The following is a 288358-nucleotide window of genomic DNA, read 5'->3' on the forward strand; positions in this document are numbered from 1 at the left end:
TGGCACCAACTAGTTCCTGAAGAATGAGGGAAGTGATTGGAAGGGAGACTTCTATATTTACACTGTAAAATCCTCTTCTTACTGTCATGGTAACACAAGCCTGGTCAGCTCTTGCTTTCCATTTGTCATTACAAATTTCTCACAATATGTATGTAATGACTGATCATTCAAATTCCTAAGGTCAGTTTGGTGTCTTGTTATGACAATTCCCCCTCCCCCCCAAAAGGATTGTTAAGCAAAATCTATTGCTACTTATCATCTTTGGTGCCCAGAGCAGGGAAAATGAGTAGGAAAGGCTTTTATCTTTGAGATATTGCATCCAAAATCCACAATGCCAGAAAGAGAAGAGGATCCCTGGTGTTAGCTCCCAACTAAAAAATCCAAACCTCTTTTATGGAGTTTCTTCAGACATGACTCAGTTAAATTGGAGTTTAGAAACACTATAAAGAACATTGACACAGGTACACTTCATTTTAAAATAATAATTACTAATATCTTTGTATATTGACTTTTTTTTTTACACTAATGAAGACTAAAGACTTAGTCTGGAGAATTCAGAGCAGGCATTTAGTATTAGTGAAGTGGATTATGCAGCAGATTGAGAAAGGGTTACAGAAACAGGAATTGTATTCATAGTGGTCTTAGGTTTCCATCCCTATATATCCTCATAAGCAAATTGGCAAAAACTCTTTAGGTTTTTTTTCCATAGAATTTTGATCCCAAGAGGTGGGTACCTTTTTAAAAGAGTGTAGGAATACCTGATCAGGGACCTGTATTTACACTTTTGCGTAATGGAAAGTGGAAGCAAGCCAGGGGGAATGACCTAGTCATCTGACATCACAACTGTAATCATTCTATAACAAGATCCGGCACTAGATTATACTATATACTAAATGTATGAGAAGTGCCATTTTATATTTTCCCTTTTTTTTCCATGGTGAGTAGTATCAAATAAAAGGTGAGAGTCCTTGCAGCCTGAATATTAGCTTCTGTGATAGCTAAATAACAAAACTACTCCTTAGCTAAAAACAACTTGTCAGTATAATTAAAATTATTGCTGTGGTAACACTACATAGATCCGGACTGAGCTAGAAATTGTTCTTGCCACACACCAACCTAGGTAACCTCAAGGGGCTAGTTGTGTTGGATTTTCTCCACAGGAGATGTGAATTAACAAATACTACTTTCGACTGTCTCACAATACACCAGATAAGTGCACAATTCTCTTTGACAAACACAAAGATCTGACAACCAAATAACTGTTCACTTATGTCCTAAGAACTAAGTTAAGAGAGATTAATCACCATTGAGTTGGCTACTTGGGAATGAATGAGCCATGTTATTTATTAAAAAAAGAAAATGCAAAATGGTGCTCAATACTGTGCTGCCTCCTTTTGCAATGATGGTGGCAGAATCACAGAAAAAGAGAATGTACTAATAATCATAGTTTTTAGATCAGTTTTAAACATTTTTAACATTAACTTAGATTGGCTAACAGATCCTTGTCTGGTGACCAAGTGTATATATGCTGCTAGGATCTGGTAGGATCTGAATCCTACCAGTTTTAACAGTCTTGCTATGAATGACAGTGGAAATGAAATCAGAAGACAAAAGGAAGTTGCAGCCAGACATATAGTTAAAAGTTCTCCTCAGAAAGAAGCTGCTTTTTTCCTATCTCCAAAGGAAACATGAAACATTGTTCCACAGGACACTTGATCATTTCTCCTTGCATTGCCCATAATAATTACTTGCAAAAAAGTACACATAAAAATAAAAGTAGCCTATTTGCCAGCTGGCATATCTACTAACCTTCTTGTAAAGAATGAAGTGGTAGAGATGTTCTTCAAATTAAATCAAGGTCTTCCAAATTAAATCTTACTTAAATGCATAAGGAAGGGCAGTGAAAAACAGGTTGGAAAATATAGTTCAGGTATAATAAGTCAAAGTGACCAAAGGCTTATAGACTATACAAAAACCTGCTATATGTCTATTGTGAAGATTACAAGTAGTAGCACTTTGTGCAAAACAAGGGAAAGTAGCATAAGGAAAAACAAGTATATACAAAGTTTTCTAAGAGACTCAACAAAATCTGAGGTCATGTAGCTATGATGCAGACAGAAGAACGACAGATGAAAAATGGGAAAGATATTTAAAGGTGTCTATAACAAACACTTTTATCCATCAATGAAAATGGAACTACCACATTTGGACTCTAATATCAGAGTATCTGGTGCATGTTATGAAGAAGTACAAATGGTATTCAAAGAAAATAGAGAAGGGAAGAGCAGTTTGACCAGACCAAGTATCCACAGAGGAGCTCAGCACTAGATATGACATAAATTTGAGGACACTGACTTAAAAATTACAGAAATATTGTTTTTAAAAAGTAACAGAGAATATCAATAGCTACTGATCTATAGAAACTTTCTCATCTCTAAAAAATATTGAGAATAATCAATACTCATAGGGCATCCTTTGTTAGAACATGGGGTTGAGCTATGGTTTGTATCCTTCGGGGAAGTATTGATATTAGTGAGATCTTAGATTTATTGAAGACCTTCTATGAGAAATGCTATAAAAATCAACCTAAAAATGATCAGAGCCTGCTTGGTTAAGATAAATGAATATTTTTAATATTGTCTAGCACCTTTTTAATTTCTTCCAGTGCCATCCTTGAAGAAGCATGGTAGAATAGAGAGAGCACTGAATTCAGAGTCAGAAGAGCCAGATTTGAATGTGGGCTATACTAGTTCCTGCCTATCAATATCCTTAGATAAATTAGTTCTTCCTTCTAGTCTTTAGTTTCCTCATTTGTAAAATGAAGATGTTGAACTAGTCAAGGGTTCTTGATCTGGGATATGGGGATATGTAAGGTTGAAAAAATATTTTGAATTCATTTTAGTATAATCAGGTTATTGTTGGTTTGTTTGGTTTGGTTTTTGCTAATGTTATGTATTTTATTTTAGATATTTAAAAACCTTATTTTGAGAAGAGGTCCCTAGATTCACTAGATTGCCAAAAGTTAAGAATTCTGGAAGGAGATGATTTCTAAGATACATTCTAGTTCCTTCTTTTGGGGGGAGGGTGATCCATTATAACAACTATGTGCTGAAAGGATTCTTGTGGGAAAAACTAGTTCTTAGGGTTATTGGTCTTTTGTCTCTCCTAGGAGAAGCCTGCTCACTCTAGAAAGTGCAATACTTGTTGTTGGAAGGTTCTTATTTTATTTTACATTCCTTATGAATGGGTACCTCCCTAAAGGAGCACACTTTCTAAAGCTAATACAAGGATATTTATTTCCTCTTCCTGATTCAAATTTCCCTCCTTGTTCCCCATTGACAGGATGCAACTTCCTGAACCTCCCATTTCATGTTCTCCTCCTTGATATGTTCCCCCTACCTTGTCATGCATCACATGTGCATTTAAATTAGCTAGCTCCACCCTGGGGGTGTGTTGAATAATATTAAAAAGCTCATTAAGCATGCATACAAGTCTCTGACCTTTTACTTCATCAGAAGCCTGGTTCTGCTAGATCACAACTCTGGTTGGAACCAGTTACTTCTCATTTACATCCTATTATCACTCCTACAAAGCTGGGAGTAGTGGTAATCCTATGGAAGCATAATTCCTTCTTTTATTCCCCACAAAACCAGTTCCAGGCCTGAAAAATATCTGTAGACATGTCCCCAAAAAACAAAATAAATAAAAACTGGAAGCAGGGGGCTTCAGGGGAAGGAAAGTCATGAGGAAGATGGACCTTCGTGGATGGAGGTAATGATGGTTGCAAGTCACTGGCATAACAGCATACCAGAATAGGAAGGAGATTGAGCCAATTAAGAAAGTGAAGGATTATGCTGAAAGATGACAGGGGTAGCAAGGTATAAAGAAACCATCATAAAAGCAGTGGACACTAGGCCAAGGGAAGATAACTTCCAAAGAGAAGGAAGCGGCAGTTGCCACTATGTGGGGTCCAGGATCTGTAACAGCAATATATAAGGCAGTTACTTGACTAATTGCTGCCACAAGTTTTGTGGGGCCCATATTACTGAACCCTTGGGTAAGAGAAAATAAGCACTCACTAGAAAGTGGTCTTTAACTATGATCTTGCTATCCAAGATAGGATATTAGTTCTTTGTCTAACTGTTAGTCAATTAGGATTTATTAAGCATCTATGATGCGCCAGGCACCATGTAAAACACTAGTGATACAAAGAAAAGCAAAAGACAGTCCTTTCTCTCAAAGGAGTTCACAATTTCCATGCCAACAACTGTCTGTTCTATGTATACTTTTTAATTAATCTGCAAACTATTAAGGGCAGTCTTGTCTTTTTGAGTTTCCATATTTTCCAGAAGCACTGGACCCAGAGCATATAGGAGGCCTGAATGTGTTAAGGACAAAGCTCCACCTGAGCTGACATAATTTTTTATTGGGCTCAAATTGGAATTCCTGTGTATCCTTGGGAGGCAAGACAGGAGCCAGCCAGTCTGTGCCAGGCTGGGATGATGTTTGTGTAGCTAGGGCTCTTTGCAGATAACCAGACCCTCCTATCTTCTTAGTTTAGCATTGAGGCTTTCAAAATGAGACTTTTGCCATCACCTTGCCCCTCCCCGTGGGGAGGGGTCTTGTCTTTTTTCCCACTTTTGCCTCACCATTCCCCTTCCCATGTCAAACCCCTTCTTGGCATCCCCTCCTTCTTTTGTCCTACTATTATAAAAATGTAAATCTTCTGGGTTCCACATGCATATTCATTTTTTAAAAAATAAACCTGGTTTACATGTAAGTCTCATGAACAAAACAATAAAAATTAGTGAAACAATGGTTTGATGGGAATAAAAATAAACAAATCAAAAAGCCTGGTTGTGTAGTCAAAGAACTTGGGCTTTAATTAAATCTTACGTCTGCTGTTTTCTACCTCTCTGACCTTGGGCAAGTCATTTAAGCCCAAGTTCCTAGGGTTCAGTATGCTTAGCTATAAAATGAGAGTTTTGGACTAGATGGCTTCTGAAGTCCCTTCTAGATTTATGATCCTATGATATTTTGGATAGAAACTACTGGTACTTTTAATAATGTTGATGTTAACAAGAGTAACTATGGACACTATTAGAAAATACTTATTACCAACATTAGTAAATTTGTTACCAGATATCAAAAATATCAAACCAGGATGATCAAGTGTTTAAAAGTAAATTTTAAGAATCTATTCTATAGGATGTGATACAACATTTCCATCTATGTCATTCTGCATGCAACATTTGCATTAGCAACACTCTGAATGCTGTATCCAAAGAAAATTAAATTTCCAGGGCAACCATAACGTGAATATTTTAATGATGAATTACAATAATTTCCTCACTGTTGTCTCTAGTCCATTTGAAAGCCTACTACTAAAAACATGTTTCTCAAATTCAGCTACAATCAAATCACTACATATATTGGGAATCACCATATGATTATCAGGAAAGTAGTTAAACTCAAAAAGTGTCTACATGCATGCATGCGTGTGCATGTGTGTGTGAGACAGACAGACAGAGACAGAGACAGACAAAGAGAAAGACAGAGACAGACAGACACACACACACAGATACATAGAGGGAGACAGAGACACAGAGACAGTCATCATGCAACAAGGTAAGGTAAAAAAACAACAACCAAAATTGGTCTAGTAGTGCATAAGCAACCTCGCTCCAGTCCTAGCTCTGTCACTCACAAACAGTGGTCCATTCACCTCTTTTGGCCACAGTTTGCCTATCTGTAAGACAAGAGGTTAGGGGTAAATGGCCTTTTAGCTCCTTTCCAGTTTTAAGATTGGATAGGATGAAATCTTTTTAAGAAAACTTCAAGTTTCCTGATAAATTAATAGCAAATAAGTTCAAAGTGTATAAGGACTTTCTACCCAATGATGCTAGAACTTCAAAAAAGTATGTGCTGCCAGTAGGTTTACCGGTGGTGTTAGATAACCAGTGCAAAAATTTTCTATTTACTACTGAAGAGAACTGACATGTTTTGTATGATTTCTCAAAGAGATAACAGCCCTGCAGATGGAATAAATACATTTTAATCAATGTAGTCAATGCAAATGCCCAAGTTTCAGTTCAAAGACATATTCCACTGAGGCATTCCTTTGACTGTATCTCTATTTGATATGTGGCATGTCTACTTGTCAATGTTACATAATTTAGAGATCTGAAAAAAATATTTTAAAACAATTGCAAAAGTAGGACTGAAACTATTGTAGGCAGCCAATTAAGGTACAAGGTTTGATTAGGAAATATGGAGGGAAAAGATTATGCAGAAGCAGACTGTATCACAACATTACCCATACCTTTTTCACTATAATGATGGTTGCAAAAAGTAGATTCATAGGATTGTGGTTTGAGAAGAGATCTTTGAGGTCACAGAATCCAATCCTCTCATTTTATAGATTAGGAAATTTAAGAGATCGAATAATTCGTCCAGGTCATATAACTAGTAAGTGACTAAGGCAGAGGTTGAACCCATGTCTTACTTACCTCTATAGGAGGTGGGTAGCATGATTCATTGGACATTCTAGGGACTAACAATGCTCCCCAAAGGGTCTGGACTAGGGCAAAGTTTGCTTGCCCCCATTGTCTGAGTTCTGCAAGTCCCTGATCTGGGTTTGAATCTATTCAAGAATAGACTACTATCTAGTAGTAGTAAACTATCTAGTAGCTAGATTCCATCCCTATTAACCAGCTGGAAAACTCTATTTGTTATAAGTGGCAGAACTGTAGGCTCCCTTTTGGTCTAGGTTTCCTGCCTTGGTTATTCCTCTACAAGTTGGGCTAGATGCTGGAAATTAGATCTAGTCTGAGTTGGGTGTCTGTCATACCACTGCTGTGGTTGCTGCCTTTTCAGCTTCCTACTTTCTCTGTATGCTTCCCAAGTCTTCCCTTCCTGAGAAATGTAACCCCACTGTCAGGGTCAGATAGCACCTGTCTCAATTGCCATGTCCCTCTATGAGTCTAAGGGGGGTGCTCCAGAATGAGCTTGGGAAACTCTTTTTATACTGGTGCTCAGTGTTTCTTTGGGCACTAACACCATGTTCTGCTCCAAACCTATCCCCAGTGTTTGCAGACCTCTCTGTTTCCCTTGCCTACCTAGGCCAGATAAAAGATTCACTGCAACTTTTACCAGACTTCTCTGTTAGGATTCGGTCTGGTACATTCTATACATCTGTTTGGAGGAGTTGGGGATGGGTGTGAGCAGTATTGCTTCCTTTTATGCCTCCAAATATGAAATTTTTAAAAAAATATCTTTTCCTTGGAATTATTTATACTTCTATCCTCAGTATAGGTTTAGTTTCATTAGATCACAATTGATCATTCCATAGTTCAAGATCACCTTCTCTTCCTTCTTTTCCTTCTCCTCCATCTTAATAGTAAAATAGCATGAGTGATGTCTTTTGATTCATGTGTAAATTGGATTTAAGTGAGATAGAGTTGCATGAAGTCATCAGCCTCACTCTCTTCTGCAGAGTCATCATAGTCCAGTGGCAGGACAGAATCAAGATGGCTGGCGATGGCTCAGGATGCAGTTCCATGTCTAGCCAAGCTCTAAGCGCTCCACATAGTCTGCTTCAGCTTCCTTCATGGCCGTTACAACAAATTGTTCTCATCCACCCATTCCACTAGAGGAAGTCTTCACATGCTTGAGATAGATACCCCTATAACTCACCAGTGGATTTGAGACCCCTTAGTTACCCTCAACCTCATTTGGCTTGTTGGTTTATTAAAGCATGGCCGTTGTGCATGCTGCAGCTTCTTAGAGCCACAGGTGAGAGTTGAGTGGAACAGGTGAGCACCAAAGGTGGAAAGAGCCCCAAAAAGGGCTTGTCAGCCATCACACCAAAGGTACTGGTCCTCCCTGAACACACCCTATGCCTCAAAGTCCTGTGGTGACAGGCAAGCGATGAAACAGCAGGTGCAGATACACTGGGAGCTGTAGTTGCAACCCTGCACGCAGGCAGCCCAGACCATAGGGTGGTTTCTCATTGGAAGCAGCAGTGGGACTTGGCAGAGCAGCCTTTTAAGGATGGCATTGCTCACCTCCTGGTGTGAGGAAGGGGACTAGAAAAGGTGCCCTAAACATTGTCTGCTTACTCAACCCTGGCCTGATTACCACGGCAGGCAGGGAATCCTACTATGTGGTCAAAACACACACAAAAATGTACAAAATGTACAAAAACATCTGCAAAGATGATTTTACTCACCATTGGCAAGTGGAATGTGTGCACACTTATAGACAACACAAAATCCAGTAGACCTGAAAGACAAACTGTTCTTGTTGCAAGAGAACTCAACAAATCGCATCTAAATAGCAGCCCTGAGGGAAACAAGATTGGCAAATGAAGGCCACCTTACTGAAGTTGGAGGTGGATACACATTTTTCTGGAGTAGATGCAGTGAAGGGGAGTGCTATGAAACTGATGTGGGTTTTGCAATCAAAATTAATCTAGTCAGCAAGCTGGTATGCCTGCCAAAAGGAGTGAATGACAGGGTCATGGCAATGTGATTGCCACTTGCAGGAAACTGCCATACCATCATGATCAGTGCCTATGCTCCCACCATGATGAACCCTGATGAAGTCAAAGAAAAATTTTATGAAGACCTAGAGATCCTTATCATCAATTTGCCAAAAGAGGACAAGTTTATAATTCTGAGTGACTTTAATGCTAGAGTAGTTTCAGACTATCACACTTGGCAGGGAGTCCTAGGGAGGAATGGAGTTGGAAAGAGCAATAGCAATTGCCATTTGCTGCTGAAGACTTGTGCATCACAGGACCTTCTCATCACCAACACTGTTTTCTGTTTACCTAAACACAATAAAACTTCATGGGTGCACCCTCGCAGCAAACATTGGCATCTGATAGACTATGTGATAGTAAGAAGAAGAGACAGACAAGATATGAGAGTGACAAAGGCAATGTGTGGTACAGAGTGCTGGATTGATCATAGACTTATCCTTTCCAAGCTAAATATTTGCATTAATCAAAAGTGCCAGCCCCAAGGCAAAATGACTACCAGAAGAATTAATGTCAACAAATTAGAGCTCTTCTCTCAGCATGAACAGTTTGTTGTTGAATTCGAGGGAAAGTTGAGCCAACACACAGTTGGCAACAGCGGAGCAAAAAAGGCGTGGGCAGTTCTCAGAGATTTGGTGTACAGCACTGCATTCGTTCATCTGGGTCAGAACATTCGCAAACACCAAGACTGGTTTGATGAAAACGATGGGAAAATTCAGAAGTTGCTAAATGAAAAACAAGAACTTCACAGGATATACCAGCAGGATACTTCATCCACCTCTAAGAAGGCAGCATTTAATTCCGTCAAAAGCAAAGTACAAGAAAAGCTTAGAGAGATGCAATATTCTTGGCTCAGTAAGAAGAAAGATGAAATTCAGTTTTATGTTGATAGTAACAACCCAAAGTGCTTTTATGATTCCCTGAAAGCTATTTATGGACCAAAAACCTATGGTGCATCACAACTACTCAGTGCTGATGGAGTCACATGTTTTAATGATAAGGACATGATCCTAGAGAGATGGGCTGAACACTTCCATAGTGTTCTCAACAGACCATCATCAGTCAATGCTGAGGCTATTGACGATTACCTCAGGTTGAAGTCAATCCGTTCTTAGCTGAACTTCCAACTAAAGAAGAGGTTTTGAGGGTCATTAGGCTCCTTTCATGTAGCAAAGCACGTGGTGCTGATTTTATTCCAGCTGAGATTTACAAGGTAGGGGTAAGTCTGCTACATTGCTCATAAAAAAGCTGACTCAAATTTTGCTCAATCAAAAGTTGACTGAAATCTTCCAAGTTACATGGCAATTGTCTATCTCTGCAAAGGTAAAGGGAATAGATTGTTCTGCAACAATCACAGAGGGATCTCTCTCTTAGTCATTGCTGGCAAAATTCTTACTAGAGTCCTCCTTAACAGGCTGATCCTTTACCTGGAAGATGGTCGGATACCTGAGAATCAGTGTGGCTTCAGAAAGGGCCGAGGAACAGTCAATATGGTGTTTGCCTTCCCGACAACTCCAGGAGAAATGCCAGGAGCAGAACAGAGATTTGTACACAGTGTTTGTAGATCTGACCAAGGCCTTTAATATTGTTAATTGTGATGGCTTATGGAAAAATTATGTCAAAATTTGGCTGCCCAGAGAAGTTCATTAGTATTGTACATCAATTTCATGATGGCATGTTTGCCCGGGTTTTGGATAGTGGACAATGCTCTCGTGCCTTCCAAGTCACCAATGGAGTGAAACAGGACTGTGTGCTTACTCCTATGCTTTTTAGCATGATGTTTTCAGCCATGTTGTCAAATGCTTTTAATGAGGATGAACATGACATCAAGGTCAGCTACCATACTGATGGTAAATTCTTCTATTTGAAAAGCCCAGACCAAAGTGGAGGGAGATTTTCTGTTTGCAGATGATTGTGCACTCAATGCAGCTTCTGAAGCTGAGATGCAACAAATTATGGATCAATTCTCTGCTGCCTATGCTAATTTTGGCCTAATAAGTAACACCAAGAAAACACAGGTGCTCCATCAGTCACAACCACATCATCCGTAAGTGGAACCATCCATTACAGCAAATGGAGAAGTTTTGAATGCTGTAGATAAGTTCACTTACCTTGGTAGTGTACTTTCCAAGGATGTACACATTGACAATGAGGTTGATGCACGCATTGCTAGAGCTAGCTCAGTGTTTGGGAGACTCCGAAGAAAAGTTTGGGAGAGAAGAGAGATTAGACTGACTCCCAGACTGAAGGTCTACAGAGCCATCATGCTGACCTCATTGTTGTATGCCTGTGAAACATGGACAGTTTACCAGTGCCATGCCAGGAAACTGAATCACTTCCATTTGAACTGTCTTAGGAAGATTCTGAGGATCACCTGGCAGGATAAGGTACCAGACGCTGAAGTCCTTGCCTGATCTGAACTGCCAAGAATTCAAACTATGCTTCAGAGAGCACAACTCTGGTGCGCTGGTCATGTTGTTTGCTCTATGAGCAAAGTAGAATTGAGACAGAACAAAGTAAATGCAGAATACGCAAATCTGGAATATTCACCCCAAATATTCATACTGATTATCTGTGCCCAACTTTGGTAGACCATTCCAAGCCCCTATTGGTCTGATCAGCCACAATAGGACACACTGAAACTTCACTATATCAGAGTGATGTCATTTTGGTCCTCTTCAAAAACAAAGGACAACAACCAACCTCCTCTATCTTCTCTTTTTCCTCCTTCCTCCTTTCTTCTTTTCTTTTCCTCTTCCTTACTTTCCTCCTTCTTCCCAATTTATCATTAAACCAAGGTATTTTTGTTTTAAAAGATACTGTCAAATATTTGGTTCTTAATATATAATTATTGGATTTTTAAACTGAATTAGCATTCATTAAATATATACATGACAATAAGCTAGTAAGTGTGCTTTTTGATATGGTCTCTGAAATTTGTCTCACTACTTTATAATCCTCTTACATATGCAATTGCTTATTCTTACTTTCAGACAATTACCTTCCAGAATGTTAAATTTAAAATTTTCCTATTTCAGATTCATGTGGAATAAAGAATAAATAAGATGAAAACGTGAATTTCTTCCTTTTCAAAAAAGTAGTATTGTTTGATAAGAGGTTTAGAATATGAATCCTTCAAGGATTTGCTACAAAACAAAGTTCCATTTTCATGTGATCTAATTTTCAGACTCCATTTCTTTCAAGAATTTAGTTCTTAAGGAGAAAGAAAAGCTTCCACCACTCCAGGGCTAACTGATGACTTCTTATGTTATTAGTCTCCTTTTGAGTGCTAGATACTGATTTTCAGGAAAACTCTTTGGTATAGAAAAATGCAGAGTGCATGGCATAAACCATTTTATGTCCACACTTAAAGGTAAATTATACTGTATGTGAAAGGAAAGAAAATTTTGAAGGTTGTCTAGGAATACACCTCTAAATTTCATTTGCTTCTGAACTTGGAAATTTTACAGACTTACACAAATATCCAAGACCAAAAGAACTCTGGAAATAACTTTGCTAGTGGACCTGGGAAAGACTTTAGGCCAAGGTCTCCTACTAAATCTGGAACCATCTCCTGTATTTCTGATCTATATCTTGCCCCTGGGCCCAGATGATTCTGTAGAAGAAAGTGAGGCTGATGATGCTGCATAGTCCTCCTTCACTTAAATCCAATCCACTTGCAAGTCATGGCATCACCTTTCTGATGCCATAGTCCTCTTCAAGAATGAAGGACAAACAATAACAACAGCTAATGACACGACCTCATCAAACAGAAAGATAAGACAGCCAAGAGTTCATCTGCAAAATGATTTGGGAAAGAATGGTAAAAGACTGTGATCAGTATAAATCCCACAAAGCAGCAAAGGACATTGGAAGGGAAAACAAATTCACAGAAAGTTTGGTATGAAACTCAACAAAGCCAGATGATTCCAGGTGCATTTACAGATGAAACTTGAAGAAACATAACAAGACAAAAAATGGATCAGGTCTGTCAGCACTTCTAAAACATTTTTCATTATTGATGAGGACAGAGCCACTCTCTCTTGTCTTTAACACCTCATCCTCTGATGTCCTATATTAGGAAGTGAAAATGGCACTGAAGATGACAGAGAGGAAAAAAAGCAACTGGAAGAAATCAATGCTAGCAAGACAGAATTTTGAAAGTATTGAGGGATCTTGTGTTCAAAGTATATGAACTAAATTGGAGGGGAAAAATTGCAGATTATTTTGCTATTAATAAGACAAATAAGAGAGCAATTTATAGGCTTAATTCTTATCACTACAAAACTTTTATGAAAATCAGTTGAGGAAATGGTTAAACAATTTGAGATATAAGAATGTAATGGAATTTTTTTTTGCACTGTAACAAATGACAAATACAAAAAATTCAGAAAAAACATAGGCAGACCTCTATGTACTTATGCTGAATGAAGTAAACAGGATTAGGAAAACAATATACATAAGGAGTATAACAATGTAATTAAAAAGAAAAATAAAAAAGAAACTGAATTATGAGGACTATGGATATGGAAAGTTTTATACACTATCAAATGTTGTTGATATAATAGCAATAATAACTATCATTTATATAGTTCCTTAAAGTTTGCAAAATTCTTTACAAGCATTGTCTCATACTATCCTCACAACAACCCTGGAAGATAAGTGAAATTATTATCCTCATGTAAGAAAACTGAGGCAGAAGTTAAGTGACTTGACCAGAGTCATACAGTCAGTCAGGTTTGATGCTAGATTTGAACTACTTTTTCTGACTGCAGATTCAGTACTACTGCTATTGAATTATCTCCTTTCCTTCCTCTTCCTCTTCCTTATTCTTCCCCTTCCTGTACTCTCCTTTTTCTTCTCTTCTTTCTTTCCCCTCCACTTACTGCTTTTCCTTTTTCCCTCTCTTTTCTCTTTCCCTCTTCCTCTTTATCTTTCTTCTTGTTGTGGAAAGGGAAGGAGACATTCAGAAATAACGATGATCTCAAAACTCAAGGCATCAATAAAACTTAAAACACAGACTGGGCAGCAGAGGATGATGTTAGGACATATCTTCAGGGAAATGAACTTCATAGGATCGTAGACTTAAGAGTTGGAAGAGTTGAAGTTAGAGGTTATCTAGTCTAGCTCCCTTCCTTTTATGAATGAGGAAGCTGAGGTCTACTTCCATTAAGTGATTTTCCTAAAACCATACAGAGAATAAATCAGAGTCATTTAAACTTCAGTCCTCTGACTCTAAATCCAGTGTTCTGTCTATTGTACCCCACTGCCTTCCAAAAGGGTATAATTTCCCCAAAGAAGCAATATAATTGCAGACAGAGTGACATGGAGGTATTGTGGGGCTTCAGCAGGAGGGATAAAATATGTTCTCCCACATAGGAGAACTATATGGAAGCTTAGTCCACTGTATGCTATACATGGTTGGGATGATAACAGCCACTGAAGAACTTTGAATTTATTGACCAGCCAGAATTGTTATCTCTGTGGGTTCTAAGATGGATTCTGTTTATTTTCACTGACCTGCAAATAAAAGTGTTTATTCTTTGAGCCTTGTGAGCCAGACCTTTGTGAAGGGAGTTGGTGACACTTTGTGTGACAGATAAAATGTTACCAGATAATTTGTGGGGAACAAGGGAGGGCAGTATGAAATTCCCAATATGTAGCTGGATCATTTGAAAACTGTTACACCTATGCTCTTCTTCTTACTCAACTTTGTCTGTGGTACATCAGTATTTTGGGTATACTTTAGGGTTCTTCTCAGGTATCAGGCCAGAAAGCCAAAGAAATTCTGTCTTATTTTTCTCAGAAAGCCAATTCTTTAGTTAATCACACTTTCAAATATACGCTTTGGAGAGCTCTATTTTGGCTTAGCCTGCTCCTCTCTCCCACTTCTTTAACCCTCAGGGCTTGGGTGGTCTACTGAACAGCTGGAACAAAACAGGAGGTTAATAGGTTCACTTCAGGATCACCCTATCTATTTAAAAAACAAGAGAGTTGACATAAGTAGCAAGGTTTGTTTCTGATTTCCAATATACTGCTTTTGTGACACCTTAAAATACAGCTTCTTGATGACTCAGCCAGAACATTAATCATCATCTTGTGTGAAGGTTAATAGAATAAATTCTGTTGGTTGATTTCAAAAATCTATTTGTTTCTGAAGATGTGGTATTTTATGCAAAAAGGATTATTAGGAGTTCTGACTTAAACATTTTTAACACAAATTACCTCCATAATAAAAAATTTGTGGTCAGTATTTTTCAAATGATTAAAATAAGTTAGTCAAGCTTTAACTAAGTTTATCACTTATTTAGACCATATGAGAGTAACAAAGGTTTGGGTCCAGTGATCTTTTTTCTTTTAAATTTTCACAAGTACACATAAAATTGATGGTTTTCTCATACAGTTATTCTGTTTATAGGGAAAATGTGAATTAAATACAATAATTCTGAATTATATTTCTAGGATACATAATTCCATTCATTTGGGCACGCTCCCTGCCAGTGTACATTACAACCTTTGCACACTTTATAGATGGTTTAATGAGTCATTATGATGAAAAAGAAAGTATGAACCCCACTTTGTTGCTGTGTCACTGTGAACTTATTAGGCTAGTTCTCAAATGACAGACATATATTACCCATGACCAGGACTGTGCTCAATACCTCTCTAGAATCTCCTCTACAATGTTGCTAACAAATAATTTCCAGCCATTATTTGTTCTTAACTTCCTGCTATTTTTTTTTCTCCTCCCTTTCAGAAGATCATTCTTCTCACAGAAGCAGAGCAGTTGATTCTGTCTTCTCCCCTTCCATTATCTTCATCCACTCCATCTCAATCATAGAAGGACTGGATCCTTTCTTCCATCTTCTTCTTGTCCCAGCAAATAGCTAAAAAAACAGACTACCTCTTTGTAGTTCTTAAAACTCATCAGTAAACTGAAATCATTCAGAGCTTTAACACCCACACTGTATCCTTAGAAGATCATGTCTCTCTTTTGCATTTTTCTTCATTGCTTTTCCTTGCCATCTTCCACATGTGTCTTTTATTTTTTCTTAGTTTTTTATTTATATCTGAAAAATCTTAATTGATGAGTTCCTTGTATATCTACATCTTCTTTTCTTCCTCAAGTTGTCTTAAGAATTTTGTTCTGAAGAGCTTCACAACCTCCTTGGGCCACTTATCTCTGTAGAATATTAGTTCACTGAGTCCTACTCTATCTTTTATCTGAACTCTTTAAAATCCATTCTCCTGAAAAGCCATGGTGAATGTTAGAAAATATTCAGCTTTCTTCTCTATCATGAATTCCAAGATTGAATGGACATCTCTTTTTATGTCTTCTATTATTTTTACCTTACCAACCTCTTTATTGTCCAGTCAAGTCCAGAATAGGAAGTTTTCTTGATTGCTCCCTCTACTTTTTTAAAGAAAGAAATTATCATTATGGTAAAGGAAAAAATACATCAACTCCTCTGCTTGTGGCAGAGTTCTAGCAATATCGGTCATTCAGTCAAGTAGCATTTATTAATTACCTACTCTATTAAGGCACTGTGCTAAGAATACAATTGCCTCTGAAGTCCTTCATTACTATGAAGGGGAGATGTCCTATCCCCTCAAATGTTTCTTTTGTCCAGGAATTCTCTATTAGGGATAGAGGCTGGACCTATGATTTCATTCTTATAGGAAACTACCAGATGAGGCAATTCCCTCTATTAATGCAGGTTGGTGACTTCTCTACAACTTACAGTCTTTGACAATTGTCTAGAACACTGAGAGACTATGTTTTGCCCAGGTTCACAAAGCCAGAATGAATCAGGGGCAGGACTTGAATCCAGGTCTTTCTGGCTTCCAGGATGGCTTTCAGTCTAAGCTAGCAACTAGGTGGCACAGTGGATAGAATACTGGTCCAGGAGTCAGGACAAGTTGAGTTCAAATCTGGCCCCAGATATTTACTAGTAGTGCGATCTCTTAACCCTTGTTTGCTTCACTTTCTTCAACCATAAAATGAGAACAACACATAATAGACACATATCAATGTTTAATCCCTCTCAGCCTGCAGTAACAGTCATAATAATGATGAGCCCAGACTTAGTGGAATACTTAGAATATGGTAGAAACTGTAATACCTCTGTAGAACCTTTAGAATACCTAGCAAGAAAGACAACCTGATGGCTAGAGTTGTATATCAGAAATTCCCTTTCTCATATGTGAATGGACAGCAACTCCCTAGTATAATAAACAAACACTTTGTACTGTCCTTGTGAATTCAATACATTAACTGTCCTGGAATTGAAATATTTTCACAGACACATTGGTGCCCACAATTTCCTAGAAGTAACACTGATCCATAAAAATTTAGGAACAATCTTATTTTAAAAAAATGGATATAGACATGCCAATCTGAGTTCTTAGAAGTTTTTAAAATGCAGAGGCCTTGACAAAGAATTATGTGGGCATAGGATGAGGTACATATCCTTGTTATGCTATCTGCTACTGTAGTTGCCCAGAAGATGTAGTGAACCTACACAAAATATGCAATAGTCTGCTAAACATTAAATATAATATTTTTTGCTTTACTTTGCATCCTCAATACTTGACACAGTGCCCAGCACATAACAGGTGCTCAATAAGTGTCTGAGGACCATTTCTATCAATTTATCTAAAAAGATAAGGAGAATGAGATGAAGAACATTAATAATAGCTGACATTTATAGAATATTATAGAATAATAGCTGACATTTATATGGTGTTTTCTAACATTTTTGCTTCTGTTTCTCTCTGTGTTGCTGCTCAACTGAAAGCTCTCTATCATGTTCCCTCTGCTGAATTTTCTGGATTTGCAGTCAGAAATACTTGAATTCAAATCTTGTCTCAAAACATTTGCTAGTTGCATGACATTTGTCAGTCACTTAATCTCCCTGGACTTCAGTTTCTTTCTCTGTAAAATGAAAGGGCTGTACTTAGAGGGCACCAACTTTCCTTCCAGTTCTAAATCTGTGTTACTTTGATCTTTTGAGTACACATTCTTGATACAGAATGTCATTCCACCATCTCTTTCCAATAAGGTATACCTTTCCAATAGTCACATCCTAGTTATGAGTACTATCATACCACATCTCAATGATATTTGAAGTTTAATTTGGTTGTAAGGATTGTAGTTCACTTTTCTTATTGTCTATATTTTTTATACTTGTGTAGGGAAATCTAGAGGCCTCTGAGACTGCTTTAGCTGCATTCCAGAAATTTTGGTGTGTTTTCTCTTCATTATCATTTTCTTTCATGAAGTTCTTAATTAGCTCTAATGTAGCAGGAGTGGGAGGATAAGCACTATGGCAAAGGGAGTGGGATAGCTGAAAGGATACCTTGAGTAAAAATAGGAATAAGGTATAGAACAGGCCGTTTTATTCCTCCACGTAGAAAAGTGGATGTTAAGACATTTGTAAACAACTTCTTTGTGGGAGTTGCTCCTTCTCTTTTTTACCTTTTATCTCCACTGAGTACAGCTCAATCAAGTCTTGAGATCTTCCTCCCAGGTTCTCTCTTTCTGTGTCAGGCTCTTTACCTCATGGTCCATCTGCCTCTGCTGATTTTCTATCACAGATGCTCTGGTGGGTGATAGTATGCCCTTTGAGTACCTAGAAAGGAGAGCAGATGTCACTGAGATCTCACAATGCCCTGCGCCAAAGGAAAAAAACTCACAAAAAAGGTAGCCCCATCCCAGATACAGGCTTGGGGCATATAGTGCGTGTGTGTATGTGTGTGTGAAGATATTTCTAGCACTAAAACTCTGTAGTTCAGAGAGTAAAATATGCCTTAAGTGAGAAGGGTCCCTCCATCAGGTTGCCCCAAAGGGCACTTCAGATGGACACACCTTTGATCCTTCTCTCACTGATGGATCTTACGCACCATGATCTGTTCTTCTGATTCGGTATTCTTTCCTGTGTAGCCCAAGCTCCCAGGGAGAAATAGTTCCTGGCTAGGGGGCGGTCTATAGAATATAGGAACCACAAAATAACTCCTTGAGGGGGACCCCTAGAAGGGCTCCTGCAGGGGATAACCCAGAATTGCTGTTGCTGAAGAAGACCATGACTTCAGAGAAGCGAGGACATGACCTGCACGGTGACTTAGTCTTGAGCGAGGAAGGGCTGTGCAGGTCACCAGCCTCACTTCTCCTCCAGAGCCATCTGAATCTGGTGACCAGATGTTCCTCAGGATGACTGGAGATGGCCCAGGATGCACTGGGAGACCTTGGGCCCTTTAGGCCAGAACAGTTCTCTGGAGGAGGGGGCATTTGATTGGGGTTTCCCAGGCCTGTGAGGAGGGAAGGATTGGGATCTGATGGCTGTAGGAACATGGAACATGAGGGCGGCCGGGAGGCAGCATGGCCAACACTGTTTAATGGGCCTGCCAGCACCACTGCCCATTGCAGGCCTCTGTGACACAATCTGCCCCCTAAGACCACTATTCCAGTCCAGTCCCAGCCCTGCCTCATTCACAGCAGGGACCTCTAGGCCTCAGCCCCTCTGGGCATGCGCCATCATCCCTCAATCTTTTCCGGTCCCGCCCACTAGTTGGAGCCTGCTTCCCCGTCCCTCCGCCTCAGCCTATCGGGGCCCGCCTACTGAGCAGGCGCAGTAGCCTCCTCAAACTTGCGGGAGGGTGGGGAGTAGCGTTCGCGGAACTTCTTGGCTTCAAAGCGCGGTGGGAGAGGGGGAGGCGCCGCAGAGGCAAGCACTCCCCGAGCCTTCACCCTTCTGGCTTGGTGATGATAATAATTAAATAATATTGATATGCATTTTATATATGATATATAATGTATACGTAATATGTAATTTACGTATTATATTTGATATGTACACGACAAGGTAACATGATATACATGCGTAAAATAGATTTTATGTTATATTATGTATAATATGTATTTATATATTATATTCGCATATAATATATAAAATATTTTACGCATGTATGTTATGTATTTGTGCCTCGTATATATTCCACATATCAGGAAATATATATTATATATGTAAAGGAAACCTTAAAGGTACATGTGGGTATTACTTTTGTTACCTTAAGCTACATTTTACATAGATATATAAAATTTAATATATACGATTTTATTTTATATTATTTATAAATAATGTATTTTATGTATTTACATATTTTGTATATAACGTTAGGATTTTACATATATTCCACATATGGAAATATGTAGCTTTAAAGTTTCCTTTATGCATATTTTCACATATATGGAATATATGTGTATATGTATGTATATACACACATATGTGGGTATATGTGCACATGCACATATACATTTACCTACATATATGTACATATATATGTACATAAATTCAGAGAAAGAGAACATGCTTTAAGATTTCCTTTATATGTGCAATTTCATCTGATCCTCAACCCTGGGAGGTAGGTGCTATTATTGAACCCTTTTTGCAGATAAGGAAATTGAGGTTAAATGACTTGCTGAGTTAATGGGCTGATAAGTACCAGAGGTTAGGTTTAAACCCAGATGTTAAGTCCAACACTCCATCTATTAAGCCACCAAACTGGCTTGATTTTTGAGAACTTAGGGTCATCTTCATATTGATTTTCAAATGTAGGACTTGAGAGGTGGGGTTATGTGTTATAATCATATCTAATTTGGTCTACAATTGAGGTCATAAACAGAAATTTTTTGAAAAAAATTATTTATGACAAGATACAGGAAGATTTCTAGCTGAAATTGGACCCTCCCCCACATGGGAGAATATCTAGTACCTCAGTATGATTATAGGTCTGTTAAAAGTCAGTTCTCTGTGGTTAGGGGATGATTTCAATTTGATTTTGAGCCCTCCCCTCCCCTCCAGTTTAAAAATGAACATGAAGTTAGGACTAATCACTTAGGCCCAGTATTGTACTGAGAATATCTAGGATTTGTGCATCTCTGCTCCCCCCTCCTCCCCAATAAATAAAGGCAAAGGAAATCTTGAAGAACACAGATAGAACAAAACACAAATCTGATCAAAGAAGATGCTTCTGGCTTATGTATCTCGTTCGATAGAAATCCTGTGTCCTTTTAAAATTTAGTTACTCCAAATAAAAGCAGTTGTTAGTGGAAACTGAGAGATCTGAGAACCGAGGAAACATCATGAGTGGCCCAGCAGGCTGGATGATGTTGTGTTATATCACTGGCTTTGGGTTGCTTTCTTCCGGGACTAGATCAGCCTGCTCTGGCTGGAAATTCTGTGTTCATGAAAGATGACCTGGCAACCCATCCTTTCCACTATATAGAGGAAGGAGGTAAAACTGTGAGCAGCAATTCTGACTGTCATTTGAGTTTTATTGGAGGGTAGAGCATACTTTCTGAGATGCCTGCTAGAATGCTTTGTAGAGCTGAGAGGTTCAGGACTTTATGCATTCATACTATATACGCTTGAGAGTGTGGTGTAGTGGAAAGAATACTGGATTTGGAGTCAGAGGACCTGGGGACCAATAGAAATGTAACATAAAGGAAGTCTTGAGGCAGCTTAGGTGCTAGCTAGACTACTTATTTCCTTCCTTTCTACTACTGCTTAAAGTGATGTAGCAGATTTAGGGACTGATTTTTTTTTTTAAATTTTACTGGAGGTGAGGAGAAACTAGAGTAGTTTTAGAGGAGAATAACAGAAGTATTTAAAGGTGGAGAAAATTGGATCTATGTGGAATAGAATGAAGAATGGCTAATTTATCTTTAAGTACACCTGATAAGCAAAACCTTTTATTCTCTGGGCCCTTCCTACTTCCCAGTCTTCTTACCCATTACTTTCCTCCAAGCTCTCCAGAATCCAGGTACACTGACCTATTTATCATTACTGCCAAATGACACACCATCTCCTGTCTTTGTACTGCTTCTTCCTGATCATCTCCAACACCAATTTCCCTGGCTTCCTTCAAGATTCAGCTCAAATATCATGTTCTTCAGGAGACATTTCCTGGTCTACACTCCCCTCCTTCTGTCAAACCCCCTTCCCCCCAGGACCCTCAATTACCGTCTACTTACACAGCATGTAACTTTTATATTGTACATATATATCTGCCTCTTGTATGCCCCATTAGAATATAAGTCCCTAAGGGGAAGGACCCTGGTTTTGCCTTTCTTTGTATACTCAGCACTTGGCACAGTGCCTGGCACATAGGAAGTGCTTAATAAATGTTTGTTTATTAATTTAGTGAGTAGCCATCCACTCTTGCAACTTCCTTGGTCTTTTACAGAAAAATGGGGTTAATAAGTAGTGCTTACTAAGCAAGTGCCCACCATCTAGACTCATAGCTTTGAAGAGGCACAGGAACAAGTAAGGGGCTTAGCTTTCTCCACTACAAAAGGAGTCTCTATTTGGTTTCTTGTATGAGATGAAGTCAATTCCTGATATTTCCCTACTTTTTCTACCTCTGCAGCTTGCTTAAATCCTTTAGATTAGATATTTTTTATGTGTAACAGGGCTTTAGCTTACACCAAGATCACCTCAGATGGATACATCCCCATAGGAAAAACTGGAGTCCTGCTTCTAGAAGATATCCTGCATTGGCCTAACGCATTGAAAGGAGAAGTCTCTTTCTATTGGCTGAATAGCCAGAAGTGACTGTTATCTTTAAAATCACTACACTAGGACTCTCCCTCTTCTCTCTGTCTCGATCTGTTTCTCTCTCTGTCTCGTTCCTCTGTCTCTGTCTCTCTGTCTATCTCTGTCTCTTTCTCATTTGTCCTTTTCAGTTCCAAGTGTAGAGAGCAGAGTCCCCTATTCATATTGGGATCTCTGGCCATGGTGACCTTGGAGCCAAGACTCTAGGCCAGAGGCAAGTCAAGGGAAGCTTTCTCACACTAATGCTATATGTAGGCACTAAACTAAGTTGCACAGAGTTGTTTGGTGATGGTGGGGGGCGGGGTGTTTGTATGTTTATTCTTCCTATATTTTTGAATTATATATTCCTTTGTAAAAGCTAATTTATTAAGTTGTGAAATGGAACTTGGATGCTTGGGACTTCTAAAAGTGAAGAATCACAGACAGTGGGGACTTGAGCAAAGGACAGAGAAGAAACACTCCCCCCCACTTCAACCTCCTAAAGGTACCAAAATCCCTGGGGAGGGGTGAAATATAATACACTTGTCCCTCAGGCAGTGGTGGCTAGAGTAATCACTGTTACACGTGAACTCTTAGCTTCAGCCTCTGACCAGACTTCTGTTTATTCCTTTAGCTTTCAATTTGTGCCATATTTTATCTCTATGGTCCCCTTTTTTTTTCTCCCTAGTGTGACTGTAACATTAAAATGTGATCAGGAAATATTTAGTAAATAAATAAAAATACAGTTAAGTATAGATAATATCACGTTTTTATACTGTCATTATGCAACCCACAGAGATCCTTCTGTACGATTTAGTAGGCCCTGTTTCTCTTTGAGTTTGATGTAAAGGGTAGAGCACTGAGAGGTTATCACTTGCCCAGAGTTAGACAGCTAGTATATGTCAGAGGTAGGCTTTTTTGACTCTAAAGCAAGGTCTCCATCCACTATGCCATGTTGCCTGTGGTATAATATTTATACTTCTTGGGGGAGAATAAGGGCTATTTCCTTTTCTGTTATGCAGTGAAAATGTATATATCAGAGAGGTGAGATAGGATTTCATGGAAGTATTTTGAAGGAAGAGGAAAACTTCGTGAGAGTAAAACAGTGTTTTAAAACACTGTTCGTTGTTCTAATTTCTTAAGGTCCTTCAAGAATAGACTAGAGAAATAATCATCCATGTATTAAGGCTTATGGGAATATTAGTTAGACAAAGGTCTGGCTTATATTATAATCAGCTTCTTTCTTAATTCTAATTCTCTTAGTTATGTAATAACCCAGGCCAGACAATGATCTAAGATGGCAGTATAGGCTGGTAGAAACAAGTATGCCCAAGGTATGTATTTCTTTGGCTAATTCAGCAACCCAGCATTCTCCCTAAGCTCTCTTCCTGGGATTCTCATTCATTATTTTTCCATCTGGAAATAAAATTGCCATGGTGGCCCTAGGTATTCTGTAGAACAGCTGGGGTCAGCCCTAGGGAATTTGAAAAGGTAGTGGAGCACTGGTTGTTAGCAGCCTCCCAGATGCTAGGAGAATCAAGCTCTGCAGTTGTTTTATGTAAAACAGTGTTTATATTCAGTTTTGAACATTTCTGCGCAGTGTTTTGAAATTTCCTGTTGCATCCCTTGATATGTGACAATATCTATCTTAACTGCTGATAAAAATGAAATCAGAATCATGAAATTCTACTCCACATATTATAGAATAATTAATTACATGTAGTTATTTTAGGTAATGCAATAACTGCTAAATATGAGAAAAATACATATTGCTCTTTTGGGAAAAAAGTGGAGAAAAAGTAAAAGGAAATTTCCCCAAATACTTGTTGAATTTTTAATTGGTTTTTGAAAGAAGAAGCAAATTTGAAGCTAAGATTTATAGATGCTAGAAAGTAGGTCATCTTGCGTACGCATAAAATCTATTTCTTGGACTAAAGAATGGTATTTTATAGGAAATGGTTAGGATGGCCTTCCTACACTTTTGTAAATCAGTAACAAAAATGCTTAAGGAATTGTTATGTTCACTTTTTGTGGGTTATCACTTATTTCCATGCTTATTTTATTTCAAATAACAGCACACTTGTCCCAATGAATAATTGCACAGGCTCATTAATTAAAAATATATCCTATCGACTCATAAAGCCCAAAAACATTTGTTAGACTGAAAATATCCTATTGCTTTTCACTTATATTATCTTGCAGAAGGCTGCACATTTGTGTCAAGCCAGAGTGAACTTGGTTCAGTATTATTTCTTTTTTCCAAATATGTGTGGAACATGAGAACAATGGAAAATATTCTTTAATTAAGTCTTTGTTTTTTTTTTTTCTAATTCACGAGACAAGGACTGGATGTGGTCTCTCATGTACTATTCACATAAATTTGTTTGCATTTTTAAACATTTCCTGACTGTGGAGGATTTCAGTAGGCAGCAGACTATAAGAAATTAGTGTCGGTGATCCCTTTAAAAAATTCCTAAAACCTATTATTGGAGAAGAAAGAACTAATCCATTTCCTTTTTTCAGCAACTGAACTTTGTCATGTCATTAAAATTTAAATAAAAATGGTTTGAAGGTTTCGATTCATAACCTTATCTCAACCCTGTTATATCTGAATCATCATTTAAGTGGCCTTATTTTTCAGTTTGTAGAAATTAATTTAAAAATTAGGCAAAGAAAGATTTTTAAAAAAGTGTTTTTTAGAATTTCTTGATTCTGGCCTAGTCAAAAATCACAAGAACAAGCTTTTCTTGAACTTAGTGTCCAACACAGTTAGAATAAAGGAGGAGAGAGGCATTTAGAACCCCTTCTTGTGCTAGGTTAGAATTAGGATGCCTTCTGTGGTTTATGTTTAAAATGATACATATCTTGGCATTTGTTTGAGAGGGCTTGTTTTGTTGCTAGACAACTAGAGAAATAGGTCAAGAGAAGGATAGAGTAACAGGAAAGCTGGTTTTTCACATAGAGATAAAAAAGTGTTTGTTATTATGGTAGAGGAACCAACACAGGGAATTCTGTTCCTGATCTTATTCTCTCTTACTGGGAAGAATTGGTTGTTGCTATGGAAATGCTGGGTACTTTGAAAGGAAGTGACCAGTCCCCCCTGGAATTTGTAATAGAGAAGAAGAAATCTATCCATAATCTTACATGAACCCTAGATTTTGGTAGAGTTCATTTCAAAAGGTTCAGAGAGGACAGGTCATATCACTGTTGACTAGGATTCTGTAGAATTTGGCCCAAGACTCTTAAGAAGACATAAGGAAAACAATTCAAATGAAGGGGGGGTTAAGACTTAAAGAACAAAGCTGAATGCATGGAGAACTCACTAATCAAATAAATTGGTGGGTTTTTTAGATATATGAAAACATTAGGAAAACAATCTAATTGATCATATTGAAAACAAACTATCTCCAAACTGCATAATGCAGAAAACCTCTGACAAAATATAACATTCATTTCTGCTAAAATCTCTAAAAGTCATAGGCATGAGACCATTCTTTTTTTTTTTTTTTCCTTAGGTCACCACGGCTAAATGATTTGCCAAGGGTCACACAACTAGTAAGTCTCTTGGGTTGAATTTTAACTCAGGTCCTCCTGACTCCAGGGCCAGTGCTCTATTCACTGTGCTACCTAGCTACTCTATGACCGTTTCTAACATGATAAAAAGTATTTACTTTAAGTCCAAAGCTAACATCTCATTATTTGCAATGAGGAGACATTAAAAGCTTTCTTAGATGATGCAAGAGTAAGGTAAGGATGCTCTGTCTCCACTAGTTTTAGAAATATTTATTTTAGTTCTAGAAATATTAATGAGCAATAAGACAGGAGAAAGAAATTAAAGATACCAACATAAACAAGAAGCAAAATTTTTGTCTATTTGCTGGTGGTTTACTTAGAAACCTTAGGCAATTAGAAATGAAACAAACCAAAACAGTAGCTTTACTGAAGTATCAGGATGCAAAATAAATCCATAAAAAATCGATAGAATTTTTATATAACAATAATATGTTCTAGGAAGAGATAGTGGAAATGGAAGTTACATTCAAAATAGCTACAAAACACATAAAATATTTAGGAGCCATTCTAACAACGCATATTTTAGACTCAAATGAATATGCTTGCACCACATTTTCAAGAATTAAAGAACATTCTAAATATTTGGATAGATAGTCATTGTTCATGGTTGCACCAACCTAAGAAAAATTACAGTAGTTCCAAAATTAATTTAAAAATTGAGTGTCATGCCAATTAAATTTCCAAAGAATATATTTTAAAGAGCTAGAGATGAAATAATAACAAAAGTCACCAAAAATAGCAAAAGTTTAGCATCTCAAGGAAAATAATGGGAAAAAACACATAGGAATAAAGAGTAAATGGTACTTCCAGATCTAAAATTATATTAGAAAACATAATCATAACAACTGTTTGGTACTTGATTAAGAAAAAACAAAAAGAGCAGTGGAACAATTTAAATGAAGAATAAGAAACAAACTACATAATTCAATAAGCAGAAAATGGAAATTAATTGGGAAAGAACTCCTTATTAAATAATATCTTCTGGGAAAACTGGGAAGTAATTTGGCAGAATTTAGGCTTAGAATAAAATGTTGGACCACATACTCAAATAAGCTCAAATTGGACATATACCTTCAGTATTAAGGGTCACCCTGTAAAATAAATGAGAAAAGAACCAGTGACTGGGGATAGGGGTGGGGAGGTGCTTTTAAGAAAGGGATAGAATTGAGTCAAAAGAAATGAAATAGGTTATGTCAGTTACTTGAAAATGAAAAGCAAAGTTTCATAAACAAATGCAACTAGGATAAGAAAGGAAGCTATTTATTAGGGTGAAAATCTTTGCAACAATAATCTTTGAAAAGCATTTGATAGGCAAGATGTAAAAGGTACTAACACTAATATATAAGAAACTATTTTTTAATAGGTAATTGAGCAAAAGTTATGAACAAGCATTTCTCAAAAGAATAATTGCAAGCCATTCATAATTATACGAAAGATTGTTTAAATCATTATTAATAAGAAAAATGAAGATTGAAACACTTCTAAGATTTTATTTCACTTCTAGCAAATTGGTAAAGATGACAGAAAGTGAAAGTAATTGTTTTTGGATTGACTGTAAAAATACAGGCATACTAATACATTATAGGAGGAGCTATAAATTGCCCAACCATTCTGGAAAGCAGTTTGGAATTATGCTTTTAAAAAATGAATAAAATGTTCTTCCTTTGATCCAGAGATCCCACTGCTAAATATATTCACCAGACAGAACCCATCCTCTTTCTAGCTGTTAGGAAATTTTTAAAATGGGGGCTCAGAATAATTGTGATTGAATTTAGAAGACAACCAAATGGACTTTAGGGGCCATTAGGCAGGAGGAAAGATAAAAAGGAGGAAAAAAGAAAAAAGAAGGAAGAAAGAAAGGAAAAAGAATGAAAGAGATTACAAAGAGCTAGTAGTGCATCAAGAATAGATCATACTAGACTGACCTTATTGTCTTTTGTGACATGGAAGAAACGAAAGGGAAGGGAATAAGCACTTAGCACATACTATGTATCAGTTGTTGTGCTAAGTGCTTTTTAAAAATATTATCTCATTTGATTCTTACAACAAGCCTGTGAAGTAGGTGCTATTATTATTTTCCTGACTTGCCCAGGTCATATGACTAGTGTGTGTCTGATGTTGGATTTTAATTCAGGTCTTCCTCATTTCAGGAAATGTGGATATGGTTACTGAAAGTGGTCAGATCAAGGGAATGCTAAAGTTATGGTTAACCTAGATTTTGATAAAACATCTCTTATAGTCTTTCGAAAAAGACGTTGGAGATATAGACTAGATGACAGTATAATCAGATAAATTAAAAACTGGTTAAATGCTAAACTCAAAGAGTAGTTATTCATGGTTCAGCATCATCATGGCAAGAAGTCTCCCTTGGAGTACCCTAGCAATCTATTGTTTTACCTATGCTAGTTAACATTTTTTAATCAACGTTTAATAATTTAACAATGTTATCTATGACTTGGATAAGGGTAGAGATAATATGCTTATCAAATTTGCAGAAGACATTATAGGATGAGATTGCTAACACATTGGATGACATAAACAGGATAAAAAATTCTTGATAGTCTACATTATTGGGATAAATACTAAATATGTATATATCTTTATATTTGGTTCTAAAATTCAAACTTATAAATGTGCAGTAGAGAAGGCACAGTTAGACAGTAGGTTTTTTGAAGAAGGTAAGGGAGTTTTAATGGACTTGAAAATTTAATTTGAGTTAGCAATGTGTGATAGCTGCCAAAAGAATGTGATCTTGGGCTTCTTTATGAGAGTTATAGTTTTCAGAAATAGGAGGTGATAGCCCTTGTGTATTCTGTCCTGGTCAGACTACATTTGGAGTATTGTTTTCAGTTTTGGGAACCCAGTTTAGGAAGGTCAGTAATATACTTGAGGATGGTGAAGAGCATTGAGCTCATGTCACAGGGGACTCAGTGGAAAGAACTGGAGATGTTTAACCTGGAGAAGACTCAATAGGAACATGATTATTGTCTCCACTTAGAAGGGCTATTACGGGGAAGAAGGGTTAGACTTTTTCTGTTTGGTCCTAGCAGTAATAACCAGGGAAAAAAATGGGTGGAAGTTTCAAAGGAGTAGATTTAAGTTTGAAGGGAAAACTTTCTAAGAGTTAGTTATACAGAGTGGAAGTGACTGCTTTAGATTGTAATGGATTTTCTCTCATTGGAAGGTAAGAAGGAGACAAGCATTTATTAAGCACCTACCTATGTGTCAGGCACTGTACTAAATGCTTTACAAATATTTTGGTACTCATTTGATGCTCACAACAATTTTGTGAGGTGGGTGCTATTGTTCCCATTTTACACTTTAGGAAACTGAGGCAAATAGAGGATAAGTGACTTGCTCATAGTCACATAGCTAAATGTCTGAGGTCATATTTGAACACAGGTCTTTATGATGCCAGTGGCCACACTCTATCCACTGTGCCACCCAGATGCCTGTAGGCAGCCTACCAGGCTTCAAATTGGGGCTTAAGGATCGTTGGTTAGGAACATAATGTGGATTCTTTTTTTGAGTAAGGGTCATATCAGATAGTTGTTGAAATCTCTACCACATCTAAAATTCTTTGCTTCTATGGAATGGTAGTTTGTAGCTTCTAACTCATAGCATACAAAGACAGATATCACTAGTATTTTAATATGATTGCTTCCATATATGTTCTTAATTTTTCTAATGATCCCCAAAGAAAAGGCAGGGACTTACTGAGCTCTCCCAAATTCCCCTCCAAACAACTTTAAATAACACCTCCAAACAAATTCTGGAGTGACAGAACCCACAATAGGATGGGGTGAAAGAATTTTCCAGCCAAGAAAAATCAGGTTTGCAGGGAAAGGTCTATCCCACTGGGGTGAGAATGGAGTGTACTCTAGTGCAGTCTGTGGCAGTTTAGACCTCACTGCCGCAAACCAAGAGTAGATCTTGGGGGTGACTGAATCAATGGGGAAAGCTGCTGCTAGAGCTCTCAGCCAATAAGACAGTAAGGAAATTAAACAACTGATCAGGAGCAGGTTATAGGGGTCTCTTTGTTGGCATTGGATGCAGTTGCATTACCAGTACTCAGATCCAGGTTGAAGTCCTGGGTATCAGTCCTAGACAAAGAAGAATACAAACACACCAGAACTTGTGACCACAGGGGAATGGTGATGCTGGTCACAGTTCCAAGACTGAAAAGAGTACTTTTGGTCACTTACAGACCAAGAGGGTCTTCTTAAATCACACCACCTTGGAAAAACTGAAAGCTTACAACCCAACAGCACTAGCTCTGAAAAGAGCTGCACAAAAAACATGTAGCTTGTAATACTGCCCCCTCCATCCTGGGAGCAGAGCCCAACTTTTAATATAAAGCTAGAAGTCAAGAAATGGGCTTGAAAAAATGAATAAAGAACAGCAACAAAAAAGATCCTGACCATGGAAAGTTGCTTTAGTGACAAGGAAGATCAAAACAAAAACTCAGAAGACAACAAAACCAAAATTGTTACATCCACAGCCTCAAAGAAAAACGTTCATTGGTATCAGGCCCTCCAAAAATTCCTGGAAGAGCTCAAAAAGGATTTTAAAAATCAAATAAGAGAGGTAAAAGAAAAACTGGGAAAAGAAATGAAAGCAATGAAAGAAAGTCATGGAGAAAGTATCAACAGCTTGGTAAAGGAGGCACAAAAAAGTACTGAAGAAAATAATACTAAAAAAAAACCAGACCAGGCCAAATGGTAAAAGAGGTACAAAAATTCACTGAAAAGAAGAACGTAAAAAGAAGAATTGTCCAGATGGAAAAAGAAAAAGATGTACACATGCTCACTGAAGAAAATATTTTTTTAAAAATTAGAATTTGACAAGTAGAAGCTAATGACTCCATAAGACACCAAGAAGCAATAAACCAAAATCAGAAGAATGAAAAAATAGAAGAAAGTGCAAACTATCTCATTGGAAAAACAACTGTCCAGAAAACAAATTAAGGAGAGATAATTTAAAAATTATTGGAACATATATTAAAAAAGAATTATTGGAATACATGAAAGCCATGATAAAAAGAAGTCATTTTTTTTTTCTTTTTGGAGTTAATTGGAGGTTAAGTGACTTTTTCAATGTCACATAGCTAATAAGTAGCTGAGGTGGATTTAGAACTCAGGTCCTTCTGGCTCCAGAGCTGGTCCTTTCTCCACTGACTGTGGACATCATCTTTCTTTTGTTTCTTTTTTTCTTTTTTAATTTAGTATTTTATTATTCCCCAGTTACATGTAAAAACAATTTTCAACATTCATTTTGAGTTCCAAATTCTCTCCCTTCCTCCCTTATCAGCTTCCCTCCCAGTTGAGAAGACAAGCAATTTGATAGAGGTTATACATGTATGCAAAATGCTTCTTAATAGTCATATTGTGAAAGAAAAACACAAAAAATCCCTCAAGAAACACAAAGAAAGTAAAAAGAACTATGCTTCAAACTGCATTCACACAACATCAGTTCTTTGTCTGGAGATGGATAGCATTTTTCATAAGTCCTTCAGAGCAGTCTTGGATTGTTGTATTGCTGAGAACAGTTAAGTTATTCACAGTTGGTCACCCTACAATGTTGCTGTTACTTTCTACATGGTACATTTCACTTTGCATCAGCTCATGTAAGTCTTTCCAGGTATCTCTGAGAGCATCCTGCTCATCATTTCCTATAGTAAGACATAATCTTTCAAGAAATTTTCATGGAAAACTGTTCTGATATTTTAGAACTAGTAGGTAAAACAGCAATTGAAAGAATTCACCGTTCAACTCCTGAAAGAGATCCCAAAATGAAAACTCTCAGGAATATTATAGCCAAATTCCATAGCTCCTAGGTCAAGGAGCAAAGAGCTTTGCTGTTGCAAAGAATGAGAGAGAAGCAATTCAGATATTGTGGAGCCACAGTCAGGATGACATAAGATTTAGTAATTTCCATATTAAAGGACCAGAGGGCTTGGAATTTGATATTATGGAAGACAAAGGATCTAGGATTACAACTAAGAATTAGTTCTACTGAATGAAATAGAAGACTTTCAAGCATTCCTGATGAAAAGGCCAGAGCTGAAGGAAAAAAAATGTGACTTTTAAATATAAGATTCAAGATAAACATAAAAAGGTAAACAGGAAAGAGAAATTATAAGTAATTCAGTAAAATTAAGCTGTTTACATTCCTACATCAGAAGATGATACTTGAATTCATTATTTTCTTGCAGTTAGAAGGAGTATGCATAGTGGGCATGGATGTGAGTTGAGTATGAAGGGATGATCTCCAAAAGAACCAAATTAAGGGGTAAGAAAGAGGAATGCACTGGGAGAAGTAAAATGGAGCAAATTACCTCACATAAAAGAGGCATTAAAGAACTTTTACAATTGAGGGAATGATAGGGGAGGTGGGCAGAAGCCCTTGAACCTTACTCTCATCTACATTGGCTCAAAGAGGGAATAACTTACTCTTTTGAGTGTAGAAATCTGTCTTACCCAATGGGAAAGTAAGAAGAGGGAGATAAGAGAATGGGGTGGAACTGATAGAAAGGAGGTCAGATTGAGAAAGTAGTCAGAAATAAAACACTTTCAAGGAAGACAAGGTAAAAAGGAGAGAGAGAGAGAGAGTAGGATAAATGGGGAAAATAGGATGGAGGGAAATAATATTAGTAATTATAACTGTGAAAAAATTTTTGCATCAGATATCTCTGATAGAAACCTCATTTCTCAAATATATAGAGAACTGAGTCAAAATTTTAAAAGTAGAGCCATTCTTTAATTGATAAATGGTCAAATGATATGAACTGGCAGTTTTCAGACAAAGTAATCAAAGTTATCCATAGTCATATGAAAAATTGCTCTAAATCCCTATTGACTAGAGAAATGCAAATTAAAATAAATCTAAGGTACCTAATCTTCATCTATCCAATTGGCTAATATGACAGAAAAGGAAAATGACAAATATTGGAGGGGATTGGGAAAATTGAGGCACTAAAGCAGTGTGGGTGAAATTATGAATTGATTTAACTGTTCTGTAGAGCAATTGGGAACAATGCCCAGAAGGCTTTAAAACCATGCATACGCTTTTACCCAGCAATACCACTACAAGACCTGTATCCCAAGAAGACAAAAGAAGAAAAAAGAAAATGACCTTTGTGTACAAAAATATTACTAGCAGGTCCATTTGTTGTAGCAAGGAATTTGAAATTGAAGGAATGTCTATTTATTGGTGAATGGCTGACCAAGTTGTGGTATATGATTGTGATGGAATACTATTGTGATATTACAGGAAATGATAAACAGTATGCTGTCATAAAAACCTGGAAAGACTTACATGGAATGATGCAAAGTGAAGTGAGCAGAATCAGAACATGTGCGCAGTAATAGCAATAGTATATGATGGTCAGCGGTGAATGACTTTAGCTAGTCTCAGCAGTACAACTTTGAAGGATTTATGATGAAAAAGGCTATCCATCTCCAGAGAAAGAACTGATGGAGTCTGAGTGCATTGAAGCATTTTTTTTGCTTTATTTTTCTTGGTACTTTTTGTTGTTTTGCTTTATTTTCTTTCACAGTATGACTAATATGGAAATGTGTTTTGCATGACTGCACATGTATAACCTATATTAGTTTGCTTGCCTTCTCAATGAGGGGGAAGGGGAAAGAAGGAGGAAGAGAATTTGAAACTTAAAATTAAAAAAAATTAAAATTACTTTTACATGTAATTTTTAAGAATCAACAAAATCTATTTAAAAAAAGTTGAGGAAAGCATGCAGCACCATCCCCACATCATTCACTCATTTCTTGTTGTGACTAAAGCTCTTTCATTGTATTTTTGTTTTTTCCCTTACAGAATAATGTTTTTTAAATCCTTGAGCAAATTAACTTTTGTTTGCACTAAAGTAACTCTTTAGTAGATATGAGAGAAATCTCCCCTTTTTGTTTTTATTGGTCCTAGTGCTAAGTTTCATAGTGAGTTGTTGCTTCCTTAGTTGATCTGAGGCCCACACTTGTTTGTTTTTAAAATTCCCAATTGTCTACATGTAATTTCCAGAGTGGGTGCATGGGGCTCTCTAGATCTATTTATGCTTCACCTCTTCAGAACACTACGTATGAATTTCCTAATTGTGTTTTGTATCAGTTACATAATGTAGCTAATTTATTCACAAGGGTAGCATGAAACCATAAGGTTGAATTCCTCTTGAGTTTTCATGAACCTACAATTACTTTGTATGGACCAAATTCCTCTTTTATTTTGTCCCTTGATACACTTCTAGCTCCCTCAGATCAATTCGTTTTAGAAAATTTCCCTGTAGTAATTATATTCACCCTTCCAAAGACCTATAATAACTCTGGGTCCAATTACTTGCTTCTTAAACTGGCCCTTTAAAAAGATGGACTCAGAGAAACTGATTAAGATTGATCAGAAGATGCTAGGATCTAAAGCTTATAAGTCATCTAGTCCACCCCTCTCAATTTCGAAATTGAGAGGTTAAATGACTTGCCCACAGTCAGTCACACAGTTTATAATTGCCAGTCAGCATTTGAACTGAAAACTTTGGATTGTATTAAGCTACAGCTGCTTCACCAGCTAGGATTTTGTTTTACTTTATAGACTGAGCAGCAGTTTCTCATAAAGAAATTATTTAATTTTTTAAAAATAAAAACAATAATGGACCTAATCTGAACATTGACCTAGCTCCTTGGGGTTTCCTTAAGATTAAAAGTCAAGACTGGAAATGACATTTGTAGTAGTATATACTCTTAAGATGTCAAGTTGAATGCTACCCTTGGAGATGAACTTATCAATGTGGCCTCATCAGGTACTTTTATTTTAAAATGGAAGGCAGTTTCAGGGAGACAAAACATTGGAAAAAATGTCATTCTCCATGCAAATAAGACCTCGAAGATACTTTATTATTTTAAACTTTTGTTCAAACTAGTCTCATAGGATTCCAAGATTTAGAGTTAGAGGGGGACCTTGGAAGCCATCTAGGCTAACCTCCTCATTTTACAACTGAGGTTCAGTTGCTTTGCCTAAAGTCAGGTAAATAGTAAGATTTACAGGTAGAATATGAACCCAGATCTTTTTATACTGATTGGTACAGTTCAGGCACACACACACACACACACACAGACATACTCACACACACACACACACACACACACACACACACACACACACACACATGCCAAACAGACCCAGAAGAAGAAAATGATCGTTCCTCAGGTAGCTTCCTTATGAGCTCCTTTTGCATGAGTGTGTGTATATATATATATATATATATATATATATATATATATATATATATATATATATATATATATATATATATATATATATATATATATATATATATATATATATATATATATATATATATACACACACACATTTTAAATGTTAATTTCCATCCTTTGATTCACACAGAGCCAGATACTGTACTTCTTTGCCATAGCAACTATATCTTGGTGAAACTCAGCTTTCTTATCCAAATGAGTCATGCATTTGGCAGTGACAGTATGAGTGAACCAAGCACTGCAGCATCCATATTCTTGTGTAAAGAAAAGACCTGCTACATGAATGTGTGGGCTGTAAACAGAACAAAGGGGTTATCTGTAATTCAGACTAAAAATAAGTTGCCAAGTTGGCAACAACATTTTGACCACGGCCACTCTCTAGGAAAGCTTCCAGGGAAAAATAGTGTTTCTGTTTTTCCTTAAAAAGCACTGAAATTAAAAAACTCAGCTCCTGAACCTCATTTCCCCTCTTTCTACACTTTATTTTAAGGATCCTATTTCATTTGGCCATAGTACATCCAATCATGTAATAGTAAGTTTGCCTATGTGTCAGAGATACTCTTGTATGGGATTAATCATTTGGGAACACAGGCAACAGGAGGACAGTTACTAAACTGACATTCCTAAAAACCATCTCTGACCATTTCATCTTCCTTTCTCTCTAGGATAAAACATAAAATCCTTACTCTTACATTCTCATATCTTTCCATATTACTACCCTTCACACTCTGTGATCCAAATTGGCCTTACTATCTATTTCTTCCTCATGACAATCCCCCTCCTATCTCTGTGCCTTTGTCCAGGCTGCTCTCTATGCCGGTCATTTATCTCTTCTTCCTCATTTTTTTTCTCTTGGAACCCTTTGCTTTCCTCAAAATACAAACCATGACATTTTCTACAGGTAGGACGCCTTTTCTGATTATCCTCTTTGCCTTATTCCAACCCTTGTTGTTAGCACTTGCTTACTTTTGAAAAAAATTATTTTGTATATTCCATATTTTACTTCTCTGTGTGTATGTTTTGTCATCCAGTTAAATGTAAACTCCTCAAGAGCAAGGAGTATTTCATTTTTGTCTTTGTATTCCAAGCTCCCAACACCTGGCACACAGCTGGCCGGCACTTAATCAATTAATGTTGGTTGAATTTTATAAAATCCATTATCCAACTCAGAGACTAACAGTGATGTCAGCAGGTAGGTTGTCAGTCTTGGAAAGAGGTTATTATAAAGTTTGAAATAGGTTTTTAATCACATGGCTAACAAGTTCTATTTTCTTTATCTCTTGTCTATAAAATAAGAACTCAATCTTACCCAGTCACATGGCATTTTTATTCCCATAATCAGATAAGAACCTAGTGGGTTAGGTGAAAATATTTTGCGAAAATCTTGAAGGCTTTTCATTTTGCATAACAAGACTCACTATTAAGTATATCATTTTTCAAATCCAAAGGTGCTCCTGCTGACAGTGAACTGGCCTGTTTTCATAGTGTGTGCTTATATTTGTGTGTGTGTATTTATGAGTATGTGTTTGTGTGTGTATTTTCCCTTGGATATGACTTCTACCTGCTTTTAATAGGCTATTGCTATTTGTGCTGATATTTCTTTACCCCACAGGTTGTAGAACCTATTGCTATGATGCATTAAGTGTGGAGATGGATTTCTGTCTGTCGCTTATATAGGTAGTTTCATAATAGTCTCACCCTATGATAGCTTGGTCTATACACAGGAGGCTGGCTGTTGTTTCCCAGGAGTCTAGAACTACATAATATTCCTGGAAGTGGTTGGCACTTGTATTCCTTTTTTTCCACTTTGGGTTCTTGTAATCGCCTAATTTTCATCCAGTGGCAGTATGGATAGAGTGTTGGACTTGAGTGTTGAAGTCAAAAAGACATGCATTTGACTCAGATCTCTAAGATTCACTAGCTGTTTCACCAGGGGCAGGTTACTACATTTCTCTGATCCTCAGTTTGCTCATCTGTAAAATGGTAGCAGTAATGTCTGTTGGTTGTTGTCCTTTGTTCTCGAAGAGGACCAAAATGACATCACCAGGATAAAGTGAAGTTTCATTGTGACCGACTGTGGCTGATCAGACCAGTGTGAGCTCAAAATTCTCTACCACAGGTTGGGCACAGATGGTCGATGTGAGTGTAATGTCTGTATTATCACCTCATAGAGCTCTTCATCAGCTCATAGGATTTAGAAGTAAATCTTAAGGAGCGAACTAAGAAGGTCATCTGCTCCTTCATTTTGCAGGTGTGAAAAACTGAGATTGAGAGATTGTATGGTGAGTAGGCAAAAGAGCTTGTATCTGACTGAACCTAAACCCTCTGTCTCTTTCCGTTGCATCAAGCTGCCTCTAAAATGACGTAAGATATGCGAAGTGCTTTATACACTGTATTAAATCGCTATATAAGTATCAGGTATTAGGATCATCATTCCACACAGCCTTAGCTGTCACATACTTATTTGTCCTCCACAGAAGCTCAGTCCCATGGAGCTGCTAGTGAACTGAACTATATACTTCTGACTTGGGTAATTGGCCATGTTGACACCTCCTCGTTAGCAATTGTATTTCAACATTTGATAGCAAATGGAGCATAATAATGAAGCTGCTGAAGAGACTGGATGTGATATATTGCCAAGGTCTACTGATGTGACTTCGGTTGTTTCTTGGTAGACCTCTAGTTTGATCTGGAGTTTGTGTGTGCTGCTGCCTAGGGCACCAAATCATCCTTGATCTGGCAGGTTCTTTGGAAGCTTTTCTACTTTGTCTATTTGTGTGCTGTCACCAGGTTGATGGGAATGTGGTATAATTCAGTGACAGCTTTCTTCTCTGGCACTTTTTGTAGTGAAGCTCAAAAGTAAATAGGGAGGAAAAAATTGAACAGCTCTTTACCTGATTCATGAGTGGTGAGTCAGAAATGATACAGGCGTCCTCAGGATATTATAAGGTTTAAGAACATGCCCTAATAGAAATTTCACTGGCCTAGATTTGTCTCCAAATTTTGTTTTATAGGTTTGAACTAGATTGAACCTTAGAATTAATTTACACTGACCTTCTCATCTTACAGATGAGGAAACTGAGGGCAGAAGAGGTAAAGTGATTTACTGAAGATCGTATTGGTAATAAGGACCAGAACTAGAAACTGAAACTAGAACTAGAAATTCTGCCTCCAAATCTTGTACTCTTTCCACTACATGATGATACTTCATTTTTAAAAATTTGCCTCATTTCCTGATATGATGCATTGCCCTTGTAATCATTGTCACACAAATATTCAAAAGCAAAATTTCAGTGAAGTTAAAAGCACTTCTGAGCGTGCCTAGAGCAACAGCTTTTTTTGCCTTCCCTTGGGGATTCCATTACTCACTTGCCTTGGACTGAAAGGTGAAAGATAAACCTTGAATGCCACCTGTCTTTCCCTCTAGGTCTGGTTCAGCATTTTGAGGGCTCACAGTAGCCTGGCTGCCTGCCATCTGGTGAGGCAACAGCCAGGCGGTGCAGTGAAATTCCTTTTTAACGGAATACCATTTAGTGAACATGCCACTTAAAGGGAGTGAAAGTGACCCTTGCAACTTCTCCTATTGGATGTGCCTCAGCCTAAAGTGGTGGCTGAAAACCCCCCAAACAAACAAACCCTAAATAGTTTCTCACCAGTTAAGGGATTTTTCAAATAAGTATCCATGTTATTCTTATTTAGTTTTAATTTTGCAATCTCACCAATTTAATATTATGAATTATCTGTTTTGCCTGTCCCACTTTGTTTTTCTCCTCTACTATGTCTTCTCTTATTTCACAATAGAATAGGAATACCTACTTCCATTGCTGCTCTGTTTGGGAGTATCACTCTCCTACCAGTGATTTCAAGCAGACTCCTGGGGATTAGAACCTGCTTCCCCTCCCCCAATCTACCCACAAGTCAAAGGATTTATAGTTCTTATAAGGAAGATAGAGGGGGTAAGAGGAGTCCTAGTGGAAGATGTTCCCCTTGACTGGTAGGGGAAAAGGTTGGGATTAAGGCTATGAAGCAGAATGAATTAATTTCTAAGGAATATATTCCTTAGAATTATTTTATAGACCTCTGAAATTGTTAGCCACTGAGAGTATTGCTTAAAAAATAAAAAATAGTCTTTGACTTGGTTGAAGCAGTGACCTCAGACATACATTGCGTGTATTAATTCAAATAAAATAGATTTGAATCAAATAAATTTATTTTGTTCAACATTTATTAAGCAGTGTACTATGCTAGGCAGTGGGGTTAGGAAGATAAAAGAAAGATCTCTTCCCTCAAGTAATTTGTAATCTATATCAGGAAACTCAAGTTCATTTTTCTTCAGTAAATATATACCTAGACACACACATGTACGTTCAAAATAGTAAAGATCATATCAATTATATATGTAGTTGATAGACTATGTCAGCTATATATATATGTAAAATGATACTGATATAATGCTATACTATAATAATGAGATAATCTCTCAACCATATACATATAGTTGATATAATCTTTACCACTGTTTATAAAGATATCAACTATGTATAGATAAAAGCATATCCATATCTATATCTAGTTTATATAATCCTTACTACTTTAAAAGATGTTTTATTTTAGAAGATACATATATTATACATTTCAAAGAAATGATTTTGCTTTCTATTCAGATTATTTGAAGCACTATCAGAAAACTAAGGAGTAAGTTATGTTGTTTATGAAATTTAATTTGGAAGCAGATTCTTGTAAAGTCATTGAAAAGTTAATCACATCTCCTAACTGTTCCTTCTTTCCCCCCTGCCCCCAATAATCTCCAATTTCATTGGTTCTGGTTCTGTCTTCTGGGACCAAATTGAACAAATAATTTTCCTTTTAACATATGACAGCTTTTCAGATGATAGCTACATATTTCTACTGTGATTTCTATTGTTCAAGTGAAATATCCCCCCCTTTCAATAGGAGCAAATTACAAACCATCAAACATGTATCAAATATTTGCAGTATGAAAAACATTATCCTAAGTATTGGTTTTCTTTTGGCCCAAACCTGTGATTTCATCATCATAGGAAAGTTGGCACCCCAAACTAAAGATAGTATTCTAGGTATGTAGAAGATAGAGTTCAGTGAAACTTATTCCCCAAGACTCTCTTTCTTACTTATGTCTCTTTCCAGAGTATCATTCCTACTTGGCCTGTTTCCTGTTAGACATTTCTACCTGTATATGCCGTAGGTTTCTAAAATTTAACCTATTCAAAATGTCTTTCTTCACAAACTTATCCTTTTGCCAAACTTTCTTGTGTTTGTTGAGGCACCACCATTCTTCTAGTCACCCAGATTTATAAAGTTGGAATGATTCTTGACCCTTTAATCTCTTTTATTTCCTTTAATTAGTCACCAGGTTTTGTCCAAGATGCTCAAATGCATCTTGTGTTTATTTGCTTCTCTTTACTTACTAGTTACAACTCAAGTTCATTCATCTCATTCATATCTTGCCCAGATAGTAACTACTCTTGAAATGTTTGATAAATTTCATCTGTAAATCCTTTTGCAGCAAGGTAGCTATTTTTCTTTGAGAGTTCCGTCATACTTTATTCAGTTTATGGGATATTTATGGCTTCTGTTTCTTGTTTTAATCCTTGAATTTACTTATATTGGTTAAATTCCTATTTATCTAGCCTCTTCCTTTCCCTTCTCTCCCTGCCACACCCCTTTCCCAGCCTCCCTTTTGCCTTTTCCCTTTCCCTGCCCAGCAAGTATGTGGTTTAAAATCCTTCATCCTCTTTCCTTCAGTCTCCAAACTTAATATTCCTTGCTCGTCCTCTTTTCCAGTACATTTCATTTTTCATTTACTTTTTGCTCATTCTTATTTTTATCCTTTTCCAATCAATTCTTATATTTTTCCATTTGTGGCTATTGGTTACATGGTTGGTTACTTTTTATTTTGTTGCCAAATAAAGATCTACCTTCTTTCTTTCCCACCTCCCCATTCTTCCCTGAGAAAGCAAGAAAAATGAAATTCCTATTACAAATATGTATGGTCAAACAAAACATAAAGAGGCATGCAAGAAAGAGCTTTTACAGTGGTCAGGTAAATTGGGGAAAGGTGAGTGATGGGTAACCCTTGAACATCCCTCTCATCTGAATTGGTTCAAAGATGGAAAACTATATATACTCACTCAGTTGGGAATAGAAATCTATCTTACCAAACAGGGAAGTCAGAGGGGAAGGGGACAAAAAAAGAGAGGGTAATAAAAAGGAGGTCAGATTAAGGGAGGCAGTGGTCAGAAGCAAAACAGACTCCTGAAAAGGGGCAGGGTAAAAAAGAAAGAAGGATAAATAGAAGACAATAGGATGAAGGTAAATACACAGGAATTATAACTGTGAATGTGAATGGGATGAACTTAATCTATAAAATGGAAACAGCAGAATGGATTAGAAACTAGAATCCAAAAATAGATTGTTTACAAGAGACACATTTGAAAACAAAAACACTCACAAAGTTAAACTAAGGGACTGAAAAATAATGTATTATGCTTCAACTGAAGTAAAAAATGCAGGGGTAACAATTGGGATCTTAGACAAAACAAATGTAAAAATAAACCTAATTAAAAGACATAGGGAAACTGCATTTTGCTAAAAGGTACCATACAAAATGAAGTAATATCAGATATTTTTACAAATTTCTCTGCTAAAAGTATCTTTTCTCAAATATGTATGGAATTGAATCAGATGTATACAGTTGAGAGCCATTCCCCAACTGATAAATGGTCAAAGAATATGCATAGCTTTCAGCTGTTCAGCATATGAGCTGGTTAGAATAGGAGCAGCTTTCAGAAGAAATCAAAGTTATAGTCATGAAAAAATGCTCCAGGTCACTGTTGATTAGAAAATTGAAAATTAAAACAGCTGAGATACCACCTCACACCTATCAAAAATGACATACTGGAGAGAATATGGGAAAATAGGTATAATAATAAATTGTTGGTGTAGTTGTGAACTGGTATAACCACAATGGAGAATAATTTGAAACTATGCCAAAAGGGCTATAAAACTGTGTATACTCTTTGATCCATCAATACTAAGTCTGTATCCCAAAGAGATCAAAGAAAAAGAAACAGGAACTATATGTACAACAATATTTACAGCAGCTCTTTTTGACAAAGAGGGATATTGAGGGGATGTCCATCATTTGGGAAATGACTGAACAAGTTATAGCATATGAATGTGATGGAATACTTATGCTATAAGAATTGATGAGAGAGATGGTTTCAGAAATATATGGGAAGACCTTTATGAACTGATGCAAAGTGAAGTGAGCAGAACCAGGAGATCATTATATATAGTAACTGTGATATTGCAATAATGATTATTCTGAAAGACTTAACTGCTCTGATCAATATGATGGTCCAAATGATTCTGAAGAACACATGATGAAAAATACTATCAGCCTCTAAAGAAAGAACTGATGAATTGACTGCAAATTGAAGTGTACTTTTTTCACTTTATTTTTCTTGCTTATAGCTAATAGCTAATAGAGAAGTGTGTTTTGCATGATTTTTAATGTATAATGGGTATTACACTGTTTGCCTTCTCAGCGGGTGGTGGAGGGGATCAAGGGAGGCAGAGAATTTTGAACTCAAAATTTTAAAAAATATTAATAAATTAATTACAAAAAAGAATTGTTTTTGCATACAATATGTATTTCTTATTTCCCAGTTGTATGCAAAAACAATTCTCAACATTCATTCCTAATACTTTGAATTCCAGCTGCTCTCCTTTCCACCCTCCCCACCTATCCCCACTGAGAAGGCAGGCAATTCAAAATAGGCTGTATATGTATAGTTTTGCATAAGACTTCCATAATATTGTGTAATATGTTGTGTTGTGTAAGACTAACTATATTTCCCTCCATCCTATCCTGCTCTCCATTTCTTCTATTCTCTCTTTTGACCTTATCCCTCCCCAGAAGTATTTACTTCTGATTACTCCCTTCTCCCATTTGCCCTCCCTTCTGTCATCCCCCTCACCCCACTTGTCCTCTTCTTCCCTACCCTTCTGTTGTTCAAGATATATTTTCATACCAAACTGAGTGAACATGTCATTCCCTCAAGCCAAATGTGAAGAGAGTAAGCTTCCCTTTTTCCCTCTCATATCCTTCCTTTTCTCCTCCACTGAAGAAACTTTTTCTTGCCTCCTTGGTGAGTGATAATTTACCCCATTCCATTTCTCCCTTTCTCCTCCCAGTATATTCCTCTCTCACCCCTCAATTTTACTTTATTTTTAGGTATTATCCCTTCTTATTCAACTCACCCTGTGTTCTCTGTCTACATATGTGTGTGTGTGTGTATAATCCCTCCAACTACCCAAATACTGAGAAAAGTCTCAAGAGTTACTATTATCTTTCCATGTAGGAATGTAAACAGTTCAACTTTAGAAAGTCCTTTCTGCTTGCTCTATCTTGTTTACCTTTTCATGCTTCTCTTGATTCTTGTGTTTGAAAGTCAAATTTTCCATTCAGTTCTGGTCTTTTCATCAAGAATACTTGAAAGTTCTCTATTGTATTGAATGACCATTTTTCCCTCTGAGGTATTATACTCAGTTTTGCTGGGTAGGTGATTCTTGGTTTTAATTCCAGTTCCTTTGGCTTCTGGAATATCATATTTCAAGCCCTCCCATCCCTTAATGTAGAAGCTGCCAGATTCTGTGTTATCCTGATTGTATTTCCACAGTACTCAAACTGTTTCTTTCTGGCTGCTTGCAATATTCTCTCATTGACCTGGGAACTTGGAAATTTGGCTACAATATTCCTAGGAGTTTCTCTTTTTGGATCTCTTTCAGGAGGTGATATGTGGATTCTTTCAATATTTATTTTTGCCTTCTGGTTCTAGAATATTAGGGCAGGTTTCCTTGATAATTTCATGAAAGATGATGTCTAGGCTCTTTTTTTGATCATGGCTTTCAGGTAGTCCCATAATTTTTAAATTGTCTCTCCTGGATTTATTTTCCAGGTCCATTGTTTTTCCAATGAGATATTTCACATTATCTTCCATTTTTTCATTCTTTTGATTTTGTTTTGTAATTTCTTGGTTTCTCAAAAAGTCATTAGCCTCCACCATTCTAATTTTTAAAGAACTATTTTCTTCAGGAGCTTTTGAACCTCCTTTTCCATTTGGCTAATTCTGCTTTTTAAAGCATTCTTCTCCTCATTGGCATTTTGGACCTCTTTTTCCAATTGAGTTAGCCTATTTTTCAAAGTGTTATTTTCTTCAGCATTTTTTTGGGTCTCCTCTAGCAAGCTGTTGACTCTCTTTTCATGATTTTCCTGCTTCACTCTCATTTCTCTTCCCAATTTTTCCTCCACCTTTGTTACCTGATTTTCAAAATCCTTTTTGAGCCCTTCCATGGCTTGAGACCATTGCAAATTTATTTTGGAGGTTTTGGATGCAGAAGCCTTGACTTCCTCTGATATTATGCTTTGTTCTTCCTCATCCATGAGGATGGAAGAAAATACCTATTCACCAAGAAAGTAACTTTCTATAGTCTTATTTTTTTCTCCCCTTTCTGGGCATTTTCTCAGCTAGTTACCTGACTTTTGAGACCTTTGTCAAGAGGAGGGTATACTTTGGGGACCTGTAAGTTCTTAGTTCCTCCATGGTGGCATAATCAAAGGAGAGGTGTTTACTCCTCTTCTGATCTGCACACTGGTCTGAGAGCAATCAAAAACTTTTCTGCCCAGAATCTGCAATTGAATTTCCTCACCACAATAGCCTCCAGTTCCGCAGCCAGTGCTCCTCCTTACCCCTGAGTGGAGCTCAGGGCTGAGATTTAGATCAGTGGCTCAATTCTCCCAGGGGCTTTAGGTGAAGGTCTCCCAGGGCTGCCACTCAGGGCTGAGATTAGATCAGCCCTTCAATACCTCCAGGGGCTCTAGGTGGAGGACTCTGATAGAGGCAGACCTTCTGACCTTTGAAGCTGTCTGTGGCATTTGTGGGTTGAGGATTCTGGGAACTGCTGCAGGTGGTGCCCTGAATCCTGTTCTGGGTCCTGTCCCTGCTGCTTCATGCTGGTCTGTGCTCATGGTGTTGGACTGTGCTCATCACAGGTATTTTCTTCTCCAGCTCATTTTGCAGATGAGGAACTGAGGCAAACAGGGTAAAGTGACTTGCCCAGCATCACATGACTTGTAAGTATCTGAGACCAGATTTGAATTCAGGAAGACTCCTCCTGACTCCAGGTTTAGCACTATGCTCCCAGCTAGCTGGAAGGGTGGGGAAGATCAAGTTATGAAGGACTTTGAATGCAAAATAGAGGCTTTCATATTTGATCCTGGAGGTAATAGTGAGACACTGGAGTTTAATTAATGGGTGGGGAGGAGTGGTGACATGGTCAGACCTGCATGTTAGGAATATCACTTTGATAGCTGAGCTGAGGATAGACTAGAGTGAGGAGAAGCTTGTGAGGAAGGGAGACAAAGAAGCTAGTTATTGCAATAGTCTGTGCATGAGGTGATGAATAGTTGTACCAGGCTGGTGGCAGTTTCAGAAGAGAGAAGTCACATGACCAGGCTTTGTTCTTTGGTTCCGTATATGATTTATTCACTATTCCTAAGGTCAGTATCTCTCAATCTGTGTTCAGATTGTTATTCTTAAAACTCCATTACTGGAAGATGGCAGAGAAAAGGCTGGGACTCACCTGAGCTCTCAAACCCCTCTGAATACCTTTAAATAATTCCCTAAAATAAATTCTGGAGTAGCAGAACCCAGAAAAGGACAGGATGAAAAAATTTTCCAGCCTAAGACAACTTAGAAAGTTGGCAGGAAAGGTCTGTTTCACCAGAGTGAAAGTGGAATACAATTCAGTGCAGACTGCAGACCAGGCCTTTAGGAACAGGTCTTGGGAGAGACTGAATCAACAGTGGCAGTGGCAGTGGCAGTGGCAGTGGCAGTGGCAGTGCCTGCTACCAGAGCTCTCGGCCCACAAGGTAAGAGAATTCAAATAACTAATCTGAAGATTACAGGGGGTCTCTTTTCTGGCATGAGGGGCATGACTCTGTCACTTTGACCTTATTTGGATCTAGATCTCAGTCCTGAGTGGGAGTACTAGGTTGAGGAGGAGCAGTAGCATGCCAGAACTTGTGGCTACAGTGGAACTGGAATGCTAGTCACAATTCTAGGACTGAAAAAAATGCTTGTGGTCATTCACAGAACAGAGCACAGGCCAGGAGAGTAATAAACACAGCTCTCTTTAGAGCATACCCACTTGGAAGAACTGAAAACTTACAAGGTCGTAGAAGTATAACTGAAAGCAGTTACACAAAACCCCTGAAGCTTAGGACAGTTCACCCTCCACCCTGGAAGCTGAGCTCCTCTTTAACAGAGTTAAAAGTCAAGAAATAGACTGGAGAAAATAAGCAAGCAACAGAAAAAAGTTCTGACTATGGAAGGTTACTATGGTGACAAGGAAGATCAAAATACACATTCAGAAGAAGACAACAGAGTCAAAGCTCCTATATCCAGAGCCTCTAAAAAAATCTTTCATATCTCAGGACATGGAAGAGCTCAAAAAGGATTTGAAAAGTGAAGTAAAAGAGGAAAAATTTGGAAATGAGTGATGCAAGAAAATTGTGAAAAAAATGAGTCAACAGGTTGGTAAAGGAAGCACAAAAATACTGAAGAAAATTACACCTTAAAAACAGAATCGGCCACATTGTAAAAGACATACAAAAATCCAATGAGGAGAAGACTACTTTGTAAAGACTAATTGGCCAAATGAGAAAAGATATATAAAAATTCACTTAAGAGAAAAACTTAAAAAGTATATTTGATCAAAGGTGAAAAGAAGCATAAAAATTCACTCAAGGAAAGAATTCCTTAAAAGGTAAAATTGGCCAAATGGAAAAGGAAGTACAAAAGCTTGCTGAAGAGAATAATATCTTAAAAATTATAATTGAGCAAGTGGAAATGACTGACTCTATGAGACATCAAGAAACAATATAACAAAACCAAAAGAATGAAAAATTAAAGACAATGTGAAATATCTCATTGGAAGCACAGCCGACCTAGAAAATAGATCTAGGAGAAATTAAAAATTATTAAACTTCCTGAAAGTCATGATCAAAAAGAGAGCCTAGATATCATCTTTCAAGAAATCATCAAGAAAACTGTCCTGATATGCTAGAACCAGAGAGTAAAATAGAAATTGAAAGAATTGACTTCCTGAAAGAGATTCCAAAATGAAAATTCCCAGTAAGTATTATAACCAAATTCCAGAGCTCCCTGGTCAAGGAGAGAATATTGCAAGAGGCCAGAAAGAAGCAAATTCAGCCAAAGTCAGGATAACACAAGATTTTATGACTTCTACATTAAAGAATCAGACGGTAAGAATCACATAATCAACAAAACTGAGTATTATCCTTCGGGGAGAAATGGACATTCAGTGAAATAGAGGACTTGCAAACATTCCTGATGAAAAGACCAGAGCTGAAGAAAACTATTGACTTTCAAATAAAAGACTCAAGAGAATCATAAAAAATTAAATATGAAAGGGAAATCATAAGGGACTTTAAAAGGTTAAACTCTTTACTATAAGATTTTGAGTTCTGTTTCCCCTCATTCCTCTCCCCTCTTCCCAAGATGGCATGTAATCTGATTAAAGCTACACGCACACACACGCACATATTTATATATATAATCATATTAAAGATATTTACACATTAGTCATGTGAAAGAAGAATTAGAGCAAAAGGAAAAAAAAAAACAGAAAAAAGAGAAAATAGCGTGCTTTGATCTGTATTCAAACTCCATAGTTCTTTCTCTGGATGTGGATAGCATTTTCCATCATGTCTTTTGGAATTGCGTTAGATCATAAAGCAGACACTTTTGAGGAGGGATAAGGTGAAAGGAGAGAGAAATAGAATATAGGGGAAATAAGAGGGAGGGAAACAGTTAGCAGTCATAACTGTGAAAAAATTTTGAAACAAGCTTCTCTGATAAAGGCCTTCTCTCTCAAATATATAGAGAAATAAGTCAAATTTATAAAAGTGATAAACAATAAAAAAATAAGAAGTCAGTTTTCAGATGAAGTATCTGGAAAGCTATCTAGAGCTGTAAATCACTATCAATTGGAGAAATCCAAATTAAAACAATTCTGAGGTGCTGACTAGGTTTGGAGGTGCTGGGACCCCTAGAATGCCAAGGCATAGTTACCTGGAATGAATTTACACACTCAAGCATTGACTTAATCAAGTGGCAAAAAGTTTATTGTAACACTTTGGCAAAAGCAGGAAAGAGTCTTTAGGGAACCTGAGAGAGAGAGTGAGGATGGTTCAGTGGCTTATGTAGGAAAGAGACAAGGGAAAGGAATGCCAGGGATTCCAATTAAGTAAGCTAGGCGTCCAGGTATCTTTGGGAGCTATGGGTGGGAAAATATAGGGAGTTTTGCAGAGATAACTTTGTTGACATCAGACACTGAAGGAGTTGTCAGAAGCATAGACCTTGGGGATCTGAAAGGAAGGAGAGTCTTTGGGTCAGGAATCCTTCTATCTGTTATGATAAGAGAATGTCTTCTACAGGAAGAGAAAATTTTCTTACAGGACAGGGGCCTCCTGAGAAACTGGGAGGCTTTCAGAGGCATGATCTTAGGGCTGGGGCCAGAGTACCCTATCAGTACTGCCTCACACTGGCAAATAAGATATAAAAGGAAAATGGCAAATCTTGGAGGGGCTATGGGAAATTGAGACACTGATGCACTGTTGTGGAGTTGTGAACTGATTCAACTATTAAATAAAGTGTTTGGGAACTATGCCCAAAGCCTATAAAACCATAAATACCCTTTGACCTAGCAATACCACTGCTAGGGTGGAGCAGCTAGGTGGTGCAGGGGATAGAGTACCAGTGCAGGAGTCAAGAGGACCTGAGTTCAAATCTCACCTCAGACACTTGACACTCACTAGCTATATGACCATGGGCAAGTCATTTAACCCTATTGTCTCATCCTGAGTCATCTCCAGTCATCCTTATGAATATCTGGTCACTGAATTCAGATGACTCTAGAGGCAAAGTGAGGCTGGTGACCTGCACAGCCCTCCCTCACTGAAAACAAAGTCAAGTGCAAGTCATGTCATTGTTTCTTTGATGGCATGGTCTTCTTTGACAATGAAGGACTAACACACACACACACACACACACACACACACACACACACACACACACACACACACACACCCCACTACTAGGTCTGTATCCAAAAAGAGATAAAAAACAAAAAGGAAAAGAACCTATATGTACAAAAATCTTTATAGCAGCTCTTTTCTGGTGACCAAGAATTGGAAATTGAGGGGATGCCCATCAGTTGGGGAATTACTAAACAGGTTGTGGTGTATGATTGTGAAGGAATACTGTTGTGTCATAAGAACTGATGAATGATGCTCTCAGAAAAACCTGGAAAGATTTATATGAACTGATGCAAAGTGAAATGAGTAAAACCAGGAGAAAAGTATAAACAGTAACAGTACTATTATAAGATGATCAACTGTGAATGACTTAGCTGTTCTCAGCAATACAATGATCCAAGACATTTCTGAAGGATTTACAATGAAAAACACTTTCCATCCCCAGAGAAAGAATGGATGGAATCTGGATACAGATTGAAGCATACTTCTTTACTTCCTTGATTTTTCTTGATTTTTTAAATTTGGTCTGTGTTTTTTTTTTTTTTTTTTTACAACATGACTAATATGGAAATATGTTTTGCATGACTACACATATATGACCTATATCAAATTGCTTGCCTTCTCATTAAGGGGTATGGGGAGGGAGGGAAAGAATTTGGAACTCAAAATTTTTTTTAATATTTATTAAACTATTTCTTTTTTAATTATTTAATTTATTTAAGTTTTCAACATTCATTTCCACAAAATATTGGGTTCCAAATTTTCTCCCCATTTCTCCCCTCCCCCCACCCCGAATGCTAAGCATTCTGATTAACCCTGTCACCAATCTGCCCTCCCTTCTAGCATCCCTCCCTTCCCTTATCTCCATCTTCTCTTTTGTCCTGTAGCGCAAGATAACTTTCTATACCCCATTACCTGTATTTCTTATTTCCTAGTTGTAAGAACAATACTCAATAGTTGTTCCTAAAACTTGAGTTCGAGCTTCTCTTCATCCCTCCCTCCTCACCCTTTGGGAAGACATGCAATTCAATATAGGCCATATCTGTGTAGTTTTGCAAATGACTTCCATAATAGTTGTGTTGTGTAAGGCTATATTATCCTGCCCCACATTTCTGCTATTCTCTCTTTTGATCCTATCCCTCCCCATGAGTGTTGACTTCTAATTGTTCCCTCCTCTCATTACCCTCCCTTCCATCATCCCCTCCACCCTGCTTATCCCCTTCTCCCTCACTTTCCTCTATTGTAAGATAGGTTTTCATACCAAAATGAGTGTGCATTTTATTCCTTCCTTTAGTCGAATGTGATGAGAGTAAGCTTCATGTTTTTTCTCTCACCTCCCCCATTTTTCCCTCCACTGAAAAGTCTTTTACTTGCCTCTTTTATGAGAGATAATTTGCCCCATTCCATTTCTCCCTTTCTCCTCCCAATATATTTCTTTCTCACTGCTTAATTTCATTTTTCAAAGATATGATCCCATCCTATTCAGTTCACCCTGTGCTCTCTGTCTGTGTGTATGTGTGTGTGTGTGTGTGTGTGTGTGTGTGTGTGTAATCCCACCAACTACCCAGATACTGAAAAAAGTTTCAAGAGTTACAAATATTGTCTTTCCATGGAGGAATGTAAATAGTTCAACTTTAGTAAGTCCCTTATGATTTCTCTTTGCTGTTTACCTTTTCATGCTTCTCTTCATTCTTGTGTTTGAAAGTCAAATTTTCTTTTCAGCTCTGGTCTTTTCATCAAGAATGCTTGAAAGTCCTCTATTTCATTGAAAGACCATGTTTTCCCCCTGAAGTATTATACTCAGTTTTGCTGGGTAGGTGATTCTTGGTTTTAGTCCTAGTTCCTTTGACTTCCAGAATATCATATTCCACACTCTTCGCTCCCTTAATGTAGAAGCTGCTAGGTCTTGTGTTATCCTGATTGTATTTCCACAGTACTTGAATTCTTTCTTTCTAGCTGCTTTCAATATTTTTCTCCTTGACCAGGGAACTCTGGAATTTGGCCACAAGGTTCCTAGAAGTTTCTCTTTTTGGATCTCTTTCAGGAGGTGATCAGTGGATTCCTTGAATACTTATTTTGCCCTCTGATTCTAGAATAACAGGGTAGTTTTCCTTGATAATTTCATGAAAGATGATGTCTAGGCTCTTTTTTTGATCATGGCTTTCAGGTAGTCCCATAATTTTTAAATTGTCTCTCCTGAATCTATTTTCCAGGTCAGTTGTTTCTCCAATGAGATATTTCACATTATCTTCCATTTTTTCATTCTTTTGGTTTTGTTTTGTGATTTCTTGGTTTCTCATTAGCCTCCATCTGTTCCATTCTAATTTTTAAAGAACTATTTTCTTCAGTGAGCTTTTGAACCTCCTTTTCCATTTGGCTAATTCTGCTTTTGAAAGCATTCTTCTCCTCATTGGCTTTTTGAACCTCTTTTGTCAATTGAATTAGCCTATTCTTACAGGTGTTATTTTCTTCAGCATTTTTTTGGGTCTCCTTTAGCAAGGTGTTGACCTGCTTTTCATGCTTTTCTTGCATCTCTCTCATTTCTCTTCCCAGTTTTTCCTCCACCTCGCTTACTTGGTTTTCAAAATCCTTTTTGAGCTCTTCCATGGCCTGAGATCATTGAATATTTCTTTTGGATGTTTGGGATACAGAAGCCTTGAATTCTATGTCTTTCCCTGATGGTAAGCATTGTTCTTCGTCATCTAAAAGGATGGGAGAAGATATCTGTTCAGCAAGAAAGGAACCTTCTATAGTCTTATATTTTTTCCCTTTTTTGGGCATTTTCCCAACCAGTTACTTTACTTTTGGGTCCTTTGTCAAGAGTAGGATATACTCTGGGAATCTGTAAGATCTCAGTTCCTCCAAGGTGGCACAATCAAGCATGTACACTGGTGGGGGAGCAGGAAGAGATTTTGTGCCCAGAATTGTAGCACTTTCCTATCCACAGCCACCTGGCCTCCAGTTCCACCAAGCCAGCACTGGGGGCTGATTTTCAGATAAGATGCATGGGCAGGGCCACCATTCAGTGTCAGATAAAGATCAGCTCCCTCAGGGCCTCTACACAGGGCTGAGGTAAGAATGAGCTGCTCAGTCCCACAGGGTTTTGCGATCCAACAATGGATACAGGCTGCTGTAGGGGCTGCTGTGGGAACTGCTGCTGCCTGCCTGCCTGATGTGGCCTCTGTAGCTGCTGCCTGAGGCTGGAGGTATGGGAAGGCCCTTCTCCCTTCCCTGCCAACTGAAAAAACCCCGTCACTGACCTTTGGCGCCTGTGGGTTGAAGGATCTGTGAACTGCTGCTACTGCGACTGGAGATTCCGCCCCTGAGGTGTCCTTCTCCCAGAGGCGCACTGTGCCTTGCCGCTTGGCCAAGGCTGGGCTGTGCTCCGCTCTGCGTCAGGTGCAACAGACGTTTCCTGTGGGCCTTTCAGGTCACCCTGGGCTGCAAATCTCACCCACTCTGTTGTTCTCCACTTCTGCTGCTCCAAAATTTGTTGAGAGTCCCTCTCTACAGGTATTTTGTGGGCTGTGTGGGGAAATCCTGCATATGTGTGTATTTCTATTCCGCCATCTTGGCTCCACCCCCCGGAACTCAAAATTTTAAAAATGAATGTTGAAAATTGTTTTTACATATAATTGGGGGAAAATAAAATATAATAAAATATTTAATAAAAGGGATGAGTGAAAAAAAACTTCATTACTACAAAGAAGGCATGGATAAGAAAAAATTCCCCATATGCACCAAAATATTTATAGTAGCACTTTTTGTGACAGCAGGGAATTGGAAACAAAGTAGATACATGTGGGGGATGGCTAAACAAGTTATGAGTATGAGTGTAATGGAATATTACTTTGCTATAAAAAAATGACAAATTTTGATGATTACAAAGAGGCATGAGAAAGAACAATATAAATTGAGTGCTGACCTAGAGTTAGGAAGACCTGTGTTTAAATCTGGCTTCAGATATGTGACCTTGGGTAAATAATTTAACCTCTGTTTACCTCAGTTTCCTCATCTGTATAATGAGGATGTTAGAATAGCACCTATATACCAGAGCTGTGGGGATCAAATGACATGATAATTATAAAGCACTTAGTATAGTACCTGAAACATAGTAAGAGTTATATAAATGTTAGCTATTGTTGTTATTAATTGATGTAGAATGAAGTAAGCAATGCCACGAAAACAATATGCCCATTAACTACAGCAATGCAAATGGAAGGACATCCAACCAAACAAAAATCAAAATTGAATATTATAAAATTAAGAAGAACAAGCTGTGGTGTAGAAGAAGAAATATGAAAAGACAGTCCTTTGCAGAGTTGGAAGGTCCACAAATGTGGTACATTGCAGATATTTTCAGATTTCTTTGATGTATTGAACAGTTGCACTGATTTTTTTCCTCTTCATTTTCCTTCTTTTTTTTTGATCTTAAAAATATTATTTGTTATATGGAGTGGCTCTCTGAAAAATGGAGGGGAGATATATTGGTAGGAACGGTAATTGATGTCAGAAAAACAAAGAATCTCAACAAAAAATTATTTAAAAATAGAAGCCCACAAGTTCGAAGCTCTATCTGTTGTTCCTTTAACTGAAAGAAGGAAAAAAAACCAGAGAGGCAAAGCACAGAGACCTTTATTCTAATAATTAATTAAACTGGTTTTGCACATGGTCAGCTTGATCCCAATCTAGAGTTGTCTGTGTCATGCCATTTTTCAGAATTTCTTCAGAGGAATGCCTTGTGGCACAAATAACCTTTCAAAATCTTGCTTAAATAATTATAGAAATCATGATTAAATACTGCTGTTTTAATCTTTGAGTGATTCCTAAGAAAACTTCCATCATTGACCCTTAAGATCTAGGTAGTCTGCTGGCAACTAGATTATCAACAGTCTCCATTTGCTTTAATCTGTTGATATTTTGTGAGGGAGAGCTAAAGAAAATAAGATTAAGGGAAAATAACGTTAATGTCTAGGCAGCTGGAATATAACATGAAAGGCTCAGGGGGGCTGTTTTGCTGAAACACAAATTACTTGCTTCCATTACTTTTCATCTTGTGGTTTTTTATTTTTTCTTCTATGAATATTTTTATTGTTACGAATCAGGCTGTGTAAACATCATCTATCATCAAAAAGATCTGAAACACTTTGAAAATGTTAATATAGGACATTACCTTTGATAAATAAGCCATGGGTGAGTATTTTCTAAAAAGGGGTGTGTGTGTGTGCATGCAAATGAAGATACAGTTTTATCCCATGTTCTCTCCATCGGAGTGTTGGTGGTGTCACAGAAACTCTAGAAATAAATATTTCAGAATATTTTTCTTTATTCTTTTTTTTGTCATAATGAACTTACAATTTTTGTCAAGATTTTTTTGGCATCCCAGTTTTCTTTTGGAATATGTAAAAATCCTTTCATTGTTTACATTCACTCTTCTTGAGTAATAGACACTTTAGGGGCTTTCATCATTTCAAGGCAAGAAAAAAAATGTGACTGCTTTCCAAGGTAATCAGTAGTGTAAAGACTCATGTCTTAACTTGTAAACATATATGCATTGATAAAATAAGATGGGCAGATGTAAATGTATGGATTGTTTTATGGTTTATTTTGCTAATTTACATAGTTCCTTTCCTGTCTGTATCCCCTGTCATAGGATACAGGATGGCAACTTCAATGCAGAATGTCAACACAGATTTTCTATCCAAAGTAGGGGTGTGTTTCTGGTTGCTTGTTTCTAACGAAGCTACAATATTATATATTAAGGTCAAAGGGGAAACTGTTGTTTATATTTATGTTTCCGAGGCACACACCAAAAAATCTATGAAATTATTATCAAAAATACCATTCTGGCTTAAATAATAATTTTTTTTTTTCAGTTTTCTGTGCCAGTTAGATTATTTTCTAAGCTTTTTTTAAAGTTCAGGAATTAAATGTTTTATAAGAACTACTATATTGTCATATCAATTTTTGTTTGTTATTGTAGATGTACATAATAATCAGGTTCATAAATGTTATGATATTCAGTATATGTATATACTTGATCATCTTTCTACCATCACCATTTCTCTTTGAAATCTTTTTGAAATATTTCATTAACTTCATTGGGCCAGATTGGGAAACATCTATATGTCTCTTATAACAAAGGTATTTCTCTATTCATATTGGTAGACTGTTTAGTTTTTTATAGTTATGCAGAACTAAGGAATTCTAGGGGACATCCTCCCATTTATAAATAATTTGACTGCTCCACTTTAATTTACAATTAAATAGCTTATCAAATGTAGTTATTGATTTGTTTGATTCCTTATCCAAATACTTGGTCATTTCTTTGGGAGTCTAAAGCAGGCAGCAAGAGAGAAAACACCTTATGTTGCCAAGTGTACTTCCTAGCAAATCCTGCAGCCTCTGGTATCAGGGAAGGCAGAGGCATGAGGCCATGTCCTGTCACCATGACTACAATATGTCCTCAGGGAGGCAGCTCCTAGCTGAGCTGGAAGCTGGGGGAAGGGCAAGTTTCTGAAGCTGGTCTCACATAATTTCTCTTTTCTGTGTGATCTGATGAATTGTGTCTGTCCTTCGAGGGGTCTTTCCTTCACAGACCTTTAGCCAGAAGTCCCCCAGACAATGCTTTGCTTCAGAAACTGATGCTCCACCCTGGGGCTTTCCCACGGTTTGGTCACCTGCTGATAATTTCATCGCTCCCTTTGTTTTAGCAGCCGTTAGGCTTCCAGAACCTGGCCAGGATTTAAAGAATCTTGATCATTTTAAATTAAGACATTCTTCTGATTCCTGGAAGTTGCATTGTGGGAAAATTACTCAAATGAATCATTGAATGTTTTGAGGAGATCTCTTTTTGTTTCTGAGGATTTCTTTTTTATTTCAGTCATGACATCAGCAGTAAAAGTGATATATTTTAAAAGATTGTATTCTTTGGAAAGAAAGAAAAATACTGCTATATGAAAAAATATATTTGTGCTTAACCTATGAAAATCTGGGTTACAAAATTGACAAATAAATTAGATGGTATTTATTTGAATTTGATCTACAGAAGGAATCTTTGACTCTTGATTTACCATAGAATTATTTTATTATAATTCCCAATTAGTAAATTAACTGACTTACAAAATGTAATTTAAACTTATTTTTAGGAGCTTTTTTTCCCTTAAAATTAGGTGGTATCCTCGTAATTTATCAAAGAATGTGGAAATGGCATTTTTCAGATAAAAAACTACTTAACATGATGTGTATAATAGTAGTCATTTGATTATTTTACCATTATAGCAGGACTTTGCTTACAAATAATTCTGGTAACCAAATGCCAAATATAATACATTTTATAGTTTATTTTTTATGATGAGGCAGTACCAAATAATGGAAAGATCATTGTACTAAGAGTCAGAGGAACCAGATTTAAATTCCATTCTTGAATTTAACACTCATGTGGCTCTGGACAAGTCATTTGATCTCTTAGAGTCTCAGAGGATCATAGATTTAGAGCTGGATGAGACCTAGATAAGTAAAATAACTTGTTTAAAGTTAAAAAAAAAAGTATTGAGTGGCAGAGTCAGGATTAGAAACAGATTTTTCTCTGATTCCAAAGCCAATGCTTTTCCCATTGCCCCATTCTGCAGATTTTTTTCATCTGTAAATAGGGATAAGGCTGTCAGCTCTGCTTCTATGTCAGTTATTATGAGGGTCAAATAAGATGGTCTCTGTAAAACTTTTGAAAATGAATGTGAGGCTTGACGACATTTTTAAATACAGTGAAATGATGTACATATGCAGCAGGAGTTCGTAACCTGAGGTCTGTCCATTTGTTTTCTTTAGTATATTTTGATAACTATTACAATATAATTGATTTCCTTGGTAATAATATGAATTTTATGTTATGCATTTAAAAACATCATTCTGAGAAGGCTTCAGATGACTGAGAAGGCTTCATCAAACTTCTAAAGGAGTTCATGACACAAAGAATGATTAAGAACCTCTGATTACAAATATAGGGACCCTTAAGTTAATGAATGCCAGACATGTGAACATTTTTCCCAGCCAGTGACTCATTTACCCAAATAGGGACTAAAGGAACATTACAAAGTGAATTCAGTACCTACTTTTGAAGTTTTCACAGGTATATCTTAAGGCATCTCTAAATTAGACCACTTGATAGGAGGGGGCTGTGATAACCTGCCCTTGGAAAAAAGCTTTTGGCTTCTTTGGAATGCCTATGGACTGGTTTTAATGATTGCTTCACCTAGAATTTACAACATGCTTTATTATTGTTATTGCTATAAATTTTCAACAAGCACTAATCTAGTTCATTCCTTAATTTCTCATACATTACATTGGTTTATGATTTGCAACGTTTGCCTTTGGTCTCAAGAAAAATGTAAAAGGAAAATTATTCTCCAGTTAGAAAAAGTTGTAAAGAGGACCACAAAGTGTGATGTATAAAATTCAGAAATAACATTCGAATGAAGGAGATGTTCTAAAATTAACGTATTGAGATTAGAATTATTTCTAAACCATCTCTAGGAAGAATTGGGTAATAGCAATAAATGACCTCCATCATTAGTTGCATTTCTTTCCTGAAATAATGGAAATAAAATAAATTTGTTTAATTATTGTTTAAGTATATTGAGTTGTACTTCATAATTAATATTTGTGGTTTATCTTGTGTTCAGAAAGATGAAAAAATGAGAAAGTATTTAAATTGGATATGAGAGGAATGAAGATTGATGGTGATTGGAGGAGTAAAACTTATGCAACAGCATCTCATCATGCTTCTTTTTTTCTCTACAATACAATTTCATATTGACATTTTATCTGCTGTTCTGTGGCCCTTGTGCAGTATTGACTATGGATTTGCACTAATCTAATGAGAAATTAGCTTGTTAATTAGTATAGAACTCACTTCCTAATGTCTTAGAACTGATTAATGATGTATAATTTGCTTGGGGACACAGGACAAAGGTAAAGTCTTATAGTAGATTATATTAAGACATTTTGTAGTAACATTTTTAATTCAGTCCAATATTGAAAATCACCACAATGAAGGAAAAATTAAAATAAAAAATTTATTTCGGGAATAGTATAACAGATTTTTAATTCAAATGCTTACAGGTTTCAGAAAGTTAAAATGGCCAAAAGTAATGAAAACAGGGTCATGTTTTTCTAAACATTGTATGCAAAGCAATAAAAGGAATGTGAATGGATCAAACACACAGAAGTTAAAAGAATAAATGTTTTTGAATAATGACTAGTAGTTATTTGTTTTCATTTTTTCATTGACTATAACTTGACAGCATGTTTCATTTATTTACTCTATGGTGGTAAACAACTCATTTTCCTTCCATGTACATAAAATAATGTTGTTAAAAGCCTAGAATTTTTCTTTGTTTCAGTATTATTATTGTTTTTGATAGGTGTATTTTCATTCTGTAAAAGCTTTAGATTTTGTGTGTAGCTTTTAAGAGACTTATTAAGAGAGAACTAGTTACTAAGAAAGAGATTAGGATATATATACCTATATATTTATATCTATATCTATATACATACACACAGAGTATCATTAATATTTTATTTGCATATGATATTCACACATTTCTTTTCTTTTTGTTTCTTTGGCTTCCAATATACTTTCTGCAAAAGAAAGCTTTCTCTTCAAAGTTTAACCCATTTTTTCATAGTCTTGTTTTTCATTCTTGCACAGTCTTATGGTGTTTCTTAAGCTCTTTCTGGGTGTTAAATTGGGAAGAACTTCATAGAAATACTAAATAGAAAATGAGTTGTTATTTTTTGAAAATCTTTTTACTTAGAGAAATCCAAATGACCAACAATTCCAGATCAAGTTATATGAAGAATACTCTTTTCTAAGAAACATAGGGTGGCCTTTCAGAATGTATAAATAGCAACTGAAGTCTTTATAAAAAAGACAGACTGAATGAGGCAGATCTCTCTCTCTCACACACACATGCACATCACTTGAGGAAAAGTAAGTTACAAAATTATTTTAAAAAATTAGTAGAGTAAAAATGTTTGCTTAAAGAATTCTGTAGAACAGGATTATTTTCCTCAGTGTGATGTTTTAAGTATAGCCAACTCTCAATTACATGCAGTAATGGAGGAAACAAGAGTGGGAAAATGTGCACAGCAAAAAAATCTTAAAATTACTGATATTTCACCATCTTGTGTGCTCTCTCCCACAGCAGATTTACTTTCTTAGTTATATTTTGGGAAAAAATATTAACTGTCTTACACAGAAAGAAATCCATAAACCAGTATCATTAATGAACATTGATTCAAAATTTTTAACAAAATCCTATGAAACAAGGATGTCCACTCTTCCCTCTATTATTTACTGTAGTTCTGGAGATACTAACAATAGCAGTAATACAAGATCTTCTAGGTGAATGATCAGCCCATTTAAGGAGGATTCTGACAAGAATCTTGTCAGCCATGACTAAGAGAGAAGTATCCTTCTGATTGTTACAAAACAACCTGTTTTCTTTTCCTTTATACAGATGTACAGTGGAGGCATCCTTGGTTTCCTGGGGTAGAAACTTCCTCTTGCCATTTAACCCAGAAGATTTCAGTCAGTCTCTATGAGCAATGGACCTCCTGCCTCTTCTGGGATGGTATCAACACCAGGTACTTTGCCACACAAGAGAATTCTAATGGCATTCAATACCTCTTCTTTAGATGGAGGCTTGGCTAGAGAGAGATTGACTGAGGTACATAATTAGTGACTTTAGTATTGGTTGATGATAGTCTGTTGAAAATACTATGGAAGTGTTTAACCATCTTTCTAGGATCAGGTCTTTATCACTGAACATTGTAGTTCTAGCAGCACTGAGTAGTTGAGATACACCAGACATCTTCATCTTATAAATTGTCTTCAGGGCATTGTAGAAGCACTTTGGATTGTTGTGCTGTAAAACTGAGTCCCATCTGCCTTCTTTCTGAGCCAAGAATACAGCATATCTCCAAGTTTCACTTGCACTTTACTTTTAATGGAATTAAACACAACCTTCTTGGAAACCAATGGATTGTCCTGCTGGTAAACACTTTGAAGTTCTTGTTTTTCATTTAGCAGCTTCTGAATTTCCCCGTCATTTTCACCTAACCACATTTGTGAGGTCTCTGGCACAGATGAGCAAATGTGGTGCTATACACTATATAAATTTCTCAAAGTTGCCCACTCCTTTTATGCTCCACAGTTGCTAACTGTGTGCGGACTCATTTTCTTCTCTAGGTGAGCAAATACAAGATAAAAGGATTAAAGGAATAATGATAGGTAAAGAGAAGATAAAACTATCTTTACTTACTGGTAGTATGATGGTTTACTTGGAAAACCCTCAAGAAATCAATAAACATGCCCAATCAGTAAACATGCCCTTTGAAACAGTAGCTTCAGCAAGGTTGCTGGATGCAAAACAGATTCTTCAAAATCAATGGCATTTCAATATCATCACAAAAAACAAGAAGCAATAATAGAAAGGGAAATCCCATTCCAGTTAAATATAAGATACATAAAATATCTGGGAAGCAATCTCCAAAAGCACAGAAAAGACATATAGATTAAATAAAAAAGTATTCCTTAAAGAAGTAAAGAACAACTTAATGGTTAGGCTGTGCCAATAAAATAAAAATGACCATATTTCCAAATTTAATTTATACTTTTAATGCTATACTTATATCAAATTATGGATGGGATACTTTACAGAGCTTTATAAAAAACAAGATTCATTTGGAAAAACAAAAGATCTAGACCATCAAAGGAAATGATGAAAAAATATGAGAACAATGGAGGATAGCACTTCCAGACCTCAAATTATATAATAAAGCAGCAGTCATCAGAACCATCTGGTATTGGGAGAAGACTAGAGATATAGATCGTTAAAACAACCTAGACAAGAGATCTTCAGAAACAAAAGAACTCAGCAACCCAGTGTTTGATAAAGTAGAAAACATAAGTTAACCTAGAGAATAAACTTCCTGCTTGATAAATGCTACTGGGAAAATTAGAATTCAGTCTGTCACAAATTAAGCTTAGAATAGCACCTTGCACCATAATGCATTCTAAATGGATATATGACTTAAATGTTAAAGATCATACTATTAACAAATTAAATGAGAAATAGATCATATGCTTCTCATGGCTATTGGTAAGAAATTCTTAATGAAACAAGAGGCATTTACAAAAGATAAAACAGAAATCAGTACTTGAAACTGAAAAATTTCTATACAGATGACATTAGTGCATCTAGAATAAGGAAGGAAGTGGGTTGAATGGGGAAAAAAATCTTTATATCAATCTCTGATAAGGGTTTGATATCCAAGATATATAAAACATATGTGTATGTATTCCATAAATATATTCTATTCCTCCATAGACAAATGGGCAAAGGACATAAACAGTTCTCAAAAAAACTGCAAAGTATTCATTACCATGTGAAAAAATGCTCCAAATCATTAATGAGAGAAATGCAAATCAAAACAACCCTGAAGTGTCAACTCACACCTTGTAAATTGTCAAAAAATGAAACAAAATGACAAAGTCAGTTTTGGAGGGGTTGTGGGAAGATAGGCATCCTTATCCATTGTGGAGCTGTGAAATGTTAAAAACCATTTTGGAAAACAATTTGAAATTATGTGAATAGAATGACTAAAATGTCCATTACCTTTGAACCAGAGGCTCCATTTTTGGATTTAGACCTCAAGGAAACCATCAATAAGGAAAAGTCCCCCATATACTCCAGAATATTTATAATAGTACTTTTTGTGATAGCCAAGAATTACAAAGTAGATGCCCATCAATTGGAGAATAGCTAAAGAAATTGTGCTGCATGAATGTAATGAAATACTACCTTTACTGTAAGAAATTAGGTATTTGATAAATCCAGAGTAGTATGGAAAGATCTATATGAACTGATGCAAAGTGAAATAGGCAGCACCAAGAAGACAATACACATAATAACTATAACAGTGTATATGGAAAGAAAATAACACACCAAAAAATCAAATGCAAATGTAACAAGATTATAAAGATCAAATGGAATTTGAATGAAAAGATATGAGAATATATTCTCAATTTACTCTTTTGTGGAAGAGGGAGGTCTGTAGGTGTTACACACTGCACATGTATTCAGGCTTTTTCAATGTGTTGCTCAGTTGTGATGACTTTTGTTTCTCTTCTCTAAAAAAAAATGTCATGGGATTGTTCTTGGGGGTGGGGGTGGATGGAGGGAATACATGGAATACTATGGTGATATAAGAAACAGAACACCTCAACAAAAACTTATTTAAAATAAAATAACTGCAGATGGTATAAAATACTTGACTCTACCTGCCAAGACACATGCAGGAACTATATGAATACAATTACAAAACATTCTGCACTATTAAAGACAATTGAAATAAGGGGAGAAATATTAATTATTCATGGGTAGGCTGAGCCAATATTATAAAAATGACAGTACTAAATTAATTTATTCAGTGCCATGTCGATGAAACTGCTAGCTTAGAGCTAGAAAATAACAGAATTTATCTGGAGGAACAAAAGTTCAAAAATGCCGAGGTAATCAATGGAAGAAAAATGCGAAGGAAGGGAGTCTAGCAGTAACAGATCTCAGACTGTACCACATATACTATATTCACCGTCCTGTAGTATGTATACTATATACTATACTATATTATATTATATTGTATTATATTACATACTATACTACCCATCATTTTGGCACTGGACAAGAAAGAGTGCTTGGTCAGTGAAATAAATTAGGTACACAATATACAGAAACAAATGAGCACTATAACCTAGTGTTTGATAAACATGGGGGAAAATTTATAGCAAGTTTCTCTGATAAGGGTCTCATTTCTCATATATATATGTATATATAAATATATATAAATAAATGCTACATCTTTAAAACTGAGCTACATATGAAAATATATATGTATATATATTTATATATGAGCTACATCTTTAAAAATAAGAACTATTTCCCAACTGATGTGGTCAAGGGATATGAACAATTTTTAAAGAAAGAAATCAAAGCTGCCAATATTCTTATGGAAGTATTCTTTAAATCACTAATAATTAGAGAAATGGAGATTAAAACAACTCTCAGGTTCACCTTACACCTATCAGATTGACTAAGATTACAAAAAAGATGATGATAAATGTTGGAGGGGATGTGGGAAAATAGGTACACTAGTCACTGTTGGTAGAGTTGTGTGGCAGCCCTATAATTGTGGCAAACACTTTAGAACTCTGCCCAAAGGGTTATAAAACTGCATAACCTTTGATCCAGCAATACCTGTAATAGCTCCATGCTCAAAAGAGAGAAAAGGAAAAGGACCTATATGTACAAAAATAGTTATAGGAGCTCTTTGTGTGGTGGCAAAGCATTGGAAATTGAGGGCATGCCCATTAATTGAGGAATGGCTGACCAAATTGTGGTATATGATTGTGATGGAGTACTACTGAGCTATCAGAAATGATGAAAGGATTGATTTCAGAAAAAAAAAAAAACCTGGAAAGGCATACGTGAACTGAAGCAAAATGAATAGAGCAGAACCAGGAGAACAGTTTACTTAATAACAACAATATTGTAAAGATAATCAACTGTGAAAGACTTAATAAATCTGAGTAATACAATGATCCATACAACAGTTCCAAAGGATTTATGATGAAAAACGGTATTCCCCTCTAGTCGGAGAACTGATATGCTTCAATGCAGATTGAAGCATATTTTTCCCGGTTTTCTTCAAAACATGACTAATGCAGAAATATATTTTTCATGATTTCACATGTGTAATGGGTATCACTTTTTTTGCCTTCTCAGTCAATGGTAGAGGAGGTGGAGGGAAAGAATTTGCAACTGAAAATGAAAACAAAATGAAAAAAAAATGAGGGCACTTGCTCCGTCTGCAATTTATTGTCTTAGATAGTTGCTTGGGGCCCTCAGAGGTAAAGAAATTCCACCACTTTCACACAGTCACTGTTTGTCAGAGATAATGCTCAAAACTCAGATCCTCCTAACTCCTGACTCTGGTAGCTTTCTATCCATTATACAATGCCACCTAAAAAAAATAGTACTTTACAAATTCTACAAACTGTTGCAAGTCTTTGACAGAGATGGGGATTCATCCTTTCCCCCTAAATAGTCTCCATTATGTATAGTTCTAGCCATGATCTGTGCTAGCCCAAGAACTTGGGGCATATTCATACTCAAACTGGAATTTTCCCAGGTTGGCAAAGCCGTTGTGCTGATGTAGTTGTTGAAAACTAAGTTGGTAAACTATTCAAGTCTTTGAGAACAAATGCAGACATCATTACAATTGATGATCATACTGTTTTCTGGAAAGTGCCAGAATCTATATTGTGTTTATTTATACTGATCAAAGTTTATTTGAGGTACTATCTTCTACTCATCACCCTTCAGGTGAAAATGAAGTTGTAGTGCTTCTGGAAATCTGTCTAGATAAAAATTGCCGCCTAGTTTAGTTGACCTGGCAGTTCCAGAATTAGTGATTAGGGTACCAGCTACTAGGAGTTACAGCAGTGAATAACCAGTAACAATAACAACAACATGTACTTATGGAGCACTTTAAAGTTTTCCAGATACTTTACAAATATTATCTCATTTTATCCTCACAACAATCTTGGAGGTTGGTGATATTATTATTGGTATTATCCCCCTTTTACAGATGAGGAAACCAAGGCAGACAGGTTAAATGACTGAGGTAGTCTTTGAATCTTTCTTTCAGTCCTGTGCTCTATCCACTGTTCCTAGCTGTCTCCAGTTAATCATGAAAGATCCTCATTTCCCTGCTCTGTTATTTTTAAAAGACAGAACTATGGTCTCTGTGGGCAATGAAGACATTCAGTTGTAGTAATTATTGAATTATTTTAGTCTCATGTGCACTCAAAGAATATATCTGCTTGCCCAGAACAAAGGAATAAGAACTCCAGTTTTATGGATATATTTTATCATCAGTGCTGGGCAAAACTACCTTTCTGGCACCAAAAACATTGATTAAGTTGTTGGTATTGGGATGAAAGTCTGTGATAGGGGTTGGTGGCTGATGGCAGCCTGTTTTATTGTTTAAATAAAATTTTGACATTTTTTGCTTTTGTGTCATTAAATCTCCCACTTTATCCCTTATCACCCAGAGTACCATCCCTGATGACAAGACTTCTTAACATGGCTCTACAGATCCCCAGGGATAGATTTCTGGGAGTCCATGAAATTAGATAGAAACTCATCTGTAACTGAAACTGAGCATTTCTGACAATTATGAATTTTGGCAACAAACCACTGTACTGAGAAGGCACCCATAAGCTTCACCAGAATGCCAGAGGGGTTTGTGACATACAAAAAAAGGTTAAGAATCTCAATTCTTAACAAAGAATTCCACCTTACACGTGTCAGATTGGCAAAGATGACAAAAAAAGAAAAATATCAAATATGAAGCCCTGTAGGAGAGCAGAAGCATTTATGCTCTTGCATATGGACCTGTAAATGGGTACAATTCTGGAAAGCAATTTGGAGTTAGACAAGAAAAGTTATTAAATAATTCAGGTCCTTTGCCCCAGCTGTGCTACCATCGTGCCTATATCTGAAAGAGACTAAAGAAAGAAGAAAAGCAGAAATGCACAAAAAGTGATAGCAGCTTTTTTTGGAGGTAGGAAAAAACTGCAGACTCAAGAGACTTCCCTCTGGTGAGGAAGGAGTGAATAAACTGGGGTATCTTAACATGATGGAGAACTGTCGTGATATAAGAAATGAGGAAACATGATTTCAAAGAGAGCTGGGATGACATGAACCGATGCAGACTCAAGTGAGTAGAAGAGGACAGACAGTTTAGTATATAACAGTATTATAAAAAGAAATTTGAAAAATTTTATAAACTGATGAAGAATGAAATGAGTAGATCCAAGAGAAAAAATGTATGTAACAACAGCACTGTAAAGATAAACAGCTTTGGAAGCTGTAAGAACTATATTTGATCAATACAGTAACCATCCCTGTTTACTGAGAACCACTGAAGCACCATGCTTCCTGCCTCCTGACAGTTGATGGCTTTAAAATGAAGAATGAGGCATAGATATGTCTGTACACATCTATTCACAAATTTGTATACAGCCAGTGATGGAATTTGTTTTGCTTGACTATCAATATTTGTTACAAGGAATTTATTTTTCTTTGTTTAAAGGGAATTGGGAGGAGAAAATGGATGTCTGCTAATTAAAAAAAGCACTTTAAATGAGTTGGGGTTTGCTAGAAATTTGGATTGTTGTATGCACTTTCAGATGAGGTCACTATATTATTAGTTTTCTTTATTGCTTTACTCTGTTACAAGAATGCTCTTGTGGGAGTTATCTGGAAATATTTGTAATGTAAAAACAAAATACATCAATAAAATGTTAAAAATACTTTGAAAAATGACAGAGTAAGAGAGAGAAAGAAATTAAGTAAGAGTGATCATCATATTTAAAAAGTCTCATTATATGCAGTGTTTCACACCCATAGTCCCTCATCTATGTAAAGAAGTGGGGGGTGGTAGCCTGGTTTGTTTATTTGTTTTGTCCAGTAGTTCTTTTAGAAACAGAGAGAGTGGGATGATACTTCCCAAACCTTAATAGTCCTAAGCAATGTCTGGGCAATGGTAAGCTAAACACCTAAACCTTTGCACTGTGGAAAACAGAGGTGAACCACTGAAGGGAAGAGTAATGGAATAAGCATTTATGTAGCACCTACTATATGCCAGGCCCTATGCCAAGTGTCTCATTTGATTCCCACAACAACAGTAGGAGGAAATGCTTTTATTATCTCCATTTTAAGTTGAGAAACTGAGGCAAATAGAGGTTAAGTGACTTACCCAGGGTGACACAGTAATTGAGTTTAAATTTGAATTCAGTCTTCCTGACTTCAGGTCTAGCTTTCTACACACTGTGCCACCCAGCAACGATGAGCTTGTAGTGCTTCCTTAAGCAGACCTGGAAAAATCAGAACTTCCTAACCTGAGGAGCCACCCATTTATGCACCTTTCTGTGATTCATAGGATTGAATAGGTACTTGCTTCTACTGACCCAGGCTTAAGACTTGTTGATTCCTGAAAGTTCCTAAATCTAGGTTAACCAGTGGCTTGAAAGTTTTGGTTTAAGAGTCAGGAACAAACAAGGCTTGTTATGGCCTGTTATATACTGAGGATCAGAATTGAGTTTTTTAGTCTGTGTGGGCAGGGTGGTAACTGAAATACTGAGGCTAGTGTTCATGGTGGTACTTGGAATAACTAAGTAAGGCTGAAATAGTCCTGGGGATGAGAAGAGTAGACTAGAATCTGAATACATTGGCAGGTCAGGAAAGGTAGAATCTTGTCTATCTCTACTTATTCTAATTTGTCCTAATAAAAATCAAACAAACTGGGCCATAAGTTTGTGAGTTTCAGAGCAAGTTGTAACTCAGGACTGAAAAAAGATTGCAAAATCCTCCTAAAGATAGAGGAAAATATGGTGACTGCCCATATGTGTTTTTAAGGTGTCATCAAATGTAGCTTGAAGTTCCCATAAAAATATTTTTTAACTAGTCACGTATTATACTGTCTGTGCAGTGGGCAGTCAACTGTGTCAGCCACAAGATATGAAAGCATTATTTGGTGTAGTTATCCTAGAATTCCCATTAGTGGACCTCAAAATATATTCCCTGGGTCCATTAAATTGGGGAGGTCTATTGCATGACTGGCATATTGTTTTGGGGCTCTAATCCAGCTGCTGAAAGATAGGTGCTTGAAGCTGTTATATTTTCCTCCTCAAAAGATTTCAGACTGTAGAGACATAATATTCATTGACGTCTAGCCTGGTTGTGATGAAAACCTGGCCTTTGGTAATTGAGACAGCAGATACTTTAGGGCAGTAGGGCTTGCTCCTGAATTGCCACTAGTCTGCAGTCATGAAGTGGAATGTTCATGAGTTTTCAAAAGCATGAATGTCTTATTCCACTTAGGGAAGCCTGTTGGTAGGGAACCAGAAAACCTTCATGATAGTTCATGGTTCACTGCAATATTTGAAGGAAAGACTGGGTGGAAGCCTGATAACAGCTCAAGCAGGACTGAAGCACAAGAATTGTTCATATAAGGAGATATCAGTTAAAACAAACAGAGGGGCTTGAGAACTTTTGGAACAGTTGTGGGGAGTGTCGTAGAGAATCATTTAGAGGAGGAGTAAAAGGACCGTCTTGCTACAGTGAGAGCACAGTTCAGATTAGACAAAAGAAATTTGTGTTGGACCCATTCAGAATAGTTTTATGATTTCTCTAACACAGTTTGGTAGCAAGTAAGTAGAAGTGGAGAATACTAACAGTTCATATAAGCAAGGATTGGAGTTTAGGAAGCCAAGTGCAGAGATCAAGGAATTCTAGAATAGAGGACAGTGTCCCGTATTGCTTCAGGTCCAAGATTGGGAAGGAAGGAAATGAAACTAGAGGCAATAATTGAGGGTGAGGGGGAACACTGAGGAATGGAAGGACTGAAACTCAAGATGAGGATGATGAATAAATTTAAGAGTAGTGGGACATATGGACAGAGGTAACAATAAAGAAATTTTGAAATTTTGGGTCTTAGAAGTATAATACTTGAGGAACATAGTCTTAAAAAGTTATATAGAGTGCCAAAGTTATGTAGGGTACCAAAGGAAGGCAATAAGTATATATAGAATCTACTCTGTGCCAGGCACTATGCTCATCACTTTACCAATATTATCTCATGTGATACAAAAACTCTGGGAGGTAGGTTCTATTATTATCCCTATTTTATAGATGAGAAAACTAAGGTAGACAGAGGTTAATCAACTTGCCTGGCATCACGTAGCTTGTAGGTATCTGAGCCAGGATTTGAAATCAGGTCTTCCTGACTCCATGCCCAGTGTTTCATACATGGTAACACCTAGCTGTTCAAGAGCTTGACTTATCTGTGGTCACACAATTGGTATGTCTCAGATATAAGACATGATCCAACTTCTTTCTGGTTCTAAGGGTATCTTACTTATTACAAGGACAACATTGTCTCTCAAGATATTATTTCAATATATTTCAATTTATTATTTCAGTTTCAATGTATTAATATTCTTTAAGCGTAGAATAAATTATTAAACCACAGTTTGAACGAACATATCTTCCCTACTTAAGTAATTCACATGCTTTTGTTTTCTTTGATAGATTAGACTACTTTGGATAAACGGCATTTTAAAAAGGGTGAATTAGCATGCTTTCTTTTCCAGCATGCTTTCGCTTCACAATTGATTCATTTTTTTGCTAAGGATTACATCAGTAGGATGTCTCTGATGTCCAACAGTGACCAAATTAAAAGTGCTAAGTCATTTTTTTTCCTCCTTAGAAAGTCTTAAAAATGAGCTAACATTTTAAACAGCACTATTATCTTGTACTATGACAATTTAATGTAAGAGATAAATACATATGCTAATTTAAAAACTTTTAATATAATGCTTCTTTGAAATCTAATGATTATATACAAATGAAGTAAAATATTGAAGGAAATTCTATGTTGCTTGTTTACAATAGTTATATCAGTAGAATGCAAGAGTAAACTTAAACTATGCTTTTGATGTATCCACCCTACTTCCAGCTTTATATAACTAAATTAAATGAGCTCTTGTTGACATAATTGGTACAATAAAGTTTTTCTATAAAGCCACAGACATTAATTACTAATCATAGCCATATGACATTTGATTCTACTTTTGAGTCAGCAACAGCTGATGTAAATCTAGAAGTAATAAATTGGTAATGTATTATCATTAAGGGGGGAGGGATGGGACAGCCTTCTGACCTCTTTTTTTTCCTTTTGGAAAGGGTCTAACTTCTACAGATTTAATTTGCTGCTACAGCGGGTTGGTGATAATAAAGAATGTAGTTTCTAAGTTCAATTATTACTGCTGTTTTCTGAAGGAAGAAAGGAATGTTAAAGACAGTATTATAAGATTCACAAATAATGTCAGTTCTTTGTTCTTTTGCAATTGTTACTACAGTGAATAATAGTAATAATAATAAACTTAACTTCTTTGCTAAATAATGGAATAAATTCATATGAGAAAACATAAAATGTTAGCACTTGACAGAAATTGGGCATTATCTAACTCAATGCATTTATTTTTATAAATGATGAAACAGAGGCCTAGTTAGAAAAACAGAATGACTTGCTTCAGTTCATATCATCCATGTTAGAAACAGCCCTGTTTTTCTGTTCTTCTAATTCCCAGTTCACTGTTTTCAACTACATCTTGCTAGTTAACATAAATTTTCTGCACTTTTGTTACTGATAACATTGAAATTGTGAGGTTCTTGTTAATTCAGTATTCAGGATGATAACTTTCAAGGATGAATACTTGCAAATTGCAAAATTGCAATTTTTCTTTAAAATGTCTCAGGATAGTGTCAACCCTGGTGTGATAAACTAATTAATGGGATATCATAGGTTTGTGGTGTTAAATGGACTTTAGAAATAATATAGTCCAGTTTCTTCGTTTTGTGGGCGAGATGACAAGCTTGAAAGCTTCAGTGGGCTTGTCCGAAGTTACAGAGGTAGTGAGTAGTTGAGCCAGGATTTGAACTCAAGATACTTTGACTCATCCGGTGCTTCTTTCTCTGCCTCTCACAAATAGAGGAGCTGTAATTATGATTTCGAGGGCGGTATTTGATCCAAAGTATAATTGAGTATGTATAATTACAAATATATGAAACTAGTTGACTCACTGCCTTTTATTTACCCAGAAGCCCTTAATGCTGTGGTAAAATTCAGTTTTCTCATAGTAATCAATGTCTTCTGTCTTGAAATATGATTGCTTTGAAATATTAACTCTATCTTTTATTAAGTAGAACTCTGTGTTGAAAGGTATTTAGTATTCTAAATTCTGAACCAAGGATACTGCAGGTTCTCAAAATACTTTCTGAGAGATCAAAGGGAGACTGAACATGTTCAGAATAGTTGTAAGTATACTTTGATATATTCTAACTTCTGAAAAAATTTTTTTTTTGGTGGTAGGAAGGCAGTTAGGGTTAAGTAACTTACTCAAGGTCACATAGCTAATGAGTATCTGAGGCTAGATTTGAACTCAGGTTTTCCTGACTCTAGGGCTAGTTCTCTAGGCATTGTACCACTTTTAGGTGCTAGCTGCCTAGCTGTCCCACTTTTAGGAAATCTTAAAACTCACTTAGCCATAATATTAAACAACTAACATGTCCATTTACTGGTGCTACCAGATAGTAAAAAAAATATTATTTTTCTTACCAAGTTAAGAAGTAGGAATTTAGCTCTACATAATGTGAATTTCTTTGTAAATTGAGTTCTTTTCATTGGATTTCCATATTTTTATTCTTAGGGCCAACTTAACCAAGTATTCTGAAATTCCTTTGAGAAACAGATCTATGTACAAACTTTAATTAGAGAAATTATTTTCTTTGGGAAAATGATTTCAAAAGACTGATAAGATCCTGTGGGCTTCCTTATTACATTCAAGTCCCTATTTTAGGAAAAGTTATATAGAAGAGTGAAAAGGGCACCAGACCATGAAACTTAGTCTAGGTTTAAGTTCAAGTCCGTATTTCAGGAAGTGATGTATAGAGGAGAGAAAAGGGCACCTGACACAAAACCTAGTCTAGGTTTAAGTTCCAACTCTGATATTTATATGTATGAACCTAAGACTATAGTTTGGGGGCAACTAGGTGGCTAAGTAGATAGAGCGCTGGGTCTGGAGTTAGGAAAACCTGAGATTAAAGTCGGCCTCAGCAACTTACTAGCTATGGAAACCTGGGCAAGTCACCTAACCTATTTGCCTTAGTCCGCTGGAGAAGGAAATACTAAACTACTCCAGTATCTTTGCCAAGAATACCCTATGGATAGTGTGGTCCATGGGGTCATGAAAAGTAGGATATAATTGAACAACCACAAGATCACAGGTTAAATAAAATTTAACCTCTCAGAGTTTTGAATCAGTCTGTAGTGTGGGAATAATTATATTTATTCCATCTGACTCATAGGGTTATTGTGATGCTTGAGCTTTGTACAACTTGATGTTGTTATAAATATGTTACTGTCCTTTGACTGAGAAGAACTTTAAATATTTTTTTCATCAGAAAATACTCCAAGTCATTTCGTATTCCTGATGGGAAACAGGGCGGTTATTCCCCACCAACATCCTACTCTAAGTCCTTATTGTGGTAAAGGGTTCTCAGAGGTGATGTCAGTGAAGCAGTCAGGACCTGCCAATCAGAGAAGGCATTTGGTCTAAATCTGGAGATAGGACTAGCTTAGTAAAGTGGAAGAGGTTCATTACTAGGCTGGCTGTAGTGTGCTTTTTGGTCACAGCAACTCTTGAAGGTTGTCTGTGCAGTTCAGTCTGAATCAGTGGTAGAATAATGCTAATGAAATGACAGAAGCTTTAAGTATTTGAAATGTATTATTTGGTTGTAATATAAATGATTAATGAATTAGTTGATTCATGATGACATTATGTAATGAGTGAACTGGCCAGGAAGCTGCCAAGCATTGTGCAGCTTCTTCATGATGTTTGTTCATCTGCTCTGATGAACACAAAGCCTCAAGCAGATGAAGCCAACAGAGTTTCATCAATCATCATGTATCGCTTAACCACAAATGTTGGGGGGGGGGGTAATTTTAGAATACTTTCTTTTTTGAGTTATGCCACATTTAAAAATGTGCACTTGGCAATTGGAGATTTTTCCAGCAAGGCTCCTAAATATGGGTTTAAATTAGATACTGCCTAGTAGAAAGATTACTAGACCATAAGTCATTGTCCAGGTTCCAGTTCTGGCTTGGCTTATGATTAGCTGTGACCCTGAGAGGATCACTGAGTCTATCTCTGGTTTCCAGTTGTAGTTTTTTTTATTTGTAAAATGACAGAATTGAGATCTTATAAGATATAGCTCCAAAATGATCTGAGAATATGATTTTAAATAGTAAATTATGTGATTATCTAAAAACAATTTGATTTCTCCTTGAGTCAGTCATTAGTACATAGTACAGTATTTGTAGGAATTCAGAGAAGGTGTCCACAAAACCATTACATGTTGAGAAGTTAGAGAAAGGTTTCAGTTACTTTGAAAAGAATTGGGAACAGAATTCTGGGTACCAGGATAGTAGTCACTTGGAAATGGTGATCATAATTAGTAAGTACTATAACCAAATACTATAGTTGGATAGCAACTTTGAGATTTGTTATTTGGGGACAAATAAGAACAGGGAGTTTTTTGTGTACAACCATGTTCACACATGTACAAATTCTGAGTTTTTCTCTTCCTCCTGAAATCATGGACTATGCATATTTGTAAAAATTAACATGAATTTTTGCATGTTTAGCTGTGAGAATCAGTCCATCTTTTAAAATTTCAACAATAAAAGAGAAGAGGCCAAGAAATTAAATATAATAAAAAATGAAATATTTATTCTTTTGGCTCAATAATAATGTATCTCACCATTCTTAAAGGGAATAGCAGTTTCTTGCATGCAAGTCACCGGCACACTTACTACAAGTCAATAGCTTTATAAAAGTACTCTACATTAAAATTTTGCTTGTGTAAGAAAAACAAATTGTTTTACATTAGGTGATTATACAACTTTGCTACTTTGCTTTTGTGAATCAAGAGCGTGGATCCCACATAATTTCTACAAGTCTAGAGCAGCATGAATTAAAGAAAATAAGAATTATCTGTGTAAATAAATAATGAAAGATAAGATGATTATGAAAATGGATTGTGTTGTAAAGAGTATAGTTAGAAACAAATGATCTGGCTTTGTTTTTTTTTCCCTAACAATGCATTTTGCAGTGTGAAATTATTAGAAATATTGTATCAAAGCAAAGGAACCCCCAAATGCCCTTTTTCTTTTATTTTGAGTTCTTCATTGAAAAGTATCATGGATTCAAAAGTGTATAGTTGTTAATTGTTTTTTAAAAAAGGTGAAAGCATAAAGTAAAATAAACTTGCCATGACACCAACCTGAAAATAATTTTCTTATGTACAGAATGCTGACAAAACAATATTTTTTACAATATTTATATTTAAACATGTTTTAACAGATTTTTTAAAACAAAAAAGAATGAAGTAAAGGTTAAGGTGTTTTCCTAAAATCTCGATAGACACCATATGATAGTCACTTAAAATTTGAAAAGCAAAACTAAAGAAGCTGTTAAAGAACTGTAAATTATTACTCATGACATAGTAGACAGAGGTCTGGTTGAGTATTTGTTTTTACTTTACCACCAACGTATGGCTTTCTATAATAGACATGAAGAATGGAAGGAGTAAGAAGCTACAGCAGCAGCACAGGCAATATTAACATGCGTTAGTGAGAGCCTCCAAACTATGTATAATGAATGGTATAGGATACATTATATTCGTTGCTGCACGCTTGCAAAAAATACACATACTGTGGTACATATTTGATTCATAAAAGTTATTTATCTGGCCATATATATTTGCTCAAACATGCACCACAGGATAAAATAACTATTTACATAACAGAGGCTGTTTCATTGACAAAAATGTCAGCTTTGTTAGAGCAGAAGATGGCTAAGCAATACTGCAGGAGAATGTGGAACAACTATTCTCATATGATATGTTTTGTCTGTTACTTTGACGAAGCAGATTCCTTCATCAGCTTTCTAGAAAGTAACATTTAACCAAAACAAAATATAGGACTTTGATACTCGGAAGGAAATTTGCACTTGCTGAAACAGAATTATTTTCAAAAACTAATCCGTTAAAAAATTAGAGGAGACTTTACAGGCACATAAAAGTGTTTACAATGAGACACATAACAAGCTGAAACACAACCAGATTTAGGGCCATCTAGGAAATGGAAGGATTGTAAATATGGTCGACATTATGTATTTTTTCCCTCCCTGGGCATTAGCTAGAACTGTAGTAGCTATCATGATAGCAAATAACTTCTGTCTGTATATTTGAGGGAACCATAGAACAGAACTCTTGGTTCTTATACATTTTCCTAAAATTTTAAACTCATTTACAAAGTCACAAAGGGAAGTGAACAACTTGTGATTTAATTAAATGATAAAATAACTAGGTCAAATTTTGTTTAAGAAAACATGGAAAATGTTGCATGTGAAATTCAGTGGATGCAATTACTATACTAAAGCTGTTTGGTGTTTATGTAATCATATCGATCATTTTGAAGACCTTAACTGGTCCTTACAGACTAAGTAGCCACTTTGTCTCTTCTCAGCAGTGTCAGTTGGTAGTGAGAACAGCAAACCCCTGTCAGTGTTGTTACCCTGTTTTACAGAGTTACAGTGACAGAGGGGTCACTGTCTTGTAAGAGGCACTGACCTTAGGTATGTTTGAAAAAAAAAAAGCAGTTTGGCATAGACCTCCTAAAGGAGTCCAGTTGACACAAACACATCACCTTCACAGGCTGTAAACAGTTTATCACAAAGAGAGTTGTTTTTTTTTTTTTTTTTTTTACTTTTTATGTTCCCTGTCATCTTTCCCTTTACTTCCATTTTCTAGTCTGTCCATTTCAAACTTTTCTTTGTCTGGTTTTGTTACACTATCATATGAAGGTGGAGAGGTTGTAGAGGAACTTTCATCTGTCTTTTCTGGAGTGGTGTTACCATTTAGTTTATCAATAATTAAATGTTCTTTAATAGGTAGGTCTACCCTACCTTTACCATTATCGTTATTATAGCCATTTGGTACCTTTTTAAGCCTTTGTCTAAAAAGATAGCATTTGAAACTACGCTGAATGATAGCAGCAGAAACCTCTTCTTGTTTCCGTTTCAAAGTAGTTGTAATTGGCTCGTAGGAGACTTTGGAAGGATTAGATGCCATAAACCGATCTTCCATCTGTATTCGAAGAGCATCCATCTCTCCACTCTCACCCAAAACACGCTTTGTGAAAGCAAATAAGATGTCAAGACAGTGAATTCTGTCCCCACTTACCATGGGCAGATCCATGGCTATGAGTTGGACTTTGTTTGGTTTTGCTATAAGAAGAGGTGGATCCAGGGCAGCTGCAAAATCAGAGAGTTTGCTGTATTCTATGAACTGGGTGGCGTCAGGATCAAACTTCTCCCAAACCTCATAGAACATCTCAAAGTCATCCTCACTCAGTGGCTCAGCACTCTCTTCAGTAGCAACACTGAAATTCTCCAGGATAACAGCAATATACATGTTTACCACCACCAGGAATGAGATAATGATGTAACTGACAAAAAAGAAAATCCCAACAGAGGGGTTGCCACAATCTCCTTTGACAGAACTTCCAGGGTGAATTGTTTCAGGATCACAGTCTGGTGGTCCACTGTTAAGAATGGGTGCAAGCAAACCATCCCAACCAGCAGATGTGGTTATTTGAAAGAGGCAGATCATGCTGTTGCCAAAGGTTTCAAAGTTAAACATGTCATCAATTCCATATTCTTTCTTAACATAAGCAAAATTGGACATTCCAAAGATAGCATAGATAAACATGACCAGGAAGAGCAGGAGCCCAATGTTAAACAGAGCAGGAAGGGACATCATTAAAGCAAAGAGCAGCGTGCGAATCCCCTTCGCCCCTTTTATGAGACGAAGGATTCTTCCAATCCTGGCAAGACGGATCACTCGAAACAGGGTAGGGGACACGAAATATTTTTCTATCATTTCAGCTAGAAACATACCTGTGGGAAAAAGAATAAACTCCTTATTATGGAAAATTCATCTTTTATAACAGTTCTTTAATCTATACTAAGATGACAGTGTATCAAATATTGAGCTAGATTTTGAATATGGACATTTTATTTTAGAACTCTATAAATTATAGACTTCTACAAAGTTTAATGAACTCATGACCTAAAGTAAGCATATTAATAAAATATAATTAAGTTTAATAAATAGTTCCAAAGATTTACAGAACAAAATTGAATGTGTCACTAAATCCCCTTCTAGTTACAAATCTATAAATATTAAGTCTTGCACAAATAATCTAATCTCCCTGACAACAAGCACCTATTATGTACAAGTCATTATTAGATGCTAAGGATATCTAGATGAAATATGACATGATCCCTGACCTCAAGGAACTTATTATCTAGTACAAGGGATAAAGGTGTGAATAAATCAAAATGACAAAAAGAAGTACGTAATGAGAAAACCAGAAAGATCTAGGCAAAGTTCTTAAAAATAAATTGCTGTGTAATTCCTACAGCTAAAGGGTTAAGAGGAAACTTTTCAGAGGAGGTGGTAGCCATACTGGGCCTTGAAGAAGAGGATTTCAGCAGGTAGAGATGTAGATGGAATGTGTTCCCAGAATGGAGAAGGGTGGATATAGATACAAGGAGGTTGGATGGAGCAGAGCAAGATGAGGAAATAGTAAATTGTCTAGTCTGTCTAGAATTCCTATAGAGGAATTATATAAAAGGAATATGAAGAAGTAAGTTGGAATAAGATTGGGAGGATCTTAAAATTCTGGCAAAGGAATAATAGGGAGCATGACATAGTAGTTAGAGGACTTTAGTCCTTACCCATGGCTTTCTATACTGATGAAATAACAAGCTGAGCAAAATCGGAAACTGCTGAAGGCTTTTTGAGGAGAGGCACAGACAGACATTCATTATTTTAGTTGTTGTGAGAAGGATGAAATAGAAATTGGAAAGAGGAAAGGTAAGGAAGGATGCTTAGGAGGCAGTGAGAGGGGCTAAGTACTTGAACCAGAGTGGTAGTAGTGAGGGGAGTAAGACAGAGGTATCAAACTCATGGGCCACAAAATTCTTAAGTATGACCTGAACCAGTTTAAAATGTTATTGAGAAATGATTAACAAAATAATTAAAAATACAATTTGTGGTTTTCTAAGTTAATAAAGGAATCCACTTCTATTTGAGTTTTACACTATTGACGGAAGAGATATAGTGACCATAGAAACAATAAAATCAGATATGATTAGGGGAAAAGGAAGAGACCAAGATGAAAGTTTGTAACCCAAGTAACTACCATTACCAACAACAGGGAAAGGAGGAAGACGATAGGTTTTGACAAATACGAGTTTACATTTGGAATTGTTGAGTGTGAGGTGCTGATAGGTTGTCCATTCAGGGGGAGATGTATAGCGGGTAGCTGGAATAATAGTATACAGAAGAAGCATGGAATAGTGGATAGAGACTTACTGAGACCTGGGTTCAAATCTTTTCTCTGAAACAGACCTGCTTTTTGAACCTGAGTAAATCACAGCCTTTCAGTATCCCAGACTTTATAGTGTCAAACTCAAGTAGACATGGATTCCTGAGACTGCATATTGACTTAGAAAACAACAAATTAACATTATCTATGTTGTATTGTATTTTTATATATTTCATTAAACCTTTCCCAATTATGTTTTGGTAATATGAGTTTTGACGTCTCTGCTCCAGACAAGTCAAATAGCTGTCTAGTTGCTTTGGTGGAGGGAGTTTTCTTAATAGGAGATCCCTATATATATGATATCACAAGTCCAAATCCCAGCCTCTCCAAACATAATTTAACATGGACAGATCTTATCAGAGTGACTACTATTTCTACTATCACAAAACCTCTGTATTATCTCCTGTGTACTTTTACTTAACACATTACTTAGATATCCATGGGTATCTGTCTGGTCTATCTATATCTATATCTATCTATATCTATATAGACATGTATCCTGCTTCCTTTTTTAGGTACACCTATCTTCGATGGTATCTTTTAAGCTACTTTTTTATTGGAAACCTACGTTGGGTGATGTACTACAGCATCTCTACCATATATTTTTTCACTATCCATTAGGGTAGCTGAAATTCCCATCCTTCTGAGCTCATGGTGCTGTATGAATCAAAGACAGATAACCTTAGAGAGAATATTAAGTCTTAAAAAGATGGACTTTTGATGCAGGAAACAGTTTGGAATCCTTGAAACTATGATTTCCTAAGTACAATCCAGTCTAATTTACTCCATCTATTGAATTCTCAATCCAGCTCATTGTTCATTTGCTGGTTGACATTTAGCAAACTTAATAGTTTCAAGGGATCCCAAGCTGCTTGTTGCATCAAAAGCCTTCACTGTGTTGTGGAAGTGGCCCTGAATTCTCAAAGGCTGGGCTGGGTTCCTCTATGCTATAAAGACCTCAGGTATGACTTTGCTAAGTGAAGTCCATTTTCTGAGGACCAATCTAGGTAATTATAGATAGAGCAGGAAAAGGCTTAGCACTGATGTAGGAGTTAATCTCTCCATGTGTAGTTAGAACTAAGATCAGAGTTTGCTTAAAAAAAAAGAATCATGAGAAAAATACATGCAATAAAATTAAAATGATGGAACCCTGAATTATTTAAATAAATAACTGAAAATTTTAAAAATGTGAATGGATAACAGAACCAACACTATATAGACTATAATTAGTCAGTGAACAGAATCAGTTCAGTGAGCAGGGTTGATAATAAGACAAAAAACAGTGTCTTGCGTTCCAAAAGTGTATGTCACTATGGTGAAGGGGATGCAGTGCAGATACAGGTTGAGGAGAGGTGGATACTGAGGTGGATGGTCTTGTGCTGATTGCATCAAATTCTAGGACACTGCAAAATCCCCTTAAAGATATCACTTAAAGTTCTGCCATCTTTATTTGTAATCTACCCAGGAAAAATAAAGTGAATGAAAAATGCATATTACCCAGATTTTAGCATGAATTTGGAAGATCATACTACAAAGTTTGTCCAATAATATGTATAACTGGGGCAGATAGTACATACAGATTGGATTTCTTTCAGGAAATTTTAAACAATCTTTCACTGATCCCAAGCCACCTTCAAAGCAAAGGTCCATATTTTTCACACTAACATCTTACCAATGTTGCTATATGGCAGCAAAAAGCAGAACACTTGAAACTTTGTGTTTCACACAAAGGGCAGTGGAGAAGCTCGTGATGCACTCATGCAGGTTGAAATACATGACCAACCAGGAACTCTGAAGATCAGGAGTAAAGGATATCATGAAGGAAGCATATGATAGGAAAATGGGCTGGTCATGTGGCAAGAGAGAGAGAGATGACAAGCAGATAATTAGAGTTTTCCCCTGGTATCCTCAAGATTTTAGAAGAAGATGAAGAAGACCTCCAGCACATTTGTTGAATTTATGGAAGAATATGGATAAGAGTCTCACACTGTGGGTATGCAAAGATAGATTGTAGTCTGCAATATTAAAGAGAACTGAATCAATGAGATCACAGATCTTTCTGAGTATTCTTCTTATTCATATATGTATACATGCATACTATATCTTAGTAGGCAGGCCATGTCACTGCATGTTATAATCTAGGCCATGAAATATTTAAATTTATTTTTCCTCTAAGTGGATGGCTAGGCCAATCTCTTTTAAATGACTAGATCTCACTGAGAAGATCCTATAGTGCACAGGTATTTGATGTAATCAACACAATGTCATCTATGAATAGTGGCATCTGAAAAACTTTGCCATTAATGGGAAGGGAATACCTGGGTTCTGACTTTGACTCTATTACTTAATATTTGTGTGACCTTGAGCAAGTCATCACCATTTGGGACCTCAGCTTCCTCACTGGTAAACTAGAGGGATAAAGTAAGGCCCCCTTTACCCCTAAGATATCCTATAACTGCTCTTCTGCTTAGATTCTGTGAATGAAGGACATTTATAATGACAGTCCTTCTTAAGTGGCCACATATCTCTTCATTTTATGTCTTGTTTTGATGTTGGTCAGCATGTTTGCAGGGGCTACAGAAACTTACATGATTTCAAAATGTACAACTTATTTAACATTAACTGTTAAGGTGGCATTTTGTACTATAACAGGAGTTTTTATAGGGGCTTTTAACTTATTTCAAAAAATACCTTCATTACTATATTTCAATACAGTTGTTTCCTGTGTATTGTATTTTGTGCTCTGAAAAATATTGAGGAGTCAATAGCTTTGACCAGACTGCTGAAAGGATCCATGACATACATTCAAAATCAACAATGAGATTACATATTCTCTTATAGTAAACCTTATTATGTCATACTTTTAAAAAAAATCAACAGTGAGAGCTTATATTCTCTGTATATCTTATTCAACTGACAATGAAGTTGTCACTATAGAAGAGTCTGCCAAAATGTGCATAGACATTATCATAAAAGTTTTTATAGATTTAGAAATAGGCATAGTTGTTAATATCTCCTTGTTTATGGTAAAGTTTCCAGTAAGCGGAGTGGGGGTTTTTTTTGCCCTTTTTAATCTTCTTTACTTTGAGATATACTGAAAAACAATCCCTGAGACATTTTAAAACTATGTGACATAAGCATACTTCTTATGTATTAATTTTTCTAATTTCTTTCCAACTTCTTAAGTGTCACTGACATGTCACATATTAATCTGGCACTAGGTTAATAGATTCCAAATGCTAAAATCCAAATATCACCAGTGAACAGCAGATATGTTCAATTTCATATTTATTTGCTGTTTATTTCATGTACAAATCTCCACTAATTAATCTGAATTAGCCAGACCACATACTAAACTATCAGCAACTTGCTTCCCTTTAATTTCTTCTTGTAGTTTTGTGAGGCAATATTGCTTACAATTTTTTATCATCCTCTTCTGTAATGTTTTTCAGAAGAATTTGTACTCTATACCCATGTTGCTATTTGTGGCTAAAACTCTGTGCTTGAGAAGGAGATCAAATGTTTGCTGGCCAAGGTGGTTTCTGGTTTCTTTAAAACTTGTGATGCTGCTAAGAAATTAGAATCGAACCAATGTCTTTACTTTAGTCTGTTTACCATTCTCATTCAATTGATTTTTTAAATAGGTTGGGCCAAGGATATGTTTAATTGTATGCAATGTTTTCTTTTATCTTTACCTCTTTTTTCCTTCTATTTTTCGTGTTTCTTCTGACCAGCTGCTGATCTTATTACACAAAGACAGTTACTTTTTGATTGACTGCTAAGTTGCTTTTTTTATCTGTTGTGATGTAGTCCATTTAATTTTTATGATGTTCAGTGCTCTCCATGTCAAGCTTACTCTTACTCTTCTTGAAGATGTATTCATGATGTACAAGAATGAGGTTTCTGAGTAGCTTATAAATATGTGTCCTTTTTCATTTCTTGATCCCGAAAAGAGTTCTCACCATCCAGCCCTGTGACTGTCTTTGCTTTAATGTCACCAGAATAACCAGGCATAGGTTAGTTTGGGAGTTCTTATTGGGTTATTCATAGATACTTTCTATGTCTTTATCCTCTGTAACACATTGGAAAGTAAATTACAATTATCCCATGGTGGTTTGTTTAAACTCTTCCTCGATACCACATGACAATATGACCAAGCATTCCTTAGAATGATATTCCTTGTTGCCTTAGATTTGGGGATACAAAAAAGAGACAAAAGAAGTCCCTACCCTCAATGAGCTCACAAAATTCATTTAAAATGGGAATGTTAGGATGTTTATGGTTCAGTTCATTTGGTAGGATGTCATCTCTTTAGTCATTAGACAAAACTTGTACATGGATTCTAATAATTGAATAAATATTTGTGGCTATTTACAAACAGTATAATTCTTAGCATTCTTAGCTAAAAATTTTGTTTCTGTTACTATCACTTCAGAAGGAGGCTTTTCAAAGCTGAGAGTCATTTGATGTTTTTATCTTTTCATGAGTTTCCTTGGCCAAAGAGAATTTTTGTACACGTCCATTTTCTGGTGATGAGTTTCTCTGAATTTAGCTAGGCTGGTCCTTGGACAGCAGATAAAAACTAAAATCTATGATTACTTAGAGTTAACTCCTTGCCATTGAAATAAGTCAGAGTAACTTGTTACCTTTGGAATGGAACCTCTGTAAGGAGATTAACATTATTAATGGGAGATAAACAAAGTTTCCATTTCCATTGGGGGCGGGAGAGAGAGAGAGAGAGAGAGAGAGAGAGAGAGAGAGAGAGAGAGAGAGAGAGAGAGAGAGAGAGAGAGAGCGCTGCTGCTATCTCTCAGCTGTTTTGTTCTTACTTTTAAATGCATTTGAGTAACAATTAAAGAATATCATGAGAGACAAAGACAACCTTGTTTCACGAGGCAACACAGTTCCTGTGGAGTTGTTTTGGGTTTTGTTTTTTTTTTGGCTTCAGTTTTTGAAATCAGTTTCAGTAATACAGATCTTCAGGGATTTAATTAGAGTTAAAATAAATTTTCTTACTTGAAGTCAGATGGTTGTGTATGATCTGAGATTATGAGTTAGCATCTCTATAAAGGGGAGCTAAAAGAACATTCCATTGTAGCCTGAGGATTTTTCCTAGTTTCCTGGCTTGGTAGTGGTGGTTCATAGTTCTCAGTGGGTATACATTAAAAGTTTTAGCCCTTTTGTGCTGAGGAGGAGGAAAACCAGCTGTTGAGGAGCACAGAGACTAGTTCTTACTAATAAGGAGGTCAGAGGATCAAATGTGACAAAAATCAAAGACATCATACCCAGAAGACATAGAAAAAGTGTAGTGGAGAATTATGAGAATGGCAGAAGTGTGATTTGCCCTGGTCACATGTATATGCCCCCCATCTATTTGCTCTAGTCTTATGTGTTTCCAGTTTATCTGCCCCTTCTTTTGTATGTATAGTTGATGAGTGTTTATTGGTCATATGTATTCTTTCCATGTATTCTTTCAGTCATTTGAGGTGTGGGAAGGTATACTCTAGTGAATTTTTGGAGATAAATTTTCTTTTCACTTAATTTTCTAAGCTATTTGATTAAATTTATTTGGTTGTGAATTAATGTATCTTCTGGTTGACTAGTAAAAGTAAACATAATTGGGGCTCATGATTTATGAGTTTGAATGAGTGCTATTCCACAGAGTGCTGATGACCAGCTATCTCATCTGGGGAACTTCTTACGTGAGGAATTCCTATATGTCACATGAAGTTAAGCATCTGTATACTCAAGATATTTTGGTACATACTGCATAGCCAGTGAAACACACACACACACACACACACACACACACACACAGAGTAAGATAATTCAAAGTAAGCTTAATTTTCACCTCTATTTGGTCTCTAAACAAAGCATATCTTACCTACAATGGAAAGGATCACCACCACAAAATCAAAAATGTTCCATCCTATGGTGAAGTAGTAATGACGGAGGGAGATCATCTTCAGCACACATTCTCCAGTGAAGAGGACAATGAACACGAGGTTAATCCGGGACAAAATGTTAGTCATATCATCACTCTGGTCATCAGTCTCCACCATCATGGTAACCATGTTGAGGCAGATGAGAATCATGATGCTGATATCAAAGACTTGTCTGGTTACAAAATCAAAGACCATTCCCTGGAATTTATTCTACAAAATATAGAATGTTGTCATTCATTTTCTTTTTCTCCAAAAGGAAAATTTAATAATTCCAAATGCAGTATAATGACAAAAAATGTCTCCTCTGCATTTGAGTGGCAGGATTGGTAGATATAAGCAGCTCTTCCTAAATTATCATTGATCCTTTTATACATACATACACTTTCTTAAGGTCTTTCCCCTTTTCTCCATTTCCCTCTCCCTCTCTGTTAGGTGTGTAAATTGTTAATTGTTAATCTAGTAACAAAGCATCCAGTAAAAGTATAATAATAATAAAAAACCAAAACTTCTTTAGCCTTCATAAACTTACTTTGATCTCATGAGAAGCAATGAATTGAGTGGGTCAGAAACTGAGTGATTAACTGAGTCTGATTCCATCTTAGGATCTCTAGCACCTAACATAGTGCCATTCATATAATGGTTCTGCATATAGATATACATATATATACATGTATGTATATATATGTGTATATATATATGTATATATATATATATATATATATATATATATATATATATACTAAATTGAAATGAATTGTTAAATTTTTTAAATTCTAAGATACCCATGTCTGCACTGGAAGTGGAAGATGGGGAAAGCAGAAGTTACTTTTTTATGGACTTTCTTATGACTTCTGTGTAGGTGCCACCTACACTTCTGTGTGACTATCTCCATGGGACTTTGGATCAAACATGTTGGCAACATTTACTGATACTTTTCTGAAATGTTAGATGAACTGCTGAGTTTTTTCAGTAAATAGTTCTAGCTTCTTCCGCTTTAAAGGAAGAATATTTCCTATCCAAATTGGTAAACAGATAAAGACAAAGTAAACCAATAGAAAAAGATTATATAAAGATGCTTAAAAGGGACAAGCTCCCAGACAGAAGGTGGCATGGAAGTCAGTCAGGAGATCAAAAATTGGCTACATAATGGGAGAATCATAAAGTTTTCATGATAAGGCCAAGGCTATGGTTAGGATGGGAGAAAAGAAGTAAAAAATGAGGCAGAGGAGAGTTAAACACTTATTTTTGCAATCATCTGCCTTCTCCCCAAACTCTTTAAACATTTGAATTTATATGAAGACTAGTGCTATTTTATCTAGGGATGTGTAAATTTTTGGCATCACTGGGCCGAGAATTTCAGTTTGCCTCATTTTGGGGGACTGATAATTCTTAGTCACATTCAGAGTAAGAGCAAATTCTTCACTCTTTAATAAACTTGCAATAAGAGCTACAAAGAGATGATGCCACAAAATTTGCTTGATTTACATCAAATTCACCATGTCAGTATGTCCATAGTATAAAGGATTATTCTTACTGCTGGTCTAGGGATAGGTTTCTGGGGTTTCTTCGATCCTAGTTTCTTCATTGCATTATAATATTTTTTCTGTTCCTCTGTCATAAAAATGTCTTGACCTCCAAAGTAAAGAAATATTATGAAAACTGGTTACAACCATTGACATGTTCAATATGTCACTGAAATTATTTTCATAAAATACTTCTGAAATATTAGGTGAGCTTGAGGGGATTTTAAAATTTTCGTGTTTCCATTTTGAGATACTAATCTAAGTTTAATGCTCCCCAAATTTAAAAAGTGTGAAAGTTCAAGCATATGAGACATTTGTGGAATAAATAATAGATTGATTGCTGGGCTTCAAGTCAGGCCAGGCTCTGTTACTAATTATATGACCACGGATCAATGACTTTTTCAGTTTCCTTCTCTTTAAAGTGGGAATAACAATATGGTCCTTTATAGGATTGTTGTGAGGAAATTGCTTTGTAAAACTTAAAGTGATACTTAAATATGAGTTATTATGTTATAGATAGGAAATAATAATAATTCACATTCTTTTGTAGTATCTTTGCATCAGACAGACTTATAGAATATGTGAGAACTAAGTTGTTTTTTTTTTTAAAACACATTGGAGAGCCCTTGCAAATATAAGCTTCTCTAGCTTTTCAAGTCCTTCACAACCTGACCTCATCTTACTTTTCAGTCCTCATTACATATTTTTCTCCTTGCACTCTTTAGTCTAGGCAAATTGGCCTTGCTGTTTCTCACACACGCCCCTCTTTCTTTACCTCCTCCTTGTAGAATCCTTTGCTTCCTTACAGTACTCAGCTCAAACACCACCTTCTGCATAAAATCCCTCCTGATTCCTCTTGCTACTGGTGCCCTCCTTCTGTAAATTTCCTAAATTTAATTTTATATCAATTCTGTATATGCTTTTATCTGTACATGTTGTCTCCTCTCAGAATGACTGCTAAGAGAGCAGTGATTGTTTCACTTTTGTCCTTGTATACTCAGTGCCCAGAAAAGTACCTGGTATATAGTAGTAGGCACTTAATAAAAACTTATTGATTAACTGCAACAAGTTATGATTTAAATTCTGTTAGGCAGTCTTTAAGAGTAATTTCATAATGAAATCATCCTTTTGTCTTGACATAAGCATGCACTACATGCAATAGGATAGTTTGTTCTATTTTATCCTGTAATCTTTCATGAGATTTGTCTTTAAATAATTCCTTAAGCAGTTTGTGGATTTTTGTGTACAATCCTGAAATGAATCCAACAGGTTCTCCTCCTGAAATCGTGTTTTTATCTGTTCTTTCAAGCACCTGTTTGACACCAGTTTTTTCAAACCCAGGATTTTGACTTGATTGTACAGTGGGGGGAAGTAATGGAAAGCTTTCTTTAAAGTGGAAACTGAATCTAGAAAATGCTTTTCTTCATCACTAAGCCAGTTTCTAAATCTCGTATGCAACTGGGCCAGAATATGGAAGAGCCAGTCAGTTCATTTTATTGTGGTGAACAATCTAAGTGGATACACCACAGGTAAGTGCAGCTTTCCTGCATCTAGTTGGAGTCCTAAAATGATCACCATTTGGATCTGGTCTGGTAGGAATCTTACAGAGATACAATACTATATATAGATATAGATAAAAATAAACACATACATACAGATACTATACACTATAGGGAGGTAAAAACGTATGAAATACTTATCTTCTTTTTTTGCTGGTTGAAGTTATCTATGATGACACCAATAAATAGGTTCAGAGTGAAAAATGACCCAAAAATGATAAAGATGACAAAGTATAAATACATGTATAAATTGACTTCATATTCAGGTTGTTGTTTTACCTAAATAATAAGCAAATGTACAATAAGCGTTCAGTTCATATCCAGTCCGTGCATGTTTCGAATTTGAGGCAAGTTATTTAACATAAGAACAACTTTTGTCTTGCAAAATGTTTATCCAGAGTATTTGTTTCAAATTACTACCCTGTACCTTACTGAGAATTCAGACTGGCTCAAAGTATACAATATCCAGCTTGTTTCCCAACTTGACTTTTTAGAGATAAATACATAAATATTATAGGAGAGGACAAATGTTTGGGGTCTGCATGGTATGGATATGTTATCACCAGAAAACTGAACTATACTGTTATAACTTTCATTTTTAAGAGAAAAAATTTAAGACAAAATATGTTCTGAAATGGTACTTTAATTTTCTCATTTTATTTAGGTAGATTGGAAGTTGCTTGCTTTTACATTTCATCCTGAAGTCACTTATAAATCACCTAATTTATCATTACAGAGCCAGGAGAAGACACTGAATATCTGTCCCTCTCCCCCATTACTCTCAAGTCCTTTTCTCATTGTGAACAATCTTTCTAGATTGGACAATTCAGTATTTTATTACCCATTTAGTTAGAAACTCTCTCTTATATCAAGTATATGTCCATTTAGAATATTTTACTCTTCAAAATGTAATGCTTAAAACAACTGTGATCTTATAATTTATAATATTCTGAGCACCCAATTTAGGAACTGTAATTCTAGCATGTTTATTATAGAAAAATCTAGCAGATATAAATAGTATATAAATGATACTTACTTCTCGTGAATCAACAGCTGCATACATAATATCCATCCATCCTTTAAACGTGGCCTATAAATAAGATATATTTAAATTCTACAAGAAAACATTCTTCAAGAAAATAAATGACACTTTCTTGGACATTACTTGATAGTCTTATTTTACACAACTATTTTCATTCATTATTTTAAAGTGCTATTATGAAACAAGATTTGCAGATGTAGTCAAGTTTTTGTCTTCTTTTATTTATTCTTGGGAACATTTTCCATTTTTGTTCTAAAAATTGCAAATCCAGTAATAATATATGCATTATTCTTAGTGCATACAACTATCCAAAGGGTTCAAATCATTAATACCAAATTGAATTAAGTGCTAAAAGAGTTTCTGTTTTTACACTCATGACTAGTTCTAATTCGTAAAGTTATTAGAGCAAGTAAAAAACAGTAAATTCAACACCAAAAGGTAAGTGAGTGCTTTCCTGTGTGCAAGACAGTGTACTCAGTGCTAAATATACATATAACAAAAGTAAACAATACCTATAATATATTCTTCTGGGATACAAAGAGGTTGGTATAGGATGTGAACATAAAGTAGCATTATATGCAAGCTAATACAAGGTAGCTTTAAGAGGGAATGAAGACTAAGAATTGAGGAGATGGGGGAAGTTCATGTGGAGGACATGGTGTCTGAGAGGACACTTGAAGGGGGATCCAGGGATGAAATGTGGTGAATGAGGAACAACAGCCAAGAGGCTAGTTTGGTACACATGGAGTGCATTAGGGGGAAATAAAATGACATGAGTCTGGAAATGCAAATTGGATTAATATTGTGAAGGGCTTTACACATCCAACAGAGAAATGTACTTTTGATCCTAGAGGCATAAGGATTCACTGCATTGTTGAGCAGGACAGTGACATGACTAAACCTGCATTTTAGGAATATCAACCATTGGAGTAGGGAGAAACTGATTATAGGAAGACAAATTATTATAATAAGGAAATTATTATAATAAGACAGAAGAAATGTTGAGGAGGGACCAAACTAGGGGGATTGTAGTATGTTGAGAGAAAGGGGCAGATCTGAGAGATATTGTGGAGGTAGAATCGACAAGACTTGGACAACTGATTGCATATGGAGTGTGAGGGGGAGTTTAGAGTCAAGGATTACTCCAGGGTTGTGAACCTAGGTGACTAGAAGAATGATGTTATTCTAGACAGAAATGGGGATGTTTGAAAGAGCAATTTGTTGAGAAGAAAGAATATGTATTCAATTTGGGACACATTGAGTTTGAGATGACTAACAGGCAGTTGTTGATGTAAGGATGGAAAGATAAAGGATGTACATATATATATATATATATATATACATACACTCATATACATATATATACACATACATAGGATGTGCTTTTGTATGTATATATAAAGAAAAAGGGTGTAACTTCTATATGTGTATATGTATAAAGATATAAATATATATAAAGAAAAAGGATGCACTTCTACATATGTATACTTGTAGTATATATACACAGATATACTCGTATATAGTATATATACTTCTATATGTATATATAATATACACATATAATAAATATAAATATTTATTTAAATATATTTATGTCTATATATACACACATATGTATATATTTGGGAGATAACTGCACAGAATTAATAATTAAACTCAGGGGAACAGATGAGATCACTGAAAGAAAAGAGGTCCCGAAAGAGCTCTGAAGTATGATTATGGTGAGGGGATATGGACAATGATTTAGCAAAGACAATTGAGGAGTAGAAAAACAGGTAGGAAGAGAGCTAGAAGAGTACAGTGTCATGAATAGTCAAGGAGAGGAAAGTATCTAAGAAGAGGGGATGGTCTACAGTGTCAACTACTACAGAATGGCCAAAAAGATGAGGATTGAGAAAAGAATATGCCATAGGAATTACTAAGATACAAGAAAACCTTGGAGAAACCAGTTTCAATCAACTGGTGAGGTTGGTAACCATATTTAAAGGCTTAAAAAGTAAGTATGAGGTTAGGCTGTGGAGGCAATGAGTATAGATGGGAAGAGAAATATAGAGTAATAGTTTGAGAGGATGGCAGAGTCAGTTTAATATGTTTTAAAAACTGGGGAGTCCTGGGCATGTCTATAAACATCAGAGAAAAAGCCTGTGGGAAAAGAGTGACCAAAGATTAAAGAGACAGAGAAACAATTGAAGGGACAAGTTATTGGAGTTGAGAGAAGGGGAAAGAATCAAGAATATAAATGGAAGGATTGGCAAAGAGAAAGGTCAGCTCTTTGTCAGAGACTAAAATGAAGAGGATGGGGAATAATGTTTAGGGGATTTAAGGTACGGAATTAGAGGAGAAAAAGAAGGCTTTTTGGTAAAGTCTAAAGAAAGATCCTCTCCTAAGAGGGAAAGGAAAGTGGTGGTACTTGAGGAGACAAGAGAATGTTTTGAACAGATACTATGAAGAATGTAGTTGAGAGTAATTGAGAAATAGGATGAGCTTCCTGCAATGAGGGTCCAATTGATAACAAACATTTGTAGTGGACTCAGCATGGTCACGTGGTCTCCTCCAGTGATACTCACTAGCACACATGTAGCAGTGGAGAATTATGAAATGGAGGTTTGGCAAGATATGAAGAATGATGCAGAGTATTCAAGGTAGATGATAGCGTAAAATAGACTTGCTTAAGTATGGATGAAAGCTGTGAAAGGAAGTAAATGTGGCCAACACAGAAGTAGTGGATAAAGAAAACAGCAAGGGAGGTATAGAGTGACTGGAAATCGTGATGGAGACAATGATTAGGCTCAAGAAGAATAAAGCAGAGGAAGAGAGGAAAGAAAAAGGGGATATAGCCTAAATGAGGGATTTCATTGAAGAATCACTTTACTCAAAATGTCTAAACTATTTGTCCACATAGGCAAGGTCTGTGAGATCACAACCAAGTTTTTTACCTTACATCATAATCAAACTCTACAAATATGCTTATTCTCCTTAGGAAACTGAGGATAATAACTAGGACCTAGGAAGGCAACAAGCATATAAAATGATGCAATAAAACTGTAAAATAAACACTATATAATTAAATTTTCATCATCAAAAATGAATTGAAACACAGAGAACATTTTAAAGTAATTACATGAGCCATTTTCTTCTCAAAGCTTTGTTTTCAAAAGGTTTTCCAAGTGTGAGCAATATAAACTGAGTTAATTAACCACATATTTCTCCATCAAAAAGTTGTAAGTCATGAAGGCCATCGCAACAGAGGAAGGATTATACTAACTGGAAAATTATAAGCCATCATTCACTTTGGTACTGCTAATCATATTCAGGTAATCAGACTAATAGGAACTTACCACTTGAAGCAGGGCAAGATATCCAGCTCCAACATTATCAAAGTTTACTTTCACATTTTTCCACCGAGCCTGATCTCCAAGAGCCTGACAGTCAGTATAATTATTGACTTCCTTAACTTCAAACATGGTACCAGTGGTGACATTAACACAGTGGTAGAATTTTCCAGCAAACAGATTCACTCCCATGATGCTGAAGATGAGCCAGAATATGAGACAAACCAACAGGACATTCATGATGGAGGGAATGGCTCCAACCAGAGCATTCACAACCACCTAGCTCAGAAAAAGGAAACTGTGCATTAAAAAAAACCGCACATCTTTTTACTTAAGTTCTATTTTATTTCCTACTAAAAAGCATTGTGCATATTTTTTTTAGTAAAAACATTCATAAAAGAATTGTATCTGCCATATTCAGTGTTTTAAATAAATATTTGGTAAAGGTAAAAAAAGTGACAGAACTTAAGATCAGTAGTATATTTGGAAAGCAAAAGTATGAAAAAGAAATAAAGGAAAACCTGGTAGTAAGATGGAGTCATAAAATGTTTGTATGCTAGAGAAAAAAAGGAGAAAGAGACATTAAATACCAACAAAATAAATTAAATTAATAGGCAATACAAATTAATATACAAAAAAGTTAATATATGAAGTTAATGAATATATGAGAGGATGGTTATGCAAAGGACTTTACAAATAAAACAGGTGTTTTATATGCCTTCAATCTATATTTTCATATTTAAAATTTTTCAGAATCTAAAACACAATAAGAATTTGTTTCCTTTTTGTTTGGTTATTCATAGTTTCTAAAAAGTATATTGCAACAAAAGTAAATTTTCTTCTGAAGACATAACACTACTGCTCCACATTTACCTATGTGAAATGTTAGAATTTGTGATGTTGTTCAAACATTTAGATTTACTTCAGCTATCTTAAGACTGATCTAGTAAGGAAGGAGAATAATCTAGCTTTTATCTGATAAAAGCAGGGTTATCCTAAGATATCTGTAAGATATTTGGAATTGTAAAGATTTATGTTGAGCACATAATTTTCCATTTAATCTGACCACTCCCTCATTGATTGTAATAAACTCTTTAATTGAGGAGTCTTAAGTGGCACAGTGGATAGAGCATAGGATTTGGAAAGACTGGATTTCAAATCCGGACTTAGATACTTCCTAGATGAATGACCCTATCAAGTCTGACCCTATCAAGATAGACCCTTCTGCTTCAGTTTCTACACCTATAAAATGGCCATGATAATAATAACTGTCTTATTGCCTAGAAGGGCAGCTGGGTGGTTCAGTGGATAGAACATTGGGTCTGGAGTCAGGGAGACTCATCTTCCTGAGTTCACAGCTGGTCTTAGACATTTATTGGTTTTGTGACCCTGAGCAAGACACATAAGTCTGTCTCAGTTTCCTTATCTGCAAAATGAACTCAAGAAGGAAAAGGCCAACCACTCCAGTATCTCTGCCAAGAAAACCCCAAATAGGGCCATGAAGAGTCAGATGTGATTAAAACGACTGAACAACAACAACCCTCCTATGATTATTGTAAAGGATGAACTGAAAAAAATATTTGCAAATCACTTCACAAACCTTAAAGCAGTATATAAATGTTATCTAAATGGGCAGGTCGGTGGCACAATGAATAGAGCACCAGGCCTGGAGACAGGAAGGCATGAGTTCAAATCTGGGCTCAGGCACTTATTAGCTGTGGGACCCTGGACAAGGTACTTCAGCCTTTTTTGCCTCAGTTTCCTGAAGAAATAAGCTGGAGGAGAAAATGGCAAAGCACTTCAATGTCTTTGCCAAAGAACCCCCACATAGGGTCATGAAGAGTCAAACACTACTGAAAAATCACTCAGCAGTCATCATCATCATCATTAAAATCACGGACCGAATCAAGAACCGAATCTGGCTTGGTGCCTGTTTTTGTACATCCAGTAACTTGTGAGCCATACAGAAACAAACAGCAGTCTAGATCTGGCCCTCAGGCTGTAGTTTGAAAACCTTTGATTTAGAGTATATGTAAAACAAACAGTGCTTTCAAGAACTTCTGAACCCTTTATTCAGGAAAGATATGGGTTTGAATCCTTTCCCTCCCTGCCTCTGCTTCCTCCTCCCCTGCACTTAGTGGCTGTGTGATCATGGGCAAGTCACTTAACCTTAATCTCCTGTGTAAAATCAGAATTAATAATGAGTCACAAGACTGTTGTGAGGACCAAATAAGGTACTGTAGTATAATAGTTCATAAAAAGTTATAGCAAAATGGAAATATCTAATTTTATTATTTCAAATCAATGCAAACTAAAACTAATTTTTCATTCTTTTTCATTTTTTTTACATAGAAATTGAAAACTGTAATACAAGGGGATCACTTATCCTTATTCAAAAAATTTGTGCTGAAATTACTTTCACAGTATATATGTTTAATTTTGTACAATTTCAAATACAGACCAGAGGTGTTTTACCACAGTGGAAATTAAAAGAGTGCACATATACTCTTCAGGTTAGAATACACGTAACAAGAAGAAAATAAACTAGATTAATTGTTTAATCAGAGATCAAGAATATAACTTATAATTATACAGGTAGTTAAATGCAAAAAAAAATTTACCCAAGCCATTTTTGCCTTTAGTGCCTAATTATTCCAACTTTCTTTTTTGCTTTAATTTTAAAACTATTATCAAGGCTGAAATGTTAGGCTTTTTTCTTTTACACTTTAAAAATTCTGTATGTTATTAGTAGGTAAAAATTATTTACCTTTAACTACTAATAACTTTTTAAGAAATCAGAATAATATCTGTGAAGAGGAAAAAAAGCAACTTGCTAAGGCTTCACTATTTATTTACTAGCTGTGTGATCTTGGAAAAATTGTTTCCCCTTTCTGTGCTTCAGTTTCCTATTTTGGAAAGTGAATGGGATTAAATTAGGTGATTTCTACCAACTAAATCCTAGGCTCTTATTATTAATTTGAGAAAAAATATGTACCAAAGTGTAATGTGTATTAACGTAATACGTGTGATTGCATATAGCCTTTTATGTGTGATTTTGGTGCAATAGAAAGGCCAATGAAATGAGAATCAAAAACCTGAAAGACTAAGACTCATGTCTTAGTCCTTTCACTAATTAACTGTATGATATTGTTTGATTCACACAATCTCTTTTTGATTTAGGTGCTCCAAGATGAATTTGAGTTAAATTCTGTTATTTTATGATTCTTTGAAACATAAGAGGGATGAATTAAGCACATCTGTTCACTATTATGCTTATTTGGTAAAGTATCATTTGAGGAATTTTCATGTATTTCTTACCCTCATTCCTTCAAACCTGGACAGTGCTCTCAGAGGTCTTAATGCTCTTAGTGTTCGAAGGGATTTGATGGCACCAAGTTCTGAATAGCCCAGAGCATTGGCTACCAAGCTAACCAACGATACCTATGCATATCAAGACAAAAACAGAAATTTTAATTAAGGAGTTCTACCATAAAATGGCCAATTATATAAATGGCCATATATTAACAAGGGAAACATATCTACTTGAAAAAAATTTTTATCAGACCATAATCACTTAACACTTTTTTTTACTGACTGACTGTAAAACTATGTGCAGTTGATTTGTTTAACCTTTTTGAGCCTATTTCCTTATCTGTAAAATGATAATATTTCTTATACTTACCTCCCTCATAGGGTTTTTTTGTGAATCAGATACACATATTTATATAAATTGCTTTGTAAATGTCAGCTGTTCTTATCAGTATTATATCAAGTTACACTACTTAAACAGTTGGATGAACTATAGACTGTACTTCACATAATGGTCTTATATCTCTATAATCTCTAGTTCCATAAAAAAATTAATTTAATACTTAAGTATTGTAATGAATCTGATTTTGTTGATGAGTACACTATCTACAATGTACAAACCATATATTTTCTCATTTTGCCCAATTCTTTTCTATGTTCTCCCATACAGTTCTCCCCTGAGGATCCACCCAATGTGTAAGGGTCTTTATATAGGTCTTTTAACACAGGTACCATTACAGCATATATTCTATGTTGTTATTTCTTTTTGTTACTACATAACTGTCAAACCTCATTTTTTCTGTTCACACATCTCTTGGATGTTGTCATTTGTATGTGTCATTTCTTTTGTGAAATTCATTTTTGCAAATGCACGGAAACCTGTTTACATCTACCATATATTTCTCTACTGTTGTTATGGTGAACTGTAATTATACTTCCTCAGGACAATGGCATTCCATTATTTGCATCCTCTTTTATTTTAATACAGTAAAAATTGATAAAGAAATGTCCTTCAAAAAAAATTTTCCTTCACAATATTTCAAGATGGTTTCATGAATTACAAGTCATAAACATCTGAAATACCTTATAGTAGTGTATCAAATTTAGCCAAAATTAGCCCACAACCTATAAAATTTATCGTGGAACAAACAGGCAAACACAAAATGCTCTGTGATTGAGTTAAAACAGACCTTATTTCACTCAGTCATATAGTTCTTGTTAAGATAACTTGAAATTAATTGTCTTTGTGTACTTATGGTTAATCTTCCCTGACTATTTTAAATTATCTCAGTACTGTAGTATTCAAATAAATTTATAGAGTGAGAAGTACATTCTAAGACCAGAAACCATTCCAGGAGCTCTCCAAGAAGAGGTAGCTAAGAACATGTCCCCATGGGACTTTAGCCTGAGCAGCTTTAACTGTGTGAGCCTGAGAATTCTCTATAGCTGACATAGGACAGAGCTGAGTAATCCTAAAAGACATGTCCTATTCAATTTAATAAATATTTATTGAGGACTAGTTACAGGAAGGGTGATGGTATAGGCTAAAATGCTGCATCTACTTAAATTTAGGAAGGCCTAGGTTCAAGTGCTGCATCTAGTACTTAGTAGCTGGGTGACTGTGGGCAAATCACTTAATCTCCCGGAGCTTCACACAACTCTAAGACTATAAATGTAATATAGGAGTTGCTGATTTATACTATGCCTAAGTGGAGCTATCATTCACACTAACAAAATCCCAGGTCCTTTGCATATTGAATTAGGTGCAAAGGGTTAAGTACCAGGGGAGATTCCCCCCTCCTTCTGACTGCACCTGGGATTTCTTTGGTATCAGGAATTCCCCACAGGGAAACTCTATAAATGCCGATCAGCACTGACCCTGCTACTGTATTGTTAATGTATTTTTTTTTTTTTTGCTTAATTTGAAGATCTTTCTAACCATTAATAGACCTCTGTGATATGCTTAAGTCACATGGAAGCCTAAGTCACAATAATTTGAGTCCCATGAAGCCTGTGGTGGGAGGAGCTTGCTGGATGGGTAGAACAGGAAGGGGTGGAGCAGGAAGAAGCGGAGCTGGAGCAGAGCTTAGAGGAAGTTGGTCAGACTGGTCAGAACTGGGAAAGAGCAGACAGCAACTGGTGTGAGTGGGAGAGCTTGTTCGTGATTTTGTTTGAGGGTTTGTAGGAAGCCTGACAGAACCTGGGGATGGTGTTGTCCTCTGCATTGTGACTGTGTATAGACTGCTTTGTTACTGTGAAGGGGTTTTCTGGCGCCTGTTTTGGTTCTGTCTTCCATGTGGAGAGTGTTACATTTTGCAATTTAGAACTGTGCCAGCATATTCATAGCCACCATAGGCGCACTTACAGACTACAAGAGAGAGTCAGCTGGGGTACTGAGAAGTAAGGAATGGCAGGGTTGTGCAGCAATGTGTTCATACTTCGTTGCTGAAGAAGACCACGTGATCAGAGAAATAATGACATGACTTGCACTTGACTTTGTTTTGAGTGAAGGAGGTCTGCGCAGGTCACCAGCCTCACTTCTCCTCCAGAGCCATCTAAATCCAGTGACTAGATGTTCCTCAGGATGACTGGAGATGACCCAGGATGAGGCAATTGGGGTTAAGTGACTTGCCCAAGGTCACACAGCTAGTGAGTGTCAAGTGTCTGAGGTGAGATTTGAACTCAGGTCCTCCTGACTCCTGCAATGGTGCTGTATCTACTGCACCACCTAGCTGCCCCAATGTGTTAGAGGTAAGGACTGAAACTCAGGTCTTCCTGATTCAATGCTTAGATCTTGAGCTACTCTACCAAGCCACCTCTAACATAACACATAGTCCCTTTCCTCATGGAATTCCTGATTCTGTTTTTAAAATATGATCATAAACCTCAGAACTTTCTGGGGCACCTTCCTACCATAACTGTTATCACCATGTATGGGGTCAGAGTAGGCAGGGGAAAAGTCCAGAGTAACTGTCTTCCAGTTAGGTATTTGGATGCCACAGAGTTTGGGGAGAGGGAATCATGAAATTTGGGAACCAAACTACTCTTTCTCCATTGCTCAGGTGCTCAGCTGATCAGTAAGTGATAAACGTGTGCAAAAACAATACAAAGGCTTGAATCCCACCTCATAATTTGATTGAAAATGATTATGTATAGAAATCCATAAATCAAATGCCTACCATCACTTATAGATTGGTCAGAACAGTGAAATAGAAGACAGAAAAAAATAATTCTAAAATGATTACTTTTGCTTTCCAAATTAAAAGAAATTTTGTAATTTATTCATTCACAGTACCTTTATTTTGTTATTACTTATAAAAGACATATTTTTACCTAGGGCAGAAACTTAAGCCTAGATGCTACCCTGACTTCCAGAACCACATTACCAGGTTCTTTTTGGACATTTTGAAGTGTACCATAGGCATCTCAAATATGTCCAAAAAAATCCTCATCTTAACCTCTAATCCCACACCTCTTCTGAACTTCCCTATTACTTCCAAGGACACCATCATTCTTCACGACACCTGAGTTCACAACCTTGATAGCATCTTCAGCTACTTATTCTCACTCGCCTGACATATTCAAGCAGTTATCCAATCCTGTTGTTTCTCTCTCCATGACATTTCTAGCATATATTTCTTTCTCTCAACTCAGACAACCACTGTCACAATTGAGGTCCTTATCGTGTCTAACCTGGATTGTTTTAAAAGTTCCTAATTGGTCTCCTTGCCTCAAGCCTTTTCCTGGAGCTTCTGACACTCGGTAGTCAAAATGATTTTCCTAAAGCACAGAAATGACTACATCATCCTTCCCTGCTCAAAAAACTTCAGAGGCTCCATTTTGCCTCTAAGATAAAATATAAACTTTGCTGATTGGTATTTAAAACTCTGAATAACCTGGTCACTTCTTATCTCCCTGGTCTTCTTACATGTAATTCCTGCCCACATACACCGTGGTCCAGTCTTACTGATCTAATAGTGTGCCTCTATAGGACATTTATTTCCCTTCTCCATGACTTTATACTGACTGTTTGTCATGCCTGGAATGTTCTCCCTCCGTATCCCTACCTCACAGAGTCCCATTAGATGAGATTTGGCTCAAATGCCAGCTTCAGCTGAAGGCCTTTCTCAATTCTCTTAGCTCCTGTTGCCTTCCTTTCCAAGATTACGTTGGGTCTAGTGTCTTTGTATGTTTCTTGCACAACATACATATATACATGTGTATAATATAAAACATATAACATATATCGTATATAATGTATGTTGTACATGTATGTATGTTACCTCATATCTTATGTCTTTATTTCCTGTATATTATTGTATTTACGTACAGGTTTCTATTTCATTTTTGTCTTTCTGTCCCTAGTACTTAGCATGCTTCCTTGCACATAGTAGGTGCTTAATACTGTTTGTTGCCTTACTTTGTCTGTCCTTTTATATATATACATATATATTATATATTTATATAGCACTGTTGTCTTATATTTATATATATTATACATTTACATTATATCTATATATTTATAATACTGTTATTTCAAACATAATGTCAAAAAAAGGAAGAAAAAACCATCATGGCGTTATACACTTATGCATACTTGTCTACTGTAGTTTTGCTTCAGACATCTTTGAATTAGAGCTGTCACAGATTACTATATCTATCTATGATTATGTATAAATATGTATACACACAGTATGTATATCTATCTAGAATTCTTTGTAAATAGTTTATGATACTTATCACTTGACTACATATGATTTATAGAAATAAACTCACCATAGATTTCAATATATTAGAAGCAACCACAATTTTTTTTTACAAAATAAAATGAATTTCATTTAAGAATGAAAAAGAGTTTATAAAGTCTGTTGCTAACATGACAAGGGAATTTCTTCCTCTAACTTTCAGTATTCTAGAAGTAAGCAAAATTGTTCCATAGCAGTTATGATACAATTTGTGTATTTTAAAAGAAAAACAACATTTATTAAGCACTTACTAAGTGCCAGGCACTGTACTTAGCATTAGAGATATAAGAAAGACAAAAATAGTCACTATCCTCAAGGAGCTCACAATCTACTGTATACTAATGATGTAAACAGGATAAATTGGAGATAGTCTTAGAGGAAAGGCACAAGCCTATAGGAGGAGTGGGAAAGGCTTCTTCCAGAAGATGGGATATCAGCTGAGACTTAAAGGAAACCAGGTGGCAGAGGCAAGGGAGAGCATTCAAGGCATGGTGCACAGCCAGACAGAAAACATGGAGTGTGGATTTGGAGTGCTGTGTTCTGAGAACAATAAAGAGGCCAATGTCACTGGATGGTAGAGTACATGGAAGGAGAGAATATATAAGAAGCCTGGAAAACTAGGAATGGATCAGGATATGAAGAGCTTTAAAAATCAAACAGAGGATTTTATATTTGATTCCACAGGTAATCATGAGCCCTGGAGTTTTATTGAATGGTGGTCACCTGCATGCTATTTTTCAACACCTTTTACTGTAGTGACAGAGAGTCTCCTGAGATTTTTCAAACCTAATGACCACTCTCTATTTTGGGTGTTTAATAAGTACTGCCAAAAGGTACTTGGAAAGAATCTCTAGGAACAGAAACAAGTGGTATTTTTAAAATCACTACTACTCTTTGAAAAGAGGGGATTTTTAAAAGGGAAGATACGGGAAATAAATTGCTGATTAAAAAAGACATGTTAGAATGTACCTAATGAGCATTAAGAAGAATGAATATATTTCCCTATTATTGCACTGAACCATAAGCATGTCCCTAGTAGAGTGCCTTAAGGATCTGTTCATGCCCTTGTTTTAGTCAACATTTATCAGTGACTTGGATTAAGGCCAAGATGGCATGCTTATCAAATTTGTGTATGACACAAAGTAGGGAGGGATACTAGAAGGGGGAACTATGGTTGTATCTGTTGTATCTGTTCATAAAATAAGATCTGGAATTTCCAATAGATCATAAATTCAAAATGAGTCAACAGTTCCGGCAAAGAAAGAAAAAATCATATTATCTTAGGCTATATTAACAAAAGCATAGTGTTTAGCACCACCACCCCTTTGCCCCCTCCCCCACCTCCACTGCAGATCCTACTTCCAGCCTAACTCTCAGAGCCATAATCTAAGAAAGCAACTACTGTGGAGAAGGGACAAGCCATTCCAACCAACTGCTACACATAGGGCAGGAAGAAAGCCAGGCTGAAACAGCAGGCACTCTGAGGGAGAGAAAGGAGGCAGAATGTCAAACCACTGGCACTACTTCACAGCCCAGGAGCTTGAGTCCCAGCATAAAGGTTTCCACATAATAGGTAATGAATAAATACTTGTTAGTTTGATTGATCTGATTAAATAAAAGAAACATGGTCTATATAATCCACAAATTATATTTGTAAACAAATGTTTCTTAAATTCATAAACAAAAACGACATATTTTGTATCTAGATGCAGCTCTGTTCTGTTCAGTTTGTATAGCAAGTACTTTCATAGTACATGCCCCTGATTTTTTTTTTCTTCAGGAAACTTCTAAAATCATTTTATAGATAGAAATAAAACCCTGTGCTATTTGTTGTTATTGTTGTTGTTTTAATCATGACATCATCATAAAATTGGAAAAATTTTGGACATGCTAAACCCAATGCACATATGTTTAAATGTAAATTTTTACTGTAAAGATTAATTTTTTTTTTTGATTTTCACCAGTTCTCTGTAAGAAAAAAAGCTACCATTTGTCACAAATTAAGGCTACTTATTTACTATACAGCATGTATACAAATATGGAAATTTCAGTTTCTTTAGGAAACAAATGTAAATATTTTTTGGAATTGTGTTGCTTATTTCTGTTGTAGATGTAGTTTGTTACTGTTAATTCTTTTCTGATTGTAATTAAAAAAAAACACTGGACAGGGAGAAAAAAGACCTGGGTTCTATTTCTTCCTACCTGTATAATCTTGGGTAAAACATTTAATTTCTTTGGGCTTTTGTTTCCTCCGCTATAAAATGAGGGAATTAGAAGTAAATTATTTCTAATATTTTTTCACCTCTAAATTTACTTTTTAAAAACTTTTTAAATCAAATATTATTTTTAATCAATTTTCTAATTCTAGGATTCTAAGAAGATTAACAGAAAATGTCAGTGAATTAAGTCAAAGTAATTCAACTTAAATCTATCAACACTATTGGAAAATGTACTGGAAATACAGAGCTGCTACATATCACAGGGGATAGAGTGCTAGAGTCAGGAGGCACTGAGTTCAAATGTGACCCTAGACCCTTAGTTGCATGACCCTGGGGAAGTCACTTATGCCTGTTTGCCTCAGTTTCCTCATCTGCAAAATGAACTAGAGAAGGAAATGACAATGAACTCCAATATTTTTGCCAAAAAACCAAACCAAACCCAAATGGGGTTTTGAAGAGACAGATGCAACTGAAAAATGACTGAACAATGAAACTGGAAGTCCAAGTCCTAATCATAGTGTAGCATCAGCTTTGTATATATAACGCAGCCTTTTGTGAAACTACGTGATCACATATACAGTTTTTCAAAAGGCCCCTCTCCTAGTTTTTGTTTGTTTGTTTGTTTGTTCTTACATAGAACAAAGGAACTTATTGGAGAAAGGCATCTGTCTTTTGAAGATGGTGATTTCAAGGGCATACAGAACACACAATCCCAAATTGGAAAAAAAGAAATTAGTTTTTTTATATCCTGTAGAAGAAACATTAAAGAATTCTTATCTCATCCATGAATATAGAATAGATTTAACAAATGAATATTGAAAAGACTATTTTTCTAATACTTATTCAAACAATTTCAATTTTTTTGTCAGGAAACTGTATTTGATGAGCATGCTTATTCTTATATATGAGAGGGGGATTGATTAAAAGAACCTATGATCAATTGATTATCCACCTATTTGATTTAATTACAGAATATAAGGGGGTAGGTAGGTACAGAGACAATGGTGTTAAGGTCTTAAACAAAATGCAAAGGTATATCTGCACTCTGTTACCACTTGATGAGATATTAGGCATCAACCTTGATGGAATTAGAGAGCTAGCTATTGATTGGTCAGAAGATCAGCTGTGCCCCTAGTAGTCCTTTAGAAAGCAAGACACACTCTTTAAGGATCAGTCAAGGTAAAAAGTAATTTTAAGGGGTGTGAGACCTAACAATTAAGAGGAGAATTAGCTCTGGAAGAAGAACCCAGCCCTTCAGAAGGAATTACTGTTTTTCAGGGGAAGTGCCTTGCAGGAGACCTTTTTAATCTAATCATTGGATCATAGACTTTAAAGGCTGTCTTATCAAACCCTATTATTTTACAGATGAGGAAACTGAGGGCCAAAGAAGTGAACTTATAGAAAGTTCATACTGTAATAAGAGTCAGAGGTAGAATTTGAACCTAGTCTATCTGAATCCAAATCCTTCACACTTTCCTTTGTACCAGCAGACACCACACTTTGTGGGGAGTCAGTCCAGTCAGTTGAGGCTAGGAGCATTTCTTAGGAGCAAGAGTGTGAGCTTTTCAAGATAAGAAAGGTCCAAATCCTGACTGTCAGCAGTTGAATTACAAAGACAACTGGTTTAAGGATTCCAGTTTAGAAAACTTCCCAGCAGGAATGGTGCATTCAGGGTGAGCAGCTTGGAGATACCATTCGAAGAGAAAGGACATTGGGGCCCTACAATACCAAAGGTATGACTTGCCTGGGTCATGTGTGTTCCCCACATGTATGCCTCTCTACTAGTGTACTCTTTGTGTATGGCCATTCTTCCTATTGATGCTGTGTGTAAATACACAAATTTATAAATACTCACAAATGTGGGAAATTGTGATCCAGGTTTATAAAGGGGATGTTTTATAGCTATTATTTATATGATGCCATCTGAGTAAATGCCTTTGTTTAGAGCTCTGACTGTAAAGGAAAACATTATGTTGAGAGTTCATCAGTTATAGTTTTAGGAATGAAGATCCATGCAGCTTAAACTTTGGGTAGTTGTCTCCAAACTACAAGTACAGATTGGAAGTAACCCACAGTAGATGTTACACTTAAAATTTTCAGACACTAAAAAAGCTAAGTAAAAAACTTAAGCTTTTTCTAATATTCTCTGAAGTAGTACTTTCCTGAAGTGATTTCCAGATTGATTTTGATATGAAAATATGAGATAACTTCCTTGTACAAAGACAATTTTTACTTAGAAATTTTGGAGCAATTCATATTATTGGCAATGACTACTAAACAAAATTGAAATAAATTATTACTCAAATTTAATGTTTCCCTATAAAGTTTTACCTCTATTCTAATATTGCAGACCTATAAACTATAATACTAGAGGTAGCTTAGTATTAAATATTTTCCTCTCTTGGGACCTGAGTTCCTTGGAGCTTACTTTACTTTTACTTATTTTTAGTACCAGTGCAAATACCGAACTCTCATTTCACCCAAATTCCAGCCAACTCAAGAATTTAGGCTTGATTGAGAGGAAGAAACGTATAGAGAAAGATGAGTCAATGTAATAAAAATGACAATATTGGCGAATTTGTTTTTTCAGTATAATGCCAAACCATCAAAAGATTCCATAGAACTAGAAAAAATAATAAACTAATAACTGGCAATTATTTTAACCTATGAAGTGCTTTGCAAATATCTCACTTTATCCTCACAGTAGGAGGTAGATGCTATTATTATCCCCTTTTTTACAGATAAAGAAATTGAGGCAGTAAAAATTAGTGAATTGCCCAGGGTAAATATCTAAGGCAAGATTTGAACCCACGTCTTCCTGACTGCTGGTCTGGTGCTCAGTCCGCTCGCTGCCTGATGTAGTTGCTTCCAGATGATAGTCAAGGAAGGAATATTTCAATATGTACCTTTCAGCATTTGGTATGTTCATCTTGTTTTGCATCTTTTTAGGTTATTAGTTATATTATGGAAGATACTAGTTTGTTTCATGTTAAATGGTATCAAACAGACATAAATATTAGCATTATTAAGAAATGCTAAAAATCCCACGTTATTGGCATTGTATCATTTGCTAGAATCTTTTGATTATAAGGATTACTTGTAGATAGGTTGTTACAAATTAATATACAGAGACTCATAATTCAAAAGGTAATAAATTTCAGCCTATCCTCTTATATTTAATATAGAATTTTATACCAACTAGATGCTCAAAAATATTAATTGCTAGTGAGTAGGATGAGCCAATGTAGTAAAAATGACAGTACTGCCTAATTTATTTATTCAATGCAGTGCTTATGAAATCATCAAAAGATTACCTTATAGAACTAGAAAAATAATAAAATTCATATGGAAGGGGAAAAAGGATTAGAGAAATCTAACCTTTTAAATAGATAGAGAAATCTATCAAGAGAAATAATGAAAAGAAACAGAAATGAAGGGAGACCAGCAGTGTCAGATCCTAGGCTGTATTTCAAAGTAGTAATTATTAAAACAGTTTTATACTGGTTAAAAAAACAGAGAGGTCAACCAGTGGAACAGATTAAGTATTCAACATACAGAAGCAAAAATATCAAATAACCTAGTATTTGATAAATACAAAGACTCCTGAATTACAGAGTCTCTATTTGACAAAAATTGCTGCGAATATTGGACGATGATATGGAAGAAATTAGAATCAGAATTACATTTCACACCTTATACAAAGGAAACCTCCAAATGGGTATGTGACCTAAATGTTAAAGGTCACATGAACAAATTAGAGAACTATGGAAAAAATTACTTACTAAATCTATGGAGAGGAGAAAAGTTCATGATCAGATAAGGAATAGAGAAGATTCCATAAAATAGATTACCTGATATTAAAAATGTAAAGCTAAGCTTAAAGGAGAAAACAATTAAATGGGAAAAAATCTTTGCAGCAAGTTTCTTTGATAAAAGTATCATTTCTAAGATATGTAAGAAATTGCTTCAAGCTTGTACTATAAAGAGCCATTCCTCAACTGATAAATAGTTTAAGGATATAAACAGGCAGTTCTCAAAGGAAGAAATCATAGCTATTTATAGCTACATGAAAAAATTCTCAAAATCAATACTAATTAAAGAAATGCAAATTAAAGCAATTCTAAGTTTCTACCTCACACCCATGAAACTGGTAAAGATGAAAAAAAAAACTTTAGTTACAAATGTTGGAGGAACTTTGAGAAAACAAGCACACTGATACCTGTGAATGGGAATAACCATTCTAAAAAACAATTTGGAACTCTAGATTAAAAATTGCTAAGCAGTATATGGCCTTTAACCCGGGTTTGCCACTGATAGCCCCATACCCAAAAGAGACCAAAGAAAGAGGAAAAAGTCCTTTATGTACAAAAGTATTTCTTCTAGCAGCTCTTTTTGGTCTGGCAAAAAAAAAAAAACAACTGGAAAGTAAGAAGCTTCCCATCAGCTGGGGAGTAGTACTGATTAAGTGGTGGTATATGAATGTGATGGAGCTCTTGTACTTTAAGATACGAAGAAATAGGCGATTTCAAAAAGAAATGGATATGTAAACTGATACAGAGCTAAGTTAGTAGAACCAGAAGAATAATTTGTACATCAGTATTATGAAAGTGAACAGTTTTGAGAAATTTTATAAACTGATAAAGAATGAAATGAATAGCATGTGGAGAACAATTCATTCAATAATAACTGTACAATGAAACAACTTTGAAAGCTGAAAAAACAAATGACTATTCATGATTCCAGAGAACAGATGATGGTTTTCATATAGAGAGGTGATGGAGTTAGGGTTCAGAATGAGATACACACACACAAACACATATACACATACATACATATATAAACATATGTATATAACCATTGAGGGAATTTATTTTGCTTGGCTGTGCATATTTGTTAAAAGAAATTTATTAGTTTTGAATCCTTTTTCTACCCATAAAGGTTGGTTGTTTGGCTGGTTGTTGTCTTTCATTCTCAGAGGAACAAAATGACATCACTATACTAGAGTCAAGTTTCAGTGTGTCTGACTGGCTGATCAGACCAACATGATGAGCTCAGAATGCTTTACCACAGGTTGGACACAGTCTGTGTGAACATTTGAACTGAATACTCCAAGTTTGTGCATTCTGCCTTTCCTTTGAGCTGTTTCAATTCTGCCTTCCTCATAGAGCACAGCACCTTCTCTGATATGGGCACGCCATGCTGAGCGGTCCTGTGCCAATGTCAGCCATGTCATACAATCATTTCCAAAGTTCTTGATAGAGACCTTGAGAGTAAGTATCCTTGTATCACTTCTTCTGACCACCATGTGAACACTTGCCCTCTGTGAGTTCTCCATAAAACTGTCTTTTTGGCAAACGTACATTTTGCATAATACATGCTAAAAGTTGTCAGTTTGATGTAGAAAGAGCATTGGAGTTAGGATCAGGAGACCTAGGTTCAAATACTGAGTCCAACACAATAAATGTGTGATCTGAGCAAGTCACTTAAACTCTCATAAAATAGGCATAGTTATACTTTTGACCTACAGGTCTATTGTGAATGGAGCAGTTTGTAAAATTGGGAGTGCTGTATTAACTGGTTACCCCTTGTCACCAGCACCAGTCAGTGTCCATTATACTTTTTGGTTGTTTCTCAGGGGAAGCTGATGAGGTTTTCAGAGAGTGGGTTGAGTAGCAAGAGAAGAAGCTCTTAAAGACTTCAAAGAATGTGAATTAGAAAGGACTTCAGAAGCCATCTAGTTAAATCTACACCTGAGTAAGAATCTTATCTTCAGCACAGCCTTTCCCTTAATGACTTCACAACCTCTTGAGACATCACATTTCATTTATTTAGCTATTCTTTACATCAAGATAGCGACGTCTCTTAAAATGCTATAGTAATTGGTTGCCTCTCTCCCTCTCCATGTAAATTCCTTGAGGGCAAGACTCTTTCATTCTTGGAATTTATATTTTCGGTGCCTAGTATAGTACCAGGCATGCACTAGTCATTTAATGTTGGGGTTTTTTTATGTTTTTATGTAAATTAATCAGTGGAACAAATATGGTTCTTATAGTTCTCCAATTTCACGTTGCTGTACAGTTTCTCTGTGAGCATAATCCAATTGTTTTCACTCCCCCTTGAAGTCCACAATGACATCTTTCATGATAATTGATTGCTAGCAGGCCAGGGCTGGCTGGGTCCCCTGGGACACCCTTTACAGCTCTGCAGGGCTACCTCAAACTGGGTTTGGGCCCTAGCCTTGGGCCACTCAGGCTTTCCAGCAACATCCCCTCCTTCTCACTCTTCTCCTTTTCCAGTTCCTTCCCCCTCCCCACTGCAACCCTCAAACACTCCCTCTAGGCTCTGAGGAAGGTGGACCTAGGACTGTGCTGCCCAAAGGAACAGGAGGGCAGAGGGTCAGCAAGTGACTGAATGACACTGAGACTAGGCAGGGCTGCCCAGAAGTGGAAGAGCATGCTAGACAGAGTATGGCTGAAGACAGATATTTCCTTATTGATTGGTAACATTTTCTTTAAAATAAGCAAACATTTATTGATCTTGTTGTCAAGCAGATTTATGTTCTATAGAATGTTTTCTAAAAAACACAACTCTCCCCCTCCCCCATCCCCTCTGTTCCTGTAGAGGAGAAAGTGAGGCTGGTGACCTTGTACAGCCTTCCCTCACTCAAATCAAAGTCAACTGCAAGTCATGTCTTCATCATCCTCTCCTCTCCTCTCCTCTCCTTTCGTCTCCTCTCCTCTCCTCTTATCTCCTCTCCTCTCCTCTCCTCTCCTCTCTTCTCGTGTCCTCTCCTGTCCTCTCCTCTCCTGTCCTCTCCTGTCCTGTCCTGTCCTCTTCTCTCCTCTCCTCTCCACTCCTCATTGAATGAGTGTATCTCACTCAGAGTGAGAATCTGATAAGACCTTAGCCTAAAATGGTCAGGGTCTCTCATTGCATCCTGGGTCATCTCTAGCCATCCTGATGAATATCAGGCCACTGGATTTATATGGCTCAGGAGAAGAAAGTGAGGTTGGTGCAAGTGACCTTGCACAGCCCTCCCTCACTCAAATCAAAGTCAACTGCAAGTCATGTCATCATCTGGTTGTCATGGTCCTCTTTGAGAGCGAAGGACAAACACAACAACAACTCTCTGTTCTCAATTCTTCCTTCTATGGCCAAGAAGAACAAATTCAATTCTTCTTTCATATTTGTAGTCTCAAATACTTTCACAGCTATTAGGTTCTCTATCAATCTTTTCTTCAGAGTCAACAAACCTAGTTCTCTTAACTAATCTCTACATAGCAACATCCTGTGAAGTCCCTCACCATGATGGACTCTCATCCAGATGTTTTTTAATAGGGAAATGCTGCTGAACCCAGTCCTTATGCCATGATAACAGTTCCCCACAAGAAAGAGGCATCCAAGTCATGATGAGGTTTCATGGAAGTGCTTTGGAGAGATTTGGAGCAGGCACAGATATTCAGCAACTGAGACTGTTCTGTTAACCAGGGGGTTGGCAGGAGCCTCTTTGATTGATTGTAACTAGGGAGCCAGAAATGGAAGGGTATTCAAAAGGCTGTCCTCAGCCTCCTGTCCCTACTTGATTTGACTTCTCTTCGAATGACTTCTTCCTATTGTAAGCATTCAAGTGAGAGAAGAAAGACAATACTATTCATTGGTAGGTGAAGCAGGAGGAAGCACTCCCAAAGGTGGGTATTAATTAAGAGAATCCCCAACTTCTTAAGAGTCCTTCTAGAACCTCGAGGGGGAGTAAGGTCAGGTCATACTCATTCCATTTTCCAGCATTTCAGTATTCTTTCTACAAGGTGCCATTCTGAACAGAACATCATATTCTAGGTATGGTCAGATCCAGGTAGAGTGCACACTATTCCTTCTTTAATGCAAACATCAAGCTTCCATGATAGAAGACCAGAAAATTTGATCATAGAATGAGATCAACAAAAATCCATAATGACCACAAGAAGCAGTGCAGTTCAGTATCATCTTACATCATTTTACTGAATTACCAGCTGCAACATGTCCAACTCCTAAAATTTATAAAGGTACCTCTCATCTGATGATGATGTCTCATCTGTCAAATGAGGGGTTTGGAATAAGTGGCTTTTGAGGTTCTTTCCAACTCAAACTATGATCAAGATTAACTTACTGACCTCAAAATGAGAAGAAAAGACTGCCATAAAAAGTCAAAGCCATAGTCCATCTAGTTCAATTTTCTTTCTAGCAGACAGCATTATAGAATGTTGAGATGGCATAGCTATTTTCTATCATTTAAGTCTTAAAATATTAGTTTTTAATCCCCAGACATCCTGGTTTCCCTTAATAAGCCATTGTTGCTGTCTTTTCCATGCATTTGTTTAAATCTCCTTTGAGCAATTTTTTTGGTAGCTAATACAACCCTATATGTAACGAATTAAATAAAGCATCTTCTACTGCAGAAAATAGTTGTTCCTTTTAATTTTTCTAAATTATTTTTTTTTCAAACTTGAAGAGTTTATTTAGTTTATTTCAGGGGTTGATGAACAAGGTTGATTTTGTAAACTTTAATCTTGTTCCTTGTATAGCTTTTGTTTTCCAAATCTAAATAGTCCTACCATTCATAATCTATTTTCAAATAAGAGGCAGTGAAGTGTAGTAGGTAAAGAGCTGACCTTGGAGTCAAGAAGACCTAGCTTAGCTAGTCCCACCTCTGACACATCTTGACTGTGTGACCTTGCAGTCCTATGGGCAATTCTCTAACACAGTAAGTTGTACAGAAGGTGCTGGCCTGCACTGGTAAAGGGTTTCCTCATCCTGAAGTTCCCTATATGAGTGAAATTAAAGGTCTAATACTTATCCCAAAGGATAACACTCATGCACATGGACACCATGTAATTTTATTTGTACTCCTTATCTGTGGAGTGAACCTTTACCAGCCTTGATATGCTTTCTTTAGACATGGCAACTGGATGAACATAGTATATTAGGAGCAAACTTAGACTTGGTTTAGAAAAGTAATAAAAGTTTTTTTTTCTTAATTTTGTGTAATGTACAACATTCTGTTGGACTTTTAAGACACAGCAGCACGTTAGACTTGCACAGAGTATGTTTTTAATAAATGTTTGTTAAATTTAATTGAATGACCCATTTTCTTCTGGGAGCAGTCCACAATGACTCCTATGTCCTTTTCCTTGGGTATTTACTAATAACTTGAAGGCCATTAGCATAGTGCTGTGCAAGAACAGTGACTAGCTGATGCCTGACACAAGACTATCTAAACAACAGCCTTGGAAAAGCACCTAGAAACGTGCTTTTAAATCAACTTGTAAGACAAACTGAGTTGGGGAAATGATATCTTAGAAAGAAACTCAGACCCCAGGAAACAGGCCCAGTGAAGGAAGAGATCCTGATATCAGGAGAGAGAGATCATGATAATGTTACTATGGAGGCCACCTCCGGAGGAGAGACGAGGATAAGGATAAGGATAAGGTTGATAGCTCTATTGGTGGGCAGCCACTGGTGAAGGAATCCTGCCATCTAATAGCTTATTTTAATCAATGATTCTTGTTAATTGGGTGCTAAACTTAGTTGTTTCTATTGCCAAAGCAAAAGTTCTCATTGTCGTTTAAATTTCAATTCCAAGGAGCAAAATCCAGTTACCTGACTCTAGTTTTAGCCCTGTCTTTGCATACAACAGGCACTTAATAATGTTTGTTGAATTGAATTAACTTATAAGTGTATTTTAGATTATTTTTCCTAAGATATTCTTGCCCATGTTGAAAGTCATTGGTTATGTTACTGTAATTCAGAGACTTTCGGTAGATCTTTCCACAATTTAGTCATTAAGTTGGCATTCTACAAAAAAGTATAATGTTTTCTATGTATTTAGAGATCTAGATCATTTATAAAAATGTGAAATAAAACAGCACTGATAACTTGGGGATCATCACACTGTTTATTTTTTTCCATATAGAAAAATAGCCATATATCCCTATTTTAAATTTCCTATCTTTAATTTAGTTTTCTATCCATAAAAAATTCTCATGGGTGCCATTGCAACTTATTTTAAAAATAGAATTCATGTTCAGTTTACCAAATACTTTAAAAAAAAATCTAAACAATATGATTAGACATTCATTCAGAGACACAGAGGGGAATGCTGGACTTGGGGTCAGAAAATCCTCCTTTCAAATTTGACCTCTGACACTTAACAGCTCTGTTACCATGGGTCATTTAACTTCACTAAACTTCAGTGAATTCATCTGTAAAAGGGTGAAAATAATGCAGACAACACCTACGTCACAAAGTTGTGATGGAGCTTAAATGAGATGATGATATAAAATTTTGAACAGATTTTAGTGCTATATAAATGTCAGTTAATATTATTCTTGGCGAGATCTTAATTCATTATTATATTACCCCAAACAGGTACTCCCTTTTAATATGTCAACTCAATAAATGGAATTGGTTTAACATAGCTAATAAAATTAAACCTGTCTACTGTTTGTTACGTTAGAGTCAAATTTGTGGAATTTTGAATTTTTGAATTTCTTGAGTGCTAGTGTTTTCTCTTAGTATTACCAATAACTGTCTCCTGGACTCTTGGTGGTGTGATAGTATGTATCTTTTGTTGACTTTCACTACTGGGTTCTTCTGTATGATTACTGGGCTACAACATTCTTGCTTTCTGGTGGTTATTGGATCTTTTTTTTTTTTTTTTAAATTTCCCTTAGTACTTTGTTTCTCCCACACATATTTAGAGAACCCCCCAAAAAAAAAATCTTCCCCTTCCCCAAATTCTAGTTATCATGAACAAAATTATGCAATGAGAATAGCCCTTTTGTTTCTCTATAACTTTTGTGCTATTGTATGTTGTTTGATTATATCTTAGCATCTGTTCTCTATGAGAATGCTTCTCTGATTGTATTATAGAAGAAAAGGAGCAAAAAAAGCACATCTGAGAAACATATTTAGGTTATAGTCAGGTCACCGGATAACTATGTAAGCTTGTAAGAATTAATTAACTTTTCTGGGCCTAATTTTCCTATATATGTAAAGTGATGGGTTTGGACTAGATGAACCCTGAAGTTTCTTCTATCTCTGAATAGTCTAAGATTTTGTGATATAAACTTTCCCATTATGGAAAATTTATTAGAAATGTCTCTGTTTTGGATATTGAGGTTGCCATGTTGATATTTAATCAGATTGCATGGTATACTAGACCTGAAAATGGAAAGCAGTTACTTGCTTAGGTGAGAGTTAGTGTGTGGCAGATTTGTTTAAAAATCATATTGAGTAAAATGTTATGGTTGGAGGGGTGAGGGATACATAAATTAAGGAATGTTCAGTCTTGAAACGGAGGACTAGAGATGGAATATGATGACAAAGGGAATGGATATTGATATATTACAACTTTTGATTTATGTTGGTATATGTTAAGGTAGATGATAAAGTCACCATGAATAATTGGTTGTTAACCCTTTAAGACCTTGCTATATATGTCTTGTTTAGTTGGGTTACTTCAAAGTGTCACAGTGAAACATGAAAGACTGTGCAGAATTAGATGCTTGTGTTTAGTCACTTGCAGTATCTCTTGCTCAAGAGGAAAGCAGAAAAGAGTCTTAGTTCTGCAGCTTACTTAATTGGCAGTATGTCTGTGACAACACTGTGAAAGAACCAGAAGCATCTGCAGCAGATAGCTCCGTACTTGCCTTTCCACAAAATGTATGTACAATGATATAAGAATAGAAATAAGCTCCATACCTTCTCTTAAGTATGTATATGTGTATGAATGAATGTTTCAGTAAATGAATGAGGTAAAATTTTGATTCTACTGAGTTTATACTTTAGTTAGACTGTAATAAAAGTTTAAAGTGAAATTTCCATCAGTGCTGATTTGTAATCATTTCTGATTTCACCACCTTAAAATCTTTCTCCTCAAATACAGACACCTCTCTTTGGCATTTAAAGCTCTTCACAACATGACTCCACCCATCTTTCTCTCCTTACTCTATATTATTTCATTTCTTGCAGCCTTTAGTCTAGACAGTCTGGCCTTGCTGTTTCTTAAAAAAAGATCTTCTGTTTGCCAATGCAGTCCCTCATGCCTAGAATGCTTTACCTCTTTTCACCGCCACCATCCATATCCCATCTCTTAGAATCCATTGTTTCCCTCAAAATTCATGTTAAATGCCAATTCTTTCATGAAGAAAGTAATTAGTAAAATGATTATTGACTGGTTGGTTGATAGAACCATTTCTAAAATGAGAGTATGGATGTAATAGTATTTTCACTAAAAACTCATGACACCAGTCCTATATCATTGTCTCTTCATAATAGATGTTATTACTACTACTACTACTAGTATTATAACTACTAGTTATTACTATTACTACTAGTATTACTACTACTACTCCAGTAGTAATTTCATTGTAGAATTATCTGTCTTATCTACTCTGCTATTCTCTCCATGTTCTCAGCACTCCTTTACTAATTGCTGCAACTTCTCTTTTTTTCTAAATAATTGAACAAATGTGTTGACACAAATGGCCTTAGGCACACACATCACATTTTCACCTGAATAGTATAGCATAAATTGATTTAATTTCAACCATGACTTTTTTTTTGTACAGAGAATTTTTTAAAAAAATTCAAATTACTTACATCAACAATTAAGAAATCCAGCCAGCACCAGGCATTAGTGAAGTATGTTTGAAAACCATAAGCCACCCATTTTAGAAGCATTTCCAAAATGAAGATATAAGTGAAGACTTTGTCAGCATATTCCAACATTGTCTTGATGGTTTTTCGTTGTTCAATATAAATGTCTTCAAAAGCCTGTAAATCATAAGATTTTTTTGGACTATTTACATTTTCTAAGTATTATGCAAGACTCGTTTAGTACACTGCTGTCCCCGAAATAGAGCTTACTAGACGCTGGATAATGATGAAAACTAACCTTATAATTCAAAAGGATATAATAGATAAAGGGGGGGAGGGGATGGGCAGAGGGATTTCAGTTTCTGCACCCGTTGCTCTGAGTACATTTCCTAATATAGCTCTTATTGTATTTCAGATTATCCTTACAAAATGTGAATGAAATAAAGAAAATTGAACTTATAGTTTGATCAGGAAATTTACTTATTAGGAATATCCCTAGCATTCTATGATTATATGAATAGCTGGTTTGGGATTCTTTTTCTGCAAAGATCAAATTGAGTAGACATTAAAAAACTGACCAGAATTCATGATACTGTAAACATAATTATTTGGAGAAGATGGAATGATAGTTTATGTTGAATGCAACATTCTATTAGGCTATTTCTTTTTTAAAAAAAACAGAAAAAGTAGTCTGTCTAAACATCTGTTAGATAAACACAAGATGAGAAATTCCATCTGGTCATCCAATTTTTTTGATTTGTTCTGTAGTAAATTCCCCATCATTTCACCCCTTAAATGGCAAACTCTGCAGGGTATAGTTGTTTCCTCTACTTTCATTTTGAAATGCATCATAGACACAGCATTTTAGCAGAAAATACATTTAATCAAAACCTATTTGTTCACAGTGACATGTGTTTTACTTACCAGAGCACCACTGCTAAGTAGGATCATGAAGACAATAAATGTCTCGAACCAGTTGTGTTCAACAATGCTGTAACAGGTTTTCCTAAGATTCCACCAGATTTTTCCTTTGCCTTCTTCTGTACTTACTTGACAAAATGGGAACTTCTTGATGCAGCCTGAAAATGTTATTTGAGTATGACAAATTGGAAAATTGTATCTTATTCTTATTAGTTTTTTTATGGAGTTAACACATCTGTGGAAGACCATGCCAGTTTATACACAGAAATGGACGTCAGAGGAGGGACTTGAACTCATGTCTTCAGTCAGGTCTCTTTACAGCACCATGCTGTGATGTGATTTGTGTACATAATATGTTTGTGTGCTATAATACCATATACAGAAGCAAACAATCTATAGGTAACAGTGTAGTTACAAAGTCCAACTTTGCCGAGGTATAAAAATGTTCCCTCTATGGCCAATTATGCTGTTTGTCTTAGGCCCCAGGCCCTTGATGTATTAGACTGTAAGCCCCTTTAGAACATGGACTGTCTTTTACATGTCTATGTATCTTCTTATCACAGTGCCTAGTAAGTGCTTAATAATGCTTGATTTATACCGACTGATGAATAAAGTTGTTCTCTCTAGCTGATACCTTGGTACAATCTATATGTTCATGTTAAAGATGCTCTTCCAAATTATTTGTTCTGTTTTTCCTGATATCTTTCTCTGTTGGTTCTTCTTACAAAGTGTACAGCCTGTTATCAGCTTCTGTAAGCATCTTCCTTACCAGGTCGTCCTTTTAATTTGATCACACTGATGAGTAAATTATGATTGTCAGCTTCCTGTGTTCATGCAAATATTCTCCATAAATATTTCTCTTATACGTTCCTGTGCCACTATCTGTGATGCTGCTTGTTTAATCAAATTAAGAAATAGGTTTTAAACACCTACTAAGTGCCCTGTGAAAAGTATTATGAGCAGCATGATTATTTTTGTTTCTGTCAGTTAGACTTCTGGCCCATTACAAATTATTTCTTATAAGTCATTTGCAGGGATAGTGGATGAACTTGGCCTTGAAGCCAGGAAGACTTGGGTTTAAATTACACCATTGACTCATACTGTCTATGTGCATCTAGACAGGTCACTTAATCTCTCAGCACTCAGCTCTGTTAAAATATAAGTTGTTGAGGCGCCAGTATACAGTTCTAGAGATAGTTTTCTCACCTGGGAGTTCTCTATACTAAGGAAATCATAAACTAAAATAGGTGTTTATCCATAAAAGAGTGCATAAGAAACCCCTTACTTGAAGTGAAAGAAAATGACTTGCTGTAGTGTTTATAAAGCAAATTGCATTGTTCAAGGTTGAAGAGAAGAAACAGATTTATAATCCATATTATTTTCTGCTTATCACAAAGGGATCAATGAGACGACAGGAAAAAAAGACAAGAAACCTTCCTCTAGTTTTGGATTCCAGTGTGTTCTCATTATACCCTATTCCATTTTGGTTGTTCTAAATTCATTGCTTATATATTGCACAGATCAGTTCATGTATTGATTTCACTCCACTACTATATGTGTATATGTGTATGTATACATATATGTATATGTAAAATATCCATGAAGGAAAGAATCACGTCTCCGTTATTTTTGTGTCCCCCTGAAGGCTGAAGCCAGTGTTATGCACGCACAAAGTACTTAATCAGTTAATCAATTCTGAACAACTTATTACTTTCCTTCATGATCACTGCTAGGATTCTAGGTTACTCTTTCATACTATTGAAGTAGCATCTAGACAGACTTCTTGGAAAAGAACAAGTGAACCTTTCTAATTAAAAGACTTGCTATGAAAATGCCTTCCTCATCTCCTCTAAGTATTTCTTGTAAATGTGTCTCTCTCTAGAACAGTTAGCGTTCTGAAGAAAATTGTAATTGATTGTATTAAACAAAAACACCTCACCTTCAGTAAAACAGGCTTCTGGTTCAAGGTCTTCTTCTGGTTCCATTTCTGCTTGTTCACCTTCTCTGGGAGGGGCAACATCAACAGTGCTGCCTTCAGATGAACTGGATGCATTTAATTTCTGGAAACAAAACCCCATAAACAAAGGTTTTTCTCTTTGCTTAATGTTATCTGGAATATTCTTGTCATATTGTAAGACAAATTACAGTGGTGGTCTAAAAGTCCTTATTAGGATAACCAGTAAATATGTACTGTGAATTGTAAGATAACTAAGGTCCTAATAATGTGACTACTGACCTGATTCATGTATTATGGGATAAATTAAAGATGATTTCTCTTAGATGTGGGCAGTATGAAAAAGAAGTACCAATTATTTTCCAAAACTTTATTTGTATTAGGCTCCATTGTGAAATTACATCAAAATATTCTATTAGGAAGACTAAATCAGGTGCAGTCTGATAAAAATTTAGCATGCTGCTACCATTCCTGATTGCATTTATTAATTATGGGTCATATCAAGCCAATTTCTGCCTTAGAAATTGCAAATAGTTGGAGGAAAAGAATATGACCAGTTGCTACTAAGCACTGTCCATGTGTCTACAATTCTAGAAAGGAAGAGTAACCTATTCATATTAGTCATCATCATTATATTTGAACTTTGAGCTATTTCTTTCACTAGCTTGCTTATTTCTCCTTTTAATTTAAGATGACTCATGAATTTTGTACTGAAAAGCTGAAAAATTACCAAAAAATTTTGAATGAAATTGACATTTTATCACATGAGCAAGTTTAAAAAAATTGCATTGAATCTAATCAGGAGAACATTCTGAATTCAACATGTAACCAGATTAGGAACACCTGCTTTAAATTATTGTGATGTGCTATGTGGCTAGAAAAAAACATATTTAATGTTACAGGAGTTTATTAGGTGTTTTGAGATCACCCTCTTGAACGTATTACAAACTGCAACATACGTATAAATTGATGCAAACACATGAAGCAGAATAGATAGTTGGAAATGCAAAGCTTTTATCAATGAATATATATTGTCTGGAAATATTAATCATGCTAAATTCCCCCATAACTTCAGTAGGATTAAAGAGGTCTAAGATGGTTAATATAGCTTACAAAAGTACCCACATTATTTCCCAGATGTAGCCTAAATAATGGGAACATTGGGTGCCACATGCATAGTTCTTCAGGATTATAAAGCAAATGCACTTTCATACTTCAGTGTATATATAAGTTAAATGTAGCAGGCAGGTTTGAAGTAGGGTAATGTAGGGAATCTTTAACATATCATTGAAGTCAGGAAGACTTGGGGGTCCAGGAATGCCTCTGGCACATACTAACTGGGATCATGGACAAGCAAGTCATGTAACCTCCTAATGTTCTAGCCAATGCTTCTATGACTTTCAGTTAGAGACTCTGATTGTTGGTGGTGGAGTAAGTATCCACACTGAGAAGTTCTTCCTACTAAGAAATATCACAGATTTGGACCAAGTACAGAGGTTATTCTTTTTGTGGTATTTCTGGCTAGGTAACAGCAGCCATATCTAAATAAATATATTCTGATTATTAACTTAAGGCAGAATATAATTATAAGACCTTGGTGTCCTTCGATCATTATTATGAAATGCTTACTAATTGAAGCATCATGAAATGAGATGAGGCATCATTATTCCTGATGGGCATGGAAATGAGCTTTAGTCAATGATTACAGTAAAGGAACTTCTACCATAGTTTTGGTTCTGACCTACTAACCAATGTATTTTTGCCCAGTCTGGAGGGGAAAAGCCTCCCATTTTCCTGGAACTCTCATCTCTTTTTAAGAGATAAAGAAAAATGCTTGATAGAAAGTACAGCAGTAGTTATAGCACAATTGGGAAAATTGTTTCTGAGCATAGCTCATGGTGTTTTCCTGCCCAGGCCTTGTCCATTCCTGTTTTGATGGATGAGAATTAGGGTTGTTAACCTTTGGAATTTATAAAATACTTTTCCTAGGTATCCCTACTTTCCTTCTAGGATCAATATGGCATTTATAGTTTGTTTCGTATTTTTGCATTCGTTGCTATTATAAGTGAATGCTGTTTTATTTAGTTCCATAGATTTTATTTATCTAATATGCTTAATCTTTTGAAGGATAAAAACCATGTTTTCTACCTTTTTTTACATCTCTTAGTGTTTACAACAGATCAGAGAGCAGAGTAGTCTACTAAGTACCTATTCACTGTAACATTATACAGTGACTTTAATTCTCCTTCTTTTCATATAGGACTATCAGATTCTTAATATGAAACTCCATGTAAAGATACATTTTTATTATACAGTATAGTGGAAATTAGTTAACGAATGTTTTGTATATAAACATACTTAAAATATTTTGCTAAGATTAAAATTTTTTTCTTTTACAAAATATTGACAGATTTCAAATTTTAAAATGGAGCAATATTAATAAGGTCATATGCATACATTTAAAGGCCTTCAGAAAAGCACTGTGGTATAGTGGGAAAAGATTTGAATATAGAGCCACAGGGATTGAATTGCAAACCTGAATGTGCTGCTTGCTACCTGTGGGACCTTGGGCAGGTCACTTAATTTCTCTGAGCTCATCCATAAAATGAGAGGGCTTCTAAGGTCCATTTATCCTTTGCTCTCTTATATATCAGTTATTTCAATGAAGTTGTATGGTGATCATCTTTTTTTTACCCTACAGTTACCTGCCATGTAATTCATTGAGACGTTAGCATTAAGTGCAAGCACTTGTTTTTCTGAGAGTCTGAAAAAGGATTAATTCAAAGTTCATAAAGGAATGACATTCCTTTTACTCAGCTCTGTCTTACTGTTTCCAAAGTGAAATACCTTGTTTTTATGAATGAAAGGGGGAGAAAATTCCTCCATTCCTGCCCCACTTCATGATTCTCTGCCCCAAATGAGTACAAATCCATTTATTGTAAGGGCTTGTAATTATCCTGTAGCCTATGAGATTTACAACTTCTTCTGCTTCTTAAGCTCTGCAAAGCGGTTTAAGGAATGGAATGGGCCTAGAGCTGCTGCTGCTGAATTACAGGATGAAAATATTTATGATTCTAGAGCACTAAACTAAGACTACATGTTGGGACTTATGTTCCTACATTATTCTGGGTAAAATAATATCCATTTCACTTTTGTGAATTTGTATTGGAGATCCCTTAAATGTTATAATCAATAGTCTCTAACTTCTGTATTAGAAATTTAGATGCATTTGTATTTTATATCATTTTCTAGAAGTATCATTGTAATAATAATTTTCTAATACCTAAAGTCTATAACAATGCCTTCAGAAATACTGAGTTTGGTGAAATAATTACTCTTAACATAATAGTTTTCAAAACTGTTGATTTATGTGACTTTCTTATTTTAAAGTTTTGTTTTTATTATGAAGCTAGATCAATTTCTACGCAGAGACCTTCTGGTCACTGGAAATGTTTGCCATTCTGCTTCTACTTTGCAGTAAATTAAAGTCTAAAAGATCTTTAAAATAAGTTAAATTTGACAGAATGATATTCATTTAAACATGATCAAACTTTCACTCTCACAGAGGATAGTTCCCTTTATGGCACATGCTGTAATAATCCTATCAACATAATTACTCATCTAATTTAAAAGCAAAATACAGTACAGTGATTGACAAATATGACAACTCATTCCCGAATGAAGAAACTGAAATAAGCCCATGTACTGAGAAACTCAGGTTCCTCTGATGAAATGACTTTACCAAGTAACTGAAATAAATATAATTTCTGAAGTACTTGGAAAAGAGAAACAGGTAATAAGCATGATGTAATAGGAAAACTAAGTATAACATAACAAAGTTCAAGTTTGAACTTGTTTCCTTAGACTTTTTTTTTATCTTATTGTTGAATTTAGATTTTCATCCCTTGTAGACTTTAGTCTGGTCCTACAGAGAGATGATGACTTATTCTCCACAGATAGATATTAGAAAGCGTGTTATTTTTATTTTTTAGGATGCAACATTCTCAAGGCCTGATTCAGCCATGGAAAACATGCCCAGCTCGAGCAGAAGCCTAGTGCAATGCTGTAAGAAGCTGCGTACTGAACAAAGAACCATGTTCTCAACATCAAGATTCTAATTCATGGAATAATTCAGAAAGGTAAATGGAAGTACTTCTTGGAGGAATAGACTAATTCGAGATATACAGTGACATAACTGGCACTAAAATGGGCCACAAATACATCAAAAACAAAGAAACTTCTATAATGTATTTTCATATATAGGAATTCCCCTTTAGGATGAAATAGCTCTTACAATTAAGTGATGAAATTTAATAACACGTAAGAGAGAGCAGTGGCCTACTTCAACTGAAATGCCTCACAGTTCATTTATTTTCAATTAGCTATTAAATGTTTGAGTTTCATGAATTATCTTATGGTTCAGGAGACAAAATTAAAAGAGAAGGATTCAGCCATTACAGATTGTCTTTAGATAAATAATGACATTACTCTTAAACCTTATGTGATTTGTCTTGCAAATAGAAAAAAAAAACAACTTTTACACATACACTTCCAGTAGGGCCTTAGTCTGATCTTTTGGATTTGTTTATGCATATCTTGACTTTAAATATTGTCACATGCGGTATAGCCAGTGGTGGGTGGAGAGCTGCTTCCCTTCTGGCCCCAGGCAGTTAGACCAGAGATAAGCAAATCGCTTTCTGTACCACCTGTGGTCATTCCGACACTATTAAATACAGGAAGAAAACTACTGAAACCAGGCCTCACCATCAGAGATTTCAAATATGCCTTCCCTCAGTGATCTTCTTTGGACTTATTTTCAGGTTAGGAAGCGATGGAGGTGATAGGCAAATAAAGCTTTTAAGGTTTTTTTTTAGCTGGCATCGCTGAGACCTGAGAACAGTGTGCAGAGCACACTCCCTCAGCTTTTGAAGAGCAGGAGATATGAGCACAAAAAAGCCAAGAGACGAAACATATGCTTGCGATATTCGTCTTGTACACAGATACACACACTTTCATCCACACTAGCCTTTTTTGAGGCACAATAAATTGAAGACACTCGACAATTCCCTAGAGTGTTAGGTCATAAACATTTGTCATTTCAACTGTCATCTTTGCCCATGGATATGTTGTTTCCATATGAGTTTCTAGAAATGTAGCTAGAAGAAATTGGGGCCACATCAGGAGAGGGAGGAAATTGAAGCTGTACGTGATTTTCATAAACGACAAAACAAATGGCTAGAAAATTCATGTGGAAAAGAGCTAAGGATTTTTAGTGGACCAAAGAGGAGGAAACAACTCAATATGAATCAATAAGATGATATGGCGGCCAAAAAAGCTAATGATAGTTTAGGTTATATTCACATTGGCATAGGGCAACTAAGGGACTCCATAGTGTATAGAGCGCCAAGTCTGAAGTCAGTTTGAACTGAATTCAGATACAAACAGCTGTGTGACCCTGAGCAAGTCACTTAACACTTCTCTTTACCTCAGCTTCCTCCTCTGTAAAATGAGGATAACAGTACCTACCTCCCAGGGTTGTTGAGGATCAGATGAGATAATTATAAAGTGCTTAGCATAGGTCTGGTACATAGTAAACACTATATAAATATCATTATCATTATCTTAAATAGGGAAGATTATGCTCTCGCTATAAGTGGTCAGGCCTCATCTGGACCATGGTGTTCAGTTTTGAGTACCACAATTTTAGGGAAGATATTTATAAGCCAGAGTTAATCTAGAATCATATGATATGGGTATCTATTGAAAGAAACTATTGTTGATGTAGAAAATAAAGCCTTAAGGGGACTCACTACAGCTGTGGCTAAGAAGTGTAAGATATATTTTGTTTCCCAAGGGGAAAAACTAGGACCAACAAATGGAAGTTACAGAGAGCTACATTACAGCTTGACCTAAAGAAAAGCTTTCTAATTATTAGCTTTGTCCAAAAGCAGACTATATGGCCTTTGAAAGTGGTGGGTGCCCTATCACTGGAGTTCTCTTCAAGTTGATGCCAAATGATTAGATTTCAGGATGGATTAGAAGAGATTCATATTTAGATTTGTGTGAGGGGTTAAGATGACCTCTGAGATCCCTTCCAACTCTGAGGTTTTGTCATCTTATGGTTCCTTGTGCTCTAAAAAGACTATAGGAAGCCCAAAACTCTGTACAGTATAGGCATAAGTCTTCAGATTTAGGTAGGTATTTTAGGGCTTCTAGAATTTTTTTTATTCTGAAATTCAGAAGGAAAGGCCTTCTTGTTATGAGCATGTTATTTATGTTCTGAAATGTTAAATTATTATCTCTTCTGCTATTGATAGGAATTATCAGATTTTCTGTAGTGTGATTTTTCAAAATAAATACTCATCTCAAAAAAGTCAGCACTTATTGAAAAAGCATTGAATAAATCAACAGGCATTCTGGGTCCTCAGTCCCACACTACATCATTATTTCTGGATTTGTGCCACAACATAGCAAACTCAATTATTACTGATTATAAGGAGAGTAGAAGTAGATTAATTCCACAGATAACCTGAATCTCTATTTTAGCAACTAACTTGTGTTTCCTTCCCTGAAAGGATTTTGTGATAGCCAGGATAGCATTCCATTGACATATGATTCAGAATCTCCCTCCCACTGCCTTCACTATAGTGGTGATTCAGAAAAATAAAGAAAGCAATTAAATGAATGAAAGGTGAGCACAGGGCAGAGAACATTAGTCAAGAAAATAATCCAAGCATCTGAAAAGTCCACAAGTATATAATTGACTTGGGAGTTGACTTTATTTACCAAATAATTAAAAATAATAAAGACCATAAAGTCCCCAAGCTCCATTTTGCCTCCTCAATTCTAAAATACAGAATTTAGGAAGAAAATGTGGTGAAATTAATGTGAATCATGGAAGGGCTAAAACAAAAGGTGAGTGTAAAGCTCCAATTACACAAAGGCTGATGATATTCTCCCAATCTCTTTTAATTACTCTGAGATGATCACCATTTCCCATTTATCCACAACATGCTATTTAAATCACTTTTTTTGATATAACCATGTAACATGCCATTTACTACATAAAAATTCATGAAAGCCCAAGATATGTGGTGCCCAAATGAATACAGACTATGGCCCTTCAAATCTCAAAAACTCAGATTACCTCTCATTTCATAAAGTCTTTCCCTGTGTCAATGAAAACAAACTTGTTAATATTTTGAACATGTGGTTTGAGGGGACTGTAAATTACATGACTAAGACATACTGAATATGGCTGCTTAGTAACATCTGCTAGGTTGTTACTGGTTCTGTTTTAGACATATTCCACTTATAAGGGCTGAATCAAGAAAAGGTAGTGGTTTCATTTTTGTCAGATAAAAGCAAATAAACAGGAAGTACATGCTCTACTTATCCCCTTACCTGTATTACACTTAATACTCCTGTCTAGCTTAAATCTGTATTTTAAAGTCTACTGAGCATGCAGTCATTAATCTTAAGGATGACATAGCATGTAGCTTAATAAACTCAGTAGCAAAATCGTTTCTAATGTTGGGGCTGCCCATCTTGCCTGACCATGCTATGATGTGAGTCACATGATTCAGCAGAGAGCAGCTGTGCATGTATCTACTGTTTTGCGATGAAGAAGGAAGGGACATAGCTGAGAAGCATGCAGGCCAATCAATATCCATTTTTAAAGTTATTATATATGTAGAACTTGCTTAGGTAACCTGGGTGAATGTGGTGGGACGTGCCTCTGTCTGGTTTAATAAGCACCAGAGCTGCATTCTTGACTGCTCCAGCTTGACTCTACCCCTGTGAGAAGTAAGAATGGTAAGTAGTGAAGTTCATGATAGGATATTGCTAGATTTTCCTCTGGAAACTCTACTTCAAATATGATTTTAAAGAAAAGAAACATTTTACCTTTTTTATCCCCCTGTTACAGTCAGGGTAGTAAATGAAACCAGTACATTTTAAAGACCTAATGAGAAAATTCAGATCTGAACTTTTATATCTCAATCAAAAAGTATAATCAGCATAATTCCACATAATAGCTTAGACTAATACTGGGCTAAACACACAGAAGACTACAAAGCACCACTTTATAATTTAATTTTTGAGATCTCTTCCATTTCATTCTTACAAAATTTTGCTTATTCTTATACCAACCAATTTAACTAAGTTTAGAAAATTATAGAAAGGATTCATGTTTTTCCTGTAAGGTTTCAGGACACATCTTTTCCCAGCTGCACAACTAATTAGTTAAATTTTATTATTAATAAGAAGAATAAGTGAATGTTAAACTTTTCAAATGCCTTCTAAACTTGCCATTATTTACTGCCTCATCCAAAGCAGAAATACATTCCAAAGTTTTATTAGATATGTCAGCATTGGTGTATGAATTATTTACTTAACACTAAGCCAGAAAGCATGATTTACTTTCTAAATCAGATCCAAGCATTCTTTGTCTCAAAATCTTTTTAAAAAAAAATGGAATTTTTGTTCTTTACATACATATGACAGGTACGAAATATAAAAAGTAAGCATTTAAAGGTCTTTCCCTTCTCTCTGGATGGAATTGAATCCATAAATGAGCAATTTCTGAGTATTTCAGGACAAAGGTACATTTCATAGGGAAATAAATAAATAAATCTCTTCAGCAATCTAAGAACATCATCCTTTTTACATGTGTGAATGCAGACATTGGCTTTCCTTGAGTGTGTTATCCCTACCAAAGGCAAATATTTCCCTTTCCAAAATACATAATTTCTGTCAGTGGCACCATCAGTCTTTCAGTCTCCCAAGCTAGAAGTCTTGAAGTCATATATGAATCTTCATTCTCCACTTCCTAACTAGCACCACATCTTGTCATTTCTTCTTTCAAGATGTTTTTCAGTTTTAAACCTTTCTTCTTAATTCCTACTGGTATTTGATAAGTTAAGAATGCAAAGTACAAGAACGTTTTTCCTCTTAATTTCGTACGATTACCTACATTAAATATCTGATTGTTATTTCAAGGTATACTGATGTTCAACGCTAAAATAATTTTTAAATATTTTTAGCTATGTTACTAATATCATTTATTTTCTCATTAATTCCTCCCCATACATTGATGGACAGTTGCGCTACATTCTACAGGTATACAACTTATTCAATGTCATCTTGAAAAAGTATAGAGTGGTATAAAAAAATCACCAAGTGTATGACATTATATAAATGGGAATGAGAAGTAGGCAAAGGTTTAATGACAAGGGAATTATTGAATCCTATCATTATGATTCTACATAAACTATGGAAAGATTCTCTCTAAAGTGGGGCAGAATTCTTTTGAGTAGACATATAAAAATATTTGTATACTTTAAGCAGGCTTAGTCGTATTCTAAGACTACACACATTTGTACCCCAGAAAACTATGAAGGTATATACTCGACTTTCCAAGGCACTAATATAGAAAAACCTATTACTCAGACTTGTTGGTACCTGTTTGCTTTTATGTTTGTCTCTTTATTTTTAAAGGTTCCTCTTTTGCCTTCTATTCTAAATTTTGATGTTCTCTGAGACTATGTATTTAGTGCTCTTTCCTCCACCAACTATAGCTATTCCTTTGGTGTGCTAATTATTCAAATATTTCATAGTTTCCATGATCAACTTTATGTTAATGATTCATTAATATACATTTGCTACCTTGATCTCTCATCCAAGTAATCCCACAATTATACTTGGCTGTGCCACAGATGTCACTTTAAACTCAACATATCTAAAATTGAAGCTCATCTTTCCCCCAAAATTTGGGGCCTTAGCTTAAAGACACAAGTTCCAGTGGTACTACCAAACTTTCAGTCTCCCAGGCGAGACATGTTGCAGTCATCTTTCTTCTCCTTCATCTCCTTTCTACTACAGAATCAAAGACATCTGTGAAATGTAACACATCTTTTCAATTCCTCTTGATAGCACTATAGCTCAGGTCCTTATCATGTCATTACTGGATTATTACAAAAATTTCTTAACTGGTTTCTGTGCCCCCAGTTTTTCTCTACTTTAACTCAACTTACATATTACTGTCAGGCTAACTTTGTAGTGCACCATTTTCATCATATTTCTATGCTCAAGAACCTATAAAGGTTCTTTGTTTTCTATAATATCAGGTTCAAAATCTTCTGCCTGGATTTCAAGGCCATCCATGATCTGATCTCACCACTCTTTTACACTAAGCGCCTTTTGCATCATTGAGGTCAGTCCTATCACTGTGTTGCATCTGTATTATGCTTTCTTTTTGTCTCTGTGTTTTTGCTCATGTTGCTCCTTCCTGTCTCATGTGATCTATGTCTTATCCATTCTTCAAGTCCCACCTTGCCAGTGAAGCATTTCCATACCAGTACAGCTTACACTGAATTTTTCGTTCTCCAAAATTTTCTTGCCCTTAGAGTCAGTACCTGTATATTTTAACATATTTTTCTCTGATCATTTCACATGCATGTGTTTTCTTCCCTTAACCAGATGGTAAGTTTCTTGAGAGCAGGAGGAACATCATTTTCTTCTGTATTAACAAAGCCTAGGACTGTGCTTGTCTATACTAAATAAATAATTTTGGATTGATGTTTCTTTTTTGTTTCTTTTCTTTATCTTTTTCAAGAAATCTAAGGAGCAAATTAGTATTTTGGTATGACCAACTAAGCTTAATTTCATTAAGTGACTTATAGAATGAGTAAAGAAAGGAATAATCAAATACTTTTGTATAATGCGTTAAGGTTTACAAAACACTTTCACATTAGCTCTAATGTGTTGGCAACTGTGAGATTTCTACAAAATGGTTAGGATAGCAAGAGTTGTAAATTGGTTACTCACTGTGGTAAGGTTTCAGATGTTATGTAATTTGGGATGAAAATTCTATATTCACACACTAAAAGAAGTCTGGTCCCAAAGTAGAAGCATCATGGATCTGATTACTATGCTGGCAGTACTAAGCCTACATAGCAAATCTTTGAGTATTTTGACATTTTCTATTGGCACAATAGTTTGTCTTGAAAAAGGATTTGAATAATTTATAATAACCTCTAATTCTTGTCCACACAACAAACACTGAGGTGCAGCATTGGCAGAGTTAATCGTACCATTGGTTGGTTTTACCATGAAAGATAGTATGTATTCTGAATATCCATGTTTGAAATTTGCAGTAGAAAGGCAAGAACATATATATGAAACAGAGAATTAAGATTGGTTTGAGTTATCAGGTCCCAGACTGGTACTTTTTCAGAGTTCTGATTCTTGTTCTAATTTGCAAAAAGACAAATAACATCACAATTTCTATTTTTTCTTAATGATTAAAGCATTAGTATATTGATACATACCATATATATGTGTATGTATATATATATATATATATATATATACACATACATACATGTCATATATAAAGACAAAATACCAAGATCCTACATATAAAATGCTATGTTCCATGAGCTAGTAATAAGGTAAAATGACAAATTAATTCCAATATTCTTTTCTACTTGATTTAAAACATGAGCTTATTTATCCTGTAAACATGACACTCATATAATACCCTATCCACTTTTCAAATATGTACAGATAGTAAAATTTTAGCTAGTTATCTAATTATCATTAATCATATTCATGGTTTATTTATATAAGTTCAGATGTATATGTATAACAATATTAAAATAATCTAGTCCACCAAATGTATACCATAAATGATGTATTGTACAGTTAAATACATATGTGGAGTAACTGAAATATAATACATAGAATTTCCCAAAGAAGAAATGATGCAGTGCCATGGCTGTATGGGAGAAAACCATTTTTGGAAGGACAAATGGAGTTGATTAGAAAGACTTTTTTTAACATAGAATTTAGAGAAAAAAAATTTTTTTGAGAAAATTGATTTGCAGGTCTTTCAGAAACATCACTTTACTCTGGAAAATTATGATTTCCTAACATTAGGTTCAATGCTATGTGGTTTATACACATCAGAATTATAACATCTAATACCCTATTCATGTGTAATTTAGGAGCATTAAACAACTATATCACTATCAGAAGTTGTACAAATTACAACTTAAAAAAAATTCATACCTCTTTGCTTTCTTCCAGTTCTGACTCACTGCTGAAATCTTCAGTATTTAAGTTTTCAAAATCAGATTCACCAACTGCAATTGGAACTGTTACTGTAAGGCTGGGGTTGTTTATGAATGACATGTAATCATTTTCATCAATTACATATTTTTCCACACTGCTGCCTGTACCTACACCACTGGTAGTTCCATTACCATCTTTCAGATAATTAAGGTCTTTGCTTATTTCAACTGGAGTATTATTGGAAATGCAGCTTTCTATCTTATTGCCTTCAAGGACTTTGATTTCTATAGCATTTGGCTTTCCAACAAAGGCTTTTTGGACACATTCCCGAATTTCTTTTTTCACATAATCTATTCCCTTCTGCATTCTCCCCACAGCAATCTGGAGATTGTTCATTTCATTATCATCATCTGTAGCAGCAAGGTTGTCTGAACTAAATGAGCTCAGCAGCAAGGCCAGAAACAGATTCAGAACCTAAAGGAAAATAGGAGATAAATGTAACGTTATTCATTTTTACATATGTTTGAAATCTTCAAACTCTAGAGTCTCCAAATAATTAAAATTCACGATCAAGGATAGTGGAAGATAATGGAGAAGTACAAGGTGGTTATGAATAGGCTGTAACACATAACAAATTAGGAATTATGAAAAACTCTGCTACGGTATATTATTAAAGAAATATATGTCTAAAAGAAAAGATGGGCCAGGCATGTTGTGAAAACAAGATACGAGCAGTTAAATAAAGCATTAAAAATGGGTGATCTCTTAGATCCTACACCTGACAAAAACAAAAACAAAACAAAAATGAATCTCTTCTTCCTGTCACCAAAAGGACAATGAAACATCACAAACTTCCCACCAATATTCCTCTCCCCCCAGCCAATTAATGCATTGCTAGTTATGTAGCCCAAACACTAGATAACAATCATTGTAGGGCAGAAAGACCAGCAAATAGATTATAATTCTGTCGAGCCTTTATTCTTATATTCAAACTATGGTAAATGTTGACATTAGCTAGTACTGCTATGACACATATAAAAGCCTCTGTCGTGTCCCTCTCAAGTCAGAAGAAGGAGTTTTTTCCACTTTACTAGTTTTAACTTCCCCCTTTCATTGACTTTCACAAGGATGCTCTTAGCTTAATTGTTAAACAATGTATAATAAATAGCCAGAGTTTGGCCACTATTAGTGACTTCAGATGTAGGTTGCCTCAAATAAAAACTGCTTCAGATAAAGAGCTGTTAGAATAGAGCAGATTATTTTAAACAAAAATTTCTAAAGAGCAAATTGTACATTTGCACAAGACTTTAAGTTGTCTTATCATAAATATACTTTGCAATTTGTGTGCGCGTAGAATTTAAAAGAGAAGTGTGTGCAGATACTTTAAACTATAATCATGTACACAAATTACTTTTGTCTCTTATCTTCTCTACCAATAGAATATGATATGAGATGAGAATCTAACTGAAATTCCAGCAACAGCAGCAGGAAATGTGGAAGCAATTAAATGATAAACTAATAAGCTATGATTGATACAGTTATAGTCTACTGTTGCTGATGTAAAGGGAAATTTATTTAGAGATATTTTGGGGGGCTTAAGGTGTCTCCATAAATTCATTATCTGTGTGGTAAGCAGACGCATGTGAGAGGTTAGGGTCCTAGTTTGCCTCCCAGCTGTCCTTTAGATTCTCTTCTTAACCTAAAGCCTCTGAATCTGAAAAGAGTAATTGCATACATATGCCTATATGTGTAGATAAATAGATCTATCAGATTGCTGCTACAGTTCACTCAAGAATGCAAGTACTTCAGTTTCTTCTAAGAGGGCAGTCTAACCCAGTACAACCAAGAACAGCTTTTGATTCATTCAAAGACAACTGAGACATTTTAACATTAAGCAACATAAAACCACAGTTCATACACTTATACTCAGTTAGCTCCTGTCAGAACACAGCTCAAAATGAGCTGAGGCTTAGAAAGTGCCTACAAATTTGAGGAATCTAAACAATTTCTATAACTTAGATTCAAGTCCCTAGTTTCCTTTTCTCCCCTTTCTAGGTAATTCAAACTGATAACATGAAGGAAGGCATTATACCTTATTCCTGTTTATGTCTTACAATATTTTATAATTAATAGGGATTCAATAAATATTTGTTTAAGGAATGAATTATTCAGAAATTCTCTGAAAAGAATTAAAAAACTCAGGAATTTTTCTGCAATTTTTTTGAGTTTTTGTCTGAAGCATATCAATAATTATACCAGATTTGAATATTGTAAAAGAAAATAGAATCAGAGTTCCAAATCTCTCAGTATCTCTCAATAGTTTGATAGTCATGTGACATGCCTCCTAATTTCTGAAGAATATTATTGGGGTATTAAGACAGAATAAACTGTAGAAATACTTGTCTGAACTGGATATTTCCTACATCCATATATTTGTGGACATGTACATTATTTATGACAGATATATCTTTGAATCATTTGGAATGAAAACATACCACTAGGTTCCCAATCACCATGACCAACATGAAAACAATAAGGCACATGGTTTGGCCTGCCACCTCCATACAGTCCCACATGGTCTCTATCCATTCTCCACACAGCACCCGGAACACAATGAGGAAGGAATGGAAAAAATCATGCATGTGCCAGCGTGGCAGTATGCAATCAGTGTTGATCTTGCAGACACATTCTTTGTAGCTCTTGCCAAAGAGCTGCATGCCAACCACAGCAAAAATGAAGACAATGATGGCCAACACCAAGGTCAGGTTTCCCAGAGCCCCTACTGAGTTTCCAATGATCTTTATCAGCATGTTCAGTGTTGGCCAAGATTTTGCCAACTTGAAAACCCGGAGCTGGAAACAAGGGGAAAGATACTTTCAGTATTAATCATAATGAACGTTTGGAAGATTTTTATTTTATCTGAAATGTTGTAGGTACACCTCTAAATGATGGCGAAAGTCAGTGTGTGCTAGGCCAATTCTGTATTGATACTTAAATAGAAAATTTGTAATATTGGTGCCCCAGATTAAGAAATTATATTATTATAAAAGTATTCATGTGGTATAATTTCATATTATATGAAATTCCTGTAAAATAGTAAAGAAAGAATAAATATTTAGGTAGTGATAATGAAATTATTCATTCAACAAAAATTGTTGAAGCACTTAGCTTGCCAGAGAAGTAAATCAAATAGAAAGCTGGCCTAAAAGCCAAGAATGATTCAGGTCCCACCTCTGACATGTATTTTCTGTGTGACTCTTGCCAAACAACTTCACTTTTTCATGCTCTAGGTCAAACTCTGGATTCAGTCAAAAGGCCACACGTAATTATCTAGAAGGCTACATGTGGCCTCAAGGTCACAGGTTCCCCACCCCTGCTCTAGGCAATTTTCTAAGACTATTAAATTACAGAGAAGGTACTAACTTTCATGAGTAGAAAGTGTTTTCTCACATGAGTTCTCTGTACCAGTGAAAATCACAGATCAAGTCCCTATCCTAGCCTTACAGACTGACGAAAGAGAATAGTTAAACTTTATTAAGGGATTACTAATGAATTTAGGTAACTAAAACTCCCTATAGTTTAGGGAAGAAAAATGAAATTTATTTTTCAAAAGTGATTTTCAAATTATTTTTAAATTAAAGGAGGAAAAAATAAACTATTTTTAAAGACAAAATATCTTTTTTCTTAAAATTTTTCAATCATAATACCAATATAGATTTTGCTAAATATTTATTGTAAAGACTCACACTAAAAACCTTTGTAAAATTTTAGTTTGTGGTAGTTAATTGCTTAGATTAACGAATGAGTTGTAAATTTAATTATATTAGATATAAAACAGTAGCAAAAATGAACTGTTTGCTTACTGTTTTTTTCAAGTTTCAAAAGCATATTTACTAGTCCTTTAAAGATATCTATAGAATGTTATCATTTTGTGGTAAATACCAATAATACTCTTGGTTCTTGGAGCATAGGCATTCCTATCTAAGGCTTTACTGGAAATTTCATTACCTCACATATTAATACTTATTGAAAGTTCCTGATCATAGAAACATATAATGATTATAATTTAATATAAACTTCAGAATAATAAAAGCAGAATATAAAGAGAGTGATTCTGCAGCTACCAGTCTAAATGATCGGAGAACTGACAATCCTTCCACGTTGGCCAGACCGAGCTCCATTAAACTAAGGCTGACAATAATGCCATCAAAGATATTCCAACCCTCTTGGAAATAATAATATGGATCCATGGCAATTATCTTGAGAACCATTTCAGCTGTGAAGATTCCAGTAAATACCTAATATAAAATATAAATGGTTACTCTCATCACATAAAAAAATACTGATACAATTATTTACAATCTAAAAATTTAAAAAAGTAGTATTTTGATAGCTCTTAATATTACTCTAAATTAGAAAGTAATTTAATGGTGGAACATGTCTATGAAAGTTTAGGAAATTTTAAAAATATATCTTAAAGCATTGAACTGTTTCTCCAACTATAAAACAATTTATATTTTTGATTACCAGACAGGTGCCAATTTTATTTTTAATTTCATCATACCCAATTTCTAATCTGTGACTGAATGATTTCTGAAGTACTTCAGTGATGAAATTCTTTCCCCCTCCATCATCATCTCTTTCATTGCCAAATTAAATTTAGTTTCACTTTTTTGAAAAGAATAATAATATACCATTTATTTGGAAAAATCAACCACTTTGATTAATGCTGTTAGTTCAAGAAAAAATATCATCAAATGATAGAATAGCAGTATTCCTCATTATTTTTTTATTTGACTTAAGGCACACAACATTCTGATTGTAATATTATAAACATTCCCTAAACAATAAGAACATGTTTTCACAAATGTTGTAAATTAGTGACCTCTGGGTACATGCATGCCTTTAGATTAAGGTTAATGGAATCATAGAGCAAGGAACCCAAGATTTAATTAAAGTCATTGGAAAACATACTTAGCATTCAAATACCCCTAATTAAGATTAATGAGTTATCTGAGTAAATAGCTAAAATACTCATTGGAACAAGAAAATTAAAAAATGGAACAAATTTAAAGTTGTGTTAACTGAAAAAGAGAGGTTAAAATGACCAAGAAGATGAAAAGAGGCGTATCAAATTATATTTCCAGAAAATTGTTAAATAAATCACATTAACTTGGAGTAGTTGAAGACTGTATTTTAAAGAGGTCCAGTCAAGCTTACCATCTGTTTAGTTGTCTACCGTGCTTTAAAGGAACATTGTAAAAGTGAATAAGCTCCAAAACATGCCGTCTCCTAAAGTACAACTTTAATACGAACAAAATGATCAGCCTTTCTAAATGTATCAATGTTGTTAAAACCCTAAATTTCCTGAACTACAGAGATAGCATTTGACATAGGTGAATTCAGCAATTGGAACATGAAATGATGCTACCCATTCACTGAAGCACAAGAATATTTTACTTTGTGAAAACTTATATACATACATACACATATACACACACACACATCCAAATATAAATCTAATTTATTTATTGCATATATTAGTCTTCATTTTCAACAGAATTTTTAAATTAAATATGTGATTACCTCTAATACTTGTGCAATATTAAATTAATTAAATTTCTTATGTGGTAATAATAATAATGAAATAATAATAACTAGTATTTATATAGCACTCACTATGTGTAAGGCTAAGCTAACATGCTCAGCATTTTATAAATGCTTAATAATATTTTATAAATATTATCTCATTTGATCCTCACAACAACCCTGGGAGATAGATACTTTTCTCATCCCTATTTTACAATTGAGAAAACTGAGGGAAACAGATTGTATGACTTGTGCAAGGTCACATAGCTAGTAAAGCCCCTGAGATGAGAAAAGCACTCAGATCTTCCTGACGTCAGGCTCAGCACTCTATCCACCAGATCACCTAATTACCTCGGTACTAACTCACTCCTTTTCAGGAATAAACCTATTATATACAATACCAACGATAGAAAGTAGATAAATGATAGCTAGCTAGCCAGCTAGCTAGATGGATGGAAAGAAGGACGTCAGTTATAAAAAGATACTTCAGATAAAATGACCAAGAAAGCTATGATGAATCCTGGTTGCTAGTCTACTGACCTCTGCTTATGAATAAAATAAGGAAGAAAATAGAAGGTAATAGTTTCTAATTTATTTGATGATTACCCATTCAAGCACTATAACAATTATATAAATGTTTTAAAAAACATACTTTTTTCATCTGAAATATTCTATAAGTATCATAATAGCATTTACAAAAGCAGCTTATTGCTCTTAAAAGTGTTCAGTTTAAAATCACAACTATTCATATTGCCTTGGTATTGGGAATGAGGTTTATTAAAAAGAGCAGAAAATATCATTCTTCCAATATATATAGTTTAAAATTCTCGCTTGAAGAACTGAAAAAGAGTGTTGTTTTTTTTTTACATTTTCCTGTAAGTTTAGCTATCCCTGTCAGACAAGAGTTCCCAGGAAATCGCTTTCATTGCCCATGAATATACTCCAGCATGGTGATTATGGCTACTGAGACTGCTGGTCTTGGACATCTGGGTTTGTTTGCCAGCTCAGACACTTCTCGAGTGTAACCTGGGTGAGTTATTCAGTGTTTCTTCACTTCAGGATCCACGAATGCAAAATGTAAATAATAATACTTGACCTATCTAAAAAATACTGTTCATGAAGAAGGTGATTTGCAAACCTTAAGGCTATATATAAATGTCTTATTATTGTTGTAATGTTGGGAACGGGAGAGTAACTTGATTAGGAGAATGCTGTTCGGTTTGATGATCATCCCCCTTCCTATTAACTTGATGGGATTGCAAGACCTTTGTTAGAAGAGAGTACTTCCCACAGAGTAAGACAGGTGCCTTAGCTCTTTACTGAGAGACATATGCCCCTAGACCTTGCTAAAAGGACACAGGGAACTCCCCTAATTGGTCCCCAGTCATTTATTTAGCTGGTTCAAAGACGAATGGCAGTTGTCAATCCGAGGAGGACTCTTGACTCTTGTTAAAACCTCTCTTCTCTCCCAATATTGAGCTGTGGAAAGTTTTGCTCTTCTAAAACCCCCTTTCCCTTAGACTCTCAGTCCAGAATGCCACAGGGAAAGGATTTCTCCTATCTCTTTTCTCCCTCCCTCTTTCCTCTTCCCCTGCCCCACCCCCATAGCAATGGCACTTTTTTGGTAAACATTCCTTTTTCATGAACAAAAGTGACCTCCACATAGCAATGGGAAACATGTACTTGCCCAGACGAACCAGGGATGGAGTTCTAGGACATTCCAATTCCTGGCTACCCTTTTCTGCCCGTTTCTTTTTCCTTTGTACAAGTCAGTTCCTAGTGATCTGAGAAATGGAAATTTCCAAGCTCAAGGTTTCACTGATGGATAATCTTGATTGAAAGAGTTCCTGAGTTTCATATTTATGTATCAGCCATCCAGAGGTAATAGGTTTTCACAACAGAATGTTTTTTAGAGGAGAAGAGGACCACTGATAAGAGAATCCTGTAGATGAAGGACTAAAGCCTAGCTGAGGAGATCTGAACTGTGCCAGCCCTCCATGATAACAGCTGTGACTAGCTTGGACAGTGCAGAATTGAGATGAATGGGAAATATCTAAGCAGTATTATCACAAAGAATATTTATCTTCCAAGACATTATAATAAATGTAATGGATTAAGTGGGTATTGTTTGTTCTTTTAACATTTTAAATGTACTTGTTCAGGAATACCTGTGACTCCATTATATTCTGTGTGTTTTAAAAAGCTCTCCTATATCAGATGACCATATTCTGTATAGAGCACTTTTGAAGAAGTAGAGCCTATTATCTACTTTTGGGGAAATAACTAAATGGGAGCCATACCTAAACTTTATTTTAGAAATTTCCCTGGAGTATTATGAGCTTAGTCTATATGGGGCCAGAGTCACTTGTGGGAGAACCCCTGGACCACAAGGTACACATACTAGTCCATAAATTCAAATCTATAATTTCAATGTTTGATCTCACAACAAAATGGAAAAAGCTTTCCAGAATACCCTCTACATTAGAGAAACATTTTTCCATGTCATTTAATCTATCAGTCAATTCAGGAATAAACCTGAATTGGTATGTACAATACCAACGACAGAAAATAGATAAATGATAGGTAGATAGATGGATAGATGGAAAGAAAGACATTAGTAATATAAGGATACTTCAGATAAAATGACCAATAAAACTCTTGCTTTTATTATTATAGAAAATGACAATAACATTTATTAAGCATTTCTTATATGCCAGGCACTGTGCTAAGTATTGACAATACAAATAGCTTCTGTCTTCAAAGACCTCACTTTCTTTAATATAAGTAATCTGAAAGCATTTATAATTTTATTTGCATGTTGTTTAAAACTCTGACTTAACCCACATGGTATAAAACATAAATATGAAAACTTGTGTGACAAAATTCTTTCTAGGGGAAAGAAACAAAAAGAAGTAAACAGAAGCACTAACATTTATTAATAGGCAGAAGTCAGCCTAAAGAGGTTTTTGAAGCTATGTGACAATAGCCAGTGTGGACTTCATTTTCATATTGCAGTAGAAAGGGAAATTAGACCTCTAACAGAAACTTCTCATTAAATGTTACTTCACTTTCTGAAAGAAAAGATTACTGCTGTAAAATATGGTCCTGATAATACATTACTGTTTAAAATTCAAACAATTGCTTAGCAAGCAGGATCTAGTTGAAAGGGCTAGATTTATTATTATTGCATTTGTGCAAAGGTGTTTGGAGAAGTTTAAGCATTAACACAAATACCAAAGTTGACTTAAGAAGAAAATAATAAGTTGCATAATACTATGTGAAATATTTATAATGATTCCACTTCATTGTTGCCATTGGGCTGAGAATCAGGGAATCTGGACTCTGCCACTACCAAGGTACATATAACCTTGGCCAAGTCACTTAACTTCCCTGATTCCCCAATTCCTTCATTTGTAAAAAGTAGCTAAACAAGATAATCTTTGAGTTTCTTCTCAGGTCTACAGTTCTGTAGTTTACAACAGATTTCTTTGAAGTTTTAAGGAATACATTGAATAGTAGAATCCAGATAACAACAGTCTAAAAACTGGTCCCAAATGAATGGAATAGGGATAATGATAGGTCCTGTGCATAGATTCAAAAGCTTGACTGCCCATGTACAAGATGGAGGTGAGGTGACTAGACTACAGCTCATATGAAGAAGACCTTAGGGCTTTAGTTAATTATAAACTCCATATCAGTCAGTATAATGTCACTGACAAAAGGCTGTATGCTTTTGTACTACATTAGGAGAAAGCTAGGGTCTGAATAAGGGAAGAAATGATCCCACTGCATTGTTTCCTGGTCAAAACATATTGGGAGAATTGTTTTTAGTTATGAGCACAAATTTGAGGAAGGACATTGACAGTCTTTTATATTGGGAGGAGGTTAACCAGTTCTGTTTAGGGACTCCAAACCACGGAGGATAGTGGGAAATAGGACTGGAAAGGTAGTCTGTGACCAGATTGTGGTATTCTTAAAAACCAGTCAAAAAAAAGTTTGGACTTGTTTACAATAAGGAATCATTTTTGGTTTTTACTAGAGAAGTGACAAGGTAGAAGTGGATTGGGTAGGAATGTTGCTGGAGAAGTAGTATGCATGTAAGATGAAATGGTTGGGGGAAATTTTACATGTGAGAGAAATTCTGAAAAAAGAATGACAAAATTGGTGCCAAAATGGATATGAGAAATGAAATGAAGGGAAGAGTCAAAGATGACTCCAAAGCTATTATCTTTAATATTCAGTGAATGATGGTACCTTTGAATAAAATGGATCCTTAGAAAGTAGAGTTTGTTTGAGGGAGGGAGTAATGAGTTCAGTTTTTGACCTATTAGATTTGTATTATGGTAAGCAATTGGCCTGGAGATGTAGGCTATTAAAAATTTGAGATTAGAAAGCCATGGGTATAGATAAGCTCATAAATGAGTTTGAGTATAGAAAAAGAAAATCATTTAACCAAGGACAGAATTTTAGGGGAACTCTACATTTTAGGCCAAATCCTGCCTTCTTCAGAAGGTCCTGGTCTCCCTCACAGCTATAGTGTCTTCCTTCTGATGTATGTATGTGTATATGTATGTTTGTGTATGTGTGTATAAACATGTATGTGTATACATATATGCATAAACAAGAAAAAAACTGTTTATACAACTGATTTACTCCTCTGATATTATACTGTTAGTCAACAAATATTTGTTAAGTGCTAAGCACTAGAGATACAAAGAAAGGAAAAAACATGGTTCCTTCCCTCAAGGGTTAAAATTCTAATTAGAAAGGCAGCTATTATGTAAAAATAGATATAGATAGAAACATTATGTACATATATTTTATGTATATATGTATGAATATTGCAATGTCTATATAAATATCTCTGCATGTAGTCACATAAATGTACATACATGTGTGTATATGTGTGTGTATATACATACATATATATATATATATACATGCTCATATATAGCTGTCTATCTTATATTTGCATAGCTGTTGTCTTTCCAATTAGAATATGAAGACCTTTAGGGCAAGAGCCATGTAGTTTATTTTCTTTATATCCCTAGTGCTTCATATAAAACTTGCCACATAGTAGGCACTTAAATATTTGTTGTCTGATTGACAGTAAATTACTAGAAGAGTAAGTCACCAGTGTAAATTTTCTTCTTTCTTTCTCATTTTTCTTGGGTAGATTTTTGTTGTTGTGTTGTGTTCATCCTTTGTTTTTGAAGAGGACCATGACATCAGAGAAATGATGACATGGCTTGCAGTTAACTTTGTTTTGAGTGAGGGAGGGCTGTGCAAGGTCACTAGACTCACTCTCTCCTGAGCCATCTGGATCCAGTGACTAGATATTCATCAGGATGGCTGGAGATGGCACAAGATGCACTGGGAGACCTTGGCCTTTTAGGCTAAGACCTTTTCAGGTACTCAGTTAAAATGAGATAATGCCCATTCAATGAATAGACCTCTTTAAAAAGTAGTCAGGGGGATGGCCTCTTTAATAGAAAAGAAAAAAATAGATAAATCATGGGGGTTGGGGTGGGGGAACAGGAGCCTTAGGGTTGTTGTTTTGAAGAGAAACTGTTACTGTCATTCACTCTAAGCCAGAAAGTAAAGTGGAAGGATGCTAAGTTATGAAGGGCTTTGAATATCCTACACAGCATTTTGTGTTTGATCCTGAGATCAGTAGGAAGTCACAGGAGTTTAACTGAGTAAGGGGGTGACATGGTCAGGCCTACACTTTAGGAAAATCACTTTGTTGGCTGAATGGAAAATAGATTGGAGTAAGGAGAGCCTTGAGGTAGGCAAACCCCCTCCCACCATAAACCCCCAGCAGGTTATTGCAATAATCCAGGCATAAGGGGATGAGGATTTGAACCGAATGGTGGCAGTGTCAGAGGAGGGAAAGAGACATATCTGAGAGACGTTGCAAAGGTGAAATCGATAGGTTTTGGAAGCAGATTGAATATGGGATGGGGGAGATGAGAAATAGTGAAGAGTGCAGGATGACTTCTAGATTGTAAACTTGGGGAACTGGAAAGATGGTGTTGCTCTCTACAGTAATAGATAATGGTGGGGAGGATGGTTCACAGAGAAAGATGCTGAGTTCTGTTTTGGATATATTGAGTTTAAGGTATCTACAGGATATCCAATGTGAGATGTCAGAAAGGCAGATGGAGGTGCAAGATTGGAGGTCAGCAGAGAGCTTGGGGCAGTATAAATAGATTTGAGAATTTTCAGCATAGAGATAGTCATTAAATCCATGGGAGCTGATGAGATCACCAAGGGAAATAGTATAGGGGGAGAAGAGAAGAGGACTCAGGACAGAACCCTAAGGGACATCTATGATTAGAGGGTGTGATCTGTAAGAGGATCCAGCAAAGGAGACAGAGAAAGAATGGTCAGAGAGGTAGAAGGAGAAAATGATCAGTAGTGTCAAAGGCTACAGAGAAATTGAGAAGAATAAAGATTGAGAAAAGACCATTGTGTTTGTCACCTAAGATCCCATGTTACTTTGGAGAGAGCAATTTTGGTGGAATGATTAGATCAGAAGCCATATTGAAAGAGGTTAAGATGATTATGAGAGAAGAGAAAGTGGAGGTACCTATTGTAGATGTCCTTTTCAAGGAGTTTAGCTACAAAGAGCAGAAGAGATATAGGAAGTTTCTTAGCCTTGGTGGAAGGATCAAGTAAGTAAGTTTTTTTTCTTTTTTTGGATGGGAGAGATATGGGCATGTTTGTAAGCAGTAGGAAATGAGTTAGAAGACAGAGAGACTGAAAATAAATGAAAAAGTGAAGATGATGGGGTGGGGGTGGCAATGCAGTCTGAGAGAGGAGACAGGGCAGAATGGAATTGCTTGAACAAGTAGATGTATTAGCCTTGGCTACTAAGGCCACTGCATAATGCGAGACAGGTGTGAAGGAGGAGATAGTGGCAGAAGGCATCTGTGGAAGAAGAGGGAGCTCATAGTATATGGTCTCAATTTTTTCTATAATGAAACAAATTTCTTAGCTGAGAGAGTGAGGAAGAGAAGCCATTAGAGGTTTGAGGAGGGATGAAAAGGTGTGATAAGCCACTGTGGAAAATTGGATAGTGAGTTGATTAGGGAGGCACAGTAGAATTGCCTAGTAGCATTGAGGGCCCAGTTAAGGTTATGTAACATAAATTGGTAGTGGATCCAGTCAGAACAGTTGCAAGATTTTCTACATCTTCTTCTAACAGTACTTGTATAAAGATGAAGGTGATGAATGGTGGGAATGGTACAAGGCTGATGCTTGACTGGGTGTCATCAGTGAAATAAGGGGACTACAGATTCAAGAGAGGAAGACAGTGTAGGTTGAATTGGTTCACCAAGGGGTCATGATGGGGAGAAGATGAGAGAATTAATTGGCCTGAGAGAGAATTGAGGGGTCAAGGGACTGGAGATCATGATGCAGAGGAAGAGGTAAAGAACCAGTGGTCAGGTAAGGGTATTTTAGAATTCTTAAAACATAGAGGTAGTACATTTGTCAGTGATGGCAAGATCAATGGGATGACCATCTTGGTATTGGATGAAGTAGGGAAGTGAGTAGGTTGAAGAACTGAGTGGTATGTGAGAGAAAGTCAATGTATATGTTAAAATCCCTTGGTGTGAGCAAAGGAGGTGAGAAAAATTGTGAGCCAAGTATGCAGCTCATGAAGGAAAGAAGGGGAGTGTAGCTATCAGGATTTTGATTAGGTAGAAGATACGAATAACATGACCCTTACTGAATAATGGAGGAAGGGGGAGAACTTGGAAGTCTTCTTACAAGGGGAACAAGGAGTATTTAATTCTCCTTCAACTAGTGAGCTGAGGAGAATGGGTGAAGGTTCAGCCAGTACTAGAAAAGGTGGCCAGGAAGGCTGAGTCATCAGAGGGAGGGACAGTTTTTAGTAAGACCTAAAAGATGGAAGGAATGAGAGAGGAAAAGATTTAAGATGAGAAGACATTTGTTGCCTATGGAACGGGAAGTCCAGAGGGCACAGTGGAAAGGCTGCATAGAATTAGGTTGAAACTTTGAGGTGGAAGGGTTAAGAGGAATGGAAATAAAGAATTGGGTGGTAGAGGGCATGGAGTGAGATCTGGATGATCCACAGGAGCAGTCAGCAATGGGTAAAGTTGACAAAAAGTAGAAAATGAGAAGTGTTAGGCTATAGGAAAAGAGACACATGAATGTGTTATTGGTGGAAAGCTGAATTAGTAAAACCATTCAGGAAAATAAATTAGAATAATGCCTCAAAAGTCACTAAAATATACATATTCGTTCTCTCAGAGATAACTCTGGTAGGCCTATATGTACAAACATATTTATAGGAGCTCTTTTTGCAAAGAATTGGAAACTATAGGAATACTCATCAAGGAATGGTGAGGGGTGTGCTAGTAGATGTTAAACAACTAACCTCCCCCCAAAAGTACCCATGATATACTTTAAAGTTTAATCTGCATTATTAATGTTTTCTCTATCACTTCCTTAAGTCTAGACTAAAGATCAGCAGCCCACGGGCTGCTTTTGTGCCTGCAAGCTGAGAATGGTTTTTATATTCAAGGTATAAAAGCAGGCTGGATTTGGCCTCTGAACTCTGGTTTGCCAGCCCCTAGTCTAAACAATCAAAAAAACAATAAATCAAGCCTTGATTTGTAGTGCTTGCTAATTTCCAAGATGTAAATGCTCACACTGAAAACTGGAGGCAGTAGAAGCTGGCTTTAGCACGTTTTGGGGAATGGCCAAACAAATGACAGTATATAAATAGAATAATATTGTGCTGTAAGAAATGAGGAAAGATAAGGTTTCAGACAAACCAGGAAAGATTTATATGAATTGATGCAGAGTGTAAAGCCAGAAGTACAATCTAAGTGAAAACACCTGCATTTAATTATTTTGGTAAACAGTACAGTATATTTGATTGTAGTCATCACATTCTGTCTGTGGACACGGAGACTTTTTTTTTTAATGTGGTATTTCAAGTTTGGAACCCCTGTGTCACCTCAGAACAGAAATGAATGCCTGGGTCCATTCCGAAGGTACCTGGGCCATTCCTTGTAACTTTCCTACTTTTATTGATCAGCATGCTTCCAGTCACCTAACTTCAAAATGTCAGAGTAAATCTTTGACTTTTCCATCACTCTGACATTCGGTAAGTTGCCATATCCTGTAGCTCATTCTCTGCACCTTATCCTCCCTCCAAAGAGTCTATTCATCTATTCTGTCTTCATTCACACTTCTTTCACCCTACTGCAGGCCCTTATCACAAGATTATTGTACTCGCCTCCTTGACTTTTGGTGTTTCCTCTCCCCAATTCAGATTTCTCAAAGCTGGCAAATTATTCTTTCTATTGCACAAGTCAGACCTGTGCTAAAAACCACCACAACCAAAACAAATAAAAAACTTTGGTGAAGCTGTGTTGCAAATAGAATGAAATATAAAATCCAAATATTTTAAGCTCTCCACAGTCTGGCTCCAAACTATCTTTCTAGTTTTATTTCTATAAACTGTGGTCTAACGCACCATACTTGCAGGGATACTTAGTCCAATCCTTGGAGCTACCTATCAGACCTCACTCTTTTTGATCATTATGCCTCTAGCAAGAATTTACTCTGGGAAAATTTCTGAATGTGCCTCTTATCTAAGCTTTCACTTGTGTGAATCAAAATGTGTCCTGATTCCATGCAAATTATTTGAGTAAAAATGCATCGGTTTAGGACTGTTTTTACTCCACTCCCTAGAAAATATAAAGGATTCACAAGATCCCATAAACAATGCACAAAACACATAATGGATTCATTATGGCTCATATGGTAAATACAATTCTCCTCCTACTCATGACTCCCACTTTCCAGAGTAACATATTCAGTCTCTTAGACTTATAGAATCATCCTGTGATTTGTACTTCCCTTGTCAGGGAAACAGACTTGGGGCTGATAGAGAGGCAATTCCCTTCCCACTGAACTTGCACTGTTCAAATAACCCTTTAGAAAAGGTCTCTTATTACCTAATATGATAACTTTATTCTGTGGTTGTTCATCTTGCTTCAAGATCATATGCATAATTTCCTCCCCAAGAGGTAGATACTCCCCATAAACTTGGAAAGCACCCTTTCTGTGATACCAGGCTGTATTTTGGAGAAGTAAACCTCAAAGCTGACCTGCGCTGTCTTTGCTGAAAAGCTAGATTCCAGGAAATACCCTTCATCTTTTACTCTAAGGCTCTATTCCAGGAATTACATGCTTGGGCATTTGAGGGAGGCAATCCTAAGGCTGATACTACACAGGAGTCCCACTCTTTTTTAAAGGAAGATGGAATACAGAATTCCCACTACTCAGACCAGGTGATTTCCTTCCCCAAAGCTACTCTGTGTTTGGGAGATGATGGTAGTGCCTCAACAAGACTATTGTAATCAGCCTTAGAGGGCCACAAAGTATGAACTGCATAACAGGCATACAATCATTACATTTGGAAGTTTTCACTTTAGATGCATTTGTAAGGAAAGTTCTTCACTCCCGTAGAGGCATTAGGGCATCATTTTGGACTTGGTATACTGTGCCTTTGCACAAATGATCCCCTTTGTCTGGGTTTCCCCTCCTTTCTCCCTCATAGAATCCCTAGTTTCCTTCAAAACCCATCTCAGGGGCTACCAGAGTCTGTCCAGATATTGTCCTTCATATTGCTTTTATATTTTGCACATGTTGCATTTCCCCAGTAGACTATAAATTTGAGAGTAGTGATGATTTCATTGCCTCTGTATTCCAGAGTGCCTAACCTAGTGCAGTAGGCACTTAATAAATGCTGAGTGGAAGAAAATTGAATTATATTCCGACTAGATACATGGAGTTTTCTAATGAAATATATTTGCATATCATTTTGTGTATTCAGATGGACTTACCAGGTTTCCTACAGACAGCACACTGTTGAATTGCTGAGTCATAGGATAGTGTTCCATGGCCATGAATAGAGTGTTTAATACAATGCAGATGGTGATGGCAAGATCAACAAATGGATCCATCACAATCAGATTAACAATGCGTTTCACTTTTAACCATGGGTCCCAGCAGTCCCAGATGAGGAAAGTATTAGCAAATCTATACCAACATGGTGGACATTTCTGCCTGGATTCTTCAAGTTCTAGGAGGAAAGAAGAGGAATTGTAAAGGACTATAAACCTAGTTCCTTCTCATTATTGCTAATAGGTCAAGATTTTTTTTTTTTTAGCTAAAATTGATTCAGAAATTTCAAGAACAAATATTCATGACACTAAATTTAACTTACTTTAGAAAACAAATCCATTAGCTAGTTTTGTGGATGCCTATTAATAGGAATTTCATTTATGTATGCTATTTTTAGCTTTAATCCAATTCAGGAATGTTTTTACACTAATGTAATAATTTAATTCTGATTAAGTGACTGGGCCTATTTAGGCTAAAAAGCTATATGTGCTATTCATCAAAGCAGAACTGTTTGTGTAGCTATTTAATAAATCTATATCTTCTAAAGTTACAGCTACATTCTGATATCACTTGATAATATCTTACTTTTGACATTTTCTAATGCTCCTTTGTTCATGTAAGTGTGCACCTATCTTCCTTGTCTCTAGAGGCAGAATCTTTAGGATAATTCCCTTTACACATCATGAGAATGTGTATATATAGACTTTGGTTTTAGATCTATGAACATGTTTATCATTATCTACTTCACCTAGGCTTTTTCTGATAATTTTTTTTAAATTATAAGAAGTCAGTGTTCAAGAAATCTATTAAAAATGAATTTAAAAATAAAATAGTTTCTTGTTTGTATTTATAAATGAAATGTAAAAAAAAAAAAAAAGATCAAAGGACTATAAATTACTTGCTAGTTGCATACCTGCATATCATGAATACTTTGTTCATGGAGACCAAAAGTGAGGAACATGAGAAACAGCACCAAAAAAAACTTGAAATCAATCATATCTTAACAGACAAGAACCAACAGGTTGCTGATAAAGAAATCATTTAAGAACAGTTTTCTCTGCATAATCAAATCATTAACTAGTTGTCCCAAAGTTAAAATTCACACCAAAATAGAAGGATAAAGATGAGAAGATACTTCATAATTATAAGAGTTCTGACCTCACCTATTTGAGTATGCTGTTTACTCTTTTTTTATAAAAAAAGAGAGAAATAGAAAAAACTAAAGATATTGACTAGTGAAAATCAACTTTTTAGAAAAGTTTAAACACTTAAAATAGTGACTCCTGGGGCAAAAAACCCTCAGAAACCACCTTTGGCAACAAACATGATTTGGTATTCAAGGACAAGATTATTTTCCAATTCAAGATTATACTAAAACATTATGCAGGAGGATGATATAGCATTAGAACTAGTATCATCTCACATCACTGAAAAATCTGGTGGAGGAAGAAACAAGCTATTTTAAAAAGCTTGGTGTGAGATCCAACTAAGACAGATCATTTCAAGAGTGTCTACAGAATCAAGTGATAGGAAGGCAACAAAGAGAAGCTAAATGGAACAGATTTGTCAGCATTTCCACAGAGATCTATTTTTATCACTGACCGTGGAACTACCACAATTAGAATCTAACATTACTTATGTGCTTTGAAAGGAAACAGATACTTATTTCACTTAAGAAAAATAAATAGATAAGAGTGGTTGGACCATGCAAGATGTATTTGGATTGATTTTAATTTTCAAGGCATTTATGGATTGATTTTTAAAATTTTCAAAGTTTTGAAAAATAGAAATAACCCAAGATGGCATTTCTACCAGAAAAAGTAAGGCCTTAGTAGTTTTCAAATCATATGTGTCTAATTTCTTATCTGTATTGAAGGTAAGCTTGATGAAAACGTAAGAAGGGAATAAGGTAGCTTTTCATAGATGATTTTCCACAACATAACATATTTTCACAATTAAGTGAACAATAGAGAATACAAGATCCCATTATGTCTATGCTTTATTGATTATAAAACATTTTTAAATAGAGCAAAATGCAGCTTTCCTCCAATATGTTTTTGATGTGTATTAAATTCATATAAGATTTCCTGAGAGATGCAAAACTTCCTTCAATAATCCTTTCATTATCAATATTAAGTGAGGCTTAAAACAGAGAGACATGCTCACCAAAGGAGTTCATCAATGCCACAGATGTTCCATTTTGAAGTCCATATTGAAGAGGAATTCTCTGTGGTTGACAATGTACACATTGCAAGAAGTCCTGGAATACTAAAAGTCTTACTAAATTTGGCCAGTGGTTATTCTAAATCGATTTGCCTAGCAATCCACACATCCAAATCAAGTAGATGAAGAATGCCTATTGCCTAGATTATGACATACAATTGGATAGGCCTTCTGTTGAGTTGAACATCAGTATTTATAGCTTTCACAGATTCTCTCTCCCCCTCTGTCCCTCTCTCTTTCTCTCTCTCTCTCTCTCTCTCTCTCTCTCTCTCTCTCTCTCTCTCTCTCTCTCTCTCTCTCTCTCTCTGTCTCTGTCTCTGTCTCTGTCTCTCTCCCCAGATGAGCAGTGAGTTAGGCCCAGAATTGGCATAGGAGGACAACATATGGGTTAGATTGTATTTGGAAATTTGTACAGTACTTTCAAAGATACCATGCTGCTACCTGTGCACAAATACCCATCTATTCTACAGCAACATTTTCCCAGAGACACTAAATGATGACAATTCATAGAACACTGTGATGTCCAAAGAATTAAAATGTCAATTGTCACAAAAGAAAATAAGGAGATGCATCATGAGTATAAATAGATTAGAGCATATTACCTATAATAAGTTCAGTGCAAAGAATTCTGTAAAAGATGTCATCTAAGAGAGATATAGCTAGAAAAGGAAGTAAACTGATGGAGAAACTAGGGCAATAAATAATAAATAGGTAACCAAGTTTTGGATTGGTATCCACAAAATATTTTTTAAAACCTAGAAAATGGTGTCCACAATGTTGGATATGTCTTCAATGGACGACATATGGAAGAGTATTGACAAGAATTACATGTAATGAGAAGATACTGATAGGTTGCAGTATGTACCAGGGGAAGCAGTACCCCATGCCATTTAAATCATAGGCCCTTGGAAGTATCATAGAATCTGGAGAACTTTCAAATGTAACCATAAAAATAATGTATCTCAATGGCTATGCAAAAGTATGAGTTTTGGATTTTTACATTTATTTTTAAACCATTGGTTTAAGAAACTGGAGTCCTTAGAAACCTATACTAGGAAAGGATGCTATTAAACAGTATCGTACAAACACACACATGAATATGCTTTGAAAGGGTCAAGAGGATTAATATAATTAGTATTTTCTAGAGACTGTGGTATTTCAGAATTATTTAGCATGTAGCATGACACCAATCACATGACATCTTACTTTCCTTGAGAGACAGAGAGAAAATAAGCTATGATAAATGCTAATATATAGATATATTTTCTATCCAACCAGTTCAGATGGGAGATGGGAAATGGTTCCACAGCTCATGCTTCCTTGACCTACTTGAAAGACATGAATAGATATTTCTCTGGTCACATGACAGTGACCAATATGAACACTAATTTTTTTAATGTGTCTGCTGCATGAGGGGAAGGAACCTTTAATCAATCACCATGACTAAGTGTGATGGAATTCCTGAAATGTCCAATTAATTTACCACTTTCCTCTCTATTACAGTAGAAGATTGGCTCATTGGGATGGAGAAGAAAATCATATTGACTTTTTTTCTTGAAGCCTATTTTGTGGTATGTGTCTAATCCATAACAGGATTACAAAGAATTGTTTTAGCAAGTGATTATGTTTTGTTGTATTTTTGAATTCATAAGAAAACATTATAACAAGAAACTTATAATAATGCAGTACCTTGGTGTTATGAGAAGCAGCCACTGTATCAGAGACAAAGCAAGACAGAGAGAGGAAAAGTTTAGAAACTGTCTTTCTTATCAATAAGACAGCCCTATGTTTAGTATGAACCACGTGAGGTCCCATCACTCAGATTATTCTGACCTCATGTGCTACAAAATGAATCTCAGTATTCTAACTTTTCTGCAAGTCAGATGAATTTCTAAGATCAAATTCAGACATGTATGGATAAAGCATATCACAGATACTCATTTTAAGAAAGCAACTAGTGAAGACCAGCTTATACCATGACAAAGGCTGAGTTTTGTGCCATCCACTACATACCTTCCATGGTGTTGGTTAATATACTGGCTATACTCATAGCTCTTTGCCTCCCAGAGGAATCTTCTAGCATCTCCATAGAAATCTGGTAAGAACTTAACCGCCTTTTTCTCACTTCAGTTTCTGTAGTGGTGCCCTGCAAATAAAATACTGATGGCTCAAACCAGTATCTTAAATTGGATGCTAAAGCATAACAAAGCAACTCAGAGGACTTTTAGAAAGTCATGCTTCATGCAGCTTTGTGTATAATGTAGTATAGGTTATGCAATTTGTCATTAATTTGTAAAGGAGATTTCTTTATCTAAATTTGATAACTTTTACAAAGGATTCAACTGTTTAGTGTGTAATAAATTACTAAAAGCCATATATTCCCAGTCCTATATGAAATGTTCTTATTTTCATTAAAATGTAAACGTTTTGCTTATTCAAGATAATGTTCAGTTTCATATGAACATTATTTTCTCCCAAAAGAAAAATAAGTATTTGAATTAAATATTCTTTAGATTGATTCAGTTTCTTTAATGCTACATTACAACACTGACATTCATGGGCCAAATTTTTTCTCTCCATGCATGAACACAAATGTGCACTGAAATGTGTGTGCTTTCCTATGCCATTGTTAATTACTTTGAATTTGGGTTTCTACCCTGAAGAGTCATAAGAGGTCTCTGAGTCGAGACAGAAAAAGAAGTAATTTTCAACTTTTAGCCCTTTGAACATAGCACTATTAACAATGATAGATTCTCTGATTAAAGTTAGTGCTACCAAAAAAAGTTCTCAGTGTCTTAATATCCATGAACCAAAATTTAGAGCTGATATTTAATAAGATATTTACATGTTGGCTTTATAATTACTTGAAATATTATAGAACACAGCAGAAGTATGTGTCTGTACACTTTTAGAATGCATGAATATACTGTAAAGATTCAGTATCAAAATTATTAATTGATGGTAAGTCTATGTGCAAAATGGGTTTCCTATTTAGTTTAATGTTTTAGAGAACAAAAAGAACACTTAAGGAATTCCTTAGATTCTGTGGTTTACCCCTTGATTAGCCAGGCAGTGTTTTCATGTTTTTTGCTGTGTAGAAACACAAGCTGGCATAGAAGGAAAAAAAGAGAGAGGAAAAAATACTACCCAGGCTTGACCTATGTGAGATTTGCGTATCATGTCAATAGTAATGGGTTTATCTATTATCACCTCTGCTGGAAGATGTCCAGTAGGTGACGTAAGTGTTGAAGGTCCACCCACCAAGGAAACCACACCATTGCAATCCACAGTGCTGTGCATCTTCCCATTGGCTGGAAGCACTGGCACCACCATCCTGGATGACATACTGGCCTGACTAACGTTACTGTGGCGTCGTTCTCCATGTCTGTGCGGCACAAAGAGGGAATCTCTTCTGCTCTCATTGTCTTCAAATGTGCTGTGCTCGTCATCAGCAAAATCATTTTCAGAGCCGACATCCTTTGCTAGACCTCTGAAGCTGAAAGTGCTCGTTTTGCTATTACGCCTTGGGGAAAACAGGGAGCCCCGGATGCTCAGCAGAGACTGAACAGAGCAGGAAAAAAAGAAAGCAAAAGTAAATTGAATGCATAGACTCTGGATGGGGAGGGTGCCTTAGAAATAATTTCTTTCATGCCCCTCATTTTACACACTGAAGCTTAATGAGGTTAAGTGACATGTCCACAGTCACACAGATAATTAAGTTACAGAGTCAGACTGTATCACGTTATCTATTTTAAATTCTTAAAATTATTCAGTTATGTTTCTTTTGGGTCAAGGTGGCCATGTTATAGAGCAGAGTAATCAATTTTATTTAAAACAAACTACCTTTTGGGGAAAATTCTATTAAGGAATATACCTAAAGTTGAATGCAAAAAGTTCCTTCCGAATAAGAAGGTATTATGGCTAGGAATGAATGTGACCTGGAAAATATTACTTTCTGCCCCTGACCCCCAAACAACAGGAATAAGTTGTTTTGAATTAGAAATTATCAAAGGTTTCCCTCTTCCCTTCAGAGATCCTGGTAAGGAAACATTCTCTCTTTTCTTTTCTGCTTTTATGGATATAGAAGGAAATTAATTTTACTCTTATGTGCCTGGGAAAACACAGAAAGCAGATGCAAAAGGTCAGTTATATCTGAGTAGCCATCTATGAATTTAGAAAAACACTCGCTTTTTTCCAGAGTGATCTACTGCTTTTCTGATAGCTGCTAATGGTCAACTCCATTCAGTATTTCTGACTCCATGACAAAAGTAAGTAGTTGGATTCAGGAAGACTTGAGTTCAAATTCTGTCTCAGATACTTATTAACTGTGTGACCCTGAGCAAATCACATAATGTCACTCCATCTAATTGAGAATAATAATAACACCTACCTTACAGATGTTGTGAGGACCAAATGTAATAACATAGGAAAAATTATTTCCAAACCACAAAGTGCTATGTAAATTCTGTCATCATCATCACCACCATTTGTTATTTATTCATCATTTGATTGACCAGGTAGTATTTCTGTGTTGCTTGTTCTGTAGAAACATTGGCACAGCAGAGAAAAGACTACCTCGGCTTTGTCTTGGTCAAAGACATTAAAAATTCTAAGACTGATAAGAAAAAGTAAAGCAGAGAGATATGTAACAAAGACTACAAATATAGATTCTAGCAAAGAGAAAAAAAAGTAACCAATCTCTTCTGTTGTCTCTTTAATTATAGTACAAGAAACTGTGATTCAGGGAATGTCATCAATCACCAATGTTCACAAATAAATAATAAACACTAGCTTTGAAGGTAGTGGTTGCATTCTAGCAGCAAGCCTGTCCTTTTGTCAACATTTTTTTTTTAAATCAGTCATTTTGGAGCTCATGAAATGCACTTGTTAGCAACACTAAATAATATGGTATTTAGTGCAACATTTCAAAAATAATTCAATGGAAAATATTTATTTACTCCACTTGCCACAAACGATACCCCTCCCTCACCTAATCACTCAATAATTTGTTACGAACAACATATAACATATTACTGTATGGTCAGTAATTAACATTTGCCCCACTTATGCATTAGATAGGAATCCCTGTCCCTACTAGAACTCCCCGCTACTGTAAAGAATGCCCTTTCCTTTCCATCTTCCCTTCTTCCTCCCATCCTCACCCTCCAAGGGCTCTCTGCCATTTCACCTCCTTTCCTATCTTTGCCTCAGGCTCCTCACTCTGGTTCTAGCCCTTTTCTCTGCTCTTCCTTATTCCCATGGCATTGGCTTTAGCATGGGGGGTGGGGAATGGAGGGAGAAGATAAATTCCATCTCACTGCTGTTTTTCATAACCCTTTTCCCATTCACTCCTCTCCTTTCATTGAACCAAGAATCAGATGACTACTAGAACACACGCTGAAAATTAGTAGTGTAGGTAATCAAGAAAGAAAGCAAGAGAAAGAGAGAAAAAGGAAGGAAAGGAAGGAGGGAAGGAAGGAAGGAAGAGGAAGGAAGGAAGAAAGAAAGGAAGGAAGGAAGAAAGAGGAAGGAAGGAAGGAAGACAGAAAGGTGATAGGTAGTATTGTTGTACTCTCCCCTTGTCAGAGCATTGTCTAGCATATTGTGTTCAGTTCTAAGACTCAAAGAGGTGATCATGAAGTGGTAAAACTTTTCCTTGTTTAATTGTACCATTCTTTCTTTTTACTGCTAAGAACTAGCATGTTTTAAATTCTTAATCATCGAGACAAAAAAGAAAATAAATATCATTGATATAAAACTCTAGTTTGTGATTGATGCCAACCACAAAAAAAATTTGATAGAGAATATTTTAAAATTAGACTGAGAAATGTATAATTCTGTGCCTTAGTTCAGTTTCTGCTATTTTTCTTCAGACTGTTTAGATAGCTAATAATAACTGCCATTATATAGTGTTTTAAGGTTTCCAAAAGTACTTTACATATATTTTTTTCACAACAACTCTGCTAAGCAAGTACTACAAGCATTATTATCTATTTTACAGATGAGTAAATTGGAGCTCATAGAGGTTAAGTAATTTGTCAATGACTAATAATTTGTCATATAACTAGTCAGAGTGAGAGCCAGGGTTTTAACCCATTTGTCTTCAAACTCCAAACTCCATCCAATGTTCTATACCACTTCATGATGCGTAAATACCAGGGATCATAAAAGAATAGTATTATCTGGCAAGAGAACTTGTCCTATAATCAGATGACCTGAGTTATTGTCTTCACTCATACTTATTAACATTGTGACTTTAGACAAGTCACTTCACCTTGAGAGCATCAGTTTCCTCGTTAAATAAAACTGTTGGACTAGATTATTTCTAAGAGCATTTTTGCAATTCTTTGGTTAGTCATAAATTATAAAATCTCTAGTCTAGTAGTTTTTCTTTTTCCTGGTAGGTAAAAACAGGCTAGGAAATTAAATCTGAGGAAGCAAAACACCTATTTGATGTTTAGGTTTATTATCCTAGACACTACAGACCATCAAGTCTCACTCTCCTCATTGTATAGCTCTGGAAATGAAGGCTAAAGAAATTTTAAATGCTTTACCTAACACCATACAAGTAGCTCATAGCAGAACCAATATCTGATTGTCCAATAGTAATGGAAATAATTTACTCTATAAAACACTAGGCTCTTTGACATAGTAAAACATATTAGAAATAAGTCAGGATGTGATTTCAGGATAATGTTGTGGAAATTTAAGAATTTTAAGAAGGGGAGAAAAGTAGACATAGGATAATGAATAATTTTTCAGGGATAGTTATACATGGGAATACAATCTTTAAATTAAGATCTCATTATAGAAATAGAAAAATGAATGATAACAAGTGGTGGGAAAACTTAAAGAAAGTTTTTAATCAGCTATTATTTCCTGACTAAATTATTATTTTCAAATAATCTGAACAGCCAACCTCATTGCTCTCTATTTCACTCTCACTTTTCTACTACTCTTTTTGACATAGGCATGCTTTTTTTTTCACTACTGAGGGTTTTTAATCCACTGATTTAAAACTTGCTATAGGCATATTCCTGCTAATGAACTGTTATGTCAGATACACCCACAGACTTATTTGAGCCCCATTTCCTTTGAACCATGTAAATAACTATGATGTCTTTCAACAATAAAATTCATTATCGAATAAGTGATATAACTGGAAGAAAAGTTTCTACTCCTAGAGTTCCCTATGCTTACTAAATCATAGTTCCATATTAGGGAGAAGAATCATACTCAATTAACTACTCGCCTGATAATGGAGCAATTAAATATGAGTTATTTGTGCAAATATAAGTATGTGTAAACATCCAGTCATATGGGCATAGATGTATACGTATATGGAAATATTTAAAAGGTTTTAAGCTCCATTCAAGTGTGATTTAGTCATCTCTTTGAATTATTAAACTCAATATGAGGCTTTTCCAAATAGTCTCATCCCTAATATTATCAAACCAATAAAACCAATGAAACTCAGACCAAGAAAACCTAGTCCATAAATATGACTTACAGGAGAGTAAAAGGAAAATTGTAGTTCAATTGCTACAAAATGTTTGCTTCTTTGGCTCTATCTGTATGTATTCTTAATCTCCCCTGCATTTAGGGAGAAGAATTTTTGGTACTATGTTTGTATAGACAGAGCAGGATCATGTGTTGTGTCTTTTTTTTTAAATTTAGCCCTATAATTAGTACTTTTATGGTACAAGTGAATGTTATTCAAAAATGTTATTTCATAAGAATGTGATATGTAATCCCCCTTCAGCATCACAGATAGTTGAAAGCTCAAATAGTACTTATTCCAGTTTCACAAACATACATTTACTCTGTTTTACTTTGCCTCTAACACTGTTCTTATATCCTACAGCGGTGGTTGTATTGGTAGATAGCAATTAAATCAGAGGGAAAATGGAAACATCTTTCATTTTCATTTTCTCCTCTAGGGTTTCCTAAGCATAGGTACATTGCAGTGTGTTATATCTTGATGTGATAATGGTGTAATGGAAATTCACAGTAGTACAGCTTTCATTTATCTTCTGTCTGAAGGTACAGGGTAGATCCATTTTTCTTCCAGATTCACACCCATCTCACAATTATGACTTTTGACAAATGTGGAATTTTTATGGCAACTTGGATATCTTTATTACAATTTCAGTGATAGAAAAATTAAGAGATACCGAATTGTCTTACAAAGCAGACATTTCTGACAAAGTGCTTCAAACCTATGAATTGAATTTTCTCAAAATATGGGAATGGTCATAGCTGAACAAATGGAAGAAAATAAATGGCTGTTTTATGAATTAGAAACACTGATAAGTAAATAAATACATTAAAATGGGGGTTCATTCTTTCACTTTTCCACACAGTGCAATCATAATTATGTATTACCATAGCTTTCCATGCAGCGAAATTAATGAGTTAAATACCTGATGAGGAGAAGAGAATCTCTTTTCATAATTCAGTCGGCTTCCATCCACAGATATATGGAAACTTCTTCTGACACTATCTTCAGATTCAGACTTGGGAAACTTGTCACTTTCTCCTTGACCTCCTCCAGGCTGCTCTTTCTGTTTTCTTTTCTTCCTTCTATTTCTTCTTTCTTTAGCACTTTTTGAGCTCAATTTTGATGCTTCTGAAGAACTTTCCAAGAGCTCCCCTAGCCCACCTATTCCACTGAAATCTCTTGATGCAGCTGATGCTGCTGCTACTGCCTATTGTACCACAAAATCATACACTTTAGCATGCAGAACTTTAGAACATCACAAAATTAACTTACAAACTCTTACAACATATCAAAACAGATATTTGTAATAGTTCATGAGTTATATTTGAAAAATATTTCTTATATTTAATTTTTAAAAATGTAAATCGACCTTATCCAATAGTGAACCTTATGCTTCCTTTTCGTGTTTGGTAAAATATTAAGTAATGTGATTTTGGGGGTCTCATGGAGGATGATCTATATTTCCTGGATCAGTCATTTATTTTTATTAACCAACTCATGGGAAAAATACTCCCTTATTGTATCCATTGCCACTGTTAGTATGTATTTTCTCTGACATTTCACATATTTCACAAACTCTGGGAATTTAGGTGGAGTTGTGATGGCAATCTAGCACAAATGAGAGATTTCCATGGTCATAGACACTGATAGATGGAAATGATAGCTCTGTCCTTTCCTGTAACTGTCGTTTTTGAGTGCTGTGAATAGTAGAACAGCATTATTGCCCTTAAGTGTAGGAAAGGATACATTTTTCTCATTTTGCTGAGATATCCTCAGTTCTTTATGTGCATTAAATTATATCTTGAAATTAATAATTTTGAGTAAAATTTGGATTTAGATCATATTTACTTATTGTATTTCAAATGTTTCTAATTAATATTCAGGTTCTGAAACCATATACTAATTAATAAAAGGATAAAATAGAACAGTATCTTAAGATAAATTCCTTCTGTTATAAGAAACCATAATATATCCCTCTCTTAAGCTCTCAGTTTCAAGCTCCCCAAAGCAATTTGGCAGATTCTTTTAACCAAGACTAGCTCACCCATCTCTGAAAAGTCATCCAGGTATTAGGGGAAAAATGACTACCATTCTATGATTTCATTTCAGGGACAAGTATTTTTAGCATAGAAATTTAAACATGATTTATTGAACTGTGACTCCAGGCAAGTGTAAAATAAACAGAAGGTGAATTGTAGAGCATCGGTCTCACAAGAAAAAAAAAGTACTATTAGCTTATATTGTATTATTCATGGAAAGGTCCGGGGACATGGTTTATTTGTATCCTGGCATTATAGCTACATTTTAAATAAATAAAAATATTTTGTCACAAAAAGAAGGAAAATACTTATTTCAGACCACATGAAAGGCAAAGAATGTGTAAGAGACTAGAGTTAGATGGTAACAAGAAAGCAATTTAGGAAGTAATCAGCTCTTGCTCGCAGATATGAAAACTAATTGAAACCTGCAAAACACATTGGCCAAACTTTTTTCAGTTTTCTTTCTATCTTAGTAAGTGGCTGCATTGCCTCCCTGGCAGTACTAACACTGAGGGACCTTCCAACATAAGACTTTTTTTCCCTCTATTTCTCTTTCTTGTTCATAAATGTTATTGTTCTAGTGATTTGTGATTAGCACTGAATTTAATTTTTTTATTAACTCATATCTGTTCATAGTGAACATTGTAACACTGTCAATGTACTATCTTGCTTAGAATATTATTACTTCTATAGCTGACTTGATAATTCCGGATCTTACAAAATATAACAGCTATATATATTTAATAATCAAGAAAGAAACTTTTATTCTCACAGTTTCTCCATGTTTTAAAATTTCTGACATCGTTATAGTGTAACTCCATTAATTCTCCTCAATCAGAGTAAAATCCAGCTATTAAAATTCCCCCCTGTATTTAAAAAATACAACATCTGACCCTTTTCTACATTGAGGATTATATTTTAATTTTATAAGTTGCCTTTTACCATATTTAAAAATTGTCTTCTTTTGAGATATTTTTCCTCTGAGACCAATATAAACTGCTGAACATATGAGATAATAGGTTGTATGATGCCAAATGTTCAAAGAACATGTATTGAGTGGCTAAATATAATTGTTCAGGACATAATTACCTGTTCTCCTTTTGTGGTTTTGTATTTCCTTATCTATTTAAGTTGTACTTAGCATGTGAACCCAATGGGTTGATACCAGGTCTTCTTCCATGTCTAAACAATGATGAATATATGGCTATCCCTTAGTAGATGGTAAAGGGAAACTGAGATACATTAAATCATTGGTTGGATGGTACCTTGTGAAGTTTTGCAGGTGGTGAGATATGATAATTCAGCAAGACAAATTAGAATCTCAAATGATCTCATATGTTATACACCTGTGATTTTTTCATCTGCTACTTCTGTTTGGTTGGATTGCATTATAATGGCAGAACTATGCTCTCCTTACTTGAAAAGTAAGAAACTTTTAAAAAATTCAAAATAAAGTGTGTGTAGAGGTATGGTCATAACATCAACTGCTAACAATTTTCTGATTGTTTAAACTTTTGCACTTAGAATGTGAAAGTCCATCCACTTTTTATTAATTACAAACTGGAATCCAATGGCATTCTTTTGTTAATTGTGAAGAAGCAAACTTTAATTTTGCTAGCCAAATTATAATTTGACTATTAACATTCAACTTGTCTAAATTCCATTTCACCTTCAAATAGATGTAGCAGGTTCCTATTTCTAAAGATTGTAAATATTTGAATGTTGTCACAATTTACCCTCAAAATACCTGCATTTCAGAAGGAAAATGTAAACTTATGAAGTTCGTCAGCATTGTAAATCTTACCATATTTTATTACATATTTTGTATAGTGTCACTCAATAAATTAAGACTATAGATCACATGCAAAGTGTTGATATTATTTCTTAGATAATATTAGATGCATATATAAATGTCAGAGAGTAACCACAAGAGTTTGAATAAAGTGACCTCTATCCTGTGTCAGTGTCAGTTTTTTTGCATACTATTTTATTCTCATTTAGTGAGCTAAAGTAAAATTAACAAATAATTAAAATATTTTGAATACTAATCCCACCACCACTGGTAGAGGTTAAATGATTTGCCAAAGACACACATGACAAGAAGTAGATCCAGTTTTTGAATCCAGCTCTTCTAAGTCCAAATCTAAGGAAATTGACACTTTCCATTCCACTATGCTATTTCCAAGTAATATTTCCTATTACGCAAAATGCTTATTTTTGTCTAAGAGTCTCAAAGAAGCCATAGAAAGGGGGAGCAGAACTGTCCTTATTTATTGATGAAGATATTAGGAAAAGGAAGATGAAGTTATTCATTCAAAGGCCTAACTCAAATTGTCTCTATACAGTAACAGCACTGTTAAAGGAACAGACAAGTATAAATAGTCCTGGACAATACTTTGGAGGCATAATAACTGAATTTCTCTTGAAACACCTTATTTGAAAATTATTTGAGTTGAAGTATTCGTTCACTGGATCTAAGCATTATGCATGATCTGTTTGAATACTGTTAAGAAGAGAATGAAAGAATAATTAGATTGTGAGATCCTTGAGGAATCTTTTGCCTTTCATTATATTCCCAACACAGCACAGTGTTTGGCACATAATAGGGGCTTAATACATGCTTATTGACTGACCATAGGTCATTGAGCTGAAATATATTTAAGTATATATCTTAACTTTTTTTACTAGAGTCATGCTGTCCTCACTATTTCTCCTTTCTGCTTTATTTTCTTTTTAATGAACTGAGCTAAGGCTAGAAATTGGTTATAGAAGTTTATAAGATATACAAAATTTCACAAACTATGTTTTATCATCTACTTTGGCTTAATCTAGGGTCTAGGCAAGTGCTTTCAGCTTTTTAATGTCATAGGTCTCTTTGGCAGTGTGGAGAAGAAGTGTTTTTAAATTGTTAAAGGAAATGCTAAATTTCAGTTAAAAGTTAATGAAAACAAAAATATAATTTTTCCCCATTGAAGTTTGCAAACCCCCTCCCCTCTCCTGCTATGGACCTAGGTGTATGCTAGAGTCAGTCAGCTTTTATGGGCTTGTTAAGAACCAGATTAAATTTATTTACCGGCATACTCCTTGATTAGGAAGGGGTTGTCTATGGATCCATGGTTAAAAAAATCCCTGCCCTAGAGTTAGTGCAGTGTGGAAAATAATAACAATGATTATCTTTTTATATTTGCTATATTTCTTTTTCAATTAAAAATCAGATCGTGATATTGATTTCATGAAAAGAACATTTGACATCATATAGTAAACCTTAACTGAATTTATCTATTATAACTTTCAGCCAGTTTCCTTAGATATGTAAATATTTTCATTGAAATGAGCTTAATCTAATTTAATTCAGAAGCTATTTATGTTTTAAAGAGGATTTTATTGCTTTCTAATGAAAATTCTTGGACATTACAGGATGTCATGTTGTAATTTTACCTGTCTAGTATGGCAAAAATCACATTTAGCTCTATAAGAACTAGAATAAAGCATTTTAAAATTCTAACTATACCTGAGCTTCTTCCTGTTGCTTCTTAAGCTGTTCCAGCATCTGCTGAAACTCAGCCTCCTTCTGCTCTGCCTCTTCCAAAGTGGCCTGGTTCTGCTCCTCATAGGCCATGGCAACCACAGCCAGGATCAAGTTCACCAAATAGAAGGAGCCCAAGAAAATCACCAGAACAAAAAATATCATGTATGTTTTTCCCGCAGCACGTAGTGTCTAGTGGAAGAAAAGTGTCAATGTCATGTCTTAATGTCATGATACAAGGTAGGAGACTGCTTTTCACAAGTTAGGAAGTGAGCCACCAATTTATTCATAAGACTTTATTCTGAACCAAATGAGACTATTGTGCTTAGTCTATTACGGAGAAATATGATGGTGATAATTGTAATCTTCCTTTAACTTGAATTCTACTTCCTGATGGACTTAAAAAGGCAGAATGAGACATAACATTTTTGGACATAGACAACATGAAAGTTAGTTTTGCTTGCCTGAATATTTGTTATGTAGATTTATTTTTTTTTTTAATCAGGGAGAAGAAAGGAGAGAAAATAATTGCATGTTAATTGAAAAATAAGAAAAAATGGGGAGGGGAGAAGGTGAATTCAAAAGAGATAGGGGAGGTGTGGTTATATAGCAATTAACATTTTGAAAAAGATCTGGAGATTTTAGTGGCCTAAAAGTTCAGTATGAGTCAATATCATGATTTAGCTCTCAAAAAAGTTAATATGATCTTAGACTAAATAATGAGAGGCATAATATCCAAATGAAAGTCATAGCCCCATGAACTCTGACCTGGCCAAACTATATCTTCAATATGTTCCATTTTTGCCATGACATTTTGGTACTGATAAGCTACTCTTTGGGGATATTCCAAAGGAGGGCAGCGAGGAAGGTAAAGGGCTTTGAAAAGATGAAGGTCAGCTGACTGGAGTACAAATATTTAGTTGACTAGCAACATGATAGCTGTATTCAAGTAGAAGAAGGACTGTTCTTCTGTTCAGTCCTAGAGGACAGGGAGTAGGAGCAGCAAGTATAAGTTTCAAAGAGATAAATTTAAGCTCGATATTGGGAAAAACTTGGTAATAGCTAGAGTTGCCCACAAGTTGAGGTCGGGGTATTAGGAGGTTTCTTGTCCTTGGAGGTCTTCAGACGGAGGTTAGGTGACCACCTGTCACTGCACAGTAGAGGAGTTTCATGTTTCTGTGAGTAGAAGTATTTGATCCTAGAAGTCCTTTTCAACTAACTCTGAGATTCTGTCATTCTATATATAATACTCTAGCATTTTGACTACAACTTATTTGTAGCATGAAAGATAATTTATTCCAAAAGTTCACTATGAAAAGCTCACTCCTATAAAACTTTATTTTCAAACATGCATGAATTTTTATGTCTAAAGATATTTACTGCTTTTGGGATAGTAATATCTCAACCTTTTTATAATGAGCTGCTTCTGGAGAAGACAGTACTTCCTCTCCCTTTCTGAACTCTGTACTTACTTGCTACACCATTCATTTGGCATTTTCTTTGGTAGAGAATTGTGATTTCATTATTGTAGGAACCTGCCCCATAGGGATTTGCCAGTATGGAAAACCCTGCAGGGATAAAGATTGATAGTTCTCTATAGTGATTGTTTTAGGAGTTGCCTGAGGCAAATGAGAGGTCAAGTGACTTGCATACAGCCAGTCTGTGTCAGAAGCAAGACTTGATTCCAGGCCCACACTCTGTCCACTGTGTAGTGCCACCTTATATTTTTTAGTTTTCCAATCATGTAATTATGTTTTTTTCCACTTACTTTTAATGTAAAGCTTTTTGAAGTCAAGAAATTGTGTCATTATCCTCCTCCTCCTCCTCATTTATGTAGCATTTTGAAGTTTACAGAGAGCTTTGCTCATTTAACAATTTTAATCTCACTTAATAATAACACAATAAAGGTCTTAAAGTCCTTTGTATCCCCTATGTTGCCTAGCACAACCTCATGCATAAAAGGTGCTCAGTGTGTATTTGCTGATTGATGAAGATACAAGACAGACTCACCTTATGCCAAATTATACTCTCTGCCAAATAGTATTAAAGTTTCAGTTACATATAATTTTTTATGTGATCTTAAATTTTAAAAAATCTATTACTCAAGCCTTACCAGCTGGTAAAGGTTTTCCCAGTAATCTTGAGTCATTAGTCTGAACAAAGACAAGAAGGCCCAGCTGAAGGTGTCAAAACTAGTGTAGCCATAATTGGGATTTATACCAGCTTTCACACATATATATCCTTCTGGACAATGACTGCAAGTGTTAGAAAGAAATAAAGATATGGTTAGTATGATAACCTCAGTTGATTTGGGATTATGTAAGCATTCAGTAATCTGAGTATCTTTTCTAAAGGATTTGCTTCCCTTTACTCTCATAAAATATTTTCAACCGTTGTTATAGTGAAATGTCTGTCACATGAATTTTCCTTGGCAAAACAGTTATTATAAAACTTAGCTTCTATACAAAGATGAAACTAATCCACTATGTATTCTCTAATACATAGAGAAACTAATCCACTTTCTTCTTTTAGAGTCAGCATACTTCTCATAAAGTGTACACCAATGCTACTTTCAGATAAGTCGGAATGGATGATAAATAATCAAAGCTTTAAGAATAACCCATTATTACTCATGAGTTGGATCTCTTAGTTACTTCTATAGGACTCTGGCTTGAGAGCTCTCCTAAATAATTAGAGCTGTCTCAAAGTGGAATGGGCTGCCTTTGGAGGGAACAGATTTCAACACCACTACAATTGTTCAAGCAAACAGATAGCAGGCTAGCTCTACACATAGAAAGCATAGGTATTTCGGAACTTTTGTTCAGATATGAACTGTATTAGTTAGCTTCTAGATGATCAATGCTGTGAGGCTGAAGTCTAACAATAAAACTGTTTTCAATTTACTGAGTATTTGGGGCTTCTTTTAGTGGCCAAAGTCATGTCACTTCTCTGCTCCCCAGAGAGTTTTGCAGCCCAGTTGCTTGAGTTGTAAATTAATAAAGGGCTCTTTATTTCATAAATAGATGGCCTCTGAGGTTCCTTCCAGCCCTAGCTCTGTGACCTTTGACCTGCTGCTGTTATTCCACAGGGAATTAAGCTGATCCAAGTTATCCCACTGTGGTGTTTTGTCTGTGGTCTGTAGCTTGTCATCTTTTCTGCTAAAGACATTTCCTAATTTTAAAACAGTTCAATTCAGTTTTAGTAGAAACTTAAAGGGATTCAGGAAGGTCAGAATCAGAGTGGAGGAGGGAGAGTGTTCTAGGCCTGGGGGATAGCGAGAAGGAAGGCCTGGAGATGGAATGTCTTGTTTGTGGAATAGCTTGGAGGCCAGAGTCACTGGATCCAAGAGCACATATTGTGGAGTAAGGAGTAAGAAGATTGAAGAGAAAAGCAGAGCTTGGACAGTGAAGGGCTTTGACAAGGGCTCTGCCAGCTTCTTCCACCTGCCCTACCTCTGCCACATATAAACACATACAGATCTCTTTTAAACCTGACTCCCCTATATTCTGTATTCATTCAGAGCCTCTGCTCTCCAAGTTAGAAAGTAATGAACCCAAAGATGTACTAATAATTATAAGGCCTTAATGTATTAATGAGAGGAGAGATCCACATATGCAGTTCATTCAGAATACATTGGTTTAACCCAAAGGAATGACTTTCTGGTGTTAATTTTAGGGGCTTTGACAAAAAAAAAAAAGAAAACATTTGGAGTCCCTTTGGCAATCCTATTCTTTCTATGTATAGAGCTAGCCTTGTATCTGTTTGTCTCTTCTGGTTTCCATTATATAATGAAATCTTCTTAATAATGTTCCTTACCCTGCATCTGAGCTATTTCCACAAAGTAAAGCATCACTTTGTCCATCCAAATGATAAAAATGACCTGTTAATGAAAAGAATAAAATATTTTGTAGGTTAATTCCATTAATATTGTCAGTTCTATACTATCTAATAACAATGATATACATTTCCACTCATTTCACAATTCTAAAATACTCCTTATTTTCCATAAGAATAGGCACTGAATTTCTGAACAGTTTTGGCATCGGATTTTAAAAAAATTACCCTCATTTCTTCGTCTATTGACATTTGTAAAAATTTTGGCAACAAACAGGTTAATATATAGCAGCACTTCTTACTTTTATCTTCAATGTATTCCTTCCAGTTAAATGTGGTCATTGTTGTATTGACAGATGTCCCATTTATATCAATTGTACTATTAAAGTAGGAAGTGATGTTTGTTTCAAAAGTAGAATTGCCTGGGGGCCATTGCAAACATTTGTTCCTCAGGTTGCCCATGAACAGCTGCAGCCCAATGAGAGCAAATACACTCAGACAAAACACAGTCAGGATCATGACATCAGAAAGCTTCTTCACTGACTGGATCAGCGCCCCCACGATAGTCTTTAAGCCTGCAAAGGGAGCATGATAGAACAACATATTAATACCACCACAAATCACAATTTCTTATTAATCATGCTTGAGCATCCCTTCCCTTTCATTTCCCAAATGATTGTTTGGCTTGTGAGATAATAAAGCCCAGCAAACAACCTATGAGTTTGGGGAATGAATGAGGAACAAATTTTTGTCTATAAGCAGTGTACTTTCTGGCTCCTCACTATGACTTTTTCTGAAAACAGGAAATTTTGTTTATTATGGTTACATGCCCACAGGACCATGTAAAGAAAATCTTTCTGTTCTTTCTTTATATTGCATCTCTTCTTTTTTTATTGTTTTCTTTCCTTTAAACATTGTCATATACTATTATTTACCTGGCAGTGGTTTAGAGGAAAAAACCAAATTAACGTTTTAAAAATCCAATGTTATATTGAAGCTATTTTTAAAAATGATCTCTTCTACTTTTAAGATAACTTAAAAAATATTTCTATTTTCAATCCTAAACATTTTCAATAAATGGTAACATTTAAATAAATAATTAAGCTGTATGTCATTGAAGCTTTTTCTAAATGTTTTAAGAGAAAGCTTCTTACCATAAATGAAAACTGTTTAAAAACAGCTGTCTCATGCAATACTTTGTTAAACTTAGGGGCTGACTTTATAAATACAAATATAAAAATGTAAAGATTCATTATAATTAAAACTCTGCCTTACAGTTACTTTTATTAATGTAAATTAATGTAAAATGCATTTTGTTAATGTAAATTTTTTAAAAAGGCTCTTTGCTGTAAAGTTGTACTTTCAACTTGGATATATTTAAAATCAGTCTCAGTGTTTAACTTCGCCCTCACCTGGAATAACTGAAATAGTTTTCAGTGCTCAGAGAACTCTGAATGTTCTCAATGCTGAGACATTGCCCAGGTCCACAAACTCTGTCACATATCTGTATAGGGGAGTTCACACACAAACACAATAACACACAAGAAATAATTGGATATATAAGGGACCTAATCCCTTATGCCAGTTAACTTCTTACCTGGGATTACAGAAATAGTTTTCAGAGCTCTCAAGACTCTGAAAGTTCGAAGAGCTGAAACATTGCCTAGGTTTACAAATTCTGTTACATACCTGTAGAATTAAATCAGAGTTATTGAGGATTTTTGCAGAGTTTATACTTAGTAAGTAATTAATGATGCATTTGGCTCACAGATGATTTTGCCAAAGGAGTCTAATAAAATTTCTAGTGTTTGAAGTTAACTTTCATTTCAATCTGTCCTTCAAGAATATAGTTTGGAGGCTGTTAGTTCAGTTTAAATGTCAACAGACTGAACCAAGTTTATATGTAAGTACCAAACTCATTTCCCTAAATTTATCTGGTGGCACTGGGACAGGGTGAAGTCAACAAATAACTTTAACATGGTTGAGTAGAAAGAATTTAAGATATTAGTTGATGTCCCTTTCTTAGAGTTACTCTTGGAAATGATACATAATGCCACAACTTCTGTAGCAGGTTTTGTTTTTGAGATACAGAGTGTGTTCCAAAAATGCATGCAACAGATACATAGTCACATCAACTAAAAAGAAATCCCTATGATGACAAAGCTATGCTTGGTATGTTTTATGCAGAAATTAATTTCATGCCTCTGTTTATGTGAGCATTTCAAACACTTACGCCATCAAAATGACACTGAAATCCAGCCAGTTCCATGGATCTCGAAGAAAAGTAAAGCCTTCTAAGCAGAAACCTCTTGCCAAAATTTTTATAAGTGATTCAAAAGTATAAATTCCTGTGAAAGTGTACCTAGGAGAAATATTGAAGCAAAATTTAATGCTATATAATGGTTTTTCAATGTAAACTTTAAAAAAAAAACCCAGAATCACACTAATACTTTTCATTATAGAATAAAAATACAGGCCTCTTTTTGGCTCCATTAAAGGGAATTTAGTTATTTATTCTTTAAATATTGTAGTATAAGGCAGTTTCCCTGAGCAGTAGAGGACACTTTAGTCAATCATTAATTAAGCAGGTTCTTGCTGTTGTTTTAAGTTCCCAAAGAATTGTATAAGGATTTAGTAACATGAATTCTGGACATTTATCATTAGAATAGATTGTTCAAAATAAGAGACAGAATTTTAAATATAAACCTGAATTTGAAAAGATGTATTTCTTACCCATCAATTTATCTGTTCATCCTTCTATACCAGACCAATCAGTCAACATGTTTCTGTTCAGTCAGCCAATGTAAACAGATCAATTGACTTTCTGATGCACCATCTTTCTCTTATGAAAGATCTTTTCCTTAAGCTCTGAGAGGGAGGGAACAAGTCTAGACCTGAATATAAGAACCCCACTCAAAAAAAAATTACAAGGGCTCTACTCTTTCCTTTGGGTCCTTTAGGTAATAGTCAGAAAATGATCAACATTCTCCCCCAAATTCCTAAAGATTTTTTTATGCCTGAATTGAGAAAAGAAAGCCTAGGCTGTCACAGCAACCTATGACCTTTAATTACACAGCAGTTATGAAGTGTGAATAGTCACAAATAATGAGAGATGAACATAATTCTTGCCCAGGTGGGAGCATCTTTGAGGAAAGGTTTGCATGTTATAGCTATTTTGCTGATTTCTACAGTCTGTTCCAAGTATATCATACATAGGCAATGCCTCTTTACCAGGAAAAATTCTATAAAGGATTGTTAAAATTGATTTGTGAGCATTTAGAAAAAAATATGAAAATCCATAGGCATCAACAAGGGGTCACTAAGAATGTCGTGGCAAAGTAACAATTTCCTTTTTTAAAGTATACTTACTAGATCAATAGATCAGAAAAATGCCATATACATAATATATCCTGATTTCATGAAATCATCTGACAAAGTATCTAATGATATCCATGTGAATAAAATTAGGAATGTGGGCCAGATGATAGCAGTGTTAACCTTTGCAGGAAACTGAACAACCTTATTCAAAAAAGAGTTGACTGATAGGTTGACATTCATCTAAAGGAGTGTCTCTTAATGGAGTGTCCCAGAGCTCTCTCTGATCCTTAGCTTTATCTTGTTCAGTATTTTTGTATGAAGACATGAAAGGCATGTTTATCACAGCTACAGATAATAAAAATATTGGAGGGGAAATGCCTGACATAACACCTAGAAGAAGGCTTTGCATGTTAGGAAATCAACAAATATTTGATGAATAAATAAAATCTTTATGGTAGATGACAACATCAAAACCCAAAACTACCTTAACAGATTAGAACAGTAGACTAAAATCAACAAGATAAAATTTAACATGAATAAATATTAAATCTGTCACTGACTGAAATATTTTGTGTAGTATTGAAAATTACAAAGTTCATAAAAAAGATCTAGGAGTTTTACTTGATCATAAGGTTCATATTAATATATAGTGCTAAAATAGCTAATTAAATTTTGTTACATTAAAAGAATTGACTCTTCATGACCCCATTTGTGGCTTTCTTGGCAAAGATATTGGAGTGGTTTACTATTTCATTCTCAAGCTCATTTTACAGATGGGAAAACTGAACCAAACAGGATTAAGTGACTTGCCTGTAGTGACATAACTAGTTAAACATCTAAGGCCAGGCTTGAATTCAGGAAGATGAGTCTTCCTGTCTCCAGGTCAGGCAAGGAAGATGAGTCTTCCTGTTCTGGGCCATGCACACTGTCCACTGTGCCACCTACCTGCCCTATTAGAATTATAGCGTTTGAGTAATAGAGAATAGTAGCTTCACTTTATTCTGCAATGCTCAGGCTACATCCAGAACACTGTCTTCAGTTTGGAGCTCATAGTTACAAACTAGAGAGTGCCTTATAAAAAGGAAACCTAGATTGTAAGGGAGCTTGCAATTCATGTCACACAGGGCCTTCTGGTAGAACTGAAGATGTTTAATAGAAAGGGCACTGGACCTGGAACTGGGAAGACCCGAGTTCAAATCCAGTCTCACATACTAGCTGTATAATTGTGGTCACATGATGTAACCAAACCAATCAACTTCAGTTTCCTCATCTTTCCAGTGGGAATAATAATACCAACTATTTCCCAGGGTTATTGTGAGGATAAAATGAGATAAAATGTATAAAACTCTTTGCAAAACTTAAAGTGCTATATAAATGCTAGATGTAATGATGATGATATTTAGACTAGCATAGAGAAGACTAAAGATAAATACCATCTCTTTGTTCTAGTATTTTAGATGTTTTCATGTGGAAGAGATAGTAGGTTTTTACTACCAAAACCAGAACTGAGATTAATCAGTATCAGTTTTAAAAAATGGATTTAGCTCAATATATAGGAGCTTTCTAATAATTAAAGCTATCCGACAGAACTGTGAGTTACCTAGTGAAGTCTATGAGTTCATTGTTACTAGATTTATTCAAGTAGCAGAAGATATGCTTTCAGGTTATAGACAGGGGGGGTTATAGAATTCATTGCTGCACTAGAATAAAGGCTGTGTTAGATCAGCTCTATGGTTCAGTCCAACTCTTAAAATTCTATGATTTGTTCTTTTTTAAAAAAATTCTTTACCATTATATATTTAACAAAGTCAATGAAAAGCCTTTTGCCCTTTATTTCTATAACAAAGTTATTTTTGTCTTTTTAAAGATATATCTCTTTATCCCTCCAACAATTCTGCATAAGAGTATAAACTTGTCAAGGTGACTTATTCTTAGATATCTTCAATACTGGATAGTCCCCAAGGAAATTGATTCACATTGAATTTAATTAAAAAGGTTTTATTTTTTTTAAAGATATCACCTTAATTTAATATATATTTTAAAAAATTGATTCTCTAATACTAATTTTTCTTGTGAGAGAAATTCACCAAGAATTTCTTGATTTTTATGTTTTTTTATCAGGTACTTTTATATGTCTTTCCATGCTTAGAGGGGAAAAGTTCACTTCCTTTGATCATTAAAAGATTCAGGGCATTAATTAAGACTTTATAGCTGCTTCAATTAAGTGAAGGAAAGATGATGTTTTGGGCTTTACAAATATAGGAAAACACAAGATTTTCACAGTGGAAACATATTGACTGAAACTGTGCTGGGTTTTTTATTAATGCTTTGAGAAATGTTTGGAATAGTTAAGGAAAACTCCGTTTGCCCATAGCACAAGAATCAATCTAAGAATGACTTCAGTTTCTCCTTTCTCCTCACCTTTAGCTTTTTAAGGCTTTTGTTGTTGTTTTATATCTCACATCATTTCAAATACCCTTCTTCAATCCCTTCTTCCTTTAAACTTAATGTATACAAACAATACTTAAAAGTAGTCACTAATATTAACTACTTATTATGAAGTGCTTAGGAATATCTGAAATGCACTGTTTCTGATGACCACTTTGTCATTTTGGCAGCCTAATGATGGAACCTACCTATTTGAGGTCACCTGTGACCAATGTTACTTTCTATGCAACTGCAGACACAGAAAATGTGACTCATATTCTTTATCTGTGAAGTGGCTTGATATTCTCCTACAGTTGCTTGATTTTAGCATTTAATTGTTCCTTATTCACTGTCTACATTTTTCTTTTGCTTTTCTTCTCATGAGGGTATTTGAGAAAGCCAGTCAGTGAGTCAACAAGTATTTATTAAGTGCTCACTATTTGCTAAGCAATGTGCTAACCTCTGAGAATACAAATAAAAACAAAAACAGTCCCTCCCCTCAGGAAGATCATGTTCTAATGGGAGAGATAATATGTAAATAAGATATGTGCCTAGTGGATGAGAGGTTATCTAAGTCAAGGTAGTAGCTACTGGGATTTGGGGGTGGGATAAGGCCTGTTGTAAAAGATGGGACATGAGATGAATCTTGAAAGAAGTCAGGGGAACTCAGAGCCACTGGTGAAGGGCCAGTATGTTCATCATATGAAGGACAGTCAGTGCAAAGCACAAGGTAGAGAGAAAAGGACATGGAGTATTGTACTGGAGAAACAGCAAGTATGCTAAACTTCCTGTTCTTAAATTTGATATTCTTTTAAAACAAAACAAATAAACAAATAGAAAAATAACTAAATCTCTCTTCCCCAGTCTATCTATATCCCAAAATCACAGTATTTTGATTTCCTAAAAACTAAATGTTTTTTCATTGGTATCGTGAACTCTTAAGATATATCCCCCGACCTTGATTTATCGCTTTTAAATATACACCACCTTTGCTTATATTTCTATTTGACATGTGGAGAAACTATGGTAGTTAAGATAGTATTCTCAAAAATATTTCCTTTCTACATTTTTCTCTCTTACAAGGGCTTAGAAAAATGTGTGAAGAAATTGAGAAATCGTTCCAACTGTTCTATTTTTTTTCCATTTGAATAAGAGGTATATACATGAATATATTTCTTCTCAATAGATTGTCATTTTCATGGAGAATATTTCTAACAGCTGTAATTTTATGCAATTCAAGAGAAAGAGTCTAGATAGGCTAAGATTTATCTTTTATTTTGTAAAATGTATTTCCTTTCTGACTTTGTGAGTGAGTCATTATTTCTAAGATCTGTTTTTAAAGATGTTTGTAGCTACCATGACATTCTGGAAGGAGGTGGTACTCAGTCTACAAAATATTCCCTGATTCCTTCCCTCCCCTCTACACTTTCCAATTGCTAGTGTTTTCTCTAACTTCAGCTTATTTTAGATCCTGATTGGTGAAACTAAGAATTCCTTCCCTGAAGTGGTAGCATTATTTAAATTTCCATTACACATTTCAATTGGGCTACAATAAATTACCATATTTTATATAATTATAACTTTGAATATTGCAAAATTAAATAAATGCCAACACTTTAGGGGATCCATTATTTTCATTATTTGAGAACTAGCTGCATTACACTTACTTGTAATTTAAGTTAGATATAAATTTGTCCCCATTAGAATGTAAGTAACTTGCAGGAAGAGTTAGTTTTGTTTTTGTGTTCATTGCCTGGTACAGTGCTCTGTACAAAACAAATGTTTAATAATTGTCCAGTAAATGGAATTGAATAAACAGAGACTAAACCTTTAAGCTGTGCTTACCACATGACTAGTCTTTTGCCCTAGTAGTAAAGATCAATACTGTATTAAAGCTCCTACATGACTGAATCTATGAATGAAGATGACATGCTTTTCCTGTTATTTGGTAAATAAATGATTAAGAACATCTCTAGGTCAGTCCCTGGGGCACACTATGAGTTTCTTGTGAACAAACCCAATAACACAAATTACCTGATACTGCTTGATACATTTCTTGACACATACAGAGCAAGTGCTCAAACAGTGCTTGTTAAAGTAATGGAATTGAACACGTGGGTGGGAAGCAAAACACTCAGGCTCTTTTCCCTGGTTCAAACCCTAACTGTGAGCCAAAGCACATCACTTAGACTTCCTGTGCTACATCTTCATAAGAACTGAAATGGAGACAAGGATGCTTTATATCAGTGATATATTTAGAAAACAACTTATACATTATTTTTCTATAAGCTGATTTTTTAAAAAATTGAATCATTTTATAATTCACTTACATGATCATTTCAGAGATCATTTATCTTTTTTACTGACTAAACTTCAACTAACAGATGTCATTAACACTTGACTTTGGCATTGTTTCTGTTACTAGACCATCTCTTATGAAGTAGTTGGAGTGATCTGTAAATAACCACTTACTCTTACTTCAAGTAAACTTGCAGGATTTCAATGGCTTCCCATTCTATATCAGATTAAGTCATGTACCATAAAATCATAGGACCTTAGAGTTAGAGCAAGAAGGAATCTTAGAGCTCATCTAGTCCAACCTCTTCATTTTACAGATAAGGAAGGACAGAGAAGTTAAATGAATTGTCCAAGGCCAAATAGTAATGGTGAAATTCATACCTGGATCCTCTGAATCCAAATCCATTTATCTTTTCATCAAACTATCCATTATTTAAATTCATCCACAATCTAGTTCTAGTTTACCTTTTCAGCCTTACGTCAGATATTTCTATTCACATAGTCTACATTTTTAATCTGACTGCATTCCCCCATTTTCGCTATCCCAGTTAACATGTAATCTTTTATGTCTGGAGTTTTTCTCCTATTCTGTCTTCCATTTTCACCTGTTTAGATCCTTCCCTTTTAATCCCCAGCTCTTTTACAAATACTTTCCTTATTTCCCCACTTGAAGATGTTTCTAAATTCCCCATTATTCTTTGTTTTCATATTGCCTTTGCACTTAGCCTGTCTTATTTTGTGTTATGTTTATTTGTGTACATGAACTCTTCATCATATAGTTAGAGGGTAAGGATTTTCTTGTTTTATTTTTGTTTACCTTGTTACCTGGGACAACAGCCTTACTCATAATAGGTGCTTCATCAAGGCTTATTGAATGACTGAAAGTTATATCCTCTTGAGCAGCTAAGATCCTTCTATAATGGGAAAAATGACCATAACTCACATTTTTATCTATTTTTATGAGCTTATATTGTGTTTTCTTAAAGCACCTCTAAGTAACTTCTTACTCCTGTCTTAAGAGTGATAAGACAATAGATGAGAAAATGCTTTGAGTTTTTCAATGGAAAAATACCACATGGAGGATATGCATTCTTTTTCCCATTCTACTGTAAATGGAAGGTCTGGGGCATTGACTCAGTTAAAGCAAAGAATTATTCAAAAAGAATTGCTACTCTGGCCATTGTTGTCCAGACTAATAAACAGAAGCTATGACTAGAAAGCACAAAAGAATGAGTTGTTGGGCACCTTTGAGTATTGATGAATTCACAGCACCATTTCTTACATGGATCTGGGCTTTTACATCTAGGTAAATTTGCCTCACCATTGTGAACACAAAGGTAAGGCATCTTGTAATGCCAAATTCTTACCCTGTCAAAGGAACCAGATGCCATTTTAGAAGCCTCGTACTGTTCCAGGAATGCTTAGCACTGTTATCTTACTTTCTTCCTCTGAGTGGCTCCATCTTTCTCACATCACATCAAATCATTTATTTTATGTCATTGTCCTCCAAACCCCATCTTCCAGCCTAATGCTGCTTCTTCTGTCTCTCTACTTTATATCTGTAAATAGCTTTATCATCTCTTTTAGAGTGACCCCTGTTTTCTTTCTGACACTACTCTTACAGTAGATACTGGGCTTTGCTGCTGAATGAACTTAAGGAGATGTGTTTGTTACTAATGAGAAGTTCTAGTGTAGAGTTATTTTGTTGGAGATTAGACCAGCTGACCTAATTCTTGTTTGATCTTCTGGTAATATCAACATATAAGGTTTTTGACCTGAAAACATATAGACATACACAAATTACAAAAATATGACATTAACAGGAAACCCCCATTAGGAGTGTCCATCTAATGGCATGAGAAACTGTGAATAAAAACCAGGAACGCTTTTCTTGAAAGTATCTAGGTAACATGGCAGATTGCTAGCTGTCTCAGGGAGGGAGGAGAAGAAAGATAGTAAGGGATAGAATTTGGAACTCAAAACTTAAAAAAAAAACTACAAATGTTAAAAATTTTTTTATGTGTAATTGGGGGAAAAGAAAATATTTTAAAAAATATAACCAGGTAAACACCATGCATCAAGTGCCAGACCTGAAGTCAGGAAGACTCCAGTTCAAGTCCAGCCTTAGAAACTTACTGTCTGATGCTGGCCAAATTATTTAACCTCTGTCTGTCTCAATTTCCTTATCTGCAAAATGGAGGTAATACTACCATTTATTTACCTCCAAAGGATGTTGTGAGGATAAAAGTACACAATATTTGGAAGCTACTTTGCAAATCTTAAAACATTTTACAAATTCTAACTATAATAATCTAGTCAATGATTAATAAAACTCAGAAAAAACACCTTGAAAAGAACTTTAGGCCTTGATTTACCTAAATTGATAAAAATATATTCTTGGACTAAGGAACATACTCATTTTATTTACACTGATTTTTTTTTTTTTAGCATACCAAATATTGATTCAGCACCAAAATTCAGTCAATGTCATGAAAAAAACCACCACCTCGTATAAATGAGCATTTCCCTGTTGACCCCCATATCTTCTTATATATCAAAAAACAGCCCTTTGCAGATAAGGAATTATGAGGAAGGATGTTCAGTCTGCCTCAGAAAGTGAAGCCATAAGGGAGGTCAGAGACAAAGAGATATATCTAAGGGCGTTTTAAAGTCAGTTTCACATTCTAAGAATCATTTCCACTTACTCTACATTCTTTGTCCAGTCTGGAGGGTTACTCATGGTCATAAATACACAGTTGGTCAGAATAGTGCACATGATGAGCATGCTGAATAAAGTAGATTATAGTTAAGGAATAAGTACGAGTAGCTTTAACAAAATAAGGACGATAATAACTGTGTGGATACTGACAAATTGCCTATGTGTAGTACTAAAAAAAAATTAATTGCCCAAAGAATTATATACATTTCTTATTTTAATGTTAATCTCAAAATATAATGTCCAAATCAAATTCTTGGAAGGTAATCTCATTTTTCTTCACAAAGTTGGATTGTGTATACCCCTCTTAAAATTCAGTGGGAATTCTCCATTCAAGTAAACTGTGCCAGATAGCTTTATAAGAAGAGACCCTTTTAGTAAGTATGAAATACTGCTTAAATATGTAAATTGATCTGTGGGCATAATTTAATTCTCTATTTCCATACAGAGATTAACAATTACAATATTGAAAGTTGAGAGTGTTCAGATAATAAATATATTGATTTATTCTGTTCAACTAAGAATTAATTAAAGAGTATGTCATAAATAAAGGCTATTGTAGCTCTATAACAATGCAAATAGCTATTTTTCAGCTGAAAGAATAGAAGTATCAGAAGCCAGAAGAAGTTGCTGATTACTTTTTATAGTATCTTATATGTCCAAAGGATTATTGTGTCATTCTGCAACATCCCTCCCCCCAAAAAGATGGGAGAGTAGAAGAAGAGTGATGGCTTTGTTCTGGACATAGAAATGTGCTGTTGGGCAAATGAGTTAAATTAGGTCTCAATACTGGTAAATGGACATATTGGACAAGATGAAATGTGGAGTCAAGTAAGAAATTCATCAGAAATTTGAAATTTTCCATTTCTCTGTTTATTGTTTTAAGAAAATTCTTAGGTCCTTGCCTAAAATATGAGGTGATTGCTTCCAGACCAAATTACATTTTGACACCTATTGTTCATTTGTGTCTTAACTCTTTCATGACCCTATTTGGGGTTTTTTTGGGCAAAGATACTAAAGTACTTTGCCATTTCCTTCTCTAGCTCATTTTATAGATGAAGAAACTGAGGCAAACAGGATTAAGTGACTTGCCCAGGGTCACACAGTATCTGAAGCTGGATTTGAACTCAGGAAGATGAGTATTCCTGATTCCAGGGCCAGTACTCTATCCACTGCGTCACCAGCTGCCTGGATTGACACCTCTACTTCTTTAAAATTCTTTCAGAGAAGACTTCAGTCTTGAACTCTCTATAAGAAAGCCCTTTCTTCGGTTTAACCTAAATTCCATATGCTGAAATTTAAATCATTTCTGACTCTCCAGTCAGAGCATAAGAGACTTGTAAAAGGTCATCAGATCCATCCCCACTGCCTCCAAGATAGGTTCTATCCCTCTCTATTCTGAAGGTTCCTCACCTAAGTGTCTTTTTTTTTAAACTTCATGTTACAATGCAATTTTTTCAGTGTTACACTTGAATAATGTAGTTTGTAACTGCACATTTTTTCAAACTTAATTCAATTCTGGTCTGTACACTTGATAGCAACTTATACATTTGTATAAATTGTTTTTACTTTATGACCCAACACTAGCAAAAGCATTTCTTGCTCTTTGGTTGCTTCAGGTTATTGCATCTTGCTTTACTTCCAAATAAACTGTAAGATGTTTTCTGGAAAGGATGTTTGGTACCCCCAAAAGGACCAAAGCATGGTGCTGAATCCACTGGTGACAGCTGTGGGGTTTTGAATATTTTTATGATAGTCATAATAACACTAAAAGCTATGTTCATGACATCACTACATGGGAGCTGATGAGTTCAAGTGTCTAAATGCATAAGTAGCTATCAATGGGGCAGATGATATGTAGAGCTGTATATGCAGCCTTTGTCTGTATTCTGAGCTACATACCCACATCAGCAACTACCTTTTGATCATCTCAAACTGGATGTGCCATAGGAATCTCAAATGAAATATGTCCAAGACAGAGTTTATTTTCTTCCTCCTCTCTCAAACCATCTTGTCTTCTAAAGTACCCTATTAGAACTAAGGGAATTGCTGTCTTCTCTATCACCCAGACTCACAGCCCTGGAGTAATACTGGGCTTCTCATACTCACTTATACCACATACTGAATCAGTTGCTAAATCTCGTTTTTCTTCATGACATCTTTCATGGTTTTTTCTAATCCCAGAACTACCAGCCTTGTTCAGGCCCTTATCACCTCTTGCCTGAACCATTTCTTTGGTCTTCTGGTTGATCTCTCTACCCCAAGTCTCTCCCTACTCCAGTCCATTCTCTGCTTAAAAGCCAAAGTGATTTTCCTAAAGTATATGTCTGACCATGCCACCTCCATTTCCCCCACAGTTCAGTGATCTCCAGTGGGTCCCTGTCACCTCTAAGAGGAAATATAAAATCCTCTGTTTGAGTCTTCATAACGTGGTCCTTCCTACTTTTCCCATATACTTATACTTTACTTGCCTCTACTTGGTGAAGTCTCTACTCAGTGAAGTCGCTACATTGGTCTGATTGTTGTTCCTTGAATAACACACACCTCTCATCTGGCCATTGCCCTGGCTCTACTCCATGTCTGCAGTGCCCTGGTTCCTCTCTTCAGTCTTGTTGTTTCTCTGGTTTCCATCAAGACTGAACTTTCACCTTCTGCAGGAGGCCTAATCTGGTTCTCCTATCTGCCAGTGCCTTTCCCTCTGAGTCTACCTTCCCTCTGTTCTGGGTATATCTTGTATGTACCTAGTTCTCTACATGTGGTTTCCCGCATTAGAATCTATACCAAGGGTAGGAACTGTTTCTGCCTTTCTTGAGTCCTCAGTGCTTAGCCCAGTGCCTGGCACATATCAAGTGCTTAATAAATGCATGTTGATTAATTGGCCAATTATTTTGTTAATAATACATCAGTAAGAGTCTTATTGTAGGCCATAAAAGGTATAAACAGGCTAGCATTGTTCTTACATGATGTATTTCATTTATATAATCCAGTATCAAGTAACTCTTGTTTTTTAACCTCTAGATTTACTATATTTAGAAATGGCCTGTTGTAAATGAAAAAGCACAAACAGGTGAATGTAGTAATATCACTGAGTGAATGGAGGGTAGTAAATGACCTCTAGTCATTCAATAAGTATTTATTAATTACTTCTTTATGTGCCAGGTACTGGGATTGATGCTACAGATACAAAGACAAAAAAACCAATGCTTGCCTTCAGGGAGCTTGCGTTCTGTAAGTGGAGACAATATGTAAATATATGGGTCTAAACTTGGTCTCAAACCTGTGCATAAGACTCTCCATGATGGGCAAAGTTGGTGTAAGAGATTAAGAGAGGAGAAAATTCTTCTTTCCAACTTTTAGAGGAGGCATGAACAGTTCCAATCTCTCCTAATGAAGAAACTCATAAAGAAAGAGGGGAGAACTATATCTTCAACATGTCCCTAATGTCCAGATTGCCTCCTTAGAGACTTCTGGGAATTTCTTCATGTGATCAAGGCTTTTCTCTCTTGATTGATCTGAGACATCTTCCAAAGAGAGTTTATTTGTCTCATACATTCTAATCTGCATGATTTCTGTTTGTTTTCTGCTTAAATAAATGGTTTTACTCCTTAGTCACTCTTTGGGATAGTCTTTGTGTAACTAACATTTAGTGCTAAAGGGTTAAGCCTTTAGATCAAAGTTTATTATATCCCTTCCTCTTTAAGGGATAGTGATCAGTAAATTAGCTTGAGTCTGCTAGCAATATTTAGAGGGGTAGAAAGATTCGGGTCTAGTCCTTAGGAGAACAGAGTATTCATATTCAGCCTTATGTTCCCTTCTGCTGCTTATTTCCTGAAATGGAGCAATGTCTGTCTTGGAGAGAGGTCGGAAAAATTCCAAGGATTTCTATGTAGCCTCCCCATCAACCACATTTAGATAAATTCATATCAATATCACATAACTTACATGAGATATACACTACCTATATAGACACATGCACACATGTACATATATAGACACAAATATGTATATGTTTATATGTATACATATCTATACATACATGTGCTTACACATGTCTCTCTCTCTGTCTCTGTCTCCCTCTATGTTTCTGTGTGTGTGTGTGTGTGTGTGTGTGTGTCTCCCCCCACCTCTTGTGCCTTTGCACAGAGTCAGAAGATGAAGGTTAAATATGGGACATTCTAACAAGGCCAGTGTGGTTGGCCCAAAGAATGAGTCAAGCCAAGTAATACATAATAGATATGGAAAGATAGGGTGGAGTTAGTTTGTGAAGGGCTTTAAATGCCAAACATAAAAGTTTGCATTTGACCCAAGAGGTAACAGGGGACCACTGGCTTTTATTGAACATTAAGCTCACATGGTTATATCCATGCTTAAAAAACAAAATTACTTTGGCTGTTATGTAGAAGATGAATTGGAGAGGGAATAGTCAGGGTAGGGAGACCAAGTAGGACCTAATTACAGGTGATCCTACCTAAATAGGATTATAGACAGCCAAGTGGGTAGAGACAAGGGAAAGGATGCCAGAGATGTTGTGGAAGAAGATGAAATAAGACTTGGCAACTTATTGGATGTGTGGGATAAGGAAGAATGAAGAATTACACTGTTTACTAGGGTACTTGGAAAAATGATTGAATAATAGTCTCGGCAGCCAACAGCAGCAGAAAAACAAAGAGTTCAAGTACAAATTAAACTAAAAAATTGCCATTGACTTAAAGGGCACTCTCTAAATAATGTAGAATTGCATTTTTTTCTCTTAAAAAAGCCAGATTTTTTAGAAATAGAAATTCAAAACAACCATTCTGAAAGGATATGAATGTACCAAAATCTTAATAGCAATTTTTCTAACAGGGTTGAGAGGAGTTAAAATATACAAGGCAGATGTGGCGCTGAATCGAAAGATTGCCTTTCCTTTATTCAATACTATAAAAGTCTGAAAAAGAAAAAAAATAAAATGTTAGGATTATAATAATAAACAGCTGAAGATAGGCCTGCATAAGAAAAATTTATAGAATCAATTTGTTAGTCAATTTACATTTTCATAGTAGTGTGAAATTTTATTTACCAATAATGATTTAACAATCTAATAGATCATATGTTAGAGTATATATATCGATATCTCTCCTTTGCTCTCAGCTCATGACCAATTCACACTCTTTTTCTATCATCTACTTCCGTGGTGGCATCTTTTACTGCTGTTCTTAGAAGTTCCTAATTTATTATGTAATATTCTGTTCATATCCTCTAGGTGTCTTTCCATTCACTTAGGTATAATATTCATTTTCATAGTTGTTTTCTACAATATACTTGACAATATTTTCCATCAAGAACAGTCTTTAGCAGACTATCTGCTACTACCTTACCATCATCTCCTTGAAAAACTATTTCAAAACTCACTAGCAAGTAATCTAATGCAATCAGACAGACATTAATTTAGCATCTACTATGTGCAAGGGACTATGCTGAATGCTGTCAATACAAAGGCTTTGCCTACAGGAAACCTGCCCAAATTAAACCAATCACTACATGTTTCTCTTCAGCATTAGAGCATGATTTTGTAGTAAATTCTCTTGCATTTGTCGATTTGGAGCTTTGTAATTTTTTAAAAATCCTTTCAAATGTAAATTTTTGTCTACCAAAATTATAAGGTCCTTCAGAGCAGAGATACTGAAATTTTGTTTCCTATTCACCTATAATACTTAGAGCCCTGAACTCAATATGTGTTTACACACTTATAGCTACATATATACATATATTTTTCTCAAATAATTTCAGATATATATTTTTGTTTACCTAAACTATAAGATCCTCCAGGCACAGATTGAAATTCTCTTTCCTCTTCACCCACAGTACTTAATGCAGTGTTCTAAAGTCAGTATAAACATATGTGTTCATATATATTTATATATATGCAACCACACACACATATATTCAATTGCAGTTTTTCTTCAAGATTTCATTGTTTCACATCTATTTTGATCTAATAGATTAGAATCTGCTTAGATACACATTCCTCCTCTTAAATCTTTTCTTTAGGATGAGTTAAGAATATATTTCTACCTTTTAACTAAAAATTCTGACTGTTATGTTCCATATATTCATTTTCTATGGCAACAAGCACTATTAAAATAGAAATATTTACATTGCAAATCCAGTGGGCTGAGAAAACAGTTTCTCTGTTAATTGTCCTTTTGTGTTTAAAGATCATACTTTTTGGCAAAGTGCCTAATAAATTGTTCTCTATGAATTCCACATGGCAAATCTGAACAATTATGTAACAAGAGTAAATAAACTATTCTCCAAGAGTGAAGAGATTATCCAAGAGGCATTTATTAACTTTACTAAGGAAGAGGAGAACTCTAAAGGATACTATAATTGAGAATCTGCTAAATGATTTCCCAAAATCCATAGTATTAACAATTTAGTATTAACAGTCAAACATCTAAATCAGTTTTTCTGGATTTTAATTAGAACATTTGAATATAAAATTCACTGTTAATCAAATTGAGTTTAGAGTAAAAAATATAAATGGCTATTAAGAAATAATTTAACCTACTAATTACCTGCCATTTGCCACATCAGGAAAGGATTTAGACAGTGAAACCCAGTATGCCCCCTACCTGAACATCCCCCCCCCAAAAAAAAAGACAAGGGAAGAAAAAGGCAAGGAAGAATAGATTGTGAATTCCCCTTCCCAAATGGTCACTATTCTTTTTAAAAAAATGTTCAATATCTGCTAGCCACCAGTGGAATTGAATTTGATGTGCCAGTGATACTTTTGCTGAATTTTATAACCTGCTTGTGTTAACTTTACGAACCCCAAATTTTAAATTAACAAATCAAACAACTCCTGAGTCTATGAAAGGAAATGTAATTTTGTCAGATAATTTCCGAGATAGACTTTTGGGCTTTATCCTAACTAGTTCATAGTGTTAGGCATTTTCAGGTGACAAGAAAGGGAGAAGGTAGAGAGAATGACTTAATGAAAACTGGAGGACCTTCCTTATTACTGGGAGGTAGTGAAGAGAGTGCTAACCTTGGTTTCAGTAAGACCGAGGTTTGTCTTTCCTCTAACACATGCTGGCTATGTGAGCATGGTCAAGTCATGTGACTTCTTAGTGCTCCCAGCAACTCTCTTCTGCACTATCCCTCTCCCCCTCCCCAAGGTAAGGAGTATCAATCTTCCAATTCTGAAGAAATAGAATAAAAATGTTTCAGAACTATACTGTAGCTCCCAAATGAAGCTAAATTGAAAGTTTCTGAGGGGAATGGCAATTTGGGGTTTGGGGGAAAGCCAGGCATAATTTCCAAGGATATTTCCTGATTACTTTTCTTGGGGGAAATGAGAAATGGTGGAACTGAGTAAAAGAAGTGTCCTTCTGAATGTAGTGAGTGTCTCTTTGGATGTAAGCTTTAGAAAGAGGTTTTTTTTTTCTACTCAGCACTTTAATCAGATGGCCAAACTATACTAAGGTAGTGATGGGTTGTACTGATGATTAAAGTGGCCTGGACTAAACTGGTTTGAAATCAGATTGAACCAATTTAGACAGAATTTTGGACCAGATTGGACCAGTTACTCTACACTCTAGCATTCCAGGATGCTGGTACTCTAGTCATAGGCCTAGAGCATACTGAATAATGAGATGTGAGTACCAACACAGGCATACAGCTGTGATCTTTATCTACATACTTATTTATAGATGTGACTTTTACATTTTTAGTCACTTTAATCTTATACGGTTAAATTATATATGTTTGTCTAGTGAATTCCTTTCTTATAAGTTCTAAAAATAGGATGGCTACCATTATTTTGCAGGCATCCAAAGGTCAGACTTTTGACAGTACACCACATTTATTCCTTTATCTTCATCTTATGACCAGATTTGTTTTGTACTTACAAAAATACATATAAAATATAAATTACATTCAAACAATGTCAGAACATTTCAAAGGGAAAAAATGAAAAATTAATTTGGTCATTCTTTTTCTTACAAAATGCCAAACTATTGCTTTGACCTCTTTTCTTCTTTTAATTGACAATTTTGATCAACTATGGGGTTGTTTTGGCATTATATAAATAGAGAAACAATTACTGCTTAAACAGAGGTTAGAGTCCTGGGTGGGAGGAACTTTTTCTAATTTATTTTTCTTTGATCTTTTCATTTAAAGTGATACTAGAGACTGACTGGTCATGTGTTGGCGTAGAGTGACTGCAGGCCTTAATATATATCCTAGGTTGCAGAAATACCTTTGAGAAAAATTAAGTCCAAATTCATTCAGTTTTCATATAGGAAAGTACAAATTATGGATTTTTCATTATAACATTAAGGAGTTTTCTATTGCGAAGAAATCATTTGAATAAAAAAAACAATTCAAACTCTAAATTGTGAAGCATATATTTTTAGGACAAATGACACACTAATTTTTAGAAATATTTAGAGTTGGAAATATTAATCAATTTTTTGCTTATGAGTTAGTTACTTAAGTATTTCAGAGTTAACTTAGTAAATATATCAATAAATGCATTTTGCTATTTCCTCTGATAAGAACCTTAATTTAACCACTTATCTAAATTTACTGTGAATTCACATAGATATAAACATATCAGTGCATTCTGGGGGAATTTTCTACCTGTCGAGCTCTTATTGTAGCAAAATCATCAACTGTCATAATGCATTTTATAAAATTTATTATTCTGATTATACTTTGCTTCCAGAATCTTCTGATGAATATTCATTCCATTGCTTACATGCTAGTCTTTAACATAAGAAAAATGCTTATAGTGCATTTGCAAAGCTAAGAAATGCAGGAATATAATAAGTACTCAATGCAAGTGAATGTTATAGGCAGTATGCACTACAAAGGGTTAGTAAGGATAACATTCCCAAGGACTCACTTTTTTATTGATATAGTATGGGTCAAGGTCCTCCAAGGGCTCTGACACCATTCCAGGTGGAATGTCTCCATAAATAAATGGGAGAGATTTTCCTGCTTCCAAGTCACTATTTGGCTTTGGTTTATTCTCATCATCATCCTCTTTGAGTTCTCTTTTGACCTTCTTAGCTTTCTCTTCTGCAGAGCGTTTTTCAATAGCAGCGAGAGATTCTCTAGTAAAATAGCGGAAGCTGTCAGGTCCTGGGGGTACCAGCAGTGCCTGTGCCATATTTTCATCCTGCAAATTTAATTTCGTTTAGCCTCTCGCATAAGAATCTCCTATGGGGATAAAAGGGGAAAAGTAGATACTAGTTAGGAGAAAAGTAATGAAAAAGGGAGGGAAAAAAAGTCAACCAAGATGATATTTAATGCTTCATCTGGTTTTGCCAGTAAATAAAAAAATAGTCACTATAAACATTAAGTAGAGCATTTAGTGCTGTGCCATAATTTTAACTTGTAAACATTATTACTGTTCAATCTGATTCTCCATAAACCAACTTCATAAGACATCTGTTCTTGGCTTTTGAGCCAAGAAATACAGAAATGTGGTTATTTACTTCTGGTAAAGGATATGTGCTCATAAGCCTTATAAATAGAGCCAGTACTTGATTTTTGTTGACCCTGTATCTCTCCCTTTCTCCCATTTTTCACCTTCTGGTCACATTAGATCATATGTATAGCACAGAATGCACTAGATTCAGAATCAGAAGAGCTGGTTTCTAATCCCAGCTCTGTGCTTGTTCCCTGTATTGCTTTGGGCAAGTCCCTTTACCTTTTAGAGCCTCAGTTTCTGCACCTGCAAAATAAGAGGGTTTGAGTTAATGAGTTGTGAAATCTCTTCTAGTTCTAACTCCTGCGATTTGCTCTGTGACTATAAAGTACTGTGTAAATATGAGCTACTATTACTACCGCTATCATTATTATTTCCCCTGCTGATCAATAGTTCTTAGTAAAATGGCTGATGAAACAGAAGAGTTTGATGACCGTTCAAAAGCCAATCAGGAATCTAGCAAATCTTTATTATATCTCTCTGACGGGCCTTGGGCAAGCATTCATGAAATGAATGTGTTTTTTTTTTTCCAGTGACTTTAGCATTCAAACCAAATTGACACATATCAGAACCATATTGGGAATTTTGCTATATAGACACATGACTTTCATATATTTAGTTAGGGAGCATTTTTAGTACCAGAAGCTAAAAGGAAGTTTGGGTATGATCTACACATTTCAAGTATCCACGTACTTTAATTGGGGGATCTAATACTAGGTCATGGCTAACTAGCTATATGACCTTGGCTGAGACCTGGAACAAATTTGAACCTTTGTTTCCTTATATTTACAATATGTGTTATAATAGTGCCCTTTCTGGCTCCCAGGCTTTTGTAAAGGTCTAATGAGAAAATGTATGCAGAAAGTACTCTGACAAGAGTACTGAACCAAGATCTCCTAGAATATTCATTCACAATAATTCTTCACAATAAATATCATTCTTCACTGAACAAGGATCTCCTAGAATATTCATAAAAGAAGGATCTAATTTGGAAAGCTGTCAATGATTAATAGAGAGTAGACTCATGCTTTATGTGCCACCCAGGCAACTTGAATAGCATGGAAATGTACCTTTACCTTGCTGCTCACATCCAAGTATCTGGATTGTTGGTGTCTGTTTTTATAAGCAGTCATGTGTGTCATTGCAACCTAGCCAATTTTGTGGGCTTAGAGAATTTGATATTAAAAAAATATTTCTTTCAAGACTCTTTTTAGGAGAGATTGACACAAAGGTTTGTACTTCTCAGAGCATCATTTGCATTGCAAAACTCACATGGTAAACATAACTCCTGTTTTTACTCGGTGTCATACATTAAAGGAAGATAACAGTAATATTAGCTAACACCTATATAGTACTTACTGTGGGCCAGGTACTGTGTTAAGCACTTTCTAGTTATTATCTCATTTGATCCTCACAACAACCCTAGGAGGTAGGTGCTATTATTATCCTCATTTTGTAGATAAGGAAACTGAGGCAAATAGAGGGTAAGTGACTTGCCCATGGTGACACAGATAGTAAGTGTCTGAGACCACATTTAAATTCAGATCCTCCTGATTCCAAGTCTAGCATTCTGTCCAATGCATCACATAGCATTAATCAAAAAAGGTATTTATTCATGAATACAATTTTTTACTTACCATATATGGTGGGTACATTTTTGGCACTGCGATGACCTAAATAACATTCTGACTCATCCATACCTTGCACTTTTCCTTGTTGGACTAGACCTCCGTATATTAATTATTAACCCATACTGGACACTCAAGAACACTCAGCAGCTGTTCAGCCTAGCAGATTGGAACTTTGTACATCCAGCCCAAAAAAAGTTAGTCTGTAAAAGTGAATGGCCAAATTCTCCAAAAGAAGAGACAGTAGTTTTGCCAGGATTGCTAGGGCATAACCTAAATGGGACACCCATACAATGTGAAAGTCTGAGGAAATTATCTTAAAATGAGTAGCCAAATAGTGAATAGGCCTTTGGATTTTTGTATCTTCTTGATGTTAATTTTGAAGTAGCCACAAAGTATTTCTGTTTTTGATTTTAAACTCCAGTTTTCTTTTAGAGGTAAATTTCACCCCCATAGCAAGTTTTTTTTTGACTTTCAGGGGTCAATGCAGTTCATTTTGGGTTCATTAATGCAGCATTAAGAAATACAAGGACAACTAGGTAGTGTGGTGGATAGAGTGCAGGGCCTGGAGTCAGGAAGGCTTCTTCCTGAGTTCAAATCTGACTGCAGACACTTAACAGATGTGTGACCCTTGGCAAATCATTTAACCCTTTTTGCCTCAGTTCCTCATCTGCAAAATGAGCTGGATAAGGAAATAGTAAACCACTCCAGTATCTGTACCAAGAAACCACAAATTAGGGAAGGGAGTCATGGAGAGTCAGACACCACTGAAACACTGAAAAACAAAATTTGAGATCTATGACTAGACATTTTGTAAGATCTCTTTTCATTTACTTTTCTCTGTGGAAAAACATTAAGACTTGTAAACATAATTTTGCTTGATGCCATAATATATTAACATATATACATACATATTATACACATGTATATTATTCATTTATAAATGAACAAATATATATTGTAATTTTTTAAATGTAACAAGTTTGATATACTTCATCTAATTTCAGTTTCAAGGCATATTGAGCACTATACTTGGCATTGGCAAAGATAAAAAATCTGAAATAAAATGTGGTGCCTACCCCAATGGACATCTTAATTGCATAATTTAATAACTTAGCTCTTAGTATCCTCAATTTCCCCATCAAAAGAAGATGGAAATATACTCTTACCAGAGGAGATGAATGGGGAATAAATATAGTATATTGTTTTTAAGTGAGCCCATTGTAGAACACTTTGAGAGAATTTAGCATTTAACTTGTATTTATTAACTACAAAACAGATTTCATGGATATAAATTAAATTTATATTTAAATATTTAATATTTAAAAGACATTTAAAAGAACCATTATATATTCTATCTTAGGGTTCATCAAGTATATTATTATTATTGGATAAACACTGTTATCCTCTAGCTCACCACTGTACCTTTATAAAGTTGATTTTGCTGGCTAGTTCAGTCATTTCAGTCATGTCTGACTCTTCATGATCCTATTTGGAGTTTCCTTGGCAGAAATACTAGAGTGGTTTCCTATTTCATTCTCCAGCTTATTTGACAGATGAGGAAACTGAGGCAAACTGGGTTAAGTGACTTGCTCAGGGTCACAGATCTAGAAAGTGTCTGAGGATGAATTTGAATTCATATCTTCCTGACTCCACACCCAGTGCTCTATGTGGTACCCAGCAGAAGTTTAGTTTGAGTTTAATATTCTTGTTTAACATTTTATTTCAATTAAGCACCTTACATTCAATGGATATGAAGATTTCATCTGAGTATTTCAGGGTCCTTGATGTATCACTACAGACTGAAAATGAGACAGGTTTTGATGGAAGATACTCAGTACATTCTATTTTTGCCTGCCTTTCCTGGCTATAGTTGACATTTTGTACTGTACTAAGACTCTGATTTGTCATTAAAAAAGCATCTGTGCTGTATGCTGATAACCACTGGTAGATGGATTTTATGTCTCCTTTCATTTTGCCATTTTAGATGGCACTGTGATATCATATTGTAAGTACAACGTTTTGCATCATTTTAATGCATATTAAATGATTATGCTAATAGGAATGAATGTATTTGGTTAATTAATATTAGACCAATTTTGAATCTGACAAAATGCAGTCCTGGACATTTTGCACATTGCTGGGATGAAGAGTAGGAAACAGTTTCCTCCCATTGACCACAGGACCTGAAAGAGCTCTTCCCAACAGAACATATAGAAATGCACAAATATAGTGGATTTAATCTTTCTATTATGTATTAGAGTCAATATTCTCTTTCCATGTAGGTACTTTTATTATTATTTTTACAGACAAAATCGATTAGTTCTGGTCTGTTCCCATGGAAACAAAGCTATGTCAGGAGACTATAAATCTGCCATTGCCAAGAATGGAAGCTTGGCTAGGACTATGCATATCTGAGAGGGCAAACATGGAGGAAGAACTCAAACTTAGTGTGTGATTAAGACACTGAATTTGGAGTCTGAGGGCCTGGTTTCCAGTTCTGCCCCTGCTGCTTAATCTCCTTGACTTTAAACAAATCAGTTAGCTTCCCTAGTCTTTAGTTTCCTCACTTATTAAACAAGAGCTGGACACAATGATTTCTAAAGACCTCTTGCAGCTCTAAATCTTATGTTCCTAAATATGTTTTCCCATGGTCATATCTATTATATCCCAAGACAAATAGTGAGCCAAGGACTAGTTCTAAGACTGCCTAAATGTAATTTTCCATAGGATTCTATTCATATCTCTCACTTATTTTAATATTTTACTTTTTATCATATTATGAATATATTTGTCTTTTCCCTCCTTCTGCATTTTAAACTCCTTGAGTAAAGGAATATTTGTTTTCTCAGGATCCCACATCCTCTGTCCTCCCCTCTTTGTGCCTAACACAGAAATGTAGTAAGCACTCAATAAATGTTATGGAATAAAAGCTGCCTAGAAAGTGCCATGTTGGAGATCATAGGAATTAAGAACAGAGAGAAATGGTAGAAATCATCTAGTCTATCTAACTTGTTTTACAGATGAGGCCCCATATAGGTGATGTAAGTTGTTCAAAGTAACATGGCTAAGTTAGTGGCAAACTCAGATGGCCCAAATCTCAGAGCAACCTTCATTCTATTAAACCACACATTTGGGAGAAAGTTTCTTTTATAAAATATCTAAATGGTTTTGAAAGGACTGTATATTTTGTTAATGTATCACTTAATAAATCTCTATGAATCCTTTGGGTAGAGAGCAAACACTGGGAATGATGGAAGTTTAAAAAGTAAGCATTTTTTCTTAACATATTTGTCAATGTAATTTAAAAAATCTTTATGCATGTCACATTTTCTTATGCTAGATTGTAAGTTATTTCCCTCTGCACCTAGAAGAGTTCTCTGAACATACTAAGCATGAATTAAATGTACGTGGATTTGAACTGAAAATACAATAATGTGAGTCCTTACTTTCATAGAGTTTACATCTTAATGGGATTTTAAAAAACTCTTACAAGTGCAAAAGTGAATAAAGCTAAGCATACATACAAAAGATACATGTATATTATTGTCCAGGTGATAGGGGATTATCAAAGGCAAATTTCAATCCTAGGAATTTAGTATCTATCATAAAAAAATTTTCTTTGTGAACCTGATAAGCTCACATTTAGTTTATAATAGCTAGTTGGATTGTTTATGTCCCCCTACTTCTCTTCCTTTTTTATTATTCTCCTGTTATTTGCCTTTTCACCACTTTATAATTTATCATCACCTATCAGTAAGGAAAGGAGAAAGGAAGAATTCAAATCATCCAGTTCTACTACAAGTCTAGTAAATGCTTTGGGGAGAAAACATGCTGCAGCTATCGATTAAATGCCAGGGAGTGTGTATAGATTGAATCTATTAAAGTTCTCCCTGACCTCTGTCATAATGAACATTGAGAACAGATTAAAGTATGTTTCTCTAGGATCTAGTCTTATTTTAAAGCCACCTTATCATTAGACATTTTGAAAAGTCTTTGACTCTAACTAAACCCTATAAAAAGGACTAACCCTTGATTGTAACCATTTATATTCTTCCTGCTACCATGAGTAACAAGAGAGAAAGAGAGAGAGAGAGAGAGAGAGAGAGAGAGAGAGAGAGAGAATTTGGCAAACCTTGCCTTTCTCCATCCCCTGGAGTCTCTAAAGTGCATCATCCAGAAGAGGGGAAAGCTTTAAGGTCTTTCCAAACAAGATCTGACAGGCCCCTAGTCTTAGCCAGGCCATGTCATAACCAGCCACTCACTGGAGATTTAGAAATCCTTCTCTCTCTGCTGCCAGATGAGCTGTGAGCTGATTTACCAAATACAAACTTGCTCTGTTTAATAAGTACACATAATCAGCACCTTTTAAAGAAAAAAAAAGTTGTATGGGTGTCTCTCTTCCTGACATGAATACTCCATTCCTCATATTGAGGCTCTCCCAGTTTGTGTGTTTTCCCTTTTAGAGGTACAAGCAGACTAGGGGAGACAAAGAGGCACATTCATACATTTAAAAAAAAAATCAGGGCACAACTAATCTTATGGATGGAATCAATATTTGAATCTACTTTCCATGATTGCAATTGTCCCACAACAATAGAGCATGTTAGACTTACACTGCACTTTTCTTCTGAAAAACTGGTGTTTTTTTTCTTTTTCATCAATTCATTTATTCTCATAACATCCATATAAGAAATGCTGCACTTTTTTTCTACTAGTATACTGTGCTGCAGTGCTTGGAAGATATCTTGAACCCTGATCAGTATGGATGTGATTTCTGTTTCATATTTCCTGACCCGTGGTCTGTGCTGGAAAAGAACACAGTCCTGTTTATCTGAATACACAATCATGTTCATAATAATCCTTTCTCTTTTACCTGTCTCTCCTTCCCCCTGCTTTCCATTTTTCTTTTCTTCCCCTTCCTCAAAATCCTTTATGCCCAAAGAATGGCTACATGGTATGTGGTCAGAATGGGAAACCATTCTGATTCCCATTTTTCTATCCCCTAACTTGTGATATTTACTGAATGACCAGAGTAAAGCTAATATATCTAACCCAACAGTTTCTAGGAGTAAAACTTCTAGAATGGTGGGTGAATGGTGAGAACACTGACCATTGGTTCTTTATAATCTAACTTTACCAACCTTGGTACACCCTGACAAGGACAGCCTTAAATAATAATTATGGTTTTTATGCATCTTTAATGTTGTTCAGTCATTTTTCAGCCTGGCCTGACTCTTTGTGACCCCATTTGGGGTTTTCTTGGCAGAGATACTGGAGCGGTTTGACATTTTCTTCTCCAGCTCATTTGACAGGTGAGGAAACTGGCAAATGGTAAGTGACTTGCCCAAGGTCACAGAGCTAGTAAATGTCAGAGGTCAGATTTAACCTCAGGAAGATGAGTCTTCCTGACTCCAGACGCAGCATGCTATCCACTGTGGCCCCTAAATCTGAAATTAATGGTGAGTTAATTTCACAATAAGCATTTTGTTGTGTCTGTTGTTTCTAGTCAAGGTGTAGTAATCTATAACTTCAAATCAAAATGTTGTAAACACATTTTAGCAAACATGAGCACATAAAAGGAATTTTTTAAAAAGAATCAACTCATTTAATTATAAAAATGATAGAAATTGAGATGTACCTATAGAATGTACATTAATTAAACTCTGTCTCAAGATAGCAGTTGAAAGAGAATTGACATTGGAGTGAAGAGGACTTGGATTCAAGTCCTATTTCTGTTCTGACACATCCTAGACTGGAGACTCTGGGTACATTATTTCCGCTTTCAGTGACTAGGCAGCTCTCTAAGACTATAAAGGACAGATCAGGTGCCAAACTGTGTTGATAAAGGATGTTTCTTCCAAAGATTAAACATTGATCTGGTCCAAATCTAAAGATGACATTTTTCTGAAAATGCTTAAATTTCCATTGGCATTATCATTTTATTAAAACTTAGCCATACAAAATGAAATAATATTTAGGGGGAAATGGATGAAAAGGATCACACAAAAAATTTTTATAAAAAAATTTAGCTAATAAAATAATTTCATAAACAAAATGTTAAATTACTTGATCTTGGTACATGATTTCTTAATGTCAGTTAAGAGTTAACTCTGAAACACCATAGTATACTTTAAAATCCTGATTTGTGCTCCAGGAACAATTTTTATTTTGATGGCTAGTCACTTGGCTGCTCTTTCCTACAATAATATAGGCTCCATGAGGACTAGCTAAGTAGCTTGTGCTTCTCAGTGTGTTCATGTTATGAGCTGAAATCATATTCTGACCCATGGACCAATGTTTTCTTTCTTTGATGACCAAATCTGAAGGGAAAAAAAAAGTTGACTGGCAATATTGCAACAAATCTTATTGAAAATGCATTGATCTATATGAATAGTCATTCACTTTGTGGATAGAGAGACTTTTCTCCATTATTAACCTCAGGGGAATCTCCCCCTCACCCTTTTAATCAAAGAAGAGAAGGACACATTGGAGACAAACTGCGAAGTTTTTGGGCTCTCCGATGCAGAATGAACACTAAGGTTAGACTATCAGTGGCCTCGACTATATCACAAAAGGAGTCAAAATGAGGGATGCTTTATGATATTACTTTTGTAAGTATACTTCTTTGAATTCTAGAAATTCCATTATATATGGGTATATATTTTGAGATAATTTATGTCTAATAATCAGAATTTTGAAACCTCTGACACAAACATGCCTGAAAATCTTGGGCATGGTTCACAGGATATGAGATGCAATGTCACTGACTTTATGACGTAGACTCATCACCAAACACTTTGGTGTTTCCTGCACCCAAACTCTGAGCAATTCATAACTTAACCTTTCACAGGAAATTTTCTTGGGGCCAGACACCACATAGGGGAACAGAGAAATATATAAATAAAAGGGGAGAGGAGGAAATAAGGGCAAGAAACTGAGAATGAGTACAACATGGCCCTTTCTTAGAACAGTGTCAAAAGCACAAAACCTCCAAACAGATTGTGGCTGGCAATAATGCTAAGGACAACAAAATGTATTTTAAAATCTAAGTTGGGACAAAAGGAAGATTTAGGAGACAGAAACGATATTTAAAGCTCTCATGAGGAATGAATGATTATGATGAATGACAGAAAGGAGGCAAAAACTATTCATATTTGACTTTGCTTCTATATGTTCCCTCTACCTTCTCCCCATCAAAGAAAACAGGCATTGGACTGAGAAAGACAGAACCAAAATGGTTAAGAAGGAAATTAGACCCAAACAGGTGAGGGATTAGTAAGAGACTAACTTCCTTGTTGGGTTTGTTAGCAAACCTGAGCAATCTACATCTTAAGATACTGAAAGAACTGACTGCAATAAGTGCTGAACTCACTTATCAATGATCTTTGAAAAGTCAATAACAGAAGATGTGCTATAGGACTAAAGATGAATCAGTGTCCCGATTTTCAAAGACAGATGGACAGAGACAGACAGACACACAGAGTCAGAGAGAGACACAGAGAAGCAGATGAAGCCCAAATACTTTTATCAGGCCACTGAGCTTGAAGCAAAGGACTGGAAAAATTTTCGAATGTATTATTAAAGAAATGCCTTGTAAGTAGTCAGAAAAGAAATCAATGATTATGAAGTACCAGCGTGACTTCATCAGGAATAGGCAATCCTATGTTAAATTCATTTCTTGCTTTGTTTTATTTTTTTTTAATAGTTTCTAGATTGGTAGATCAGGAGAATGCTTTAAACACTGTATACTTGAATTTCAGGAAAGCATTTGACAAAGCATCTTATGCCACTTTTGGAGACAAGAAGGAATGATTTGGACTAGACATTGATAGTTATATAGTATGAGTGTAATTGAATAACTGAACCCAAAGAGTAAATACTAAAGGATCAATATTAGCTTATAGTTCTGTAGTGGAATGCCTCATGGATATATCCTTGGCCTTATTCCATTCAACATTTTAAAACTATGACTTAGATAAAGGAATAGGTGATATACATGTCAAATTTTAAGTTAATATAAAGCTAGGAGAGGTAGTGAAGATATTGATTAAAAAATTAGGAGCTAGGGAGGAGCCAAGATGGTGGAGTGGAAAGATACACATATGCTAGCTCCGTATCCACAGACCATAAAATACCTGTAAAGAAGAACTCCCAACAAATTCGGCAGCAGCAGAAGCCACAGAACAACGGAGCAGAGGAGATTTCTCTTCCAGAGAGACCTGAAAAACTGACCCGAAAGGTCCGTCGTGCACCGGACCCAGAGTGGAGCCCAGCCCTGCCTTGGCCAGGGCACCAAGGGGAGCAGATCCGAACAGGCTTCAGAGACAGAATCTCCAGCTGCTGCGCAGGTCCTCCACCCACAGACACCAAAGGTCAGTGAGAGGGTCTTTTCAGCTCACTGAGAGGGGAGCAGGGTGTCCCCATAACTCAGGCCCCCTTGGGAGGCAGCAACGGAGGCAGCAGCAGACAGGGGCTCCCAAAGCAGGCAGGAGCTCAGATCCATTGTTGAAGGTCTCTGCATAAACCCCCTGAGGGAACTGAGCCTTGAGTGGTGGCCCTGCACCCACCTGAGCACCTGAACTTAATCTCACACTGAATAGCAACCCTACCCCTGCCAAAAACCCTGAGGATGGGAAGTAGCATTTGAATATCAGCCCCCAAGCCCAAGCTGGGCAGATCTGGAGGTATGGTGGCTGTGAATAGGACACTCAGAAGTCAAGTCACTGGCTGGGAAAATGCCCAGAAAAGGGGAAAAAAAGTAAGACCATAGAAGGTTACTTTCTTGGTGAACAGATATCTCCTCCCATCCTTTCTGATGAGGAAGAACAATGCTACATAGAATTCAAGGCTTCTGTATCCCAAACATCCAAAAGAAATATTCAATAGTCTCAGGCCATGAAAGAGCTCAAAAAGGATTTTGAAAATCAAGTTAGAGAGGTGGAGGAAAAACTGGGAAGAGAAAAGAGAGAGATGCAAGAAAAGCATGAAAAGCAGGTCAACACCTTGCTAAAGGAGACCCAAAAAAATGCTGAAGAAAATAACACCTTGAAAAATAGGCTAACTCAATTGGCAAAAGAGGTTCAAAAAGCCAATGAGGAGAAGAATGCTTTCAAAAGCAGAATTAGCCAAATGGAAAAGGAGGTTCAAAAGCTCACTGAAGAAAACAGTTCTTTCAAAATTAGAATGGAACAGGTGGAGGCCAATGACTTTATGAGAAACCAAGAAATCACAAAACAAAACCAAAAGAATGAAAAAATGGAAGATAATGTGGAATATCTCATTGGAAAAACAACTGACCTGGAAAACAGATCCAGGAGAGACAATTTAAAAATTATGGGCCTACCTGAAAGCCATGATCGAAAAAAGAGCCTAGACATCATGTTTCATGAAATTATCAAGGAAAACTGCCCTGAGATTCTAGAACCAGAGGGCAAAATAAGTATTCAAGGAATCCACCGATCACCTCCTGAAAGAGATCCAAAAAGAGAAACTCCTAGGAACATTGTGGCCAAATTCCAGAGTTCCCTGGTCAAGGAGAAAATATAGCAAGCAGCTAGAAAGAAAGAATTCAAGTATTGTAGAAATACAATCAGGATAACACAAGATCTAGCAGCTTCTACATTAAGGGATCGAAAGGCATGGAATATGATATTCCAGAAGTCAAAGGAACTAGGACTAAAACCAAGAATCACCTACCCAGCAAAACTGAGTATAATACTTCAGGGGTCTTTCAATGAAATCAAGGACTTTCAAGCATTCTTGATGAAAAGACCAGAGTTGAAAAGAAAATTTGACTTTCAAACACAAGAATCAAGAGAAGCATGAAAAGGTAAACAGCAAAGAGAAGTCATAAGGGACTTTACTAAAGTTGAACTGTTAAATTCCTACATGGAAAGACAATATTTGTAACTCTTGAAACTTTTCAGTATCTGGGTAGTTGGGATTACACACACACACACACACACACACACACACACACGCATACACGCATGCACACACACAGAGACAGAGAACACAGAGTGAATGGAATAGGATGGGATCATATCTTAAAAAAATGAAATTAAAGGGTGAGAGAGAAATATATTGGGAGGAGAAAGGGAGAACTGGAATGGGGCAAATTATCTCTCATAAAAGAGGCAGGCAAAAGACTTTTTAGTGCAGGGAAAAAGAGGGGGGGTGAGAGAAAAACATGAAGTTTACTCTCATCACATTCCACTAAAGGAAGGAATAAAATGCACACTCATTTTGGTAAGAAAACCTATCTTACAATACAGGAAAGTGGGGGAGAAGGGGATAAGCAGGGTTGGGGGGATGATGGAAGGGAGGGCAATTGGAGGAGGGAGCAATTTGAAGTCAACACTCTTGGGGAGGGACAGGATCAAAAGAGAGAATAGAAGCAATGGGGGGCAGGATAGGATGGAGGGAAATATAGTTAGTCTTACACAACATGACTATCATGGAAGTCATTTGCAAAATTACACAGATATGGCCTATATTGAATTGCTTGCCTTCCCAAAGGGAATGGGTGGGGAGGGAGGGATGAAGAGAAGTTGGAACTCAAAAGTTTTAGGAATAACTGTCAAGTACTGTTCTTGCTAGTAGGAAATGAGAAATACAGGTAATAGGGTATAGAAAGTTATCTGGCCCTACAGGACAAAAGGGAAGATGGAGATAAGGGAAGGGAGGGATGTTAGAAGGGAGGGCAGATTGGTGATATTGGCAATTAGAATGCTTGGCGTTTTGAGGTGGGGGGAGGGTAGAAATGGGGAGAAAATTTGGAACCCAAAGTTTTGTGGAAATGAATGTTAAAAGTAAAATGAATAAATTTAAAAAATTAGGAACTAGAAATATCAATTGATTAGGTCCAAATCTTTTAATGGAATTCAATAATAAAGTTTAATATTTGGGTCATAAGCATAGCACTGGGGTAGGTATAGATAGGCAGCCATTGTTTTTTCCCGAAAAAGATATAGTCAGGTCATGGCATAAGAGAAGCAATTAAAGGAACTAAATATGTTTATACTGGAAGAGAAAAGATGGGATGAAGGCGAGGAGAAAGGTATTGATAACTTTTTTTCAAATTTCAGAAAGGTTGTCATGTAGATAAGGGAATACACTTGTTCTGCCTGGATTAGAGGGCAGAACTAGAAGTAAAGTGTGATAACTTGACATTGTGTCCTCTGGACCCTTCATTGTATTTTTAAAAAATGTACTTTATCTCAGATCTCTTCCTCTCAATTTTCTTTGAGTTCCTTGCAATCACAGAAGCTTAATTCCTGCTAGATAACAGGCTTCTTGGCCAGCCTCTCTTGTACTGGGTGTACCATCCCTTGTCTACCTTGAATCAGGCAGGAATAGTAGGCATATTGCTTGCTTATCACTGCCACTTCCAAACTCTGTGCCGGCTGCTGTGATTTGATAACCTCTTCTCCTTCAACATTCACTCCATGCAAACATATTACTCTATTCAGATCTTGGTGGCAACTATTTATTAGCCACCAGGTTATTTCCTTTCTCAAGAAATTTGATGTATGGCTTACACTCTTCCTCATCACAGTCTCGAATTACTCCATCCCTCCCTGTTTTTCCAGTCCATCACTGTCCTCAGTTTTATCCAGAATTATGAGCTCAGTTAACCTCTTTAGCTCTCTATTGTCCTCCACCCTCAAATTCCTTACTACTTCATCCCTTTCTAAATCCCAATCCTGATTTGCTCCCACCATCCACCTTGCACTAAAGTAATGATGAGCATTGCTATAGGAAGTCATAAAACTTTTCAAATTCACTGCACTACGATTTGTCCTGAGTGGTGTTAAAAGGGCCCTTCCTACTCCATGCATATTGTGTGTTAGTCTTCCCTGATTGATTTCCTATTCCCTATTGCAGACCTCACAGTGATAATTCAAAATATTTGCTCTTCTTAAATTATCCACAGCTCTTCTCCTCTCCCTTTCAATGGGGAACCTTGCTTCATACTTTAATGATAATATTGAAGCCCTTTTTAATAGACTCCCATTTTTCCTCAACACTATACCTCACTTTCATTCACCATTCTCTCCTTCTTTGCTTTAGCCTCTGAGGAATATGCCCTATTCCCCTTGACCAAGCCAGCTTTTTCTACTTAAACCTTGGATCCCAACCCCTATCTTCTCCTAGAGCTTACCTATTTAGTCATTCCTTCTCCCAATAAAATCTTTAGTCCCTTTTAAACCTGGGGCTTCTTCCACCCTGCCTAACAAACATATCTAGAGCTCCCCCATTGTTTCAAAAAAAATTTTCATTTGATTCTGTAATCCCTTTAAGCTATTATCCTATCATCTCTTTACTCATTCACAGCCAAAATCTTAGAGGAAAAAAACAAACAAACATGTATAATAGTTACTTATTCTCTCTTGCCTTGCATTCATTACTTTTTCCCCTTACTTCTTATGTACTCACAGTCTGATTCCTGAGCTCCAACATTCAATTGAAACTGCTTCCATGAAGTTCACCAATGATTGTTTAATAGCAAAATTCAATGGCTTTTTCTTAGTCCTCATCTGTTTCAACATTGTTGGCCAAACCCACCTCTTGAATACTCTATTTTTCCTGTTGCTTTTTTTAAAAAAACTTCTTCCTTCCTGTTAAAGAGTGTTTTCTCTGTCTCCTTTGTTTATTCATAATTCATTGTCCCAACTTCCATTTGTGACTGCATCATAGGGCTCTGTCCTGGACCTTTCCTCTTTTCTAATCTCCTGGAAGTCCTTTTGCTAGATTCCTCAAGATGTTCCTCTTCAGTATGATGTATCTTTTCTGCTGAGCTGAATTTGCTTTTTCTTATCATATGTAGTCTATCCTTAACTCCCAGTACAGATCATTAACCATTTTGGGGACACTGGTAGGTTGTTGATGAAAATCTGTAGGTCCCAAAGTTCTTGAGGTTCTCCTCTGGCTAAGGGAAGAGGAGAAGACCAAGAAGACTAAGGCTGAGGCAAAAGTTCTTCTCCCCCAAAAGTTTCTTCTCAGGGTCTTGGTTTTCTCTCCTTTTCACTACTAGATAGACACCCAGATCCCCAGTTTCCAAACTGGTCTGCCTTTTCATAAATGACTCACAGACAGTAACCAAGTTCTTTAAAAAAAAAATAAAAAAAAACCCCAACCTATCTAGTGGCATTCAAAGATATCTAGCGTGATTAAGGACTTTTTCACACTTAGTCTAAAGTTTGTGATTGATTCAGTAGAAAAGGGTTCTTACTGGGCTAACATGTCAGATTGTAGCATATTGACCCTTTAAGTAGAATGGAATGATTTGATTGACTCAGTCACCACCATCCCTGACTTTACAGTAGACTATAAGCATTATACCTGAAACCATAGTTATGAACCCAAACAATAATGAACCAAAAATGGCCCCTCAAAGACAGTAAAACACTGATAGAATAGGTTTCCAAATATAACAATGGTCCATTTATATGAAACTCAGACCTTTAATAATCTACTTCATATAGTTTAGGTATGCCCACCAGCTCAAATTTAGACCAAAAAGACCTCTGAGCATTAGATAACTATCACAAAGGCCAATGTACTTTACTTTTGGAAGATGAGTCATTCTTGACCCAGGTAATGGAAAGTGCCCAATTCACTCTAGAGCCCATAGATTGGACAACAGGTCCCTGCCCACCTAGCTTATTGTTGTTGCATTTTGTCCTTGTTTTTGAAGAGGACCATGACGTCAAGATGACCACATGACTTGCAATTGACTTTGATTTGAGTGAGGGAGGGCTGTGCAAGATCACCAGCCTCACTTTATTCTCCTGAGCCATCTGAGTCCAGTGGCCTGATATTCATCAGGATGACTGGAGAAGGCCCAGGATGCAGTGGGAGACCCTGGCCTTTTCAGGCTAAGGTCTTATCAGATTCTCATTTTCTCATATTCTCAAATAGTCTTCTTTAAGTAGTTGCTCAAGGGATGGTCCCTTTAAAAAAAAAATCAAACTGGGAGGAGAAGAACCTCAGGGTTCCTGGGTAAAAGAGAAACAGTTACTATTTAGTATTCAAATCCACTCAGAGTGAATGTAAATACTAAATAGTAACTGTTTCTCTTCTACCTAGGAACACCTACGGTCTTCTCTCAGTTTAATTTTTTTTTTGTTATTTTTTTCTTTATTAAAAGGGGCCATCCCATGAGTAAGCACTTAAAGAGGCCTATTCATTGAATGGGTGTATCTCACTCAAAGTGAGAATCCGATAACACCTTAGACTGAAAGGGCCAGGGTCTCCCACTGCATCCTGGGCCATCTCCAGTTGTCCTGATGAATATCAGGCCACTGGATCCAGATGGCACAGGAGAAGAAAGTGAAGTTGGTGACCTTGTACAGCCCTCCCTCACTTAAATCAAAGCCAAGTGCAAGTCATGTCATCATCTTGATGTCATGGTCCTCTTGGAGAATGAAGGAGAAACATAACAATGATGGACAACAGAGGGGAGTGAAATACAATAGCAGATTGGAAAGATCAGGACACCTTGACAACAACTGAAAATCACAACTGATAGAGAGATGAGGAAAAAAAAATGTAAAAAACCAATAGATTATAGTGATTCAGAACTTAGAATGCCATATTTCACTGATTTTTCACACTGCTTTATCAGTCCAAAAATTGGTTTGTAACCTTTTGTTGTGTAATCATTGCATGATATAATTCTTTTCCTCATGCCACTTAAAAGGCAAATAGCGCAGCAATGTATTCACCAGTGGCATATGGATAGCATTGATCTCTTGAGCATTAAGATCCCTGAGCCTAGAATTCTCAGCACTTTCAGTTTTAACACATATTCACAAGTATTCCATGCATCCTAATCTTGCACCAAAGACAATTTAGTGATAAACTATTTTTAAGTAATGTTAGCACAATTTTTTTAAAAAGCTTCACATAATGGTTACAACCAATCTGTGACAATTATGCAGTGAAATACAGTAGTGTCTTGCAGGTGTGTGTTCGTCCTTAGTTGCCAAAGAAGACCATGCCATCAGAGAAATAATGACATGACTTGCACTTGACTTTTGTTTTGAGTGAGGGCTGTGCAGGTCACCAGCCTCACTTCTCCTCCAGAGCCATCTGAATCCAGTGACCAGATGTTCATCAGGATGACTGAAGATGACCCAGGATGAGGCAATTGGGGTTAAGTGACTTGCTCAAGGTCACACAATAGTGAGTGTCAAGTGTCTGAGGTGAGATTTGAACTCAGGTCCTCCTGACTCCTGCACTGGTGCTCTATCCACTGCACCACCTAGCTGCCTGTAAGGTAACAATTAGGCCTTTTGAGAAGGACAAGTTCTCAGTCCCACTGCAGAAGATATTCCTTAGTATTCTAATTTGGAAATTTGAATTAATTTCACCCCACTCTTTTTTTTTTTTTTTTTTGGTCTGGGCCTCAAATTTCATTGTTTTAGGGCATTTCTGTTGAGGAAACTCCTACTGAAACAAATCTGCAACCTGTCTGCCATTTAAGAGTTGCCCACGGACACTGAAACATTAAGACACTTACCCATGATCACCCAGTCAATAGTGTCAGAGGCAGAACTTGAACCCAGATCTTCTTAATTGCAAAACGGCTCCCTGTGTGCCAAGCTAAGCTGCCTCTCTTAGTTACATATAGTTCGATTTTTTATTACTCCTATCAGTATAATATGATCACAAATTTCTGATATTTTGAGTTCCAAATAACTGACTTATAGATGAACTTTAAAAATTCACCCCACTCAAATGTTAAGGGCTGTCTTCATTTTGTGTTTTCAAAGCAGTTTACTCTATGTGATACCTTTTTAAATGATTTCCATATAATATACTTTTAAAAATATGTTTTGTCACTTGAATAATCTTGAATTACCTTGGAAGCTCTATCCCTGAATAATTTTGGATGAATAAGGCACTAATATGCAAATACTACTGAATTTTACAATCAATGCTTCTCCCACTATAACTAATTTTAACTGTCTCTTCTGTATAGGTCTGCCTCATTTTATAGTAATACAGAAATAGAAAAAGTGGAACTGATTATGTGCATATAACTAAATATGCTCCTGACATACTTATCAGCTTCCTCTGAATGCTTCTGAAAATGTGCATACCCCCCATATTAGAGACATTTTTGAGCCAGAAGGTCCCTTAAAAATCCTGCAGACCAATGCTGTAATTTTATAGATAAGGAATTAACCAGAGCAGATCAGCCACTTTCCTAAAGTTGGCCTGCTAGTGGTAGGATTGGAACAGAAACCTAGACCTCTTGGCTCCTAGTCTAATGATCTTGCCATCATGCTAGACTGTCCTGATTGTTTCAAGTTATTATTACATGTATACCAGTAAATGGTATATCATTCATCCATTTGAATTTCAGAACTATAAGAAGCCTCAAAAGCATAAATCCATTCTACAACAACCTCTACAAATATTCATTAGATTTTCAGGCTTTAATACTTTCAGCATAGAGAATTCACTGTCTCTGAAGCAAACCCAGTCCATTTTGGACAACTCTACTTGTTAGGAAATTTCTTCTTAGCATTCCGACAGAGCTGGTCTCTGCTTCCCCCTAACTTCCATCCTTTGGATCCACTTGATAACTTTTCAGATACTTGAGGGATAGCTAAAGGAATGGACATATTCATTTTGGAAAAGAAAAGACTTGGGATATAATAACTGTCTTAAAGTGTTTCAGATTCCTCATGTGAGGTATTTTCAAGAATCCTTGAAGTCTTGAATTCTAGTTGGTAGCAGGGATCGGAGAGATAATAAAGATTTCAGTCAAGAAAATAAAATGATGAATTTGATGCATTAGAAAGATCAGTCTCTTGGTTGGATATAGGTTAGTGGTATTATGGAATACCTGTAGTGAGACTTATTGGTTAATAGAATTTAGAGCTCAGAGGTTAAGTGAGAAACAGACCTTAGAGACCATCTAATAACACCATATTTTTATAGATAAACAAAGTGGTGCCCAGAAAAGTTAAAAGTTTTACTTTAATAAGTAATGAAAGTATGAATCTAATCTAGGTTTTCTAGATAATTAATAGTTAAGGTCAGAGAAGAGACTTTAGAGGTTATTTAGTCAGCAGTGTCAAATTCCAATAGAAACATCCCTGTGTATCGCATATTGATCTAGAAAACCCCAAATTAACATTATCTATTTTGTATTGTCAGGGCAGCTAGGTGGTGTAGTGGATAGAATGCCAGGCTTAAAATCAGGAAGACATCTTCCTGAGTTCAAATAAGGCGTCAGACTCTTGCTAGCTGTGCAACCCTGGGCAAGTCACCCTACTCTGTTTACCTCAGTTTCCTCATATGTAAAATGATCTGGAAAGGAAATGGCAAACCACCCCAGTATTTTTGCTAAGAAAACCCCAATAGGGCTGTTAAGAATTGGATACTACTGAAACAACTCAGCAGCAACATGATATATTTTTATTTTTGTTAAATATTTCTCAGTCACATTGTAATCTGGTTCCTACTCCAGAGTTTTGGGGGCCTAGGGCTTCAAGGCTGAAACTTTTAAATTTTACAGCTGAGGAAAATGAGGCCCAGATACATTATTCTTTCTAGTACATCTTGCTTCTCATTCTGACAAGAAGGATGTATTGTAATAGTTTGGATATAAGGTGATGAAAGCTAAGAGTAGAAGCAGGGAGGAAATCTGATATCCATTACAGAAGGGCAATAGATTTAGGGGAAAGAATGGTATCTATCTAGATCTATACCTATATATCTGTGTCTGTATAATCTATATATGTCTATATCTATATCTAGCTAAACATATACCTGTATCTATAATATATGTCTATATCTATCTATCTATAGATAACATATTTTCTGTAACATAGATATATCTGTACCTATAACCTAGATATAACTCAGTTGTATATAGGTTAAAGATGTAATCTAGACAAACACATCTAGATTATATCTAGATTTTTCTGTACATACATAGACACTAATATATTAATCTAGATAGATGAAATAGATGTGTATATGTCATATTATGTCTCTCTATATAAAAATTTATTGGAGAGAGGGAAAGGGAGAGAGGAGAGAGAAGCAGAGGAAGTAGGTATAGGTGTAAATAATTACTGTCTCTATACTGACAATTCTCAAATCTACTATCCAGTCCCAACCTTTCTGCTGATCTCCAATCTTGTATCTGCAACTGCCTTGCAGACATCTCAAACTGTATGTCCAGCAGACATCTTTAATTAAATATATCTGAAATAGAATTTGTCTTTCCCCCTAAACCCTCCCCTCCTCCTGTCTCACTATTACTGTAGAAAGCAGCAGCATCTTCTTAGTCCCCCCAGACTCATAACCTAGAAGTTATCCTGAACTCCTCACTATCTCTCATCCCTGATATCAAATCTGTTGGGAAGACCTGTTGATTTCACCTTTGCTTTTCACCTCTTGCATATAGCCCCTTCTATCCTCTAACACTGCCACCCCTTTACTACAGGCCCTAATCACCTAACACCTGGACTGTTGTAATATTCTACTGATAGGTCAGCATGCCTCAAGTCTTTCCCCATTTCAGTCCATCCTTCTTTAAACCACCAAAGTGATTTTCCTAAATCAAAGCTCCCATCATGTCAGCTCCCTACTCAATAAGACTCCAGTGACTACCTGTTGCCTCCAGGAGGCAGCTTTTTTTACTTTGCATTTTTACTTTTACTTTATATTTACTTTACATTTTTTACTTTTCTAGTCTTCTTAACACTTTACTCCCTAACTCTTACTCTTTCATCCAGCAATACCAATCTCCTGACTATTTTAGGAATCCCAACTTTTAGCTGCAGTCATTTTCTCTGGCTGTCCCCCATGCCTGGAACAGTCTTCCTACCTCATTCCAGCTACTTACCTCCTAGGCTTCCCACAAGTTTCTGCTAAAATCTCATTTTCTACAGAAAGTCTTCCACAACTCCTTTTAATTCCAGTGCTTGCCCTCTGTTAATTATTGCTCATACATACCTTGCTTTGTATATATTTGTCTACACATTGTCTCTCCCGTTAGATTATAAGCTTCTTGAGGGCAGGAACTGCCCTCTTTTTTTTCTCTTTTTTTGTATCCCCAGCACTTAGTATGGTATAGGTGCTTAATAACTTTATTGATTGATTTTGATTTGTATTTGATGATATAGATATGGTATATAGGCACTGGAGGAATTTGTTTCTCTTGACTGAGTATTTGTTATAAGAAATTCACTTTTTTCTTTATGTGTTTTTTTAATAGAAAGGTAGAGTACTATAGATATGAAGTGTTGCATGAACTTTCACATGAGGTTACTGTATTATTCATTTTACTTTACTGCTTTACCTTGTTACATGAGAATTATCAAGAAGTGGGAGTAATCTAATTATAATGTAAAAACAAAATATCAATAAATTTTTTAAAAAAAAAGAAAGGAAATGACATATATAAGAGATTGCAAAGAAAGAAACTGATAAGATTTTATAACTGATATACTATAAGGAATGATAGGAATAAGTTACAATAACATTTTTCAACCTGTTGAACATTAATTAAGTCCACTGACAGAAATAGGGAAAGTAGAAGGGACAGTCATTAGGAATGGTCACAGGATTTAGATCTGGAATCAGTCTTAGAGATCATCTATTACAAGTGCCTCATTGAAGACAGAGGAAACAAAAGTCATTCATGCTTAAATTACAAACCCACAGTCATATAGGTAATAAGTAACAGAGTTGATATCTGATTCTAGATATAGCATTTCTGCTAGATTGCATTGCTTTTTTGATTATGAACTCTATTTTGAACACATGAAATTGGAAGTAGCATTAAAACTTCTGAGTGGAGTTGACCTGTAGGTTGTTAAACATAAGATGTTGAAACTTTAATGAGAAATTAAAACCAAAGAAACTTGAGTAATCACCATAATAGTAGCAAGCTATCAAACAAGGATCCATTAAGTGAAGTTAAGAGTAAGAAAACATAGATATATACACACACATGTATGTGTGAGTATGTGTGTAGTGCAAGACTAAGTCTACATGGAAGCTAAGAGAGAACAAGAGGTTCAAGAAGAACGGGGTGCTTCACCTTGGCAGATACTGCAGAACTCAAGGATAAAGAGGACTGAAAAGTTCAATGGATTTAATAAAAAGGACATTATTAGTAACCCAGAGAGCAGTTTCAGTAGATTGATGGAGTTGAGAGGGAATACTGGCTATAAAGGCTTAAGGAAGGACTCTGAGAAGAGGAATTTAAGGTTGTTGGTATAGAATTCTGTTTCAAGAAATTTGTCAGAGAAACAAAATATGATGATTTGAAACATCAGTGCCATCTTATCTCACACTCGTTCCCCTTCTTTTTTTTCTATACTTCTGTGACACTAGAATATTCACGTTGTAATGCAAGCATTTGTTTCATATATTATGTTTTTTTTCCTTTCTCTGTGGAATTGCTGACTCTGCAAACTTTGGCTAAAATGAACTCTTTCTTCCTTCTAATCTCCACTTGTTAAAATCCAACACAATCTTCAAGACTTAACTCAGATGCCATTTTGTGCATGAAGTTTTGCTTGGTCCACCTTCTTCCCCTGCCAACCCAACTAGCAAAATAGAATTTCCCTTAATGGGTGTTAGAACAATGTGTACTTCTCCTATGCCTTCATCTTAATGTGTTGTATATTAAAGCTTTTTATGTATCTGCCACAAAAAGCCCACTCTGATATCTTGTAGGATAGAGAAGATCCTGTATTTTTAAAGTCCATGCCCACAATGCAAAATCTACAAAGCCAGAAAGATTTCAGGTACAGTTCTAGTAAAAGACAATATTTATTGTTTCAAGACAACACAAATGAAATGTGAGATTCATCAACAGGAAGTTAGCTACTAGATAATGAATTCTTTGACTATGGCTTCTTATGAAATCAAGTATAAAAATCTGCCTTCAGCTATCTGTTTTATTCTCAGAGTGCTTAAAGGGAGGGATATACATTCCTTGTGAGAAAAGTTTGAAGTACAGATTTCATAGTTACTTTGGGATCAGAAGAACATTTTCATTGGTGAATGGCCTTCTTGAGAGAGAGGAGGCATCAAAGCATAAATGAACCCTAGGAAGAAGGGAGATAAAGAGGTAATAGCATACATGGCAGGCGTGTCCATAAACCATATCTATCCAGCTAGTTTTGGTGTAGATAGTAATAAATAATTTATTTTCCCTATATGAGAGATCTAGCAGCTAGATAGAATTGCAACTGGCTTTCTGAACACTTGCTAAGTCATAATCTGTGCTCCTCCAGCTCTGACATGAACCATGTCTCCTCTGCAAGAGTAGAGTTCCTACGTCAAGTAGCCACAGCTTCCTGACCCAGAACACTGACACCTAATGTTTATAGCTTCTCTAGAATAACTTCATGGCTAGAGAGCAAGCAGAACTCAGAACAGTCTATTGTTAGGTTGGAAGGAAGCAAGGCAGCTTTCATCAGTGTTGGAAGGGTTTAATGCTGCTCCTAGGTGGCTCAGTGGATAGAGCACTGGGTCTTTGAGTTAGGGAGACCAGAGTTCATATCTGGTCTCAGATATTTGCTGTCTGTGTGACCCTTGACAAGTCACTTGATCTCTGGCTGTTTTAGTGTTCCCATATGAAAAAGGATAATAATAGTATTTACCTCCCAGGGTTGTTGTGAAGATAAAATAAAATAACATTTGTAAAGTGCTGGGCACATGGTAAGTACTTAATACATGCTTGTTTCCCTCTCCCCAATATATTTTCTTGATGTTATCATTCTTTTATTTCTGAAATTGTGAATATATTCTGAACTTAAAAAGATAGGGAGTTACCAGTGAGTAGTGCCTAAAAATGACCTCAAAGTGCCTTTAATTCACTTCTCAAGTAGAGTACTTGAGAAGTAACAGGGGAAATAAGTCCCTGTGGGAAGAAGTGAACTTAGTACTATGACTTCCCATCACAAATGAAAAATATGAAATTATACTTAAACCTGAAGTTTCTGCTTTCACAGTAATGAGAAATTAGAAGATTAGGGCATGGACATAACAGGCACCAAATAATAGCACCTCAAAACAAGATGTGGGCTACATCTTAATGGACAAGAAACAACTAGGTACTAACATATAAAAACAACCAAGAGCAGTCAAACTGTTAAGTACTGAGAACAGAAGTCGAAAATCAATAACAAATTAGAAAAAAAGGATAAAGATGAAAAGAACAACTCCACATTGACATTCAAACAAGTCATTTTCTGCAAAATATGGAAAATCTATTAAAGGCAAAGACACTGACACTGATCATGCCTACATCTTTAAAAAGTTTGACCAATATAAAGCCATCACCACAATGAAAAGCCCTGAAGAATCCAGAAGTCATCACATCCAATACTTGGTCTCTTTCCAAGCAGAAATATACAGCAGACAAGGTAAACTACTGAGAATATAACTCATTTGTAAAAAATTACAGATGAGGATGGCAAAAGGTCGACTTGTCAATCAGCATGTATTTATTAAGCAGATACTATGTGCCAGGTACTGGGAACGTGTTAGGTGCTGTGAAATAGCAGTCATTATGTATTAGGTGCTAGGAAACAAATAATAATGAACAAGTTCCTGTCCTCAAGTAGCTTAAACTCTACAAGGGGATAAAAATATACAGAATTAAGTAGATATAAAATAATAAACAATATAAACTTAAAGTCATTTTGAGGGGGTACACCAGAAGCCAGGGAAATCAAGAAATTAGTAGAGGATCGTGCTTGAGCTGAGTGTTGAGGGAAGGATTCTGGGGGGTAGAAATGAGGATGGAATACATTAGTGTAGGATAATGAATGCAGAGGCACAGAGATGGAAGATTGGAGGCCCGGTATTGGGAACAGAAAGAAGGCAAGTTTGACCAAGTTGCAGAATGCAAGAAAGGAATTAATGTACTAGAAAAATAAGTTGAGGCAGGGAGACCAATTAGGAAGCTGTTACTATAATCCTCATGAAAGGCAATAAGACCTGAACTAAGGTGGTGGCTGTGTGAGAACTGTGAAAAGGGTCAGATATGAGAAATGTTGGAAAAGTGTAAGTGGCACCATTTGGTAATTGAATATGTGGGATAAGAAACAATTGAGGATAACACTAAGTTTATTCACTTGGGAGATTGACAGAATGATGGTGTCTTCTACAGAAATAGAAAAGTTTGGAAGAAAGATGGATTTTAGGGAAAAGATAATGGATTCTGTTTTGAACATGCTGAGTTTGAGATGTTTCTGAGACGTTAGGTTTGACATATCTGGTAGTTACTTGTTGATATGGTTCTAGTGCTCAGGAGAGAGATTGGTCTGGATATATTGATCTGAGAATAACCTGCAATGTTACAAGCAACATCATCAACAAAAAGCAAAGAATAGCAGGAGGAAAAACAATTTTATTAAAAGCTTGCCAGGAGACTCAAGTAGGTCAGCTTCATCCCCAGACACTTATAAATGAAAGTGGATGGAGAATAATATTGGGAAATGAAATTTTGTTTTTCAGAGTATTTCTTATGATCCATTCTCAGGATGAATGACAATAGAAACACAGTAAATTTAAACCTGTAACACAGTATCCAATGTGATAAATAAAAAAGTAGAAATGACGCTTTAAAAAGAAAAATCAGGAATACCACAAGAACCCATGGGGGAAGTGACAAGGTTTTGAAAATATTGAGGAATTCATTTTCAAGGTATCTCAGAGAAGGAAAGATAAACAACTGGAAAATTGTAAATCAATCAAACAAACAGCAAACATTTATTAAGCACCTACTATTACATGCCAGGCACTGTGCTAAGCACTGACAAAAGACAATTCCTGCCCTCAAGGAGCTTACAGTCTAATGAAGGAGACAACATGTAAACAAGCATTTACGAAGCAAGCTGTATACAGGATAACTAGGAATTAATTAACAGAGTGAAGACATTAGGATGAAAAGGGATGAGGAATGGCTTCCTATAAAAGATGAGATTTTAGTTGAGATTTAAAGGAAACCAAGGAAGTCAAGTAGAGTTAAGGTAGAGCATTCCAGGATAGTATTATTACCAAAAAGGCAACCAACAGGCAAACAGTAACTATTGACAGAGGGCATTATGGGTAAAAGCACTGGGTCTGGAGTCAGGAAGACTTGAGTTCAAATTTGACTGGCTTAGTGATTCTGGACAAGTCACTTAACCACCGTCCATCTGTTTCCTCAGTTGTAAAATGTGAATAACATCTACCTCCCAGGATTGTTGTGAGGATAAAATGAGACAATATTTGGAAAGTGCTAAGTATAATGACTAGCACATAACAAGAACTTAATATTAATTCTTGTTCCCTACTGACCCACATGTCTAGTTCTCATTTCTACAAACTATGAGCATGATCTGTATTCTTATCAAAAATATCCTTGATGAAAATATGAAAAAGGAATAGGTGATCTTTGATTTTCTACATGATTTTCCATAGTAGACCACATGTTCACAGCCATTACAATTGACTAGTAGGGTACAAATTAAAATATTTTACTATGATTATTTTTTGTTGAGAATAAAAATGTATTTGATGTAGTAGAGCAGTGCACAGCTATGCAAATCTTTCCTTGGCATGTCACCCAAGTATAAGTTAAAATAATAAAATATTCCTTGACAGGTTCCATTGTAGAGATAACTTCATCCAACAACCCTTTAATTATAAAGATCAAACAAAAAGGAGAATAATATGCTCACTAAAAGGATCTGTCATTATTGTGAAGAATGTATTATATAGAGTCCAAGTGCAAGAGAGATTTCATTTTAGATAGTGAAGTCCCCCAAGTGTTCCTGTCTGTGGATGATATTATATCACGTATCAATTGTATCAAACTCTACAATACAGTAGAACTCTTTCAGTGAGACCCACAGCCACCCAAAAGAGACTAGCCTAAACATCCATACAGGAAGGACTAAAAGGATATAGAATTATGATATGCATTTCAAAGGGCAATACGCTGAATTGGTCTCCTTGTACATGTATCTAGCACAGTCATTGCAGATGGAAAACGTTCTAGGTCCCAGTGGAATAGGAAGAAGAGAGTAGGCTGCATTACATTTGACAAATTGCACGATGCTTTTAATTATGCCAAGCTGCTCCCTGACTCAACAACCCTTCTTTTTAACCCCAGCATTCTCCCAAGGATGGTTTATGAATGTTCATTATGAAAAATCACAATCTCTGAAGAAACGAAGTTTTAAGTGACTCAAAGGGAAGTAAAGAGATACATGGCGGGACCTAAAATGAGGAGCTTTTGTACATCACGCACAATCTCTTGAGTTCAAAACATACATAATTGGAAAGGGGGACAGGCTGATTGAATAGTAAATCTGAGAGATGACAAATTGAGAGACAGAATACTTCATTGATGCCTATGATATGTACTAAGACTCAGATGAAGGCCTCCAGTGTATTGGCTAAATGCTTTGCAGAATTTTTATAAGAGGACACTGTCAAAGATCAAAGAGGATGAGAAGGCATTGATAGATTACTTTTTGTACCAACACTTAAGGGAATTACCAATTACCAATTAAGGGAATAGCAATATAGATGGGATGATGGAGAGAGAGAAAAAAAAGAGAGAAAGAGTGAGAGAGAAAGCACAAGAAGAGAGGGAGGGAACAAGAGAGAGTGAAAGAGAGCAAGAGAGAAGGAAAGAGAGAGAGAGAGAGACAAAGAGAGAAAGCGAGAGAGAGAGAGAGAGAGAGAGAGAGGGAGAGAGAGAGAGAGAGAACTCTACGTGGTACACTGTGTAGAATGCTAGACCTGGAGTCAGAAAGACCTAAGTTCAAATCCAACTTCAGATATTTACTATGTTTATAACCCTGAGTCACTTAACCACTACCTGCCTCAATTTCCTCACCTGTAAAATGGGGAAAATAATAGCACCTACCTCTCAGAGCTATTATGAGGATCAGATGAGATAATATTTTTAAAGTGCTTCTCAAACCTTAAAGCAGTATATAAATTTTTAGCTATAATTATGCTGTTGCTGTTATGTAGGTGTACCTACCTTATGTATACAACGAGATTGTAAGCTCTCTGAAGTTACTTGTGTTGCCCTACTCATTTTTATATACCCCAGCTGCTTTGCAAGTGCCTTGCACCTAGTAAATGCTTAATAAATATGAATTGCATTGAATTATTATAGGAGATAGCAGAATCAATCAAAGGTGATTCAAAACTGGAGAGACCCCTGTGTGGTTGAAGACCAGAAAGGAATCAGTGAAGAGGAAGAGATTCAAAATATGGGAGAAGGAAGCAATAATGGGCATCAAAATAACATAGTTTTAGGGAAAGAATAAATTCAGGGTGATAGGTATGATGACCTCAGGGGAAAAAAGAATAATACCTTTTCTTCAGAGACTAGAGAAAAATACAAGGGAATGGGTGGAGCCAAAACAAGTGAAAATCAGCAGTATGATAAGTAAGGTGCTTCTTCACAGTAGGTGGCCTCCATTTCCGTAAAGTAAAAAAGGAAAATTATGTTTGTGTGGGATTGGTTGGGAGGAAGAGCAGGTCAGAATGGAAGGAAATGGAACTGGAGATTTCTCAAATAGGTGTTACAGAGGATATATACCATGGAATCAAAAGAAAATTAAAATGAAGACAGCTAAAGCAGCTTTGCGCACCCAGATGAAATTTGACAATACGACCTTGCGGTAGACCAGGCACAGAAGCAGATAAATGAGATTGTGTAGTTGATCCTTTCTGTGACCCTTCATACTACAGTGATTGTTGTTTGTACAGGTGTGCCCGGAAAGATTGATGTGGGACCAAAAATTCCCTCTACAATGCATATACATTTGGGTGGTCCTTTGGTTTGCAGTCATTGTTTGCAGAGCTGCAGAGCAAGGTATTGTTTTTAGTTTTTCCTCTATCAATCAACACATATGTGTTGAGTACCCACTTGTAAACTTGGCTTTGTGTTCGGTTTTCTGGATCTATCTGAAACTAAAGATCTGGATGGGAACTGAAGTTTTAGTTATGTTTCCAGATTTCTTCTTATGAATCCATAAATTAGTGATATTTGGAAATGTCTAGATAGTTAACTAGCCTTTTCCATTTTTCAATTGAATGTTTGGCATTATACAGAGTGGATATAGACATAATTACTTCTGCTTAATGAATTTGCTGAAAAAAAACTGAATTTTGGAGTACAGCAGTCTTTCAGATATATTTTTTGGTAGATAGTAAGAAGAATTGAGTTATCTAGTATTGAATTATTTAACAAAATTTGACTGAAGTTTTATATTTATTGTATTAATTCTACAAATTTTTAAAAGTTTTTTTTCTAGGACACATATACCAAAAGATTTCAATTCAGATTATAACCTTTCAGAAGACAGCAACTAACCGTATTGTCTTGTCCCTGATATCTGATTCCATCTCCTTCAGAATGGTATAACATAAGCACTCAATTATTGTTTACCTTCCTGATGACTGAGTCCCCAACCTGGACTGGATTTATATATTTTCTAATTCTTAATCATCCCCAATCTCTCCCCTCTTTGAATATATTGAACTAAACTTAAAAGTTTTAATTAAGAAAGGAATGTTTTCAAGACTTTGCCAGTCTAAAATGTCATTACACATTAGTTTCCTATCTTACTCCTCAAAGAAGTTATTCTAAACCTCCTCTCTGTTCAAGCCTCTCCTGTCTCTCTCTTTCCTTTCTCTCTCAGCTGAGGATCTCTCACTTTAGTAGGAAAATTGAGGTCATTCAATCTGAATTCCTTTTCCCCTTCTTTTTATTTCAGAACCTCTTGACATCATCCCTCATTCTCAGTTTCTGACAATGGGGTCTTTCTCCTTGGTAAGGTCAATCCTGCTACATGTCCTTGATCCTTTATACTCCTCCCTTTCCAGCAGTTTGAGACCCACTAATCCCCTTTCCCTTTTAATCTTCCATCTCTTCCTATCTACAGGTTCTTTCCATAGTGTCTTTAAATATGCTTTAGTCTGCTTCTGTTGTTCAGTTGTGATTGTCTCTGTGTGATCCTATGGACAAATCTGTGGGGTTTTCTTGCTAAAGACACTGGAGTGGTTTGCCATTTCCATCTCCAGTGTGTCCCCATCTCAAAGATGAGGAACTGGGGCAAAAATAGGTGTTATTCAGAGTCACACTGCTAATAAATGTATGAGCCTGATTTGGAAATCATATCTTCCTGACTCCAGGTCTGGTGTTCTATTATCCATCTAGCTGCCCCCATTCTAGTCTTACCCATCCTTAATAAACCTTCACTAGATTTTGTCATCCTTTGAAGCTACTAGGCTATGTCTCTCATCGCTTTCTTAGTCACACTCCTAGAAAAATGTCTGTACTCAATGCCTGCATTTCGTCTACTATCACCCATTCCTCAGCCCTTTGTATTCTAGCTTCAGTCCTCATTATTCAATTGAAACTGCTTTCTCCAAAATTACCTAGAATCTCTTGACAATTTAAGAGATTAAGGGCTGGGATTACATTTGATTCATATTTATTCAGTACTTTGTACAGTTATGTATATAACAAGTGCTCAATATATACATGAACGAATAATATGTATGTATACATCTGTGCTTGTATGTAATACATGCATATTTAACCAATCTACCAGTCAATAAACATTTATTATTGTCTACTACGACCACACACCAGGCACAGTGCTAGGAGATCTGAAGACCAAAATGACTTAATGTTTACCCTCAAGGAGCCTACATTCTATAAGTGGAGAGAACATGGACATATTGAAGTATATATACAATATAACAAGGTAACTTGGTGGGGGATAGCCAGCAGCAAGGGGGAATCGGAAAAGGCTCATATAGGAGGAGGCATTGGAAATAATCTTGAAGGAAAACTAGGAATGCTAAGAGGTGTAGGGGAGGGAGTACAGACCAAGCATTGAGAACAATCATCACAAAGACACAGATAGGAGAGGAAATATCTATGAGAAACAGAAAAAAGGCCAATTTGGTTGAATTCTGGGTGGAACAAAGAGTAGTAATGTGTAGTAAGACTGGAAACATAGGAAACATAGGCCAGTGTCAGGGCACGGATTCCTTTAAATACCAAACAGAGGAGTTCATATTTAGCCCTAGAAGTAATAGAAAATCAGTAGAGTTTTTTAAGCAAAGGATTGATGTAGTCAGATTTATGCTTTACAAAAATTAGTTTGGCAACTCTCTGGGAGAGAAGAGACAGGAGGCAGGGAAATTAGAAGCTTCTTGCACTATGCCAGGCAAGAAATGATGATGGACAGTGAGGTAGCCCTGTGAGTGGAAAGAAAGGAAATGATGCAAGAAATGGAGAAAGAATGTGAGGAGTCAGGGATGACAATAAGCTTACGTATTTGAATAACTGGAAGTCTGATGGTGCTCTTGACAGTAAGAGGGAAGTTTTAGAAGAGGATTGAGTTTGGTGGGAAATGTGTGTGTGTGTGTGTGTGTGTGTGTGTATGTGTGTGTGTGTGTGTGTGTGTGTGTGTGTGTTTGAATTGTAGTAAATGGGAGAACATGCATCCTCTTCAGTGACCAGCCTTGGGGCACTGTTTTATCATAGCATCAGCATTATTGACTGAATGTAAGCATCTCTCATATAGTACAGTTAGGCAGTGAATCTTAAGCAATTTCTGTCAGACAGACATAGCCTGTTTACTAACTGTACTCAAATGACAGGCTCTTGTTTTATAATCACAGTGTTAAATGTTGATCATTCTTTCAATTTGAGATCTTTAAAGAACTTTGTTATCTGTCATCCTAAAATGACCTTCACTATCCCAAGCCTGATATCATTTACATGGATGACTTCTGGTATCAGTTTCAATGTCTTATGGAAATAAATATTTAGCTTTTATTTAGTCAGGAGAAGAAATGATTTTGGAGTGATTTTTTGAACTGTCTCCAAGCAGTGATATTCCCCTACTGATTCTTAGTAGCCCAAATCACTGGGCTACAAGCTGATCTATGTGGGTCTAGGGAACCCCTTTAATTGAATGTTGCACATTGCCATAAACTTTCCAAACTAGAGGATTCTTACCCATTTCACATATCCCATAGGAATGTTTCCTATGGAGATTGAGGGCCAGAAGGAACTAGATCTCTCTAAGGTAATCTACCCCGCAGTGTCACTGTTCAGACTAAGGATAGGCAGAAGCCATGCCTCCAGCCAGAACTAGCCAGACTCAGATCCATTTGCTATGTCCTAAGTTAAGCCATTGTCCCAAGTGTATGAAGTTATCATATATAACAGACAGCCAAATTAGAACAAGAGGAAACATCCTACAGTATAGTAAAAGGTTTAGATTAGACATAAATAAGAACTCTGTGATAGCAAAGGTAATTAAATAGTTATACTACCAAGGTAAATTGTGGTTTGTTCCCTAGGAATCTTTAATTAAAGATAGTGAACCATCTGTCCTGGACAGCTAAGCTGTAGAGATTCCTTCTAGCTCTAAATTCATAATAAAATATATTCTTCAAGCCAAACTGATACTAACAGTCTTCAAATTTGACACAATCTATATCAAAAGCAATAGAATTTTTTATTTACTTAAATAAAAACTTAAAAATCTATCTCCAAATTTCAGTCATATGCCCTCAAACAAAACAAGAGAAAAAATAACAACCACAAAATAGATAATATGAGGAAAATGTATGTCTCAGGGCCTGAGTCTAGAACCTAAGGGGGTCTGTTTTTTTCCAGCAACAGCCAAGAACATCATTAACACCAAAATAGAGCAGAGAGCTGTATTCACTGCCCTGATTTAGGTGTTAGTGTTGCATCAACTGCAGCAAGGGAAACACTGAAGCTTAAGATCTCAGCAGGTAAAGGAAAGAAGAAATGCCTTTCAGCTCCTATTTAGTCTGGAACTAAAGAAGGAGAGAATAGAATACCACAGGTAAGTGAAAACTCTACATAATTCAGACTTTTTCTCTAGATAGGGGCTTCAAATCCACTCCTCTTTCCCCCTTCCCCCCACCTGATCATTTTGGCTAGGGTGATTGATAATTGCTTCCTCTTTTCTCAGTTTCTAAATAAATAGCAAGCAACCAAAGAAGGCAGTAGTAGGGAGGAAAAACTGAAAAAAAAAATTTATGTGGTCGATTCAAATTCCAGATAATCTGTCACAAAAAAAATGGGCATAGTCTATACTAAAGCATGAAGAGTGCCAATTTGTTATTTTGCACTCACTTCAGAAATTCTCATCATAACTAGGAAAGTAAGCAGAAGTGACTTCACTTTATATGAAGACATCCTATAGCTAGCCTTCATGAGGGGTAAAGTACATTGAAAAAGCACGTATTATTTTAAGATCAAATAGAATCAAATCAAATAGGATCAAATAAAATCAAATAGTTGAGTGACCTATGCCATTATGGAATCCTATACTGGGATATTCCAGGATATGACTGGCTATATCACAACAGCTCAAAAGGGACAGAGGAAAGAGTGAGATTGAGATAAAGATGGTAGGAGCTGTCACTGTCCCTTTAATTCTTGTATGCTAATTTTAACTGATCTACATTATAAATAGTTTGCTCTTTTTTCTTTTCATTTTATCCTGTCATTTCAGGTCCTTGTTAGTGGCAATCCTAAGCACCTACATTGGGACAGAATTATTCTAAATTTACCAAGCACCATAGCTCTCTTAAACAATAAATTGATGTTCACTTGCTTGAAAAATCAGAATTATTCTGGCAAAGTAGATCTTAAGGACAAAACAAAAGATATAACAATAATAAATAATTCACCCTTTCACTGATGGAGCAGTTAATGGTAACCTTGTTACTTATACAATATATGATCCCACTTGAGAGGCCTCAAGTCTTATTCCATGTATAGCCAGCAAACATCTGGTCCTAACCTTGTATTAAATTGCCCTCCTTCTCCTATTCCCCTTAATGGGATCACCCAATGGCATAGTCTATTAGTCTCATCAGGACTGCCTTTAAAACTGTACTGAATATTTAGCCTACTTGATCCTCCGTTTCCTTACGTGTAAAATAAGGGATCTGGACTAGATGACCTCTGATGACCTTTAACCTCACTTTCCTCCCTAGTTCTCTGATATTGTGATAAAGACAAGGCAGAGTGAAACTTTTCATTAAGCATTAGACATAGGGGATTTAACTATTCTATTAAAGTCTTCTTCCACTAAAGTCCCACTCTGATGCCTCAGTGTGCAGTGGAGATAACCCTTAGTTCTCAAAGTCTTTTTGAGTCTTTCTAATAGAGCACAATCTCTGGTAATTCCTTTACACCCTTATTTCTTGACTACCTTCACTACATTCAGAGGTGCTCATTGCCAGAAGGTTGACTGACAAGAACAGGAATTTTTCAGCCATAATTATTAATAAAAAATGTCTCCTAATGAATAAACAAGTCATGATCTGTGTCAGTAGCGGTATCATATGATTTAGAGTTACAAAGAACTTAAGAGATCATTTAATTCTTACCATCTTGCTTTATACTTAAGAAAATTGAGGTCAACAGAAGGCAAGTAAAGTGCCCAAGATCACGTAGATTGTTCCATAGGAGACACAGGTTCTCTGATTCCAAATAAAATGCTCTTTCCACTATATCATGCCTTTATGAAATAATGGATTCTTGAAATGTGGAAGTTAAAGCATCAACAAATATACCCAGAGACATGAGACTTTCAAAAATAAACTTACAATAGAAATTAAATGAACCAATGAGAACAATCTAATACTGACACTGATATATGTATATATATATATATATATATACACACACACATACACATATATATGTATATATATGTGTGTATGTATGTATGTATGTATGTATACTTTTTTTCCTCTTTTTCACCCATCTGATGGTAACCCTAATGATCAAGGTAATGCTAGATGTGCTAAAGGGAATATCCAAAAGGAAGATGCTCTTCCAATGTTAGGTTGCGCTGGGATTTCATAGTATAGACTGCAGTGGAAAATATGCTACTATGTTTTATTGAGAGCCAACACTATCCCCTTACCTGCTTCTAAACTTTCTGCATTGCAATCAGAAAGACCTGAGTTCAAATGTGGACACAAACTAGCTTTGTGACAAGTGACAAGCCACTTAAACTCTTTTCCTCAACCATAAAATGGGGATAATAATATCTACCTCCCAGTGTGGTTGTGAGGATCAAATGAGATAATATTTGTAAAAGTACTTAGCACAGTGCCTGCCACATTGTAAGCACTTAATAAATGCTTGTTCTCATATCTTTCCTAATATAATGAGAGTGCTTCCTTGCTTTGCCTAGAAAAATGTGATTCACCTTGCAATGAAATGACTCCTAAGAAATGTAATGAATTATTAATTCCTCTTAGCTATCGTGTTAAGTCGTTTGTTCCTCAGAAATGCCACTAAAAGGGAAAATTTTAAACGAATCTTAGCTTTTTAAAAACTCTTTGATTTACAAAAGTATATTAAATCTCTCACTCCTCAGAGCTGCTACAAATGTAGTTTTCAGAAACTGAATTTATCATTTTGATTTCTAAAGCTGAAATAAATATTTTATTTCCTACCCCCTGAGATGAGGGCTAACCAGATTTTAGTTTGCCTGTAAGATTCAGGTAAACCTCTTACGTGACCATTTGAACCTCCAGGTCCCAGGAGAGCAGTTTATAAGAATAGGCAAATACAAGAGCCTCTGGAATATCTTACAAATTAAAGACAACGATTGTAGCTAAGTGTGGAAAATTATGATATCTTTTTTGCTATATGACCAGAAGTCAGGGTCAAAGTAACACTAAAAGTGAAAAAAGGAATGATCTGAAAAAAAATGCTTAGGCACGAATTATGAAAGGAAAAGTATAATGAGAAACTATGTCAATCAATGATAAGTGAAAACAGCATACTTGCTGTCAATATTTTCTTCTTTATGTTTAAGTATTACTTTAATACATTTCCATTACTTGAGTAATACAGATATCAAAAGGAAAATACGGGTGAATAAGACACAATACATATGATACAAAAACATTTATAAGTGAAAGATAAAAAATAACTTTTAATACCTTAAAATATCCTGTTAGGAATCTCTAAACAGAAGAATACAGTGAGTAGAAAATAAAAGAATATGGAATTTGAAGTAATAATCCATGGTTTGAACCTCATCTCTTCTACTTACTGCCTGCATGACCTTAGGCAAGTCATTTCTCTGTAGTTCTCAGGTTATTCATCTGTAAAAACAAGGATATTGGACTAGATTATCTCTAAGACCCTTTCCTATGACCAGGCAGGTGCCACGTCTTAGATAATGGCCTAGAGAGACCAAAGACTCACAAGGTGAGTCAGAACAGGATAGCATATGATATATTTCCTTAAAGACCAGGAAGGGTGATAAGTAATATTCTCCTGGTCCATTTGGGACTCACCATGAAGCTATATCTGGTGAAATGTGATAACCATTAATTTAGTGAGGAATAACTATTGAAAATGAGGGGATAGATCCAGTGAGTAGCAGCCTGAAGAAGGAAAAGACAAAATGTGTGTCACTTGGGTATCTTGAAAAGAACGAAAAAGATGAATATTGGGAGATAAAAATTCTTAACATTGGACAGAATTCCTTCACAGATCAGCAATTTCTTTGAAATTTATGGTATTAGAGAGTTGCCTAGAGAACAGAAAACTTAAGTGACTTGCCTTTGTTGACATAGCTAGTATGTATTAGATGTTGAGCTTTAAATCAGGACTTCATGAGGCCAAGGCTAATGCTCTGTTAACAACACCAGCCTGCCTAAATACTAAGAAATTAGCATTTCTACAATAGATCTATTTTATTTTATCCCATATTTTGAGAGCATAAGCTTATATAAATATCATACTACCTAAGAAAGAAACAAGAAAAAAGCCGATTTTATTTCCTAGACAAGAAGGATTTGTGAGGTTTTTTTGTTTACTATTAAGTGTTCATCTTTCTGTATCATTATGTTCTGAAACCAGCAGATGGATCAATTACTTAAACTTCAACACATTACTACTTCAAGGATCTGTGATTTTGTGAATATGGATATTTCCACCACTGAAACATATCAAAACTCCTCTACAACTTGTTAAACAGTTTTTATGTGCTGCTGGAGCCCCAAAATTCACCAGTTCATGTCTAACACATTGGTGATAAGCCTCTTGGTGTATTGGGTCTTTAAAATACAGCAGTTGATAGATGCTCCATTTTCAGGCCCATTCTTAAATCTATCTTGGCAAAGCCAGTAAGAGTTTGTTTTCTATTGGCATAATCTCCATATACCCAGAGTTATATACATGTTTTTGTCTGTTTTGTTTTGGGGACTAGGCCTCCCTATGTCACCAGGCTAGAAATGCAGCAGTCACACACATACTTGATCCAAATGCTGATTTACATGGAAGCTTTTATCTGCTTCATTTTTCAAAGCTAGGCTAGTTCGCTCCTCCTTAAGCAACCCAGTAGCCCTCCATTCCTGGGGGCTCACCATACTGGTGCCAAACAATATGGTCATTGAATTGGCTTTGGCCCTGCCACAGCTAAGAACTCCTGAATGAAGTAATAAACCAGCCTCATCCTCCCCAGCTGTAAGAATTACAGTTGTATGCTACCATATTTGGCTCTCCATCCCACCTTGGGGCATTTGAATAGGATTTTTAATTAGATTATATTTCAGTGTAGGAGAGAGCACAGCAAAAGGATGAGTTTATTAGGAAATGAGAAACAACATAAAGCAGGGATTCTCACTCTTTTTTGTGTCCTAGACTCCTTTGCAGTCTGATAAAGCCTATGGACCCCTTTTCATGATATTGTTTTTAAATGCATAAAATAAAATGCATAGGATTCCAAAGGAAATAAATCCTATTGAAATATAGTTATCAAAATATTTTTAAGAATAGTTTGTTGACTCCAGTTTAAGAACCTCTGCTGTAAGAGAACATTGAGTTGTAAATATGGGTCTCTAATCAAGGGTAAATATGTGAAACTGCAACAAAGACTGAAAACTGATTTTGGCATATCTTTCTCTAAGTTTTAAAATGGGAAAAGCTTCTTTAAAGATCTGATGGTTAAATCCCTGGACTGTGAATATACATTGGCTTTGAAGTTGTTTGTGATAAAGGGTAAAAATCTGAAAAAGACACACATACTCACAGAGCACAAATGTGAGCTATCAGGGACTAAAAGGAAATGGCACTTTGGCTTGGAAGAAGTGGATTATAGTGGGGGGGTACATCTGGAGAGAGGAAATGCTTAATTTGTGTGGTTGGAATCAACTATTAAACCTATTCCAAACATTAAACTGGAATGAAATATTCTATTTTCCTATGACTTAAGGGGAAAATGGATTTTCATTTACGAATTGAAGGCAGGGACTGTTTTCCATTTTTCCTTTGTATCTCTGCGTGGGTAGCCCAGTACCATCTACCTAGTAGGTATTTAATAGATACTTGTTAAACTGAATTGAATTGAAACTGCTTGAATTTATAGTTGATTAGTAGAGAAAAGCATCAGAACCATGATCAGCATGGTGAGAACATAAAATATTGTTTAAACATAATATGTATTTATGTACATGACCGTGTGTATTCATAAGAAATTTTCCCCTGTATATATTTACCTTTGAAAGGTTGGTTTTCAGTTAAATGAAATCCTAAAATCCATTCACATAAGCCTAGAAGACCTCTAAAGTTTAGGGAATAAACTAACTGACTACTCCATAGAAATGAGTATCTAATTTGTTAAGTCCTCCAAGGTAATATAGGTTTCCCCTCAAAATTTTCAGTGTTCCAGTCTCCCAGTTACCTAAGACTTGTCTAGGCAAGAATTCATGAAAACAGAGCAAGCAGCTGATTGACACTAGTACCTTCAAATAGTCTTAGGATTGCTGAAGAGGAAAGTGTTAGAAAGCCAGACTTATCCAAAGGTCATTAAATTTTAATTCTCAAAGCAGTTAAATGCCAGCAGCAGATAAGATGGCCAATCCATTAATAACTAAACTCTGACCCTTAAGAAGAGACTGCTATAGGATCAGGACCTTAAAATCATCTACTTTCTGATTTTCCAGATAAAGACACAGAGGCCCAGAAATTCAGTGTTTTACTGCAGGTTGCAAGTCCAGAATCAAACCTAGGTCCTATGATTCTCATTCTGGCTTTCTTTTTCAATTACACCATGCTGCCTCAGAAATGCCATTTCAGTTGGTAAACAATTTCATTCCCTGTTCTTTATCTTTTTCGTTATTAGCTTCCCTTCTGATAATCCTGTGTGTGGAGGGTTTAAAAGGGAAGAGGTTAGCTAATGCATATTCAGACCTTTTGAAGCTGGGCTTTTCAGTTTTGTGAACCATAAAGGTAGCTGTGTGTCTAAATCTGATGCCTGGTGAAAAATATGATTATTTTGTGTGTCCTAAGGATATTCAAGTAAAACACTAAGTATCTTTATGGTGGAAAGAGGGACAACCTGGAAGTGCTCCCCCCAGCTAGTTTATTCACATTGTTTGTGGGGAGAAAATAGCAAGTTGCTAGCTAGCATCTCAGGTGCAAGGGAGCATGTATTCCTATCTGTGCCCAGGAAATTCTCAGTTTCTGCCTTTATCATTGGGGTCCTATAAGTAAGAGTGGCAAGAATACTGGCTTAGAATCACAGGTTCTGCTGCTTGCTAGACATGCCAACTTGGGCATGTCATTTAGCCCCTCTGAGCTTCAACTTCCTTATTTGTAAAATGAGGATTGTTATATTTGTATTATTTAGGTAGTTAGTTGGTATAGTAGATAGAGCACTGGGCCTGAAGTTAGGAAGACCTGAGTTCAAATCTAGTCTCAGATATTTACTATCTGTGTGACCCTGGGCAAGTCACTTAACCTTTATCTTCCACATTTTCCTCAACTGTAAAATGGGGGCATAATAGTACTTACCTCCCAGGGTTGTTGTGAGGATCAGATGAGATAACAATTGTAAAACCCGTAGCATGGTGCCTGGCACATAAAACACTTATACCTTTATTCCTTATTCCCTGCCTCACTGGGCTGTGGTTAGCACCAGAGCATTGTCTTGTGATCATACTTCTTAACTGTAGCACAATGTAAATGTAAGCCATTATTTCTACTTCAGCAAGAGTCTTATCTCAGATTGGGAGACAGTTGTGTTATTTGTTTGCTGGGAGATCCCCACTCCTTTGCTTGGTGATTGTAACTGAACACCCTGAGGTACGTATAACAATGAATAATAAATAGAAAGGACATTGGACTTGTAGTCAGAATCCCAAATTTCAAGTTGTTTGAAGAAATAAATTAAATAATGTATGGACAGTTCTTGATGACTAAAGGTGTCATATTAATGTAAACAACTAGAATGTGGGTGTGATGTTGTTTCCCCCCTGCAGAACCAGTCCATGAAAAATCAGATCTCATAGGATCATAGGCTTTTAGAGGTAAAAGGAAACTTAGGAGTCATCTAGAACAACTGTCGTATTTTAGAGATTTGAAAACTGAGTCAAACGTTAAGTGGCTTGCCCCAAGTCACACAATAGAAAGTCATGGAATTCTCACTAGAGCCCTGGCCTGTTGGTTCTGAGGTCAGTACTCTTTCCACTAGACTGCAAATTAGAAAGTGAGTCATCACTTTACAAGAAAGATTAACAGTAGAACTACTTTAAATAGAATGTCCCCATCATTCATTTAAAGGGTAATTTGATTGGAATCTATATGGTTTACAGACAACTTTTCAGGAATTGGAAAGTACACCAGTGGCACCTGCAGACCAAACAACAAATACACCAATTTGGGCAAAATTGTTGACATTCAGTGCCCAAACACAAGCATCCATTCATGAATGGAAATTGACTCAGCCAAGATCAGAACTGATATTTGCAAAGGACAAAGTCACTCATAGTCAATCACCTGGGGAGAAGTATGCCTTGCACCCGGAATCTCTAGGCCAATTAACACCACATTCTCAACATATAAATGAAATCCTCTTTCAAAGAACCATTTTTCTTCACATACTACTGTAGGGGTTATTCTAAGATGTCCAGCTTTCATCTGAGACAAAGTCATTTTTGGAAAACTAAGTGTATGACTATTTAAAGACTACTCACTTGAAAATACTAACTTAAATATCAATATTTTTTCTATAATACCCAAAAAATAAACAACCTTGCAATTAGGCAGACCCCAGAAGTCCTTTCTTTTACAGCCTTCTTCCTGCCAAACTGTACTGAAATCCCATGCCAAAAATCATTTAAAGTGATACCCTAATTAAGGCAAATGTGTTTAAATGTTTCTATTCAAAATTTTACCCACACTTTCTTGTTTATATCCTTGTCCTCACAAGCTCCATTACACCACCTGTTGTACAAACAATGGACAGTTTCATAATTCTTAAAACTCTTCTTTCATTTTTATGTGAATCATTTAAAAATAATCTTCTTATATAAGATAAATTCTATTTCTAGCAACATATTAAACAGTTGCAGGTTTGTAAAATGTTAAAGAAACTGTAGAAACCTAGAGAGAGATGACATTGTTTTCTGGCTCAAGTAATGGCCTCTAGTGATTATTATGATTAATATTGATTAATAGCATTTATTAATATAGCATAGAAAACATGAAGAAATACATGAGTGACTAGATATAATTAAGCAAAGATATTAATAATCCTTTTGAGCATCCCCAAACATGGTATTTTGATTTTTGGAGTATATGATAGTCATATTCTCAGAAGATTAGACCTCTCTTTAATCATCAGTAAGTGGTCTCTTCTGTGTATCTTCTACAGCCATATTATTTAATAGAAAAGTGAGGGTGTGTTTTTAAGTAACCAAATGTATCACTATAATTTTACCAGTCAGATCAGTCTGTACAAGCATGGCCTATATTAGGCTGTAAAAGAAAAGCTAAGCCATGAGATAACACTTCCAGTTTCACTAGAATTTTTTTTTGTTTTAGGTTGCGGTTTTTAAAAAATACTAGACATTTAAAATGTAAATTTAATAATAAATTTAATATAAACACAAGCTCCATCAGGAAATCCTCAACATTTCCAGAGAAATAGTCATTGAATGTCATAGAACAGAGAGCCCCTAAGTGCCTGAAAAAACACAAAAATCAGTAACACCACCTAGTCTCTATTATAATTCACAATTTATAGGCAGAGACTAGCTTTCCTTTGGAAGATATAAAACAATAGAGGATTTCATTGAATACAATAACTTTCATTTAAATCAACATAAACTCGACAAACACAAGCATGGAGATGATTTTTTAAAATAATAAAATGAGCATTCTGTTAGATTCTATGATATATATGATTAAATGCTTTCCAGCTTACCTGATAAAAAGAGAATTACAAATCACAGCTCAAAGCTCAGCATCCAAAAAGATTACAGGATAATTTGCCTTCAAAGGCAGTTGTTGAGATTTTTAGCCACAGAGGTTTACAAAATAATTACAATTTTCTGCATTCTCTGTGGACAAGAAAACAAAGAGACCTTTCCAGAATCCTCTCTGCTTCTGCCTCCGCTTCCTGTTCTGAGTCTCACTCTATGGTACCCAACATATATCAGAAAACGGCTTTGGAAAAAAAAAAAAAAGAGCCAAGCAGCTACCTAACAAGTAGCTCCATCTACTGGTCACAAATCAGAGAGAAGGAACTGAGAACTAAGCTGTTCATCTTTTTTTATCCTAATCTGAAAAGTGAGTTTACCTAAAATAATCAGTAGCTATGTATTGTGTAGTGGAAAGAATGTTGGACTTAAGAGTCAGAAGACCAGGAGTTGGATCTTAGCTTTTGGATTTGTATCTCAGTGGCTTTTTAATTGCTCCTTGTGTGAAATTCAACACGCTATGTGACCAGTTGGGGCCTCAGTTTCTTTATGTATAAAATGATGAGACTCGGCTAGAATCAGTGGTGTCAAACTGAAATAGAAATGATCCCCATGGGCCACATGTGGACTTTTAAAACAACAAATTAAAATTATTTACACTGTATTTTTATTTACTTTGATAAACATTTCCTAATTACTTCTTAATCCTGATTGGACTGCACTCAGTCCATATGTTTAACAACTGTGATGACCTTCATGGTCCCTTCAAGAGCTCTAGCTCAGTGATCGATATATATGTGTGTATGTATATATATATATATATATATATATATATATATACATGTATATATGTGTATATATGTGTATGTGTGTATATATATGTGTATGTGTGTGTATATATGTGTATGTGTGTGTGTGTATATATACACACACATATATATGTGTGTATATATACACACACACACTATAATGTCAATGAGCTGTAGAGGGAGAAATTTCCCAGACTACTGTAGTCTGTTGTCTCCAACATTATTCTAGATTTCAAAAGTCATTTCATCCATAAATGACCATTCAGATTCATGTGACACTTTGATGTTTACAAACTGCTCTGTTCACACCTGTCAGGTAGGTAGTGCAAGTATTTCACAAGTGAGGAATTGTAAGCTGGGCTGGACAGCTCATAAAGAAGGAAGTGAGATGGGAAACCAATTCTGGTCTCAAATCTAAGACCAAAGTTCTACTATAATATACTATCTCCCCCAAAATATCAGTAATGATAAAATAACTGCATTTAATTTTTTTTCAGGTAACCTTATGCAATTCTGCTTTTAAAAACAATCATATTTGTTACTTCTCTCTTTTTTTGAGAACTTATCTCAAGTCATTAATGTATCTGTTGAAACTTTTTGAAGTTACGTTGAGAGAAAAATCTCACACATCTGACACATGCATATTATAAACATATCTTAGTCACTCACAGTCCCTTGAAAAGTGGCATGTCTAAAAGAAATAGAATTTGAATATGGAAAACTTCTTTACAGTACAGCAAAATCTCATTACTTAAACTACACACATTTGAAACTTGTGATCATTTGAACTGAACCTTGTTTGAAACTCACCTTTGCTTAACAATTCCCTGCTAAGTTTCACAAGAAACGTTGAAATACTTAAGAAAATAAATGAGCTATGATCACTTTAAAAGCATAAAATGAATATACTAATTATAGAGCATTACTAGTAATTTATAGAATACAATACCTATTTGATTTGTTTGATTATTTTGTTTATTTTCTTATCTAATTGATTATTTTCTTATCTAATAATAATTTTTAATCTTTATCTCTTTGTTTCATGATCTTTAATTCTTCCTGATCTTTCCCACCTCTGAGACCTCCAGTCTCTACGCTTCTCGGTACTTTCCTAGACCTTTACCCCTATTCTGTTTACACTTTCCTTCCCTTCTCATCTCCCGTCTTTCTGACATGATCCCTTACTGTTTTCCATTCCAATAGAGTCTGTTTAAGAGGTAGTCCTTCTACTTGCCAACACTAACCTATCTACATTTACCCTTGATACCTTCCCATCCAGCAGATTGTCCCCATTATCATCCTCTAATCTCCAGTCTTTCCCTGTCCACTTGCTTTTTCCTTAGTTACTACAAATGCACCCTTGTCTCCCTAGCCTTAAAAAAGCTTCATTAGTTCCTACTAGCCCCACTAGCAATCATTCTATATCATCACCTCCCTTCTAAACTAAACTTGAAAAAAGCCATCTAGTGCCAGCATTTCCTCTTCTCTTCCTCTATTCTAACTAAACAAATGGCTCTAGTACACAGCCTGTTGTGTCCTTTAAGCATATCAAACTCATTATATCTCATTATTTTCCCCCAAAAAATGACTGGCCTTTCTAACTTCTGTATTTCTGCCAAGGCAACCGTTATCCTTCTAGCCACCCGCATTTGCAGCCTTGTTGTCTCTCTCTCTCTTTCTCTCTCCTCACATATTCAATCAGTTGTCAAATCTTCTTTCTATTTTCATAATATATCTTGTATATATCCTTTTCTTTCCACTTATATAGCCACTACCATAATTCTAACCCTCATCCTCTTTTACGTAGATACATAAGCAAATAGATATATAGTATTTACTAAGCTTTATATATATTAGAGATTTGAACATCATAACAACCCTGGGAAGTAGGTAATATGACTATCCCTGTTTTACAGATGAAGAGACTTAGACTGAAGGAAGTTAAATGACTTTGTCAGGGTCACATTCTTGAGGTCAGAGTTGAGAGAGCTGGTTCAGATGTGAAAGAATTCACTTAGACCTTCTCTTTTAACCAATGGGAGCTTTTTTATTTTATGTGGAAAAAGCATCACGGATCTCCTTCTCAAGAAAGCTAAATGAGACTCCGATATTTGGGGGTTATGATTATATACAGATGTTCAGGATGATGTAATTTTGGGGGTTAAGTTCTCATGGGGACTGGAGATTTAGGGATAGGATAAGTACAAAAAAAAGGAAGAAGGTGGTTGCTTGCAAGATAAGGAAAAGTTGTCTGGACACAAGATGAGGGAGATGAATGACAGGGAACACAGGACAGAGGGGACAAAAGCAATTATTTTGATACAAGTTGTATGGTATTTCAAGATAAGAGGGAAAGGGCATTAAGACACCCTCAGGTTATATGATGGGCTACAGAATGAGCCTCAAACCCCTCAGGGGCTTGGGAAACTAAGCCTTACTATTAATCCTTGGGGCACCGTTTGGATCCTTGTCCGCATAGTTAAGTAAGTCTTTGAAGCAAGATTTGAACTTGGGTCTCTCTGACTTCAGGTCTAGCATACTATGTATTGTGCTTCTTAATTGCCTAGAACTGAACTGGCTTGCTTTTAAATTTCTTAAACTCTGCTAATTCAGAGTGTCTTTCCTGTGTTCTCATTTAACTCAAATTAGTTAGATTTTGGTTGAAACTATATAGAGCACATTTTTTTCTCAAAAGGGACAAAATTTGGATAAAAAAGATAAAATGATATTTGTTAGAAAAATGCTAAAAGTGCGTATGATGGATTTTCTTTTGTCTATAAACATCTTTTACTATCTACACATCCAGACCCTAAATTATTCCTCTCCACCCAACTCTTATGTTCACTATATCCTCAGATCCCAATTATCTATATTAATTTTACTCTCTAGTAACTATCAGTATATCTTTATACTTACTTTCTACCTTCTCCATCAACCCCAGAGATTTCTAGTAGTATCTTGCAGGCAAAAGACACAACAGGTGATCACAATTGAAGGAACAATTATTTAAATAAAAAGAATTATAATTTTACTATAGCTTTTATTTCTTATACTTAACACTCTTATCTTTAAATATTGATGAATCTGGAAAACAAATAGTTGCTCACTTGTCAATTGATGAACATAGACATGAATTTTTAGTTTCACTGATTGCTCTTCTCCTTCCCCCAAAAAAGAAAGGTCAGTAAGGGCCACTTTCCCTTTTGTGTATTGCAGGAAAAAATGGATCTCAAGACCCTCTAAGATGCAAAAACAAATAAGACATTGTTTATGTCTGTAAGTATTCGAAAAGGAAGTCCTTTCTAAGATAGAAGATTTGACTGCAATAGGTACCATACGTTGATTCCTTATTTAACCCAGCTCTTAGAGATCTCTTGTAAATGTTCTAAAAGTACCTTTGCTAAACTTACCAGAACGTGGTAATTTGAGTTGTTCTCCTAGGATCCCTTCAGCTTTATGTTCTACAGTGATTGCCTAGTTAGTTTGCCGTGTTTATATGTAGATTTACTCATGGATTTATAACCTTCATTGTCAAATCCAACCTAGGCACCATTTTTTTTAAAGGTCACTGCCCCACTTCTGCCCCCACTCATTTATTGCCCAGATTTCTACAGTCCCTTCTCTAGCCTCTCCACTAATGTCCATATTCAAATGAATTCCCAAAGCCAGTTCCAGAACTGGCATCTTATTAATAGCTCATATTTATATAGCACTTTAGAGTTTACAAAGTGTTTTTCTCACAGTGACCCTATGAATTTCATCACTTAAGGGATGAAGAAATTATAGTCTAGGACAGTTAAATGCCTTATGTAAGGTCATAACATTAATAAATGGTAGACTCAGGACTGGAATCCAAGTATCCTAAGTCTAAGGCATTCTAAGACTTTTACTTTATACCATGTTTCCTCCAGTGCTTTTGATAATGCTCTTATCATTACACACACACACACACACACACACACACACACACACACACACACACTCCTTTATCACAAGTGCCCAACATGGAGTCCAGGGGTCATATGTGGTATGCCTTAGATATTTTAGTATACTATAGAAGGTTGTTGGACTTGGAGTGAGAAGGTCTGGCCTCAAAATCTGGGTCTCGTCTACTTGTGTATCATAGGGTCAGTGACTTTACCTCTCCTCTTGATTTATTTTATCTGTAAAATGAAAAAGGTACTAATAGTTGTACTAACTTACCTCATGGAGATGTGAGAAAATGCTAAGAGGGTTATAGATATACGTGACTATTATTTAGCAATCTTGTAAAGTAATACATGTGAACAAAAAGATTAATAGCCCCAATCACCTGCCTCCTATTAGTATTGTATAAATGAATTTTACCAAGAGTCAAGCTAACAATCTTGCATCAATTATCAATTGTAATTAAAATTTAATGTAATTGATCATATAATTACATTTATGTGATCTAGAAACATTTATTCTTGACTACATGATCTACTAATGGAAAATTTAGGTGGTGATACTTTAGATTACTGCACTGGATTTCCATCACACCATAATCTGGTTGGTTTATAGTCAGTCTATCCACTTGTTTCTACCCACTACTTTCAGTTTCTCCAGATTGTATTTGTTCAATATACCCTTTAACAGTTTAATTTATAAGTATAAACCTTTTAAAAATTTTTTTCCAAGCCATATCCTAGACTTAGATTAGCAGGCCCTCTCCCTCCACCAGCCTGACTCTCAAAGCTCTCATCTCCTACAGAAACCTCCAATTAATTTGAAAAGTGACAGGGATTCCCCCCACTATTTCACTCCTACACTTAATATCTTTATTTATCACCCCTGCTGAAAGAAAAAAAGATAATCTTTTAGAGCTTATTGTAAATTTTGGTTTTGGTCCAGACCCGTGATTTCATTAGCCTCAGAATCTCCCAGTGGGGAAACTCCACTGATAGTGATCAGCAACTTACTTGTAACTTTTAGTCTTAAAGAATTACCTGGTACACTGAGAGGTTAGATTTTTTGACGGTGATCACATAGTTATATGTCAGAGACAGAATATGAACCCAGGGTTTTGAAGGCCAGAACTCCCCTGACTTAATGTCCTGCTTTTTGTGTGATCCTCTTAACTGATTTTAAGGATCCATAACTTCACCAGTATGGGCTTTCTTTCCAAAAATGCCAGTTATCAACTGTGTGCTTTAGAAGAGAGCACTGAGTAATGGCGGAGAAACTAAACCAGACTAAATAGACAAACGAAACATCTCAGTAGTGGCCAATTCTTCTTTTAATGATTTGCCACTAAATTTAGCTGGACTCATTCTCAGACAATAAAATGAGAGTCTGTCATGAGGTCCACACTGGCTGTCCCCTACCTTTTCAATGCTATTTCATATTACTCACTTTCATGTAGTGTCTCCATTTCAGTCTCTATTCCACTCAAACTGGTTGCTATTTATTCCTGCCCCAGATTTCTATCTCCTGCCTCCATGCATTTGTACATGTGGCACTCTGTCAAAAATGCACTCCCTCTTCTCTCCTGCCTCTATGGGATCTTTATCTTCTTTTAAAATACAGCTCTATATCACCTATATATTGCCTTTCCAGCCACTCAGAATTACTGGCCTTCTCTCCCTTTTGAAATTGCTTGGTATGGCCCTGGAGTCCAGAGGACCTGAGTCAATCCCAGCCTGATATTTACTAGCTGTGTGACCCTGAACAAGTCACTTAACCCTGATCTGTAAAATGAGCTGGAGAAGGAAATGGCAAACTACTCCAATATCTTTGCAGAAAAAAAAAAAATCCAAACGGGATCACAGAGATTTGGACATGACTGAAATGACTCAAGAACCACAAACTTTGCATATGCTTCGTATTTGCTTGCTTGAAAATGGGGTATATTTCCTCAAATGTTTTTAAGTCCTTTATGATTTCCTTTTTGTCTTTATATCCTTACTGCCTACCTAATACATTATCTTGAAAAAAGAAGCTACTTAATAAATGGGTTTTGAACTGAAAAAATTCAATCCTTTTTAAAGATGAGGAACTGAATATCAGGTAGATTTTGTAGCATGTTTATAGTCATATAACTGGCATATCTCAGGACCAGTATTTTTAGCTGGGTCTTCTTTCTCAACATAATACAATGAAAAGAGCATCAGCTCTAGAGCCAGAGGACCTAAGTTCAAATCCCACATCTGATATTAACTGTGTGACCTTGGACAAGTAACTTAACTCTGTGGATCTCAGTTTCCTTATCTGTAAAATGAGGGGTTTGGACTAGATAGTCTCTTAAGTCGCTTCCAGTTCTAGATATAATAACCCTGTCACTCCAGATCTACTTGTGTTAAGGGTAGGACTACAGTGGAAGATTTGTGTACTACATGATTATTATGCATCCACACATTTATGTCACATATGACTTATATGGAGTCTAACCTAGATAATCTAAAAGAAAATTCCAAGATTATTTGTCAATATTTTACATATTTATTTTCTATTTTAGATTGTAAGTTCCCAGAGGATACTTTATCATAGGAAGCTGCTTAGGGTTTCTTCCTGGTGATGATTAGAGATGCATTTATTTCTGTCTTCCACCAGAAGATCAGGAAAGGCGATGCCATCATCTTCAGTTTGTAGGTAGAGAAGCTGACACCATGAAGTCAAGTAAGTTGCAAAAGGATACTCATTGAATTAGCAGTAGAGAAGACCAAGTTCCTAACTGCCAGTTTAACATCCCTCCAGTAGACATATTGTTGTATACACAGTATTTCCAAACTAGACTTCAAAATAACCATTTAGGCAATCACTAAACCTTAATCAAACAAGTAATATGTGCCAGAGACTGTACTGTATGTCAGGGATCAAAGCACAAAGAACGAAAAAAAGCCTCTTCCTTTCAAGGAGCTTCCATTGTAATGGAAGCAAATACAAATAATGTTTGAAGACCTATGGTAAGGGACAATCCAGTACTCTCACAGAATGCTATGCAAATCATAATTCAATAATTATTAGCTCTTACTACTACCATTACTATCACTACCAGTCAATCAGGAAGCACTTATAAAATGTTTATGATGTGCTAAGAACTGGAGATACAAAGAAAAGTAAAAACAGTTCCAGTCAATATACTCTTATACCCTATTTTATTTGTATACTAGTGTAAGAGATAACACATAAATAAATCAATGCGTAACAGATATATACAAAGTGGAATTATGTAACCATAGAGGGGAAGGCTCAAGTAGTTGAAGGGACTCAAAAGGAATCCAGAAGATGGAGTCTGAGATGAGTCATGAAGGAAACCATAGATTCTAAGAAGCAGAAAAAAGAAAGGTATGTCACAGGCATGAGACAGTCACTACAGAGGCATGGAAAGAGGAGATAGAATACTGTATGGGAAGAATGGCAAGCATGTTGGTAATGCTGGATCCATAGATTATTTGGAGGGGAATAAAGTATGAGATTTTCAGAAAAATAGGAAGGTACTATGTTATTAAGGGCTTGAAATGTCAGGGAATTTTAATTTGGATTCTGTGCTTGGGTGCCACTGAAATTTTTGAATGAGAATTGGGTTGACATGGTCAGATATGACTTAGGAAAATTACAATGATAACTTATGGAACATGTATTGGAGAGGAGAGAGATTTGAGGCAGGGACACCAATTAGGATATTGCAGTAGTCTAAGCAAAGAGGTGATGAGAGCCTAAATTAGGCCAGTGGCTATGTAAATGAAAATAAGGGAATATATATGAGATGTTGTGAAGGTAGAAATTCTAAGACTTAGTAATAGATTGGATATATGGGGTATGTGAGAGTGAGGCATGTCAAAGAAGCTTGGGATATTATGATGGTAGTGATGCCCTCAAGAGCAATAGAGAAGTTTTGAAATGGGGAGGGTTTGAAAGGAAAAGAAAATTAGTTACATATTTGGTCCATGTTGAGTTTAAAATACTTGTGGGTCATCCAGTTTAAAATATCCAATAGGCAGCTGGCGATTGACTCTCTGAGGGAGACAAGGGCTGGATAATTCAGATCTGGGAATCATCAGCATAGAGATGATTGAGTGAGAGCTGATACGATCATCAAGGAGGATAGTAGAGAAAAATGAGGACACAGAAAGAACAAAGCCTTTGGAGACACCCACAGCGGGGAAATGACAAGGATGAATGGAGATGCTAGAAAGGTAGCTGAGGAGCTGCCAAATAAGTAGGAGGAAAACCAAGAGAGTGCAGTGTCACAAAACCCAGAGAAAAGAAAGTATCTAAGAAGAGAAGGTAATCTTTACTTTACTTTACTTTGCCTTTACTGTCAAATCCTGCAGAAGTTAAGAAAAACTAGGATTGGACAAAAGATTTTAGGTTTGACAATTAAGAGATCACTGGTAACTCTGGCCAAAAACCATTTCAATCAAGTTGGAAGTTAGATTGTAATGTGGTTGGAAGAGGTTGAAAAGTGAGGAAGTGGAGGCTATGAATATTTGTTAAGCATTTACTAAATGTAATGTCCTGTGCTAAGCACTTAAGTGTACAAAGAAAGGCAAAAACAGTCCCTGCTCTCAAGGAGTTTGAATTCTAGTGGAGTCTCCTCCATTAATAATAGTAATCACAACAATAAGTAAACAACTATGTACTTATAAAATAAATCCAGGGTAGCTGGGGAAAGCACTTGAATTAATTTAGGGATATGTGAAAAGACTTCTTAAAGGAGAGGGGATTTTAGCAAATTAGAAGACTTTTTAAAGGAGATTAGCAGAAAAGGAAGGGAAAGATCTAAGATGATAGCCAGGAGAGATAGTAGAATCAAGAGAATGATTTTTAGTGATGGAGGAGACCTGGGAGTGTTTGTAGACAACAAAGAAGAAGGCAACAGAAAGGGAGAGATTAAGATTAAGAGAATGAGAAGAATTAGATCTTAAATTGTGTATATATATATATGTTTATATATAGTAAAGTGTCATTACTGTTAGTTATTTTAAAAGTTTTGTTATAAAATTTTATTATGATAAAACAGAAATTTAAAACATGCAGCCCATGGGCCACAATCTAGTGCAGCTTGAACCATATTAAAATGTAATTGGGAAATATTTGACAAAATAAATTAAAATGCAATAGCACATAGGTAATTGTTAATATGTGGTTTTCTCAATCAATATGTTGCTTCAAGCGATCCTTATGTATGGTTTAGTGGCCCCATTTGTATTTCAGTTTGATACCAGAACTATACAATAACGTCAATATAAAGTTCCTAAAAAATATCTGTGTATGGACAGACAAATATTCAGGTACTTGTTTGCACACACATATGCAGGGAGTCCCCCAAAAATCTAATTGCAGTTTTATACTTTCAAAAGATACATATACAGTATTGATAGTATAAAAGGGAAGTAAGATTTTTGGGACACCCTGAAGGTGATATGGCAATGGATGTCTCTTTGATCAGGATTAAATGACCTAAATCAGGTACTCGACTTCATTTTAATATAGACTGTTGGTATATGTGATTAAAGAAGGTTGCTGACCCCTCAAAAGTTGCCTTCCTTTTAGAAAAGTAGATCTAATTTAACAAAATATGTATCCGAGACAAGAGTTGTTCCCAGGTTTTCTGACTCCAAAGCAAATACTCTTTCACAATGCCAAATTGTACTTATAGGATAACAGTTTAACAGGCAGGAGAAATGAATCAGAAATATGTATGTATGTATGTGTGTGTATATAACTATATATTTAATGTGAACCCCATGAACTCCAATTTGAAATAGACTCTGTTCTAAGAAAGAACCAAATGAAATTAGGGTGCATATGTCCACGGTTTAATTTCTTTTGAGCTGGTTTGACATACCTTTCATGGGAGTTCAGTCCAAGGGGGCCAGTTCAGAACTGACTCAATTTGGGATTTGGGGGTATAGGTGGTTGTAGCATCAAGCACCCCAGCATATACAGGAGAGCCTGCTGCACAGGTTCTTAGATCTACTACTTATTATCTGACCGATCTTGGATCAGTAAATGAATCTCTTTGAACCTTAGTTTCCACACCTGCAAAATGGAATGGTTGGTATGGATAAATCTGAAGATCCCTTCCAGGTCAAAATCCATGATACTACATATAATCTCTCTTATCCAAAAAAAAATGTGTAACAAAGAAACCACTATCATTTCATTTCTGTTATAAAAGAATTCTTGGGCTCACAGACAGTTGGATGTGATGGAAGTAATTATCTATGTCAACCCTTTCATTGTACACATGAAGAAACTGTGTCTCCAAGATGTTTAGTCATGTGGCGAGTACAGTTTATTGTATATATGAAGTACTTAATAAATATTTGTTAAATTGATTTAGCAGAGCCAAGACTCAATCCAACGTTTCCTACGGTCACAGTCAAAGTGCTTTCTACTATACCAGGCTGCTTCCTTTCTGTAGTCTATATGACTCCAAATGATTTCTTATCAACAAGTAACTACTTGACTAAGTCTTGGATATCTTCTTGGACATATAGTCATGAAGACCTATGTTTGAAAACCACATTGGATACTTACCAGCTATTTTAGCCTGGGTGAACCACACACCCTTTCTTAGACTCAAATTCTTAATCTACAAAATGGGATCAGTGATATCCACAGTCTCTATCTCATAGGGTTGTTGTAAAGATCAAATGGGATAATGTATATGAAAATATCTTTGCAAGCCTGTATAATTGTCTGCTATTATTGTCATGATAATTGTCAACCTTCCATTGCATTATTTTCATCTTTGGGACTGGGAATATTTGTCCACTTTAGCAACATAATTGACTAAACCTTCTTAGAAACTTCTAAAATTCATTATTTACCTTAGGATTTTACTAAGAAGAGAGACAGGTGGCAAAATAGATAAAGGCAGTTACTGACACATCCACTTCTCTGATTCTCTCAAAGACCATAATTTGTTTACATATGTGCACACAAGCCTCTCTACTCTAGGGCTTTGTGACTAAGCAACAGGTTTTTTTTTTTCCTACACAAACTTTATTAGTGTGACATTGTCAGACTGTCAGATTAACAGAGCAAGAGGCCCCACTGGGTTGTTATTTTTTCCCAAAACACATAGCTTCTACTGCTATTGGTACACAAACACCTCAGCAACTCTCCAAAAAAAAAAAAAAAAAACAACACCATCTCATTTTGTTTTGTGTAATTTAGAATATGTAATTAACCAATAATGTCCTAAAAACAAGGTCATACATAAATTAGGTAAATGTAGGGGAAAAAAACAAACTTGAATTACAAAAGGCAGTTTCTTCACTCTACTTTTTTCAGAAACTTATACACATGTATGCTTCTAATAGTTTACATTTCCAAGTGTAATTTAGTCAGTTCAAAGAAAATAGATGGGAAATAATTTTTGGGGTTTATATCACTTAAAATTTGGAAGGCATTTACCTACTTGGAAAGCAGAAAATAGGTCATGTGTTTTTCCAGAAATACTGAGTTCTAAAGCTATGACTACACACATAACTAACTTTTGATTAAATTCACCTGCTACTTCCATATGACTGCTTTTATTTTGTATTTTACTGAATGGATTAAATTCAATTCACTTATTAAGTTCCTGCTATATGTTGGCCCTGAGAGTAGAAGGACCAAAAATGAGACAGTCTCTGGTTTCCCGAAGCCTAATTCTTAGGAGGTGGATGACAACATATGTACATAAAATTAAGGTGAAAAAATGCAAGTTACTTTCCAAGAGAAGTGTTAACAACTAGAATAATTGGGAAAGATTTCTTAGAGAAAATATTTGAGCTGAGTCTTAAAGAGAGCTTGGAACTCAGGAAGACAGGTGAAAATGGAGAGCATACCAGGCTTAGGGGGATAGCCCATGGGAAAATATGGGTGGAGGAAGTAGATTGTTGTGTAAGGGAAGTAGTATGACTGGACCTTAAGGTGATAATTTCAATCAAAATAAGAAAATAATTTGTGGTTACAGAACATGTGTGTAAAGAATAGGAGATGTCATCCTTGAGTCAGTCTAACCAAATTGAAAATTATGTGAATCCAGGCTTAAATAAATTTCCTGGGTTTTTGTCACACAAATTAGAATGTGCACGAGTTGTAATCTGTACTACCTAATGAAGTCATCTCTACCAAACTTCAGAGCAGTGCTTCGTTTATAAAGACAATTTCTCTTGGTTGCTACCCCAGCATGAATTCTAAGTTCCCAGCAAGGATGAAATCTTTTTAATTACATCATCATAAAGTGCTGAGAAAATAAATATCTGACCGTATCAGTAAATGCTGACCATTAGAAAAAGTTTGTTGGATATGTTTCTTGTGTGCCTCCCAGACCAAATGCTTCTGTCATTTCTGTACTTCACGACTATAACCCTAGGTGGAAATCTGTTTGAAATATGAGGACTTTCTAAGGCAATTGAGTCTTCTATGGGAATAATTATATCAACAAGGTCCTGTCTCACCTGGAAAAATAAGGCTTATGCATGCTCACTTTTACCCAGTCACACAGGAAGATTGAGAAAAGCCAAGAAAAAAGGTTGACATTTCCTCTTTTGATATCAGTATACCTATCCCACTTGTAGATCCCCTGCCTTTTCCAAGTCCTGAGATACTACTACTAGTATGGAAGTCCAAAATCTATTCCTTCTCTGTTTTTTTTCTGCTCCATGTGAATAATAAATGCTGTTTTACCCTCTGACTTCTCTCTTTTATCTTTATCTTTGTTGCTTCCACCCCAAACAGCAGTTCTATCCTTTAATCTTTGTCTTGTCCACTCCATAGCCAAACTGACCTTCCTAAAGAGTGACTCTTATATGAGGCCTCCCTTTGCACATGCACCTGTGCACACATACACATATGCACATACATACACACACAGACATATACTCACAAATTATCATGACTACCTACAAAATATATTTCTGCCCTCCCAGGTCCTCCATAAACTTTTCTCAACCAGCCTTTTACTTCTCTACTACTCTGCTTTCACATTCCTCTGTGTGATATTCAGACTTTCCTTGTACTTTTAGAATTTTCTTTCTCTTCCACCAGTTCCGCCTAATTCATAGTCATTCTCAAAAGCACAGTTCACATTTTTCCAATGAATCCTGCCTTGTCTGATCCTTTCTGGGAGATTGGAATCCCTCATTGTCTTGAACAACTTCTTCTATCCTTACCTTTTTACACTTGATCTTATACTTAATAGTGGACATTCTTCATCTGTCCTGGTGAATAGCAAGCTCCATGAAGGTCAGTCTTATTCTTCTTTCTATCCCTCAGGATAGCCTGATGCTGTGCTTAATAGCACCTCATTATTATTTGATGCATGAATGAAAGATGAAGGGACTAATCTGAGGAATCATAAAAAAATAATGGGAAATCCATTAAATTTCCTAGACTCAAATTGCTATGTTGGAAACACTGGAAATTATTATTTTCCCAGTGATGGACAAGGTAGTATATTTTGCAAGCTTACATATCAACCTTTCTAACTAGAGATATGATTCAGCAAGTGAGAAAATGGTATAATTTTTAAAATCAGACGCAGTCTTTGGGAGCCTTTAGATAACTAAGTTTTCATTGCCATTAAGATGGAAGGAGAATAATACAAAATAAAGTATCCCATTGATGGCAACAAATACCTTGAAATCCCCCCAACTGGAAATAGAGCAAATGTCTTACTAAATTATAACATGTGGCAAAGATGAAATTAGTCTCTTCCAATGTGCTCTGGCTTACACACTTCCAAGAGGGCACTCAAGTGCTCTGAAGCTACAAAAACCTTGCTGAATTTTCAGGGATCTCAAAGACTAAAATAACAAAATGCAGAGAATATAAGATTAATGGGGAAGAGGTAAAGAAAGTGAGACTGTTTAACTATAAGGGAACATCAAGAGGTGACTACAAATACTTTTAAAATGGAGTGTTGTAGAAGAGTTTTACAAGATTATGCTACTTCCTATCTTGTGGTCCACCAAAAAGATTAGGTAACATAGGGCTAGGCCACTAGATAGTATTTTAATAACCAGCCCCTAGCTGAAGGAACTTTTACATTGATTTTTCATCCTACTTGGTGATGCATATGGCTATGGGATGACCCTTTTCCAACTGGGTAGTTGGTAGGCTTAATATAGTCATTAATTATTTATTTCATTACTTGAATATATTTTTGATTTACAGATTGCAAATATTTCCTCCATTCCAAAGGTGTTTGTGATCATAAGGGAGGATATTTTGCTCAAAGTAAAAAATGAAAGAATTCCCTGTATATGATGTGGTTCTCCAGATACTCCTATTTATGAGATGTATTTTACTTACTGCATCAAGCTTTAGGACATGATAGGACCTTCTCAGTGAGATCCATGATTACACAAAAAGATATTTTTCAAACTGTGTAACGAATCAAGTGTCCATTGCTGTGCTTACTTTTGCTATGATGGATCACTTTGGCTCTGGACTCATTCTTTCCAAACCCAAAAGAAGCATTTGGAGTAAAGGCTATGAAATAAAGAATTGAATGCACCAAATGCAGTAGATAGTATTAGTACCTCCAGTAGGTGGCCATGGGAGTAGATAGGGACCAGTGTGTCAGATTGATAATGAATATAGACTTCTGAGCTAGGAAGTGACTAGTGGTACTTCTCGGATGAGGGACAGATTTCTTAAGAAGTTATTAAAGCTCCAGGTATGGTGGTACATGCTTATCATCCCTGCTCCTGGGGAGGCTGAGGCTGGTACATCTCAAACTTGGGTGTGCTGAGGTCCATTTGGCATCTTCACCAAGTGCAAATAAAAGTAGACCAAAGAGTAGCCCCTCCAGCTCTAGCCCAGGTCTAATAATGAGACCCAGTCTTAAGGAAAAAAGGAAACTGTTAATGGCAGATTAGAATCAAGTTATTTTTGCAGTTCCTGGCAAACATGGACTTTTGATAAGCACTTTCTTTAGTTTTATGTGTCATTGTCTTTGGTCCTCCCACTCCCCTTTTACTCCATTTCTCGGTCTCAAATTGGACTTTTCTAATTCATTCTTTTTAACCTTTCTTGCATGAAAGTATTTGAAAGGCAAAGCAAAGAGAAAATATTCAAATGAAGTTTCTGGACATTATCAATTTGAATATATTCATATTTTAAGAGTGAAAGCTCAAAATTAAGAGTGCCTCTGACTTGAAAAAAAATGCTTCTCAAATCTGTTACTTTAAATCATGATGATGTATAGTGTAGAGAGCTTTAATGCGCCACTACTCTCACTGTCTTTCATGTGGAAGCCAGCAGGCAAAGATTCCTCCAGAATTCTCTCTTCTGAATGCCTTTGTAAATATTTTCTGTTAATGACTGTCCTTGTATAACTTAAATGGTATGACTGGATGAGTGAGAGACTATCTGAAAGTTGCTTATCTTTCTTTTTCATAGAAATGGAAATATCTTGGGAAAATCTTGTAACATTTCTTGGAAGGCTAAAGTGGTATCTTGCGATAAACTCAGACCACCACCTCCTGCCTGTAGCTCAGAGAAATCAATGATTTTATCACACAAAGGTCTATTGCAGTGTTTTTTACTGTGTTTCAATGACAACCATGAAATCATAGAGGATAAATATACACACACGTATATGTTCACAAATATTTTAAATTTATGTATATTTTTGACATGTGTATATAACAGTAAATATATAAACTTAGCTTGTATAAATTTATATATACATATATGTTCCTTTGTGGTTTCATTAAATTACATTAAAAGATTTCACAGCAGCAGACCTTTATGTGTTAATGAAATTATATGTGTGTGTGTGTGTGTGTGTGTGTGTGTGTGTGTGTGTGTGGTCACAAGATAATATTTTCCTCCTCATTTTTTTTTAAAGACAACTCACTCAAACTTCAAATTTACATTTTATCACTGCTTTTTTTCTTTTCTTTGGTTCATGCCTTATATTTCTTTGGCAAAAAGAATTGTTGATAGGAAAACTCCCACTGCCAATGCAGATCAGCTCCTTTTCTGTGACATATAGTCCTATAAAGTCATCTGGAGGTCTTAAGAGCTAAAGAAATTTGCCCTGGGTAACACAGGTCACTATGTGTCAGAGGCAGGACTGGAACTCAGAGCTTCATGACTCCTGGGCTTGCTCTGGTTATCTGGGTATCCTCTATTCTGGTCTGTCCCTCTTAGAAAATCTTGCAGAATCACCCCATGGGATGTCAAATGATGTCCAGTTCGATATAGTGGGAAGAACTCTGATTGTGGAGCTAGCTCCAGTCAACTTGAGGCTCCTCAGTTCTAAAGTGATGGTGCTCAACTGTGTGACCTCCAAGGACTTTTCCATTTTTTGTTCTAATGATTGTCATGAGATCTTTCAAACAATCCTTTTTTTGTTCAGAATCATTCAATTAAACATTTATCAGTAGTAATTAGGTTTAAAATATTATTCTAGTTACTGCATACAAAGAAAAATAAGACACAATTCGTTTTTGAGGATTTTGCCTTGTGCCTTAAGAGAAAATAAGGCAAGCACAAAAATAACTATAATGTGAATTAGAATGTGATAAGTTCATTCAAGATGTGCCAACAAAATGCTTTGAGATATCTGAAAGGGGAGAGAGTAGTTGGAAGATTAATGAGGATAGTTTCATGGAGGAGGGCAATTAGACTTTAAGGGATAAGAAGGATTTCAACAGGTAGAAATACGGGCATCAGGCAATTGTGTACATTCTGAACACAAGCAAAGGCAAAAAAGTTTGGAATACATAGAAGTACAAATACTGTAACATGGAGTGGTTAGTGATATAAGTCTAGAAAGGTTGGTTGGAACTAGATTATCAAATTCCTTTAACTCTAGGAGAAACAATTTGGGCTTTATTATATAGGCAATGGGAATTTACTGAATGTTCTTGAGAGAGATAATCTGAATAATAAATACAACCAGATATATAGATTAAGAAGTGTATTTTAGCAACAGTCTAGAGTTTGGATTAGAATAGTGACACTATCAAAAAAAGCTATCAACTGAAGACTTTTCTGGACTAACCAATTTAAAACACAAGCTTCCTCAGAGAGTTAGGAAATGCTCTGTCTTTCTCATGGTTGGTTTTCCCTTCTTTCCTACCTTTAGAAATTATAATTTTGGGAAAATGTTTGGTTTTATATCTCAGTTTTATGCCTCTGTCTCTTGATTTTTTCAAGCAAATTCAGATTTGCAATTTTATTAGTATTCAATGGCTTTTATATATTTATTTTTATTTCTTATTCTTTCAAAGAATGCACACAATTATTTCCTTCATTATCCATTATCCTTAAAAATTTATTTTTGAGGACTCATTATATCCTAGTGGGCCTAAAGACAGCAGTTAAAAACTTAAGTTCAAGAGTCTCACTAAGAAGTATCCCAATACCCACAAAGTAATTACAGTCATCAATTTTGTTTACAAAGTATACAGAACCACATGACAGAGAGACAAACAGAACCACAGATTCCCCCATCTCATTCCTGCCGCAATCATTCCACCTCAGTGAATCCTCTTCACTGATATGATAGAACCACATAAAAGCCCTACACATTTACTTGATATAACCAAAATATTTATTTTACTGGAAATTTTTTATTCCCACAACCTCTTTCACAATGTCTCTATGACTTTGGCCTTGCATTATTCCTCTAAAAAATGTCATTTTGAATTGTGGGCTACTCTTTAGTGCTAGAGTCTGTTGTAATAAAAAGATACATGGACTTAGAGTTGGAAGACCTGGTGTGTATACAAGACTGGTTATTTAGTAGCTGTGTGACTGTGGATAAACTTTAATCTCTCTGGCCTTCAGTTTTCTAATCTTTTAGATAAGGAACAATAATATTTATATGACCCACCTCGTATTAGGGTTATATGAGGACTGAATGGGATAATTTATATAAGGTACTTTGTAAGCCCTTAACATATTATAAAAATGTCAGTTACTATTATTACTGTCATTACTCAAACATATCATAATTAGCTTGATACTGATAATACTAGAGGTCACCCTTTATTTAAAAAAAAAATAAATTAAATAAGCATGTTATCCTTCAATACTTTTAAAATTTATATTAGATGTTCCAGTGTCTGCCAGGTTGTCATAATATTATATCATACTTCTCAAGGCTAGAAGGAATTTGGGAAGAAAAACTCAATTTGATGTGGTAATTAATTTTATGAAGAAAAAGGGACCTAAGAAATCAATGAGGCTATGCCCCTTAATTTGTTGACATTAAAAATATTTTAAATATTAAATATTCATCATACCTTATATAAAATATAAATATAAAATTGTGTTATATTCAATATTTTTAAAAGACAAAAATCTTGTTGATCTCCAAAGACATAACTGGATTTTAAGGTTGTTGGTTTTTTAAAAAAATATTCTGATGTTAAGTGGTTAGTGGCACTGGGACAGGTATGGAGCATCTATAAAAGATATCTGTTCATCTGAACTTCCTAGCTGTAGATCCACTTGGACCCCAGGTAATAACTAGGTAGACTTTTTAAGTCAACTCCTCCCCTCCCTACAGATAACATTTTATTTAATATCACATTTATTTCTGGATAAACTCTCCCATCTCTATCACTGATCCTCTCTTGTAACAAAGAGGAGCAGTTTAGCAAATCAACTGATAGAGAAAACTGTACCAGTAAATCCTCCACTTCTCTTTCAAGAGATAGCAAGTAAGTTTCATTATCTGTTTTTCAAGACCAAGATTGACCAATCTAATTCCTCAGCATTCAGTTTCCTTTGTCCTCATTTCCTACTGCAGAGTAATATTTCATTACTTTCTTATACCAGTTTGTGGTCTTTTCCACAGCTGATGGGAACCCACTTTGTTTTCTGTTCTTTGCTATGTACATAAGGGACTAAATCCTCCCTTTATCATCAAACAGGAACCAGTAGTTATGTTGCTGTCACAGAATCAGGTAAGAGGTTGTGGTAAGTTGGAAAAGGTACATATGCAGCTGTAATCGTTTTGCCAGCAAACTGTCTTGAATGCAATGTATTTGCTAGAGCAGTAGCTGCAACAATTGAGGGTCACTTCACATACACATTGCCCTGAGCTGAATTTTTGTCAATGTAAATATGGATTATTCCTCCATGTTCGTTACATTCTTCAGTTACATTGTCTTTAATCTCTATATCAGCCAAGTTCATCTTCTGTTTGAGGGTTAAACATATTGGAAAACTGAAAACATTGTGTTTCAAGACTGTCTCTTCATTTTTATTATATACAATCATTGTGTATATTGTTGTTCTTGTTTGAATTACTTCATTGGTGTACATTAGTTCATACAATTTTTTCATGTTAATCTGAATTTCTCTTTTTAATTTCCTACTGTAAAATAATATTTCATTGCTTTCATGTAGCAGTTTGTTGGACTCTTCCAACAGCTGATGGGAACCCACTCTGTTTTCAGTTCTTTGCTACCATAGTACAACTACAAATATTTTGGTGTATATGGGAAGTAGAAAAATTGCTAGGTCAAAGACTATAATTTCATTCTATCATGAATGTGGAAAAATAGGTACAGCAATGCACCACTGGCAGAATTGTGAAGCAGTTCAGCAGTTCTGGAAAACAATTTGGAACTATACCCCAAGAGCTATACAATTGTGCATACCCTTTGATCCAACAATACCACTTCTAGGTCTGTATCCCAAAGAGATCAAAGAAAAGGGGAAAGTACTTATATGTACAAGAATATTTATAGTGACTCTTTTGTGGTGGGAAAGAATTGGAAACTGAAGCAATGCCCATCAGCTGGAGAATGGCTGACCCAGTCATAGTATATTTGATTGTGATAGAATACTGTTGTGCTATATGAAATGATGAGCAGGATGACTTCAGAAAAACCTGGGACAACTTATGTGAACTGATACAAAGTGAAGTGAGCAGAACCAGGAAAACAGACCGTAGCAGCAACATTGTAACAATGCTCAACTGTGAAAGACAGCTACTCTGATCAATACAATGATCCAAGACAGTTCCAAAGAACTCATGATGAAAAATGCAATCCAGATCCAGAGAAAGAAGGGGTGGAATCTGAATGCTGAGTGCAGGTTGAAGCACTTTTTCACTTTTTTCTCTTTCTTTTTTGGGTGGGGGATCAACATGACTAACATGTATTGCATGAATTCACATGTATAATTGATTGATGTTTGCCTTCTCGATAGGTGGGGAAGGGATGAAAGGGAGGGCAATAACTTGGAATTTAACATTAAAAAATATCAAATGTTAAAAATAGAGCAATAGATATTGAAACAAAGAAGGAAAGGAAGGAAAAAATAATTTCTTTCCAGCAAGTTCCACAAAACTGTGGCTCTGTATGTAAGCTAGTGATCCAGGTAGACCACGTGCAGTACTCCATCTTATAGGATATGAAGGTATGGGTAACAAGTGACGCCTGTTGTAGAAAACTAAGGCAGTCACCTATTTCACAAGTTATGGGCACCACTTGGTACTAAGTATGAGGTGATGTGACATGTCTTCCAGAGCTTCTTGGTACCATTTATAATAACGAAGTTTAAATGAATCAATTTCAGGCCTTAATGCATCTTCCTAAGTGCCTGACTCCCAGGCAGTGTCTTAGACATTAGGAGAGAGTGAAGTGGTGAAACCAAATAAAGATGAGACGTCTATTTAAAGAAACAGATTTGTAACTGAATGCAAGTACTGTAACTGCTAGAAATGAAGCAGCTTTCTGAGAGCAAGTATATATCTGATAGTGCTCTCTCTGGGCCCTTATAAATAAACTGGACCTTTTTATAAAGACCCATTCCATTTATTATAGTGAATCATGTGGTTGAATTCATTAGATTATTAATAATCATCACTTGGGAAGAGAAGGTATTTGTTAAACCAACTTCAATTTGTGATTTATTTATTTTTAAAGTTGAGGCTTTAAGTGGCTACAGGAGAGATTACTCAAATTCTTCATGTCTGCCAGCAGGAGTTATATTAGAAATAATAGTACAATCACACTTACAGAACAAGGGCAGCTCATTTTGAGGGGCAGGGTGTGGAGGTAGAGAAGCTTCACTGGACCTTTATGGTCCTTCTAACTCCCAATATTCCATTATTCTTTCCACTGCATCATGCCCCAGTGGGCCGATTAACACCTATTGTTCTAAAACTAGGTCTATCACATTTGTTTCGCCTAGGGATGGGAGGTAGCAGGACAGAACAAGGATGGGACTTTATTCAATGTCCTTCTGTAACTGAAGTCATGAGAAAGAATGAGGAACAAAAATGAGAAAGAACTTGAGGAACAAAATAGGAACAATAATTAAAAAAAATAAAACTGAGGGAATCAGTAAACAGTGGAAAGTAAAGAATGATGTCAACATTGTTCCATTTTTATTTTTACTGAAGAAATAAAGCTACCTACTCTGAAAGAATTGATGAGTTCTTATTCCTTTGCCATGTTTTTTTCTTTATTGTTGTAAATACTTGTAAAAATTTTTTTTCTTAATGTTGGGAGGAAAACACTTGAACACCATGTAGTATAGTGGGTAGAGAAAGATCTGGATTCAAATTCTGCCTCAAATACTTGTCTTTAGAATTTCTACCTAAACAGTTTTGTGACCATGAACCCCTGAGCTCAGATAACTCCATAAGACTTCTCTGTTAAGTTATAGACAGGTAGCAGTCTGAGTTGGGAATGGAAAATCAAAGCTCCTCAATATATTGATGTAAAAGTACTTTAAAAAGCCTAAGAACAGTCTACTTATTTAAAAAGGAAAGGGGAGAAGTTGGAAACCTTTTCCCATTTCTGTGACAGATCTGGGTGAGAGAAATTCAGGGTGTAAGAAGGGATGTTGACAGGCATTAACAATAAGCCTTCCAGAAGGTCTTGAATTCTTATGTAGAAAAAGGTGGTAGCATAGGACTGTAACATGTCTCTGGAGGCATAACACCCTGTACCATAGAGACTAATTTGGGAAGCCTTTGACAGCAACCTTCCTAGCAGATGTTGAGACAAATATCTGTTTACAATATCTGGCTTGAAAATATGGTTGGAAACCTTTTTAGGAGAGAACTCATTTATACCTTTTTGACCATCCTCCACCTCCTCAAGGTACTCTAACTCTGAATACATGGAATATCTCACATCAAAGAATCAACAGATATGATTGCACACAAAATCTTTGAATATGGACAATAATTCAAATTGTAATAATCAATAGGATGGAGATTCACTCTGTTTCCTTTTTGTTGTTGTATTCCCAGAACTTAGTAGAGTATCTGACCCATAGTAACTACTTAGTAAATAAGTATTTTTAATTATAATAAAAATAATAATAATTTATGTTTATGTAGAACGTTCAATTCAAGCATGGGCAGTAAAACCTAATAATAATGACACCTTATGCTTATATAGTACTTGCAATGAAAACATAGGCTTAGTGATAGGCATGTTTGTTGTTTGAAGAGACATCTAATTAAGTTCAGAAAGAACTATGACCATGTTAACCCCAGGGTGATGGGTGTTTTTTGCCATAGCAGTTCATGATGAGGGTTTAATTGCAAAAGAGTTGCAGTCTGTGATGGAGGGAAGAGTATTCATATTAATGAAAGGCTTGAAGTTTTAAAGCAGTGTATTCAATTTCATAGGGAAGTTAAGTGGTCAGTGGATAGACCACTATGCTTAGAGTCAGGAAGACTCATCTTCCTGAATTCAAATCTGGCCTCAGACACTGTCTGATCACACTGCTGTGTGATCCTGGGCACGTCACTTAACCCTAATTGCCTCAGTTTCCTCTTCTGTAAATTGAGCAGGAAAAAGAAATGGTAGACTACTCTAGTATCTTTGCCAAGAAAACTGTAAGTGGGGTCTTAAAAAGTTGGATAGTACTGAACAGCAAAAATTCAATTTAATATTAATTAAATGCCTATTCTGTGGCAGGTACTGAACTAGACACTGAGAATACAATTGTAAAAATGAAACAATACTTGCCCCCAAGTAACTTATACAACTGAGAGGGTACAGCATTATCACCAGTACCCAGTATATAGATCAAAAGTAATTTGTGGAGGCAGTGGACAAGTAACTAACAGCTGCCAGGAGAAGGGAAGGCTTCTCATAAGAGATGGTACTTGAACTGAGCCTTGTAGGAAGCTAAGAGTTTTCAGAGGCAGAGGTTAAAAGGGCATACATTCCTGTCATAGGGAAAAAATTCTTCAAAGGTAAAGAGGCTAGGATGGAGTACTGAATTTAAGTATCAGACAGCAACCCAATCTGGTTAGGATGTTTTTGCTGTTCAGTTGTTTCAGTCACGTCTAACTCTTTGAGACTCCATTTGGGTTAGGATGTAGCATGTTGTAAAAGGGAGTAATGTGAACTAAGCCTGGAAAGGTAAGTTGGAGCCACATGGTAGAAGGTTTTCATTTCCAGTCTATTGAATTTATTTCTTGTCCAAGTGGCAAAAGCAAACCATCAAAGACTTTTGACCTAGGGTGTGGTACCTGTGATTTAAGATTATTTTAACAGGTGTATGAATGATGGGTTAAAGAGGAGAGAGTCTGATAGTAGAAGACAATTAGGGGGCTATTGTATTAGTCTAAATAAGAGGTGACCAGAACTTAAATTTAAGTTTTAGTGGAGTACTAACAGATGGAAGTGATTTTTGCATAATCAACAAAATTTAGCCACTGATTAGTGGAGTAGAGTGGTGGAGAGGAAAGGGAAAATGCAATGATGCCTATGGGATAGCCTCCAGAAATTTTGGTTGCAGAAGGTTATAATAGACTGTTTTAAAGTCTACATCAACATCATTCAATTCAATAAACATTATTAAGCATTTCACCATATGCTATACACTATACTGCATGCTATGGGAAGTACGGTAAAAGTGTAAGCTGCAGCCATAGTCCGCTAGACTAGATAACAACACGAGTGTGTCAGATTATACGGTAGAGGGTGACTTTGATCTTAGGAAACAGGATAACCAGAAAAAAATGGAAATGTCCTTAAAAAATAGGGAAATTTGGAGGAGGGGCAGGTTTAGGAAAGAAGATAAACAGTTCCATTTTGGATATTGTTGCATTTGAGGTACTAATTAGAATTCCAAATAGAGATGTCCAGCAGAAAATTGTTAATAAGTTTTAAGCCAAATAAGTAAATCTACCTCAGGCCTAGTATATAGTGAGTACTTGATATTAACCCAATTCTTGTACACAAATGACTGTGAGTGATGTAATATTAAGAAAATCCCAATAATAAAATTTTTAATTTGCCTCTCTTTTTTTAGCCTCTTAGTTATTAGTATTTGTTAAGGGGAAAACATAATAGTCGAACCCTATCACCACTACTTAGCTCTAGTCAAAACAATAGTTCATAGGAAAAGTAACCATTAAAGGGCAAGATGACTAGATTGACTCTGGGGCTTTCTGTTGCTAATAAGGGTTGTATCTTCTCCATTTCAAAGGGACTCAGTCATTGAAAGGGGGAAGTAACTTCAGTGACACTCAAATCTGGACTATAGCTTGAAATGAAAAAATAGACAATTTTGTCTGTAATCCACAGAAAGAAATGAGTATCAGATATAGGAGGGAAGGTTATTTTACTTGACTTGGATAAATTAATAGTGGGACTATTAACAAGGATAGGCCTACTAGATTTCTTTTTCTTACCTTTATCTTTTTTTTGAAGCATCAATTAGTGGTATTTATGATATTATTATTTTTAACTATCTTTTATTTTTTCCAATTACATGTAAACAACTTTTAGTGTTCACTTAAAAAATTGAGTTCTAAATTCTGTCCCACTCTTCCTTTCTTTCCCCCCCACCCAAGATGGCAAGCAATTTGACAGAGGTTATACATGTGCAGTCATGCACAACATATTTCCATACTGGTCATGTTGTGAATGAAAATACAAACAAAAAGAGCAAAATGAAAAGTAGTATGCTTACATCTGCATTCAGACTCCATCAGTTCTTTCTCTGGAGCTGGAGAGCATTTTTCATCATGAGTTCAGTTATTCCCCATTAGACGGTAAGCTCTTGAGGACTATCTTTCTTTTTCTTATTTGTATTTCTAGTGCTTAGTATAGTGCCTGGCACATACTAGATGCTTGATCAGTTTTTATTGAACTGAATTGAATTATTCCTTGGGGAAATGCAGTGATGCCATATGCAGTGGCTCACTGAGGTTTTGAATGTAGGAAATCAGAGTAGGGAGAACTGTATAACCTGTTTTAGCATCATTCAAGTCAATAAGTATTGTTAATCACCTCCCTGTGTACTATACCAGAAGGTATGGGAAATAGAGTAGAAGTGCAAAATATATTCCAGGTTCCCAAGGAATATACATTTTAGGTGACCAGACAAGAGATATAGATGAATCAAATAGTTAACTATACAGAACCTCACAGAGCTATTTATCATTTTTGTTTATCCTTTCTTCTGGAAGAAGACCATGACATCAGGAAGATGATGCCATGACTTGCAAGTGAATTGGTTTTAAGTGAGGGAGGTCTGTGCAAGGTCACTGGCCTTTCTTCTCCAGAGCCATCTAGGTCTAGTGGTGAGATATAGATCAGGATGACTGGAGATGGTCCCATATTGCTACTTAAGTGTAAGAATGAATGATAGCGACAATGAGAATTAAAGGAGTTCAGAGAAGAGAAAGGATAATTTGAGATGGAGTAATAAGTGAAGACTTCATGGAGGATATGGTGCCTGAACTGGATTTAAGTAGGATTCGCTAATGGAAATGAGAAAGCAGAGTATCGGACCCAGGCAGAAGCAAACCATAATATAACACCACTCACAGGCAAAGGCAAAGGCCCGTATCTTGCAGTAGTGTAGTGGTGAGGATACTAGATATAGAGAACGTAGATTTAAGTCCAGTCTACTAGATTTGTAATTTGGCCTGCCTGAGCCTCAGTTTCCTCATATATAAAATAGGGTTGATAGTTCTTAAACTACCAATTTCACAAGGTTGTTGAGAGGAAAGTGCCATGTAAATATGAATTATCATTAATTTATTTGAAAACAATGATTGTATGATGCATCAAATTATGGTGGCCAAGAGTCAATAGGCAAAAATCAAAGAATAATCCAACTGAGTGAAAAATCATGTGGAATTATTAAATTTAGAACTGCAATAATCTTTTCTCTTACTTAATTTTTATTCTTTTCACAATTCACTATTATTAACTTCTTTCCTTTTCAGGAAATCCTTATTTATTGTAATTTTTACAAAGTTATATCATCATGACAGTGAATTACACTGTTCCCTGGATACAGTATTCTAACCAAAGGAGATGATAAGAATTTCTGATAATTAACTTGGATCTATGCAGCTGCTATGGTTTGAAATAATAGTGATTGTAACAGTTATAAACTTAATAATCCTTCCTACAGCATGCTTCTTAAATTCAATGACTTCTGAACTGTGGGGCACCTCTTTTCAGAAAATATTTTTTTGCCTGATTTAACAAAATAATATTTCTGAGGATCATAAGATATGAGAATTAAAAGGGGCCTTAGTTGTCATGAAGTCCAATGCCCTTATTTTACAGATAAGGAAGGTGAGGCCTAGAGAGATTAAGTAAGTTGCCCAAAGCTCCATGGTGTATTAAAGTCTGGGTCCAAGTCCCACTGACTTCTAGCCTAGGGCTTTTTTTGTTTCTTTTTTACCCATTTCACCATGCTGACCTACCTGATATAGTGCTCTCTTAGTCATGCTCTGAGATATAGATAAATATTTCTAGCAGAAACCAGCTCTGCCTACATGCTTGAATAAGCTAAATTGTCCCTCTGGTCATTTGAAATTTAAGACATTTTTACCAGTTAGTAAATCATAATACAAGAATGGCAGCAACCAACTTTTTTTTCCATCTAACTAGTCCTTACTTTAATCTGATTAATTAAATCATGAATGAAGACTATTTCCTTGTAGGTGGTGTGGAAGTAAAGCATTCAATTAATTCTTGGCCCTGGGAGACATACTATAGTTTTTGGCTCTTATTCTGTTTTGGCCTCATTGCTCTCTTCTTAAAAGCCCTGCTTTATCATTTTTTTCTCTTTTCTTTTTATGTTGACTATGAGTTGAAACTGGGCCAGAAGATAATCAGTGTGGAAAGTGCCTTTTTTATTCATTGGTGACCATGAAAAAGCAAGATCTCTGAAGTAATTAATGCTGAAAGCTAACATCAGAAATATACCTAACCCAAACAATTATCCAAATATGGACTTATATGATGCAGGATCAATCATTTTTACACCATTTTTAAAAAAATACCCAGAACTGTAGACTTTCCAGGTTCCTGTTTTCACTTGGTCTTTCAGGATCTTTTCTCTATAAACTGCTTATAGACCTGAGTGAAATATTTAGTCCTTGATATTTCAATTTTTCAACAAATCTGTGATCTAATTAACTTGTGTACTTCCGTCATCAGAGCCAGTGCAAATCAATACTTTCTCATTCTTCATAATTTTTGTCAATGACTATCCATAGTACATCACAAAGAATATACCCAAAGTGTTAGAGGTCTTCCTCTGTCATTTAATATTTTGTGGCTGTCAGTGCAGTCCTTGTGCTATCCATCTGTTATCCCTTGCTCCCTACTTCTCTCTCCCCTCCCTGCCCCAGGTATATACCTTTGATGGTATCTTTTATGCCACTTCTCACACACAAGACATTATCAGTTATTTGTTACAGTCAACTTAAAAATGCCCATAATGTTAATGTAAAATTAATGGTTGGTCGGGGGAAGAGTTAAATATCTTCCCCACCCATTAATAGGCCCCAATACCTTTTGTTAATTTCTGTCGAGGCACTATATCAGGGGGTCGTACCCTGCAGCTCTGAAAAGTGTATAAATACTCTGTGATGAGGTTTTACTTTGGAGGTTTATCATTGGAAGTATTTGTTTGGTCATATAAGACTCTGGCTAAGGAGCCCCCTGGCTTTGAAAACCCAATGTTGGTGCTTCTCTCTCTGGTAACTATGTATGTATGTGATGGTCAGACAGTTGGATCTGCCTGTTGATCTGTGGTGTATGTATTGTTTATTGTCAGACAGTTGGAAGCCCTGTCTGTTGTTCTTTATTTCTCTGCTTGTATTTTCTCTGTTGTTGAATGTAATTAAAGAAAATTGTTGCTCCCCCCCGCCTCAAAAGTTGCTTTCCTTTTAGAAAAGCAGATCTAAAACCTGTGCAGGAGGCTCTCCTGTGTATGCTGGGGTGCTTGCTGCTACAATACCATGTGCCTCTCTGATGCCCTTTAGATTCAGATGCTTTTGAAATTGTGGAATACCATGTAGCATCACTGGAAGAATATTTGTGCTAAAAAGATATGCTTTTACAATAGGTGGGTACTGGCTGATTGAGAGTGCTGAATACTTTTTCAAATATAATCTAACCTGTTTCTCTCTTCTTCCTGTTCAATTGTAGGCCAAGTTCATTGATCATCTCTAGTGCCTGCCTGAGTTGTACTGAAGGATTAACTCAATAGTTGTACATTAAATCACATGTCATAATTTGTGCAATATGCACTCTTTATCCCTAGCTGCTTTTTTGTAACTGGACAGTGACCTTTTTCAGTGATCATGGGTCTCATTGATGGAGACATAGCATTATAGGCTTTGATGCACTCTGCACATTATTTACAAAGAAGAGAATTTGGAGAATGTCACTATTTACAGGAAGTCACTCTTCCATTTGGACTTTGTAGAGAACATCCTGGATAACAGTGGTAAATATCGTTTCTCATTTTCAACTTTCAGCATTAAAATTGAGATGAGAGCATAATGCCAAAAGGGATTTCACTGGAGTGGGGAGATAGCATGGTAAAATGGAAAGTATGCTGGGCTCTGAGACTCACTACTTAGATGACTTTGGACAAGTCATTTAACCTCTCTGCACCTTGGTCTTTCATCTTTAAAATGAAAGGTTTGGATTAGAAGATCTGTGAGGTCTCTTTCCATTCTAAATTTATCATCACATGATCCTAGTCAGGAGAGAACTAAGTTCATTTACTCCCTCTTCTGCTAACTCTATGGTTGCAACCATTAGAAAGTCATTTAACTTATGCGATCCTCAGTTTCCTCCTCTATAATATGGGCTTAATCAGAAAAATCTATGGTAACTCTGTCCAAGCATTGTTATGTGGATCAAATGACAATAATGTATGTAAAGTACTTTGCAAACCTTTAAGCACTACAAAAAAGGTCAATGATTATTATCATTTCTGTGAGACTTAAAAGGGATCAGGCTGTTCTCTAAGATTAATTGTTTAAAGATGAATATAACAAAATCCCATTAGATACATAAATAGGTAAAGAAACTGACCCAAAGCTTCCAGACAAATAATAAGGTAAAGGAAACACTTTGTGCCCAGTTCTCAAAGTTGTATTGGTTCTAGGATGTCCCTGGGAATTTCAGGCTAGAATAAAAAAAGCCTAAATTAGAAACTGTGGTACCATTAGGAATAGGTCACAGAGAGGACTGTGAGACATTAGGGTGTTAAAAAGATAAGATAAATAGAAATGGAGGACATGCTTATCTACTAACTACCTAGGCATTGTTGGCCAAGTGACCTCACCTTTAAGGGTTTCAATTTCTTTGTTTTTTAATATATAGTTTATTTATTTTTCAGTTCTTAACATTCACTTCCACAAGATTTTGAATTCAAAGTTTTCTCCCCATCTCTCCCCATCCCCCACACCAGGACAGTGAACACCCCATCCACCTCTTCCTGCAGTCTGTCCTCCCTTCTGTTACCCATTCTTATTCCATCCCCCTTCCCCTCTATTTTCCTATAGGGCAAAATAGATATCTATACTCCATTGCCTGTATAGCTTACTTTCCAGTTGAATACTAAAAGAATTTTAAACATTCATTCTTAATGCTTTGAGTTCCATATTCTCTCCCTCCCTCCCCACCCACCCACATGGAGAAAACAAGCAATTCAATATAGGTTATACATATGTAACAATGCAAAACACTTCAATAATAGTTATGGTGTAAAAGACTAACTACATTTCCCTCTGTCGTATCCCACTTTTCATTTTTCAATTCTCTCCCTTGTCCTGTCCTCCCACAAGAGTGTCTGCTTCTGATTATCCCTTTTCCCAGTTTGCTGTCCCTTCTATTACCTTCCCTCTCCTATCCGCTTTCCCCCTCCTATCCCCTTCCCCCTTGTCTTCCTTCAGGGTAAAATAGATTTCCATATCCAATTGAGTGTGTGTTATTCCCTCCTTAAGCCAAATCCCATGAGAATAAGGCTCAATTATTTCCTTTCATCTCCCCTCTCCTCCCCTCCATTGTAAAAGCTCTTTCTTCCCTCTTTTATGTGAGATGATTTGCTACATTCTACCACTCCCTTTCTCTTACTCCTAGTACATTCCATTCAACAGTAAATTTTATGTATTTTAGGTATTCTCCCTTCATATTCAGCTCACACTGTGCCCTCTTTCTATGTATACACACATACACACCCATGTACATATACATACCTACACATATATAATATACACATACATATATACCCATACACACCTACATATATATATATCCCCTCTAACTACCCTAAAACTGAAAAAGGTCTCATGAGTTACAAATAATATCTTTCCATGTAGGAATGTAAGCAGTTCAACTTTAATGAGTTCCTTTAGGCTTCTCTTTCCTGTTTACCTTTTCCTGTTTCTCTTGATTCTTGTATTTGAAAGTCAAATTTTCTATTCAGCTCTGGTCTTTTTAACAAGAATGCTTAGAAGTCCTCTATTTCATTGAAATTCCATTTTTTCTCCTGGAGTATTATAGTCAGTTTTGCTGGGTAGGTGATTCTTGGTTTTAACCCTATCTCCTTTGACCTCTGGAATATCATATTCCAAGCCCTTCAATCCCTTAGTGTAGAAGCTGCTAAATCCTATGTTATCCTGATTGTATTTCCACAATACTTGAATTGTTTCTTTCTGGATGTTTGTAATATTTTCTTCTTGATTTGGGAACTCTGGACTTTGGCTACAATATTCCTAGAAACTTTCCTTTTAGGAACTCTTTCAGGAGGTGATCAGTGAATTTTTTCCATTTCTATTTTACCCTCTGGTTCTAAAATATCAGGGCAGTTTTCCTTGATAATTTCTTGGAAGATGATATCTAGGCTCTTTTTATGATCATGATTTTCAGGTAGACCAATAATTTTTAAATTGTCTCTCCTGAATCTATTTTCCAGGTCAGTTGTTTTTCTAATGAGATATTTCACACTGTCTTCTATTTTTTCATTCTTTTGGTTTTGTTTTGTAATTTCTTGGCTTCTCATAAAGTCATTAGCTTCCAATTGCTCCATTCTAATTTTTGAAGAACTATTTTCTTCACTAAGTGCCAGGCCTAGAGGCCTGAGGGCTACCCGAGTCTTCCCTTACCTCTATCGGAGGTCTTCGGTTGGCCAAACCGGATGCTCGTATGAGAGAAAGGACGTTCCAGAGTCGAACAAGGGTTGAGCTTTATTTCAGGGTCTAGTTACAAGTGCAGGGGAATTCTTCCTTAGGAGGGAGCGAAGAATCTCCCAAGGAGGCAAAGATCTTACAATAAGAGATTGGAAGTAGAAGTATAAGCGGGGAGAGAGGGGGAGGGGAGAGAGGAGAGAGGAAAAGTGGAGCCTTGTTGTCCTGTCCGCTCCGCGCCCCTCCGCCCCAGAGAACTTTCAGGCTTTCCTGATCCTACTTAAACTCTCCAGCAGCATAGTTTGCATCTGAATACCGTGCTGTTAGATAACAATAGTGTGCCCAGATCTGGGACAATCTCGAGGGCGGGGAGAGCTCTCTCCCATCACGTTTCTCACGGGAAGAGGCGGAAATACACGAGATAGCTCGGTTCACCTCGATTCCCAGTCGTTTCCTGGGGGGGGTCTCGTGAGAACTCTAAGATTTAGAAGTTCCTACCTTTACCCGCCCGAGACTGTCCACATGGAATTGAGCTTCCAACCCTAGCAACTAAGCTTTTGATCTGTCTTTTCCATTTGGCTAATTCTGTTTTTTTAAAGCATTCTTCTCCTCATTGGCTTTTTGGGCTTCTTTTGCCATTTGGGTTAGTCTATTTTTAAAAGTGTTATTTTCTTCAGCATTTTTTTTGGGTCTTCTTTAGCATACTGTTGACTCACTTTTATGATTTTCTTGCGTCTCTGTAATTTCTCTTCCCAGTTTTTCCTCCACCTGTCTTACATGATTTTCAAAATCCTTTTTTCAAGCTTTTCCATGGCCTGAGACCACTGCATATTTTTTAGAGGTTTTGGATGAAGAAACCTTGACTTTTATATCTTTCTCTGATGCTATGCTTTGTTCTTCCTCATCTAAGAGGTTGGAAGAAAATACCTGTTCACCAAGAAATGCCCTTTTTTGGGCATTTCCCTAGTCAGTTACTTGACTTTTGAGTCCTTTGTCAAGTGGAGGGTATACCCGAGGGACCTGTAAGTTCTCAGTTCCTCCAACGTGGCACAATCAAGGGAGAGGAGTTTACTCCTCTCCTGGCCTGTGCTCTGGTCTGGGAGCAACCACAAGCATTCTTATTTGCCCAGGATCTGTAAGTAGGATTCCCTGTCCACAGTCACTACCAGCTCCACCATGCCAGCACTCTTCCTCACCCTAGGACTGCCACTCAGGACTGCGACCCAGATCAGTTGCTCAATTCCCCTAGGGTCTTTAGACAGAGGGCTCAAAAGTGGACACTGCTGCCACAGTGGCTGTGGCTGCCCTGGGGCCTGGGCCAGAAAGCACTCCCCTCTCACCCAGGTGAAAGAGCTTTCTTACTGACCTTTGAAGCTGTCTTTGGCATTTGTGCATTGAGAAATCTGAGAACTGCAGCTGCTGCCTGTGATTCTATGCCCTGAGGCCTGCTCCAGTGTTGTCCCTGCAGCATGCCAAGGTTGGGCTGAGCTCCACTCTAAGTATGGTGCGATGGACCTTTCCTGTTGACCTTCTAGGCAGTTTTGGGCTGTAAATCTCTTTTACTGTGTCATTTTGTGGCTTCTGCTGCTCTAGAATTTGTTTAGAGTCATTTTTTAAAGGTATTTTATGGGCTGTAGGGGGAGGGCTAGAGTAGGTCCGTCATTCTATTCTGCCATCTTGGCTCTACCACCCAGGGTTTCAGTTTTTTCAACAGAAAAAGGAGAAGATTAAATTAAATTTTCTGGAAGGTCTCTTTCCATTCCACATTTACATTTTATTATTTTGTGATCTTAAAAATCACTAGAAATAAATTTTAAAACCCCTAAACTCCATTGGTAAATAAAATGAATTTATGATTGCACAGAGTATTCATAAAATTCTAAGTAACTGAGTTTTTCCTCAAATCCTTAGCAAAAAAGCTAGAAAATATGTAAATTTAAATGCCAATTGAATTGGACAATCAGAATGAAAAGGTTTCATAGCCCCAGGCACCAGTGATCTGCTGTGACTCTAGTCATTCTTAGTCTATAGGAAATGAGGAGCAGCTTTTTGTTAAATAGTCACATGAAATCCAGTACCAAAAAAAAACCTAAACCCAACCCAAACCATAATGTTTCATGGTAATTTACAATTTACAATTTCTAAAATATAACTATTGACCTAGCTGTTTAAATATCCCCAGTCTACTAGGAGATGCTTTAACTAGAAGGTAATCAAAGAAGTAGGAAGCATTCAGATGTTTTTTAAAATCATTCTCTGGTTGAGTTCACATGACTAACACCTAGGAGTGTAAAATAGGTGGAGGAGAGCTAGAGCAGCTATTCCTGGGAAGGAAGCTTTACTCTGATCCTCTTACTTCTGCCCACAGTGTTAATAACACTTCACACAGCACCCACACTGTCAGTTTCATTCCAGCTGGGCCTCCTCCTGATTATCAGTTGGCTCTTAACTTTCTCAGAGAAAGAGTGAAGGAAGGAGGGGCTATTATTGCTAAACAAAAGCTAGTCATACAAATGGATAGATGGAGAAATCAATTAGAAAAATGTATATCTAGATGTCTCTGTTGGTGCAAATAATGAAGCCCATGAGGATACCCCAGTACTTGAATTAACACTGCATATTACTACTGGGCTGAAATCAATTACTATACTTTACAGAATATAATGTTGAAAGGTGTGAACTCAAATACATGGGACCAATTTATATAATTCTATTTGGGACCTTGCTAAGGACAACAGATTGAAATACTAGCAGAGGCAGAGAAAGAAGATCCAAAGCTTCTCTTTCAATTATTATTACAAGTTTTACCTACTGGTATGAAACATAAGTTAGAAGTAGCCTGGGAGGATAAATAGATTCTTAACAGTACCTAGTCCTTTATATATTTAGTTGCTATTTACCAAGAGGCTCAAAGTTGATTTTTTTTTGTACTATTTGAGTATAGTATAATTAAGAAAGTATAATTAAGTATAATTAAGAAATTTATAAATAATGGAATCCTCCTTTGATACAGTGACCAGTTACTTTAAAGCTTGTTCTAAATAATACCCTTTCTTACAATCTGTTCTTAGTCAAATGTTAATTTTTTTTGTGCTTTGCTCTTCCCTGTCATTTTCCATGACAGGTCTTGCTTGAAGCAATCTTATTGATTCTTATTAATAAGATTATTCCAGGTCATGAGCCACAAGTTTGTTTCTATACTGCAAAAAAAAATCCTTAGCTTTTTCTAAAGTGTATTGATGTATCTAGAGCTCCCAGTGTATTTCTTCCAATAGCAAAAAACTCCCACTCTTATATTTTAAGCCTTCTGTGCTGTTACTCTGTTCTAAAGCTGCAAAAATTGATGACTTATAACTCACAACTATTAAAAATACTAGTTGTAGCCTAAGGACAAATTTTTATGAGCTGTTAAATATTTTCCTTCTTATTTTTTAAAAAAACAATTTCATTTAAGAAATAAATGCCTTCTTCATTTTCTATCTTCCACCTCATCCTAATCACACACTGAAACTTGGGAGCAATAGGCTGTTTTGGGGAGTGTTAACTTCTCTTTTCATTCACAAGAAATATTTGGCCAATAGGAGATGCTGGATGGATTCTATATCCTTAGCATCTTGCTGAATTAGGGGAAGAGTGTGAGTATATAACGGTTTGGGAGTGGGAAGAACTATTTTCTTATTTCTCAGGGGCAAAAAAGACACATGGACTAAGTGGATGGTCACTGACATTTTATCCAAGGTAACCCTGAATTGACTCTGGGATGTTTCTACTTGAAGGGCTATGTGAAAGGAATGTGAATGATGGTCTCACAAATCTCATGTCATTTAAAATATGATTTCCTTACTACTTTCAACATTTACCGTGTCAGTGATCAGTGTTCACATCATTTCATTTATCCCATTCTTATCAAATTTTCCAGTTTTGTCCCTCATCAATCCACAAACGACCTTGTATATTGATAGTGGCCAATAGGGACTGTAACCATGACTAAATAAAGCATTGATGGTTCCTTAATGCCACATGATGCATTGAAGGGCTTATGGTGGTGATGGTATGTGTCAACATGCATCTTTGTAAAGTTAAGCTATATTGCTGAAAGTAGATTTGGTTTTTTTTGGAGCCAGGAAGGTACCATCCATGGGACTTTTACACCTGTGACAAAAATGATTTTCAAACCCTCAGTTCAGTCTTTTCTGGTTGCATCTATTTTGGTGGTCTTTGAAATTCTTCATCATATAAGATCAAGCTCTGAGGCAGGAACTAACCTCAACTTCAAGAAGATGAGTACATGACTTTTCTATAATGTGAGACAGTGTGGTTTCCATAGTTATAATGGGCACTAATAAGCTGTAAGATAAGCCTCCTAACTTCTCTGGGATTTAGTTTCTTCACTGATCAAATAAGTTGGTTGGGTGAGGTGGGGTAGAGTAGATGGTCTCTAAAGTCATAGTATCATAGAAATGAACCTTCACCGAATGTGTTAAGACAGGACCTTAATCCCTACTACTGGGGAGATTGAGGCTGGTGGATCTCTTGGGCTCAGGGAACTGTAGTGAACAGTATTGACTGGGTCCACATTAAGTTCAACATTAATAAGGTGACCCCCTGATAATAGGGAGCCACCAGGTTGCCTAAGGAGAGGTAAAACAGACCGGTTCAGAAATTGGAGCTGGTCAAAGCACAGTAACTGTGTAACAATGGACAAGTTAAAATATTTCAGAACTCCAGATAAATCTGTGTGACTATAAATTATAGAATTATGAATATGGATTGGTGGAGAAGGATCCATACTGAGAGTTCTCCCTACCAATTTAATTACACAACCTCTCCCATTGGGAAAAAGCTAACTCAGCTCAACTGAAAGCCCTAGATTTCATCTAAAGAGAAAGACTTCGGCACTGGGATTACATCCTTCCCACAGGCTGAAACTCTTTGCAGTTCCCTACAAAGATCAGCTGGGGCAAGTCCAAAATCTATAACTATGAAGTATAAACATAAGCATCAGCACTTTAAAACAAGAAGGATAATCTTCCTGGTGTCCCAGGTAACTAACCTTTGGTGGCATTAAAGTGAAATAATGCATATTAACAGTACATGCAAGAAGACATGGAAATTTAGAGATCACCTAAGAAGATACTAGAGTGACAACTTGTCTGAAACTATGTGTAGGACATGCCTCATGACTGTTTCTGAAGTACATGCATATTCTCAGTAACAAAGCAATCAATCAAAAGCAATAAAAAGCATAGCTTAACAGACCAAAGCTAGCTAGTTACAGCAATAACACTATCAAAAAGTCTGCATATAAAATAAAACTATAAACAATAATGTATATACAAAACAATATTATTTATAGCATAAATATAACATTCAAACATTTAATATAACAACCAATTTTTTTTAAACAAGCATACTTAAACATGTAGTAATTCACATATACAGTAAAACCTATGCAATTACATGCAAGGCATATTTCATATGAGCAATATCTAGGAGTCATCTAGATACATGTATAATTATGTCTTTAGATTTATTTGGATCATCATAACTTGGCCTAGTGACTGATTTAATAGGCCTAGTTGTCCTGTCATGTCAGATCTCTAAGCTTCTATACCAGAACTAGTAGTTGGATCATTGTAGACGTGTATGTACACCTGGCCTGGCAGCCAGGTCAGGTTGATTATCAATATGTTCAAATTCTGAGGGTTGGATCTGTACCTGAAAAGTCTCTATAACAGTTTTGGGCAAGAAAGGAGTTGTCTCTGGTTCCAGTTCTCATGCCTTGTAAAGTACATACTCTGGATACCCAAATGCATTTGAGTATTCCATTTTGAGTATCCCATACCTGAATCAGAAAGTCTTTATACAGTTGGTGGACAATCTCTTTTTCTGAGTCTTTCCCTAGATAAGGGTCTATCAGCTCCCTCCACCTGCTCCTTTGAAAGTCCAATTAACTACCCTGTGGGCAAAGTGAAAAGTTGGAGTGAATAGCCCTTTTAGGGTACCCTCATAATCTGAAGCTATTTTGTTAACACACAAGTTGCCTAGTTTCCCAAACTAGCAAAATTCAGCTGGACAGATGAAAGCAGTATTTTCATTGCATTCTTCAGCCATAGTAATCTAATAATATTCAGTATATAAATCCAAGACTCATTATTAGACAAGATTGATACTGTTTTGAAATATATTACCTATTGCTCCAAGTTTAGTATCATATACAAATTTGATAACTGTCTTTTATGTTATTGTCCATCACTGATAAATACATTGAACAGGTTAGGTCTAAGAACAGAGCTCTGAGATATACTAACCAAGACTTTCCTCCAGTTTGGCAGAAGCCCACCAATTAATACTCTGTAAACAGGATTATTCAACTAGATACAAATCTACTTAATTGTACTATTCTCTAGCTCACATTTCTTTGTATTATCCAGAAGGATAATATGAAATTTAGCATATTCTTTATTTTTATTAAAATGCCAGTCTAGTACTATTATCATAAGAAGAGAAAATGACATGAATTTGTCAAGACTTGTTCTTAGTGAACCCATGGTGTCTCATGATGATTACCTCTTTTCTAGTTACTCAAAGATCTGTTTAATAAACTGTTAGAGAACTTTGCTTGGAATTAACATTGAGCTTATTAGTCTATGATTATTTTATGTCTTCTGGCATTTCTCCAAATCTCTATTTTTCAAACATTACTTTTAATAGTTCTGTAATCACATCTATATGTTCTCAGAAGGTTACAAGGAGATGACCAGTACTGGGAAAAAAAACTAGAAAGCATGCTCTCCCCCCTAAAAAAAGTTCCAAGGAACTATGAATATTTATTCTGAAGAAGAAAAGATTTACTAGTGATTGGAATGTCATTTTTAATGTATTTGGAAAGCTGATGAGTAAGTAATAAGTTAGACTTATTCTTATGGGGAATTTTCCACAAAATTAGAACCAAGAATGGACTAGACTACCTTTGAAGGTGGTGGATTCACTTTTCTGGAGGTCTTCAGCATGGAGGATGACTTGTCAGCTGTGTTGTAGAGTCAGGTATGGTTTGGAGTAGGTGACTGGCCTCTGAGGTACCTTCTAACTCTTATTCTGGGATTTCATATTAGTGTAGAAATACATGGTCATTTAATGTACATAGATGCTCTTTTGCTATCTTCTCACCAGTGTTTAGTTTTCATTCCCTCTTAAACATTCTCATTCTACCCATTGCATTTTGGACATCATTCTTCAGGTAAAAAAAGATAGGAGCAAAATAGGAGTTGAATAAAATCATGGGATTTAGAGCTTAAAGAGACCATAGAGTCTGTCCTTTCCGTTACCTAGGTAAGTCATCTGAGGCCCAGAGGTTCCCAAGGTCACACAGAGTCAGTATTCAAACCCAGATTCTCTACTTTGTGATGCTGCTTTCTCCCTACTCTTTCCTAACATTTTCCCAAGTTTGCTAAAGAGTGGACTGATTCTGTCTTTTTCCTTTACCATAGCTTTAAAACTGTCTACTTTTTACACCTTTTAAAAAATGAGTTGATCACAGAGTTGTATACCTATATCAATTTCTTTATAGGTTTCCCCTTCATCAAGACCGTTGGTGATTGTATTGACTTTTAAAAATAGTTTTTTATTCCTCATTAGGTATTTTCTTTTTCAGGTTCTTTGATCATGACATTTTCTCTTTGTTTTTTTCTGAACTTTTGGAAATTTTATTTTGCAAAATCAAAAGTCCATGAACAAATATATCGTGTTTCCTTCCTCAAATATTATGAACTCTAAGATGATTTGATTACTGATTGCAGGGTTCCTGTTATTTCCACCTCACCAACAAGTTTTATCCTTGTTTCTGAGTATTAAATACCATGTACAAATTATTGCCATTTTAACCTCTACCTTTTGAGACATAAAAATTCTTGTAAGGAAAATTTCCAGATGTTTCACTTTTAGCACACTAACATTTCTGGCAGCTGTCCTTATAGCTGAAGCTTTCCATTACTACTCACTCATTTAAATTCAAGTTTTGTGCTCTGTATCATTTTCAATCTCCTCTATATCTTTGGCCAATTTGTAGTGTACTCCCACAGTGGTATAATTTAGTCTTCCTTCTTTTATTCTTATTCAAATACTATCCCACATTTTCCTTTTGCAGTATCATGCATTTTATCACAGGTATAGTTCTTTAAGGCATCAGTTCTCCTTCACCCATTCTTCTGTAAGAAATGTTTCTTTATACTGCATTTCTGTCTGAACCACGATTCAATAGAAATGACAAAATCAGCAGAAGGCTGTGTCCTCTACCTGGGATTTTCAGCTGTACCTTCACAGTTCTGGAATGAACAGACCAAAGTTTCTAGGAAACATTTTGATTTTGGACAGCATATTATTTCCTACCCTTCCTAATCTTTGTCAAATTGTCTTCACTCTGATCTCTGACCAATAACTGACCAACTTGTTTTGTCTTAGCTCCTGTGTGATGTTGCCATTCCACGGCTTTCTGGATAACAGACCAGCCAAACCTTTGGATTATGTACCCTTTTTTTTCTTTCTCCAGCTTTTTCTTCTTTTTTTCCCTATAGAAGTATCTTTCTTCTGCCCCCACTTCACCCAATAATGTCAATAATACTGGTATATCTCAGCACAAATGGCATAAGCTAATATCCACCCATGAATATCTTCCTACAAAGTTTTAGTGATATCTTAGTATATGACTGTATTTGCCACTTATGCTAGCATTTTAAGTTGACTTTTTTCATTTTAAGTATTTTATCTTCTCAATTACACATAAAAATAATTTTTACCATTTAAAAAAATTTGAGTTCCAACTTCTCTCCCTCTCCTTCTCCCTCATTGAGAAGGCAAGTAATTTGATATACATATACAGTCATGCAAAACATATTTTTATATAAGAGAAAACATGATACCCCCATGATTATTTTTTCTATGGTGTGATATTTGTACTTTCATATAATCCAGTTTCAGAAGGCAATATAGCACAGTAGAAGGAGGACCAACTTTTGAGTCAAGTCAAATTTGGATTCCAGTCCTGCCTCTGACATGTACCGCATGTGTGACCCATGAGTGATTCACTCAACTTCAGGCAGTGCTACATGGATATAATTTATAGATAAGTTGCTTATCTGCATTGATAGAGAGAGTTTACATACTGGCAGTTCTCTACACCAATGATATCATAGTTTCTGACAAAAAGTAGTATGTATTAATCCCAACTTTGTTTTTCCTCCCTCATCCTTAAGTTTGTTTAATTTATGTGAAAAGCAAGGGTCAATGAGCAACTAGCATAATTCTATCTTTTGTAGTCAACATATCCTCTGTCACTCATATGCATCCAATACTGTTTTTCAAAGGTTCTAAGATGAATGATAAATAATCAATCCCTTAAGAACAAACAGCAATCAGAGAATCAACTAATGAATTTAATATTATGGTCAGAAACTGAATGGGACCTTAAAGTTCAACACTGTCATTTTAAAGATAAGAAAATTTAGTCACTTTGAGGTTAAGAAGCTTGCTTAACTCATGCAGATCATTAAGAGGCAGGCCCAGAACACAGGATGTCTGGCTCCAAGTCCAGTTTGCTTTCCATTGTATCACATATAAATTCTAGTAGTATGTGAGTTTTTAGTAATGGACATTAATGTATACTACTGTGTCAAGCTTAACTACCTTCAGCAAACATACAGAGAACTTTGCATGCAATATCCTATAATCTGTCCCTTCGAATTATAAAATTTTATGATACTTGTATGAGCTACTTTCCCATAAAGATGACCTAACTATGAGATGTGGAGCAAGTAGCCAGGTCAAGAGAAAGTCAAGTTGGACTTAAAAAGAATTGCTCTCAAGATGCTAATTAATTATTTAAAGCAGGTAAACATATTTCAGAATGAGATCACAGAAGTTAGAGTTGGAAGGAACCTTATCAATCAGCTATTTAGCCCCCTTCAATTTGTGGAGAATGAAACTGAAGCCTGGAGTGGCTAAGTGATCTTGCCCAACTCATATAGATTCATAACTCAGATTTTTAAGCAAGGTTCTTCAATGCCACATCTGTTGTTCTTTGTACTACACCACAACAATTTAATAAATGTTGCATTCATGTAACTTTCATATATTTTTTCATATTAGTTTAGTAGCATCTTTTCAGTAGTTCTATGTTACATAATAAAACATAATGGATGAAAAAATGTATCACCAATTTTAAAAATGGATTAGAATCTTTGTCTTCATTTGAGCTTTAAATTATAAGCGGTAAGATGGAAATTTGGTGGGAAAGTGACAATGAGATAATGATAGAATAGGAAATAGAGTCTTGGACTCCATTCAGCCACTAAATAAAGGTAAGAAATGTTTCATTTATACCTTTAAAGTACAAATAGGTTTGAAAATCAATCTAACAGAATAAAAGGGGGAAGCTTAAATGATTAAGAGATGTGTCAGAAACAGAAAGCACTAACTTTTAGAAAATAGAAAAAGGAAATGATGAATTATTTTCTTGCTTTTAATAGCCATATTTGTCAATGACTCAGGCTGATTTCTCTAAAACTCTTGTACATATGGGTTATCTGCTCTTATTTATATAGTATATTTAAAAGAAATCATGAATTTGAAGATAGAAGAAAACAAATTCCTTTATGGAAAACAGACTATATCCATAGTTTAGAATGTCCAGGGTGTCACATCAGTTAGAAAAAAGAGAGGAACAGAAAAGAACTAAATTGTTGAAAATATTAACCAAATTAAAATTCTGTGGGCCAAAGACCTAAAAATCAGGAATGGTCTAGTGCAAAATTGTTTTCTATCATCAGCAGAGTCAATATCACATTTTTTTATAGCATCTTCTATGTGTTTGGTCCATGCTTGATAGTGAGGTATTTAGATTAACCAAAATACAAATGTTCCTTGCCTTCATGTAATTTACATTCTAAGACAAACCCAGTGACAAGGACATAGGGATACACAGCAATAACAAAAATAGAGAAGCAAAACAGACTTGTGTATGGTATGGCTATAGCCCTTGAATACAGGAATAAAGATTCCTTTTGAAATTTTATTTTTGTACTTTGAAAGGGGGAGAAACATTTCCATTTCCATAAACAAAGCAGAAAAGAAAAAGGGGTTTCTGCATGAAACAGCAAATCTCTATATACAGCTTGCTTTCTTAAAAAGTGTATAATAAATTCAACATGTTACTTTCAAAGTGGTTCTAATTGTTTTCCTTCTGAACTTCCTCATGTTTTCCTCTGCGCATTTTTAATTGCTTCAACAATCCTCTTTTCTTTCTTTTTTCTTTTTTGGCACCATTATTGCTAACTTCCATCTCCTCCCTAAATCTCAGTCAATTGAGGGAAAAAAGTAAAGAAAACCCTCATAACCAAGCAAAGCAAAACCAAACAATTACAGATGTAGGAAAAATGTATTGAATAATTTCAGTGTAAAGCAAATTGATGAAAATTACAATTATCTTTTGAATTAAAGATATTCATGCCATTTTTTTTCATTTTCTCTCTTGATTTTGATGAAGAAAATATTTTTCCGGGAATTTTATGAACAGAAGATTCATGTATTGTTTTGATTGTTATCATTGACTGTCTTTTTATTCTATATTCAGTCTTTCAATGCTCAAAGTAGTATCGTAAAGGGAAAATAGTGATTCAGGAAAGTTCTAGGAGAATACAGAAATGCAAAGAAATGAAGATGAGCAAATGTGCATACAGTTCAACTTATCTAGCCTACTGTTTTAAAATTATTTGTTGGTGCTATGTTACTTCTGATAACAAAGATACCTACTGGTAGAGGGAAAATAAAATTAGAGTAGTAATTGGGAAACAGGTTTTGACTTTAAAGTCTTTGGCATTGGTACTAATGAGAAGTGTAAATTTTAAAATAAACACTAAAGAGTTCTTTTAGACCTCAACTCTTTTCATAACTCAAATGGGGATAATATCTGCCCCACAAGAACTCACTTTGACAGAAACAATTGGGAAAACTAGAAAGCAGCCTAGCAGAAACTACATATAGACCAGCATCTTACATCATATACTAAGATACTGTCAAAATGGATACATGATTTGAACACAAAGGATGATGTCATAAGCAAGCTAGGTAGCAATATAAAACATTATTTGTCACATCTGTGGATCAGGGAAGAGTATATGACCAAATAAAAAATAAGGAGAATCAAAGGAGACAAAAAGATTTTCTGGTTACATGAATTTTATTTTTTCTTTTTTCTCTACAGTCCAATGTAGCCAAAATAAGAAGGAAATCAGGAAATGGGAAATTTTTTACAGCCAATTTCTCCAATAAAGGCTTCATTTCTCAAATATACAAGTAAATAAGTCAAATTTATTAAAAAAAAAAAAGTAAGAGCCATTCACCAGTTGATAAATAGTTAAACATTATGAACAGTTTTCAGGAAAAAAGTTATCAATAGTCACATAAAATGTTCTAAATTACTATTTATCAGAGAAATGCAAATTGAAACAATTCTAAAGTACCACTTCACTACTATGAGAGTGCTGGCATGACAGAAAAAGAAAATAATAAATGCTGTAAGGGACGTGGAAAAATAGGTGCTCCAGTGGTGGAGTTGTGAACTGGTTCAACCTTTCTGCTGAACAATTTAGAACTATGCCCAAAGAGCTATAAAACTGTCCACACTTTTTGACCCAGCAATATTGCTAGAATGTCTGTTTCCCAAGGTGACCAAATAAAAGGGAAAAGGATGTATATGTACAAGAATATTTATAGCAGCTCTCTTTTTTTGTGGTAACAAAGAATTAGAAATTGAGGAGATATCCATTAACTGGGGAATGGCTGAACAAGTTGTGGTATATCAAGGTGATGGAATATTGTTGTGCTACAAGAAATAATGCAGGGAAAGATTTCAGAAAACTCTGAGAAGACTTACATGAATTGATGCAGGGTGAAGTGAGCAGAAACAAAAGAACATTGTACACAGTTACAGCAATATTGTAAAGGTAATCAACTACGAAAGTCTTAGCTGCTATGATCCACCTCTCCAAAAAACCTATGATGAAAAATGCCATCCACACCCAAAGAGAAAACTGATGAAGTCCAAGTGCAGATTAAAGCATATTTTTCCACTGTCTTTCTTTTTCTTGATTTTTGTGTAATGTGACTTAGATGGAAATGCATTTTTGTGTGACTTCACATTTATAATGGATATCATATTGCTTGCCTTCTCAACGGTAGGGAAAGGGCTTAAGAGAGAATTTGGAACTCAAAATTTAAAAAAAAATGAATGTCAAAAATAAACATAAAAAGGAAAAAAAAACAGTTTCAGCCCCAATCTCACAGTGCTATAAAAATGGCCTGGAAGCTTTATTTATGTGAAAATATTTTGAAAAGTGTGCTGTGTAACATGAATATTAGACATTACTATGATTATTAATGAATAAGAGAAAGACTAGGAGAAAGAAGATGTGAGTTCTTGCTCTGCCACCAACATACTCTGATTTTAGGTAAGTCACTTGATTTCCTAAATTTAAGTTTCTTCATTTATAAAATGTGGAATTTGGACTGGTTGATCTATAAAGTTCCTTCCAGCCCTAAGGATCTATGAATTTAAAAATATATGTTATGGTTTTCTTGCTGGCAATGAGAAATCATACTTTAGGGATGAAATACAGTGACTTTGGAGAATTTCCATATATTTAATTTAGCTGGAAAACATATCTGCATAGAATTCATTCTAAATGTTACAAATAAGAAGCGTAAGAGTTTATTTTATGGATTAGTTTTCCTTTGTGGGCAGAGACTGATGTTCAGCACCTTGGACAGAGTTTGTCTTTTACAGTCAGTCTGACTGATTTTTTCCTGATCTCAGCAAAAATGCTGAGATCATCTGGTTCATTTGCCCAAGTTCTACCTGATACTTCCCAATTTCTGGTCAGAATTATAATCTTAAATAGTAACAGTGCCTTGTTCATAATAGGTACTTAAAAGGTTTTTAAATTATGTAGACTGGAAACAAATTTGTTTTTTTTCCTAAAAAAAAAATAAAGGTTTCATAATCTCTCTTGGTAATATGATTGTATATTTAACAGCCCTCCATAGGGATGCAAATTATGGCAATGAGAGTTCATCTCTCATAGGAAATATACAATATGATGCCATTCTTGAGTAGTATTTAATGTATTAGTATTAAGTAACTTAGGTTTGTTTCTTTTGGGCTGGATTATCTCAATAATCCACTTTTAGATATCTAATTCTGTTCATCCATGAATTAATCACTCACTTTTCATCTTGAATTCTAATACATACTTCTTGATGGCTGTGTTAGCTGTCTTAATACAGACTCTGAAATAACTAATCCTATATATTCCTCTTTTCTCTCTACTTCTCTAGTAATAAAAAAAAGTGAATTTGACATAGTGTAAAAATATAGTAGACTAAGAGTCAGGATGCCTGAGTTATAGAGTTGCTTGTGTCACTGACCAGTTATGTCATTTAAGTAAATCATTTTGCCTTTGGTGGCCTCAGATACAATATCTGTAAAGTGAAGGGATTGGATTATCAACCAATCCATAAAGGTTTCTTGAGCACTTGCTATGTGCCAGGCACTATGCTAAACACTGAACTACTTGATCTCAAGGTCCCTTTTGACTCTAACATTTTTAAATTATATGTTATCTATGAGAATTTTAAATAACTGAGCCCCAAATAAGGAATTGGTTCACTGTTTTGTAACTTGAAGGTGTCTCATGAGACCTACCCATATTTTTTTCTTCCTTATCACATATAAAATTGCCAGTGAATACATTAAGATTTTAGTGACATTAAACTTTTTTCAGTATACTTTTAGGTATTATGTACACATGTCTCCTTCACTTGTATATGTCCCTAGTATTTCCCTGCCACATGGAGGTGACCCTTCATTGTGTCCTGTAGGTAACCCTCAGTCTGACAGCCGAGTGTTAAGTTCTGGCAGATTTTTTTCAAACCAGAAAGGTTTTAAGTGTAGGCTGGCAGAGGACTGAAATCCTGTTCTTCAATGATTTTTTTCAGCCACAGTTAACTTAAAAAGAACATTTATTATGGTGGAGAGAGATTGTGTTCTCCATTGGTGAATGGAATCCCCATATCAGTGATATTATTGGGTTCTAAAACTATCCAACTATATCAATCCATCAGTAAGCCTTTCTTTTTAGCACCTTCAGTGTGCCAGGCAAGAGAGAATCAACATATGGACATAACATTGAGAACAAAGTAAGCACAAGATAATTGGAGTTGGAAGGGGATGATATTAAACAACTGGGAAAGGGAGATCAGGATAGACGTCATGTAGGACAGGACTCAGAATGGACTTTGATGGAAGTTAGGGATTCTAAGAGGTGGAATGAAGAAGGAATGATTTCCAGGCGTGGAGAACAGACAGTGCAAAAGCAAAGAGACAGGAGGTGATATAGGACAGGTAAGGTAAGAAAAGGGCTGGGGTAGGATGGGGATGGAAGGCTGATTTGTTTGTACCAGTGTATAGAGGAGACTGATATATAAGTCTGGAAAAGTAGACTATTACACATGTGCTCACTCCCCAAAGTACATAATGATTGAATTTGTGTGTTTTTCTTTAAAAATGCAAACATGTGTATGAGAACCCTCTGCTCAGAATGTCCTTGTAGCCCATCCCACTTGGTCAGGTGCTAGTTAGGCGCTTCTCCGCACTGGCCAGCAGATGGCGATAGCACGCAAGGTGCAGGCTTAATTTTTTTTTCTCTTTTTTGACACGCGGATCCCTCCTAGCCGGCGGCTCCGGCAGAGCGAGTGTCAGAACAGGAGGCTGAGGCAGAAGCGGGGACCATGCTGCAGAGGCCCCTTCGCCGCTTTCCCCCTCCGGCGAGCCCAGAATGAGTGTCAGCGCGTAGCCTCGCCTCTGCTGGGACACCTCCGCGGCTGCACCGGAAAGGCGATACCTCCCTGCCCCCTGTGGTCCCGAGGCTCGCGATCGTCCTCCAGGTAAGCCCCTCCTTGACAAAGGCGCTCCCGGCCGGCCTCCGATTCGGGTTCAGCTCCACGGTCACCTTCGCAAGGTGTCATTCCTGCGTCTTTCCCGTCGTGGCCTTTTTAAAATACATATATTTATACGTATGATTTGGCCCTCTCACGGCCGAAATTGGCCCTGAACCGGGCGTCTGGGCTCTCCATCGCTCACCGGCCTCACGGCTTTAGCAGGCCGCCGGCGGCCGTATTTGTGCGTCTTCTGGGGGGTACGTTAAAACAAAGCTCCTGGTAAATTAGACGGGGCAGCCTTTCTCCCACGTGGAGCGTGGTTCCCGGAGGCCGGAGGCTGCCGGAGGGGGGCGCCGCCCGGGGCAGCTCCTCGCCCCCATCTCCCCGGCACGTGGGGCGGGGGCCGCACAGGCCGAGGGCTTGGGGTGCAGCCAGGCGCGGACAGGCTGGCTCTGGCGGCGTGCTGTTGGTTCTGGAGAAACGAGCTGTTTTCACCCTGGAAATGGACGAATTCTGTAAGGAGTGGGGATGATGCAGCAGAAGCTGCCTCCCGGGGTGGGGTGAGGACTGAACGGATACAGTGTAGACATGGAGCCGGCAAGCATCATGGAGGTGCCCGTCCGTTCCGTGGCTCGGAGGGGCTGGTGGTGTGAGGGCTCTGTTCATTTGAAAACGTTGGGACTGAAGAAGGTGCATCGCATTTTGACATCCTTTTTGGGTCACGTGATATTAGCTGTGCTAAGGAGCAGAATGACTCAGTAGGTGGCGATGGCATACAACGCCCAGACTCCTCTTCAGCTGGATTTTTTTGCTTTGGAAAATATGTTTTTCGGCTACAGAAAACATGAGAAGGCAGTGTAGACATACTGTATTTCGGAGCAATCAGACAAGGATTGCATTAAGTAAAAGGTGGATGTTAAAAATATTTTAATTTATTTTATTAGGTTTTTAGAGATGCCTCCCTGCCTTGTAAAGGGAAAAGTGGATGGGGGAGGGGTAATGGAGGAGAATCAGAACATTTCTACCTCAGGCATCCTCTCTCTTTTCTTAATGTGTCAGTGGTTACCAGATCTTTGAGGGAATGAATGAATTTTAAAGTACAATACTAGACCCACACATGAAAAAGACTGTTTTTTAACCTGAAAAATATGATTTATGTACATATGGCAGTTCATAGCATCACAGAAAGTGAGAGAGATATCTGAAATCGTTTAGTTCCCACACATTCATTTTATGAATGAGAACTCTGAGGCCCAAAGAGAGATGTGACCTGTCTAAAGTCATATATCTACTTAGTGGCGGGCCCAAGTCTGAAATCTTGCTCACTTTTTGTTAAGTTACATTCTACAAACATTTATTAAGTGCCCACTGTTTGTATGACAGTGACTCATTTTACCTCTCACATGTGCCTGCCTGTCTGGAGGTGTGGACCTAGAGGTAAATGTCAGTTTTGTTTTATTTAGCATGTGTTCCTGCTCTTATATATAGTGCATTCCTGTTGAATTCTTTGTCAGTGGTCCTTAAGAAAACTTGGGTTTGACTCTTGGCCCTTCCATTTAGCAACCATGTAACTTTGGGTAAATCATGTAATCTCTGTGAGCATCAGATATTTCATCTCTAAATTGGACATAATATTTACATTAAGTATTTCACAGAATTGTTGAGAGGGTCAAATGAGATAGTGTATGTGTAAGGGGGGGTGATGTTGCCTATGTAGGTTATGTGTATCTTCGTGCAGATTGTTTAAATGAAACTTATGGGGAGGAATGAATATATCTCTGGGATCTTGCTTTAAGGGACACTTCTTCTTGCCTAGAAGGGGAGCAGGAAGAGAAGAAGGCCATGAAGCTGTCTATGCTGTTATAGTCTGAAAGAAAGGGGTACCAGATAAGAATTAGACCTGTCCTCTCCCCTAAATATTATCCCCCTGATATAGGGGGATGAGTTTTCCTTAGATTCAGTCTATGTAAGCTAATATCTCTGAAGGTTTAACCCCTTTCCATTGAATACTGTTTATACAAAAGACTGGAAAATAGTGAATAGTGAGTAAACCCATTTATCCCATAAACTAACAAACAAATCAAGGAAGTTATTCAGATTAGAATATAGTAGAAAATATAAAAAGTTAATGCGGTCTCTCACTGGGAGCAAGATATCTTAGTTCAATCAAAAGAGAGAAACCAGGGAAATTTCTAAGGGAAAATTCTCTGGAGTCTTTAAGGAAGAAAGCTGAAAATCAGAGCCATTGTGAGGAGTTGGCTTTCTCTTACTTGTCTTCCAGTTTTTTTTTTCTCCCTCTCCCATTCTCTCCCTGAAGAGACTGTGGAATTATATGTATCCTCTCTCAAACCAAGAAGGAAGAAAAAAATGTCTCCTCTCCCAAGCTCTCATGCCAACTCTGCCTCTTAAGCAGGCAGACAGCATTGAGTCATCATTTCATTCTTTCTACCAACGAGGAGAGTCTTATGTGAATTCTCCAATATCAAACCTCAGGTACATATATGAAGTACTTCATAGCCATGAAGCATCAAAAAAAATTTAAATTGTTATTATTTACAGAATCAATAAAATGGGTGTTTGTATAGTGATTATAATCGCTATAATCATGTTGCCAAGATTCAACATATATTTTGTTTCTGGACCTAGGATTTAATAGTTAAGGGGAACTCCTGGTGAGGATCTACCTCTACCAAGGCAGATCAGAAACTTCACTGCAACTTAGAGTCTCATAGAGCTGCTTCTGATATAGAGGACCTGGAAATCAGGAGTCCCCTTCCAGATCTAAAAAAGAGCTTAGGCAACATATCCACAATCCAACATATCTTAGAGGTGTTATAGGCAAAGGTTTCCTTGATTCCCAAGTGCCAGCATTCTTACCATTGTACCATAAAAAATGCCATGAGATCACTAAGGTTTCCAAGAATACAGAAATGGTAACTATGAGGATAATCACTATAACTATAGGATACATGGCTCCCTGGGTCTTCTTTTGCCCTTCTTAGAAGCAGTTAGTGTGTCCTTCTGAGACTCTAATGTTGCATGTGAAAGATGGATGGGCAGACTCTTTATCACGTACTCATCATTCATTCCAGATAATAAGAATGAGAATGATTCTCTATAATACCTCTCCTATTCCACTGACTATTCTAATGAAAATACCTCATGCTCTAGAGTTACCCTGTTTATTGCCTCTGAGGCATGTCTTCCTGTTTTGTTTTTAGTACTATTAACAGTATGCTTGCTCTTGTGTTTAAAGAAGTGATTTAAGACTGGGATAGAAGCTCAGTCATAGAGACAGGAAGACCTGGGTTCAAAGTCTTAGCTTTTTATATCACGAACTCTCAGTGACTAAGGGAACTCTCTAGGACGATAAGTTGGAGATGAGTTGCCAAGTAGCCAGTCTGCAATGGGAGAGAGTGTTTCCACAATCAGAATTTCCAATACTGATAAAAAGAGCTGTATATCAAAACCAAACAAATGGGCAAATCCAAAACAAAATTTAGTCGTCTTTAAGGTAAAATATCTCTTCTAATTGTATTAGTTAGTTCCTTAGATAAAGCAAATAGATTGACTAATGCCATCTTCCAAGGAACCCAGTGAATTTCCCTGATATATCCTTAGTAAATATATTTCAACCAGATTATAGTTTGTCATATTACTTTTGAATATGTAAAATAATGTTTTCATGTGAGATTTCATGTATATTCTTACAAGCATTAATTTCCTTTTTGAAGTAGCCTTGGAAAAAAAGATGTCATTTAAAATCGACAATGAATTAAATCAGCATATTTCTGTTGCATATAATACCTAACCTCTTGATTATTCAAGCAGTGACCCAAGTGCAATTTGATTATTCAAGCCTTTTGCTTCTTTTCCATATCCTCATTAGCACTTTTACCACTGGTTAAGTAGAAAAAAGGAAGGAAAATCCCATCAAAAGCTTTCTCTCATTTCTTGCAATAATCTTTGTGATTTTCCCAGCCATAATTTTCCACTGTCTTCTACTATTAACTTTTCTGTACTCTCAGAAGCTCTTCATTCACCCAGTCTCTAGATATCTTCAGTTGAATCCAGTTCAATTCACTTAATGAAGGAATTGTTCTATTCAGTTTTAGAATACTATCCTGGAACTGAGCTACACTTAATGTGAGTATGTAAAAATTTACATACTATATCTCACTAGACTCATAACATGCTTCACATTCTATCCAACCTTCCACCAGGACACTCAGGTCTACTCAACACAGGCATTTTGCCATCTTCCTAAAGGTATCTTTCATTTCTTTTTGATTTTTCTCTATTCTCCTTTTTGGTTTTGGAACAATAATCAAGTACTTACTGCCATTGCTTTGGAAATGGAGGATCTTCTAAGTTTCTGCTTCATAAATTTTTACTTAGTTTCTATTTTTTATATACATTATAAATTTCTACTTACAAATTTTGGGACTGCATAGATCAGGTTAATTTCCAATCTGAGATTAGTATACTTTTAAAAAGTTCATAATTATTTCAGCATAATTGGTTCCCTTTGTAATTGTATATGTTTTATCTTATACATTTAAAAATATCCTTCTGAGAATGTATCCATAGGTTTTACATGACCGCCAAAGGGATCCATGACACAAAGAAGGACAATTTGGTAGCTGTGTTGAGGATGAATCTCAAAGATGAAATGTAATACACAAGGAAAACAATTAGGAGCGTAGTGGAACAGTCCCAAAAAAACGTGATGAATGTTAAGTTTAGAGTGGTGGCAGCAAGCCTTGAGAGAAGGTGACGGATGCAAGAGATGTTTTGGAGGTAGAACTGACAAGATTTTCCAACTGGTTGGATACATCAGTGACAGTGACATGAGAATGAAAAAATTAATAAAGTGAGAGAGAATGAAGATTCTCAGGCTGTGAACTTGGGTGACTGAGAGGATGGTCCCTGTGTCATCTCTCTCTGCATCTGGCTCCATCCAACAAGTATACAAGTATTTCTATTGAGAAGGGAGAATAGGCTTAGACTTGGTGGTAGCAGAACTGGATTCACTTCTGGAAACCCTAGACAAAATTGTGAAGGAGACAAAATTTGTCTTTGATACACATCCATTCCCCTACTGTCATTTCTTGTTCTTTTTTTTGTCTACTTCATCTCAGGGATTCATAGCAAGTTCTGATCAATATTTGGTCTACTTGACTGTGAGAAAACCTTATCTTTCACGAAATTTCTGGATTCAGTGATATGACTTGGACTCAGAATTGAGATGTGCCGTTCCCCATGTTTTTGAGAGTACTACAGTAAATGCTAGTCTGTATCCTCAGCGATCTGGTCTGAATTGATCAGTGACTAGCACTGGGTCTGTGACTATGCATGTCTTTATAAATACAGTTGGCTAATCTTTTGTGCCTGCTTTTAGATTTTTTTGAATAGTTAATAGGTTATAATTGTTAACACTAAAAAGATTATGTAAATGGCACAACCACAAATCAATTTCTGATCATGTGATCCACTATTGAAAAAAATTTACATGTCCTGCATAATTTATCTTGCTCTAGAAACAACTTTGTCAGGTGAAATGGAAAAGGTAGAATTTCTCTAGTGTTTTTGTTTGTTATTATACTGTGCCTCTGTAATCAATACGAAATGAAAGTTATTGAGGTAATTAGAGAAAAATTATTTTCTATTTCAAGTCCTGAAATTTCTTTGTGAGGGGTTTGTATTGTGTGTGTGTGAAAGAATGTGTGTGGTTTTTGTTTTGTTTTTAATGAGAAACAGTTTAAGATGATTGTCAGGGGATTTGGTGTGGCTGTTGATTTTAAAGTAAAAAGTCTGACTCAAATTTGATTCCATTAATACCAGTTAAGTGTCTCCATAATTAGAGATTTATACTACACATTATGGGGATTAAAAAACAGAAAATCATAGATCAAAGATGCTAAATTTTAACTTCCTTTTTCAATGGGGAAAGAAGTAGAGATGGGAGGCAGACCTGTGATTTTATCAGTGTAGGTACTCCTCGTGAGGTAATTCCCTCTGCAACACATATCAACCACAAGTTTCTGTTGCTGTGTGGTTACAAATGGACAGCATCCACTTCTTTACATTCCTTTTTTCATTATAAGGAAATAGGACATGATCTTGCTTCTTACTTCTTTGTTCATAATAAAGTCACTTTTTTATTTTTAAAAAACAGATTCTAGAAGAACACATCAGTATTTTACATTTATTTAATGATACTAAGAAAGCAAGCAGTATAGGAATTTGGGCCTTTCATAAAGAGTAACTACTAAAGATTGTTTTATTTTATGTTAATGTGATTAGATAGATACTTGGAAAACCAAAGAACCCACCTCTTAATGGTATTGTTAGAAAAGTTTTCTTTTCTTTTGCTTTAGTTAAGAATACAACTCCTACCTATAGCAATGAAAGGTACACATCTCTTCTAATTTTTTGCGTGCTTTTTAATATTAAGGTCATGTATTCATTTAGAATTTATTGTGGAATTTGCTCCTGGATTCAGGTGGCTCTGGAGGAGAAGTGAGGCTGGTGACCTGCACAGCCCTCCCTCACTCAAAACAAAGTCAAGTGCAAGTCATGTTATCATCTCTCTGATGGCATGGTCTTCTTCAGCAATGAAGGATGAACACACATTGTGCAATTTAGCATGTAGTGTTGGTCTAAATTTGATTTCTGCCAGATTGCTTGTCAGTTTTCTCAGCATTCTTTTTTTTAGTCAAATAGGGAGTTCTTTCCAAGTAATTTATGTTTTCTAGTTTACTGAATACTGGGTTATTGAGTTCAATTGTTTTTGATTCTCCCTTATTTAGTCTGTTCCATTGATCTACTTTTCTATTTTTTAACTAGTACTAAATAGTATTGATACTGCTGTTTTCTAATATAATTGAGGTCTGGAAGTGCTATTCCCCTATCATCACCGCCTCCTTTCATTGTTTCTCTTGATATTCTAGATATTTTGCTCCTACAAATGAATTTTATTATTTTATCAAGTTCTAGAAAGTATACCTTTGATAGTTTGAATGGTATAGCATTAAAACTATAAAGTGTGAACATTGAGTATTCTCACAACTAAGTAAGTTGTTCTTTATTTCTTTAGGGACACTTTGTATTTGAATCTATACAAGTGTTTTGTGTGCTTTGCTAGATTGATTCTCACATTATGCTTTATTTTGAATAACATTCCACTTATTGTTATTGCCTCTTGACTTTTATTTTTATTATTAGGAATGTATTTGATTTGGGGGAGTGTGGGTTTGGTTATGGTGTAGCCTGCAACCTTACTGAATGTATTATATCTTAGTTAATATCTATATTGATTCTCCAGAATTTCCTGTGTAACTCATTAGATTGGGAAGTAGGTAGAGTCATAAGATAGGAAGTAGTTTATCTTGTCATTACCTATCTTTATGTCTTTAATTTCTTATCTTATTGATATTGTTAACCTTTATAGAACTATACCATGGAATAGTGGGGAGAATGAGTATCCTTGCTTTACTTCTATATTTATCAGTAAAACTTCTAGTATATCCCCATTGCATATAAGTAGATGCTCTTCATGACATTAGGAAAAGGTCTCTATATGCCTATACTTTGTAAAGGGTAGGATTTTTTTTTAACGCATAAATGAGTGTCAGTTTTTCCAGAGGCTTTTTTTTTTTATTGAGAAAATCTTATGGTTTTAGAAGGGTTTGTTTTTAATATGATTAATTATTTTGATCATTTTCCCAATGATGGAACATCCCTACATTCATGCTATAAATGCAACTTGGTCATAATGAATTATTTCTATAGATGTGTTAAATGGTATTTTTTTTAAGATTTTTGAATTGATATTCATTAATGATATTGACCTGTAGTTCTTTTGTGCTTAATTTTTCCCTGGTAGTTTCAGGACTATGTATATTTTCTAAAAGGAATATGATAGAGGACTCTTCTTTTTTGAAGATAATTACATAGTATTTGTGCTAATTATTTTTTTTTAAGTTTTGTGAAATTCTCCTTTAAATTCATCAGAATTAGAAGTACCCCTGCCATCACCCATTTCTTTCCCAGCTAATAGTCTTTTCCTCCCCTGAGTTTGAATTATCCAATATCTTTATTTGGCCTTCCATTAATTTGGACATTGTATATTTTTGAATATAAAGTATATTATGTAAAATCAGTTTTCCTAGTATGTATCTGTGCTTACAAGGTTCTGATCATTTAAAAAAATCCTCAGCTTTTTTGCTCTGTTTTCATTTGGTTCATTTGTTATTTTGTTCATTTGATTTTCCAGTCTTTTCTTTTTGATCAAGTTGACTGAAGTTTTATCAATATTTTAATCCTTTCAAAAAACCAGTTTTTTAGTTTTATTTATAATTTTTAAAGTCTTTTTGGTTGACCATTTATCTGTTCCTCTACTTTTGTGCTTATTTTAGGTTTGTTGCCTTTCTAATTTTCTTAAATGTATATTCAGTTCATGAATATTTTGTTCTATTTTGTTAATATATGTTTTAGGGATATACTTTATCCTTGAGAATTGCTTTAGCTTTGTCATAGAAATTTTGCTATGTTGTTTCATCATTAGCATTTTCTTTTGCAAAATTATTGTTTCTATGATTTGTTCTTTTACCAACTTATTATATAGGATGTTTTCACTAATTTTATATTTGGATCTTTGTGATTAAATGGGTGTGTGCCACTATTTAGGTCTGTATTACTTTTATTTGCAGTATCTCTGGGCCCTTAACATGGTCATTTTTTTTTTTTTTTTTGGTAAAAGTTCCACATGGTGATGAAAATACACATATTCTTTAACTATTCCATTTAGGAGACACCACAAATATTTTACTTCAACTTTCTCTAGAAATTGTTTGATTCTATAATTTTCCTTGTGTTAATCTTACTTTTAGATTTATTCAAAATTGAGAAGCATAGTAAATGCTACTATGTTGCTGCTATAATATTATTGTTTATGATTTCTCATAATTCAAATTCTCGTAATTCAAAATCTCTTTGTGAATTTAGATGTTAAAATATGTAGAACATATACATTTAATATTATTATTGATTTGTTGTCTATGGTTCCTTTCTGCACAATATAGCTTCCTCATTGATCTCTTTTTACATTGTTAATTGTTTTTTGCATTGATAGCATAATTATTTGCTCCTGCTTTTTTTCTGGAATCGCCCGATGCACAGTATATTTTGTTCCAACCCCTCATTTTTGTTTTTACTTGTGTGGTTTCTTTTTAAGCAACAGATTGTGGGATTTTGTTTCTTATATGACTGGCCATTTTTTTTCATTTTATTGGTTTCTTTGATCTATTTAACATTTAAAGACATGTATGTATATATTGCATACATATACATATAAACATATATACATATGCATATATGCATGTATTTCCTCCATTTGTCTTTAATATTATTTTTTCTGAATTATAATCTTTTCCCTCTTGTTTTGTAAAGATAGTAAAAGTAAAGATAGTCTACTATTCTTAAAAGTTTGATGAAATTCTCCTGTGAATCTATCAGGATCAGAAGTTCCACCATGACCCATTTCCTTTCCAGCTAATTGTTTATGTTTTTGTTTTCCTGAGTTTGAATTTTCCAAGATCTTTATTTGGCCTTCTGTTAATTGGGGCCTTTTATGTGCTTGAAATATGATTACATTACATTTATATTTTTAATATTTGCTTCTGAGAGTTCAGGAAGACTAGTACCTTTGGCTTGAGGGCTTGCTGAGCCCTTTTCAGAGTTGCTTATCTGCCTTTATTGTCCACCTGATTCACCCCTGCTTGTATCTTTAAGAAGCTGTAGCATGTTCAGTGGCCACACCTGGGTAAACTATCTTGGAAGAGTAATTGAAGGACCTCAAACCTTTTGGTGAGCTAGGGGATTATTCCTTATACTTATTATTCCTTATTTAGTTTCTGAACTCTTCATGGAAATAAAGTTTTTAAGGTATCTATTTTGATTTCCTTCTTCTAAATAGTGTCTATGTTATTGCCTTGTAGATGTTGCCCCCAGGTCTCTTTTTTTCTGTTGTACCTAATTCATAAAAATACCAATATCACCTGAAGGTGAAAGAGAAGACATTGTCCCATGGTAAGAATTTTCCTACATCCCTGATTGTGCAATTCATTATATATCATTACCTTCCTCATGGTCATTTTTCCCAGCTGCCTTGAAATCTTCTCCCTGCATACATTTGTATTGTTAATGTATTTTTAATGGAATGGGAAGATCTTTCCCATCCATTAATAGGCCTTTGTGACCTGCTTAATTCACATGGAAACCTAAGTCACATGAGTTTGGGTCACATGAAGCCTGTGGTGGGAGGAATTTGCTGGATGGTTGGAATAGGAAGGAGTGGAACAGGAAGAGGTGGAACTGGAGCAGAGCTTAGAGGAAGTTGGTCAGACTGGTCAGAGCTGGGAAAGACAGAGGAAGCAGGCAGCTGGCTGTGAGTGTCTATAGGAAGGCCTGATAATGTGTACAGACTTCTTGGTTACTCTGATGGATTTCTTTGTTGCTATGATGGATTTGGCTTTCTGGTGTTTGAATAAATGCTTTGGTTGTATCTTCCATGTGGAGAGTCCGTTATATTTTGAGATCCACAACTATGCTGGTATATTCGGAGCCGCTATAGATGCTGTGAATATTGTCTTGGTGATACAACATTCCCTCCTATCTTTCTGGGACTGTAATTCTCTTTGGTCTGAGTCAGGGACATGGAGATCCTTTCCATGGAAGTACACCGCTCTGTCAGAGGCAGTGAACAGTGTCTCTAAGTACCAAATCCATGTAGATTATATGTGTTGTAAGGTCCGTGTCTCCAATATAGAATCTATCTCTCCCCCCATGGGGATGGTCTTCAGTGAGACTCCCTCAAATCATTGAATTGAGATTTCCCTTTTTCTATCCTCCTGTTTCATTTCCATTTTTTGCTACCTCATCCATTGTCCTGTATGGCTTCTTCTTCCTGAGAGATTACTAGAGTTATTTTCCCATCTTGGTTTACCATTGACTTGATTAAGTTATGTCACACATTCCCCTCTATCTTCTTTGTCCCCTATCCACTTTTGTGGATCCCTCCATTCTGCAGTTTCATTTCCCAAAACACATTGATTCTCCTAAAGGCAGGGTATGGTCCATCCACCATTAGTTCTTCAATATAAGTTCCACATGTACCCTTGTCTTTATGTACTTCTAATAATCCTTCTGTTGTTACTCATAGGTGTCCTTTTTTGAGGGGTGACATATTTTGCTATTTGTCTCTTCCTTGGTTGCTATATTTGTTTACCTTTCTTATATTTTTGTTATCTACTGTGCTTGCAAAGCAAATAATCTGCTCATTTAAGTTTGATTTTCTTCTTAGGGATGCTTCAAATGCCTCTCTTTTATTAAATATTCATACTTTTTCTTTGCTGATTAAGCTCAGGTTTGCAGGGTCTGTTACCATGAGTTGTATCTTAAGCTCCTTTGCTTTATTTCTTCCTTTCTGAAGTTTCTAGTGGGTATGGAATAGTCTTGTGTTATTTGAATTTCTTTTACTCTATATTTGAATGTCTTTCTCCTGGTCACTTGAAGAATTTGTTGTTAGTTATTGGAGTTGTTCAATTTAACCACCATATGTCTTAGAGTTTACAGCATAGGACTTTTTTTTTTTCCTGGAAATGATCTTTAGATTTTTTTAGTTGACTTTTGTTTTCTGTGTTCAGAAGTTCAAGTAGTTTTCTTGTATTATTTTTTTCATTGTGGTATTTAGGTTTTTTAATTTGTATTCTTCTGGAAGACCTTTAATCCTTAATCTGTCTTTGCATCCTGTCTTCAAGATCAATATGTTTATTTGCATAAAGATGGTGTATCAGGATGTGACTAACTTAAAATCTTAGCCTCTGATGAAGATTTGAAAGTACCATATTTCATTTTAAATAAGATTTTAAAGTAGGATAATGAATGACCTAAGAATTTATTATTAAAATTCTACCTAATTAAAAGTTTAAAAAATGGTTCTTCATATCTCTGTAGCTTTCATTCATTAATATTGTCCCCTTTATCTAATTGTCAATCTTGCTTATACTGTAGAAATACAGAATTAGGATCATGGTAGTGCCATAGGGTGGAAGTGAGTTGTGTTAGATATTTCATCTCTATTTGTATCAAATCACTGAGTCAAAAATTCATTAATAACATGAATAAGAAAACATTTTTGCATTTCTTCTATTTTTAAACTAGAGTTTTTTTTCATTTTGTCCATCATAAAGTTAAAGAAAATAATTTCTAGACCAAGGGGAATCATAATTATTTTCTCAGGTTTCAGAAAATCTCAAGAATTGTTTTATCTTTATTTTTTGTCTAGTAAAAAAAGTAACCCATGTAAATATTAGGAAGATTCCATTCTAAGGAACAAGAACCAACGTGAAATGTGATTTTCTTCCCTTTGGACTTGGGCTAATTTTTGCAACAAGTTTTTATTTGCAAAAATTAAATAAAAAGATTTTACTTCCTCCCTCTCTCACCCCTGGCCAAGAATGGCTTTGTGGTAGTAAGACAGTAGTCATATGAACATTGTAGGCAAATTGCCAATTAACGTGTTGGAGTAGGGGTGTATTCAAAGCTACCTACACATCCGTAAGTTCAGTAGGATCAGCAGAACTGGTCAGGATGCCCATGTAGTACACTCTAGCTTGTACCCACGGTTCACTTGTCTCCACCCTTCACCCTAACCTTTTCTACATCTGAGGCTAAGGG

The 288358-nt window shown here is 35.8% G+C and overlaps 1 protein-coding gene and 1 long non-coding RNA gene across 3 annotated transcripts; one reads left to right on the forward strand and one right to left on the reverse strand.

Moving 5' to 3' along the window:
• Positions 1-19219: 19219 nt before the first annotated feature.
• LOC140505805 (uncharacterized) lies at positions 19220-150775 on the forward strand. Its single transcript, XR_011967671.1, has 5 exons — positions 19220-19301; positions 59676-59802; positions 121541-121687; positions 136098-136242; positions 149889-150775. It is a non-coding gene; the product is annotated as an uncharacterized lncRNA (long non-coding RNA).
• On the reverse strand, positions 73610-227548 carry LOC140505803 (sodium channel protein type 3 subunit alpha). 2 transcript variants are annotated; one of them, XM_072612187.1, is made up of 27 exons: positions 227461-227548; positions 184935-185251; positions 180853-180971; positions 176034-176123; positions 167519-167647; positions 166883-166974; positions 165588-165860; positions 165268-165331; positions 163565-163706; positions 161437-161643; positions 156809-157093; positions 151596-151946; positions 150399-150531; positions 146102-146340; positions 133748-133921; positions 132119-132475; positions 129621-130097; positions 117534-117654; positions 115598-115752; positions 114677-114850; positions 95083-95205; positions 91771-92043; positions 88427-88480; positions 87532-87669; positions 85843-85947; positions 84248-84518; positions 73610-76867 (listed from the first exon to the last, which is right to left on the reverse strand). In XM_072612187.1, exons 2-27 carry the CDS (start codon positions 185199-185201, stop codon positions 75672-75674), a joined length of 6009 nt encoding a protein of 2002 aa, XP_072468288.1. In that variant the 5' UTR covers positions 185202-185251; positions 227461-227548; the 3' UTR covers positions 73610-75671. The 2 variants fall into 2 exon arrangements, with proteins under 2 accessions (XP_072468288.1, XP_072468289.1); XM_072612188.1 differs by lacking the exons at positions 156809-157093; positions 161437-161643; positions 163565-163706; ... (6 more) ...; positions 184935-185251; positions 227461-227548 and having other exon boundaries at positions 151733-151926.
• Between the last annotated feature and the right edge of the window lie 60810 nt (positions 227549-288358).

This window comes from Notamacropus eugenii, chromosome 5 (genome assembly GCF_028372415.1).
Source record: "Notamacropus eugenii isolate mMacEug1 chromosome 5, mMacEug1.pri_v2, whole genome shotgun sequence".
NCBI classification, from domain to species: domain Eukaryota; kingdom Metazoa; phylum Chordata; class Mammalia; order Diprotodontia; family Macropodidae; genus Notamacropus; species Notamacropus eugenii.

Bases quoted from the DNA above. Each gene is read 5' to 3' on its own strand.
- LOC140505803 (XM_072612187.1), bottom strand. From the start codon at position 185,201: ATGGCACAGGCACTGCTGGTACCCCCAGGACCTGACAGCTTCCGCTAT. The intron at 167,648-176,033 runs GTAAGTGGAAAT...TATTTCTCCTAG, and splicing joins GACTGGACAAAGAATGTAGA to GTACACTTTCACAGGAATTT. The intron at 115,753-117,533 runs GTGAGGTGTTTT...TAACATTTTCAG, and splicing joins AGAAGCCTGTTTTACTGAAG to GCTGCATCAAGAAGTTCCCA.